Source organism: Macrobrachium rosenbergii, chromosome 40 (genome assembly GCF_040412425.1).
Source record: "Macrobrachium rosenbergii isolate ZJJX-2024 chromosome 40, ASM4041242v1, whole genome shotgun sequence".
Lineage (NCBI taxonomy): Eukaryota > Metazoa > Arthropoda > Malacostraca > Decapoda > Palaemonidae > Macrobrachium > Macrobrachium rosenbergii.
Genome location: NC_089780.1, coordinates 5752014 through 6040371, shown reverse-complemented (window position 1 = coordinate 6040371; position 288358 = coordinate 5752014). Strand labels below are relative to the sequence as shown.

Genomic DNA, 288358 nt, shown 5'->3' with positions numbered 1-288358 from the left:
TTAAAGGGATTTGGATGCTGAGGACGTCTCTCAGACACAACTGCCATTATAGTATCATCATGAACATTATGTATAAAAGGTGGGCACAGTACTTGCTATCTTCTTCCAATGAACACCAAGAGATGGACCTCTCTCCTCCCTATACCTCAATGAGTAAAAGCCAGTTTCTTCATACAGAATTTCTACAGGTGTAGAGTTAAAGGTTCAGGAGCATAATCTTAGACCTGCATTATGTACTGCATCAAGTTTTACCAATAGGAAGGCAATGCCAAACAATACACATGGCAACCAAAATACACTTTTAATAAAAATAATGCTTTACGTAGCATCAGTATGATTTCCACATCGCCACTCCTTGTTGCACAAGAAATAGCATGTTCTATGTGTAAGCACTGCATTCAGTTTTACTTTCTCAATTGTATGAAAGAAACATGTCAGCCCATTATAAAACATTATGCCAAGAAAATTTTCTTTACTTTTATATTGTGATGGCTGTGACTGCTGGAACTGATCCTTTCTACTAAATGTGACACCTCTGGTTTTTTTTTTTTTAATCTAACCATCTTTGTTGCAGACCCACCTCTACCAATTTTGACTTTTCTTTGCACCTTGATCTTACTTTCTAAAGCTATACTGATGGAAGATTAATACAGTAACTATTGGAATCCTACAGGTCCCCCAAAATGTTGCAAAAGAAATGGAAAATACTTGCACACACAGACAAATATTACTAGACCATCTTCAAAAAGGGCAACAAATTTATATTTGGAACATCAAGCAGAAAGAATGCGGCATGGAAAATCAGCTGAAGCCTTAGACACTAACAAGTTAACTGCTCCTCCCCTCCTTCCTACCTGTAAGGTGTGAATATGTGGTTTCCAACCATCCTGTGGTACAGCTGCATATATACATCACGTCTGTGGTTATAACCATATACAGAATAACGTCTTTAAATCAGCACCCTTAGGATAGTACAAATAAACATGCAGATGGTTGGAATCCACATATTCACACCTTAGGATCTATTCACACTACGTAAATGCACCTGCACGTACCTTGCCTTACCAGACCTGCAAACTATTTTTCAATGGTACTGTATAACACTGAATCATTCTCATTACATCGGACCTGCATGGGCCAGCACCTGCAAATGCTGGTGGGATTTCTCGGTGACAATATTTTGCAGGTAAGGTCATGTGCCGGTCAGGTACTGATCATGTAGCTGCTGGAGTGTGAACATGCAACCTGAACAGATACTTAATGCGTCAGGAGTTAGTGGGCTGTTTACATGGAAGGTGTACATACATACGTCCCAAGATGAATGAGGAAAAATTAATTACCCTTGTTCAGAACTATGAGTTCTTGTATAACATGGCCAACAAAGATTATAGCAACAATGTGAAAAAGGATATTATTATTATTATTAAAAGAGTTTAACCAGACCACTGAGCTGACTATCAGCTCTCATAGGGCTGGCCTGAAGGATTAGAATGAAATTAATTGAAGTGAATATAGAATTTAGGCCAAAGGCCAAGCACTGGGACCTATGAGGTCATTCAGAGTTGCAACGGAAATTGACAGTAAAAGGTCTGAAAGGTGTAACAGGAGGAAAACCTCACAGTTGCACTTTGATTCAATTGTTAGGAGAGAGTGGAAAGTAGGGTGGAAGAAAGAGAATATGAAAGGAGGTATAGTAAAAGGAACGAAAGGGGTGCAGCTAGGGGCCGAAGGCACGCTGCAAAGAAGCTAAAGTAATGTCTACAGTGCACCACATGAGGTACACTGACGGCACTACGTAACTGACAACCACTTCCTCATAAGCATACGAAAGCATGAGAACAAAATATCATTGCGAGATTCACAACAGGTTTTGAATGTGCAAGGAAAAACCACTATGGCATGACGTACAAAATGAATTAGAAGCAACAGGTAAGATATATTTATCTTCTTCCTCTTTTTAACATAGCTGTTGCAAATGCAGCTTTTTACTTGGGAAAACAATAATTACGTAGTATATTATCTGTGTGTCTGTGTGTTTGTGTGAGGCAAGGCTTGGAAATGTAATTATACAATAAAATTATTAGAAAAAACTAAAGCTGAAATCTAGTTGATAATTAAAGTTCGTGCATGGACCTAAGTTACGCAATTCTTATTGAGACCACGATAAGGTTCCTTGGGGGGAGCTCAAGTACCTCCTGAAAGCTTCTCTTACTTCAAAAGCTTGAGTTTGAACATGACCTCCTTGCCTAGGGATCTGAGAAAATATATCACCTACATTGGGTGTTCCTGGTTCATTAACAGTACTGTAAGAATACCTGAATCACTGATAAAGTTGTGTAGAATGAATGATGCAAGAATAATTTTATCAGCATTCTCAGGCAAGGACTTGATTTTCCTACAAAATATCCTAAATCTTTGTGTCATGATGCCAATATATTTTCTACTGCTCTACGGGCTCGGGATAAGCGATAACTGAAGTGTGTTTTTATTACATCATTTTCAATTTGTGAGGTAGGATACGGTCTTAGTAAGTAAGTTTTCAAAGGAAAAGCTTCATCTGCAATGGCAACATATGGCATTAACTCTTGAGCTCCAGGGAGAGGACTTTCAGGTGGAATTTTCAAATGACCATTTTCTAAAGGATTCCAAAAGTGGAATGGCTGAAAATACTTCCATCACTATTTTTCCCATAAGAACCAACAACAACATACAAAGTTACAATGTGCATCCACTAAAGCTAGTATGACAATGGAAAAGGTCTTCTCGCAGTTGAATTATAATGAAAAACTTTTTCTAGGTGCCTCAATTTTCAACTCACTGAACTGGTTTTTCGACATTCTGAAATACTGATAAAATTTTTCTTCATCATCCAGCAAATCTTTATATAGCGTCATATATTCTCTCTCAGTTTTCCTTTTCTTCAGGTAATTGTACACCCAATATCATTTTTTTCCTTTTTCACTTGTCCATTTTCTTCTTTCTCCTCTTCCAAAATGAGTGCCATCAGTGCCAAGTCACTTACACTAAAATTCTTGAACATGTCGAGCTAGCATGACAACACCCAGGCAGCAGAAAACTTACTAAGGCATAGCAAAACAGTCACTCTATCATTCCCTACTGGAGGGAGGGAGGGTAAGCCAAAGATGAGACAAGCCAGCAAACCAGGCATACCCTATTTATTTCCTTTTCTCCTTCTTCTCAACTGCCAAATGAGCTGCAGCTTGAAAAAGTTACTGTATAGCTATATGAATGTTAGGTAATTAATGTTTTAAATAAAGTATATAGATTTTTCCATAAAATGATATTTTCATAATAAAATAAATTTTTGAACATACTTACCTGGTAGTTATATATATAGCTTAAGTCCCTGACGTCACGGCAGAATTTCAAAACTCGCGGCAATCGCCGATAAGGAGGTCAGGTGGTCCACCTATGCGCCCTCTACCCAGGTACCTGGAACCATTCCAATTATTCCTCATATCTTCCATGCCTCTCGTCTCTAGAGGGGAGGAGGGTGGGAATTAAATTCTATATAACTACCAGGTAAGTATGTTCAAAAATTTATTTTATTATGAAAATATCATTTTTAAACATCTGACTTACCTGGTAGTTATATATATAGCTGATTGACACCTTTGACGGAGGGTCAGAGACAGCCAACATCGTTGGAATTGACAAAATCAAAAATTGCAAAACCAACTCAAGGTTCCTACCTGTTAAGGAAGCTGACTTCAATGTTTTCCTGCCTCATTCTGTCTGCATTCCTCAAGAGATCCAGCGATCCACCCAGGGGGCTGAAAATCTCCAGGGGCTGTCAACTGGTGTATAACTTCTATGTGACTAGACCTCCTTTAAATACCCTTGTTCCGGGCGCTACCAAGGAACAAAACGACCACCTGACTAAATAACAAAACAAAAACACAATCTAACTAGAAACTATTTGCTAATGATTGCGGAAAACTGCGTCCAGCCTTCACAAACAACCATCAAAAATTTCTCCATTCCAAGGAAAAGGAAAAAAGGGTATTGGTTTATGGGATTGCAGGGGTAGCCCCTTCTCCCACTACTGAATTAGCCGCTACAAATGGACCCAGAGTGTAGCAGTCTTCATATAAGGTCTGAACCTGTTTAAGGTAATGTGAGGCAAACACTGACTTGCTTCTCCAGAAGGTCGCGTCTAAGATACTTAGCTGGGACCTATTCTGTTTAAAAGCCACAGAGGTTGCTACCGCCCTAACCTCGTGCGTCTTAACTTCGAGAATCTCTAGATTCGCCTCATTACACTCTGAATGTGCTTCTCTTATCAATTGCCTGATAAAATAAGATAGTGCATTCTTAGACATTTGTAACGAGGGTTTCTTGACCGAACACCAAAGCGCTTCTGACTTACCTCGTAAGTCCTTAGTCCTTTCCAGGTAGTACTTCAGAGCTCTTACCGGGCACAGGACTCTCTCTATTTCCTTACCTGTGATATCCGTCAAGTTCAGAATCTCGAACGTCTTGGGCCAGGGTCGAGATGGGAGTTCATTCTTAGCAAGAAAACCAAGTTGCAATGAACAAATTGCTTTGCCTTGTCTAAAACCTACAGACTTGCTGAAGGCATGACTCTCACTTACTCTTTTTGCTGTGGCCAAACTGACCAGGAAAAGAGTTTTCATGGTAAGATCCTTTAAGGATGTCTTATGTAAGGGCTCGAACCTATCCCCCATGAGAAACCTCAGGACCACATGTAAGTTCCAAGCTGGTGAGTCCTGAACTTTCTCTTTAACGGTCTCGAAGAATCTGATAAGGTCCTGGAGATCCTTATTGCAAGACAGATCTAAGTTTCTGTGTCTAAAGACAGCTGTTAACATACTCCTATATCCCTTAATTGTGAAATAGAGAACTTAAGTTTCCTTTTAAGGAAAAGAAGAAAGTCTGCTATTTGGGTCACAGAGGTACTGGAAGAGGAAACAGAGTTGTTCCTGCACCATCCTCTAAATACTTCCCACTTGGATTGGTATACCTTAATGGTTGATGACCTCCTTGCTCTTGTAATCGCGCTAGCTGCCTCCTTCGAAAAACCTCTAGCTCTTGTGAGTTTCTCGATAGTCTGAAGGCAGTCATTTGTAGAGCTTGGAGGTTTTGGTGATACCTTTCCAAGTGGGGTTGTTTGAGTAGATCTATTCTCAACGGTAGTCTTCTCGGGGTGTCCACCATCCATTCCAGTACCTCTGTGAACCATTCCCTTGTTGGCCAGTAAGGGACCACTAGGGTCATTCTGGTCCCTTCGTGAGCTATGAACTTCTGCAACACTCTGTGAATTATTTTGAACGGAGGAAACGCATACACGTCCAAATTGGACCAGTCCATAAGGAACCCATCTATGTGAATTGCCTTGGGATCTGGAATGGGAGAGCAGTAAGCCTCCAACTTCTTCATTTGCGCTGTGGTGAAGAGGTCTATGCATGGTCGTCCCCAAATCCGCCACAAGCTCTTGCAGACGTCCTGATGAAGCATCCACTCTGTCGATAGGACTTGATTTCTTCTGCTCAGCATGTCTGCCCTCACATTCCTTTCGCCTTGAATAAAACGGGTTACTAGTGTCACATCTTTCTCCTTCGCCCAAAGAAGCAGTTTTCTTGCCGTCTCGTAAAGAGACCTGGAATGAGTGCCTCCTTGTTTGTTGATGTAAGCCAACGCTGTCGTGTTGTCGGAGTTGACCTGCACCACTCTTTTCTCCACTAAGTGTTCGAACTCTATCAGAGCCAGAAGGATTGCAGTTAGTTCCTTCTGGTTGATGTGCCACTTTACTTGTTCTCTGGTCCAGGAGCCCGAGACTTCCATCTTTCCCAGTGTTGCTCCCCATCCTGAGTCCGACGCGTCGGAGAACAACACTAGGTCTGGGTTCCTCTGCTCCAAGGAAAGGCCCTCTTGAAGCTTGAGGGGATCATCCACCATTGCAGATAATGTCTTACTTGCTCCGAAATGGGGATGCACTTTGTCTCTAGTTCCTTGTCTTTGTCCCAGTTCCGATTTAGATGGAATTGTAACGGACGAAGGTTCAGTCTTCCCAAGGAGACAAACTGCTCTAGAGAGGAAAGGGTCCCCAGCAGACTCATCCATTCCCTCACCGAGCATGTTCGTTTCCTTAAGAATTCCTTAAGTTTTTCTAAGGCTTGTTCCGTCCTTGATACAGACGGAAAAGCCCGAAAAACCTGACTCTGAATCCTCATCCAAAGGTACTGAATATCTTGGGATGGGGTCAGCTGAGACTCCTCTCTGTTTATCAACAGGCCAAGTTCTTCTGATAAATGAAGAGTTGTCTGAAGATCCTCCAGGCAGCGAGCGTAGGAAGGAGCTTTGAGGAGCCAGTCGTCCAGATATAAGGAGACTCTGATGCCTCTCGTGTGAAGCATTCCAGCTACGTTTGTCATTAATCTCGTGAAAATCTGAGGAGCGGTGCTTAGGCCGAAACAAGGGGCTCGAAACTGGAAAACTTCTCCCCCGTGAACGAACCTCAGGTATTTCTTGGAGCTCGGGTGGATAGGGATGTGAAAATACGCATCCTGAAGAACCATTGATACCATCCAGTCGTGCTGTCTGACTGCTGCTAGAACGGATTTTGTTGTTTCCATCGTGAATTTCGTCTTCTGAACAAACACGTTGAGTGCGCTCACATCTAGTACTGGCCTCCATCCCCCCGAACTCTTGGGAACCAGGAACAAACGATTGTAAAATCCTGGGGATTCTGGATCTAGAACTTTCTCTATAGCCTGTATCTGCAGCAACAGAGAAAACTGCTGTTGCAGAGCCTCCGCCTTGATTTTCACTCTGTAATTGGCCGAAAGGTCTATCGGTCTTGTAGCTAAAGGGGGCTTCCTCAGAAAAGGGATCTTGTACCCCTCCTTGATCAATTGAACAGACCATAGGTCCGCTCCTCTCCTCTCCCATTCTTGCCAGAAGTGTGTCAGTCTGGCTCCTACTGATGTCTGAAGGAGACTTTCCTCAGACCCTGCTTCTCCCTTGTCTAGAGCCTCTTTTCGTAGCCCTCTTGCCAGCGGATCTTGAATTCCCTCTACTGAGGGTTCTGCCTCGAAAAGGCTGAAACACAGGAGCTTCTCCTTTGACCTTCTGAGTGGCGAAGCTTGTTGGTAGAACTTTCCTAGCCGTCTTGGTGATTAAGTCCTGCGTGGCTTTTTGAGCTAAGGCTGAAGAGACCTCTTTCACTAATTCTTGTGGAAACAGGTGGGAAGAAAGAGGAGCATAAAGGAGTTCTGACTTCTGGATGGGCGTAACCCCATTGGAAAGAAAAGAACAAAGATGGGCCCTTTTCTTCAAGACTCCCGCAGAGAAGAGAGCTGCCTTTCGTTGGCCCCATCCCTGAGTGCCTTGTCCATACATGACATTAGATGAACTAGTTCCTCAGTGTCCGAATCTTTGATGGTCTCCGTCTTCTTTCCCAAGGCTCCCAGGGTCCAGTCTAGGAAATTAAAGACTTCAAAAGCCCTGAAGATTCCCTTGAGGAGGTGATCCATTTCCGAAGGCGACCAAAACACCTTAGATTTGCCCATGGCTACTCGGCGAGAAGCGTCTACCAGACTCGAGAAGTCCCCCTGGGAAGAGGCAGGAACTCCCAGGCCAAAAGCTTCTCCAGTCTCGTACCAAATGCTAGATCTCGACGCTAGTCTAGCCGGGGGGAAAGAGAACACTGTCCATCCTTGGTCCTTCTTGGTGTTCATCCACTCCTCCATTACTCTTAAAGCTCGTTTGGAGGAACGAGACATAATCATCTTCGTGAAGATAGCCTTCTTAGTAGTCTTTCTGAGCGTGAATTCCGAGGGTGGAGAACGAGGAGCAGCCGGCACGAAATTGTCCGGAAAAAGTTCCGTAAAAACTTTCATCAATCTTTTCAAGTCTGACGAGGGGTGTTGATCTTTCTGTTCCTCTTTGTCAGAAACGCTTTCAAGAGGAATATCTGGTGAAGGAGGAAGATCGACGTCTACCTCATCCGATTGCTGTCCAGTAACCGAAGTGGCGACGTCCTGTTTACTTGCTGCTGCCTCCAAACCATGAGAGCTCTCGACCAGAACGTCCTGGAGTCCAATATCTTGACGCTTGGCGTCCTGGCGTCCTGGCGCCCAGCTGCAAGAGCGTCCTGGCGTCCAAAATCTTGACGCTTGGCGTCCTGGCGCCCCGCTGCAAGAGCATCCTGGCGTCCAGTCTCTTGACGCTTGGCGTCCTGTCGTCTATCGTCTTGACGTCCAGTTCTTCGACTCTTGACGTCTGTAGCTGCTGAACGCTTGACGCCAGTGCATCCTGCGTCCAGAGCTTTATCAAACTGACGTACATAGCCTGAAATTCTTTCGCCTGGGCGTCCTCAACCTTCACCTTACCGGCGGGCTGCCAAGCTTGCATCAGAGACAGTTTCTGCTGTATATCATAAGCAAAGTCCACTGCGGAGCTTCCTGCTGCTGGGGACAGACCGGGGAAGCCGCAACATCATCTATCAAATCTTCATCCAACCGCAAAGATTGGGGAGAGCATTCCGGGGACGAGTCCCAATCCGAAGGAGGAGGGGGAGCATGCACAGACGTAAGAAAAGCGTCCGCTGTCTTCTTGCTGCCAGGCGTCCCTGGCCGGAGTCTGGCAGTCTCGCCTGCTTTTGGCAGGAGCTTCCCTCAGAGCTGAAATGGAGCTCGGGCTGCTCAGTGGCTACACCCGGAGCCTGAAGACCCCACATCGGCGTCCCTCCAACGGGAAGCTTCCTCTTGAGTGGTCTCGATTCCGACACCAGGCGCCAGCCCCGTCTGGGAACTGCGTCATCAGAAGACGAAGAACACAATCTTGCCTCGCCTTTCCTATGGCGAGGGTGAGCGTCCTGGGAAGCGTCCACCAGGGCGGCTCGAGGGCTGACCATTCGGGGCTAAAATCTCTCGCCTCCCTTAGCCTGTGGGCTTTCCTTCTCCCAGAGGATGGGAGCTTGGAAGAGATACAGGGCTAGGAGGCCACGACAGATCGGCGGCACCTCCACTGCACTTGCACTAACCTTTGCACTGACACTTGCGCTTTTAAGATCTCATATTTAGACACAATCTTTCCTGTCTTCAGCAAAGGATTCTACCCGTTAACAGGGCTTGGACTAGCGCCATCATATCCTTGAGAGTTGGGTCTTTACCTGTATCAGTAGGGATCAGGAACTACCCTCTGGGAGAGGATCAAAGGAGTCGTTGGCTTGGGGCAAAATTTATCTAATTCCTGGCTATCCTTAGAAGTGAGAAAAGTACTCTTAGCTCTTGGGCCGGTCCCTTTCAGCTTCCTTACACCAGCAGTTTATAATCCATCCACTCCCTTTCAGAAAGACCCAAACCTCATCACATCTGTCTTCTAACTTACACCTCTCTGCCATACAATTCCTTACATACTGAATGAGGATCAAAGAGGCTTTAAGCCGAGTCTTACATCCCCTCACACACATTCGTACACTCGAAGAGTCAGACATGTTGATAGCAAATCCAAAAGAGAGATCAAAAGACAAGGCCAAGGATCAAACCAAACAAAATCTAAAGAGTCAAGAAAATCCAAAAAACAAATTCAAAAAGCGGCGAAAGCCAAAGCCAAGTGTACTTCACCAAAAAACTGGCAGCACGGAGCTGAACAGGTAGGGATTGCAGCGTCACGATGCAGCGGCAGGGAAGATCTGGGAATAGTGGAATAGTTCCAGGTACCTGGGTAGAGGCGCATGGTGGACTACCTGACCTCATATACGGCGTGCGCGAGGATTTTGAGAAATTCTGCCGTGGCGTCAGGGACTTAAGCTATATATATAACTACCAGGTAAGTCAGATGTTTAAAAATGTTTTTTTAATTAATTTGACTGTTGTTGTTATTAACCATCATTCATAGTTCTTGTTTTATTGATGGACTTTTCTCCACAGGAATTTTTTTTTATCTACTCACTTTGTGGATTGGTATCTGGATCAAGGGAAAAATGTTGATGTACTGATGATCATCATGTGTATATGTTTTTTTTTTTGTCATATAGACTGATTGTAAGTACGTAGTGTGACTTGTTAGGTATGGTATCCAATAAAGTACAGTTCACAGCTGTATACTGCTTGTAAATAAGACAGTTAGAGAGTAAATTTAGGTTAAGTAGCAATTGTATGATTTGCTCCCCAAGAACAAATCATACAAATCATAAACCATTTCTCTTGCTCCACCTCTTCAATTAAACACTGGTTTTTAAGAGAAAAGAAACCACGACAGTAAGTTTTATGGAAACAAATCATGTTCCTCTATCTCAGCAACAAAAAATATTTAAAGTGAAAAAATAACACCCATATTCACAACAGGTGGCTTACCTTTTCAAGATCTGTTCAAAAGAAACAACACCGACACAGATGAACTTCCACAGGGCTGTCAATGGTAAACTTAAAAACAGTGGATCAGAAAGCAGCAGCTTGCTTATGTCAGTTGGAGCTAATGTTCCTTTTTTCAGAAGGAGTTTCACTGTTGATAATAATCCCTCCAAGTCCCTAAAAGAGGTGGAATTAGTGATGAAATGAATCATACAAGTCAACTAGCTAAAACTGTGAATAAAATCTATAATAATATAAATATCTCTCATAACTACAAACCTCTTATTTTAAAAAAATAAACTAATTCTTGAGTAACTGCTATGAGACGCCACCATACCAATCAGAGGCTGAGTGGGCTGAAGTAATTATAAATTACTCAATTGTTGAGAGTTTTTGACATCATAACTTCACAGGTTTCTGATACCACTAAGTTTAATCATTTTGACATACTGTGGCTACAAGCACTTAAATCCAGTACTGACAGATATAATGAAAACTCAAAATCTTAGAATAATCTATGTCTTTAAGGAAAAAATGAGATTGTTTTTTGAAAATTGGTTCTAAAATTTTTGTCAGTGAGATACAGCCTGACTGTTAACACAGAAGCTAAAAAATATACCATGTTTCAAAAGCAATTTCTATTTTTCCTAGGTATATATACCTGAACCTTTTATGAGTAATATTCCTCATAAAAGGTTCAGGTACTCTCTAGGAAAAATAGTACTACTGAAACATGGCTGCTATTACAACTTCTGTGTTCTTCAATTAGGTCTATCTCACTATTTTTTCAGTTGTTGAAAAATATATCATGTTTCAAAAGCAATTTCTATTTTTCCTAGGTATAAATACTTCTATGAGGAATATTCCTCAGCATAAGCTGGAAACAGTTGTTAAAACTAAGTAACAGTGGTTAACTGGATGCGTGGCCAAAAGCGGAAAACTCCACTCGCTTGCCATTAGACCTTTACTTTTTCCTTGGCATCAGGGACTAGGTAGGGTGACTTAGGTGGAATTATGCTAGAGATTCAGGTTTGTACACCTAAAAAAAATACAAATTACTTTTAAAGTTGGTATGTGTTCCTACATAATATAATATCTCAACTTTTATGTAAGAGACACTCCTTATGTGAGATGATAGTCTCTCAACTGTGTTATGATTGTAAGCAAGGGACCAATGACTCCTATAACCTCCGATACAATCTGGCCTGAGCAAGAGTCAGGTTTGTCTGAACTCACTCTCTATAAAAACTTTGGAGAACCCAGTGCTGCCCTAAAGACATAGCAGCACAAGTCTGAAGGCAGCTAGTACCTGGGTTAATCTCAAACTGATCAGTTCGTATGATAGGCTTAACCCTGGCCCTTGTCAAAATGGAAAGTAGAAGGAGTAGTACCTTATAAGCCAAAGCTATAAAACAGGACGCCCGACCAAGACGACTACCAACATAGTGGCCCATCCACTACACACTCAGCCTAACTGGTGCCATACAGAGGAAGAAGGGAAACTTTTGAGTAACATCACTGAGGTAAAACGAGGTAAATGTAGTTTGACACAGTAAGATACCTGCCCTTATTACTTGTAAAACTGAAAAGTTTCTCCAAACAGCTTGGGATGGACCATTGTCCTTGGCTCTGTGATCTCTTACCCAGTCTGGAAGACCATTCGTTTCCCTGAATGAACCACCTACCTGCCTGACTGCCAATGTAGCCGACAAGAAAGGATGTTCTCGGACTCATCCTTCTTGTGACTGCCAGTACTACAGAGATACACTGGCCTAAGATGCTGGGCTCTCACTCGATAGCAGTCCAGTGCAAGACTAAATCAGGGGAAAAAGAATTTCATCAAGCTCCCCATAAAAAAATTCCCAGGAGGAGGTTACTAAAAATGTCACAAATCTCAACAAAACTGAAGAGTCCTGAGCAGCCGAGATAAGTCAAAACATCCCGTGTGTGTGCATGAATGGGCTTAAGCTGACACCAAGGTGAACACTCATGTGAACACCTAAGGGGCTGTTGCAAATCTGAAGTACAGGACTTTGAACTGGCAGACAAAATGGAGGTACTTACTGGAGGACCAATGGACGGGTATCTAAAAATATGAATCCTTTAGAGCCACCAAAAGCATGAAGTTGCCCCCTCTGGTATAATGAAATACAGATGACTGGTCTCCAAACATCAACTGAGCTCCTTACCAAGAAAGCCAAATATCAAAGGCCAGGGACAGATCATGTGAGACTCGTGACGCATTCTTTTTCAGCACTGCCCTCATTTCTGCTGAGCTTGAGAGATCATGAAGGGTAGGCCAGCAACGGGATCAGTGTCTAAGACGAGGGAAGTCAATGGTCCTTGAAAAGTAGTCTGTAACTATCCTGAACAACTGAGACTACCCCTACTTGTAGAAGGTACAGAAGAGAACAGTATCTTTGCATCCCCCTACCTTTTACTTCCCCTGAGTCCCCTCAAACAGTAGCCGGGAGGAGGGGGGGGTATAATGACTCGAAAGCCTTCTGGCCCTTTGAGAGGTTGGAGAAACCTTTAGTACTTGTTATTCATTTGATGAGGTTTGAGCTCTCCCGATACCAATGACAGAAGATTTAGCTGCATCAAAAGGCTTGGCTACTACTATACCCTACGATGCCCAAAAGGTTTTGAAGCTGACTGAAAGGTGACTTAAGGTGTCCTGGCTATTAGAACACTCTTTTCCACCGCTGCCTCAGTTTTACTCTTCAGAAAATGTAAAGAAGAACCCAAGGTGAATTCCTTTTGCTGAGTAGAACAATATCTCAGCCAAAAAGTTGTAAGGAAAAGTTTCGACACAGTGACACATCTCAAGGCAAAATTTTCCAGTAGGTTGCACTTTGGTCCAAGGAATAAAACAATGCATTTCCTCCTGACTCCAATGGAATTTTGCCCTCTTATCTCTATAGAGTCAGTGGGAACAAGTCAGCAAGCATGCTCAACCAATAGTTGAATGATGCTCCTGCCTGGAAAGGGGCCCTGGCAATTGACGCCATGGTTTCTGACTCTATAACTGAGAAGGAAGAACCTTCTTGCCCAAGTTTCTGTAGGCAGGTCTCAATGAATCAGCTTGAAAAGAAGCAGTCTATGCATCCACTAACAAGCAGACCTTTCTGACATTTTAATGGCAGGGAAAGTAGCCTCTTTGAAATGCTAGAAAGCACAAGACCTAATCTACAGATCAGGTTGTTAAGCTGATCCAGGCAACTACAAGCAAGCAGCAACCACAGTAATAAGAACAAATGTCTCTCCTCCAGGGTGCAACCTTAAGAGTACACTCAATCGACAAGACAGGTTTGGCAAAAAGTCAGTAGTTGCTTGAATCACATTAAGCTTACAAATGGGCCCAACAATCTCAAAACAACTGTTCTAACTCTACCTGAAAACACACACCCATCTACCCTGGTGAGATCTCTCAGGACTGTGAACATAAACAATCACCCTTGCAGTACTGATTGCTACAACATGAACCAAGGTTAACTCAAAAACACTTAAAATTGTGCTCAATATTCTCCTCACAAAAAGTGCAATGGGACTTTTTGTGAGGGGAATGTCAGAGACCTCTTTCTTTCAAGAAGGAGGGCATGAGGAGAAAGAAGGTAACAATCATTTTTCTTTATCTTACTCCATCTACAAGCCTTACTCCTCAACTACATAGAGAAGAAGACATGTTGAGGGAGGTAGAAGCATTAGAGGAATGGAAATGTTTCAGACAAAATATCAATTCTCACCTGAAAAGTGCGATCTGTCAGAAAGTAATGGATAAATTTAGGTAAAATGTCCTAGATACTATTTTCTATAATACTGCATACCTCCATGTAGTATTGTATGGTACCTTTTCAATGCCAAAAAAGACACACAAAGGTCGACAACAAAAGAGGACGAAGGATATGTGAAAATTCATAGGAGGAGGAGTAAAAGAGTAATAGGTCCCAGTGTTTGGACTCAAAGCAGAGAGAGTACAGTAGGCGTAAAAGGGCAAACACTCCCTGCAGTGGATCCCTAAGCCCCCACCTCAACAAGGGGTTGGGATCAGGGGGAATCTGAAGATACTAACAATGATTCTGCTTCCCAATGACATTCTACCAAAACTCTTGCACTTGTGCAGCCACATCCAAGGCTCAAGTGCAGTGGTTAGGGTCAATGTTGGGGTTCTCAATGATCTCAATAAACACTGAAAACCATGAGCATGTGCTTGTATAAAGGCGCTGGTTGTGAAACAGCCTGGGTAGAAACTAAGGTCACTACTGTCATCCTGTACGCCATCCTTGGGAACGTCACTGCCTCCATTTGTAAGTTGGAAACGGAAGTTGTAGATGTCAAACCCTTGGAAGTCCATCATGCCTTATTTTCCCTTCAGGATATGGTTCAAAGCATGGTCAAGGGTCTGTACAGTGACTTCCTTCTAAGCATCTGCAAAATTGTAGATGGCAGGTTTCAGCGAATATCTTCAAAGATTCTGCAGTGTCCAGTCCCCCCCATGTATCCAAGTCTTGCTGCTGCCCCTCCTTATCGTCAAACACTACCAACACCTCCTCTATGAACTTCCTCCAGTACAGCCATTTCATTGCAATAATAACACCTTGTCCATTAGTCGAATGAGTGCAGTCATATTAGGAAACAAATTATCCTAATCTGACCTCAGACTCTAACCAACTGGATTGCATTAGGATGCACAGGAGCACTGTTCATGAGAAGCAAAGCCTTCACCCGATGTCTACCAATGCCAAGTCCTTACAAAAGTAACTGTGGCATAAATCAGTTATGATCTTGGAGGCGAACCAAGCCTTCACCGAAAGATAACAAATTATTGGGAGCCCATCCATCAACACACGCAGGGCATGTGGTTGCTTTGCATATCCACCTACCACTAGTCTTTACAATGGCTACCAGTAGCTTTTGCACACAATCAAAGTAGATACATTGCTTGGAAAGGTTTTGACCAGGTAAATTCTGACACATTGCTCAGAAAGGTTTTGACCAGGTAAATTCTTTCCTTCTGGCCAGCCAAGGTGTTAGTGGGCTTGGAGGATAAATGGGTTTAGTAATTTTGCAGCAATTTCTACCAATCACAATCTTTTATCATAATCATTGTTACTGTTTTATAGTTTATAAGTGTTTCCATGGCAAGTCTATTCTTGTGCATTTTCTGCCTGAATTTCTATCTGGTGCAAGACTTCCTCTGTGCCATTTCTCTAAGATTTTCTTTGCTATGTTACTACCACATCTAGGCTCTCTCTGGTTGATTTCTCCACACCCTTTCCCATAACATATTGAATTCATCTCAACTGTTTAGATCTGAGTCCATTTTCCCGTCACCTGACACATTTCTCTACAAGTTCCACATCTGCATTATGATATGCAGATAAATGACCTTGAAATAACCTTGCCTCTCTCCTGCAAACAAAAATCACAAATAGTTACCTTTCAATACTAATTCCTTTCCTGGAAAGTTCAGATATCTGCTTCACTTGGGTGGAAACTATACTTTTAGCTGCTCCTGGCACCTCTACATCAAGAGCAAATGCCTCCTTCTCTATCTGCTCAAAGACGACTTTGCCGGTCACATCACAGGAAACCTGTTGAAGAATATATAAATGACAGCAATTTTCTAATAAAACAATTTTTGCACATCTCTGAAACCTAGGTTCATCCCAAACAGATATATAAATTCTTTGTTATTTTTATTCCTTCAACTACTACAGTATTAACTATCATAATATCATAAGGGCACTGAATACTAAGTCACTAATAAATAGACACAATGTTACCACTGATACCAGAAGTACAAATTAAACGCTACAAAATGACAAATTTTAAAAGTAACTTGTATTTTTCATGACTATACAAACCTGAGGTCTTCACAATAGGAATACTGTATACCTCAGCGCAGTTGGAGACCGGTCATTCAACTTTAAACAAGATGGTTAAGTATGTAGTTAACCACCGCCTATAGGTGGGAGTCCCACCCAGTCGGTATGCATTCACTTTGCCTTTCAGCCCAGGGAGCAGAATGAGGGGTGGCATGAGGTGGGCATTTAACTGTCAAGACCTCAGGTTTGTATACAGTAGTTAGGAAAAATACAAAGTACTTTTAAAATGTGTCATTTGTTTCTACACAATATACAAACTATCGGTCTTTACAATAGGAAGACTTACTTCCTTGGTGGGAAGATTCTGAGTAAGCTTCTGAACTGACTGGTAGTTCACCTCACCTGGGCCTCCTTCCTGGTCATACAAGAGCAAAGGAAGGAGACCATGGCTCTGATGTGTTGAACAAAAGAGTGAACAACTGTGTGTTCAACTGTCAGGCTTCTGGACCTTTCAAATTAATGTATGTGTGTAGCAACATTGCTTCGAAAAAGGCTTGGATGAACCCAGAGAGTCAGACAATAAAACTAGAGATAACCAACTGGTTGTTCTATCATCAGCCCCTTCCGTAGTCAATGATTGATAACACTGCTGCTTTATACAGTATGGTAGTAGATGTCTAATCAGCTCCCCAATTGGTGTGTGACGGTTTGTTAATCATATTTAATGCTCTTTTGCATTTTGATTTTATGTAAGTTACATGGGCTTTCCAATTCAGGTGTGCATCAAATATCAATCATAAAAATTTTGCAGTCTGGTTGATTGGTATATTATGGTTTCTGATTTTCAATTCTATTTCTTCACCTTTTTTCCAATATTTTTTTTATAAAACATGACAGCTTGAGTTGTTTCTATGGAAAATCTAAAGCCTACAGATGAGGCCCATTCATCTATTTTTATTATGGTTTTATTAATCATTCATTCTGCATGCTTTATGCATGATGCTGTATAATAAATGATAAAATCATCCACATAAAGGTTACATTTAATTCCAACTGGTAGCGTGTTACTGATATCATTAACTGCTAATACAGTATAAACAGAGTAAGTACTGTATCACCAAGGACGCTTCCTTGTGGCACTCCATTTTCTAGTGGAAATGTTTTTGAAAAAACATTATCTATTCTCACCTGAAAAGTGCAATCAGTCATAAAGCTTTTAATAAATTTATTATGTAATATTTTTAATATTGCATACAGTACCTCCATGTAGTGTCGTATGCCTTTTGAATGCCAAAAAAGGCAGCTACTATAATTTGCTTTCCTTAAAATCCTCTACGTATGTGGTCTTCCAAATTAGCCAGATATGTGGTCTTCCGTATTAGACAAAAAATCCAATGTAGATCTACAGTATTACGTTGTGAACCAAACTGGGTAGGACTCAAAATTTTATTTTCACAAATGTGCCATGTGAGTCATGCATTTACCATTTTCTCCAACAACTTGTATAAACAACTTGTTATAGTGATAGGTCTATAATCATTCACATTACAGTACTTGGATCTTTTCCAGGTTAGGGCATTTCACCCTAAATGATTGAAAAATTTTAATAGGTATGATTTTACCAAAGGTGCTCAGTTGCAGATCATTGCAAAGCAAATATCATCACCTTCAGGGCAGATTTATTGCTGTTCAAGAGAGCATATTCCAACTCTTCCATATGGAATTTATTATAATATATATCTTCCTTTGACTCAAAATTAAGTACAGTGCTATAGATTCTGCTTTATTTTTTTATTTCCTGAAGTGTTTGTCAAGATTTTGATCACTACCTATTTTGGCAAAACTTGCCCCAAGTATGTTACTTTGTAGCAAACAAGCGGCAGGCCTACAATCAAAATCATCTTTCTCTGGCAATGCGTAACACAGGAGGAAAAACCATGCGGTCAAAACACAACTCCTCTCACACGTCTTTTGTACATATTTCTCTATCACCATTATTGTTATGATTTGTGTATTATTACCACTGTATGCATTGTTATGCTAGCTCTCCAATCATGTACTTATAATCTTCAATTGAACATTCTGTATCAAATTGTAAGTATGTTTCTGTCTGTGAAAAACTTAATCCCTGTTTTGATCTGTCAGAGATCGGAAGCTACATTGCGGCTCGCACAAGCCCTTGACCTGCATGAATATTCTGTAAATAAATTTACGGCCTGCTCTATGAGCAAGAGCCCATGCTGGCATAAAGCCAGCTTAATAAAAAACAACAAACATGTCAATAAATCAGTTAGCACCAGACTCAGTACCTCACAACTTACTTCGAAGGGAACTAAAATTTTTTTGCCATTACAGTATCTGGTTGTTCCATTTATTTTTCTGAATTTTTCCCATACTTTCTGAACTGATGTTTCACTTGTTATTTCTGATATAGTACCTCAAAATATTATTTTACCTTTTATGATGCCCTATCTAAATTTGGCTGATATTTTATTATACTGTACAGGCAGTCTCAGTTTCACGGCAATTCGGGCTTACGATGTTACAGGGATTCTGGCGGCTTTTCAAATATATTCGTAGAAATTATTTCCTGGTTTTGCGACGCATGTTCCAGGGTTACGACGCGTCGTATGCTGATCCGATGGAAGAAATATGGCTCCAAAATGGCAGAATAATCAAAAATTTGGAGGTTTTTTGATGAAAAACTCAATAAAAATGCAGTTTACATCATTTTCAATACACCCAAAGCATTAAAAGTAAGGTTTTCTTAGGATTTTTGACGATTTTCGACGATTTTTCGGTTTATGACAATTTTCGGTTTACAACGCAGGCGTAAAAACAGAACCCCATTAAGTAAACTGGGGACTGCCTGTATATAGGTTTTAATGCATCTATTTCTAATAATATAATTGTTATTTTTAATATATTTTCTTCTAGGAATAGTTTAGACTTGTTTACTTTTTTTGAGTATCTAACAGCTTCTTACTACCAGTGTTTTCTCATTCTAATTCCAGATATATCATCTAACCACCAGGGGACTTTGTGTGTTTTACTATGAAGTTTTGAATAAGGGAATAGCTTTGTCTGATGCCTTTTTAATAAAAGATACAAGAATTAGATTTGTCATTGTGATTTCTCAAATAATTATATGTGATTGTATTTCTGGTATGCAAGTTAAAAAAATCTGCTTTTTGCATGTGGGAAAATGATCACTTGAGTAGGAATCATCACAAGTATTCCAGTCTTGTTTGTCGATTATATTTGTTGAACAAAGGGTGACATCTATTGAGGGAAATGTTCCATGGGTTTTGGAACAATACGTATTTACAGTACATACTTCATTGTCATTCAAACAACAGAGATTATTAGTGTTCATTAAGTTTTCTCTTTTTTTCTCCATCTTTATCTAGCGTAATATTGTTATACAGTAGTCCCATACTGGATTATGTGCACTGAAATCTCCTACAATTCATATGATTCTTAAAATCTTTATTATTTTTTCTGTAATATGTTTACATCATACTTTATTAGGCTAGTTGTACAAATTTAATAATATCAAACACATTTCTATTCTCTGTTATTACTGAAATTTGTAATTCAGTGTACAGTAATCCAATTCAGTGTAATCATATCTACTTTATAAGTATACCATTTTATTATGGACGCATATATTGCTGTTCAATTATTTTCATTTTCCTTTGATGTTGTGGCTAGTAGATATTTACTGTACCTATATTTGGAACAAGTTTTCCTATGTGTTGCATACATAAATTATAATCATTGGTTCATATTCACTTATATATAAGTCGTTGGACTTCTCCTAAGTGCATTCTTGTTAATAATCCATTTATATTCCATTGAATTATATAACGATTCAATGGTGTAATATGGGAGTGGTCAAATTACTCTAAATTATTTAAGCTGATATTATCTTAAATTTGTTATAGGTTAATTTGTATTTTTGTAGGTCTTGATTCATTTTTTGTTGTAGTTTTAATTTGACTTTTGTTAACTGTTACATTTTTACTATTTTGATTTAATTTTTCCATTTTGATTTTCTTTACAATATTATCTACAACACTGATATGCTTTTCTTTGTAATATTCTAAGTGTTCAGTATACATGCAACCTTCTCTAATGATATTTGATATTTGTTTTTTCCTTATTCCTATACTCATACAGAATTTCTTAAGGTGTTAGTGTTTCTTTAGTGATAGTTTTACTTTTGTGGCACATTGCTATACAGTAAAGCATTTACTGCAGCCACATGTATCTTCGTGTTCATCAGTTTGTTACTTTTTCTTAATTTTTCTTGTGGTGCCTATAATTTGTGATGGGTGAATTTCTTTGCTTTCATTGTACAATAGCCATCTATATTTTGGTTTTCCATTTCATCTGAATTTTGTGATTCTGCTCCTAGAGGTGTTATTGTTACTGTAAGGAGACAGTGGAATGTTTGATTTAGTGTTCTGTTTTGAACTTTAGCTTTGTTGAATTGGTGGGGGACTCTTTTTACAGCTTTGTTTGGTGGAATTAGGTGGGGTCTTATCCAGTCGCCTCTTCCGAGTTGTGTTATCTGTTCTATCACCTTCTTGTGATTTTAATTCTTCTTCGTCTTTCTATGTGTGCCATTATCTATTTCTAGTGAGAGTAAATCTATTGTCACTGTGATGATGTTATTGTTGTATGAAATCTCCATAGAAAAGTTCTTTTAATCGTGCATTTTTTTAGTGGCATTTCTTTATTTCTATTATCAATCAGTTCAGTTCAAGTATTATTTGATTCTGAAGTATCTGCATACCTAAATTTCTTAGCTGGGTCATTCAATCCTCTCACTTTCAGTTCTAACTTTGTTTTCCCTGATCGATATTCAGATTCGCTCGTATTGTATTTAAGTTCCTTTTTATATATATATATATATATAATGCACATACTTTAGATCAAGCATGTTCTTCTAGGCCACAATTTATGCATTTTGGTTGGCTACAGTCCCAGCATGTTTTATGTTCCTCCAAACTGCAAAAGGAAAATCTGGGAAAATTTCTGCATTCAATGGCTGTATGGCCATATTTGCAACAGTATGGGTTTGGGAACATGAGGTCTTAGTTCCTTAGTTCCTTATTTAATCCCAATATTTTAATTTTCAAAGGTCAGGTTTGGCCACTAGACTTTATCTTTACTCTTTTGTTGATTTATTTTGTCTTTCCTGCTTGGACTTCCATATATTTATGATCTTCACGTTGTTGTATCTTTTCTTGTAATGAATCTAATAACATGGATTTGTTTTGTATTTCTTCTTCTAGATTTGGCACTACTACTGTGCCTTGTACACTATTCATGGTATCATGCCTTGTAATGCTTATGTTCTCTATATTTTTAATTTTGTTCATGACACTTACCTGCCAGATATATATATAGCTGTGTTTCTCAAAATCCGACAGAATTTCAAAACTGTAGCTGCGCAATTATGGCCCAGGTAGTTAGTACTCATTCCCGCCACTGGGAGGCGGGAATCGGGAACCATTCCCATTTTCTATTCAGATTTTCTCTGTCGCCGGTACTGTCAACACCTGTTGTCAGTACCTCCGTCTCTGGATTTCGTTACTTGCTGGTTTTCACTTAAGTATTCTCTTGACTTTTGGTTTTGGACCTTGGACTGTGGATTGGCACACGCTTTTTTCTGGACTGTTTTGGATTTTGCTTATGGCCTCTTCATCATGTCTGGATCTAGTTCTGCTAGTTTTACGTGTATGTTGCATGAGTGATTGTGGGTGAGGCTACGAAAGCTTGGTGACCCTCACTCGGTTTAACTTGAGGTGTAAGGCATGTTTGTTTGATAGATGATGAGTGTGAACCTTCTGATCTGGCTGGGAAATGCGGTATGATTCATATGTTAGCAAGTTAGGCGTGACAGGTGAGGAGTCCTCCTCAGGAGTGTCAAAGTCAGGTTATTTCCTCTGGTAACTAATCTAGTTGATGTTGCACCTGTCCCTGTGGTTTGCAGACCCTGGTGTTGTCTGCCGGAGGTTTGGCCACAAGGAGATCGGGAACTCCATCCGTCTTATTCGAAAATAAAGTGACATCTCTTCAAAGTGTTGTGATGCAATTACTCCCCAGTGTTGTGGAGGGGGCATCAGATCGACCCCCTCTAGGCCTGGACTGCTGTCAGACTCCAGGACTCAGGGAAGACATGCCGAGAAAGCGCCAAGAAGGTTACGGGGGCTTCCACAATCTGGCATCCCCTTGGCAGGTCCTGTTGTCTCTTCCCAGGCTGCCAGGTCGTTAGCGACCGCGGCATTCTCAAGACTGCTTTTCGTCTCAAGACGTCCTCCTCATTAAGAGGGTGTGGAACTCAGGAAGGACTCGTCCTCTGAAGAGGGCTTCGTTCAAGAGGGAGCGCTACGTCAGTCTTGTTATCTGTGCGTTATCACGAAACTCCTGAGTTGGACGTGTCTGGTGGACGGTTGTGGGCGAATGCCAGTCGCTAAGGAGAGAACCTTTTTAGCTCCTGTGAGGGAAGAAGAAAGTCCCCTCGCCCCTCGTCTTCCCATAGGATTAACTCTCCCCCCAGGATTGATTCCTCTCCGTCTAAGAAGATTTTGTTGGAGATGCAGCGGCAGTTGTCTTCTCTTATTGCTGAGAGGGACACAGCGCCTCGTCGTCGCAAGGACAGAATTTACCCGTCAGAAGTCCAGAAGTCTCCTCTCCTGCTCCTTTTTCGCCGTCTCCGTCTCTGCTTCATCGCCTTGTCGCCCTCTTAGTTCCTGCTCCGATGCGTGGCGCCGTCAACGTGGCGCTTGAGAGCTGCTTCCCAGGGCCTTCAGTTGCAGCTCATCAGGACGCTTCTGTGCAGGACGCTCGGCAGGACGCTCTTCCGGACTTTGAGCTGGACGCCTGGAAGGACGCTCTTCAGGACGCTCACCAGGACGTCCCTTCTGTTACTCTTCGAGACACTACGGAGCATTCTCTTTCGTCTGGGAAAAGAAGATCCCTTCTTCGTATCGGACCTCAAGGCCTTCGTTCCCCTAAAAATTTGGGCATTTCGGTTTGTTTCTCCTGTTGTTGGGAGAGGAGTTTCTGGCGACTCGGATCCTGCTGACGTCCCGAGCCCTCTTCTGGCCTCTTCTTCAAATTATCAGGTATTGTGAGACATTAGGAGCTTGTTAGAAGATAAGTTTAAGCCCTTGGCTCCTCTCTCTCCCTTCACAGTTAGCTTCTTCCAGCGAGGAGCGTAAGTTGTGAGATGACTTCTTGGTTGTTGCAGAGAGCTTTTAAGAGAGTCAGCGCCATGGCTGGAGGCAGGCCACGGCAGACCTCTTTTGCCTGCCTCCGTCTAAGCTTTGTGGCAAGGTAGTATGTGGTATGGTGGAGGAGATATGGTCTAGTGCCTTCTTCTCAAGGGTTCACCAGCCTTGTCGAAAACCAGAGGTCACATCTGTCTGCAAGGTTTCTTGGGCTGTCAGAGACGAATCCATCATCATTAAGGGACTCTTCCGCACCATGGAGGTGTTTAATTTTTTGGACTGGTGCTTGGGAGCTTTAGACCTTAAGCTAAGGAGCCCCGATTCGATCAGCCTGGGGGAGCTCTCTAGTGTCCTTAACTGTATGGACAAGGCAGTCAGGGATGGATCAGAAGAACTGGCTTCTCATGGTACCCGGGCCTCTTAAAGAGAGGGCCTTGTTTTCACATTACCTCTAAGTCAGTTTCTCCTTAGCAAAGGGCAGGATTATTGTTAGCCCCTTTGTCAGCCATCTCTTTAGTCTTTAATTAGAGACATCTCTTCTAGTCTTAAGGAAGACCACTTAAGATCTTCTGGCCCTTTCTTGAGGCGTCCAAATCCATCTTAGGCAGCTTCAGTTTTGGCCGCCAGGAAGAAGAAGCCCTTTGCGGAGAACTTCTTCCTCTAGATAGGTCAGGAAGAGGTTTCACCAGAGGAGCAGCCCCCTCTAAACCTAGGGGAAAAAAGTGACTCCTTACGCCTCCAGACACCGGTAGGAGCCAGGCTTCTTTATTTTGCGGGAGCCTGGAGAACGAAAGGGGCGGACTCCTGGTCTCTAAATGTTCTAGAGAAAGGGTTACAGATCCTTTCTTGTGTTGCCACGCTTGCCGTCTTGAGGATCTGTGCTTCTTACCATCGAGAGAAACAGCAGATTCTTTTGGACCTCCTGGAGCAGTTGATAGAGAAAAAAGCCGTGGAACAAGTTCTGAAGCTGGATTCTCCGGGGTTCTACAACAGACTATTCTTAGTCCCGAAACAGTCGGGAGAATGGAGACCGGTCTTGGATGTAAGCATCTTGAACCGCTTTATTTCGAAGGAGAAATTCAAGATGGAAACGCCCCAGTGGATCAGGGCTAAAGGCCAGGAGATTGGATAGTCTCCTGGACTTGCAAGATCTGTACTTTCATGTTCCCTTACATCCTCAGTCAAGAGTACCTGAGGTTTGTGCTGGGGACAGGTCTTCAGTTCAAGTCTGCTTCGGTTTGTGCACTGCTCCCATGATCTTCACGGTGATCATGAAAAATGTTCGCGAGGTATGGCTTCACCTGGCGGGTGTTAAATGTTCGTCTACCTGGGCGATTGAGAAACCATCCGGGCTATATACCGGAGGAAGTGTCTGGAGGACCTGACTTTGGCGCTAATTTGGCCGAAGTCCTGGGACTTCTTGTGAACCAAGAAAAGTCCCATCTGATCTGGCGCGATCCATCGTCTATCTGGGGTTCAGATGGATTAATTGGCTTTCGACTTTTCCATCCGGGCAATCAACTGCTTTGCTTAGAAAAAGTTTCGTCTTTCTAGGAAGGAAACATGCTCGGTGAGGAATGAATGAGTTTGCTGGGGACCATTTCCTCGCTGGAGAAGTTTGTTTCCCTGGGAAGGCTTCATCTCAGACCGCTCCAGTTTTTCATGGCGGAGAATTGGAAGAACAAGGAGGATCTGGAAGAGACTTTGAAGATCTCTCCATTGGTCAAGGATCACCTGAGGTAGTGGCTCGACCTTAAACTTACAGAGAGGGTTTCTCTTCGCCTTCACAGCCCGACCTGAGTGTTGTTTTCCAGCCGTCCAGGGAAGGATGAGGAGCAGGCAACACTAGGAGGAAGGGTGTCGGGGCACCTGGAGAGGGGAACAGGTGTCCTGGCACATAAATCTCAAGAATTGGGGGCTATCCTGCTGGCCCTTCAATTGTAGACAGTTTCAGGCAGATTGTTCAAGTAAATTGGACAATACTGCTCTAACTACCTCAAAAAACAGGGAATTACTCGATCCGTTCCTGTTCACCCTAGCGAGGAATCTCTTTGGACTCATGCCGCGGTCCACGTCCTCACAAGGTTCATTGCGGGCGTGGAAGATATCCCGAGCGGACCTTCTCAATCCCGGCAGCATCAGCTTCTACCGACCAGGTAGACCCTTCACAGGAGGTATGTTTAGAACTGTGGAGGTTATGAGGGCGTCTCAGTGGACCTCTTTGCTCGTCCAGGGCGAAAGAGACCCCCTCTTTATTGCTCTCCTGTCCCAGACCAGGAGCAATAGCTATAGGCAGCCCTCCTCTGGAACTGAAGGCCCTCGACGCTACGCTTTCACTCCTTCAAAATTCTGGGAAGTGATCAGGAAATTTGCAGCGTCCGGAAGGAACAAGGATGACTTTAATAGCCCCCTTCTGGCCAGCAGCGGATTGGTTCCCAGAGACCATGGCCTTCCTGGTGGACTTTCCAAGGACGCTTCCCCTGAGGGTGGACCTTCTCAGGCAACCTCATTTCGAAAGGTTCCACAAAAACCTCCCCGCTCTGAGTCTGACTGCGTTCAGACTATCACAAAGTTGGCAAGAGCAAGAGGATTTTCGAAAGCAGTGGCAAAGGCTATCGCCAGTGCCAGGAGACCTTCATCTAATGCGGTCTATCAGTCCAAGTGGGCTATTTTTAGGAAATGGTGCAGAACAGCAGATTTCCTCGACCCGAACCTCTGTGCCTCAAATATGAACTTCCTGTTTCATCTCAGGCAGAGAATAAACTGGCAGTCTCTACTATTAAGGGCTATAGGAGTATGCTGTCGGCAGTCTTTAGACACAGGGGCCTAAATTTGTCTGACAACAAGGATCTTCACGATCTCTTGAGATCCTTCGAGACTGTCAAAATTCCTCCAACTCAGGGCCTTCTTGGAGATCTGGATGTTGTCCTGAAGTTCCCTTATGTCAGAAGTCTTTGAACCTCTGTCTTGACTTCCTCAGAGCATGACTAGGAGGCTGTCTTCCTAACGGCTCTGGCGACAGCTAAGAGGATTAGTGAGGTTCAAGCCATTAGCAAACATATTGGCTTTAGGGGTCCTAATGCTGTATGCTCCCTAAATCCTTTGTTCTTAGCTAAGAACGAAAATCCTTCAAACCCTTGGCCCAAGTCTTTTGAAATCAAAGGTTTGTGGATTCTTAGGCAAGAAGTCAGACAGAGTCCTGTGTCCTGTCAGGGCTCTCCGTTCTATAGCCAAGACCAAGAGACTGAGGCTCATCGGACCAGTCTGTGGTGTTGATTGAAGAGATTCTAATCTACCTATGTCTAAGAATGCCTTAGCATTCTTTTTAGAAAACACTATTAGAGGCTCATTCTTCCTGCCTAGAGGTGACATGAGACTTCTGAAATCAAAGGCTTTGTGAAGTAAGAGCCATCGCGACCCGGTGGCTTTCAAAGAATATATCCCTTAAATACAGGTGCCACCTTCCTGGCCGAAAATAGTCAGTGTTGCTCCGGCATTACTTGCGGGATGTGAAGACAACATTTGAAGACTGCTCAGCTGGGACCATACGTTTCCGCAGACACTATGTTGGGAGAAGAGGGCAATACTCATCCTATCCTTTAGGGGTTAGGTAGTATTTTTTAATCTTGTTGTTGTATTTTTGGTTGTTGGGTAGCCATTGAGGTGGACGTCCCAATTTTTAGCCTATGTTAGGTTCAATGACTTAGATAGGCCCGGTCAGGTGGTTGGTCATTGCTCCTTTTCCCTCTCAGTATGGTCGTATGATCTAGTCCTATTGTGGTCACGCCCCGTGGGCAGCTGGAGTCATCTAGAACTCACCAGCTTTGGTCCTACTGTACTGGAGACTCTAGTAAGCAGAAGCAGGCTTGGGTGACAGAAGTAACCTCGAAGTCAGCTATGCTAACAGGTAAGGCACCAGGCGTCAATGGCCTACATTTGTTTGTTCCTAAATCCTATTCTGTCTCTTCCACCTCAGCGGTGGGATTCAGCTATATATATATATCTGGCAGGTAAGTGTCATGAACAAAATGATATTTAATGATAAAATAAAGTTTGTTCATGCCCCACTAACAGATATATGCACCACCTCCCTCTTGAGACAGTGGCACTGAAAATCTGAATAGAAAATGGGAATGGTTCGATTCCGCCTCCCAGCGGCGGGGAATGAGTACTAACCACCTGGCCACACTGCGTATTGCATGAGTTTGAAATTCTGTCGGATTTCGGAGAAATACGGATATATATATATCTGCCAGGTAAGTATGAACAAACTTTATTTTATCATTAAAATATCATGTTTTGATAACTTTCCGAATGGGTTCTGGTTGTTGTTCAACTAACCATTTCCTTTTTAATTTGTTTTATGCTCATCTCCTGTGATGGGCATCGGGTTCAACAGGTAATTTTCCAATTTTAATCATGATATACAGTACTGTGTCTTGGTCAGCTGCACATTTTAAAAACCTTGACTAGTTTGATTCTCCAAGAGGAATCAAAGTGAACAAAGTTGAGTCAGGTCTATATTTTTCTATTTATTCTTTTAGGCTCCAAAGGGCCTGTAGTTGAAAAAGTTGAACTATTTTTGTTCTTTCTTTTTTTTTGGTGGGGACACAGGCACAGAAACATAGATGGGTGCAGAGGTCATCATCTGTGCCAAAACAGTATCATCAAAGGTCCCAGGGTACTTGACTCTTTATTCTTACTATTCATAAAGATCAAATAATAGAAAAAAATAATAATAAACCTGAAAACTTTAAAAGATATCATTACCCTTTCATGGAGTTTATTCTTCCACTATTGGCACAAGTGAGAACCGACTCCCAAATGTCAGCACTGCCCCTACCCTACAGGGGATGGGCAATCTCGATTACAGTGGCTCATGTAAAGCCAAACCTGCTTGCTAGGACTGAGAGTATTGCAAGAATACAATTATCCCCACCTAATTGTATTATGGGCTTAACCAGATCAATGCCAAGAGTCCTATCCCCAGAGTCAGACCCCTGGAATCCATGGCCCAGCCCTAAAGAATAGTTCCGCCTTTGAAATATCAATCTGATATCTCAGGTCCGAACATTATCGGGTAGATGATGATCCTACCACAGTTCTACTATTTAGCTGGATATAAACCCAATCCCAGCTATGATATCTTTTCTGTTTAACAGGTCCAATAAATTTTAGCAAAGTGGAAAATTCCACAAAAATTAATCCAAACAAATACATAATCATATATGAGACTCTTGGACTCAAAGCAGGAACAAATTCCTAAGTTAAAGGAGCACCCTCACCACATCCAAGGTGGTCCCACATTGAGGGGAAATTTAAGGACAGCCATAAAGTTTATAAAGTATAATGTCAGTGGATCCGTAATGTTCTCCTATCCTTTAAAATTCGTCTTAGCTTGTACAAAAAGACTAAGCTGGTATGCCCAGCAAAAAATAAAACCTTGCCCTTTCAAGTTAAAATCTGAAAGATGCTGAAGATGGTCAAGCACCCTTTCTTATATTCTGATAATTAACCATTTTGCTTATGACTCTTATAAACAATTGCATCTGCAGGAAGCAGCAGGCATAAAAATGTTTACAGTATACTTTTTTGTTCCAAGACATGTAGCTCTGACAATTTTTCAAGGTAGATTGCTCAATTTTGTTTCATTTTGCAGCTGAATGATTGCTCAATTTTGTTTCATTTTGCAGCTATATGATTGCTCAATTTTGTTTCATTTTGCAGCTGAGTGACTGTTCAATTTTGTTTCATTTTGCAGCAGAACGATTGCTCAATTTCGTTTCATTTTACAGCTGAATGATTCCTCTATGCAATGACAGAAAAAAAGCCCACCAAAATAACTTTAGGTAGGTGGAATAATAAGTAGAAATTACAAGATACAAGAAAAGTTTGCACTTTCTCCCAAAAAAAATTTGCCAAAAAAACCACTTGTGATAAAATCTTCATTTTTTTATCCATACCACACCCAGATACATTACCTATTTATTGCAGTGCAAAAGTTTTAATTATAGCACGACAAATATGAAAATGGATGACAAAGGAGCATCTTGTTTCCCACATAAAAAGTGGGCTGGCGTTTCTCTCTCTCTCTCTCTCTCTCTCTCTCTCTCTCTCTCTCTCTCTCTCTCACACAGAAAAAAAGATAAATGATGTAATTATCGAATAAAAATTTAAAACTATACAAGAGAAATAAACACATGTTATATATGTATAAAAAATATCAGGAATACTCATCAAAAATTATCCTCATCTTGGCTGCTGATTGTGCATTTTTTTTTTGACATCTGAGTATGTCATCAAAATGCAAATGACTTCAATTTGGATGACATCTATATCAGTCATTGGTAAGCAAAAGGGTTAATAAATTCATCCATAAATTAAGAGGTAACGGATACCGCCAGTTAGAGCCAACACCTAAAGCTCTGTATCTAAAGTAGTAAAGATAAAAAAAAATATAATATCACAAATCCTTGAGTATGGGTTTCTCTACAAAGATGCCTGAAGTCTGCATTTTTAACTGGTGACACCATATTCTCAATGAGCACTGTACTGTTCAGGACAGTAAAGCCAGCCTAAGTTGAAAGATCACATTAATTAACTGAACAGAGGTTTTGTTGAAAGTTCTGGTTATGAGTTAGTTTACAGAATACAGGATCTCAGTGCATATAAATAATAATTTTCATACATGTACTGCTCAGCATAAATAGCAAATTACAGTAGTCAAAAGCTGAATGGCCTAGCAATGACAAATTTAGAAAATATACAGCCAGCAACACCAACGCAATTACAAGTCTTAAATAAAATGACAAATTATCATAATTAACAACACTTACTTCTTTAATCATCAGGGAAATCATTATGAAGGCGAATAATTTTTGACAACTCCAGCTTTGCAACACCAAGGTTACTCATCATTGTAAGGTAGTAGCGATTCTCAAAAGAAGTTACTCATGTCCAGCTAAGGCCCTGGAAAAATTATACTGTACAGCTATATACATACAGTATCAAGATAATGGATTCATTTTTTTCTCCATAAATATAAACCAATTCATTTTTGTTATAGCAAATTCATATATTTGTATGCTGGCCACCCTGGAATGCTATTGCGCATGCACAGTGTAGTAGGGAACTTTTTGGTAAATAGTGGAGTTTCCTTTACCTGGGATTCCAGGAGCCAAACCCCAGACTAAGTAAAACAGCCTTATAAATTAGGTTAGTATAGTTTCTTTTACAATAGGTTTCTGGTACTTCTACATAACAACTCCACACAAATTATTACCTTGGAAATTGATTTTTCCTATACTTTTAGTGTTGCTGATGAAGTAGGTGGTATTGGGGACCCTGTGGGAATTCAGGGTTTTGGGTGAGGAAATACACTGGGAGAAAACAGTACTGTCACACTGGTCGTATGGAACGGTTCCGCACATTCGCAAGTGATTGGGGAGCTATATGTTCAAGAAGGGAATGGCTAAGGATATCTACTATAAAAGGAACCATACTAACCTAGTAAGCACATCACTTAGCCCCCTGGACTGCCCCCAGTGAAGGAAACTCCATTTTATACCAAAAGTTCCCCTATAATACTGCGCATGAGCGATAGCATTCCAGGATGGCCAACATACAATGACATATCAGTTCTGAGGTTAATTACAGTTGACCGACAAAAAATAATGGTAAATTCTTGATAAGCGATCAGTCAATTTCAAAGGTAATACCCCATGCCATCATAACAATAACATGTCTGTTCTCTCTCCATGTTTTACCCCACCCAAAACACCCCGGTATTATTTCTTATGGACATTGGTGCTTTCAACACCAAAATATAGGTTTTTCTGTTTGTATTATGATGTGATTTGAATGATTTTGAGGTTTATTTCCATCGCAAATGAATACTTATTTCCCGGCAAATAATATATTGTATACAAAATTAATAAAATTACGACTTGTCAGAATACTGCAGGTTCTCCATAGCTAATACGGCAAAACTGTGTTTACTGATTACAGTTTTGCCGTATTAGCTATGGGAGAGGGGGTGCATTCTGACAAGTCGTAATTTTATTAATTTTGTATACAGTATATCATTTGCGGGGAAGGATAAGTATTCATTTGCGATGGAAATAAACCTCAAAATCATGTAAATCACATCATAATACAACAGAAAAACCTATATTTTATGTTGAAAGCAATTAATGTCCATATGAAATAATACCACACCCCTGTTCCTAATTCATCCCCAGGATACAGATAAGGTTTAATAATTGACCTGACAATGGCTAAACGTACGACCACCTTCATCAGCAACGCTTAGCAAGCATAGGAATGGTCAATTTCCAGGTAATAGTCCGTGCGGGGCTGTTTTACCGAGGATATGAATGAAGGTACAGTAAAAGGAATGGAGGTCGAAGCTAGGGGCCTAAAGGACGCCGCAAAGAACCGTAGTCTAAGTAATGCCTACAGTGCACCGCATGATGTGCACTGATGGCATACCAACCTTCGGGGGTAAATTACTTCCGCTTGGTTTCATTATATACAATTGGTCATGAAATGGGTAGAACAGACTGACTATCGATCAAAATATTTTAGCACGAAATAATAATGGCGCGAATGAACTAATCATATGCTTTTTCCTTTTCTTGCGTCATAAACTTGTAGCGAACAACTAGGTAGGGAGGAACAGAACAGGTGGGTCCAACATATTCTTTCAGGTTTTTTATAAACGTTGCAAAATAAACAGGACTAATAGCAAAACTTACCGAAAAGTCATTTCAAAATCACTCGGTAGTAGTAGTAGTAGTAGTATGTGGATGGAGCCTTCGAAACCCCCTCCTAGCTCGTTTTATTCCTCCTTTGTTTGTGTTATTTCTGTAAGCCATAATTATTTTATAAATTCTTTCCAATATTCAACTTTCCCCTTCAGCAGCAGATCTGTAAATAAAAGTATATTAGCTATCAGTAGAATGAATAGCAATATCGATAAAAGTTCTCTTTGAAACGGCTCAGTTACTCGTTCTGCTCTGCCTTTGAACTTTAATGTTTTTCTATTTCTGTCAAGCATCTTGTTAGTTGTTACTAAATAAACATCCACAGCCCGACCAATATGCAACAATTACTCAGTTTACACACTTGTTCCTATTTTCCTGCTTGCCCAATCCTGCTAACGACACCTGCAAAACAAAGGAAAGACTTAATGCCAAACAACAATCCGGATTTTATTGGCCATTTTATTGGCTTTGACAAGTTACCAGCGATGGTTCCTGGTTCCTAAACGCCCATCCCCAAACACAGTTGCGTGCTAGCTATTCCATTCGCAAGAGGTGCAAAAGCTTTATTCCCTTGTCTTTTTTTACAATTTTAATCTACTTTAGTTTTGCTTTATTTTATAATAGGCCCAAAATGTTTATTTTAATTCTTGTCCATTACCCTTTTCTCGCGAACCAATACCCGATTTGGTTTGTGTTGCCCTGAAGTCGGGACTTCGCGACCGGGGAAACTCAGCTGGTTTAAAATCCGGTCCATTTAAATCCAACGAAGACGCTACCACTATACCTCCCCCGTTGGACCACCTACCGGTATTTGTATCGGGTGAATAACCCCTTATTATTTTGAGTAAGTTGTCTGATTATAATTGTTTTGGTCTTATAAGCACAGCCCAGTTTGTTTAGTTTCTGTAGCTGATTTAGGATGCTATCCCAAACTGCCACGAGGGTGGAAATATATCGCGACTTTTTGCTCATTTAATTTGTGAATCAGCGATGAATTTGACCTCTTTTAAGAATACGTTGCCGAAGACTGAAGCTTCGTTAACCAAAATGAGCCGTAAGGATACTGCCCTACGAACTAAAATAACACGTGAAGTCCTCTTAAAACAGGACTTTCGTATGATGTTGGCCAGTCTCCATTGAAGAAGTCCTGGCTGTCACTTTATTTCGATGCTTTGTTTCGTTAAATACTCGAACCGTTAATTGTTCCTGTTAATGGCTGTTGGTCTTTCTTTTACCGAGACGTTTACTCGGTACAAGAAAGCATTAAGTCGCGTCGGGTATTTCCTTTAAAACTAACTTTTCCTATTTGACCGTTATTTTTGGGCGTCGACTGTAATTATTAACCTGTAATTAACCTTGGAACTGATTAAATTTTTTGTATGCTATTTTCCTAGAATGCTGTCATGCATGAACAGTGTTATAGGAGAACTTTGGTAAAAAGTGGAGTTTCCTTTGCCAGGGGGGTCCAGGGGCCTCTCCCCGGCTAAAGTAACACGGCCTTCTAAGTTAGGCTATGTTAGGTTACTATGGGGTTATTTTTTGAAGACTGCCACCTCCCACTTAATAATTTAATAATTTATATTTTTTTTTGTAAAATACATCAAAACAAAAAATTTCATCTCAATGCATGACCTTTGCAAATGCTTAATAACAGAGAAAAATAATTAATCAAATCACGACTTATAAGATAAGACAATACCTTCCCCCACCCCCTCCATAGCTAATACGGCAAAACTGCAACCAGTAAACACCCCTAAGGTATGTTAGGTTGGTATTTTTAGGTTCTTTTAGTGCCCTTTCATTTCTGGCCATTTTTTGCATGAAAACCCAAAATGGTTTTTCATGCAAAAGTGGCTAGCTGGAACCTTCCAAAATGGCTGGCTGGAGTCTTCTGAAAAATTACTTAGTATGGTTATTTTTATAATAAATTTCTTAGCCATTCCCTTCTTGAACATATGGCTCCTAGTGACACTCATATTCACTGGAATCATGGAGCTATTACTTAGAAATACAGTAAATCCCCAGATTTGCGGGGATGCGACACACACCCCTGCTAATAGCTAAAATCCGCGAATACTTAAAACCCCTCTAAAAACACTTAGAACTGCCTATTTTGATAGTTCAGACACAAAACAAACCCTCTAAAAATGCTTTTACCTGAGTATTTTAATAGTTTTATCACACAAAGTGCACTTAGTCATGAAAATTATATGAAAAATATAGTAATTAGTGAATATTTCTCAGCAAAAAATACGGTGAATGGGTGAATTGTCCCAAATATATGTATACATGTTCCACAGAGAAATCCACGTATATTGTGAGACTGCAAATATAGGGGCTTACTGTACCTGTCTGTTTACATAGAAGTTATTTACTCTGTAGCAGGTGTCTATTATTATTATTATTATTATTATTATTATTATTATTTAGAAGATGAACCCTATTCTCTTATGGAACAATCCCACACATCAGCCACTGACTTGAAATTCAAACTTAAAAAGAATATTAAGGTGTATGAAATTAGGAAACTTAAGAGGAGGCAAAGGGAATTACAGGAGAAGAGATCTCACTTGCATTCTTTATTATAAAAGAAAAATGAATTAATAAAGAGATAAAAATGTATTAACACTTTGTGGATGGATCCCCTCATGAGAGGATCTAAAATAGGTTTTGGGTGGTGGATGGATCCGCTCTGAGGAATATTAGTGTTACGCGCCATACGATTTGGCTGTATCGAGCGGGAAAGTCTCCATCACTTCAGTGGCCCATGAATGAATGCTGGCAACTGAAGAATTCAGCTCGGCTCAGTCGTAGGTGTCTCAAGCAGATTAGTATTGTTCTTGACTAGAAGGGGGAATGTCTTGCTCCTCTCTCTCTCATGACGTCTTTTTATTTATTTGCTCATTGATATACCCAGGGATTGCTGTTGGTTTTAGTTCTTATCTTTTATGATATGATGTCAGTTATAATTGTAATCTTGCAAAGAAAAGTGCAAAGAAATATTATAAAAAGCATGTATACCTCACAAAAAGTTACTGCAACTTCCTATCTCAGTAAATCTTGTCAATATTTTACAATAAATATACTCAGAATTTGTTACTGATTTTATTTCTTATCTGTTATGATATTGTGTGAGCTGTCATTATAATTTTACAAGATAAAATAAAAATAAATTATAAGAAAAAACATGCATAACTTGGTAAAATTAACATATTTTCACAAATGTCATGTAAAAGAGGCCCCATTCAGGGTTGTAAGTGGTCACTTTTGACTTCCCATGGAAGGTAGGGAAAAATTTTTAGAATTTTTTTTCCATACACCTTGTGCATTTGCGTATCTTCTGCTTTCCATTGAGGTGTTTTTTCGTAAATTAGCCAGCCTCAAAGTTTGTCCGGTCAGGGGGGTTGCATGATATATAATTAGCCTGTCCCTTAAGGGTTAAAATGTAAGGAGAATAGTATTAGGGTAGTAATGGATTGCATTTTGCTTGAATTTAAGTTCCAATTGTATCACGACATCTTCTGGTAAACAGGTATGTAGGCCATGTTGTTTACCCTCATCTCACTTTCTTTGTATAAAGTGAGTGTAGGCCACTAAGCTGTTCAGTCGTTGCTGTGGCCCTCAGCTGTCACAAGTAGTCAATCCTCTTTGCTATGGAAGTGGAATGGGAAACTCGAGGAAATAGATGAGCTGTGTTTTGCTCTAAGAAAAAGTTTCACATGCAGTCGACGGGTTTGGGTCGTTTCAGTCGTAAGCATGTTTACGTGCAAAATGGGCATTGGTTTAGTACCAGCCCCTTGGGGATGTAAGTAAAACATAAAATAATGATGGCAAATACCATAAACATAACGCCTTATGTTGTTTTGGATGTTACGGCCTAAATGACTTAAGGCTGAATGACCAGGACTGCCGTCAACATGGTGGCAATGTTAAGTTGCATTCAGTCAACAGGAAACATTCTGAAGAATAGCTGCAGAGGCAAGGAGTGAGTGTAGAACGACGGGAACAGGTTCTGCTGACGAAAACAAACCTAACCTTACCTAAAATGCCATGTCCTGACCTAACCAGACCTTACCTTCCTAACCTCACTCAGGACACCAGGCCCTGACCTGGCCAGGGGGCTTTGCCTCCCTGGAGCCCCCAAAGTAAGACTAAACATTGGAGACAATGGACTTAGCTCCCCCTTCAGAGGTAGTCCTGTTGTTCTGCACACTATCCCCAAGTTTAACATGCAATTAATGTGGTGGCAGTGTTAAGTTGCACTTAGCCAACAGGAAGCATATTCTGAAGAATAGAGACTGAGGAAAAAAGAAAAATGGCAGCTGCAGCAGCTTTCAGACTCCCACCAGTGCTTGACCTTTTGGTCTAAACTTTGGTGGAAACCTTTGAGAAGTGGAGAAGGCAAGTGGAAGTTTTATTTGCTGGCAAGTGGGGCAAACACCGAAGCAAAGGATAGGAGGGGGGGTGCCATTATGCTCCAGTGTGCAGGACCTCAAATGCTGGAGGGTGTAAAGTCACCAATTCGGTGCCAGGATAGTGTTTCGCGGCGCCATTAATTAAGTCTCCGCTGAGCTTGTTTTCTTTGGTGACTTCCCGTTTTCTTCAAAGCTAAATTAGTCACGCCTAAAACGTGCCAGGTCACGCATTTTAATCATTTTTACTTTATGGTATTTATACGAATGTCACACATTGTGTATCACATGTTTCTTCATTCACAGGCATCAAGACTGTATCTATATTGTGTCTCTGTATGTTTCGTATTGTAATTCGTACTCGTTCACTGCATATTATTGTTTATTGTTTCGACCTCAGGTCACAGTCAATTCCATTGTCTCTCACGGCCCGGCGTCAGTCGGCCACAATATAAGCCGCCTGGATCTGTAATAAAGTCACCAATTCGGCGCCAGGATAGTGTTTCGGCGGCGCCATTAATTAAGTCTCCGCTGAGCTTGTTTTCTTTGGTGACTTCCCGTTTTCTTCAAGCTAAATTAGTCACGCCTAAAACGTGCCAGGTCACGCATTTTAATCATTTTTACTTTATGGTATTTATACGAATGTCACACATTGTGTATCACATGTTTCTTCATTCACAGGCATCAAGACTGTATCTATATTGTGTCTCTGTATGTTTCGTATTGTAATTGTACTGTTCACTGCATATTATTGTTTATTGTTTCGACCTCAGGTCACAGTCAATTCCATTGTCTCACGGTCTTTTGTCAGTCGGGCCGCAATATAAGCCGCCTGGATCTGTAATAAATCAGCAGTAACCTTTACCTGCTCGTTTCTTTGACACCTTACAAGGGTTGTGAGTGACCAGTTTAAGTGTGACAGCCTCAAAACAAAGAACACCCACATGTCATTCTCATTAGGTGGCAAGAATACTGTTCTCCACAAACTAACAGAGTGTTGCACTCATTTAGATTTGTTCCTATACAAATACAAACCTTCAGTCTTTACCTAGGTGTTGTGGAGGCCGAGAGCCTTAGAGAGTTATGTGCCTCTCAGGCCTCTGAGGAGAGCTGGTGTCTTTTGAACTCAATGATAAGCCCGCTTACTAGGGCTACTGGTACCAGGCATGGTCTCTCGCTGGCGATACTGTGGTACTACCTCTGCTCCCATTACCGAGCACACGGGTGCACGCTTCCCAGGGTTCTTTGGACCCCCAGTGTACCCGGTACTGGCCCCGGTAGGCCGTTTACCCAGGCTTCGGTACTAACCTTGGTTTCTCAGTAGGGGTACCACTGCTCCTAATGCCAAGCGCACAGGTGCAACCGCTACCCATGGTTCTTCGGATCCCCGGTGTACCGGTATCTACCTTGGCTATCAGTACCAGCCCTGGTCTCTCACCATTGGTACTGCTGCTCCAGTGTACCAGTACCGGCCCTTGCAGCCCATCTACTGGAGTAGGCAAGGGTCCCTGGCCTACTGACCCAGTCCCAGCTGCCAGTGCAAGAGAACAGACCAGGGATCCTGGGACATTGACCCAGCAAATGGCCTGGTCACTTGGGCAGTGCAAGAGGAGGTTCCCTGCTCAGTCTTCTTCTCGTGTAGAAGCCTCTGCTTCGAAGTACAGGCAGTCCTTGGGTTACGACGGGTCCGGCTTACAATGTTCCGAGGTTACGACGCTTCTCAAATATATTCATCAGAAATTATTTCCCAGTTTACGACGCATGTTCCGGGGTTACAACACGGATCCGACGGAAGAAATATGGCCCCAAAACGGCAGAATAATAAAAATTTGGATTTTTTTTTATGAAAAACTCAATAAAAATGCAGTTTACATCATTTTCAGTGCACCCAAATCATTAAAAGTAAGGTTTTCTTTGGATTTTTGACGATTTTTTGGCTTAGGACAATTTTTGGCTTATTGACGCAGCACAGGAATGGAACCCCATCATAAACCAGGGGCTGCCTGTAGATTGAAACATGCTTGTGGGACAGCCCCCACAAGGACTGCTCTCCTTGACCCAGGCGGATGCTGTCATCGCAGATTGATGACCTCCCACAGCCTCACTTACCTGCTGGGACTTCAGTCTTTGGCAGGTGGGGCAAGGGTGCTTGCTATCTCTCTCCTGTTTCCTCCTCCTCCTTGGAATTTTTTCCGGGACAGGAGCCGGACAAGTTTGGGGTTTGGGACCGAAAATGTTCTTGCTCCCATCCCAGCCTTTACAAAGGTCTGCTTCCTGGTCCAGTCCTCAGACTAGACAGGACACATGCCAAATGATTAAGAGATCACCAGGGGCTCTGGTGAGTGTTTCTCTCCTGCGAGTTACAGAGGTCTGTTGTGGAGATCATTAGAATAATACTTCATTATTCCTACACAAATAGAGACCTTTATTTTTTGTTGATATATTTTTGTGTGATTGTTGTTTGTGTTCTAGATATATACAAACGCTTCAGTCAATTTAGCACTTTGAAGGGAAAAGTGCTGGGTTAAGCGCTGTCCAGGGAAGGACAGACTGTGTATTCGGTTTCTCTATTTTTTTTTTTTAGGTTAATCCTCATTTATTTTAGTATGTCACACTGTGGCATGAGTGACAAAAATCTAACCCAACTTATTTTTTTAGGTGTTGTGGAAGCTGAGGGCCTTAGAAAGTTATGTCTGTCTCTATCTCCCTATGCCTCTTGGGAGAACCAAGTGTCTTTTGAACTTAATGATCATTCTTAGGCTCAAGGGACTTGTTGGTATCTCCTCTGACTGTGCCTGGGAAGACTTACCAGCCAAGGTGTCTGCTAGCTGTAGGACTGCTCCCACTTCCTTGGTAACCCCTCATGCAGTATTGGGATTGAGTTCCCAGGCACTGCCGTATACTGCACATCATCTGTGAGTGATGTTATCTGCAGGCTGTTGCTGAAGGCACACTCGGCAAATTCAAGAAGAGGAAAAAGAATTCATTATTGTTGTCTTCATTTTCGTCTTTGTCATCAAGTGCTGTTGTCTCCACCCTCCTTTCTTCTTCCAAAGCTAACAAGCAGAGGAGACGGAAGGTGTACCGGCACCAACCCTGGTAGGCCACCTTCCTGGGCTATCGGTACCATCCCTGGTCTATTGCTAGTGGTATCGTGGTACTGCTGCTCCCATTGCTACCCACGTGGGTGCAGTTGCTACCCGTGGTTCTTTGGACCCTCAGTGTATTGGTATCAGCCCCAGTAGCCCACCTGCCCAGGCCACCAGTTCTGGCCTCGTGCTGGTGCCAGCCCCATGCAGTACTGGCCTCGGTAACTCATCTATTGGAGGCAGCAAGGGTCCGTGGCCTACGGACCTGGTCCCAGCTGCCAGTGCAAGCCAGTGAGGAAAGATGAGCAGAGAGCATGCAGGTGCTCCCTCACCCCCTCCTGCTCTTCAAGAGAGTGGACTAGGGGTCTTAGGATGGTGGCCCGGCAACCAGCTTGGTTGCTTGGGCAAGGCAAGAGGAGGTCCCCTGCTGAGTCTTCTTCCCTCATAGAAGAGTAGGCTTCTAAGTAAATAAAAATGCCCACAGGGCAGCCCCCACTCGTGCTCTTGTGAGTTGGATGACTTCTTCCGACCCGTGCGGACATTATCATCACAGGTTGATGGCTGCCAACAGCCTCAGTTACCTGACCGGGCTTTGGTTTTCAGCAGGTGGGGCAAGAGTGTTCATGATCTCTCACTTGTTCCTTCCTCCTCAGAATTTTTCCCGGGAGATGGGAGCCAGGCAGGATTAGGGCTTGGGACTGGGAACATTCTTGTTCCCATTCTAGCCCTTGACACGGAGGCCTACATTCCTGGTCCAGTCCACAGACTGGACAGGACATACGCTGAATGACTAAGAGATCACCAAGGGCTCTGGTAAGTGTTACTCTTCTGAGTTACAGAGGTCTATTGTGGAGATCATTAGAATGATACATCTTTTTAATGATCCTGAGGCAGGGACATTACCTTTTCTCGATCGTTCTTTGCTGGGCAAGAGAAAGTTCCCTGGTCCAGTTATTCATACAAGCACTTCCTCCGCCGCTAGTCCACAAGAAGAAATATGTTCTGTCAGAGAGATCATGCCATCTTTTAGGTTGACCTGGACCTGGCCCGTCTGTGTCTAAAATGTCTCCGTGCAGAGGGAGTCTCCCTATCGCAAGCGTAGGCAACAACACCAGAATTGACTGCCAGAGCAATATTCCAGTTAGTCTCATAGATCGATCTTTGGGTCTATCATTAGCCAAGATTGGGCCTCCAGATACCTGAGGAGAATGCAGCCCTCAAGAGACTGTTACTCTGGGAGTTAGTGATATTATCTACCTCTTCCACTAGACAGCAACCTGGAGGGTGGCGGGCAAGACACTGTGCTGCTTCAGACATCTAGGTTGGTTAGTCCCGGGTCAGCTTTGATACTTGGGGATGGACTGGTTCTGGGATCCCCCCCTTTTCTTTGCTAGAGGGAGGGGGAGGCCACGGTAGATAGGCTTCGGCTCGTCCACCAGGCAGTGGCTAAGACTGTTGCAGTATGTGAAAAGCTCCAAGAGCAAATACTGGGTGAAAGAACTGTATATTTTAGGCTAATTTTATAATAATAGGTATATTTATAAATACTTTATGAATAAAAAATGATTGGTTGGAACGTAATAATGGTATTACTGCAAATATTGGCCTTAAGGAATACAGTGGACCCCCACCTATTTGCGGGTCCAGATTTGCGGCTTCACCTATTCGTGGATTTCTCTGTGGAACGTGTATGCACATTGTTTGTGGAAAATTCGCCTATTCACAGTATTTCTCATAGAGAAATATTCACAGATTACTGTATTTTCATATAATTTTCATGACTGCACTTTTTGTAATAAAACTGGTAAGATATTCAGGTATAAGCATTTTTAGAGGGTTTTTTTGAGTTTTGAACGATCAGAATAGGAAGTTATAAGCATTTGTAGAGGGGTTTTAAGTAATCGCAGATTTTAGCTATGTACCACATCCCTTACGAATACCAGGGGTTGACTGTAATGGCGTTAACATTAATATACAATATTTTCCAAAAAGATCTTCATAAATGCATGTCATTTCGTTGCACTTTCTCAGATTATAATAAATTTCTTTGTAAATACTCTATATATATATATTTTCTTTTCAGTATGAGTACACCAGATAATAAAGCAGTCCTACAGGCACCTGTTCTGGGATGCACTCTTGTAGTGGAGCATCTTGCACCAGGAGGGACTGTTAGAAAATCTGTTTCTCATAAGCAAGTGAAGCTTATCTTGGGACGTAATGAGTTTCGGTAAGTAGCTAATGTCAGAGTGCATTTGTGGTATTTTTTACTTTGACTTCTTATGGTATTGTGTACTTTGATTTCATATCATTTTTTTTCTGTCAAAGTGATGTTTGGTAAAAGTATATGAGGCTTTATTTCTTTTGCTTTGCCCCTATTTTCCTTTTTGAGATTATCAGTTCCCTGTATCAGTTAGAAAGCAATGTTTCTGTACAAACACAAACCTTCAGTCTTTACATGGGGTGTACAGTAGCTTCAAGCTGGAAACAGCCGTTCAGACTTATCGACAAGGTAGTTAATAACCGACAAGTGGGGAAAACCTCACCCACCTGTCAGTCCATACTCCACTTTGCCTCAGGTCGCTGTCAAGTGCAGATGTCTCTCAGGACTCCATGTTCGACTTTGCCGCGCAAACTTATGGATGAATAAACTTGAGTAGTATTCCATTTCTCTTTTTGGTTTTTCTACTAAGTTTGTACAGTAATATGATTATCTGTGGTGCATCTTTATATTGTGATCGGAAATAATGAGTAAAAAGCCAGGGGAGCTTTCGACTGTTTGCATAACGGTCCTCCTCAGTCAACTGAAGAGGATCATTGTGCAAACAGTTATATTTTGGAAAAATCCAGTCTACCATTTACATTATTGTGGCTTTTTAGTAATATGATTCAAACCCATTGGTTAATTAAGCATGCTTGCAAGGAATTTGGATCAGTTTTTCTTGGAATTTGGATCAGTTTTTCTTGCTTGGATTAATACTTGTTTTCATCAGGAGTTTAACAGGTTCTGTTAGTGTTCACTTGCTGACGGTCGAATTGCACCAGTGGGCAATCGACAACTCATTGGAGCTCATGGCCAGGTACAATCCAGGCAAAAGCAATGTAGTGGCCGGCAAGCTAAGTCGTCAGGAACAAGTTCTAGGTACAGAATGGTCTCTGCATCAGGACATAGTGGACAGGCTATTTCATCTGTGGGGAAGACCCATGTCAGACCTCTTCACTACAAGGTTCAACAGAAAGCTAGAGGTCTATTGTTCGGTGGTCCCAGATCCGTTTGCTGTGGCGGAGGACGCTCTCCAACGTCCTTGAGACAACCTGGAATTTTATGCCTTCACTCCATTCTGCCTGATCTGTCATGTCCAACGGAGTGATGAGTTCCAAGAATCTCAGGATGACCCTAGTAGCTCCTTTGTGGCCCCCAGCAGAGTGGTTCCCAGATCTTCTGTCTTTGCTCTCACCAGTACCGAGAGAGGCTCCCCCTTTGCACAGTCTTCTCTGCCAACCTCACGTAGAGAGGTACCTGTCTCTTCACGGCAGGAAATTATCCAGTATCTCTTGCAAGCGAGAGGTTTTTCATGCAGAGGAGCAATGCAGATGTCTGGCTACCTCAGGAGATCTTTGTCAGCCATGTTACCAGGGCAAGTGGGCTGTTTACTGTGATTGGTGTCGTTGACAGCGTTTCTCTCCACTCGGAACTTAGCGGACTTCCTAATCTATCTCATAGCAGAAAAGGGCCTTTCTGTTTCTGCTATCAAGAGCTACAGGCCTGCTTTAGGATTAGTTCTCCGTCCGAAAGACATGGACATCTCTTCATCCTGGGAAATCTCTGTGTTGTTCAAGAGCTTTGAGTAGTCTTGTTCTCCTAGGGAACTCAAGCCTCCTACGTGGGACCTAACTCTGGTGCTGGGTAGTCTCACTTGAGCTCCATTCGAGCCACTGCGTCAATTGTCAGACAGGGATCTGACTTTGAAAACAGTTTTCCTCCTGACCTTGGCTTCCTCGAAGAGTTGGTGAGCTCCATGGTTTAGATTATGACATTAAACACACCAGGGGTTGGGGGTCAGTGGCTTTCGAATTTGTCTCAGAATTCGTGGCCGACTGAAAATCCCCTGGTTCACGATGACAGGTTTGCCTCATTTTCCATACCTTCCCTTAGGGATTTTGTGAACAATGATCCTCAAGAGTTACTGCTTTACCCCTTCAGAGCACTGCGTTGTTACCTGAAAAGGACCCGTCACTTAAGACCTAGGTGCCGTAGACTTTTTGTTAGCACAGGCCGAGCTAAGAAAGAAGTGTCCAAGAATACCATTTCGTTTTGGCTACGTGAGGTAGCCTAATTAGGCAAGCCTATTTCTCATCATCAAATTCTGTCTCCAATACCATGCATTCTAAGTCACATGACATCAGAGGAATAAGTTCCTCTCTGGCATTTAAGAAGAACTTGTCTGTTCATAGGATTTTGAATTCTGGTTCTTGGCTTTGTCAGACCACTTTCACTTCCTTCTACCTGAAGGATGTTGCCCACAGGTCCTGGGACACTTTTTCCTTGGGTCCGGTGGTGGTGTTCAACAAGTTGTGTAGCTCATCCAGTGCCCTTGGCTTGACTGTTTGTATCTTGTGTAAGATGATAGTGTGGAAGAGAGAATGAGTGAGATGACTGGTCTCTTTTCTTTCCCTTTTTCCTTTCTTTGCTACCTACGGGCAGTTTTGAAGAGTAAGACGTATCATACACTGGAACTGGCTTGATGCAGGTGAGTGTTGCAGCCATACTGTTACAGCATTTATATGTTCCATACGACATACAAATATGCTTCTCATTAGCCTTTACTTCTCTCTCTCCAGCAAGGGGAGTGAGAAGTGGTGACAAACCCGTTAAGTTTGGCTGACATGGTTTGTTGCTTGAACAGATATAGTTCTCTTTGACTTCCATATATGCAGTGAATCCAGCTTGCTGCATTGTATTGTAACCCAGTGGACTGGATGTTAGATACCCACTTATCTAACAACTCAGAGGCTTAGGTCCCCTTCCTTAGAACCCTAATTTCTAGGAAGAGTGATTAGGTGTGCCAAACCCCCAGTTGGTTCAGGATTCTTATACCCCCCTCCAGGTGAGAGTCTATCCTAATGTTAAGACCGAAGGTTTGATCCGCGTACGAACAAATGACAAATTTTTAATTAATTTGTATTTTTCTGAGCTAACAAACTTGAGGTCTTAACATAGACTGCCCACCTCTAGCCACCCCTCTTATGTCTTATCCTGGGTTGGAAGAAAGCCTGAATGCGCCACAAGGTTCTTGCTGGGTCTCTGACCCGCTTCCACCTCATCTGAGGTGTCAGATGCCACAGATTCCTTGCATATCTTTCGATTTTTTATTGTTTTTAAACCGGTTTCCAGCTGGTACCAGATGATTGATCATAATGTTAAGATCTCAGGTTTGTTAGCTATGAAAAATACAAATTAATAAAAAATTTGTCATATTTACCTTTCTGGTTGTAAGACTTGCTGACTTGGAAGGATTGCAGGAGTTTGGTTTGCCTTAGATAGGGTAATCCTCCTGTCACAGCCTTCCTTTTTATTCTGTTGGAGGAAGCAGGCTCAGTAGCCATATTCCACTGATCATTGTGGCTTAGTATTTTATTCCAGATTTGACCAGCCCTGCCTGCAGACAAGGCAAGTATGGACAGTGATGGAAGGATGAACAGACACTCTCCTTCCTTTCCTCACCTTTTTCTACTTAGTCTTCCTTCACCTGAGCCCCACTTTTTTTTAAACTATGGCTGTGAGTTTGGAGTGGGGAGTCTACCCTGATTTTGAAGTCTCATTAGACTTCCTTCAGTGTGCTCTTCCCCCTGGAGTAGGGTGGGGAGGATCAGTCGCCAAGGACAATTGATTTTCCCGAGTAGGGTTGGCAATGGGTGCCATCTCCTTAGACTCGAGGTGTTCTTCCATCTCATCTCCTAAGCTTCCAAGCTTGCAAGATTCATATACTAAGGTGCAGAGTTAGTTTTCAGTTCATCGAGCTCTTTTGTGAGTGAGGTGGCCTCGAGGAAGCACCTTGGCACAATCCACAGATGGTTTTTCAGCCACCAAGAGCATAGGCCTTCAATCAGTTGCCGTGGTCACGACTTGTTAGAGGGTTTTGGGCCATGTGAATTCGTCTGTGTCAGTACAGGGAGTTCATCAAGGTCTAGCCATCCTTGTGATTTACTTCCTTTGCCCCTGACTTGTCAGAAGGGGAAAACTCTTTCTCCTGGACAATGCCAACCCGACACTAGGTAGGCTCTCTCTCTCTCTCTCTCTCTCTCTCTCTCTCTCTCTCTCTCTCTCTCTCTCTCTCTCTCTCTCTCTCTCTCTCTCTCTCTCTCTCTCTCTCTCTCTCTCTTCTCTCTCTCTCTCTCTCTCTCTCTCTCTTTATATTTGATATAATATATATATATATAGGCTATATAATCTATGTGCGGGTATGTATGTATTTATGTGTTTGTTCACTGTTTATATAGCTTTATGTGAATTAATTCTGCTTAATCCCACCATCAGGGACATTATTCTACGTGTGGACAGCCCTAAACAGTCTCATAAGTTCCCCATAAGAGACGTGCAGCTACATAAGCGATTCATCAAGGAAGGCAAAGCAACCATATTTCTGAAAGACCTTAAGATCAACCTGATGATATCCAATGCACCACCGAATCAGCTGTTGATATTTATGAAAACGTTAGCCAGTAAACAAGCAGTACCTAATGGCAAAGTCATCAGCGCAAGGCAGCGATTGCTCTCCAGTGCTCCAAGTTCGTTTGATGAAATCAGTCCTTTAACCATAAAGGTATGTTTTATTGTTATGTAAGGCCATTTCTTAGCCAATAGTATTTAGGAGGGGAAAATTTAAAAGGCCCATTTTTTAGAAGAATTTGTCTCCAAAACAATTACTATACTTGTATGATAACTCAATCCCATGTTAACGATATCATAGATACATTCTCTTTTAGAATAAGAATAAGAAAATATGTAGCTCTTGGTATGGTGCTGGTACATGTTCATGTTGATCTTCAGGCCTTCCTTGGATGTAGTCAGTCAAACAGTTTCAGATAGCTGAAGTGTGGTGGATAAGGATTTCCTTTATTTTCTAACATCTCATTGTTAGGATTAAAGTACAGGTTTAGCAGAGCCTTCCCAAGTGGAAGTTTTCTAAAGTATAGCCATGAGTTTACAACTGACGTTAAAATAAAATTTAATCTTATTTTCATTGGAAACCAAATTTTTTCATAAAACATCAAGTAGATACAGTAAACCCCCTATTCGTGGGGGATGCCACACCCCCGCAAATAGATAAAATCATGAATACTTAACCCTCTAAAAACACTTAGAACTGCCTATTTTAATAGTTCAAACAAAAAAATCTCTAAAAATGCTTATACCTGAATATTTTAATAGTATTACCATGAAAAGTGCATTTAGTCATGAAAATTATGTGAAAATACAACAGTCAGTGAATATTTCTTAGTGAAAAATACCACAAATGGGCAAATTTTCCGCAAATAATGTGTCTACGTTTCACAGAGAAATCTGCAAATGCGTGAGTCCGCGAATAGTGAGACCGCAAATACAGGGGGTTTACTGTACCCACATTCACACAACCATACAATTAATCCTTAATACTTAGCCTAACAATCTTTAAACTAATGATTATATACCAAGTATTTTCATGCAAACAAAGCAAATATTTAATTGAATATCAGTAGACAATAAATTACAAGAAATTATTTTAATAAAAATTCTCAACAAGCAGACCAAGCAAATGTATACCATCACACAACAAGCAACAGGGAAAAAAATTGCAGTTTCTGTAGTCAGCTTATGCCACTCAGCAAAAAGCATAATGCATGCATTGATACAGTACTGTACTGGTAGGTAGGCAAAGCAATATTCATCATTCTTTCATCCCCAAAGCCTTATCGGTCATCATCACTGCTGAGATCCCTCAAAGTTCTCCCTTGTGGCAGTTTTCTACGACTGCAATAGCATTTATTTCATCATCTGGATCATTAATATGCTCTTCTGTACCACCAGAGGTGTTGAGAATGTGACATTTTGTTAAATGGTTTCACAACCAGTCCTTTTACAGGATTCATTGGTCATTTTACTCACGCACCTGTATACTATAAAGGTTGGCCTCTTCCTTCTTCTTGTACATGTCATTTCAAAATCTGAAGACTTCATCCAGTTGTTCTACTCTTCCCTCATGAATGCTCTGAGGGCTTTGTTGCCTGAGAAATCCAAATGCTACAACTTGCTGGTTAGGCTTAATGGACTTGCAGCTAACTTGAGTCTTCGGTTGTCTTGCTCTCTTACTCAACGGTTTCAGTCCTATGAGCCCATATTTGGTTCCAAACTGCCAAACCCATTCCTGCAATACAGGCAGTCCCCGGTTAATGGCGGGGGTTCCATTCCCGGCAGAGCGCCAGCAATCGAAAATCGCCAATAAACCACTGGTTATCGGTGCCATTAACTGGTTATCGGTGCCTTTAACCAGTTATTGGTGCCGTTAACCAGTTATGGGTGCTGTTAACCAGTTATTGGTGCCGTTAACTGGTTATCGTGCTGTTAACCAGTTATCGGTGCCGTTTATCGGTTATCGGCGCCGATAAACTGTCACCGGTGCCGAAAATCGCTTACTGGCACTGAAAATCCAGTTAATGACATTGCTAGCCAAGCTCCATAACACTGGTATGCAGGAACTGCCTGTACGCTATTGTTATAGGGCATTTCAAAGGTCAAAGGTCACTTTATGTGCTATACAGGCAGTCCCCGGTTATTCGCCAGTTTTTGGTTACCAGTGATTTTCGCTTATCGTCATGCTGTTGGAATGGAACCCCTGGGGGCTGCGTATCTTAAACTAACCATCTACTTGAAGAACAATCGCACTCAGTCTGGTATTGTGATAATCAGGCTCCTTCAACAGCCCAGCTGGATCGCACTTTGTCAAACAACAACTTCACACCCCCACCCCTTGCCCATTTAACCCTTTTCATTGACATGAAGATGAAATCCTTAGCTACTTTTTTGGGGGTAATTTTTTTTTTTGTTCACGAGACTTACCTGCCAGATATATATATAGCTGTATTCTCCGAAGGTCCGACAGAATTTCAAATTTTCGCGGCACACGCAGTGGCCGGACAGGTGGTTAGTACACATTCCGCCGCTGGAAGCGCGGGTATCAGGAACCATTCCCATTTTCTATTCAGATTTTCTCTGTCGCCGGACTGTCAACACCTGTTGTCAGTTCCTCCGCTTTGGATTTCAATATTTTGTCATTTGAGTATTTTGGTTGTTTTTGGTATCGACTTGGATCTGTGACTTGGCATACGCTTTTTCTGGACCGTTTTTGAATTTGGCCTTTGACTTTTCTTTATATAATGTCTTCCTCTAGCTATCGAGTGTGTAGCTTGGGTGGGTGTAAGGTGAGGCTATCGAAGGCTTTGGTAGACCCTCACACTTTATGTATGAAATGTAGAGGTATGGAATGTTCTGTGGACAATCGTTGTAATGAATGTGAGGGATTATCTGAGGAGAATGGAAGAAGTATGAATCCTATATGCTTAAATTGGAGCGTGATAGGGTGAGGAGGTCTTCCTCCAGGAGTGTTTCTGTGGTTGGTCGGTCAGGGTTTTCTCTACGTTAGTAACCCTGTAGCTTGTAGTCCTAACCCTTTAGTGTTGCCTAACCCTGAGTTTGTTGTTGCAGAAAGTAATGCTCTGACTCTAGTTCTTGAGTCTATTCGCGCTCTTGAAAACAAAGTGAATGCCCTGCAAGCGCAAAGTGTAGTGTGTGTTAATCCCCCTAGTGTTGTGGAGGGGGCGTCAGATCGACCCTATAATGCTTCTAGGCCTGGACCTCTGCCGAACTCCCAAGACCCGGGGAGAGGGCATGTCGAAGCCGCATGAAGGTTACGGGGACTCCTCCGATCTGGCGTCCCTTCGGCAGGTCCTGTTGACTCCACCCAGGCTGCCAGGGATCGTGCTCGGGCACGCATCCATAAGGAATGCTTCTCGTCCTCCGACATGTCCTCCCCTTGTCGGGGTTGGAGCGCTCGGTTGGACTCTCGACCCCTCATGAGAAGCCTGAGAGGAGAGGACGCTTCACGTCCTCTTCCTCTAGACGTTTGCGCTCGTCACCTGAAAGTTTCGAGGAAGTCCTCATCGGAAGAAGTTTTTCTTGGAGTTTGGACGCTGCTCGCGCTAAGATGGGAGACCTTTCCCCATTGGGAAAGAAGAAGCCTTCTCACCGCTCGCCTTCTTCTCTCAAATTCAGTCCGTCTGCTAAGAGAGCTGTGTCCCCTACTTGCCAGATTTTGTTGGGCATGCAACAGCAACTGGATTCTCTTATGGATCGTAGGAAGGCCAGGAATCTGTCGTAAAGATTTGCATCTGCCTGTGAAGAAGTCTAGGCCTTCCCACTCTCCCGCTTCGTCGTCTTCGTCTGCTGCTTCTCCTGAAGCTTTCGTCCCTGCGCCTAAGGAAGGTTTTAAAGAATTCCTTTCTCTCTTTGAAGATTTTGACGGTGTTGCGCCATGTTCGAGTTTCTAGCGGAGCGCGCTCCTCACGCTTCTGCGCTCCTCACGCTTCTCGCGCGCCTCACCCTGTGTCTCGGGCGCGCCCACCCAGGACGCTTCGCGCGCTCTCCACGTGAAGCCTCTTCCGTGCCAGTTCACGGAGATCTCGCGCTTCACGCCAGGACGCTCCTCGCTCTCCTCGTGTTATCTCTTCTCATCATACGGATGTTGCTACCACGCCTGCAGTTTTTTCTTGATGACCAACTTCCCGTTTCTTCTGTTCAGGCTCATCAGGATTTAGCCTCTACTTCCAAGCACGTTAAGTCCCGGCTGGCGTATCAGAAGATTCGGACTCCTTCCTCCCTGCTCTCCTGATCCTCTAAGCTGAGGAAGAAGAACCCCTTTTTCAGAACCCTCGGACGAAGAGAAACAAGTTCCTTCTGCTTCTTCGGGAGTATCAGACTCTGACTTGTCTGTTTAAGGATTTATTTCCTGATACGTTTCACTTCAGCTCCTCAAGACCCCCCAGCTGCAGAAGTTGGCTTTCGTCTCAGGCGAGAAGAAATCTCCTGGCTTTAAAATGAAGAAATCCTTCTCTACCAAGAAGGCTTTTAAGAAAGTTCAAGACTGGATGTCTACTAGGAAGAACCAAGGAAGACTTCTTTTGCTTTGCCTCCTTCTGCTTCGGGAAAATCCGTATGGTACGACACAGGGAAGATATGGGTTTGTTTTCTGGGCTACTTCTAAAGGGGACTTTGCTAGTCTTGTGGACTATCCTCTAGGAGATCCCACTTGTCCTCTTCCAAGGTTTCCTGGACTCTTACTGAAATGGACCACCACCTCAAAGGACTTTTCAAGACAGTGGAAGTTTTTAACTTTTGGACTGGTGTCTGGGCGTTCTGCACACTAAGGCTAATAGCCCTAGTTCTATTAGTCTGGGGAGCTGTCTAGCGTTTTTGCGGTGTATGGACAAGGCCGTCAGAGATGGCTCTGAAGATCTGACTTCTCAGTTTTCGTCAGCTCTTTTAAAGAAGAGAGCATTGTTCTGCTCCTTTTTGGCGAAGTCGGTTTCTCCTTCTCAGAAGGAGAACTTCAGTTCGCACCTTTCTCTAGCCATCTCTTCCCCAGACCTTGGTTAAGGATAACGCTTCCAGCCTTCAGGAGAAGGCCACTCAAGACCTCCTTTCCAGGTCCTCAAAAGCGTCCCTCAGCACCTTCTTCATAACGTCTTCTGTGCCTCAACAGGCAAAAAGAAGCAGCCCTTTGTGGAGGCTCTTCCACGGGTAGTTTCTCCAAACCCGCACCTCGAGGCAGAGGTTTTCCTAGAGGCAAGGTCGTCCCCAAGAGGGGCGGCAAGTGACTCGTTTCTCCTCCAGATGCCAGTAGGAGCCAGGCTTCTTCATTTTGCTCAAGCCTGGAGAGAGAGAGGGGCAGACTCTTGGTCCCTCCAAGTAGTAGAGAGAGGATACCTAATTCCTTTCCTGACTCTTCCGCTTTTGTCTTTGACCCCAGAGATTTATCTCCCAAGTACCGCCCTGCCAAGCAGAAGATGCTGTTTGACCTTCTCGACCAAATGCTCGAGAAGAGAGCAGTGGAGCCAGTCTTAGACACAAAATCCCGGGATTTTACAACAGACTGTTTCTGGTTCCGAAACATCCAGAAGGCTGGAGACCTGTCTTGGACGTCAGCAGGGCTGAACGACTTTGTCCAGAAGGACAAGTTCAAGATGGAAACGTCTCAGTCTATTTTAGGAGCTCTTCGTCCCGGGATTGGATGGTGTCTTTAGACCTTCAAGATGCATACTTCACGCCCCGATTCATCCCGTTCGATGAAGTATCTCCGCTTTGTCTTGGGGCAAGACTTACCAATTCAGGGCTCTCTGCTTTGGACTCAGCACAGCCCCGAGGGTGTTTACTCTTCTCATGAAGAATATAGCGTCTGGTCAGTACTTGGTGGTTGCACCTCTCAGGGAGTCAGGATTTTCTCTCTCTACCTAGACGATTGGCTGATCCGTGCTTCTTCAGCACTGGTTGAAGGTGTCTGGAGGACCTTCATTTTACTCTTGATCTAGTGAAGTCCCTGGGACTTCTGGTCAATGTAGAAAAATCGCAACTGATCCCCTCCCAGTCCATCGTTTATCTGGGGATTCAGATGAATTCAGCGGCTTTTCTAGCGTCTCCGTCGCTAGAAAGGCAAGTTCATTGTTGCGAAAAAGTCGCAGTCTTCTTGGAGAAGGAAACATGCTCGGTGAGGGAATGGATGAGTCTGCTGGGGACCATTTCCTCGCTGGAGAAGTTTGTTTCTCTAGGAAGGCTACATCTCAGACCTCTCCAGTTCTTTCTGCTGGAGAACTGGAAGAACAAGGAAGACTTGGAAGAAGAATTAAGGATCCTTCCCTCCATAAAAGACTCCCTCAAGTGGTGGCTCGATCCTGTGAAGTTGGGAAAGGATCTCTCTCAAGCTTCTGAGCCCCGACCTAGTGTTGTTTTCCGACGCTTCTTTGGCGGGTTGGGGAGCAACACTGGGGGGGGAAAGGAAGTGTCAGGAACCTGGAAGGGCAACAGATTTCCTGGCACATCAACATCAAAGAGTTGGCAGCAATCTTCCTAGCCCTCCAAGTCTTCGAGTCTCTAGTTGCCAATCACGTTGTTCAAGTGAACTCGGACAACACTCTGCGTTGGCGTGCCTCAAAAACAGGGCGGAACACACTTGTTCCCTGTTCGGCTTTGAGAGAGAAATTCTCCTCTGGGCTCAGGCTCGCAACATTACAATCCTCACAAGATTTGTTGCAGGGGTAGAGAATGTTCGAGCGGACCTGCTCAGTCGGCGCCACCAACTTCTTCCGACGGAATGGACTCTTCATCAGGAGGTTTGCCGAGACCTCTGGAACCTTTGGGGTCGTCCTCTCGTGGATCTCTTCGCGACCTCAAGAACAGCGAGGCTTCCCATCTACTGCTCCCCTGTTCTAGACCCAGGGCAGTGGCGATAGATGCTCTTCTCTGGGATTGGACGGGTCTGGACGTTTATGCCTTTCCTCCGTTCAAAATTCTGGGAAAAGTCATACGCAAGTTCTCGGCCTCTCAAGGAACAAGGATGACGCTCATCGCCCGTTTTGGCCTTCGAACCAATGGTTCTCGGAGATTCTCTTCTGGTTAGTGGACGTTCCCAGGTCACTACCTTTGAGAGCAGATCTGCTCAAACAACCCCACTTCACGAGATACCATCAAAACCTCCCGCTCTGAACCTGACTGCATTCAGACTATCGAGAAATTGGTCAGAGCGAGGGGTTTTCTGGCCAGGTGGCACGGGCCATCGCTAGAGCCAGAAGAGCTTCCTCTATCAAAGTGTATCAAGCGAAGTGGGCAACCTTCAGAGGTTGGTGCAGAAAGAAGGAGTTTCCTCTTCCTCGACCTCTTTGAGCCAAATAGCTGATTTCCTTCTCTTTTTGAGAGAAAAACTCAAGTTAGCAGTCCCAACTATCAAAGTGTTATCGGAGCATGCTTTCCTCTGTTTTCCGCCATAGAGGACTGGATTTGTCTAATAATAAGGACCTCCACGATCTCTTGAGATCTTTTGAAACATCTAAAGTTCCTCAGCCTATTCCCCTACTTGGAATTTGGATGTTGTCCTCAAGTTTTTAATGGCCAGTCCGTTTGAGCCAATTCATTCAGCATCTCTAAGGGATGTTACCAGAAAGACAGTCTTCCTCATTGCTCTGGCGACGGCAAGAAGAGAGTGAGCGAAGTTCAGGCTTTCAGCCGTCATGTGGGCTTCAAGGGACACAATGCTGTCTATTCGTTGTCCCCTATATTCTTGGCTAAGAATGAAAGGCCTTCTAATCCCTGGCCTAGATCGTTTGAGATTCAAGGTTTGACTGACCTAGCTGGACAGAACCTGAGAGAGTTCTGTGCCCTGTTAGAGCTCTAAGGTTTTACCTTAGAAGGACTCAGGACCTCGAGGTCCCTCGGACAATTTATGGTGTTCTGTGAAACATCCTGTTAATCCCATGTCGAAGAATGCACGTTAGCATTCTTCATTAGGAATGTCATTAAGGAGGCTCATTCTTGTTGTGACGACTCCAACTTTAAGTTGTTGAAAGTGAACGCCCATGAAGTTAGGGCAGTCGCTACCTCCATGGCTTTCCAGAGAAATATGGCGCTCAGTGATATTATCAGTGCCACTTTTTGGAGAAGTGAATCAGTGTTTGCCTCACACTACTTTAAGAGATGTTCAAGGTAGCTTATGAAAATTGCTATTCTCTGGGACCATACGTTGCTGCTGCAGCAACCTTGGGGTCAGGTGGTAGCTCTGCTCCTATCCTTTAATCCTATTTAGGAAGGGTTTTTTTAATTGTGTTTTGTTGTGTTTTTTATGGTTGATGGGTCGATTGATGGTGTCAGTCTTCCCAATCTTTTACATAAATCTTAAAGTGCTGGTTAGGTGGTTGGTATACTCTTTTGTCCTGGTTTTATGATCCATGGTCTAGTCACATTGTGGTCACGCCCCGTTGACAGATCATCTAGCAGTCGCCAGCTTTATAGGTCACTACCTTGCTGGGGTCTCTAGTAAAGCAGAAGCAGGCTAGAGTGACAGTAACCACTCAGTCAGCTATGCTATCAGGTAAGGAACCAAAATATTTTATCTCTTAAATTGTTTTCCATTATTCTTAAGCTGTCTCTACCCCCCTCCAAAGGTGGTATTCAGCTATATATATCTGGCAGGTAAGTCTCGTGAACAAAATGATATTTTAATGATAAAATAAAGTTTGTTCATACTTACCTGGCAGATATATATATTCATATTGCCCTCCCTCCTCCCCTCAGGAGACAGTGGCGTTAGAAAATCTGAATAGAAAATGGGAATGGTTCCTGATACCCGCCTTCCCAGCGGCGGGAATGTGTACTAACCACCTGTCCGGCCACTGCGTGTGCCGCGAAATTTGAAATTCTGTCGGACCTTCGGAGAATACAGCTATATATATATCTGCCAGGTAAGTATGAACAAACTTTATTTTATCATTAAAATATCATTTTTTTTTTTTTTTTTTTTTTTTTCTTATAAATGAGAAAAAGTGGAAGTTTTGTGCTGTTAGCACAGCATGTTAAAACAACTGTGCAATGTGTCTTTTCTTTGGCATTACTTTTTAGAAACTGTTTTAACACCTTTGTTACCTGGTCTTGTTTGATAGCACATCAAATATATGGGGACTTCATCCGTAGTTGCTATTTATGAATGTTCATAGGTATTCGTGTTCCTGAATTTATGATAGACCTGTGAAACACAATGGTTTTGTTTTTGCATTCTGTAGGCATATATTAGGCTATACTGTACTTGTTCTAGCCCTCATACACAAATTGTTTCCTCTCATAAATCTGGAGCACCATGATGTTGATCTACTAAATTCACTGATATTTCTGTTCCTTGCTATCTCTTTTGCATGGTGAATAATCATTTGAGTGGGCTGATATGCCAAGATTTCTTTGGTCTACTACTCAAGTTTTTAATTCTAGGTCTAGTTCTGGCAACTTCAGAATTCCCCTGTAGAGACAGTCTGTGTTAAGTTTAGCAGAATTCAGCTCCTCCTCTCGTTTCCTCCATGCCCTCAACATCTTCTCAGTTGGTGGTGAACCAAAAGATGTTCAGTTGCCTCATTCCCATTTTCTTTTGTTTAGGTGATGACATCTAGTGTGAATTTAATGGGTTTAAACTCTGAGGAAATTTTATGGTAAAAGTGTCCTGGGAAGAAATCAGCAACTTGAGTTTTTTGTTGTTTACATCTCTCCACTGCATTTGCTTCATAGTTGTAGGAATTGCCATCAAGGTGCAACGTTATTATCATCATCATCCATTTCTTATTTAGTTGTTACTAAATTATTCTGTTGATGAAAAACAAGTCTTCATAATCACTTAAACTTATAAAAGGTATAAACAAAAATTCAGATGACAGATATGAAAGATGTTACATCAGTAGTTCATGGATGTATACCAGAGTAAAGTAATCTCTCAATTATCTGGATTGATAGAGCCAAGACCCTGTTGGATAAGGACAAAATCCGGGTAAGAGAATATAAGCTCTGTGGGTGTCAAGGGCAACTCTGTACTCTTTCCTCACCTTACCTTTTCAATAACTGAATAAGGTGCTTTGACCCCTGTTATCTCAGTTCAGTAGTCTTAATCCAACTACAACTCTTGTGCTCCAAGAGGCAGACTTTGGCAGTCTTGGCATCCAGGCCTATGTAAATGGAGAAGTTTCATCACCCACACACCTAGCCATCACTGTTATCTCCTGGTCTGTCGTTTCTGACCAAGAATAAGGGTTCTGAAAACGAAATCCCTTATTCTTCTAAGGGAGCTCAGAATTAAAGGTAAGGTTTACCTAGATGTTTTAATAAATGTCCCAGATGGTCCTTTTTCTTACACCTAGCACAAGCAAACCACTGTCTCTGCATGGGCTGAGAATCATTTACATTCCCAATTAGTCGGGTGGGACCCTACTCCCTTCTTGGATCGCATGACGTCTGGGGAGTTGGAGCATTTCTGGCTTTCATTGGAGGCATTTCTTTTGAAGAAGTGTCTGTGTTTACGAGATAGTCATTAGAGGCAGTGTTCCCTGTGCACTGCTACCATGACATCAAACAAATCAACTACACTGTTGTTAGTAGGTGGTATGGTAAGTCCTGGCCCCATAGGAGTTGTCTTAGCAGAAAGCAAGGGGCCACTGTGATGCCAAGTAACTGAGATATTACCAGAGAGGGGTAGTAATAATCTTGTATCCCAGCCTGGCATAATTAGGCAAGTCACTTTAGAATAACATTATATGGATTTTTGTATTTTCTTATCCTTGATTGTTAAACCCTAATGGATATCCTGAATAAAAGAAAATCTGTAATAGCTGACATGACATTTCCATGAACCATTTTTATGTCTGGGTCGTAGGGATTTTTTAATCAGGAACTGGGCCATTTGGTCACCTGTCAGCTTTTTTATGCTCCTCTGAGGATGAACAGCTGTTTCACTCAAAAAATAGGTTTTAACGAAGGAAAGACCTATTTCACGAAGCTGCCATGAGTCCTCAAACCCACCTGCTAACCCTGATGAAAAGGCATGGGAATTTGAGATGTGTTTCTCTTTCACTGACTTGGCAGGTAGCAGGGATCTCAGCTGACCTGTGCACTGTTGCCAAATGTGTGAGAAGGGTGAAGAGAAAACCTTGTAAGCTCTAGGCAAGAGGAAGAGCCCTCCTGCCTTGAATCATTTTATGCTCTATCACTGTGTCAAACCAAAGGCACTATTCTGGCCAAGACCAACTATGAGCGGACTATTGGTTAGTCTGTCTTATGGAGTTCTGGGGGACCATATGAGCAACTCCTTGAGGACTCACATTGGCTACGAAAAATTGGTCTTTCATTCATTAGAACCTATTATTTCCTGGTTACATTTTTATAGAAATTGTTTACACATTGGGAATTTTCTTGTTCAGTCATTATATACTTAGTGAAATATGTGGTGCGAATATTGTGAAGTGAAATACTTTGTTGACAAGTATCATACTCAAGTTTATAGATAAACTACAGTTACAGTACTTTGTGATTTATTCATGCCATTCAATAAGATAACTAACTTATTTAAGAGTCGTGTTGTTTTTTTATTTATGTATACAACACAAATTTACCAAATTTCATGGGTAAACAAATGAGAGAGATGTTATTTTTGTATGATTTAGGTTAATGCAAATTTTAGATAATTTTCTTTTCAGTTCACTGTTGTCAACACTAAGGTTTTATTTTTACTAACGTTTTATTTTTAATAATATGAGGTTGAAATTTTCCAGGAGTATGAAAGTGTGAGACAATCTGGGAAGATGCCCCTCAAAGAAAAAAACCAAAATATTCCGAATGCATCTCCTTTATCAAGTAAACGTCCTCGAGATATTCAGGTGGGAAGTTTGATTATATATAGCTTTTCATTTATTATTATTATTTTTTTATTTATTTATGTATTTATTTATTTTTGGTCTATCACAGTCATCCTATTCGGCTGGGTGGTTTTTATAGTGTGGGGTTCCGGGTTGCATCCTGTCTCCTTCGGAGTCCATCACTTTTCTCATCATGTGCGCTGTTTCTAGTAGCACACTTTTCTGCATGAGTTTTGGACCTATTTCGACATCTAGCTTTTCCAAATTCCTTTTCAGAGATCTTGGGATCGTGCCTAGTGCCCCTATGATTATGGGTACAGTTTCCACTGGCACATTCCATATCCTTCTCATTTTGATTTTCAGGTCTTGTTACTGTACTTATCAATTTTTTCTCTTTCTTTCTCATGTACTCTGGTGTCCCATGGTATTGTGACATCAATGAGTGAAACTTTCTTCTTGATTTCATCAATCTATGTCACGTCTGGTCTATTGGCACGTGTCACCCTATCTGTTTTGATACAATAGTCCCAGAGGATCTTTGCTTGATTGTTTTCTATCACTCCTTCAGGTTGGTATTTGTACCACTTATTACAGCAAGCAAGCTTGTGTTTCTTGCACAGGCTCCAATGGAGGGCTTTTGCTACTGAATCATGCCTCTTTTTGTACTGGTTCTGTGTAAGCACTGGACATTCGCTTGCCATGCGGTTTATGGTCTCGTCTTTCATATTACACTTCCTGCATATGGGTGAGATGTTATTTCCATCTATTGTTCTCTGGACATACTGTATCTGGTTCTTAGGGCCTGATCTTGTGCTGCTGTTAGCATTCCTTCTGTTTCCTTCTTGAGTTCTCCCCTCTGTAGCCATTGCCATGTTTCATCGCTGACCAATTCTTTAGTCTATCTCATGCACTGTCCGTGCATTGATTTGTTGTGCCATTCCTCTGTTCTGTTTTTCATTCTCATGTCTGTATATTTCTGGGTCTTCGTCTACTTTCATCAGTCCTTGTTCCCATGCACTCCTTAGCCACTCGTCCACACTGGTTTTCAGATATTGCCCCAGTGCTCTGCTCTCGATGTTGACGCAGTACTCTATGCTTAGTAACCCTCTCCCCCGTCTGTCTGTATTTGCTCTTGAGTGTAGTGCTTTGTGTATAGTCATGTGTTTTCTAGTTTTCTGGTTTATGCTGCAGAGTTCAGCCTTCGTCCACTCCACTACTCCTGCGCTGTATCTGATTACTGATAGTGCCCATGTATTCATGACTTTCGTCATATTTCCGGCGTTGAGTTTTGACTTGAGTATTGCCTTAAGTCTCTGCATATATTCTTTCCTGATCGTGTCCTTCATCTCTTGGTGTTTTATGTCCTCTCCTTCTATTATTGCCAGATATTTGTATCCTGTCTCATCCATGTGATTGATGGTATTCCCGTCTGGTAGCTATATCCCTTCAGTCCTTGTTACTTTGCCTTTTTGTATGTTGACCAAGGTGCATTTTTCTGTTCCAGAGTCCATCCTGATGTCCCCAGATACATTCCTTACAGTTTGGATTAGGGTATCTATTTCCTTGATGCTCTTACCATACAGCTTGATGTTGTCGATGAACATCAGATGGTTAATTCTGTTGCCTCCTTTCTTGAGTTGACACCCAGCATCCATCTTCTGCAGCACTTTTGTCATGGGAATCATGGCTACTACAAAGAGTAGTGGGGATAGTGAGTCACCTTGAAAGATCCCTCTCCTGATGTTAACCTCTGCTAGTCTTGTCCCGGAGCTTGTAAGTACTGTATTCCAGTTGCACATTGTATTTTTTAGGAAGCTGATGGTGTTTTCCTCTGCCCCATATATTTTCAGACATTCTGTTAGCCACATGTGTGGTATCATTTCGAAGGCTTTCTTGTAGTCAGTCGGTGCCATGCTTAGGTTGGTTCTCCTTCTCTTACTATTCTTCATTACTGTTTGTGTATTAGGAGCTGGTTTTTTGTGCCTCTACACTTCCTTCTGCAGCTTTTCTGTTGGTGGGGGGTGATGTTTGTATCCGTTAGGTAGTTGTATAGCCTTTCACTGATGATACCTGTTATAGCCTATTCACTTAAGGTAGATTCTTGGGCCTACGAGACGTTTGTTTGGCGGCCTCTGATTGGCTGGTACTGGGAGGTATGCTGCTCGCTCACTGTTTCATTTTAACGTCTGTTGCTCAGAAAACTTGAAATATCTTTATATTTCTTCATTTATCTCACGTTTTACACAAGATAGGAAAGTTTTGGTCATACCATAGGATTCGGTATTAATTGTACAACTAAATCATGATTTTCTGAAATCAGTAAGATAAAACACAAAGGAATTACAACGAGTAAAAGTGAAGAGAGAAGCATTTCATTCTTTATACCTGTTTTTACATATCATCGGATTTTGCATCATTGATGCGATCAAGATAAAATAAAACTTGTGTTTTCATACAACAAATTCACCCTGAATACGCTGGTGCTCTCAGATATTAGATGAGTGTGATATGTGAAGAGAAAATGAAGAATATGTCTTATTATGTTGCATCCGTTCTTGACTCAGTTTGGCAGTAGAAACCGAGAGACGGTGATCTGCAAATACGAGATCTGAGAGCTGCACCGTTGACAGTTGCCAATTAGCAATATGAGAAGTTAACCGTTTCGACAATATTTACCGTATTGTTACGTCGTTACATTTTCTGTAAATAAAGGCATAGAATTTCCATTATGAATGTCAAACTTTTTCACTTCAGTATCATATCATTATGTCCGTATGTCTGGTCACTCTGATAAGAAAAAATTAATAATCATATGGATGTATCTGGATGTGTTGGCTTCAATTTAGGCTAGGTGAGAAATTTGCATACTGTAGGCTACATGATAAATAACAGGCCTGCACAATTATCAAATATAACATGTATATAGAGGAATAAACGTTCTGGTGTAAGAGCAGCTCAAACAAGTTCTGAAAAAGACAGAATTTTATATTAGTTTACATCGCCAATAGATTTTATGGTATGAAATAAAAAGATGTACTTTTCGTTCATTGAATGAACATATAAAAACCATCAGCTTTTTCGTGTTATTGACCAGAGAAGCAAGCGAGCCATAATAATGAAATCATAATTATTTAGCCTGCTATTTATCATGTAGCCTACAGTATGCAAAATTTCATCTAGACTAAATTGAAGCCAACACATCCAGATGCATCCATATGATTATTAATTTTTCTTATCAGATATGTCCAGACATACGGACAAATATGATATTGGAAAAAAAATTTCGACAATCATAATGTGAATTCTATGCATTTATGTACAGAAAATGCAATGACATAATAATATGGGTAAATATTGTCGAAACTGCAAACTATCTCTCATATCGCTAATTGGCAACTGTCGACGGCACCTCAAAGCTCTCGCTGTTTGCAGATCACCGTCTCTCGGCACTACTGCCAAACTGAGTAAAGAACAGATGCAACATAATACGACATATTCTTCATTTTCTCTTCACATATCACACGCATCTAAAATCTGAAAGCACCAGCGTATTCAGGGTGAATTTATTGTATGATGAAAACACAAGTTTTATTTTATCTTGATTGCATCAATGATGCAAAATCCGACGATATGTAAAAACAGGTATAAAGAAAGAAATGCTTCTCTCTTCACTTTTACTCGTTGTAATTCCTTTGTGTTTTATCTTACTGGTTTCAGGAAATCACGATTTAGTTGTACAATTAATACCGAATCCTATGGTATGAACAGAACTTTCCTATCTTGTGTAAAACGTGAGATAAATGAAGAAATATAAACATATTGCAAGTTTTCTGAGCTACAGACTTTAAAATGAAACTGTGAGCGAGCTGCATACCTCCCAGTACCAGCCAATCAGAGGCCGCCAAACAAACGTCTCGTAGGCCCAAGAATCTACCTTAAGTGAATCGGCTATAGTAACTTCCACATTATTGGTTGGCAGGTGCCAGGCCTGTAGTTACTTACTATATTTCCCTTGTTCTTGTCTTTCTGTACTAAGGATGTTCTCCCGGTGGTCATCCATTTGGATGCTTGGTGGTTTGTGATACAATGCTGGAGTTGTTCTGCTATTCGTGGGTGTAGGGCCTTGAAGTTTTTGAGCCAGTATCCGTGGACTTCATTGGGACCTGGGGCTTTCCAGTTGGGCCCTTTCTTTAGTTGGTGTCTGACTGTGTTTGTCATGATCTCAGTGAATCTTTGTTTTATTCTCCCCATTTCTTCTGTCTTGATTTCCTGGAGCCATGTTGCATGTTTTTTGTGTGATACCAGATTGCTCCATATGTTTTCCCCGAGTCCCTTACTTGGTTAGGCTTCAGGAATTTCCTGGTGGTTTTCTTCCCCTCTTAGTTGGCTGTAGTCTTTTCTGGTTGGTTCTGAAAAGTTTGTTCTGTTGGTATCCTTTATTCCTGTTCATGTACATTGGATCATATGTGCTTTGGCTTTAAGCCTCTGTTTTATATCTTCTATTGTGTTGTTTAATCCCTTCTCCTGTACTTTGTATTTCTCGTTCAGTTCCTCTTTTATTTTCTTGCTTCTTAGCCTCTTTTCTGCCATCTCTCTCAGTTTACTCAAGTCAGATCTCATCGCCGTGGTTTGGTTTTCCAGGTGCCTTTTCCAAGGTAGTTTCTGTTGGGTTGATTGTGATGGTGGTGTTGGTGTTTGTGTCCCCATGAGTTACATATGCCAGGTTATTTGTTTCTGTGATACTGGTGGTGTGGATTAGTCTCATTATTTCGTCAACTTCACTTGTTTTTTCCCTTAGTTTGTGTTGTAGGCTTTCATGGAGGGAATCTTTGTTCTTTCTGTATCTGGCTTCAGCCATTGTCTGATCTTTTCCACCCATTCCGACACCTCTGTTACATCTTTGGTGCTCCTTGTGTGTCGTCATTTGGTAGCTCATCATTCCTGTCGTTTTCTGTGTCATCGTCTCTCAGTTCGTCTTCTTGTCCTTCGTTGCTGGGTGTTGTTTCTCTTTCCAGTTCCTCTCTTTCTGTTGTGGAGAGCCAGTTCTTTTTCTTCATGTTCCTTACTTGGTCTCCCAGCCTCTGTTCTGTTTGAGGGGTGTTATTTCTCTCATCCCAGATGTTGACCAATCTTCTGTCTCCTCTTTCTGTCGGGTTGCTTCTGATGTAGCATCTCCATATTTCCTTATTTTCTTCTCTTGTCCATTTCTTCTTCATCAGGTTTGTCTCTGTAGCTCCAGTCTCTGATTGCTGGTTACTGTCGTTGCGGTGGTCAGTTGCTGGATGACGACCTCCAAGGACCTGACCGTCCTCCCCGTCGATTGGGTTGTATACCTGGCTGCCAGACAAAGCTTCTCTGTTGCTAGAGGTTCCATTTACGTCGTCGTCGTTTATTCTTTCATTTCTTTCCATCATTGCTGAGTTTTGCTATTCAGCCCATAGCTGGACCCTACCCCATCGGGAATAGGTGCTCATTTACAGCTGAGTAGACTGAGGAAATTATGGTAAAGATCCTTTCCCAAGGGATCATCGCCAAGGAGAGTGGTCACCCATCCAACGACTGACCAGCCCCAATGTTGCTTAAGCAGTCCATCTATGAGCTAAACCGCTCTGCCACGACCTCCATATTATTATTATTATTATTATTATTATTATTATTATTATTATTATTTTATTATTATTATTATTAAGAAGATGAAGCCTGTTCATATGGAACAAGCCCACCAAAGGGGCCATTGACTTGAAACTCAAGCTTCATGGTGCACATTAGGAAGAAGTAAGAGAAGGTAAAGGGAAATACAGAAAGAAAAAAAGTAAAACAAAAAAGTACAACAACTGCAAATAGCAACAGCTTCAACATATGAAACTTTGGATGCACGCATGCATGCATTTGCTAAACATTGCTGATCATACTTGTCACTCATTTCAGGATGGCTCACCTGTAACATCCAAAGTACCTCGATTTTTAAACCACAAAGTCCTAACTGCAGAACAGAAGCAAGTCCTCCAGGCAGTTCAGGCAGGACATAACATATTTTTCACAGGTAATGTCATGGCATCCCATAATTCAGCGTTTGCCTATTTCTTTTTCACTAACGTGAGCACTGCTTGCATAATTCTTACATATTAGTTGTGTGAGGTTTAGACTCAATCTCAGATATCTTTTTAAATTCTTCACTTAGTGAAAAAGTGGTGTCGTCATTGTGAAAACGCCCCAGGTACGGATTACTCTATTCTGGGGGCTTTGTTTATTTAAGCCAGTCACTACTTTTTACACAGACCTAAGTGTCATTGCAATGGTATAGATAAGAGGACTTTGAAATATGGCTAATTTTTGAGACTTTTTTTGGGTGGTCATCTTTTGAGATGTCTGTGTCATTTGATACAAATTGACACATAGTAAGAGATAAAATACAATAAAAGAATGATTCTTTGTAATCTGTACGGTAGTTGCAATTGGATGTAGGCTGCACACTCCTGCAAAAGGTATACAGCTTGAGGTAGAATTAATGACATAGCCACGTTTGTAGTGTCATTTGCTTGTGTTCTGCAAACATAAAAAAATTATGTAGTTCTCTTGTAGTTCCATTGGTGTAGTATAATGGCAGTGCTCAAAGCAGGTTCATGTTTGTTTTCCTTAACCTTATCCTTTAGGAGAATTTTAGGCGCCAAATTTTAAAAACTTTTTATTGCTGATTTTGCACATCATAGGCCTTCTGAGTGTGACTCAAATTGATGTTGCTCTCTCTCTCTCTCTCTCTCTCTCTCTCTCTCTCTCTCTCTCTCTCTCTCTCTCTCTCTCTCTCTCTCTCTCTCTCTCTCTCTCTCTGAGTTATTATAAAGTAATTTTGACAAAGAGAGAGAGAGAGAGAAGTGAGCAAATGCATTGTAAGTGCAAAGCTTACCTTAATGTAATGCTTGTGTACATTTACATACACACATGCACACTACATTATTATATTAAGTACAATACTGGAATTCTCTGATTATATGTCAATAAAAATTTTGTACTTAGAGAGAGAGAGGGGCACAGTAAGTTTACCTTAATGCAATGCACACATGTATGTATACACATTCACAGGTGGAAATATATATCCTTGTAGCACAACATTGGTATTTTGAGAGCAGTATTGTACTGCATGAAAAAAATATTAAAAACACTGTCCCAAAGAGAGAGAGAGAGAGAGAGAGAGAGAGAGAGAGAGAGAGAGAGAGAGAGAGAGAGAGAGAGGCTCTGCAATATGTGTGTCGTGTTTTGTAATGTGATGCTCGTGTACATATAGGCACACATACATGGGCTCAAAAGTATTTATATATAGCACAAAATCTTACCTTAAAGATCACAAAAGATAAAACAACAGTACACGTCAGTCAACTACCATACGATATTGGTTAATGTTAAGTAAATTATGTGTAATCTTACATGGTAGATGATGAATGAAGCATAGTGAGGTCCCAATGGGATTTTGGTGGCTGGGGACATTTTAGTCTGAGTCAGAATTGCTGGATTCCTTTGATATGTAATTGAGTAGACAGCGATGTTGCAAACTCATGGGGCGTGGAGGTGGTAGGCTTTTAACCACAGATCTTAGCACATGCGATAAAGCAATGAAGCAGGGCGTGATCTCTTTTTAAAAGCAAATTCATGTAAGGAACTTTTTAAACATTCAGTTTACAATGATTTCCTAATCCGCAGTACACATTTGAGTACAGTTGCATTTCTTTTAACCACTGATTTTAGAATACAGCTTCCAGAGGTTAGAGACCAGTAACCAACCTCTCTCCCCTGAATGAGTACATTACAGACCCAGTTCAAGATGGAAACTCCTTGTTCAGTGTTAGATTTTATCGGAGGGTGACTTCATGCTTTCAAAAGACATGTACTTTCAGGTACTTATTCATCACAGCTTTCAGAAATATCTCCACTTCAATTGCAATGGTACTGTTCTCCAATTCAGCACTGTCATATCATGTCCATCACTCTGAGGGAGAGGGTTAGGGATCTTTCTCATTCTCTTTCATCCTGAGTTTGTGTCAGAAGCTGAGCATGTTGGTTTTGGGCAAGGGATTTGAGTTTCTTGATTTCCTGTGAAACTTTGGTAGTGGAGACCCTGACGAGATGCTTCTTTGTCTAGTCCATGCTATAGAGTAGTATCTGAAAAAGATCTGCTCTCTGAGGCCAGGGTGTAGAAGACTGTTCGTTAGTACAGTTAGGCATGAGGGGGAGGTTTCCAAGAATACTGTCTCCTGGTTTTGTGAGGTAATAAAACAAGCTTATGACTCCTCTCCAGAGGAGACTGGCTTCCTTTCCTACTTTGGAGCCCAAGAAGTCAGGGGCATGTGCCCTTACCTCACTTTTCGGAAGAAATCAGTACATCGGGTAGTGAGGGCAGAAGTCTGACATAGGCAGCCTACCTGTATCTCTTCTACTTGAAGGATGTTGCACACAAGTCCATGGATGCCTTCTCCTTAGGACCTGTGGTGGCTGCTCAGTAAGTTGTGTAGTTGCCTGAGCTCTGTTTGGGCAGAGAAGTGTCTCTTCTGACTACCAAAGCCCAGTATAGTTGAGGAATGCAAATGATGAGTGACTGGACTCTCTTGTTCTTTTCAAAGTACCCACCAGAATGGGATGAGATACAGGTGAGTACACAACGAGCAACCAGATCTGGTTTAGTCCTGGAATGCAACACCCTCTGTCCTTTCCCTTTAACAAGGTGGTAGAAAGGACACGATAGAACTTAATCTGAATCAACTTGATAATAGCTTGGATAACTTGCCAGTCGATGTAAAATTCCTAATGGAGAGGTTATGGTTCTCCTAAGCCCTTACAGGTATGAGGTTTAGTAGTCATGTCATCCCTGATTGCATATGCAGCTGGGAGCATGACAGGTCCAGGGTAGGATCCAACTCCAGTTGGTTGCAGGGACATTAAATTACAATAAAATAACCAGTTTCATATGGGAGAGAGAGATAACATACAAGCAAAGATAACATACAGTTGCTTGTATAAAGTTCATTGAACATGTTATGGAGAAATGAAGTGAGAACATTCTTGTGTAATTATCTGATTTGCTCTACGGCATTTGTGTGTGGAAAGGCGATGATACACAGAAAGACATTCAGTACAGTTGCTAACACAGGCAAAACTTCACATGGAATGGTATTTATAAATGGAACAATTCTATGTACAATTTACTGATTCACACTACAGTAATCATGATAGTTTAAGAAGGAGTGTTACATTTTTTAAAGCTAAATGTAAAGTAACAGCACACAATGCAAAAAGCAACATGAGACGGAAAATGCTGACAGTGTAATTGCTTATTTGTTATTACTGTATTGAAATGTTATGGACAAATAAACTGAACATTTTCCTGTTTATTTACTGATTTACACCACAGTAGAAATAACATTTTATTAAGAGGTATTACCTTTATTAAAACACCATACAACATTAGTAATTAGCATCTTAGAGTAGTAAACAAGCTTGTTTGACTTCCTACCAGAGATTATGAGAAAACTCTCTCTCTTTCTCTCTCTCTGTCACACAAACACACACACACACACACACACACACACGCTGCCTTTTTTCAGTTCCAATATTGCTAACATAGCAATATAGAATCATAAGCTTGAGGTAAGCTTATATAAATACATCTTTATGGAAGTTTGTGATTTTCAGCAATTCTAAAATTACTTGAGAATTGTCATTAAAATTTCACGCAGTGGATCAAAGTTATGCTAGTTATCAGTACATAAAGTAGTATTTTTCCACTATGAGAAATTGAAAAACCAATTTAACATACTGTAATTATTTAATGGGCATCCCTCATGATTCAGTTTCAGTGTGTAGAGATTGCAGTTTTGTACAGCTTTCAAGTCTAGAATACAGTACAGTAAACCCCCCGTATTCGCGGGGGGATGCGTACCACACCCCCTCACGAATAGCTGAAATCCGTGAATACATCAAACCCCTCTAAAAACACTTAGAACTGCCTATTTTGATAGTTCAAACACAAAGAAACCCTCTAAAAATGCTTATACCTGAGTATTTTAATAGTTTTATCACAAAAAGTGCATTTAGTCATGAAAATATAAAAATACAGTGATTAGTGAATATTTCTCAGTGAAAAACACCACAAATGGGCGAATTTTCCACGAATAATGTGTATATGTGTTCCATTGAGAAATCCGCAAATAGGGGAGTCCGCGAATTGTGAGAATGCGAATATGGGAGGCTTACTGTATGTGAAATTGGACTCTCCAAGTTTCAACCAAAACAGAATTTCAAGTCTTGGATACAAACCCATTAAAGAAATTTTGTCAGCATTTTCTGTATCTTCAATCTGTCAAATTAAACTTTTAAAGAAATAATTGTAAAAGTGCATATTTTTTAAAATAACCTCACAGATTATCCTGTAAGATGTCGGATAACCTCACAGATTATCCTGTAAGATGTCAGAATTTTAACTCAGTCCCCTGATCCAAGTACTGTATTATAACTAGATGCAATGACATATTAGTGAGATGTTCCCACATTTCAGGAAGTGCTGGAACTGGTAAAAGCTTCTTGTTGAGGAGAATAGTCGGGGCTCTTGCTCCCGATGTGACCTTCATTACTGCCAGCACGGGAGTTGCTGCCTGTCAGATAGGTGGGACAACACTTCATGCATTTGCTGGTAGGTTTTATCAGGTAGCCTGAGCATCCAAAAATCAAGACGTAACTGAAAACTGGTGAAGTACATGCGGTTCTGTTTTAACCCACATTAAATATGAAAAATTATGAATATGGTTTGGTTTACATTTTATTGACATACTGATTTGCTAACGCCATCAGCTCCATATCATTTTGTGAGACTGAACAAAATTTGGTCATTATTTATTCAGTCAGATGTAGTTGCAAACTTACTGAGGTTTTTCTGTGAAATCTTCCTCATTTTATTACTTGGTTTGGCAATGAGTTTCGTCTTTTTCCAGTCAGTGAATTTTTGTGCAGTGATTCTTGTCTATGCTAATGTGTTTTTGTAAGCTGAAAGGTGATACTCTCCCACAAGATTTATTGAATCTCTATTCAGGCTTAATTGTACCTTTTAGGTATAGGCAGAGGTGGGACTAATATTGAAAATTGTATAAATCTGGCCTCTAGAAAAGTTGTTGCACAGCAGTGGAGAAAATGCAAGCATTTAATAGTTGATGAAATCTCAATGGTCGATGGTGATTTCTTTCAGGTATGTTTTTTTATGTTTTCAAAGGTGGACAAACTTACAGTATTTTCCATGAAGTAAAAAGTGAACTCTGACCTTTTGATCTTCTCAGATTTGGAATATAAATTAAAGTTTGTACTCATTTTTTCTACTCTCCTTGGCAATTCTTAATGTATTTATTTTTTTGTTGACATATTAACATATTGATGTTCAAGTTACTTCAGACTTGTTGTACACAAATCACATGGTTCAAATACTAAACCTGGTTCTTAATGATTAGATGATAAAAATTTTGGTAAATTTTGTTAGTATTAACATCATAAATTATCAGTAATGAAATAGACTAAGTATTTTTTTTGTAGACACCTTGGCTTGTGAAGTATTTGCCTCTAAACAGCATAATTTCACCCGTCTTTTTTATCTCTAAAAGGCATATGATACTATTTAGAGATGACTTCCGTATAACAATTCTGTAATTTTGGGATGAGAGGGCATTGCCATTATTAATTATGTACATATGACTTGTCATTTTTTCCCAGGTAAGGGTAGGTGATACTTTACCTGTAAAAATAAAACTTAACTAGTAAATGACTATTTTGTTAACTGGGCTGATATGAATTGTTTTCAATTCTCCAGTCTATTTTTGCCATATTTGAAGGACACACCCAGACCTGAATATCTTTAAAACCAGCGAACACCTCATGTAGAGGAAGTCTAGTTCTTAGGGTCGACTTTTGACTAAGAGTTGACATGGGTTCCTGACTTTAGGACACCAAAAGTCATATGTTTAAAAGCTTTGAACTTTTTAAAAGTACCTGCACCAGTCCACACAACATGAGTTGCAGACTGTAAAGCACTTTTAAAAGTAAATAAAACCTCCAGATTTTTCTACACAGAGGTATGTTTGTTGAATATATACATCAGCCACCCCTGGCCAATTGAAGATTTTAGAGGCTGTGCACCAGCTGAGGTTGTTAATCATACTACATCTGACCAGCTGAAAAATAGATTAGAGGAAGTGATTGACATATTTGTGGTTTACTTATTTTGGTTTTCTGTCAAAGAAAACTATTGAGATGGTTATTTGTCTGTCTGTCTGATGTTTCTGTCTGATCATCCACCCCCAGTCATCAAACGTACCAAATTGCAGCCCTCTAGCCTCAGTAGTTTTTATTTTATTTAAGGTTAAAATCAGTCATGATCGTGTGTCTGGCACCGCTATAGGTGCCACCAACAACATGGACCACCACTGAGCCATGGCTGAAAGTTTCATGGGCTGCAGCTGAAAGTTTCATACAGCATTGCACACCGTACAGAAAACTCGATTGCGGATTTTTTACTTGTTTTTAAAGGCATCTCCTTTAAAAAAAATTGATTTTTATTATCGTTGATACAGGTGAATGCTTATAAAATTATTTTATAAATGTTAGAAATAATTTTAAGAGCTCTAAATAAATGTTACAACAAGCTTTAAGAACCAAATCTTGTTCAGTGTTACCAATTATTTTTCTTTTTGCTTTGCATTTTACTCCCAATGCACAGTATTTCTTTGTTGTCACATTGAAGAGAAATTGACATCAGCCTAATGTATTTATTTACGTTAAGTCTTTTAATTCTGATGCAGAAACTAGAAGCTGTTGCTCGTGCAGTTAGAGGAAATGATAAGCCATTTGGTGGAATACAACTTATACTGTGTGGCGACTTCTTGCAACTTCCACCAGTTACAAAACCCGGAGAGAAAAGAGTGTTTTGTTTCCAGACATCTGCCTGGGAAAGATGTATAGACCTCAACATGGAGCTTACTGATGTGCGAAGACAAAATGACCAGGAGTTCATTAACATATTGCAGTCTATTAGAATTGGAAGGTATGGATAGGACTACTGAGATGTTATGTACAGGTAAACTAGGTGTAAGAGATTTGATAATACTGTAAACCCCCATATTCACGGTCTCACTATTCGCGGACTCCCCCGTTCTCGGATTTCTATGTGGAATGTATATACCCATTATTCATGGAAAATTCGGCCATTCACGGTATTTTTCACTGAGATATATTCACTAAATACTGTATTTTCGTGACTAAATGCACTTTTTGTGATAAAACTTAAAATACTCAGGTATAAGTGTTTTTTGAGTTTTTTTTTTTTTTTTTTTTTAACTATCAAAATAGGCAGTTCTAGTTTAAATAGGCAGTTCTAAGTGTTTTTAGATGGGTTTTAAGTATTCGCGGGGGAGTGCGGTATGCAGCCCCCGCAAATGCGGGGCGTTTACTGTATATTTACCAATTTTCATAATTGCAGCACTATACTTCGACAAATACCACAACACCAAACTTATTAATTTGTTTTTGTATCAACCATACAGTATTTTATTAGAGGCCACTTACTCTTTTCAAGTGAAGCAAGTATCTTATACTGATGTGTTTTACATCAAAGAAATGCTTAACTAGAAGTCATTCAGAAGATGATGGTGGCTCTTTTAAATGTAAACCCTCACAATGAAAGTAAACCTGTTCGTCTGGAGCATCATTGTCACTAACATTTGCACATCATATTGTTTCATCACAACCCCAACCAATCGTATACTTTATATGTTCACATTGTGGTCATCAAATGTCCTTGGACCCAACAATCCTTTGCCTAACCAACGGAAGAATCATCTTAGACTTACAATGTATGTGCCTCCTGGACCATAGTCAATTCCTCCTTTTCTCAGCCCTGTATAGAATTCCAAACTTTACATCCTCTTTGCAGGATCATTGTTTTTCAGTATTATTCCAATCATTATCTCATCATTTTTTAACTTCTTTCCTTACAGTGAATAATCAAGTGTTTCTACACCTTAGCAGTTACTTATCAGTCACCAGTATTTTCCTAGGGTACTGACATATTGTGGCTAACTGAACAGTTACACATCTATTAATTTATCCAGAGAGTTATTTTTCTTTGTGCAGTAGTTTGATTTAGTCTTTTCGTGATTTTCTGCTGCATGTTGTAATAAATCAACTGGAAAGAAAGAGAAGCTGGGGTCTGGGGTGAACAGAAATGAGGATGCCTAGGTGGATTATGATGGTATGGTTTCAGAAGAAGCTGGAAAATGAAAAAACTAGGAAAAATACTGAGCTGGTTAAGATTACAAAATATATATATATATATATATATATATATATATATATATATATATATATATATATATATATTATATACAGGTTGACCATCACTAATCCGGCATCACTGGGACCTAGAGGGTGCGGATTAGCCATTTATTAGGGCTAGAATACACGAAACCCAGTAGCTAAGCACCTCATCCTAGAGTTAAAATATCCCATAAATCAGTACAAGTTGGTTAATAAAGAAAAGACAATTATCAAATACAGGTAGTGCTCGAATTACGATAATTCGACTTATGATATTTCGAGTTTACGATGGGGTTAGCAGTTAATACCGATACAACAATATTTAGGAAATATTTTTAGATTTCGGCGCAGGCAGCGAGAGAGATAAACTTACAATAGACCAACTTCTTTTCCTCCTTCTCTTTATTCCATCTGCTAGTTAAAAAGGTAAAAGAGAATGATAAAAGTATTGTTAGTAACGTTATACTCTTGCGTAAATGCGTACAGCCATAAACAACCAAACGGGAAACTGTTGTTTTGCTAATAATCGTACCAGATAACAACTGTTTTGCTTGTATTTCAACCATCGTACGGTTAAACAATTACAGTGATCCCTCTCCACTTCGCGCTTCAACTTTGCTGGCTTCACTGCATCGCGGATTTTTTAGAAATATTCATCGAAAAATTAAAATTGAAAAGTACCGCCATATCGCGGAAAACAGCGATGTTTCGTCATGTTACGTGAGAAGAACAGCTTGCGAGACCGACGCGCAAGGACTGGAAGCTTCGTATATACCCACGGGCACTCGGACAAGGCACGTGATTGGTTCCCGGTGCGAGATCGACCAATGAGAGCATAAGTGGATGTAACTCGTGAGCTGATTGGCTGCGCATCATCGCAGCATCACGCAGCTTCTTCCCCTGCTTGATCCCTCTCGTTGCCACTCTTGTGCTGTAGACGCTCTCAAGTGTACTGTATCGCGCGCATTTTGTACTGTGTTGAGTTAAAAGTTAACTTGTCGTGCCCTTACAATGCCTCCTAAACGCCGTGCCCCTGCAAAAGGTTCTTCTAGTGAGCCCAAGAGGAAGAGGAATATGATGAACATTAGTGAAAAGGTCAAACTTTTAGAGATGTTAAAAGAGGGCAAAAGCTATGCCGCGGTAGCACGCCATTATGGCGTGAATGAATCGACAGTGCGCTATATAAAGAAGGAGGAAGTTAACATCTGCAAAAGCAATGAAATAAGCTTCAATAGAGAAGCGAAACGTGTGATAACTGTGCGTAATAAGAGAATAGTGAAAATGGAATCTGCATTAGCCTTGTGGGTTGCTGATTGCAGAAAAAAAAATGTGAGTTTGGACAGTAATATGATCTGAACAAAGGCCAAATCTCTCTATGATAAAACCTTGCCCGGTGACGACGATGAAGGAGATGCTGAAGAAGATCCTGACGACCCTCAACCCAGTACTAGCGGTGCCACGAGTGATTTGGCTGCTCGAAGACCAGACTTTTTAGCCAGCAAAGGCTGGTTTGAAAAATTTCAAAAAAGGTTTGGCCTCAAAAGCATGCCTTTGTATGGTGAGGCTGCCTCTGCTGACACCGAAGGTGCTCGTCGTTTCGTGGAGGATGTTTTCCCTAAACTCATCAGTGATGGCGGCTACCTCCCTGAGCAAGTCTTTAACATGGACGAGACAGGTCTCTTTTGGAAGAGGATGCCTTCTCGAACATTCCTCTTCAAGGATGAAGTGAAGAGGACAGGCTTCAAGGCCCACAAGGACCGTGTCACACTCATCATGTGTGGCAGTGCTGCAGGCTTTATGATTAAGCCAGGCCTTATTTATAAGTCCAAAAATCCACAGGCCTTAAAAAACAAAAACAAGGCTCTGCTCCCCGTGTATTGGATGAATAACTCTAAGGCCTGGATAACGAAAGCCCTGACCATCGAATGGTTCCTCCATTGCTTCATTCCCTAGGTGAAGCTCTATCTGGCTGAGAAGGGACTCCCCTTTAAGGTCCTTCTCTTGATGGACTGTGCAGGAGGCCATGCAAAGAACTTGGAATATGATGGGGTTCAGATCGAGTTTCTGTCCCTTAACACCACATCTTTAGTCCAGCCGATGGATCAAGGTGTTATTCATGCCTTTAAGGCACTCTACACGCGTTCAATGATGGAGGGCCTCATCGCTGCACTTGACGATGATACCGAAGACTTCAGTGTGAAAAAGCACTGGCGTAACTACGACATTGCGTCATGCTTGCATAATATCCAGCAAGCATTGAAGGACATGAAAACCGAGACCATAAATGCTGCCTGGAAGAAATTATGGCCTGACGTGGTTCATGACTGTAAAGGCTTCACTCCTGACAAAATTCATCACTTGGCGGTGCAGAAGGCGGTGAAGTTGGCTAACATCATCAAGGATGAAGGATTCATCGACATGACGGAAGATGACGTCAACAGTCTTATCGACGCCCACTCGGACCCACTGACAGATGAAGACCTCGTTGAGATGACAAAGTCTGCGAGTGAAGAAGAAAGCCAAGAAGAGGAAGATGAAGACATTGAAGAGCGTGGCCTTACCCTGGAGAACCTGCAACAATTGTGCAACATGGCAAGGGCAATGCAACAATTTGCACAAGAAATCGATGACAACATGTTTCGAGCTGTCGAGTTTAAGAACCGTGTTGACGGGGTTATGTCCTTGTACAAGGGCATTTTACAGCAGAAGAAAACACAACGACAACAACTACCAATCACCATGTTCTTCACCAAGGTAAAAACCCCAGCTACACCATCAGTACCTCCGAGTGAACCTGAAGCATCTACGAGTGGAGTGGAAGTCTCTTCACTGCCACCACGAGCTACTTCGCCTCTTTCGGAAGAAAATGGTGACGATCCAGCGCCGATATCTGACAATGAGGCGCTTCCTGAACTGACATAAAGGCCTCATTATACCTGTGCAGTAATAGCATCATCGTCATCAATTAATCATCACATTCATCGAACTGCACAGGTATCTCATCATCGTCATCGTCATTTTCATCGTCGTCATCGTCACCTCAAGATATTACGCTATTGTCATTGGTGAGTGTTGAACATATGTGTTAACGTCTTGTATGAGAGAGAGTGAGTGATTGTATAATAATTAAGGTTTTATAATTACAGTACAGTAATGTACATCTCATATGAGAGGGAGAGAGAGAGTGAATGTATGTACAAGGTTTTATAATTATTGTACTGTACAGTACAGTAAATATATTTAAGTAAAATATGGTACTGTAAATAGTATACTTGTACAGTACATTTGTTCACTTTATACTTACCTCACTTATGTAATGTTGCTCATACATGGGTGTTTTATATATATATATATGCCTCCCTAGGGAGGGGCCAATGCTACTTTGCGGAATTTCACTTATCGCAGGGAGTTCTGGTCCCCATTATCCGCGATAGACGAGGGATCACTGTACTGTCGTTATGTTACAAATGACGTTAAGTACTGTACAATAGGACTGATATATTTTTTTACACTATACCCTTATTCGCTTTGGAGAAAAGATTGGCAAGGAAATATACTGCTACAGTAACTTTAAGCTGCAAGTTGTAGTTGAAGCTGAGAAAACAGTGTTCAAGCTGCTAATGACTATAAATTATCGTGCATCAGCAACATGGATGAAACTCGACCGTAAATAAAACTGGAGAGAATGTATTTAATCAAAACTACTTGGCATGAAAGAATACAAATTACTGCTGTTTTCACGCCGATAAAAGATAAATACCTAAAGCTCGAATTATGATGAAACCAAGAGAAAATAGTGAACGGAATCTTGATTTTTTTACACAAAACAAACATACCCCCAAAACGGCCAGCCGCGATTCCCGCGAACGTCATATATTAACAAAAAAAATAGCTAAATTAATTTCACAACGAGACATATTTAAGTTATATTTCGACTTAAAAACACTTTTGTATAATGAAAAATATCCTTGTCCCAAATAAATAAAGTATCTATATTCATTTACGCTTACTAGAAGCAAGAAAAGCGCTCTGAACTGAGTTAAATGCGGCAACATAAACACTGCGTTATCGATTCCCAAAACAAAACATTGATCGCAATTTATAATACAAAAGCAATATGAGAATATACCCAATTGGATACAATGTTGTAAAGCATAACTTTTCAAAAGATCCATGAAAAAGATGCACATTCGTTGTGTTGATGTTTGTATAATACTGTTAATATGTGAATAGAGTTCAGTATAATGTAGGCTAGGCTGCCTTATATGTAGCCTATACGATATACCATAGCGTAGGCCAAAAGACAATAATAAATGTAAAAAATGGAACAGCAAAAGCATGCCTGCATTTACAAACACCTCCAGTTTGTCGATGCAGCACACAGCGCCATCAGTCGAAGCGGCCGGCAAGCACGTTAGTGCAGCGACCCGGGAAATTTGAAAATTAGTGCGGAAACATTAGAAATTACTCTAGCCGAAATTTGTGCGGATTATTGATTGTTCCAGACTACTGATTGCCGGATTAGTGATAGTCAACCTGTATATACATGTATAAATGATTATTCTATGAAGTAACTCAAGAGGTAAGGTCAGTCATTTTAATAAATTTAACTAAGAATATAAACATAAGTGCAAACAAAGATATACAAACAAACAATGATGCAAGTACACCAGGACTGTGGACCAGGTACAGTAGTAATTTAAAATAAATTTTTTCATACATACAGCCATCACTTGTGTGCACATCACATGTGCCTCCTGGCTATTGTGGCAAATTTTCCGAGAAGAATTTGGAGATGCATTTCACAGAAAAATCTGCGATTAACCGAAGCCGTGAATGCTTAACCACAAATAGGCGAGGGTTGACTGTACTGTATATAGGCATGTAGAGCCACCCTGCATTACTAAATGTTCCTCAAAACATTTAGATTGCAATTATTATAGGTGTTCTACCTTTTGAACTTTGTGCATTGTGTTACTATTATTACCAAATAGCTTTTGAAACGATTGTTTATTTCTCATTTTTAGGTGTACAGAGGATATGGCGAATCAACTACGGTTAACCGAGCAAAATATTGTGGAAAAGGATGGCATTAAAGCGACGAGGCTGTGCACGCACTGTGAAGATGTTGACAGTATTAATAGTGGGCACTTAAATAAACTATCAGGTTTGTTTTATGTTTTTTATCTCTTGAGTTTGACAAAATCTGTCGCAAGATTTAAGAGGACACTAGAATATTTTTTATTGACATTTAACACACACCCTCAATAAAAAATTCTTCAGTTTACAGTAAATCAATCAAAGTTTAGATGAAACAAAGCTATTTGTGAGCTGTAACAGGTTTTTAAAGACATTAGCGATATTTAAATAACTTGTAACATAGAATACATCAACATTACATTTTGACCTTGGTGACAAATGAGAATTTTAGACAGCTTCATAGCACTTTGGTTATCGACTCCAATTTTTACATCAATGTTATTTAAATTCAGAATGTCACAGAATAACTCTGTGAAAAATTTAACCACTTGAATAGCATAAGTGAGGGAAATATATTCAACCTCACAAAATGGTAGTTTCTTGCTCCTCCAAGATACCTGGGACCTGAATTATATAACTTACAGCATTACCAAGAGATACTTTTATGGTCCTCTGAAGCACCCCTGTCTGAATCATGGAAATAGGCTCATCAACATTTGTAAATTTCAGACCATGATTGATCATACCTTTCAAGTACTGTTTCAAAACTCATACGCTGTATTTAAATGGTATTGGGTAGGTTGTGACATGAGCTGAGAAATCTCAGTAACAACATAGCTTATACTCAGGGTGCCAAGAGGGACTGAGTCTGGGTTGGCTTGTTTAATGAAATACAGAATCTGTTGTCTTATACCATTAAGGGAAAGAGTACCACCTTTCTCCCTGATAAAAAAGAGGACCCTGACTTACTCTGTGGAGTTCTTGAGAGATAAGATTTAAGTGTATGGACTGGACATAAAGATTGATCTTGAGGAAGGGGCACCACCTTCCAGGGAGACCACCTGTCCTGTGGGTCTTCGTTTTTAGCTAAAAACTAGGGTCAGGGGAGAGGAGGACTTCTCCGGATGGGAGGAAGTTAACAAAATTACCACCTCTAGTGAGAGCTGACAGCTCTGAAATTCTAGCACCTGAAGCCAAACTAAGTAAAAATAAGGTTTTCCTTAACAGATCTTGATAAGAGCAATTTAAGTTATCCAACTCTGACGCTAATTTAAGGACGTCGTTGAGAAACCAAGTAACCGAATGTGGGCGTGAAACTGGTCTCAGACGAGCACATGCTCTGGGGATGGATGAAAATAAGAATCTGTAAGGTCAATTTTAAAGCCAGAAGAAATACTTTCTTCAATGCTGACTTGATTGTGGTAATAGTGGCCGGAGCCAGGCCTTTCTCAAACAGTGACCTAAAGAAGGAAACTCCTAAATTAGTCATAATTTTGGCTTCAGAAGCTTTCAGGAAGGAGGCTAACTTTTGACTGCTGAGTCATATTGCCTAATAGTAGAATCTCTTTTATCTGATTCTAAAAACAGAGTGTTGACAGGGTCAATGTTTGCTCCTTTTGAGCTGCGAACTTTATAAAGTCCATAAAGCTAGGGCATCTTGAATCCTTGAGGAAGCTGACACAGTCTTGGTTTGTACTGTCTGGGTCAGAATGGGCTTGGGAATCAAGACTCCGCAAGCCCAGTTCCTGAAGGAGAGGGAACCAATTGCTCTTCGGCCAATAGGGGCTACCAGAGCTGGTTGACCTTTGAATGTCCTCAGTTTGTGTAAAACTTTCAGCAGCAAATTTATTGGAGGAACAGATAAATCTTCTCCCAACTGTTCCAATCTACTGTCATTGCGTCTGTGGCAAACGCCTGAGGGTCCAGGTTGGGGGCTACGTAACAGGGGAGCTTGAAGTTGCTCTCTGTTGCGAACAGATCCACTTGGAGTCCCGGGACCCGCGGCAAATCCACTGAAAAGATTCGCGTCCAGGGACCACTCCGTCTCCAACGGAGTAGTCCTGGACAGAGAATCCGCCACCACGTTCGGACGCCTGCCAGGTGGGTGGCTGACAGGTGCCAACCGTGCTTGTTCGCCAGGAAGAAGATAGCTACCATTACTTGGTTTACTCGACCTGATTTGGAGCCGCCCCTGTTGATGCAATGAACCACCACTGCGCTGTCTAGCACCAACCTGATATGAATCCGATTGGGAGGGGCGGATTTTCTTCAGCGTCAGAAAAAGACCGCCATGGCTTCCAGGGTGTTTATATGGAACTGCTGAAACATTGTGGACCACGTTCCCTGTACTTTTGTTTTGGTGAATATCCCCCAGCCGCTTAGAGAAGCGTCTGTGTGGATAACTAGTGCCGGAGGGGGAAACTGAAGTGGGACTGCTTTGGACAGGCCCTTGACTGTGGTCCAAGGTCGAAGCCTTGTCTTTAAGATCCGAGGGATAGAGGAGACCCTGTCCCTGAGCTTGGTGTTTGCTCGGCTCCGCCACACCCTGTTTATGTCCTTTAACTTGGCTTTCAAGAGCAGGTCTGTTACTGAAGCAAACTGGAGAGACCCGAGGACCCTTTCCTGGGACCGGCGGGATGCTGACTGATTTTTGAGAAACCTCTTGGTGAGAGACGCTATCTCTTTCCTCCTGGAAGGAGGGAGAGACAACGTGTGGGAGGACAGGTCCCACTGAAGACCCAGCCATTGAAACCGAGACTCCGGAGTCAGGCGGGACTTCTCCCTGTTCAGCTGAAAACCCAATGACTCAGGAAATTGGTGACTATGGACGTGGCTTTCTGACACTCCGGCACAGTTGGAGCCCAGATTATCCAGTCGTCCAGGTACGCTGCTAGGGTGATTCCTTGGGACCGGAGCTGCTGTACTACCGTATCCGCCAGCTTGGTGAATATCCTGGGTGCAATGTTCAGACCGAAGGGCATGACCCTGAAGGAGTAGGCTTGGTTCCCGAGTCTGAAACCGAGGAACTGAGAGAAGTTCCGCGCAACTGGGACGTGATAATAAGCGTCTGAAAGATCGATAGAGGTGGTGACGGCTCCACGCCGGAAGTAGAGTCCGGACCTGAGCTACCGTAAGCATGCGAAACTTGTCGATTTTATGTAGAGATTTAGACGCGACAGATCCAGGATCACTCTTTAGCTGATCGGAGCCTTTTTGGGAACAGTGAATAGCCTGCCTTGAAATTTTAGGTGCCTTGCTTTCTTTATTGCTCGTTTGTTGAGCAATCCTTTACATAATCCTGTAGGATTGATGTGGGTGGCTGGTAAAATCTGTTTGGAGGGGGAGGATTCTTGATCCAGCTCCACCCCAGTCCCTTGACACAATGCTGTGTGCCCACGGGCTGAAGGTCCACTGGTCCCTGAACCAATACAGGCGACCGCCTACCCCTCATGTTTTCTCAGTGGGAGGGAGCGGGTTTGTTCCCTCTACCACGACCACCTCTCCCCTTGGGGTGGTGTTGGATTTTCCTCTGTAGGGGGCTTTGCCCCTTCCTCCCCTTGCCACCCTGTTGAGGCCGTGAAAAATCCACGACCTTCATATGTAGGGTTGTATGCTGGTGAGGATACATAGGAGGGCGCAGCTGGTTGAACCAAAACATACTGCTGGGGTTGGGACTTAGAGGTAGATGGCTGGGCCACTGCCGAGACCGGGACGGCTTGAACCATCGCCTGATGAGGCCTCTTATGCCTCCTGAACCTTTTCCTCCTCGTCGCCTGGGGCCGGCCGATTCTGGGGTCTTGCGCTTATAAGTGGGAATTCCCCACCGAGCGCGAAGACTCTGATTGGCCCGTGTAGCTCGGACATGACGGATGTAACCTCTCCTTCAGGGAAGAGGTTAGGTCCCCAGATTGAACTTTTAATGAGCTTGTTAGGCTCGTGGCGGATTGTAGCGTCAGCAAAAATAAATTTTCTACATTCCAGCCTAGCCATAACAAACTCATGCAAGTCTAACTGGAAGGTCGCCAGGAAAGACTTAGCCAGGACCTGGAAAAAGGGCTCGTCCGAGCCGGAGACGGCAGTAGCCTCAGTAAGACAGCCGGAGCTCAAGGACCGGGCTAACTTAGTCCGGGTCTCAAACTCCGCCTTTAACAAAGATTCCGGCAGCTTAGGAGTTGCTCACTGAACTGCGTGGAAGCGCAAAGAGGGTCCAGCTTGCCTACAGTGAAAGTGGACGGGGCGTCCACCCAGAACTCGTTACTTCCTGGGAATACCAGGGAAGTAGGGTCTGTTTCCCTCAATTGAGGAAAGGGGTTCCCATCGAGGCATGCTCGGGTCGTGGCCAGAGCAATTTTATCCATACAAGGAGTGGGAAGATCTTCACCTAGGGTGAACATCGTGAAATTGCCCTTGAAAGGGGTCAATTTTGTGTTCACTGCCTGCCACTCCGTCAGAGTGCGGGAGAGCCGACTGGGCTTGGTCTCTAGGGATGATGACAGTTCCCTAGGAACCTTGTCTCGATCGAATCCAGGCTTCTTCGGTAAGCCTCACGAAGCCAGGATAAGGGGGCAAGAGATCGGGGGGGAAGAACTCCAACTCCTCCAACCGTCTCGTGCCCAGACCGTCTAAGGTGAGTTTGCCATCATGTTGGATGGCCCGGAGTGCGAACCGCCAAGGGTTTCCGACATCAAACGGCGGAGGTCCGCAGTGTCGGGGATAGAGTACTGCGGTTCGGCTTTAGGTTGGCGAGCCAAACCTTCCAGTACACTGTCATAAGTGGCAAACTTTTCGGAGATCTTCTCAAACCTCGAGTCTAGATCCTGCGTGAACTGTTTGTACAGTTCAGTGGCCAGGGCTTGTGCGTCAAAAAGAGGCTAGGGAGGAGGGCTTGGTTTTGCAGCCCTCTTACTCGCGCCTTTGCCGGAGGAGCTAGACTTACTCCCGGAGGCTACCGGTCCTGGGACCTTAGCCTTCGACGGGGAAGGGCAATGCCTTCTTAGAAGACGAGGACTTATAGCCCCTTCGCCTTCCATGAAGTCTTCTTCAACTTGGGGATAGCAGACGGAGCTCTATCACCCAAAGAAGAAGACTTCACAAAACCTGAAAAAGATGACATAGATGAATCAGGGGAGTTAAACAAAGAGGGGCCCGCCCCAACCTCCTCACTTACTCTCCACTTACCACCTGGTCCTGCTCCGTATTCAGGTTCCAAGTCGAGATTTAGTGCGGCAACATCCTCCGAGACCTCGGCGCACAAAATGTCCACTTGAGGTGGCTGGGTCGCATCGAGGATCTGCTGGATAATAGGGGTGGCAAGTTCTTCCGAACTGCTGCTGCGCCACCCGTGCGCGGGTAAAGCAGATCCCTCAACCTGGCGCCGAGGACGTAGGGCTTCCCCGACGGAACATTTCTGCTAAACCCAGCCACCCAGGCCCGGAGGGATTCCAAGGCAGACTTCTTGGAATTTTCATCCGCCTGCAAGGAAACCTGTGGTTAGTCAGGAATGCAAAGACCGACGGAAGATAAAATCAACGTAACGTATGAGGAGCATGGACCGGAGGAAAGAAAACTTTCACTTACCGACTCGTCTTGGATGGTTGAGGAGAGAGCGAAGCAAACCTCACAGCCATCGGGTGCCAAACAACCAGGTCGTCCAGCCGGACCGCACAACCCGCGTGGGTCCGCACACTACGTGCCCGTAGGGTTGTTGAAGGAGGCGGTACACCGGCTCCTCACAACGCACAGTCTGTAAAGGTAACAGTACATGAACCTCACACTCTAAGCAAAATAAAGCCCGGCAAGGCCGGAAACTCAACTACAACCGGAATACTCCGGTGTAGAAGAACTACCAAATAAAAATTGGGCCAATAAGCTTTAAATGCAACGAAGTGGAAGTTTAAGGATTCATACCCGGAGGACTGGGAATGAAGGAACGAGAAACCAGGAACCAACCATAAGGGCTGCCAGAAAATAACGGCGGAGCCCCAGGTGTGGGACCGGAATCACGTAAATGGTAAAACAAAATAATAATAATAATAATAACAATAAATTATAATAATAATAACAATAAACAAAATTAATAATGATGGTAACCCTCCGGGGTCCGAATACTAGCATTACATGGAACCATTTTCACACCTATCTCCCGCCGGAGAAGCTTAATGGGTAAAGGAACAATGTTCATAATATACGGCTGGGCCACACCTAAACCCAAACTTCGCGAGCCCGATGGGGAGACGAGAGGCGAGACAGGATCCGAACACGCTCGAGCAAACGAACCACCCACCCCACCACAGCGAAGCTGGGGACGACATGGGAGGGAGCGAATCTCTCAACCAATAGGAGAAGTCCTGACTCGGAGAAAACGCCATCTAGCGTCACCCGCACGAGTCGCAAGGCTGAGGGGGGGAGTGGAGAGGAGTAGGCTACCAGAAGGGGAGAGGAGACAAGGAGAACATGATACCCGCTCAACTGCAACCTTCCTTCCCAAGGAACTTGGAAGGGAAGCCTACCCAGGAGCTACACAGCCCAAAGCCCAACATCTCCTAGGCGTAGCCTAATAAATCCAAACCTAGCATAGGTTAGGAGGGAGAGGGGTGCAAAAGGAGAGGAGTAACCAACAGGAGAAAAAATTTTGTGCCGAGAGCCAGCAGGGAACGAGCAGGGGATAAGAAGGCGACTAGCCTAGAGGAACACATCCAAAGAACTCGATTCCTCCGAAATTGGAGGAAGAGGACTAAGGGGCTCACACTGACCCACAAACGGACCCTGAGGAACAGCAACAAAACTCCCTCAACCTGATCTCCACACCCAGGGCAAGGGATGGAGCCTACACTACGACCATCACTAAAAAATCAGAAAACTAAAATTACGTTCACAGGAAGTGTAGCCTACCACGAGAGTAATTCAAAACATTTATAGGGCTCATCAGAGGCAAACTACACAACCAAAAACAAATAAAACTAAAAACATTAACTCAATTTAAGAGCACCATCTTCAAGAATAACATAATAGCCTATGAGACTAAATGAAAAGGAACCCGACCTGGTGGGGGTACAGGATGGGGCAACTCCCTATGCAAAACAAAAAATAAAGTGGAGGGAGAGCCACCGCACGGAACCACCAGGAAGGAATTCAAGGGCAAAAATCTAAATATATATATAGCGACTGGGAGAAAACTCCGACCGAAAGAACAGAAGGAGTCGCCTCGCGCTCGCCATGGCTGATAGGGGACGCCGTGGCGTCATACGAAGATCTCAATATTTATGAAAATACGAGACCAAAACAGCCAACAATAGATCAAAAGCCCCACAAGAAGATGGTACTTAACTTAGAGATGGAAAAGGTGCTCGAAGCCATCGTAGATGAAGAAAAATAAATCCAAAATAGGGACGAGCACACAAAAGAAGGATAACGAATCACGTGCTAGAAAATGGAATGAAGTAGGTGGTGCTGGTGTCGCCGCCCTGGCGGGGTGTTGAGTGTGGGAGCTGTAACGGCTCACCGTTCTTTTACGGGGTTTTGATAAGGAGAGATCTTTCGAGTATATTTCCGTGGTAGTGGTATTTCACTCACCCTTCATTATACCGGCGTCTTCTAAAAGACGGTCGACTGGGGTAGTAACCCCAGCTTTCCTGAAAGCTCTTTTTCTCTGGTATATCTAGCATTGTTATACCTAGAAATTCGTGCTGTAATGGAATTTCACCGGCTGACACGGGACTGGACGCAGAAATAGATTTTTCCTCTGTCAAAATCCCTTTTTCTCTTTTGTTCACTTTCCTGTCTTGATGAAAAGTGTGTAGGAATGGCTGATGAGAAAGCAAAAGTTGCATGGTGGATTATCAGGAAAGTGCCTTCTTATTTACCGAACATTTTCCTTCTCAGCTTTTCATAATTTCTAAATCCATCCTGACTGCCTTCCCCCAGTTGTTGTGGCAGATCTGTCAGGTTTATTTTTTGCCTTACAAGGTGCCCAGCTCCACCAGTTTTGTAAATGATGTGGTCAGCTTCATTCATCCTTTTAATAAAATTATTGTAAATAATGTGAATACTGTTGTTGCTGATTTTATTGTATGTTCTGTTGATTTTTAATATATCGTTGTTATGACTCTCTATTAGATTTGCTTCTAATTTTATGTTGCTAATTTTAATTCTTTTGGGAGACATTGAGCTTAACCCTGGACCTGCTACTCATTACTGTAAGAAAAGTTGCCCCACTTTTCTCACATTTCTGAGGAATAAGGTCATGTAATCCTCACACAGTTGGACTGTGGAACAGTCTCCCTGAGGATGTTGTGCAACTGGAATCTCAAAAGTTCAAGTGAAAATGCAATGCATTTTTACCCAAAAGCAACTCTGTATTTTATAATTTACTTACGTTTTTTCTCTCAGTTTATCAATGGTTCATTTACTTTTTCTATTCTAATAAAGGATCTCTGCTTTCTGAATTTCCTGTTACCTTCTGTTACTATTTTCAAATGAGCACCACATTCTTTGGAAGTTTGAATTTCAAATTACTGGCCCCTGTGGGCATGTTTTTTATGAATAGGGTTCATCTTCTGAATAGTAATGATAATAAAATATAAAAAAAAAAAATAGCTTGAAATAAAAATTTTAGAGTATTTCAATAGCTTTACAATTATGACAAACTTAATGTTTTTGAGAAATTTATAAAGGAATGAGAGCAGTTTATACATGATGCTCTGTACAGTATAATATCTGTCTCCAATGGCTGCAGAGAGGTATGGGTAACTTTTTCTCTTTATTGTTATTGATTTTTTAGTTGGAAATTTGTATGTTATTTTGCTATGTAGATTTCATTGTTTAAACTATTTTGTTCATCAAGTTTTGTGTATATTTCCTCATGGCATATTTCATATTCAGTCAGTTTCCTGTACACGTATACTTTTATGATTTAATTATTTGTTTATGTATTGGTTATTTATTTGGTATCCATCTGCATTTTAAAAAGAGTGTCGTTTTCTTTAATTTATTTTCTAATGAAACAAAATGAAGAGAACTTGGGTAGAGCCTCCAGGAGCCAGTGAAGAACATGAAGGTCCACAGTCACAGAACAAAGATTTCAGTTGATGTATAATTCACTAGAAACTGAGCACAGAGAAACTGTACAATGAAGCAATCTGGTCTCAGTCATTTAATAACAGCTGCGAGATAAACCAGTTACTAGACTTGAACAGAATACTGGATCAGACACTTTTCTACAAGAGAAAGCTTCTCTGTGGGATGCAGGATGCAGGAGTGTCTTCACTCAAGGACAGCTTTGAGTTTGCCAAGAGGGGACACACTGAAGAAGAATCAACTTCCTCACATTCATCTGAGCGCATCTCAAGGTCTTCTGGTCCAAAAGTAAATTCGAAGCCCCAGCATATAATTTGCAACAAAGTTTATGACTGACAGCAAACGATGTAAATATCTGGTTGCCACAGATACTCATCAGCACACTTTTGAGGAAGGCAAAAGCTCTTAATGATCAAGCACTGATACACCAGATGCAAGGTTTCTCAAGTGAAGCCATTGATGTGGTTGCATATGATGTGTAGCCATATTCTTTGTATGAACAGATACTTGGCTCAACAAGAAAAGTATTCTAGCACAGTTGACGCTGGTATCCCCTCAGATGACCACATGAAACAAGAAGTTCAACCCAGTAATTCATCATCCTCATTACCATTGCCTTTAGATGCCTTACAGAAAATGTAAGCCCTTATTCAGTTACTTGGTTGGTTATTTCTTAGTAACGCCAAGAGATACGTACAGAGAAGAACTTAGGAAAGTTGGCATAGAAGTCTGGAATACCTACAAATCCAGCGATTTGAAGAAAAGGCTGAAAAGCCACTATGGCAAAAGTATTGTCTTTATGCCACAGTCAGATGGTTCAGATTTCATTTGTTCCTCCCCACTGAATATTGGTGATGCACTGAAGAAACTTTCAATCGTATAGGAAAAATATGAAACATCAGAAGATGAAATCATATTTCAGGTTGCTCATGAGATGGATGCATTTAACATCCCTAAAGCTCTGAGAGAAATTGTGCCAGATCCTGTACTAAACTTTTCCTGTCAGTTGCTGGTTGACAAAAATCTCACTTCTTGTGAAGATGGAGCAGTACAGTGCTCAGTTTTTCTCTTTTTGGGGTGAGGTATTTAAAATTACTCCTCTCCACACTTCCATGTCCTCTCTACTACTTTTATGTCGGGTGCTTCTCTGACCAACTGTTCCTCATCCCTTCTCATCACATGTCCAAACCACCTTGGTCTTTGAGATCTGTCTTTTCCAGCCTTATGATACCTCATCTTTATGCCAATTTATTCAAAGGGATAGTAAAATAGTGTAGCTTCAAAGCTGAAGCATTGTACTGAAGTGAATATGAATATACTGTGGACTGGATGAAAACCTTATTGTATAACTACATAAGCATTCTCAAACTGAATTTGCTGTACAGTTTATATATTCGTTCTAAATTTTTTTTTCGTATTGATGCAGGCAATGCAGAGGTTTTTCAGTCGGTCGACAGTGATCCAGGCTTGTCCAAGATTTTAGACTCTCAAACCCCAGTAGTTTCTAAGCTCATTTTGAAAGTCGGTGCTCAAGTCATGCTTATGAAGAACCTGGATGTGACTAAGGGCTTAGTGAATGGCGCCAGAGGAGTTGTAACAGGATTCAAGTCTGGAGGGGAAGGTGAGAGATTCCATTTAATATATGTACTGTGCCCAAGATTCTTTCACTAATAAATTTCTCCCCATTAACTTCAGGACTCAGAATCTGTTGCTATTTAACATAATACTATTTTAAGAAAATTTTACTGTCAGTAAATTTTTGCTAATCACAAACCCATTATTATCACAGTAGTCATTTTGTGCTGTATGTATGAAATCAGGTAATGAACTTACATAACAAAAGGAAGAAGAACTGCTCAACCAGGTTGATTTCACTTTTGTCTGTAAAACGGGCCACAGTCTTTTTTCATCATTCTTTTGCCTTCTTCATTTCATGCTTTACTTGGTTTTTCATAGGATCATTTAATCATCTTTTTCTAATTAGCAATCAGTCTTTACTAATTAGTTGTTTTGTTGGGCCAGTTAGCAGTTGTTTCCGTGTTTTCATTTTTCTGTTTGGTTTCTAGTTTTAAATTGTATTGTAAGGTTTAGGTTACACTTTTGTGCATTTTAAAAGAACTCTAGTTCAGTTTCCCTCATTCATTGTATTGTCCTCCAATGAGGTTTCATTTTTGTATTCCCTTCCCTTCCCTAGTCTGTGTATGTGATACACGCACATGTGATCTTGGGTGTGAATTCCCTTGCTGGAGGGGTACAGTCAGTTATTTTTCCTCTCCTTTTGTTCACTTTCCTGTTTTTTTAGAAGAATGTAGGACAGGCTGATAGAAAGCAAAAATTGCTTGGTGGATTATCAGGAAAGCACCCTCTACTTAATCTTTTCCCTCTAAGTTTTTTATAATTTCTAAATCCATTGTGACCGCCCTCCACCCCCCTTGTTGTGGCAAACCTGGCAGATTTCTTATTTGCCATACAAGATGTCCCTGCTCCACCTTGTTGACCAGTTGCTTCTGGCACTTATATGTTAATGATACTATCAGCTGCATTCATCCTTTCAGTGATTATTATTGTAAATAATGTAAATACTGTTATTGTTGATTTTATTGTTTATTGTTCTGTTGATTTTTACTACTGCATGTTGCTGTTTTTGAGTCTGTTTATCAGTTTTGCTTTTAATTTTATGTTCTTAATTTTAATTCTTTTGGGAGACATTCAAGCTGAACCCAGTGCCTGGTACTCATTACAGTAAGAAAAATTGCAGAGTACTATACTCAAATATTCGAGGCGTAAGGTAATATTTTCTTGATCTCCAGAGTTGTCCCCATAATTATGGTTTGATATTTTTATCAAAAATGATCTGGCTGAAATCTAGAGCCAGTTGGGATCGCATTACTGAAGCCTGTTAGGCACTTAATATTTCAGTTGTTTTATGCGATCCAGATCCCAAGAGGAAGTTAAATGCTTATGGTTATTTTAGTTAGGCACTCCTAGGGAGGTCATCAGGATTAGGACAGATGACCAGCCACATTTTGATGATACATGTAGACGAGCTTACCATGACAGACAGACCAAATTCAACACATGGAGACAAGATCGTTCCCATGAAAATTACACCATTTTTGTTGAGTCTTACCATGCTATGAATAATTCCTTAAAGAGGAAATGTGAAGGAATTACTCAGCCTCATCTGTGGTGGCCCAAATTGGCATCTTCCATCTTTGGGTCAGGCTTATCTTCCATTCCACCACTACTAACAGATGATGGTAGATTGGTTACTGGCCCTAGGGACAAAGCTGAACTGCTTCACCGAGGTTTTGAAACTAAGCAGTCAGCTTAGGATGTCCATCTCCCTGATACTTGTCATCCAGAACCTATTACAAAATTTTGCATTTCACTACAAGGATGTTGAGAAAATTCTGGATAATCTTGATAGAGGGGGTGGAGAAGATCCTGATAGTTTCTTCCCTTTGTTTTTTTAAAATGTTTCTAGTGTGTTCTCTCCCAAGATTAGTAGATTCTGTAGATTTTTATGTCGACATAGTATCTTTGCAGATGAGCACAAGCTTAGTAATACAGTATAGTGAATGTTCCAAAGAGTGGCATATCTGCAGACGGCAATAACTACAGGCCAATTTCTATTCTCCATGTGCTCTCCAAAGTTGCAGAAAAACTCATTTTGAAGCCACTATTTAAGTATGTAGAATCTACAGGAATGTTAGCTGATAGTCAATGTGCATATAGGAAACAGTTAGGTGCCTGTGATGCTCTTTTAGATTTGACATGCCATTTGCAAGAGAACCTTGACGAGGGTTTAGTATAGTAATTCAAATAGATTTTAGTGCTGCTTTTGATTTAGTAAATCACAGGGCACTAGGTTATAAACTTCAGAACCTTGGAGTGGGAGGGTACGTTTTAAGAATACAATACTTCAACATTTCTTTACAAGTAAACAGCCGTGAGTTGCTGTTGATGGGATTTTTAGTGAACCACGACCTACTGTGTCTGGAGTTCCACAGGGTAGTGTTCTTGGTCTGCTGTTATTTTTAGCCTATAAAAATTATGTGGTTGGTGGCCTAGAAAACAAGATTGTCCAGTATGCCAATGATGCAGCACTCGTGGGTGTAGTAAAGTCTCCACTTGAGAGAAATGAAGCTGCCTTCAGCCTCAATCAGGAGATGGACCAGATCAGTGATTGGTGTAGTTCAGTGGAATATGAGGCTGTACTCTGGTAAAACAGAAACTATTGATTAGTAGATCTCTTACAGATTTTCCATCCCATCCTCCCCTTGAGGTGGATGGGACATTGCTGAATGAGACTGAAGCTTTAACTATTCTAGGTGTAACTTTTGACTCACATCTTACTTTTGAGAAACATTCAATGAAGGATCACCAAATATTGTACGAAAGGCCTCATATATTTATAACTGATACAATCAGTGCAACCAGTTTTAGGTCATTTGTACTTCCTTTACTAGAATACTGTTCTCTGGTGTGGATGTCTGCTTCTGCCAGAGATTTATCTCTTAGATAAAGATGTTCGTGATGGTCTGTTTCTGTTTCCTAATATTAGCAGTTATGACTACCATCAACAGATGGTCTTGTTTGTCTCGTTTTCATAGGTTGTATTTTAACGGAGATCTTTCATATTCACAATTGATCCCTGATCCCCTTTTCCTGCTGAGGGCGACCAGATTCTCTGAACACCAGCACCAGTATGCCGTAAATGTGCCTTGCAGTTGAACTTCTCAGTTCCAGGGATCCTTTCTTCCTCACACTGGTGGAGGAAGTCATGCAATTGAAACTCAAGTTCAAGCGAAGATGCAATGCATTACTACCCTAATGCTGTTCTCCTTACATTTTAATACATTTTTATCGATTTATTAATTTATTAATTTTTTTCCTTTTAATAAGCAAGATCTCTTCTCTCTCTGTATTTTCCTTTACCTTCTCTCACTTCCTAATGATCGTATTCTTTGGAAGCTTGAATTTCAAGTCAGTGGTCCCTTTGGGGGCTTGTTCCATATGAATAGGGTTATTCATCTTCTGAACAATAAAATAGTAATAAGGTATAACAAAGAATTATAGCAGGGCCTTGAAAATAAACAATATATTTGGGAAATCACTTAAAATTTTGGTAAGTCTATTACACTTCCTAGAACTACCAAAAATAAGTTTGGAGCAAATATTTTTTACTAAAAAAAAAAAAAAAAAAAAAGCTCCCAGGTTCCCAGGCATTGTTTCCTAAAGGAGACCTGCTACCCCTTACTATTAGTAGCTTGGCACCATCTCAGGCAACTTCTTTGCCAAAACTTTTGTAAGACTACAAAGATGGATTTTTCAGAAGCACTTTTCACAAAAAAGGAGCCTCAGATGTGGACAAAGTAACTCCATCTGTAACAGCACTGCTCTTATATTCTTCATAGAAAAATATGGTTACATTTCAGCCGAACCTACGTGACTGCTTCAACTATTTCATGAGAGTGGGTGACCTTTGTCAAGAGACAATATGAAAATAGGCCTTACCTTGAAGATCTGCATATGTTCTCTGTGGCATAGCAAAAAAAATAAGTACACAGAAACAGTCCAGACTAAAACACATCACTAAGAAGACCACACAAAGCATAAATGGGTACAGGTGTACACAGTATGGTACGTGGAGAACTAAATCAGCTGAAGAGCTTTTAACACTAAAAACCTGACACCAAAACTTGGTAAAAATGTAGTAGGATGCACAAAACCTTGAAAAACACACTGAAAAATCACTAATCAAAGCAGTGAAGTGTAATTTTTGAGATAAAAGAATAAATATGTAACCACTCGGCTTATGGTATAATGAAGTTGGTGATACAAGAGAGTATCAGCAATTGAAAAGCGCTTGCTAAGGTGTCGAAATATTATTATCAATTATTGAAAGTAAAGAACTGGAAAAGGCTGGAAAAGAACAATACAGGCAGTCCCCAGTTATCGGTGGGGGTTCTGTTTCGACAGCATGAAGATAAGCGAAAATTGGCGATTTTCGGCGCTTATCAATGCTTATAACTGGAGATCGGCACCTCAGTTAGGTATGTATCGGCGCCAGTACCCAATTATCAGCACCGATAAGCAGAAATCTGATTTTCGCTGCTGAAAATTGCCAATTTTTGTCATTAGACAAGCACCTTAAAGCCAGATTGCCAGTAACGAGGGACTGCCTGTGCAGAAAAAATTTGATGTTATAAACAGTGCTGAAAAATGGCAGTTATGCAGTTAGGAAAATAAGATAGGGAATCCTCTGCAGAGCTTTAACAGTGCTGTGAACTTTCAAACATTGAGGAATGTGATTGATGGGTACTTGAAAGTTTGGATGGCGCATGCATACAAGGTCACCATTCTTTTTGTGTCTGTTAGACAAAAGACTGTTGAGTCTGGAGACACAGAGAGACCATGAATGTAGGCAAACATGTGATTGATGTGGTTGTGATGAGACATTTTGTAAATTTGACCTATGAATTGAGAAACACATTGAGTCACATTTTTTCTCCCTTACGAAGCTTTAATGGAATGATGAACAACCTTACCAAAGTTTACACCTCTTATTCTAGGCTGTCCAATTATAAGATTTGTGTGTGGCATTACAACAGAAATCAAGCATGAAAAATGGACAATAAAGGCTGCAGGAGGCATGTACCTTACCAGAAGACAATTTCCTTTGAAACTTGCTTGGGCTTTTTCTATACATAAATCACAGGTAGGTTTTGCTATTAGTGATTCACCAATTCCATTTAGCTATGTCCATATGTCAGAACTCGAGGAAGATGAACTTAGTACATGTAATGCCATGTGAAATATAACTTCCTTTTGGTTCTGTGTGGAAGGCATTTTAAATAAGTTTGCTTATCTGTGGAACTGTCAGCAGTTGTCTGTTAAATGTAGAATGTATTTAGAGATCATTGTCAAAGACAAGGAACTGTCTTGTATATGAAACTCGTGACTGACATAATTTTTTTTCAATTTCTAATTTTAGTGTGGTGTTTAAAAAGTTAACTCACCAATAATAAAAGTAAGCAACATTAAGTGAAATTTCATTGCTTTTCTTGAGAAGAAACTTTCAAATAAGGATGTATGTGGGAAATATTTATTCTAATCTTCTTCTTCTTTGTCTTCAGCTTTGCCTGTTTCTATATGGGATTGCTGTTTCCTATCAGCCTTCTCCACCTTCCTCTGTCCAGTTCATCCCAACTTCTTCATTTTCTCCTGCACGTCATATGCTATTTTATCCTTCCATCTGAGCTTTGGCCTTCCTCCTCTTCTCCTTCCCTCCACCTCCATGCTCATAACCCTTTTGCACATGTTATTCTCTCTGCATGACCAAACCGCTGTAGTCTTCTTTCTTGGGCTCTCTTTGATACGTCCCCTACCTTAACTGTTCCTTTAATAAATTCATTTCTGATCCTGTGTCTTATTGTGACTCCACACATCCATCTCAGCATTCTCATCTCTGCCACATCCATATTCCGTTCTTAACTTCATCAGCCACATCTCAGCTCCGCAAACCATCACTGGTGTGACTACACTTCTGTATAACTTCCCTTTAACCTTTGCAGTAATCTTCCTGTTGCACAATTCAGAAGAGACAAATGCAGTCACTGTACAGTGGACTATCAAGAGGACAAGAGCTCAAATCAAATTAAAAATCAAGAGGTTATGTGAAAGATTTTGGAAGATTGTCTTTCTTAAAATAAGTGCAAAACTCCAGTGACTCTTTGGGAAAAAAAGTTACAAAAATAGATTATAAATATATCTGGGAAAGCACTGGTGCAGAAAATGAATGATGAAAATGTTACTGATCCCCAGATAGTTGTGGATACTCTTGCCAATCACTTTTCAGAATTATCAGGGAAAGCTGGAGATGAGCACATGCAGATTATTAAGAGAGATTCATATAAAGATCATGTATGCTTTTCTCCAATAATGAATTTTAATTGGCTTTGGAAAGCATTACAATATTGGCCCCAGGCCCAGATCATATTCCATATGATTAAACATGTTCCAGAATGCACAGATGTATATTAAGAGTATTTTTAACATAATGTATTGAGAACTGGTCTTTCTGTTTGTCAGGAAGTTAGCAAGGGCACTCCCATTTGCAAAGCCTAGTAAAGAAAAATTCCTAACAGTCAGCTATTCAGCTGTTGTGCAATAGCACTAACTTTGTGGCATTGTAAAATAATGGAGAAATTAGTCAATGTTTAATGGGGTGTCAAGCATAACTCCTATCTTCATCCCTCTGATTGTGATTTCAGGAATATGTGATTTACTACAGATGTGATCATTCGTATGAAATCTTTTTATTTGAAAAAGCTTCGCTTCCAAACAGAATCACATTAGCATGTTGTATTTTACAATTTATGTGGAGAGTTTCCTCTTTTGACAAAAGCTTTCTTGAAACCTGAGACAATTCAGGTGTAAGTCAAAGCCTACCTTTTAAGTTGCTACGTGTCAAGGTGTTGCTCAGAGTATTGTAATGTCATTTCAGGTGTTCCTCAAGGTAGTGTTCTTGGATCTTTGCTATTCTATTTATTATATGTATATTAGTGACATGTGACAAGCTCTGGAGAACAAACTGATTCCATATGGCGATGACACTACGCTTCTAGCTGCTGCTTCTTCTCTGCACCTTAGGTCTGTTGTTGCAGAATCCTTGAATAGAGATCTGGCACCTATTCCAGAATGGAGTAGGCTTTGGGGCATGAAGCGTAACCCTTCTAGAAATCAAAGTATGATAGTTGACCCAGAACACTTTTGCCTTTGCATCTTGATTTTAAATGTCAGACTCTTTAAGATTTTGGGTGTAACTTTTCATGAGAAATTGACTTTTGAGAAGCATATACATAATATTGATTCATCAGTTTCTCAAAAAGTTGGTATCTTGGCGAAATGTTTTAGAATGTTTTAGGACGAAGCTGTTATAGCTGAGTGTTTTAACAATTTTCTTCCTTATTTTGAGTACCATTCTCCAGTATGGTCTTCTGGTGCTAACACTCATCTCAAACTCTTTGTTAGAGTTATATCATCAGGAAAGTTTATTTCAGCAACACTTAGTGTTGACTTATGGTATAGTTGTCAAGTGAGTTCGTTCATTATGTTTATTGCGTAAAGTGTACTTCAAAAAAATTCCTCTGCGCTCCTTTTTACCTGACCAAGCTGTTTTTTGCTCACAACACTAGGCAGACTGCTGCTGGAAACTGTGGTGTTTTCTAGCATCAGATACTCAGTTTGCTATGATTTCTATCTTGGCTACAACTAAAATATGGAACAGTTTGCCTATGCAGTTGGAGAGTCTTCTGATATCCAGATATTTAAGCGAGGAACAAATTCATTCCTGCTCTCTGCTGATGCTTCCTGAACATCAGGTATATTGGTTGTATTTTCTATTCCCTCGTATTTATTTATTAATGACCATTTCCTATAACTTGTCCCTCTCTCCAGGCTGATTTCTCTTTTGAGCCATCTTGGGTTACAGTTGCTGACTCTGCCCAAAAGGATTTTCAGCTGAAAGCTTAAAGGAAGTAGAGTAGTGTACTTAGTATTACACTCTTTGCACTAGCAATAAATGGTAGTGCAAAAAAATAGCTAAATATATGCTTCATACATTTTTAATGTATTAAAATAGTAGAATAGGCAGAGAAGTGAAGTTATAGACTCCCAACAGCTAAAACAGTAGTGGTTCATTTTCTGTGGTGTCGATCCAGGCCCAGATTTATATATAGCAAAGGCTTTTGTGTGGAGCTAGATCCCTTGCATCTTGTATTAACTTTTGCAAATATGTTTATCTGTGTATCTCATTTAATAGATGTAAAGACCAAACTCTTGAAATCTTTAAAATTGTTGGTTTGATCTCATATCTCCTTGGAGCTGATCACATTTAGTGATTATATAACTTATGATTCTACCCAAGTTGCCTTAAGGATGAAGAGTATTACATCTGCTATCTCCTGTAGAATAACAACCGTTACTATGATTGCAAACAGTAGAAAATCAAACCTACCCATCTCTCAAATCATGCCGTACAAATACTACAGTATTCAGTTATTCCACCTTGGAAAATATCAAAACTTGAAATTTGCCATACTGCATTCTAATTTGGTAAAAGCAGTTTGTCAGGGGAAGAAATTTTTTCTTCATAAAGCATTTCTCATAACAAATCAATAGTACCTATAATTATACTGATTGTTCAAAATCAGATGTTAGTGTTGGGTTTGGGGTCACCTTTCATGCATGATACTGGATGCAGTGATTCCTTGTCTAGCTTTTGCTCAATTTTAACTGTTGAACCTTGTGCCATTTTAACCCTTAAACGCCGACTGGACATACTGTACGTCGACTAAAATTGTCTGTCGGGTGCCAAGTGGACGTACCATACGTCGACTACAAAAAATTTCAACCTTCGGTCAACTTTGACTCGACCGAAATGGTCGAAAAACGCAATTGTAAGCTAAAACTCTTACATTCTAGTAATATTCAATAATTTACCTTCATTTTGCAACAAATTGGAAGTCTCTAGCACAATATTTCGATTTTGGTGAATTTTTGAAAGAAACTTTTTCCTTGCGTCCTTGCTGCTGTAACTGCCAAAAATCTCAGAAATTCTTTCGTCACTTTGTCGTAATGTTTGCACCGTTTTATATTAGTTGTTACATAAAGTTTTATAAATGAAAATGTGTGCAATTTCATGTAGAATACAACAAAAAATAACTCATGGTTGTAGCTTTTATCAGTTTTGAAATATTTTCGTATAAATCACGATAAATAGAAAAAATTCAACCTTCGGTCGAAAACTGCAATTGTAAGCTAAAACACTTACAGTCTAGTAATATTCAATCAATTACCTTCATTTTGCAACAAACAGGAAGTCTCTAGCACAATATTTCGATATGTGAATTTTTGAAAAAAACTTTTTTTTACGTCCGCGTGTTACGAATTCATGCATCACTTTGTAATAATATTTCTCTGTGTTGCTTTGATCATTTTACAATTTGTTATATACCAAAATCATCGCAATTTAGTGTCCAATAAAAAAAAAAAAAAAACTCTTTAGCTTTAACCGTTTTGCTCACAGCGCGATTTGTATACAATTATATATGGAATTTGTTTTTTGCGCTGCCATATATTTCAATATTTATATATGATAATGATATTTTTTTCATTTCTGATGGTTGCATACTAAACTTCAGGCAATGACAAAAAAAAGGAGCCAAAAATGAACTCTTAATCTTGAAAACTAAGCGTGTTGTGATTTTTTGAAAAAAACTTTTTTCCGCTTCGGCGCTAACTCCCAAACGCTGCCGGAATGCGGCAGACACTTTTGTAAATAGAGGCTCGGCGTTTAGGGGTTAATGGTGATTAAGGAAATAATTAGTGACAATGGAAATGTTACAATTTACAGGGATTCCATGAGCTGCACTACAAATTCTAATTAAAAACACCCATTACTTTTAGATGAAAATTATTTATTGAACCAAAGGGACCAGGATCTTTTGTTGGGTACTATCACTTGGAGAAGTTGCTGGCAATGAAATGACTGATAGACTAGCAGAGAATACCATTGGGAATGGCACCCAGCAGTCTGTTTCTTAAGGATTTTCTTATGTGTTAGAAACGGGATCAGGGAGACTTGTAGTTTTCAAGGGAGAATGGTTGGTAGCAACCAGAAGATGCTGGATATTACAATGTTGACTCTTCCATGATGGTACAGAATGTGACGAGATAGTGAGAGACTGCTCTCTGATAAAACCTTGCTGTTGAGTGAGGACTTCAATGAGCATCTACAAGATACAAGAAATCGGCTAGGCTTTTTAAAGTCTTGGCTGCCTTTTTTTTTTTTCCCCTACCTAGATTGACCTTTAGACACCGACGTGTTTGTGGGCTGAAATACGCTTCTGGTCACTCCTAGAATATGAAAGAGGGGGAGACTGGATGGCATACCTCCCCACCCATAGAATTCAAGAGGTGATGGAGTTAAGCAAGGCACAAGAATTATGTCTGGTTTCCCCTTGGTGTTGGGTTTGATCTCGATGGATTGACAACTCTTAGGGCGTTATAAAGAAGTTCCATTAAGATGATCACCGTATGTGATGAATAGTACTGTGTTCATCTTCTGTAGGTCCCCCTTTGTGGCTGAGAGACTGTCCTAGAAGCAATCTATTGTGATGCGTACTGAGCAGAATGACTCTTCACTTGAAGGTGGTGAACAGGCAGTAACCAAGGACATGAGTATGGATACCCTGCCACACAAAAAAATATGATTAGCCTGGTATAGCTACTCTGGCACCATATCAACAAAACTCTAGCAAATACAAGGAAAGAAACTTGAAGCTGAATCAACACTCATTCATTTTTAATGTATATTCCAAACAAATAACTGGTCTAGATTCATAGTTCTCAAAACTTACAGAAAAATGTCTCCATCATTTCCTGAGAACAAATTACTAAGTTTATGGCCAACACGGGAATGTTCTTCAGACCAAAAACCAAATGAGTGGTTGACTGAAGCAACCACTAACACTCAGTCATGTTCTTCAGAAAATCAAAGAAATAGGAGTCAGGGTAATGTTCACTGGCCACAGCATCCTCAGATATATCTAAGGCACAGTAAGCCTGCCTGACTTTGAAGAGGAAAAGCAATAGCCAGAAAAAACAACACTAGATTCATTAAAATTAAAATGTGACATCCATGCCCTAGAAATATATCAGATCCCCTGCAGAAAAAAGCCCTAATACAACAATAAAAATCACAAAAATTAAATTCACTGGACAAAAATTAAAAATCTGTACAGCAGAATACAGGAGTACAGCCATTTACACCTAAACCACTACAGTGCAAGTTATGCTTCCAATTTGGTGCAACTACCGAACAGCTTTGTTGTGTAGAATAGCCTGCTCCAGCTTACACTGAAGGTAATTCCTATGTATAGACCTCAGGTTTGTATGTTTGGAAAAATACAAATTTTACTTTTAAAATTTGTCATTTTTTAAATATATTTCAGGGACTGGTCTTCTGTACATCATCAAGGTTTTATTACCTCTCAGGGTTAGCATGCATTTTCTGTTAGGTAATCTTGCAGTGAAAATAGAATAGAACCCAGGTAAACTGTAATCAAATTGAATCTCAGATCTGTGTTATTCTTGCATTTTATTTAATCTGGCTTTGGCCTGGAATTAACTTCATGGTTTTAGTATTTTTGGAAACATGTCCTGTATAAGTACAACAGGTTTTAATAAAGTTGAATTGTTTTCAGGGTATGACTCTGGACTGTGCAGAAATGTCCCTCTCCAAAGTCTTTGAATCTGGTCAAGCATATGTGGCACTGTCTCGAGCCAAGAATCTCAAGAGTATAAGGGTACTGGATTTTAATCCTACATGTATACGTGCACATCCAGATGTTTTGAGGTTTTACCAAGGACTTTGTCGAATGTGATGTGCTGAGCAATAACTGATGTAAATTATGTGCAACATGCCAGTGCATTAAAGTATATATTTACGGTATACATATTGAATAAATTTTTATAAATATTTGTTAGGTTTAACCTAATTTGTGTCTTTGGCATATTTACCTATGATTCCTTAGTAGCTAATGAAAGATTACAGGCAGTCCCTGGTTTACGACAGGGTTCTGTTCTTACGGTGCGTCGTAAGCCGAAAATCGTCAACCGAAAAATCGTCAAAAATCCTAAGAAAACCTTACTTTTAATGCTTTGGGTGTATTGAAAACAATGTAAACTGCATTTTTTTTTTTTAGTTTTTCATAAAAAAAGCTCCAAATTTTGGAGCCATACTACTTCCGTTGGATCTGCATACAACACATTGTAACCCTGGAACATGCGTCGTAAACCGGGAAATCATTTCTGATGAATATATCTGGAAAGCATCGTAAGCTGGACCTATCGTAACCCGGGGACTGTCTATATTGTGATTACCCTTTTCAGAAATAATACAAATGATTCGGAGAACACCCTTTGATGTCTGTTGAGTAAAAATTTAAACAGTAATGACAGTGTGGGCATAGCTCATAACTTGAAACTCTTTTACAAAAGTTTACTAAAGTAGTCATGTCTTGTGAGTAAACCACTGGGGGATATCAAGTGTACCTTAACTCTTGACACATTGAAGACACTCCGTCACGTGATGCAAAGGGCCTGTGTGAAACTGTGCCGTGCATGCCTATTTTATCTTCCACAAATCTCCACTCATCTCCATCCTTTCATCATTATCTCATCTACACATGGAACAAACATAATTTCCCGTCTGGTATAATTTTGTCCGCCCATCGAAATTACTCCTAACATTCTTCCTAAAGTTTTATTTTCAGGTAAAAAACTGAGCACTTTGATATTACTCAAGGGAATGTTCGAGCTGTTAAATTCATTTCTAAACTCATCTGCATGTTTTACGTGGGTGGATGAGAAGGTTCCTATGAAGGGGGATAACAGACCTGCCAGTCATTTAAGACAGTTTGTACATGAATGAACCCCTGCTGGATATTATGGGACATAGAGGAATTCCATCCTTATGTGTTTTTGGGAGACCATAGAAATATGGGCAAGAGTGATTACCAAAATGCAGTAACCGACTGACCACTTCCTATCACAGGATCATCACTGTCTTCGACATACCACCAAGTCATCTTGCCTCGCTTGTACTGTATATCCCATATAAATACTCTTGTCATGTATCAACCATCCACATTTACCTGTGAACAGGATTACCAAAGTTTATTAATCAAAATACTGTATTTGGTGCATGTGTAAATAATGTTTTTATGGGCCTTTTTAACTTCGTAGAACCCTTTTAGATTACAAGTAAAAGACATTCATATTTTTATTTGTTTAGGGATTCCATCTCACAAAAATGTATTCTAATTCATGTAGCTATCCCATCTCGCAAAAATATATTTTCAGTCATCTGCATAAATTCTAAGGAAATGCTCATTATGGCAGGATTATTTAAGTTAGTTGGTCAAGATGCATTCTAAAACTACGGGTACAACACCATGAAAAGATAAGCTTGCCAGGACCAGACTTCAGTTTTCAGCCTTGGATAACTCTTCAATCCACTGACGTGGTCATGTCTTGGATTGAACAACACACCAAAGTTCTTTGTCTGGAAGATCACCCAAACTACAAACTTTCAATCCAGTCAAAAATTCCTGAGGCTCTACGACCAGACCCCGAAGGGGGTCGTGCCATCAGTACACCTCATGTGGTGCACTGTAGGGGCATTACTTAAGGGTCTTTGCAGTGTCCTTTCAGTCCTTTTACTGTACCTCCATTCATATTCTCTTTCTTCCATCTTACTTTCCACCCTCTCCTAACCATTATTTCATATTGCTACGGCGAGGTTTTCCTCATGTTGCACATTTAAAACCTTTCTACCATACTCGCAATTTTCCTTTCAGCGCTGAATGACCTCATAGGTCCTAGTGCATGGCCTCTGGCCAAAATTCTATATCCCATCCATCCATGTATAATTTCATATATATGGGAATGTTCTAGGCCTATATGAAATTAAATAAACCTTCAGAATTGTTGGTTGAATCAGTCCTTCGAAGACCTGAATCATGCAATCCAAAATAATAGGGGTTAGACAAAATATTGATTTTTATTTTCTTACTAATACATATTTAATAATTTCAAATTATTCACTTTCTTCATCTTCGATTATAGGTCTAGTATGTGAATATCATTCTTTGTCTTTCAATATTAAAATGTTGAAAAAAAAAAAGTATCTGAAAAGAAATTGTGAAATATTTTTATATTTGTATTTCTTTAACTTACAATGTCTTGGGATTCTGTTGAATAATTCTATTATGCGGAGTACCTACTTGGGTTTTTTCATTTATAATAAGAAATAAAAGATTATTAGCTTTCCTGAAGGTACTCCTTCAATTATTAATCCATTATGTAGTTATCATCAGATCTGACTAAAAGTTAGCAATAGGCTAAACCAACTGCCTTTTAAATTGCACAATAGTGTAGTTGGCCTTGATATTGCCCCAACAGCACTGTTGCCACTCTTGTTACTGTGCAAAGACATACAGTATATTATAGGTGTGTTGATACATAATGGGCCAATTGTACAATGTGGGGCCCTGCAATATTACTGACTAAATTAGCTTTCGTGTTTCCCTGAAAGTTTGATGTATCTGGTACATGTTGCATCCAGTAGGACTGTGTTGTGTCTTGTCCCTTATTTATGACATTGCTTCTTCATGGTTTTGGTGTCCTGGTTGCTCTAACTAAAGATGAAATGTAGGTCACTCTCTTCATGTCACTGTTCTTGTTATTCTCCATCTGACATTTAAACAAATACAAGTCCCCTCCCCAATGGGTACAAAGCAGCTTGCAATAATCTTTAGCTGGATTAAGATATCAGCCTGATGTAGATATTAAAGCCTCAGTTCTAAGAAAGCTATTTACCTGACTATAAGGACAAGACCTGATCTTACCCCTTAAACGCCGAGCCTCTATTTACAAAAACGTCTCCCGTATGCTGGCGGCGTTCAGGAGTTAGCGCCGAAGCGGAAAAAAAGTTTTTTTCAAAAAATCACAGCACGCTTAGTTTTTAAGATTAAGAGTTCATTTTTGGCTCCTTTTTTTCTCATTGCCTGAAGTTTAGTATGCAACCATCAGAAATGAACAAAAATATCATTATCTTATATAAATATTGAAATATATGACAGCGCAAAAAAAAAATTTCATAATTTTATACAAATCGCGCTGTGAGCAAAACGGTTAAAGCTAACGGATTATTTTTTTTTTTCTTTGTATTGTACACTAAATTGCAATGATTTTTGTATATAAGGCCCTGTCCACACTAGCGGGCATGCCCGTCGGGCACTTCCAGCTGTTTATATTTTCTCTTGCTTCTGAAGCAGTTACCAGACATTCGCATCATTTTGGCTCCATACTCGGTCGGTCAGTATAGTGGAACGGTTATGGGAACAGTGTTTGCCCGTCGGGCAGTGCCCGCTAGTGTGGACAGGGCCTAACAAATTGTAAAACGATCAAAGCAACACAGAGAAAATATTATCACAATATGATGCATGAATCCGTAACGAGCGGACGTAAAAAAATGTTTTTTTCAAAAATTCACCATAAATTGAAATATTGTGCTAGAGACTTCCCGTTTGTTGAAAAATGAAGCTAATTGATTGAATATTACTAGACTGTAAGTGTTTTAACTTACAATTGCAGTTTTCGACCATTTCGGTCGAGTTAAAGTTGACCGAAGGTCGAATTTTTTCTATTTATCATAATTTATATGAAAATATTTCAAAACTGATAAAAGCTACAACCATGAGTTATTTCCTGTTGTATTCTACATGAAATTGCGCACATTTTCAAATATAAAAGTTTATGTAACGACTAATATAAAACGGTGCAAACATTACGACAACGTGACAAAAGAATTTCTGAGATGTTCGGCCGAGTTACTGCGCGGACGTAAGGAAAATGTTTTTTTCAGAAATTCACCATAAATCGAAATATTGTGCTAGAGGCTTCCAATTTATTGCAAAATAAAGGTAAATGATTGAATATTACTAGAATGTAAGAGTTTTAGCTTATAATTGCGTTATTTTACCATTTTGGTCGAGTTAAAGTTGACCGAAGGTTGAAATTTTGGCAGTTATCGTGATTTATATGAAAATATTTCAAAACTGATAAAAGCTACAACCATGAGTTATTTTCTTTTGTATTCTAAATGAAATTGCGCACATTTCCATTTATAAAACTTTATGTAACTACTAATATAAAACGGTGCAAACATTAAGTTAACGTGACGAAAGAATTTCTGGCGCGGACGTAAGGAAAAAGTTTTTTTCAAAAATTCATCATAAATCGAAATATTGTGCTAGAGACTTCCAATTTGTTGCAAAATGGAGGTAAATGATTGAATATTACTAGAATGTAAGAGTTTTAGCTTACAATTGCGTTTTTTTACCATTTCGGTCGAGTCAAAGTTGACCGAAGGTTGAAATTTTGGCAGTTATCGAGATTTATATGAAAATATTTCCAAACTGATAAAAGCTACAACCATGGGTTGTATTTTGTTGTATTTTACATGAAATTACACACGTTTTCATATATAAAACTTTATGTAACGGCTAAAATAAAACACTGCAAAAATTACGACAAAATGACGAGAGAATTTCTGAAATTTTCGGCAGAGTTACCGCATGGACATAAGGAAAAAGTTTTTTTCAAAAATTCACCATAAATCGAAATATTGTGCTAGAGACTTCCATTTTGTTGCAAAATGAAGGTAAATGATTGAATATTACTAGAATGTAAGAGTTTTAGCTTACAATTGCGTTTTTCTACCATTTCGGTCGAGTCAAAGTTGACCGAAGGTTGAAATTGTTTGTAGTCGACGTACGGTATGTCCACTTGGTACCCAACAGACAATTTTAGTCGACATATGATACGTCCAGTAGGTGTTTAAGGGTTAATTAACAAGCTTGACTTGCATACCATTTTTTTTATTTTTAAATTTCCTAATAAAACATTCTTCAAGCATTGTAAATGCTTACCTTGCAAATAAACTAATCCATTTTAGTCTAAGTCTAGTTTCATTATTTTACTTTTTTCCATGTCAGTCTTCCTCTTCATCATTACTGTTAAAGCTCTTACTGTTTTGAAAATTGAATAAAAACTTTCCTTCTTGAGTTTCAGCATGCTCTGGTTTGTCATCTGCATCTTGGAAGTAGTCCCTGTCTTCAGCTTTGAAGTCTCTCCTTTCTCTTTCTTGGAAGCTGGCCCTGCCTCTTCCTTGGAAACCTCCAGTGCCTCTTCTTGGGAAGTCTCCTCTGCCTCTTCCCCTGAAGTCGCCTCTTCCCCTGAAGTCGCCTCTTCCCCTGAAGTCACCTCTTCCCCTTCCTTGGAAATCCCTTCTGCCCCTGCCACAGAAATCTCCTCTGCCTCTCCCTCTGGGATTTCCTCTACCACCTCCAATGGGTCCTCTTAAAAGACTTCTTTCACAGGCCTTAGGGCCTTTGAATTTCTTTTTGGCATCGCCATCAAGGGCTACCTTCTTGTCGTGATGGCCATCCTCTTGAAAATCATCATCATCATCTGGTTGGCTCTTTCTCTTGATACCAAATTTTTTTCTAATGTTAGCAGCCAAACAGCTTTCGGCCATTTCTTCTTCATCAACATCAGCATCCATTCCTGTGATGTTTTCATCAGCTGGAAGTGAAGGTGCTGTTCTGTTTAGGGAAAATGTGATTTCATTAATTTCAACTATAAATATACATGAAAATATTACTGTTTACCAAAAACATAATTTACTCTAAAACCTGTTCTGTATAAAACCATAGAGTTAACTTGACATAAAAAAATTATGAATGAGAGGTACTACGGGATGTTTACTGGGACCATAAAAATAAACCACTGCTATATTAAAAATTTCTCCATGATAAAAGCTTACTTTGTTCAGGCAGTATATTTTGCAAAATGAAACTTTGAAAATCTGAGTGGCCAAACTTATGGATCTTTATGAAAAATGAAGAAATATGCTTCATGACTGCAAGCTTTACATGAACACTATATTTCTCTTTGATATGCAGGAATAATTTGATTCAAGAACACCAACTTTCTGGAAGTAGATTAATTTTTTACCTTCTCTCATTCTCCTGATTATTTGTCTCAAGATCACAGGCAGTTTCAAGAGAAGAATGATGTAGCTGAATAAACTAAATACAGTAGTGTACAAGTTTTTAAAATAGGCATGATTTTTTTTCTTAATATTAGAATACAAACCCATTACCCAATAATACCTCAGTCATAAGATCAGCTGTTTTCAGACACTCCAGAAGAGAAACTCCATAAGTGCAGCACATGCGGTGTACTGTAGGCATTGCTTAAGGTTCTTTGCAGCGTCCCTTCCATGGCCCCTAGCTGCAACCCCTCCTTTTACTATATTCTCTTTCTTCCATCTTACTTTCCTTAACCCTCTCCTAACAACTGATTCATGGTGCAACTACAAGGTTTAACTCTGTTACACTTTCAAACCTTTTTACTGTCAGTTTTCTTCTCAGCACTGAATGATGTATCATAGGTTTAGGAAGGAGGGCACTTGATGCAGTACATAGAGAACCACTGTACTCTCTATCAGGGAAAATAGCTCCAAATCCAATGCCACCATCAGATTTAGAGCCATCTGTGTATGCTAGAATGGTACACTTGTGCATCAAAGCATGTTCTAGAAAGGAAGCTCACATTACTTCCGATATTTCCTGCCTTCCTGCACTCAGAAATTTACAACATTGTTTCAATAGCAGAATTTTTATAAACCAAATCATTTTAGGGTTTCCATCGTAAAGTCTATTCTGACAAGGAAAAAAACGACATTATTACTAGGTTAAAAAAAAAAAATCACTACAATTTGGTATGTCAGCCACAGAGGTGCAAGCCTTCCAGGGCTTTGATGTCTAGCATCATCAAATCATTGGGACACCCTCTGAATTTCCCGGTGACTGCAAAAGTTCAGGGATCTGGGGGAATAAAGTGGGAATTCTTCCATAACATAATGGAAAAATAAAGTGACACCATCAATAGATGAATATGAATAAGGACTTCCTTATTCATATTCATATTCATTCCAAACAAGGGGCAATTCCCACTTTTAGCAAAAAACTGTTATCAGCTCTTGACAATAAGCAAACAACCTAACTATCCTTACTGGCATTTCATATGCAAAACAACCCACACCATAGATAGAAAAAACCTGATAGTAATATCATAGAAAAATAATTCTTATAGAGTACTGACATTCCTCTGGTACTACCAACCAACACACAACAGTGCTATCAGTAGACTCTTGAGTGCATCAATTTGGCCAGCTTATCAGAATGATAGAAATGGGTTACAAGATGAAAATAACACAAATGACTGAAAATGAATAACTGTCAGGATCACTATCATAAACAGTTTTATGTTAATTTTTCGTGAGAATATTTCCCGCCACTCTTCCATCCTCCTGTTCTGCTTGAACTCCTATCAGATCTAAATCATCGTCTTTACATTTTTCAATGATTTCCTGGGTTCTTCCTACAGGTCTCTGTCATGCTGCTTTCATGTCTACTCTTTTGATCACCTATTCCTTATCCTTTCTCATCACATTTTCAAACTATCTCAGTCTTTGAGATTTCGCCGTTTGTTTAAGATTCTTGATCCCACATCTCTCTGCCAATTCGTCATTAGCCATATGATTTTTTTTACTCTACTCTGGCCATGAATCTTAAATTCTATGGTCCCATCTTTTCCAAATCTGGACAAGACAACCCTTGACATATCTGAACAATCTGGGGAAAAGTGCATGCACACACAAATGCAACAAAGCATGAATTGGGTTGAGAGTTGAGACTTACCTGATCTTACTTTGCCATTTGTTTCTACACAATACAAACCATTGGTGGGAGGAATGTTACTCTTTGAACCAAAGGAAGGGCCAGTGTAAACCAAGGGTCGCACCGCAGTGCCATGTGAAGACCAAGAGGTCTTAGACACTGCCTGGTGGACGAGCTTGTCATTATTTTCAACTCAAAGCCTCTATTGCAGTCTCCAACTCACTCCGTGGGAAGAGAGAGGTGGGTCCCAGCACTGGTCCGTTTCTGAGAGCCAAGGCTGACTCCAGTCCAACAAAAAAGCAAGAGTTGAGACAGAACAGCATCCCTCCCCTTCACCAACAAGTTAGACCACAGGTTTGCTGTCTGGTGTCTAAGGTAGGTAGTAGCCCTACCTCCAGAGACCAGCAGTCTCTTGAAAGAGGCATCCTCTTTGGGTGTTCGCCCTCCCACTGAGGATGCGATCCTGGCCACCACAAGTGACCAGAGATCAAGCCAAGAGAATGTCTGGAGTGCTGACACAGCAGTCAGCTCCAGAGCTGCCACCTCCATTTGTGAGTGGGAGACTCCCCGCACACAGAAACAGTCAAGTGCTAACCTGGGACACAGACAAGTCAAGACTAGATCTACCTGCTGGGTAAGCAAAGGAATCTCTGAAGGAAGATAATACCGTATAAGACTCAATGCCCAAAGAATGGTCTGCAAGAACAAGCCATAGTCTCTTCCTAGAGATCATTAAAATGACAAATCATTTTAATGATCTCAACAAAATGCCTCTACAACTTGGGGGTGTCCATGTCCAGGGGCATAGGACCCTTAGGGCCCTCCAGTTTCTGGTCTTTCCAAGTTACTCACTCTGCAGGAGTGGGATGCTTGCCAGAGCCCCTTGACGATCTCCACCACTTGGGAATATGACCTGTCCGGCCCAAGGATCAAACCACCTCTGAAGTGGGGCTGGGATGGGGTTGAGAACAGCCCTGGTTCCGAACCCCAAACCTGTCTGGCAGTGCCTGGGCTTTTGCCCTAAATATCATACAACCATCCAAACCTGTCTGGCTCCCAGCTCCTGGTAAGCCATAAGGGGAGAACAGGTGAGAGATTGTGAGCACCCATGCCCAGCCTGGGAAAGACCAAAGTCTTGCCAAGTGAGCGAGGCAGTGGGTGGTTATCAACCTGTGGTGACGAAATCTGCACAGATCAGGGAGGGCAGTCCTGCTCACCTGAACGTGGGAAGGGGCTGTCCCTTGAGCGTGCTCCAGTCTTCTGAGAAGCCAGGGCTTTTACGGGAAGGGGAGGCTGAACAGGGGACCTCCTCATGCTAGGTCTGGGTGATCTTGCCGGGCAGGCTAAGTCAGTTTCTCAGGACCCCTGAGCTCCTCTCTTTGAACTGTGGGAGGGAGCTGAAAGAACACCTGTATGCTCTCAATTCACCTTCTCTCACTGGGCCATGCTGCCACGCAGAACCAGGTCCATTAGCCAGGAACCCTTGTTGGCTGGGTAGGGGGACCACCGAGGCCAGTATTGGTACACTGGGGGTCTGGAGAACCCTGGGTAGCAGTTGCACCCCTGCACTCGGAAATGAGTGTGGCAGTACTCGTGGTACTGCGAGCAAAAGCCCCATCAGTCTTCTCTACCATGGAGGCCTGACCGCTTGAAAGCTCGAGGAGACTTCCTGCAGGGAGACATACCTGACTTATTCCTCCACTTACTAGCTTTGGAAGCAGAAGGGGGATGTGGCGACAGCACTTTACAATTAAGACAACAACAACTTCCTTCTCATCTTCCTCAACTTCTTTTTCCCGAGTGCAGCTGAGGTCAGAACTGTACAGAGCAAGTGGAGGAGCACATCCCCCAGAGATGCAGACAAATGCAACACCTGAAGATATGTGGGGAGACACCAAAAAGGTGGGGGTGGTACAAAAGCCAGTGGAGATTGCGACTTTCAAAGTCTCGGTAGAAGCAGTAATGGAACAGGATACCCCTTTGCCACCTTCAGGTGGTCGAGAAGAGACTTGACACTTGGCTCACCCAAGATGCCCAGGAGGGCCACAACCTTGAGAGCGGGCTGGATGTCCTCCCCCTTGATGGCTCTCTAACACACATTCAGTAGGAGTCGGTGGGTTGGAAACTACTCCCTTGGGAGTAGTGACAACGAACAGGAGTCTGGCAGGTGGAAGAAAAGAGCCGAAGAGGACCTTCGGTGTCACTGGCAAAACTGGGAACCTTATATCTCTTCTTCCTAGCAAACCTCACCCACTGTTCAGACAGCCAGACATGGCACTTGGAATGTGGACTTGACTGAGTACACTCTTGCCTCCCCAAAGGGTATGAAGATCTACTTCAACGGAGGAGAGAAACAAGGCCTGTCCTTCCCTGGGCAGTGCCTGAAAACCTGTTTTCTCTCCAAGGCAGCAGGCTTAATTGATTGAAGAGTTTGACTAAACTCTTCAACTGACAAGTCAACACTCATACACATCAATACATTCAACGAAGAAAAACATGAAAGAAAACACATGGCAAGTTGGGCAGAGAGTCTGCAGAGATGTCTATACACAATGGTGGCTGGGAGCAAAGTGGAGTGCATACTTACAGGTGGGCAAGGCTTCCCTCTACCTGTCAATAGCTAACAATCTTAGCCTGAAAGTTAAATAGCCATTCCAGCTCACATTTGCATGCTAAATCCTTGTGTAAAGAACAAAGGTTTGTATTTGTGTAGGAACAATTATAGTTTAATTGCTAAACAAATAGGAAAATTTGTTTCTTGTAAGAACACATCCACTCTTTGGCAGGTCCATGAGTGAGGTACTTGATGACAGTTGTGATGTAAGTAAAATAATGTTATTTACAGAAAATTAACTTTTATTTCAGAATTTAACTTTTTCAAGAGATTTAAAAAATTTAATTCATATTATAAGACTATATATTTTTTTGGAACATTTTTTATCTTAATTTATAGTTTTAATGAATTTTAGCTAAATATATTAAAAAAAATTTTTATCTTGACCCTTAAACGTCGAGCCTCTATTTACATAAGTGTCTGCCGTATGCTGGCGGTGTTCAGGAGTTAGCGCCGAAGCGGAAAAAAAGTTTTTTTCAAAAAATCACAGCACGCTTAGTTTTTAAGGTTAAGAGAGTTCATTTTTGGCTCCTTTTTTTTTGTCATTGCCTGAAGTTTAGTATGCAACCATCAGAAATGAAAAAAATATCATTATCATATATAAATATTGAAATATATGACAGCGCAAAAAAAAAATTCCATATATTTTATACAAATCGCGCTGAGCAAAACGGTTAAAGCTAATGAGTTATTATTTTTTTTTTGCATTGGACACTAAATTGCAATGATTTTGGTATATAACAAATTGTAAAACGATCAAAGCAACACAGAGAAAATATTATTACAAAGTGATGCATGAATTCATAACGCACAGACGTAAAAAAAGTTTTTTTCAAAAATTCACAAATCGAAATATTGTGCTAGAGACTTACCGTTTGTTGCAAAATGAAGGTAATTGATTGAATATTACTAGACTGTAAGTGTTTTAGCTTACAATTGCAGTTTTCGACCATTTTGGTCGAGTTAAAGTTGACCGAAGGTTGAATTTTTTCTATTTATCGTGATTTATATGAAAATATTTCAAAACTGATAAAAGCTACAACCGCGAGTTATTTTTTGTTGTATTCTACATGAAATTGCGCACATTTTCATATATAAAACTTTATGTAACTACTAATATAAAACGGTGCAAACATTATGACAAACATTATGACAAAGTGACGAAAGAATTTCTGAGATGTTCGGCCGAGTTACCGCGCGGACGTAAGGAAAAAGTTTTTTTTTTTAAATTCACCATAAATGGAAATATTGTGCTAGAGACTTCCAATTTGTTGCAAAATGAAGGTAAATGATTGAATATTACTAAAATGTAAGAGTTTTAGCTTACAATTGCGTTTTTCGACCATTTCGGTTGAGTCAAAGTTGACCGAAGGTTGAAATTTTGGCACATCGTGATTTATATGAAAATATTTCAAAACTGATAAAATCTACAACCATGAGTTATTTTCTGTTGTATTCTACATGAAATTGCGCAAATTTTCATATATAAAACTTTATGTAACAACTAACATAAAACGGTGCAAACATTACGACAGAGCGACGAAAGAATTTCTGAGATGTTCAGTCGAGTTACCGCGTGCGGACGTAAGGAAAAAGTTTTTTTCAAAAATTCACCATAAATCAAAATATTGTGCTAGAGACTTCCAATTTGTTGCAAAATGAAGGTAAATGATTGAATATTACTAGAATGTAAGAGTTTGAGCTTACAATTGCGTTCTTCGACCATTTCAGTTGAGTCAAAGTTGACCAAAGGTTGAAATTTTGGCACTTATCGTGATTTATATGAAAATATTTCCAAACCGATAAAAGCTACAACCGTGGGTTGTTTTTTGTTGTATTTTAAATGAAATTGAACACATTTTCATATATACAACTTTATGTAACAGCTAATATAAAACGGTGCAAAAATTACCACAAAGTGACGAAAGAATTTCTGAAATATTCAGCCGAGTTACCACGCAGACTTAAGGAAAAAGGTTTTTTCAAAAATTCACCATAAATCGAAATATTGTGCTAGAGACTTCCAATTTGTTGCAAAATGAAGGTAAATGATTGAATATTACGAATGTAAGAGTTTTAGCTTACAATTGCATTTTTCGACCATTTCGGTCCAAAGTTGACAGAAGGTTGAAATTTTTTGTAGTTGACATACGGTACATCCACTCGTCACCCAACAGACAATTTTAGTCGACTTACGATACGTCCAGTCGGCGTTTATGGGTTAATTTATAGTTTTGATGAATTTTAGCTAAATAAATGTTTGTTTTCAGCACTGAATGGCCATAGTTGCCCCAGTGCTTGGCAAGTATGCCTAAAATCTGTAAATCAATCAATCATGGTGCTACTGAATATGCAATTGATTTCAAAAGATACAACTTCTAATTACTCAGAAAACCTTACCTAACATCTTTGTACAAGCCAATTAATTTGTCTTGGTTCAGTTTTTCTACCTCAGGATCCATTCCACCAAATGACAGACGACATGGCAAGAATTTCATGCAGTCAACATATGAATTCAGCATAACAATTCTGTCCCTGAAAAGTGAAAAATAATTCAATTTTAAGAACTATCAACAGCACAACAAAGTTATATCTTCAGAATGAAATGCCCTGGACTACATACCCAAATCTGGCCATAATTTGTCAATGCACTGCGTCAACTTTCAAATACCGTATTCTGAATGATTACTGTATTATACTAATGGAATTTACCAGTAGTTAAATTTGTCTCTCCTGATCTGCATTCCTAATGTGTTATCAGCAAGGCTTGTTTCAAACCCTATAATTAATTACCATTTCAAAACAAGATGGAAATTATCGCCACAGCAATCACCATTGTTAAGACAAATCTATACCATCGAGAAAAATATGTTGCCATCACCCATTTTCATAAATGAAAATGCAGTTCCAAGAAAGGTCTCCAGAAGAGTAGCATGACTGGAAAGTAGTTCTGACAACTGAAAAACTCACACATCAGTAAATTACCACCACTCCATCAGGTAGCTTCCTCACAAAGGGAAAAGCTTGTACACATCTATAGACTTAAGAGGGAGAGGTTTTCTACAGAACAGCCTCCCAGAGAAGAGCTTCAGAAGCTCAAGCAATACAATTCAACTTGCATTTTAATATTTTACTTACATTTTATTTAATAACTAATTTGTTAATTTATCTGTTTTTCTAATAACTGATCTCTTCTTCCTATATTTCCCATTACCTTCTGTTCCTTCTTTCAAATGAGCACCATATTCTTTGGAAGCTTGAATTTGATGTCAACTGCCCCTGTAGGGTTTTTCCATATGAATACGGTTCACTTCTGAATAATAATAATCAAGAGAATTTCCTGACCATTAAATAAAGGGTTTGTATGCCATTACTCAATCAGGCTGTAAGAACCCACACTGAAGTGGAAATTGACACTACAACGGGTAAATATGATCAACGAATTTGCTTTACTGTCTTTCCTTCTCTCCCCTTGCCAAGAGAGAAGGGGAACTTGTATCCCTTCATTGGTAATGAAAAGACTGGTGCCTAGTCAGATAGCTTACCTGCGCTCACATCTGTCCAGCTTATTGTGGAATGACACTCCTTGTACCAGAGAGAGTGTAAGCAAGAGAGAGAGGGAAGAGAGCCAGTCACTCCTATCCTGTCTCCTGCCAACTGGATACCTAGACGAGGTGATGACTGTCCCAGAAGGAGCTGGGCTCACTACCCAACCCATTGAGCAGCCACCAATGGTCCATGGATAGTATGTCCAAGGCCAGAGGGCAATATTCTTGCAAGAAAGCTTATTTGACTGATGGGTTTGAAAATGCAAAACATAGCACATAGTCAACAACCAAAGAAGGGAAAGGAACACAAGTTTAATCACTAAAAATTTGAATGGCAAAAGTCGGGCAGAGAGTCATGACAGATGTCTGGACTCACCAGCGGCTCGAAGAAAAGTGGAGTTCAGACTGACAAGTGGGCAGGACTTCCCCCTGCCTGTCAGTAATTGGCTACCTTGTCGATAAGTTTGAATTCTATGTAAAGAATGAAGATTTGTATTTGTGCAGGAGGAAAGTACAGTACTTGTTACCAAGTTTCAACAACTAATTCCAGCTTGCACTTAGGAATATGCCTACTTAAAAAGGCAATGATTGTTTTTCCTTGAAAACAAACCTTTCCTTCTGCATAAAATCATAGACATTTAATTATGAAACAGTACTGTGTATATGCATAAGAAATCCCAATGCATGGTCCTGAAAAATGAAGTTCTCCAGATATTCATTGTGTTGCATAAAATAGTTTCTATTACTTGTTTCAGTTCAATTATTTTTACAAATTGTAAGAAAATGCAGGGTCTGATTTTTCTCCATGCTATGAGAAAAGAAGGCCAGTCCTGTGGGAGTTTTGATTTTTTACTTAGCTGACTAATTAAACTACATCTTATTATCTAACCAGAAGGAAGGGAAAAATCTGACAAAAACCACTGACTGGAGTAAGAATAATCTTGTAAAAGCCACTGGGTAGAATAAGAAGATTCTGCCAAAAACCACTTGTTCACTAGAATAAGAGGAATCAGCTAAAGCCACTGGCCAGAACAGGGAGAACTGGCAAAAGGCACAAGTTGGCAAATGGCTTAGATAAGAATTTGACAAAAATCATAATTTCATCTGAGAACTGGGCTGTGCAAGAAGGGTGGGGGGACGGGTTTGAGCAGTTACATAGACCAGGATTACTGAGAAGAAAGAAGAAAATGGGAGATCAGCAACAGACGACTGAAGTGAGATAAAAGAATGGTTGATGACTGGAGGAACAATCATTTAATGCCAGCATCACTCCATGTGGTCTCTGATGTAAGATCTACTGTCAAAGACCATCACTAAAGGTACAATGACTGTCTCTATATGGTGAATAAATCTCCTAAGGGTGTTTCAAGTGGTAGAAAAATGTTTTGGCATGTCCACCCATTATGTCCTAACATCTTTCAAGCCAATGTGCACGACACCACATGAAAATGACCTGTATATGGATCTGGGTACTTACATAAGTCCCATAACCTCCTCACTTTAATCTCTTTTCATGATTGGGTGAGGCCATGGACAGGCACTAAAGACACTTCCCCATGCCATCCTCATACAAGGTTTTCTTGACAGTTCGTTCTGTATGGTGGTAGCAACAGAATACATACTGACCTACAAGTCCTTATAAGACCCAGGTACTTTCCTTGCCATTCACTTGAGCCCTCCTACGTCCCAACTTACCGATGGGCATTGCATTTGTCGTCCATTTCCTAAAATTGCGGGTAAACCTGATCCTTAACTTTAACACAAATTGGTTCTGGTTTTAAAATAAAAAGAATTAATTTTAATTTTCTCAAAATTGAATAATCTTCTTAGCATCAAGTTTCCCTAAATTGGTCATCTTTGCCTATTTTTATTATGCTGCTTCTCTGAATCAGTTCTTTAACTAAAAATTTAACAATGTGGCTTATTGCTATAGTTAGCTGACAGTCATTAAGCCATAGTTAGCTGCCAGTCATTAATAAGTTTAACTGGGACCCTGCATAATTCGAGAGAATCTCTCTTGGTGTTCTGTTCCCAGTTTATTTTCCCAAGCCAGAAAACTTAAACTTCAAATTACTTGGCCACCAGTAAATACACATCATTGGCAAAGCAGAGGATGAGTTGCTGGTAAAGTTCCAAGAAGAGAACCATGCCTGCTATAATTCGGGAGTGATAATCTGTTCCTGAAGAAGGTACTAAAGTCAGTTAGGAATTCAAACTAGCTAACGATAGTCATTCTGGAAGTCCCCAAATTCATGTGATAAGTGAAATTTATGGGACTTTGGATTTGCTCCTTTGGTTACGTAACAAGATTTACCAAGTGTAGCAGTACTTTGTCTTTGGGCAATCTTAGCATGGGGTTACATTTCTATCTGAGGAGTACAGCTATTTAAGGAAGTGACTTCACTGATTTACACAATACACAGGGGATGAATAACAATTTTAAAAAAAGCTACTGTGTACAATAAACCCCCCGTACTCGTGGTCTCACTATTCACGGATTTCTCTGTGGAACGTATCTACCCATTATTCGCAGAAAATTCACCCATTCGCTGTATTTTTCGCTAAGAAATATTCACAAATTACTGTATTTTCATATCATTTTCATGACTAAATGCACTTTTTGTGATAAAACTACTAAAATACTCAGGTACTGTATAAGCATTTTTAGAGGGTTTTTTGTGTTTGAACTATCAAAATAGGCAGTTCTAAGTGTTTTTAGAGGGGTTTTAAGTATTCGTGGATTTTAGCTATTCGTGAGGGGGGGTTGCAGTACGCATCCCCGCGAATACAGGAGGTTTACTGTACAGCAACATCCTGCACCCTACTTACGCTCCTTCGTGTAGCATGCTGAGCTGGCCTTTATAAAGTTGCTGACGTTCCTCTGCATCGTCAAGTATCTCACGTTTCTCTTTGCTCTTTTTCATAAACTGAAAAATAAGGTAATTCATTATTCTAATCTGCTCTCTTACACTCGGTAAGAAGGCAAAAATACAAAATTATGAACATTTTTCATTTACAACCAATATAATTTTTCTTAATGTATACTGTATTAAGAATGAGGACAAATACAGAAAAATTATTATTAATTAATAATCAGCAAGACTGACAGGTAGCTCATGTGGTGCTAGATACTGTACTTGCAATATGTTTAGGCATTTTTCACATTTTCCACAAATAACATAATGCACTCAATTTACCACAGTTATGTCAATTGTTATGGTAGAAGTGACTGAGGAAAACTAACAAATGAAAGTATGAATCTAAACATTATGAAAATACTATATTTCCACGTATAGACAAAAATTCACAGCAATTTTGTACAAAGGTTGGTAATTAAGTTGGGCACTTATCTTTTCCATAAAAAAGTGACCTTAAAAAATTATAATAATCATAACTATTTTACAGTATTGTTTCCTTTCCGGGGTTGGAAGTGAAATGAGTTCTCTTCATACCCCTCTGTCAAGTGCTCTTCCTGCCTGAACTCCCATCAGCTCTAGGTCCTCAGCTACTGCTTTTCCCAGGATTTTCTGGGCATTCCTACAGGCCTCCATCCTGGTACATGTCCTTATTCTTAAAATGCTTGATAACAAAGACTACTGTATATATACTTTGTAACAACAAAATTAATCTTGTCAACCTCGGATTGTTACCTTTCATATCGCCTACAAACAGGGAGGGAAAATTATGGTCTGTAAATTCAAGCAGAAGGTACAATGTCATGCTTAGGTAGCATCCAAGGTTAATGCCACTGCAAAACCTCAAGTTTTTTCTTACACAAAAGTATGTTTTTGCATGCAAACCCATTAATTATACCATAACCAAATTCTTTCTCCACAAAATCCAAGACATCAATCTGCTACATGACAAACAAGAAGAATGAAGGTAAATGGCACCCATGCACCAAGTTCTTGGGTAGTCTCGCCAGTTAGTTGCAAAATATCAGATGAGGATGGAACTCTGAGTATAATTCTATTTGAAAATAGCAAATTTTTACAGAAATTTGTATTTTTGCTAACACACAAACCTGACATTCATTACATTGACAGGTAGGGGGAAGCCCTGCCCACCTGTCGATCTGCACTCAGTTAGCAAAAACATAAATTACTTTAAAAATTTGCTTTCTTCCTACACAAATACAAACCTTCGTTCTTTACATAGGAGACTGAACCACTGGTAGCAGGAGTCTGGGCACCTCTCTGAGCTGACAGATTGGTTCTACACACCTGGGAACACCTTCCTGGTCTGATAAGAGCTGAGGAAAGAATCCTGCACCTCTAACAAGTTGAAAATATGGGATGTTCAACTACTAGACTTCTAGGCATAAAGTATTGAGTTAGCTTTCAGTACCTTGTTGAAGGCTGAAAGGACCAGTATGCAACGGAGACAATAAAACTTAATGAGTAAAAAGCCACAATTATGTATATGAGGGAGCTTTCGAACATTTGCATAACAGTCCTCTTCAGCCAAATAAAAAAGAATACACGTATTTCTTAAGAAGACAATTGACAAATTTTTTGTAACAGTCCTGGAAACCAACAAACAATCTATCAGCATAAATTAAGAAATGGCGGTCATGTAATGGCTGTTTCTCCGTATCTGTGAGCCAGACTTTGTGATCTTAACAGCTGTCTCTCGTTCATAATGCTCATTACTGGTGACAAGGTGATTCTTGGGTGGTGAACGTTTTGCAGCATTGGTGCCTAATGTTTCTGTGATAACTGCCACTTCAACAACCTGTGTGGAGAGAGGTGAGGGAGGCACAGTATCAGGGGCCTCGAGAAACTGCTTCAAATTTAAATTTATGGAATGACTGACTAGCCTGTCTGTATGTCTGTCCTCCTTTGTAAAGGCTTTATTGCCATCCAATGTGTTGCAAATATTTATCAAAGCCCCCTCCACTCCATAACTGCTCTTTTATGTTCTTGTAGTCTCATGTCCTTCCCTCTACCTGTCTCTCCAATATAAATTGCAGAGCTTGCATTTTACAGAATATGCTCCTATATCTCTCTTGATGTTACTATCACTACCAATTCTGTGGCTATTAGTATATTCTTAGTCAATTCTGATTGGACTGAATTATCATATGTGAAGGGTAATTTAACATTACCTATGCTATTGATTAACTGAGCTGTTGATTTTAACTTCTCATGATGTGGAAGCGTTATGTAACACTCGCTTTGATCAGTCTACTTGTGTGTAGGGTTGTAAAATTTCCCATATTCGGAATACTTTTACCAAGCTGAATTATCCTTCCCATTTTACTGAAGATGCTTTGTCTAAAGCTAAAAAGAGTTTTACAACCCTTCACACAAGCAGACTAATCAAAGCACGTGTTACATAATGCTTCCATATCATGAGAAGTTAAAATCAACAGCTCAGTTAATTATAGCACAGGTAATGTTAAAGTAGCCTTCACATATGATAATTCAATCAAGTCAAAATTGGCTAAGAATACAGTGTTTTTTTTTTTTTTTTTTTAATAGCCACAGAATTGGTAGTGATAGTAACAACAAGAGCTATAGGAGCATATTGTAAAATGCAAGCTCTGTAATATATTTTGGGGAGACAGATAGAGGGAGGGATATAAGATTACAAAAACATAAAAAAAGTGGTGAGGGACTTCACTCACAACAGCACTATTGCTAAACACTGTTGGGAAAATAATCACGTCATGGACAGGGAGGGAGCTAAAACTATACATTATGTAGAAGTAGTCACATAGGCTTTGAATATTTGCAACACATTGGATGGCAATAAAGCCTTTATGCAAGAGGACAGACATACAGACAGGCTAGTCTGTCATTCCATAAATTTAAATTTGAAACAGTGTCTTGAGGCACCTGATGCTATGTCTCCCTCATTCCTTCCTGCATAGGTTGTCGAAATGGCAGTTGTCACAGAAGTGTCAGGCGCTGATGCTGAAAGTCGTTCACCACCCACGAATCACCTTGTCACCAGTAACGAGCACCGTATGAACGAGACAGCTGTTAAGAAGATCACAACGTCTGGCTCACTGATACATAGAAACAGCCATTACATGACTGCCATTTTTTAATTTATGCTGATAGATTGTTCACTGGTTTCCAGGACTGTTACAAAAAATTCGTCAACCGCCTTTCTAAGAAATACATGTATTTTTATTCATTTGGCTGAAGAGGACCGTTGTGCAAATGGTCAAAAGCTCTGTTTTTTAATCTTTTCTGTATTTTGGAAAAAAGTCACTCATATACATAATTATGGCTTTCTACTTACAATTTCTGGTCACGGTATAGTGACGCACCACAGACAATAAAACTTGCTATTAAAACCAATGGGTTTATTCATTGCCTATGCCTCTCCCCTTGTCTAGAGAGAGAGAGAGGGGGACATACATCCATGCAATCTACATATAAAGATGAAGGACAGGATACCCCTGTCATGTCACTCACCTGCAATCCTCGTTAGTACAGCAAGTAATGGCTCGCTACCTGACTCTCTGCCCTAAGAAAAAGATAAAAGGGAGGAGACCAGTTACTCATACACGCTCTCTCTTGCTTACAGAATACCTTAGAAAAGATGTTACTTGTCCCCTCAGGGGAGTCGGGTGAGCTACACAACTTGTAGGGCAGCCACCACAGACTCCAGGAAAACATCTCCAAGGACTTGTGGGCAACATTCTGAAGGTGAATCGAAGTGAACGTGGTCTGGGGCGACCACACACCTGTCCGCAGTACCTGTTGAACTGACAGGATCTTTCGGAATGGAAGGGATGGGGCGATGCCTCAAACCTAGTGGCCTCTTGCCAGGACCATACCCATGTCTTCCTCACCAGACTATGTGATTGTCTCACACAGCCAGAAAGAGATCATGTTCTTGGACACCTCTTTCTTGGTTGAGCCAGTACTAATGAAGAGGTGTTGACACCCAGGCCTGAGAGCCATGTTCTCTTACAATAGTACCACAGGACCTTGACCAGACAAGTAGTATCTCATCCTGATCACTACCAACAAAGTCCTTTAGGGAGGGGACAAAAAAAGGACTCGAACTGATGTCAGGGACCGACAGATTTTGAGAGTTCGCCACAAACTCCAGGACAAACTCGAGTGTAACAGATCCTCATCCCCTGGAAAGTTTAACAAAAGAGACGCCATGAAGCACACCTACTCCCTTCGCTGAAACCAGGGCAAGCAAGGAAACAGTTTTCAAAATCAGACCCCTGTCTGATGACTCTCAACAGCTTGTACAAAGTATGAGTTACGCTATTCAAGACGAGGGTCACATCCCACTCGGGACCTGAATTCCCTGGGCGGGCAAGACTGAAAGAAACTTCTCAGGAGTATGGAGATCTCCCATGAGAAAGAGAGATAGACTCCTCTGAGTCTAAGAACTTGGCCAATGGCAGACCTATAACCCTTAATGGCCGAGACAAAGAGAAGCTTCTCCTGGTGAAGAAAGACAAGAAAGTCTACCTGCTGAAAAGTAGCTCTGAATGGAGAGACACCCTGTTGACAACAAAAACCACAGAAGATGGCCCATTTCCCTTGGTACACAGCTGCTGAGAATTTCTGTAGGTATCCAGACATCTTTGCTGTGTGTCGAGAAAACCCTCTCGTCCGCAGATGTTGGATAGTCTCCACTGCCTGATGATGCCTCTCAATGTGAGGCTGGCACAGAAGGTTGTGCCACGGGAGAATCTCTCTCAGAAACTCAGATAACAGAGCTAGCAGGTCTGGATACTACTTACCATGTGGCCACTTGGGGGCCACCAGAGTCAACCTGAGATTTGGAGTACAGTAATCAACACCCTCTTGACCAGACAAAATGGAGGGAAAAGTGCAAGCTACTAGATTGTCCCATGGATGCTGGAAGGCATCCTCCTTTCCAGCACATGGGCCCAGCAATATCAAACAGAGTATGATAGCTTTCTGTTGTACCAGGTAGCAAAAAGACCTATGCTTGGAACTCCCCATAGCTCACTGGCAGCTGGGACCGGGTCCATAGACCAGAGATTCTTGCCGACCCCGGTAGATGGGCTACAGGGGCCTGTACCTGTGGCCCACCTGTCCAGGACACCAGCAAGAACCCCAGGTAGCAGTTGCACCCGAGAGGTCAGCAACAGGAAGAGCAGTACCACAGTACCATTAATAAGAGACCAAGGATGGTACCGACAGCCCGGGTAGGTGGCCTACTGGGGGTCCGAAGAACCTCTGGTAGCAGTTGCACCCACGCACGCACACACTTGGCAACGGGAGCAGCGGTACCACTAGCGAGAGACCAGGCCTGGTACCGGTAGTCTGGGTAAGAGGACTACTGGGGTCAGTACCGGTGGTCTGGGTAGGCAGGCTACCGGGGTTGGTACCAGTACACCAGGGTTCTGGAGAACACCAGGTAGCAGTTGCACCCGTGCACAAGGCAATGGGAGCAGCAGTATAGTGAGAGACCATCAGCCCTCTCTGCAAAAAGAGGGCTAGCCATGGAAGCTCTACAAGGCTTCCCATGGGAGGACGAGGCAACCTTCCTCTTCCTCTGCTTGCTAGCTTGGAAGCAGAAGGGGAGGAGGTGACTGCACATGACGACGAAGACAAAATCAAGGACAACAATGACAACTTCCTTCTCCTCTTGCTTTTGCCGAATGCACCCTCAGCAACAGCATGCAAAGGAGAGCATCACTCGGAGATGATTTATACAGCAGTACCTGACAACTCAATCTTGACACTGAATGAGGGGTCACCGAAGGAGTAGGAGCAGTCCTACAGCTAGCAGACACTGTGGCCAGTAGTTGTCCCAGGCACGGTCGGAGCAGATACTGGTAGGCCCCTCATAGCCTAAGTTGAAAGTGAATGGCAAGTCGGGCAGACAAGCATAGACGCCTTCACACGACAGTGGCCGGAAGCAAAGTGGAGTGCAGTCTGACATGTGGGCAGGGCTTCCCGCTACCCGTCAGTGTCTGAAAGTTAATTGGCTGTTCCAGCTCGCAATAGCAAGCTAAATCCTAATGTAAAGAACTTCAGGTTTGTATTTGTATAGGATCAAAGCCGAGTTAGTGAAAGAGCCTTCCTTCCATCCCTAGAGAGTGTCTGCCTGTGGAAAACTCTTCCTCTGAGTGGAAAGAAGTCTCTAGCGAGATGTCAGAATGATTGCCCTTTCCCTCTTGTTGGCTCTCTACTGAAAATTCACTGGGAGCTGGCGAGGGGGAGATGCATCCCCTAAGAGTCAAAACAACAAGTGGAAGCTTGGTGGGTGGTAGGAAGGTGCCAAAGATATCCTTGGGTGCTGCCAGCAGAGTACTCCCCCTCCGATGACAGTGGGGAAACTTCCCTAGCCTGCAAACTTCACCCATTATTCTGACAGCCACTCCCAGCACTCAGAACAGGTGGCTTCCTCGGTGGCAAAAATGTTTTCTCCAATACAAAAAAAATGAGCAAAGGGCTATTTCAACACTTGACAGAAATCTCTTACACGGCCTGTCTTTAACAGGGCAGCAACAAATTGACACAGGTTTCAATGGTGTAGAGGAGGAAGGCTTATTTGATAGCAAGTTTGATCCATTGTACACTAAAAGACCTCATATCTCTCAAAATCCACAATAATAGTGAAAAGTACAAATGGCAAGGAAAAAGAATACTTGAGCAAAAGCATAAAGTAGGTCAAAAATGGCAAAAGTTGGAGAAGAGAGCTGAAGGAAGATATCTGCATCAGACGGCAGCTGAAAGTAGAGTGGAGCACAGACCAATGAAATGCAGTTTTTTGGTGTAATTTTTGTAGACATGCAGTAAATAAATATGCAAGAGGCTACAATAAATGGTATGGGGGACCTTGATGGGAAACCAGGGTTTTTGGGTGGGAAGAATGGACACAAAGGTATACTGTATTCAGTAGGATGTCCATGACTTTCATAATTCTCGATTTACTGACCCGCCACTCTGCATACAAAAGGCGACTTCATGCAGTGAGGAGGGACACATTCGTTAGGCTAGCCTAATGTACCTATATAAATATTATTTACCGAGAGACTGACCCGCCAATCTGCATACTAAGCCTCGTTCAACTAGTTACTTTGAGCTCATGGGTTAAACGCCAGGTCCTGACCTAACCAGATCTTACCTACCTAACCTGACTTAGGACACCGTGCCCTGACCTGGTTAGGAGGGGCTTTGCCCACTCTGGACCCACCAAAAAAGCAGTAAATATTTCGGTTGTCGAGTAATTTGAACACGTGGGCTGGGCTTAGGCTAAGCTGATATTCAGATATGGTGAGTAGCCTTGCCTTCCGCTTACCTGTGAGAACAATTGCCTAATAAATGCTACCTATGTGCCCCTTACCCTTACCTAACATACATTTACCTTAACTTACATATACATCAATGAACTTACCTTATTATTGGGAGGTGTCATATTTGTTTTCCATATGGGAAACTGGAGGTGGGTGTAGGGTGGCAATAGTCGCATGAACACGTAGAAACCGGTTTCAGATACAGGGTACTTCAACCGGAAGAAGTGATACACCAGGTACTTGTCAAATGCGTCTTCCCTTCTTTTGTACTTTGGGACATCCACCCTAGCATCCCTCCAGCAATGCTCAATGTTCTGGGTTGATGCCCCAGTTTCAGGGTACACAAAGTTATGTGAGTGGTTTATGGTTTCATGTGTGTATCCTAGTTTTAATTGGGAGTACACCAGCTAACAATCACTTATTATTTTCGTTCCTGGCAATATCCATTACCGTATTTGGGCCACTAATGTTTCCTTTGTAGGGCTGTGTACCAGGATGTTAAAGGTTTTTTTTTTTACTCGCGTTTAAACCCCCCAAACACCCACATTCCTTCGATGTACCTCCCTCTGTTGTACTTACGTTTGCTGAACTTGGTCTCGTCAAGTTATACAACTTTGCCTGGACCACCTGTTGGAGTACTGGTAGTTTTTCTGTGTGATGCAACACCACTTCCCAGGAAAAGTTGAACCAATCATTTACAGTATGTTCACATACATTGGTGGCATGTGCAACCTCGAGTTGAGTAAAAATGACTCAAGTTAAAACACCAACTTACAAGAACTTGCTCAATACCAAGGTGCGACTTTCAAACCAAGTTCCTTTAAGACCTGATATATTAATGTGACATCTCAGTCATCTTCTGTGTGAATTCCTTATGACTTTGTCGCAACAGAATCGGTTACTTTGGTTAAATCTGAACACATTAAGGCAACTTGGGCATTTATAAGTTAAATTTAACACTTTGTGCCTTGCCAAAAAATTAAAAGTCAACTCACGATCCCTGGACATAGGCAAAATATCTACAAAAGTAACATCGCAACTGAGGCAAAGATCCATTTCGTTCGCGGTCAAAAATCAAAAGGATGAATTCTGAACAAGGTCGACAAACCAAACCGGGGCCGGCATCTTCCGAGGCCTATGATTGGTTGGGTTGGATTAAATTTAAATTGGAGAATGTGACAGGTCAATTAGAAAAAAAAACTGCACATGTGCAGCAACCCAAGCCAGGTCGGCACACGACCAAAAGCCTTTGACCCAACCTTCGAAATGCCCGCAACCATAACGCTGCACTGTGGCCAACGGAAGAACTAGTGGAGAGCGACCTTTGCCACGTCGAAAAATCCCGTTTGATAATAAAATTGTGTGACCGTGAAATTGTTGTATTTCGGTCAGGTAAGTGGCTTTTCATGTGTATTTTTACCTGTTGGATTAAAAAGAGGTAATTCCAAGTATTAACTCAGCGCCTGTTTTTACCTTGGAAACTATTTTTTTTTTACACTTTTAGGGCTTCTGATACTTGCGGTGGGTTTGTTTGTTGTCGACCAAATGGAATATCCCTTCGCCGTGTTTGGTACTGGCCCGGGGGGACGGGGTTACCCATACGTTAAGTTATTGCACTCGCCGGACAGGATGCGAACCATTCCCAACAGACCTAGCTGTGCTCTGTCTTGTGAAGACTGCGTATGGAAACCCCTTGTTGGACAGACTTCAGGGGTTAATTACAGGTTAATTACATTCGTCCGACAAAAATTGAAGGTGAATCCATAATTAGCGACCAAAAAACTGTAGAGAAAGTCAAGTGAGAAGGTAGTCGCCGCCGCGTGAGCTACTCCTTAGTTCTACCTAAAAAAAAACAAAACAGCAACTAGGGGGGATTAAAGCATGACCTGCAACTCATAGGTACGAGATCCCTACGCTCATCAATTTGGAACTTGGGATAAACGAAATGAGTCTAATTTTTAGTCTCTTCCGGGTTAGCCTGCAAAACTAAGCAATTAGTGACCCTCATGGACTTAGCTTTTTAGGATGTTTCAAAAGAGCTGAAAGACAGGCCACTCCTGATCAAGCATGGCCAAAGCTTCGCGAAATGCCGTGGAAAATAACATCCATCCGGTCTGGCTCTTTCTTTCTTATTTCCGGCATTTTGGTGCTGAACAGCTGGAAAATGAAATATTCGGATGACTTTGGATCATTGCATTTAGTTTAATTTTGCAGAATAACTCATCATCATTGGAAATTGGCTCCAAATTTGAAAGAGGAAATTCAACAAATAACGTGTCGAAGGTTGTTGGGTTCTCGGCGGGATTGACCGCGAAACAAAAGGACCTACCAGACCGATCCGCAGAAACATTACCAATTTTAATTGAAAAGGTCAAGAACGTAATTTCAGATTCTTGACTTTAAATCACCATTTTTTAACATCAATCACACATTACCTTTGATACACAATAGAATCCACATGTATGGTGGACATCTTATAATTCATATTTTTCCTAACTAATTCACCTTTAAAAGCTTTTTCGAATTAAAAATGGCAAGATTTGGAAACACAACAATCACGGGACAGCCATCCAAACGGATTGTCTCGAGGTCCTGTTCCCCAGTTCTCAGATCCCAAGTGCCCCAGCGCAAAACGAAGAAGAATGGAGCCACAGAAATTATCCTTCCGAAAACCTTCGAATAGTTATATATTTACTAATTTCAGCGCCCATCTGGGGTCCGGGGGACAATGTTAGTTAGGTTGGTTTAAGTTTTGGTGGCGAGAGGTCGGTGGGGTCCGCCAGGTTGGGTTCGGTTAGGTCGGTTTCGTCAGGTTGCGTCGCCATCTTGTTTATCCGTCCGCCGGTCTACTGGTGGTGGGTCTCGGCTTCGGCAGCCGAAACCACAGCATACGAAAATGTTATTGAATTTGGAACTTGGGATAAACTGATCTAATTTTTGATTAGCCTAACTAAGCAATTAGAGCTTTTTTAGGATGTTTCAAAAAACAAAATGGCAGTTAGGAACAAAAATGGTTCGTCATTGCATTTAGTTGCAGAATAACTCATCATTAAAGGCTACCATTACCCTGCGAGGACCTTGCTTACCTTCAGGTCAAGAACGGCTCTTGACAGCTTTTTCTCGGAACCTTTGATATCTATGGACATCTTGTCTAGATTCACCCAAAAAATGGCAAGATTTGGACAGCACTGCTCGGGAAACATGCCATTTAAAATTTACGAAACATGCCGGACAATGTAGTAGTAATAGTGAGAACCTTCCTTTGGAACGGCTTCCTTTTTCGGTCTACTGTGCCTTCGATTATTATTATTATTATTATTATTATTATTATTATTACTATTATTACAGGTTTTGTTAAACAAAATGGCAGTTTCAACGGCATTTATCTTATTTATAAACGCTCATTTCGTCTTATCAATTGAGCGTTTACTATATAAATGATGCTGAAACTGCCATTTTGTTTAATATTATTTTTATTAATAATTATTAATAATAATAATAATAATAATTATTATAATAATATTAATAATTATTATTATTATTATTATTATTATTTTCATTATTATTTTATTATTATTATTATTATTATTATTATTATTATTATTATTATTATTATTATTAAAGAATCCTATTCATATGGAACAACCCACCAACGGGGCCACTGACTTGAAATACAAGCTTCCAAAGAATATGGTGCTCATTAGGAAGTAAGAGCAAGTAAAGGAAAATACAGAAAGAAGAAGTCTTGCTTATCAAAAAAAAATTATCAATAAATTAATCGGTTGTTCTTGATAAATCCTTCCCCATTTCCAATACCTTCTTCAGATAACTCTGTGGACAGTAAGTTATTAGTTACTTGTTCCGCTTTATCTTCCTGACATGGCTGCTGCTGGAATCTAAATCTGTTCCTATTGTGGCTGAACGCTGGGCAATATGATAAGAAATGCTCTAGCTTTTCATCTACATCTTCACAGTATAAAAATGTCCTGTCTTCCCCTTTAATTCCTTCCTGTTATTTAGCTATAGTGTGTTCAATCTAGCTCTGGTAATGAGCGTAGTTTTATCAGTGTTATAGTACCAAGTTTCTTCTCTTATATTCTATCTAAAGCTAACTTTCCATTTCTTTCTCATGTCCGTGTTTTTTTCTCAATCTTTTACCATTTCTTTTAATTGTTTTCCTTTAGTCGATTCAGTTGGTGAGATTCAGCTTTAGCTTCTTCATATACTCTTTTAGTTTAAAAAAAAAATGTTTTCTGATATTCGAACTATTCTAAGTTTATGTCATAGAGGTGGCCTATTCCTTTTACTCTCGAGACTATACTTCACATGGAATAGATGTTGTTCGTATCCCCTGGGTGGCACGAAGAATTAGTATCTATTCCACCCATTTCACCTCGTAAAGCACAATCGCAGTGTACAGCGGTGTTTTCAGCATCATCCTGTGAGCTTGAGAAAGTAATCTTTTGTGCTACTGGGTGTTGTGACCGCTAGATATTTTATCTGCTTTACTATTCTTATTTCTTAAATATACCGCATCAGGATATTGCTTTTACCCTTGTTTATATTTAGGAGACATTTAGAAGCTGTTTTATTAAGGATTTTGGTTTGCTGCTTTTACTATTTCTTGCAAAGAACGACTTACAATCCACCTATCATCTGGAAAGAATTTGTTCCTGAAGCCTACAATTGCATCTTCCAGCTTTTAATGATCAGGTAAGTTACTAACAGGCAGGATATGGTTAATACTTGATCAAAATTGTATTTAAATACCAAATACATTACAGGTAATGTATTTAAATACTTAAATACATTACTTTGAATTGTATCTAACAATTCAAATACTTTTGATAGCTTCCTTTTATAGGAATTCTATTAGTCTTCATGGAATTATATCATTTACTTTATACCAAAGCCCACTGAATACCGAACCTTGACTGAACACAGGAAATTAAACAAATGTCTTACATAATTTATTATTATTGCTTATATATAAAAATTTGGTGAAGACCACTGTGCAGCTTCCACTGGGACTTGTAGCAGACGTTGAAGCAGCCAGTAGTGTTTTCTTTGCACATAAAGTGCATAATATGCATTTCATCTTTGTTCCTTCTCTCTTGATAATTTTGAAGAATTTCCCATCAAACGAGCGATTAGCTTTTCGATCACATGATGTTCCCGCAGTATAAGGTAACGTTTCACTATCCATATCATCAGCATTTGATGGTGGTCCTTTATCTTCTTCAGCACCACTTGAGATTTTTGCCATTTGTTGCTCCATACTGAAACAAAATCAAAACAATCACGCCTACCAATGCGCAAGGGAAATCGTTGAGTGACGAATTCTGCTCCTGGGAACTCGGAATAAAGTTCAATAAACAATGCCTCAAAGTGGCGCAAAAATCAGTCTGGTCGGCCTGCAGCGACAGACTAAGCGGGATCCAGAGAAGAACTGTCCATGTCTCAGACCTTCGAGTCTTCGACTAGTTAAGCTCGTTACTGAAGAGACTACTGGAGTGAACAGCTGTAGAGTATCTATTCTCGACATTGCTACTTACTAGTGCTGGCCCTGGGAACCTAAGATTAGTTTCTCTGGTCATTATTTTTGTTTTTATTTAGTGTTTTTGTTGCTGGCTGTAGGCTACTATTTAATAGAAAAATAAAGCTGATTTTCAAAAAGCTTCACACTCCTCAAAAAGAGTTCTATCATTTTGAAATTAATATTGTAAAGAGTTTGTATTATCCTTCAAAGTAATGAAGAGATACTTTGCTAGAATTGGCAGTTTTTGTTTCTTATCATTCTTCTTTTACCTAAAAATCGTGGGAAAACCATGCAAAAAAATGACATAAGAAAGAAAACTCTTCTTCATTTTGTTCATTAATGTCTCTCCATGCTATGTGCAAATTTTCAGGAAAGTAGGACTACTTTGAAAATATTATGTATAAAGCTTTCTGAAAGGCAGAAACTACGGTTTTGAGACATGTGCATTCAAAGATTTTTATTTAGATTTGAATTAATTAGGAGTTCATAAACGTATTTCATACTAAAAAGTGAAATAAGACAAGCTTTGATCAGATACTTGTGGTAGGACTTTTTCGATTTTTTTTTATTCTTTTTTTGGGGGGAAGGGGGAATTTTGCCGAATTTCGGGCCACCAGCCAGATTGTATTTTAAAAAGTATTTAAGTATTTATAAATACTAAATACATGACAAAAAGTATTTAAATACTTCTCTAAATACTTGCATAAAAATGTATTTATAAACACAGTATTTAAATACAAATGTATTTAGATACAATTTTACTTAAATACTGTCCATCTCTATTATTTATTTATATAACCTCAGAGCAATCTATATTTCATCATGTCTTCTTTAACTTTTCTTCTCGTCTCTGAGTCAAAAGCTTCCTGGAAATCTTTGGATACTATGGATAAGGAATCTTATCTTGTGTCTTATCTACAATATTCTAGTATTAACAAATTGTTAATCACTCTTCCTTGTGAAGTGTAGCCTAATTGCAGCACCCGTGTTTTCCTTATATTCCCAATGTGCATTAAAATTTTCGTCTTCATGATACCCAAGGATATTTTGTGGCATTTGTTAATGGCGTTGGCCTAAGGCGGGATACAGTTTCTTTGCTGTGTAGGTTGGTTGTTTTAGACCTGAATAAAGGCATTCTGCTGGTTCATTTGCATTTGTAAGAATGGGGCTCAGCGTAAACAGTGTGAATGGCGTTTTCTTTAATCCATCTAGACAATCTAGACTTAATGATTAATTTGTTTTCGTCTTCTTCTTTCTAGGGTAGATGGGATGTCGTGCACATGTGCTCTCGTCGTGATTGTTGGAAGAATAATATTCTGTGCTTTATGTTTCGGTCTTCATGTTCCTATGTTTGGTTTAGGGTTCTTGGTTCCTAGCGCTCACTCCACAAACAGTTGCAGGCTTACTACACTGTTCGTGTTAGGCGCAGAGCTATTTAACTTGAAACAGTTTTACTTCAGAGCTTTTCTCTTTCGCACTGTTTATACATTATTTAAACGGACACTGAATTCCCTTGTTATTCACAATTTTAAACGCCTTTAGCTTTACTTTATTTAATAGTACATCAGAGTGTTTATTTTAATCCTTGACCGTTACCCTTTTCGGCAACAAGAACCCCAAAAGTTGAAAATGTTTCTCAACTAATTTTTACCTAGTATTGCCAATAAGTTTCTACTTTACTTTTAACCCTCACCATTTCATTTTTCCTGTTTTTGAGGCAGTACCATGTTATTGGCTTTAATACAGCGCTTTCCGAGTTAAATTCTTCACTTTCAGGACTAGTCTTATGTATTCTCCTAGTTTTCTGTTAGTGGATTTCAGGGTCTCGAAAGTAATGCCCTGCTCTTTTATTTTCTGTAAAATGTTCGGTGTTGTCCTCCTCCACTCTATAGATACCACAAACCAGTTCTTGTATTTACCACGGAAGTTAGGCTTCAATTCCAGCACGTTAATCTGGCTCTCATTATCGTGCATGCATCCTATGCTACAAGTACTCATTTTCCCTGAAGCGTCCTACGACCCTTAGCTTCGTCATTTCTTTCCTCTTCTCCTCCAAGGTGTCTTCAGTATCTCGCGTGATTTTTATCTTTATTTAATTTTTCAGTGCTTTTTTGACGCACTCTCGCATTCCATTAATCTTCTTCCATATTCATGACATATGGTTACTATGCTTTTTGTCCAGCACACAGGGGGCTCTTAATTGATCTTCTTTTATCTCTGTAATTAATCTTTTTTGTCCCTCCGAGAATATTCTGCTATGGAACAGCATATATTTTTTTTTTATTTATACTATATTCTGCGGGCTACTGGCCATTTGCCGGGCTCCGTTATAATTCCCCAATAAGGTGCGCCCTTTGGCTGTTCGCACATTCCTCGGAGGATCCTGTATTGCATTTTCTCGAGTGCACTCAGCTCGTTTTCCGTAGTTACTCCATGCTTCTATGTTGGCAAGTAATGTTAGTATGTACCACTCCTGTTTCGTAGATCTTTTTCCTGATGACGCGAGAGTCTTACCGAGGAACATTAACTGACTGATGTCGAAGCATTCTCGAAAAACACGACGTGGTTGTCAAAGCACTCTCGAGAACCACTACCTATTTATCAACGCGAGTCTCCTCGAGAAACACTACCTTGTTATGGATGACGACTGACCATAAAGGCCGTTTGCCTGGTATCGACGACCCAGTGACTAATAGTCTTTGATGACGTTCTTTTCTCGTCGTGTTGTTGACTCATTTGACGCCTAGGATGGAAGATACGACGCAGAGCGAAGAGGTAATTGTTTTAGTTGTGGAGATTTGGTGACTGGCGACGCAATGGCGGCTCTGGGGTGATGTACGATAAGCTACAACTGTGGTGGGAGAGGCCTGCCTTAGAAGGCATAAACTCCTTCCTTCCCCATCTGTCGGGCCCCTCCCTCCCCGGGGCTGTCAAATTTCAGGACGGGGCATTTATGAAATCTCTCTCTCTCTCTCTCTCTCTCTCTCTCTCTCTCTCTCTCTCTCTCTCGCAGAACTGCCTATTTTGGTAATTCAAACACAAAAAAAACAAGAAATGCATATACAGGTATTATCCTACTTACGATGGGGTTAGGTTCTAAAAAAAACTCATCGTTTGTTGGAAAAAACGTATCTCGAATATAGCCGAGCTTACACTAGGGTATTTAGTGCCATGTATACATATATGGTAGACTAGCCTACACTACAAAGTATACCCTATACATACATGGTATAGTAATTATTAATATCGGCTAGTCCTGGAGGTTCTTGCAGAGTGACTTATAACAATTCAATATAAAAAGAGAAATTGAATAACAAACTAGAATTAGCCTAGCCTAAACCATGGTATATCGTATACATATACGGTAGCGTAGCCTACAATATACTGGACTCTATATTCACATATCACATTATACAAACATCAACATAACAAATATGCATCATTTCCATGGATCTTTTAAAATGTTTGCCTTAATTCACTATATCCAATAATATTGTATATATTCTTATATTGCTTTTGTGTTATAAATTGTGATCATAGCGATCAATATTTTGTTTTGGAAATCGATTATGTGGTAAGTTTATTTTGCTGTATTTAACTCAGTTCAGAGCACTTTTCTTGCTTCTGGTTAGCATAAATGAATCTCTAGATACTTTATTTATATGGGCAAGGTTATTTTTCGTTATACGAAGTGTTTTTAAGTCAAAATATAACTTAAATGCCTCTCATTTTTTATTAATAGATGACGTTGGCCGTTTGGCAGCGTTTGTTTTGTGTGAAATAAATAAAGATTCCAGTCACTACTTTCACTTGATTTCATCATAATACGAGCTTTACGTATTCATTGTTTATCGGCGTAAAAACAGCAGTAATTTATTCTTTCATGCCTAGTAGTTTTGATTAAAATACTTTCTCTCCAATTTTAATTACGGTCGAGTTTCATGATGCCATGAGAGTGCTGTCTTTCTGATGCATAATTATTTGCTTCACTGCAACTGTGGATGGGTGCTGATAGCAAGCTCCCATCTGATGTAGGCAGGCAAAGAAATGCTCAAGTCCATCCTAGTTTAGTCTGTATGGTATCATAAATGATATATTGAATTTGTCTTTTACAGTTTGTAGCAGTTTGGGCAAAGACTGTGAGGAAATTACTAATCGCTTTTGAAATGGGCTAAGGACCTTCTTTGATTTTGCTGTTTCTACCATGCGTTTAAGAATTTTGTCTTGGTTTAACATGTTCAACCCATATGCATTCCTGGATGTTTTTTATATGCCACTCGTTTCCACGTGTTTTGGAAAGTGAAAAGTATGCAGTAAAATTTGATATTATGCAATGAACAGTTTCAGTTTATAGTTTATGATAGATACACAGAAGATTTCCCACTAAACACCAGGACTGTCTGTTGTCATAATCTGACCCGATGTATATCTGCGCAAGAAAGGCCATGTTTTGAGCCACTGGTGGGTTGACCTGGCATTCTTTAGACCTTGGGTAACACCTTCGGCTAACCTGAGGTAACCACATGATAGTTACGCCAGGTTACGGTAGTGTCAACACTCTTAGCTTATCTGAAGGTTAATTAGGATGGTAATATTGTTATACTTTAATTCCTTGCTAAATTGGTGAGCATTGGTGCTTATGCAAGCCACTAGTTTTTAATTCCCCCTCTCCCCCCCCAGGTAGGTCATAGGCTATATGAAAATTACGGATATATCTAAGGAAGAGCTCTGCACAAACGTATTGTTTATTAATGAAATTCTTTGACTGGACGATATAGGAAAGGGTGTATATAATACATTAAAGGTGACATGACTCAAAAGGTTTACAAGAATAATGTGAGAAATTGACCGACTTTTATTGTGTTTTAATGTGAGGTTAATCCCCGACGTGCTGGGTCTGAAATATGGCAACCCGCGGATCTTCTCTATGAAAAAGCATAAACAAAAGATGATAAATTTCTCACAGTATTTCGGTAAATTTATCAAATTTTCTTGCCTGTACTGCATCATATACACCATATCCTATATTGTTCAGTTAAAAAATCCTCATTAATTAATAAATAATACGTGTGCACAGCTCTTCCTTAGAATTACCAATTGTTCCTACACAAATACAAATCTTCTATCGTTACATTCTTGGGTCGGTCCTTGGACCGTACAGGACATACATTCAAGTGGTCGAGGGATTGCCGGGTGCTCTGGCATGCGTCCCTTTCCTGCAGAGGGAGTGACTCAGAAAGATCATGACCTGGGGGGACTTGAGGGTCCCATGCCCCAGGATTCGGACACCCTAGAGTCACAGAGGCATTTTTTGGAGATTGTTGGTTTGATACGACATTATAACGATCTTGAGGAAGAGACCTTGGGTTTTCCTGTGGATTGTTCGTCAGCCATCGAGTCTTTTTGGGGATCCCAGAAGGTACCCAGGGTCTTGATGGGCTTGCCTTGGTCAAGGCTTGCTGAAAGGTCTTGGACCAAGTGAATCTTCTGGTTTCTGGGCAAGAGAATTCTCTTCGGTCCAGCTGCTCGCGCAAGATGCTTCCTCTGCCTCTAGCTCACCAGAGAAAATACTATAGAGAGTCCACTGCCAACTGAACAGGTTGACCTGGACCTGACTCATCTCTGTCATGATCTGTTGCTGGAGCAACTCCATGCAGACGAGGTCTCCTTCTCACAGCAGAACTGGAATTGACTACCATGGCAGCGTTTCTGACAGTCTTTTGGATCAACCCCTGGTCATTAGTCGGTGGTCAAGATCATGTCCTCTTGTTTGGGTTTCTGTATGCCTGAAGATGATGCTACTTTTAGGAGACTGATGGTGACTGGAGGTATGGCCATCACCTACAGAGCCCACCAGATGGCAAACCTGAAGATGCGAAATTCTGTGTCGTCTCAAATTTCTAGGTTCATCGAGTTCAAGTCAGCACTGGCCCTCAGTAATGGACTGGTGCTGGGTTCCACCTCTCTCTTTGCTAGAGAAGAGGTGGAGGCTGTGGTGGACAGGCTACACGTCGAGAACAATGACAAGCTTTTTCACCAGGCAGTTACCAAGATCCCCTGGTCTTTGTGTGACACTGCATCCCAACCTTTGGATCAGGCTAGCCCTTTCTTATCGGGTCAGAGGAAGTCCCAGACTTCTCAGCTCCTCCTAGAGGTACCTAGCCTTCTGCCCTGGTAACAAAAAGGCATGCACTTGCAACCCTTGTAGCCCCCCTCCTGTGGTAGGAAAGGGGGCAAGGGCAAGAAGGGTGAATGATGCGAAAAGTGTGATGTTCCTCCCTGCTTGCTGCTGATGGTTGGGGGTTGCCTGTTGGGCCTTTGGGCAACGTGGCAGCAATATGGAGCAGAGACCTGGGTAGTAGATGTCCTTTTGGTAGGGTATCTACTACCCTTTGAGTCTTCACCACTCGTCTTCCTTGATCCTGCCCACTTCCAGACTTATGTTCCTGGCTCTCAGAAGGACCTCGCACTTTGGGAAGGGGTGAATGCAATGCATAAGAACGGCGCTGTGGAAGTCCTGAAGGATTGGTCTCCAGGTTTTTACAGTTGTCTGTTCCTAGTGGAGAAGGTGACAGGCAGCTGGAGACCAGTCATTGACATCTCTCCCCTAAACTGGTCCATTCTCCTGACCTGGCTCAAGATGGAAATGGTACATTCAGTACTCGATTCCATCAGAGCGGTGACTTCATGCTTTCGGTGGACTTGAAAAATGCGTATTTCCAGGTACCCATCCATTGGTCTTCCCACAAGTATCTCTGCTTTACCCTTGGGGGGACGGTGTTCTAGTTTAGGGTACTTTGTCTCGGGCTCACAACCACTCCCCAAGTGTTCACTCCTGTGCTCACACTGATCTCTGCTTGGATATTTCCCTTCGAAGTATAGGGAAATATCCAGAAAATGGGAAACTGTATTCTGCCATTTAAGGATAGGGCATACCTGCTGCACACACACTTTTAGTAAATGAAAATCAACCATACTGTGATGACTGGTCCCTTTGACTATCAGACATTTGCTGATGAATGCTTCAGTCTTAGGGACCTCAGGAGAAGCCTTCTCTCCAAGGCCTGAGACAAGTATGGCTGGTATCTTCTAGCCAAGGTCCTCGAGGAAGAAGTTGTTTACGACGCTGGTAGCATTTTTAGATTAGTACTGGTATTAGAAGCAGGTCATCTGCAAAAGCTATAGATTGAATTTTTATATATATGTATAATCAGGTTATTATGTCTGTAGGTTTTATATAAATTTTGTAATTTTAATTAATGATATCAGCATGAGTGATCTTAGTTGTCCTGATACCAGAGGACATTAAATCATTCAGTCAATCCTTTTGTGCTGGGTGGCAAACAAGTTGATGCTCGGAGCTCTCCAAAGCTGAGAGGACCTTCCTGCTATGCTGGGGTTTAGGGACCATTCTGTCTCTTTCACTTGACTGGCAAATGAGCTTGTCTGCTACTGTGTTCTGAGCAACCAAACAGCTCTGCTGAGTAGCGAGCAGCTGCCTACTCGTGCACCTGCATTACCAACCAGTGTAGGTGCCTGCCATTCTGTTCCCACAAACCTGGTGTTAACGACTCTTCCAGGTGTCCGAGCCACCCCTCTTGGGATTCATCTGAAAAAGAAGCATCTCCAGAGGGGCAGGGCCAAATGGCACTCCTACTGTAAGGTTTCTGTCGTCTAACCACCGACTTAAATCTCTCCTTACTTCCTCCGAGAGAGGAATTGGAAAGAAAGGAGGGTCTCTCACTGGAGACCAGTACTTCTTCAACCTCCGTTGACAGTAACAGAGGAGAAACCACCCATGAGGGGCCAGCTTCTCCAAAGAAAACAGGTGACACAGAATGACCTGCCACTGCCAATCAGGTTGTTCCTGTCAAGACAGGAACTTCTGTGCTACTGCCCTGAACTTGCTTATGTGAGAGTCCAATGGAAAAATTCTCACTCTCTTCCGTGTCTCATCAGCATGTCCAGGTACTTTATCCTTTGCTTGGCTACGAGATCTGACTTCTTGAAGTTTATCACCACACTCAAGTTATGACAGAATTTGAGGAGGGGATGGTCTCTGTCCTGAAGCAACATGCTCGCCAGGACTAGCCAATTGTTTAAATACTATCAACAGTTGTATTCCACGCAAATGGACCCAAGCAGAAATCAGCGTGAACACGAGTGAAAACCTGGGGAGTAAGAGAGCCCAAAACAAAGTGCCCTGAACTGGAACACTGTACCCATGAGGGTAAAGCAGAGGTACTTCTGAGAGGACTGATGGATAAGTGTCTGAAAATACACATCCTTTAGGCCCACAAAAGCTTGAAGTCGCCCTCCCTGATGGAATTTAACACTGAATGAACAGTTTCCATTTTGAACTGGGTCTGGTGAATGAACTGGCTCAATGGAGATAGGTCGATGACAGATCTCAGCTGCCTGTTTCCTTTCCCACCCGAAACAGGTGGCTGTAAAAACCTAGAGGCTGATCCTTCGTGACTGCTACTGCATCTTTCCGCAGCATCACATTCACCTCCCCTGAAAAGGGTGAGAGCCAAGGGAAGAGAGAGGTGGATCCCAGCATAGTCTGTATCTGAGAACCAAGGCCGGCTCCGGTTCAACGAAATGAGGTAGTTGAGACAGAATAGTGTTTCTCCTCTTCAGTACCAGGTTAGACTGCAGGTTTGCTGTCTGGTGGGTGAGGTAGGTAAGCCCTACCTCCCAACAGCATCAGTCTCTTGAAAGAGGCATCCTCTTTGGGTGTTCGCTGTCCCACTGAGGATGTGATCCTGGCCATCATAAGTGACCAGAGATCAAGCCAAGAGACTGCCTGGATTGCTGTTATGGCAGTTGACTCCAGGACTGCCGCCTCCATTTGCGAGAGGGAGGCTCCTTCCACCTGGAGACAGTCAAGTGTCAACCCAGGACAGAGATGAGTCAAGTTTGGGTCTACCTGTTTCATCAGTACTGGACTCTGATGGAAGGTAACTTACTAGATCGGAGGGAATTCTCTTGCCCAACAACATAGCAAATTTTGAAAGTAATTTGTATTTTTCTTGAGATACAAACCTCAGATTCTTCACGTAGTATTTAGCTTGCAAACATGAGCTGGAACGTCTGTTTTGGAGTTTCAGGGCAATGAGGGTGTGTCTAGATTGTGGATATCCTTTTCCTCATTCTGCTGAATGGACATACATTGCCAACAGGTCCCTTGATATCTTCTTGGGACCTGTGGTGCCCAAGAAGTTGTGTAAGCACCTAGCTCTGTTTGGACAGTTAAGTATCTTGCCTGAATACTTCAGAGTATGAATGCAGAGTGACTGGACTTGCTTCCTTCCCTTACTCTATTCTGGAACAGCCTCTAGGCTGAAGTATCAGCTGGGTTGGGCTAGGTAGAGTCACTTTCACTTTTAACACTCAGTTTTAGCATAGCACCTAAGATGCGTTTCCCTCTATGCTCTTTTAATAAGGGAGGGTGGTGCATAGGTAGAGCTGCTTTGACCAGAATTAGAAGCCTTCTAGCTAGAATTCCCATTTTGGGGATTTCATTGGCCTCCGCTGATTTTTCCTTCCCTGAGTGAGTTTTCTCGAACAGAGATTCTCTCAGGGCCGGGTCCCTACTGCTCTTCCATCTCATATGTCAGACTTGTTAGGTGGTTAGTAGAGTCATTGCATCACCTGCTGCATTTTTTAACTGCAGTCAGTTGTCAGACGACCACTCACCTAGGGAGTAAGTCTCACTTATGAATGGCGATGGTATTTCTGCAGGAACAAATGACTAATTATTAAGTAATTTGTGTTTTTTATTAGTATTCAAATCAGAGCCTGTTACAGAGTAAACCCAACTCAACTACTCTGCTTTGTCCCTGCAGTTGAAGGAACAAATGAATACAGTAAACTGTGTTCCACCCCCCCCCCTGCAAATAGCTAAAATCCACGAATACTTAAAACCCCTCCAAAAACACTTAGAACTGCCTGTTTTGATAATTCAAACACAAAAAAAATCCTCTAAAAATGCTTATACCTGAGTATTTTGTTAGTTTTATCACGAAAATTGCATTTAGTCACAAAAATGATATGAAAATATTAGTGAATATTTCTCAGTGAAAAAATGCTGCGAATGGACGAATTTTTTGTGAATAATGTGTATATTTGTTCCACAGAGAAATCCGCCAATCGTAAGACCGCGAATATGGGGGGTTTACTATACCCCCATATACACCTCATGCCCATAACCACAGTTAACTCCCTTGTTACCAAGTTCAACAATTGTCATGGCTTGCACTGAAGGATAATTCTATATAAAAGGCTCTGGTTTGTATACATAAGAAAAATGCATATTACTTTAAAATTTGTTCATGAGACTTACCTGTCAGATATATATATATAGCTGTAATCTCTGAAGTCCGACAGAATTTCAAAATTCGCGGCACACGCAGTGGCCGATTAGGTGGTTAGCACACATTCCCGCCGCTGGGAGGCGGGCATCAGGAACCATTCCCATTTTCTATTCAGATTTTCTCTGTCGCCGGACTGTCAACACCTGTTGTCAGTTCCCCCGCCATTTGGATTTCGAAATTTGTTGTCACTTTGGTATTTTGGTTGTTTTTTGGTTTCGACTTGGATCTGTGACTTGGCATACGCTTTTCTGGACCGTTTTTGATTTTGCTTTTGACTTTTCTTTAAATAAGATGTCTTCCTCTAGCTATCGTGTCTGTAGCTTGGGTGATTGTAAGGTGAGGCTATCGAAGGCTTCTGTAGATCCTCACACTTTGTGTATTAAATGCAGGGGTATGGAATGTTCTATGGATAATCGTTGTAATGAATGTGAGGGATTATCTGAAGGGGAGTGGAAGAAGTATGAATCCTATATGCGAAAATTGGAGCGTGATAGGTTGAGGAGGTCTTCCTCCAGGAGTGCTTCTGTAGACGGACAGTCAGGGATTTCTCATGTTAGTAACCCTGTAGTTTTTAGTCCTAACCCGGTAGTGTTGCCTTCGGGCCCGGAAGTTGTTGCTACAGAGAATAATACCTTGGCTCTCGTTTTAGAGTCAATTCGCGCTCTTGAAAACAAAGTGAATGCCCTGCAAGCGCAAAGTGTTGTTTGTGTTAATGCCCCTAGTGTTGTGGAGGGGGCGTCAGATCGGCCTATAATGCTTCTAGGCCTGGACCTCTGCCGAACTCCCAGGATACAGGGAGGGGGCATGTCAAAAGCCGCATGAAGGTTACGGGGACTTCCCACCGATCTGACGTCCCTTCGGCAGGTCCTGATGACCCTACCCAGGCTGCTAAGGATCATGCACTGGCACATATCCATAAGGATTGCTTCTCGTACTCCGACACGTCCTCCCCACGTAGGGGTTGGAGCTCTCAGTTGGACTCTCGCCCTTTTAAGAGAAGCTTGAGAGGAGGGGACGCTTCACGTCCTCTTCCTCTAGACGTTTTGTGCTCTTCCCCTGAAAGTTTCGGGATGTTCCTCTTCGGAAGAAGTTAAAGTTGTGCAACGGATGATGACGCTGCTCCACCCCAGTCGCGCTAAGGCAAGGGCTGTTGCTTATTCACCGGTGAGAAAGAAGAAGACGTCCCTTCTCCCCTCTCCTTCGCAGTTCAGCCCCTTCTCCCGAGAGAGCTGTTTCTCCAACACGTCAGATTTTGTTGGGTTTGCAACAACAGCTGGATACTCTCATGGACCGTAGAAAGGACAGGCCTCGTTGTAAGGATCTGCATCTGCCTGTTAAGAAGTCCAGGCCTTCTCCTTCGTCTCCTGCTTTGTCGTCTTCGTCTGCTAGATCGCATGAAGCTTCTCGTCTTTCTCCTAAAGAAGGTATAAAGAAGCTTCCTTTCGTCTTCCCCAATTTGAAGAGTTGGATGTTTTCTCGTCACGCGCCAGGAGCGCGTGTCTCGCGCTTCGCGCTCCTCACCTCTCACTTCGCGCGCCTCGCCTTGAGTCTCGGCGCTCCCAACCAGACGACGCGCGCCACAACATCAAGCTCTTTCCGTATCCAGCCTTGGAGCTGCGTGCGCTCCCCGCCAGGACGCTCCTCGCTCGCCTCGCGTTATATCTTCACGCCCTTCTTTCGTTGACACCACGCCTGCAGTGCTTCTTGATGCTCAACTTCCCGCTTCGACTTCTATCGTTCTTCAGGATTTAGCCACGACTTCTTCTAAATACGACAGGTCCCGCTTACGTATTGGCGAGTCGGGTCTCCTTCCTCCTTGCTCTCTTGACCCTCCGAGGGAGAAGAACCCCTTCCGTCAGAGCCTTCGGACGAAGAGAAACAAGCTTCTTCTTCTACTGATTATCAAACTCTGACTGTTTTGTTTAAGGATCTTTTTCCTGATACTTTTCAAACTTCAGCTCCTCGCTCTCCCCCTTCACAGTTGGCTTCATCTCAAGCTGAGAAGAACTCCTGGTTTTCTTAAGATGAAGAAGTCCTTCTCTACCAAGAGGGCATTCGAGAAGGTTCAGGACTGATGACTACGAGAAAAACCAAGGAAAGTCTTCTTTCCCTTTGCCTCCTTCACGTTTGTCCGGCAAAGCAGGCATGTGGTATGAGACAGGTGAAGATATTGGCTTGACAGTTCCTCGACTTCTCAAGGAGACTTTTGAGTCTTGTTGACGCCTCCAGAAGATCTCATTTGTCCTCTTCTAAGGTTTCTTGGACTCTTACGGAAATAGACCACCATCTTAAAGGACTCTTCAGGACTGTGGAAGTCTTTAACTTCTTGGACTGGTGTCTGGGAGTTTTGTACATGAAGGCTACTAGCCCGAGTTCCATTAGTCTGGGGAGCTGTCCAGTGTACTGCGGTGCATGGACAGGGCCGTCAGGATGGCTCTGAAGAACTTGCTTCTCAGTTTTTGTCGGCCCTTTTAAAGAAGAGGGCATTGTTTTTGCTCTTTCTCGGCGAAGTCGGTTTCCCCTACCAGAAGGGAGAGCTACAGTTCGCTCCTTTCTCAAGCCATCTCTTTCCCAGACCTTGGTTAAAGATATTGCTGCCAGCCTTCAAGAGAAGGCAACTCAAGACCTCCTTTCCAGGTCTTCTAAGCGTCCTTCAGCTCCATCATCGTCCTCTTCTTTTCCACAACAGGCTAAGAAGAAGCTAAGCCCTTTCGTGGAGGAGCCTCCATGGGGAGCTTCTCGAAACCCGCCACGAGGGGAGAGGTTTCCCAGAGGCAAAGTCGCCTCCAAGAGAGGTGGCAAGTGACTCCTTTCACCTCCAGACACCAGTAGGAGCCAGGCTTCTTCATTTTGCCCAAGCCTGGAGAGAGAGAGGGGCAGACGTTTGGTCCCTTCAAGTAGTAGAGAGAGGCTACCTAATTCCTTTTCTGACTCTTCCTCCTTTGTCTCCAACCCCCAGAGATCTGTCTCCACATTACCATCCTGCCAAGCAGAAAATTCTGTTTGAACTTCTCGAACAGATGATCGAGAAGAGAGCAGTGGAGCAGGTCTTAGACACAAAATCCCTGGGATTTTACAACAGACTGTTTCTAGTCCCGAAGCATTCAGGAGGTTGGAGACCCGTCTTGGATGTCAGCAGGCTGAACGACTTTGTCCTGAAGGACAAGTTCAAGATGGAGACGTCTCAGTCAATATTAGGAGCCCTTCGTCCCGGGGATTGGATGGTATCGTTGGATCTCCAAGATGCCTACTTCTTCACGTTCCTATTCATCCGTGTTCGATGAAGTATCTCCGGTTTGTCTTGGGGCAAGACCTACCAGTTCAGGGCTCTCTGCTTTGGACTCAGCACAGCCCGAGGGTGTTTACGCTTCTTATGAAGAACGTAGCGATGCTGTTGTGGTTGCACCTCTCGGGCGTCAGGATCTCTCTTTACCTGGACGACTGGTTGATTCGTGCGTCGTCAAAACAAAGGTGTCTGGAGGACCTTCAGTTAACTCTGGAACTCGTGAAGTCCCTGGGACTTCTAGTCTGGTGGAAAGTCGCAGCTGATCCCCTCACAGTCCATTGTTTATCTGGGGATTCAGATGAATTCAGCGGCTTTTCTAGTGTCTCCATCGCAAGAATGGCAGTTTCAATGTTACGAAAAAGTCTCGGTCTTCTTGGAGAAGGAAACATGCTCGGTAAGGGAATGGATGAGTCTGCTGGGGACCATTTCCTCGCTGGAGAAGTTTGTTTCTCTGGGAAGACTGCATCTCAGGCCTCTTCAGTTCTTTCTATTGGAGAACTGGCAAAACAAGGAAGACTTGGAAGAGGAATTGAGGATCCTTCCTTCCATCAAGAAGTGCCTGAAGTGGTGGCTCGATCCTGCGAAGTTGGGAAAAGGATCTCCCTCAAGCTTCTGAGCCCCGACCTAGTGTTGTTTTCCGACGCATCATCAGCGGGTTGGGGGGCAACACTGGGGGGAAAAGAAGTGTCAGGAACCTGGAAAGGGGAACAGGTGTCCTGGCACATCAACATCAAAGAGTTGGCGGCGATCTTCTTAGCCCTCCAATTCTTCGAGGTCCAAGTTTCCGATCGTGTTGTTCAAGTGAACTCGGACAACACTACGGCGTTAGCTTACCTCAAGAAACAAGGCGGGAACACACTCGTTCCTGTTCGGCCTTGCAGGAGAGATTCTCCTTTGGGCTCATGCTCGCAACATTTCAATCCTCACAAGATTTGTTGCAGGGGTCGAAAATGTTCGAGCAGACCTGCTCAGTCGGCGCCATCAACTTCTGCTGACGGAATGGACCCTTCATCAGGAGGTTTGCCAAGATGTCTGGAAACTTTGGGGTCGCCCTCTCGTGGATCTCTTCGCGACCTCAAGAACGGCGAGGCTCCCCCTCTACTGCTCCCCTGTACTTGACCCGGGGGCAGTGGCGATAGACGCTCTTCTCTGGGATTGGACGGGGATGGACGTATATGCCTTTCCCCCGTTCAAGATTCTGGGAGAAGTGATTCGCAAGTTCTCGGCCTCACAAGGAACAAGGATGACTCTCATCGCCCGCGTTTTGGCCTTGAACCACTGGTTCTCGGAGATTCTCGTCTGGTTGGTAGACGCCCGAGGACCCTACCTATGAGAGCAGATCTGCTCAGACAACCCCACTTCGCGAGATATCATCAAAACCTCCCCGCTCTGAACCTGACTGCATTCAGACTATCGAAAAATTGGTCAGAGCGAGGGGGTTTTCTGGCTGAGTGGCACGGGCCATCGCTAGAGCCAGAAGAGCTTCCACTATCAGAGTTTATCAAGCTTAAGTGGGCAACCTTCAGAAGTTGGTGCAGCAAGAAGGGAATTTCCTCTTCCTCGACCACTGTGAGCCAGATCGCTGATTTCCTCCTTTATTTGAGAGAAAAACTCAAGTTAGCAGTTCCGACAATCAAAGGTTATCGGAGCATGCTTTCTTCTGTTTTCAGACACAGAGGTCTGGATTTGTCTGACAATAAGGACCTCCTCGATCTCTTGAAGTCTTTCGAGACGTCTAAGGTTCCTCGGCCAATTCCTCCTACTTGGAATTTGGACGTTGTGCTCAAGTTTTTAATGTCCAGTCCTTTTGAGCCTCTCCAATCTGCATCTTTTAGGGATGTTACTAGGAAGACGGTCTTCCTCACTGCTCTGGCGACGGCGAAGAGAGTGAGCGAAGTTCAGGCTATCAACCGTCATTTGGGCTTCAAGGGACACAATGCCGTCTGCTCTTTAACCCCTACGTTCTTGGCTAAGAACGAAAGGCCTTCTAATCCTTGGCCTAGATTTTTTTAAATTAAAGGTTTGACGGACCTTATTGGACAGGAACCTGAGAGAGTTCTATGTCCTGTTAGAGCTCTCAAGTATTACCTTAAAAGAACTCAGGACATTCGTGGTCCCTCGGATAACTTATGGTGTTCTGTGAGACAGCCAGTTAATCCCATGTCGAAGAATGCACTGGCATTCTTCATTAGGAATGTCATCAAGGAGGCACATTCTTGTTGTGACGACTCCAACTTCAAGTTGTTGAGAGTCAACGCCCACGAGGTGAGGGCAGTTGCTACCTCCATGGCGTTCCAGAAAAATATGGCACTCAGTGACATTCTCAGTGCCACATTTTGGCGAAGCGATTCGGTGTTTGCCTCACACTACTTGAGAGATGTTAAGGTAGCATACGAAAATTGCTTTTCGCTGGGACCATACATTGCTGCTTCAACAACCTTGGGGTCAGGGTGTAACTCTGCTCTATCCTTTAATCCTGCTTAGGAAGGGTTTTTAATTGTGGTTTTATGGTTGTTGGGTCGATTGATGGAGACAGTCTTCCCAATCCATTGCAGACTAATGTCTTAGTGTTGGTTAGGTGGTTGGTATGCTATTTTGTCCTTGTTGTATGGTCTATGATCTAGTCACATTGTGGTCACGCCCCCGTTGACAGATCATCTAGCAGTCGCCAGCTTTATAGGTCACTACCTCGCTTGGGTCTCTAGAAAAGCAGAAGCAGACTAGGGTGGCAGTAACCACGCAGTCAGCTATGCTATCAGGTAAGGAACCAAAATAATTTTACCTTTAAATTTGTTTTCCCTAATTCTTGGCTGTCTCTACCCCCCTCCAAAGGTGGTATTCAGCTATATATATATCTGACAGGTAAGTCTCATGAACAAAATGATATTTTAATGATAAAATAAAGTTTGTTCATACTTACCTGGCAGATATATATATTCTTATTGCCCTCCCTCCTCCCCTCAGGAGACAGTGGCATTAGAAAATCTGAATAGAAAATGGGAATGGTTGCTGATGCCGCCTCCCAGCGGCGGGAATGTGTACTAACCACCTAATCGGCCACTGCGTGTGCCGCGAACTTTGAAATTCTGTCGGACTTCGGAGATTACAGCTATATATATATCTGCCAGGTAAGTATGAACAAACTTTATTTTATCATTAAAATATCATATTTGTTTGGAATGGTTAGATTGGCCTCGAAAGAAATTGGTGTCTGATTGTACTGTATTAAGAATATATTTTTGCGATATCAGTATTGAATCTGTTTGTTGACTTCATAATGCTTTATATACTGCATGTATCTTCATCTTGGTAAGTTTTGAGGAAAGGAAACAAGTCTTGAGATGTAGTATATATGGTAATATACTACATGGTTCAACCTCGTACTGCGTTGAAGCCTTATTATACGTTGAACTTGGTGGACAGACCAGAGTGAAGGACAGCAAAAAGATTAGGCAATAGATGCACGGGGAATTAAGTAATTTAGTTTAGCGTCATGTTAAATCTGTGATGATCACAGATTTAAATCAGTTCTCAGGCTATGTTATTTTCTGTTTTCTTTGTTTTCTTTCAGCATCAGTTTGTTGTTGATGAAGTGAGCACCATCATCAAAGAAAGCATTGAGACTGTGATAGGAGGAAATGCGTATACAAGCGCAAAGGTCAACAACTGGACATCACAAGTCGTGGAGAATGTTTTGGGGAACCTTTCAAAGCTCAATAAAGCCTTCAAATATATTGGTAAGCATTCATTAGCTGACTTTTACTATTAACCTTTGAAAGAAAGTGGTGTGGGTTTTCTCATTTGGGAAGTTCGTATTTTGCTGTTTCTCAGTGTCAAGGAAAAAAGTCAAGTTGTTACAGTAAACCCCCCAGTGAATAGCTAAAATCCCTCTAAAAACACTTAGAACTGCCTATTTTGATAGTTCAGACACAAATAAAAACCTCTTAAAGTGCTTATACCTGAGTATTTTAACAGTTTTATAAAAAAAAGTGCATTTAGTAATGAAAATATGAAAATACAATGATCAGTGAATATTTCTCAGTGAAAAATACCATGAATAGGCAAATTTTCTGCTAATAATGTGTATATATGTTCCATAGAGAAATCCGCGAATTGTGAGAACGCAAATACGGGGGCTTTACTGTATTCAGATGTCTTTCCCATAGTTACTATATATGCTTTCTTACAAGTTACAACCACTGTTTGTTTCTACAAGGATTCAAACCTGAAGTATTTTATGTAGAGATACACTCAGTGAAAGTTAGTCCAGTCATTGAGGTCCAGCAGCAAGGTAGTTAATTTGTGGCAGGTGATTGGGGACATGGGGAATACCACCTGAGGAAAAGATGACGGTCAGTATCACTTGACATCTTTATTGCTGCTGGACTTTGGTCATGGGTGTTTGTGGTGTGTTTAACCTACCTTTTCTCAGATACTGTATTGGTGGTGAATTGAGCCTTCTTTGTGATTGGGAACATGTGGTGTGAATGATGGTTCAGTCAGTGTACATGTGTAGTGATATTTAGGTTAGTGGCATTATTGTGGAGGATAAAACACAATCATATTCATTTATTAATTTAAAAAGTGGAAAGTGGAAAATGGTACTGTAAAGAAAATGATGAAGTGAATTAGTATCATAAGATTCACATTGCAACTGTGAGGCGAAAAGGAATTTGTATAGATCTGAAAAGCAAGTCAGATTTGGTGTTTATGAAAACAATTTGAGGATGAAGTCTAACCAGGGTGAGAATGGTGTTTGATAATTTGGTCACCTACTTGGTGAGTGACCCCTTGTAAATGGTGTTTGATAATTTGGTCACCTACTTGGTGAGTGACCCCTTGTAAATGGTGTTTGATAATTTGGTCACCTACTTGGTGAGTGACCCCATGTAAATGGTGTTTGATAATTTGGTCACCTGCTTGGTGAGTGATCCCTTGTAAATGGTACTTGATGACATTGTCGTGTTACGGCAGATGACGATGAATTCGAGGATGTTTCCCACCTATGTAGTGAGTTACCTAAAGCAAATGTGAACTATTGTTGTCGTCAACTCTTTTGGGTATGTTACCCCATTGCCCTGCCTAATATATTTAGAAGTACAGTAACTGGAATTAACCAAAAAAGAGAAAAAAGGAATCTGGAGCAGTACCATTCCACTTAACGTGTTACCAATGAAGAGTTGCCACTTAAAATTTAATTCTGATTCTTATAAAAAGATAGTCATTACCTTTTTATTTTTAGATGTGTTCAAGTGACTTCTGTAATGTTTTCATGTAAACTCTAATTGCTTATCTAGTCTTTTGTGATGGTTAAATAAAACGAGTAGTCGCCAACTTGTGTGCATGGAGTTTGTTTGATATAGCGAGAGGGCTAAGAGAACAGGCAATCTTATGTATGTTTTTTTTTTATATGAAATGGGCCAAAATGTAGACCACATTTTGCTTTCAAAGAGCACCTCAACACTAGAGCTTCTTTATAATACATGTTCAGGGTGTGACTTGATATGTGGGTACTTAATGTCACCTGTGAACATTGATCCTCATTCTGTTAGTTGTTTTTGCAGAGGTCAAAAGTGCATGGCATAATAAAACTGTCTAGTGTCTGTCTTGGTCACCTGTCCAGCGGAAGAAATATGGGTAAAAGAAGAAGGGGTCTAAGAAGATTCCATTTGTGTCTTTTGAGGTCCACTTCTGTTTTTGTCAACCAACCTTCAGCAATTATCGCATGCCATGACTCCTGCTTTTGCTACTGGATTAGTGCCCATCCTTTCCCACCTTTCTTAGTCTGAGGAGTGTATGCTCAGGTTAGACGGTGGTAGACTTGGACGCTCTCGTGATTGGACTTTGGACAATGTAACGGCTGTGCCTGCTATTGCCATTGACCTTTTTTCTGATCCCATCGTTCCTGCTTCTGCTATGCTGATGTCTCTGAGGCAGCCCAATGTGGCAGAGGAATAGCTGATGATTCTGTCTCTCCTTACTATATTGGAGCACTTGGTTATGCACAAGACATGTGCCTGGGCCTCAGAGAGCACTTTTGATGTTCCTAATGTTCCTGCTTTTGCTGCTTTGTCAATTCTTCCTGCAACTCCTTTCCCTTTGGGATGCCTGCCTCAGCTCTGTCCTTGGTGGGCCTGGGAGAGGTTGGGGAGGCCTTTGGTTGCAATGGGTCAAAAAAAAAAAAAAAAAAAAAAAGAGCAGCCATGCTTTTTTGTGCCTCTTCATCCTTGTCATCGCCCTCCTCCACCTTCAATTCCCTGTCCCCAGATCAGTAGAAGAGTAGTAAGGTCAGGAAGGCAGCCCTTGGTGAGAAAGCAAAGAAATTTTTATGTGGACTTCGTTCTCCTTAGGAGAGTGATAGCAATCACTGCATCTGTTTGCTGGAACAGCTCCTGTAATAAGCTTACTCACAAACTGATCCTGACACTCTGATGGCACAGAAGGAAGGGTCTGCACTTCCTGGACTAGCAACCATCCCACTCCCATAGAGCTGGCCAAGTATGCCCCAAGACGTACCTGTGATCAGTCCCTGCATTGTCTGTGGTATGGCCACTTTTCCTGGCTGGTTCTCTTACCAGTGCTAGGTATGAGGTAGAGGAAGGGATCGTGCTCACTGTCTTTTGATGCCATTGAATCATGGCTATGTCTTGGCTGCCACTCCCAGCAGCAACAGGATGGGGCTGGTGTGTCTTCTCCCATTAATTGGTGTTATTGGGTTAAGGTATTTACATTAAAATTTCATATTGTTGAGATAGTGAGGTTAAGGTGTTAAGGTTAAACAGGATTTGACTGCTATCGAAACTTTATAAAGGAAGAGATTGGGGTAAAATTTTGCTGGATATATGTATGCTTGGGTTTAAGTTAGCTGATTGTTTAGGTAGGGTTGTACAGTACTGCGACACGAAATTGGGCTGTTTAATGTGCATGAGGCTGTAATTAAAGTACTGTAACAGTATAAGGCTTGAGTCTTTTTTTTTTTTTTTTTTTTTACAATCCCTTCACAGACTTCTGATCCTTCTGGCTATCTTGTTACGTATTGTAGCCTCATTGGCAGTAATCTGCCCCTTCGGAAAGCTCTACAGGTCTGACATATCCACAACACTGGTTTATGAGTTGTCAGGTGAGGGTAATGGCTCCATCCTCAGGAGAGTGCTCTTGAAGGCAGGGCCACTGGTCTGTTCTTGGTGTCGTAGAGATGTTACCCACGAGTCCTTGTACACCTCCCTAGGCCCAGTCATGGCTGTTCAACATGTGTCGTTGCTTGATCTCCATTATGCAGAAAAGCATCTCACCTAAGGTTCAGGGTTGGCAAAGGTCAGGGAAATGAATTACAGGTTCATCCTCTGCAGGTGAGTTACAGAGCAGGGCAACCTATATGATTGTTTTTTAATAATTAGATGTGGACAGTTGGTAGAAAATTATTATGTTGGGATCTAATTCTGTAGCATATTCTCTGCTCTAGACCATGATGGTAGCGCCACCACGAAAATTTGAATTTTGTTAGACTGCCGTGTAGAAAGCTCGTAGCTATGTAATTGGTAAGTATATGTAAAACTTTATTTTATCATAAAAATGTCATTTTTAATTTCAGTCACTTGTGTAATAATGCAGAAGAATGGTGCTGGGCTACACACAGCTAGCTCCTGTTACTGGGACAACACAACCGATGGCTCGTGCACCGTCCGCTGGGAGAACAAGACTATGTATTGTATTGTTTCTGTATTTGGCTTGGCAATATAAATTAGTTACGTAACGCAGAATGACTAATGTTGTTGGGTAATACAGTCTGTTTCCCTTAGGTATCTTCTTAAAATGTTTTTCTTCTATGAACAGCGGACTTTAGATTTCACCATACATAACATAACCATAAGATCCACACTGAAAAGGTCTGATAATCATTTTGTATTATATTGATATGAATAGGATGAGGATGATAACTCATGCATGCTTCATGTGAAATGTTCTTTCAGTTATCTATTGAAAAGCATCAAGTCTTATTCGTAAGAGAGTCCATATACTGCGTATGCTGTACGTACTTTTGTGTCCCAGGCCGTCGGCTTAGATTTGTTTCCATTGTTATGAAAGTAGCTATTGCCGGTCTAGTCTTCATGATGACGGTAGAGTATGATGGTATTTAGTTTATCGTGACATCTTGAGTCCTCCTTTGAGTAGCGTTTTCTAGAGCCCAGCAGATTAATATTACAAGAAAATGGACTGATATAATAAATACTGTCATATCGTTTTAGTGTTTTACCGTGTACTGTATATTTTTAGACAATAGCTGCTTTTTATAGTTTATTGTTTAGTGGCCTTATGTTTCCATGATTAAAAGGTGGGACCTGAAAAGTCATTGAATCAGTCAAATATGTCAAGATATTTTTTAGTATCCTACACTAGAATCTTGTTATATATTTGAAACCGCAGAAAGTGACATTCATTTGTAACAAAACATAGAAGATGGCTTTGGTAATTACCAGTTGTTCCCAATTTGAGCTCAAAAGAAATAAAATATCATCACTATTCCCAAAGGCAGCCTTTTTTTAAAATTTCTTTGTGTAGTGCAGTTTATGGAACTCTGGTAGTAAATTTCTCTCAACTTGTGATTTCACTGAAAGGAACTTACAGGTAAAATGAGACCCTCATGTTGAAATGGCCACAAATACTGTAGTTGTACCAGGTACTAACACTTAAAGATTGTCTGTAAGGAACAGGCAAGATTGATTTAGGGCACAGTTTTCTGTTGGTTGAAGGTCCCAGGTCATGCTGAATTAAGAAGTGCACTTTTACTTAGAAAATTGTAAGGACGAGTTGATCTTTGTAATGTGATTAACACTGTAATTATTACAAATAGGAGTGATAAGATACTGTCATTTTGTGAAGGGAGATTGGTGTATATTTTATAGGCGCTGGCATATCATCGTAGTATTTTTTAATGCAGATTTTGTGTTTTTATGTTTTGTCAGTAATGATTTTTATGAAAGGTCAGTTTGTATTTGAGTTTCTAACCAAGTTGCAGTTTTTTTTTTTATCCAAGTTTTGTCCAGTCCATTCCATGAGTAAGCAGTAGATGAAACTAATCTAGTGTACGACTGGACACACAGAATGTTAGGAATCCTTCAGCCCAAGGCTTTTAACTGCAGGAATTTGTTATTTCACTGTATTCTTTAGTACTTTGAAGGTCAGGTTATGTCAGCATAAATCACAAGCTAATGGAGCTTTATAGCTATACAGTATCTCTATTGTTGTATTATTTTTGCAAGCTTAATTGACATCTGTAAGACCACTAAGTTTAATAGAAAACTTAAGTATAATACTATAATATTTATGCAACCATTTTGAATAAAGTGTACTAAGTAATATTTGCATTCCCTTTTGAAACTGATTCTGATTTTGTAATCTCTTGTAGTGATGTAAGGAAGGTATTTACTTCCCCAAATATATGTTAAGAAAGCTATTGTGTCTAAACTGTCTGGGTAAAAGATGAAGTAGACAGATTAGTTCAAATGGAAATAAAATAGATCCCACAATTATTCAGACTAACAAAGAAATTGATTACTTGGCATCAAGTGGATGCCACAAATGTTTTGTAAGGAATTTGTGGAACTTCCCTGTACATTATAGATAAACAGCCTACGTATGATACTGGTACCAAATATATTTATTAATACCAGAAAGTCACAAGTAATGGATAACGTAGAAACCTCCAAATCAGTTTTCTTATGTATATGAGAAATGTAGTATAATGAATGTATGAAGTCAGATTGGAACTGAAAAAATTGACAAATGTTTCAGTAACAAACAAAATACTACATCAGTTAATAATTAACATCCAGTGTCTCAAAGTAACATACCCAACATTGCAGTCAAAATAGATTCGTTCATGAATCGAAAAAGTTTAGGAAACCAGTAAATCCCCATGATTTGAACACCACTGCACAAATGTTCATTCCTTAAATAACTAAACGGTGAATGCATCTCAAACTAGAATCAATCAAGGCAAACTATAATGATTTGTGTGAGGATATAATCCTATGGAAATCCTACAAAAGGCTTGAAGAATCTTTGTTGACATATAGTTGTTAAAGGAATAACTTCACAATATTCAGTACATTACAAAATGGAACAAAGAACCCTTGGTTGAAGTAAACCTTACACCAATAGGCAAGGAATTCATCGGCATCAACTTTGCCTTCAGTACTCAGTGCAAAGGGCCTCTGTTTAATTCCCGTCAGTGCACATTACCTGTGGTGCACTGTGGGCATTACTTGAGGTTCTTTGCAGTGTCCCTTCAGCCCCTAGCTGCAGCCCCTTTTATTCCTTTTACTGTACCTCCATTCATATTCTCTCTTCCATCTTACTTTCCACCCTCTTCTAATAGTGATTTCATAGTGCAACTGCTTTGAGGTTTTCCTCCTGGTATACCTTTGTAACCTTTCTCTCAATTTTCCTTTTAGTCCAGGCCTAAATTGTATATTCTTTCTCTATTAAATTCTGTCACTGGTGTCTTTCTGTGCTTTCACTTCCACAATCTCCACTTATCTTCAGCCTCCTGTCTTTGTTTCTGTCCAAATTGGGTCTCAGTCCTCCAACTCCTCTCTTCACGTTCTATTTTGCAGGATCACGCACAGAACATGGCCAATTCATTTCCATCTCCTCCTCCTCATTATCTCACATACATCGAAGTTCCATAGTACCCTGCGTGGCATAACTTCTCACCATTCTACCTTCCCCTTCCCCTTCCCCATCAGTATCTAATTGGCATACTGTTGATGACTACTGCAGGCAATATTGACCAAATACTGACTACTTGCTGGTTTTGACAGTTTAGCACAGAGAAAGATTCATGTTTAACTTTACGTCCCCAAGGCAGATATTGTTTGGAAAAGGCAACAAGGTACCTCTCCTTTTAGAAGGTGGGAGTCAACAATAAAGATTTCATACAAGGTGATCAACTATCAAAGGAAATGGTGGTAGGTTTCCCCGAAAGCATGCTTTTGCTATATCAGAATGAAAGGAAAAACAAGGGAGCAGAGGCATGATTTTAAAGCAAATCCTAACTTAATCCACTGTAAATTTTTATGATCAATTCTTGATGTTGAAGTCATATTATCCTGTCCTTGAACTGGTCACCTTTGTCTAACCTAGAGTATTTGATGAATTACCCTCATGACCCAGTCCTGGAATGCAGGAGAGCACTTGCAGCCAAACATATCTTTAGTGAGTGCCCCATTTTCAACAAACTGTGTGTATATTGTATCCAAAACAAATCCTTTAGAGAAATTGTTAGGATCTTGAGTACAACTCGCATATTGCAATGCAGGCGTGTTTAAGGCCCCTAACTGCTCCTACTATTTTGAGCCTTTTACTTTTATCTCAATTCCCACTTCCATCTTGCTGCCCAACCTCTCTAGCAGTTAGTAGTTGTTATAATTGTGGGGTTTTTCCTTTCAGTTTCACTTTTAGATAATTGTCCCTTATTTCATTTATTTTCTGTCCAACTACTCGAAGTCCTTGCATAGCTTGAATGACTGAAAGTGCCACTGTGCTTGGCTTTATAGGTTAAAGCTTGTAACTCATTCATTCATTCTTCAGGTTACCCTGTTATTTAATTTTAAATAAGTAACAATACAACTGGTCTAAATACTTGGTCTTGAATACTGACAGAATATTCTTTTAAGGCTAGAAAACAAATCGTGCATCTAGAGAAATGTCCTTTCAATTAATGAAAATGAGTGAATGGCTGGTTGAAAGAACAACAACAAACCAGACAAACTTTTGTAAACATCAAAGAGATTAGTGGCATTAAACATGATGCAGTTGATTGATTGAAGCTCAGGAAACTGTCCTGTATATTCTGTACCATTTTCATTTAGACACCCTTTAGGGATCAAAGAGCGTTAAGGTTTTTCCATACCAGGTGAGAAGTACATTAAATGGAAGTCTATGTAGTATAAATAGGCATATATTTTGTTAATCTTGGCATCACTCAAACATCCCAGAAAGGAAATCAACATGTACATTATTACAGTTTAAAGTTTCTCAAGGTATTCATATCATTTAAGTGATATTTCAAACGACACTTCTCCATTGTGACTGGCTGCTCTGTTGTCACCTCAGTGCATTTTCCTCTCAGCAAAGTCCTTCCTAGATTGCTGGTTAAGATGTTTTGTTATCCTCCAGAAACTATAACTTAGTCACCACTAGTGTTAACATCCTGGTGCATCTCTTCTTCTCTCTGTGGTCAAAGTTCCAACCAGCCTTCATCTGGGGTTAACAGGAAGTCCCCAGTTTACGAGGAGTCTGGCTTACGATGTTCCAAGGTCACGACGCTTTTCAAATATATTCACCAGAAATTATTCCCCGGTTTATGATGCATGTTCCGACTGAAGAAATATGGCTCCAAAACGGCAGAATAATAAAAATTTAGAGGTTTTTTTTATGAAAAACTCAATAAAAATGCAGTTTACATTGTTTTCAATACACCCAAAGTATGAAAAGTAAGCTTTTCTTAGGATTTTTGACGATTTTTCGGTTTACGATGCGGCGTAAAAACAGAACCCCCGTCGTAAACCGGAGACTGCCTGTACTTGGTCCTCTTCAGCCTCTTTCTTCATGAGTCACACTCGGGCATCTCTCTTCTTCTGTGAGTGTCAAAATATAATACATGCAAGTGTCATTTTCTTTTGTATAGTTCCCCCTTGGTACCATTTTCTATTGCATTGCCAAACTAAAAAAGTAAATATTGGCATTTGAGTGTCATTTAACTATATGTTAACTTTGTGCATAAGTTTAGTTAGCGGGAATGTGTATGAGGAAAGCTTAAACTGTTATTTTTTCTCTGTGATTGCCTTTCACCTTACCCTTTTTCCTAGTTTTGTGTGCGGTGTAATACTGTATATCCTAAAAAAATGTATTTTCAAAGCATTAAATGCATAAAGAACAATTTTAGGACACAAATTTTTAGATAAATTTTCCCTTCAAAACCTGAAAATTCAGTACAAAGTAATTCATTAATAATATTTTTAGTGGAATATTAGAAGTGAAACATGTATTTTGTTCATTGAGGTTCTATTTAATACATGTGTGTCGTTACTGGCTGCTGTACAGACTATAAAAAAGTAGGATAAATTAGGTGTCCTCATATGAGGACACTGGGATAATGGGAGATGGTCCTGTTTAATCTTGCTGGAACTGGGCAGAGGCATACTGGCTCTTCTTGGAAGATGTTTCATCATGTTTGAGAAGTTTCTCTTGGTACACAAGATGCCCACGTGCTTGTTTCCTCCGGAACGTGAGTATTGACAATATCTATTGAACGATTATCAAGCAAGGTAGGAAACGTTTCAGTGTTTTTAGGTGTAATATTGCTTGACTCCTTACAGACTAAATATACAGTGGATCCCCACCTATTTGTGGTTCCGGATTTGCAGCTCCACCTATTCGCGGGTTTTTCTGTGGAACATATATCCACACTATTTGCGGAAAATTTGCCTATTTGCAGTATTTTTTATAGAGGAATATTCACTAGTTACTGTATTTTGATATTTTTGTGACTAAATGAAATTTTTGTGATAAAACTGCTGTATTAAAGTACTCAGTGTTGGAACTATCAAAATAGGAAGTTATAAGCATTTTTAGAGGGATGTCAAGTATTTGCGGGTTTAAGCTATCTCGCGGCGGGCTGTGGTACGCATCCCCAGCGAATACCGGGATCGACTTATAAACATTTGTGTATACATTACATGCACACATACATTCATACGTGATTCCAATTTGATCCTGGAAACACCACTTTCTCTATCTCTAGATGGAGAGAAGAAAAACCAGCCATACTGCAGAAGAGATGCTGTACTACTGTACATGTACCACACGATGAAGATGAAGACCAGATAGAAAGTGCAGATGCATTGTTGCTATTCCCTGTGATGCATATGGGTTAACAGGTGAAGATGAGGCCCCTGACGATTGATAGTAAAATTCCACCATCATTGAAGTAATTTCTGGACGATAATTCTGAATGAACTCAGTAGGTTCATCATCCCTAGACCTTCCTCATGATTATCAAAATGGCACGAAAAGGTTGTCACAAGTGAAGAAGAGATGGCTTAGTGAATCTGAACCGTGTTGGAGATGTAAAGTTCTGGATTACATTAAAACGAAGCAGCGAGGGAAGAATTACAAAGAAAACACAGAAAAATGAAGGAAAATATGAGCAAACATTTGAAACTATCATGTCCCCTGATATCTTTGATTATATTATCAAGGAAAGTGTCTTTTGTCCTACTGTTACCAAGAATTAAGGTGATTTCGTTCTGAGTGTTGATCTAAAGCCTTTTATTGGGATTCTACCTTTACAAGGCTATCATAAATTACCTCCTGAGAGAAGCTTCTGGTCCCATGAAGATCTTGGTGTATCTGTTATGAAAGTTGCTGTTATTTGGGATGAATCTGCCCTACTGTTAAAGATAGCTTATATCTCCGTGCCGATAGGTGAGTTAGCATTCAAACAAGAGAAGTTTGAATGACTGTCTAGCACACCTGTTCTCCACCAGGTGTGTTTCAAATGTTTCAGTTCTTGTCATAATTCTCCTTGCCGTACTTGGTGGCATTTCATGGTTTTGGCTGTTTGCTGTTTTCACGGTAATGTAAATTTATTTTTCCTAGGATGTCTCCCACTGGAATTAAGGCTAAGAATGTCACATTCTGTAGAAATGATTACTGTGTTAGCAGGTTGTTAATTTTTGAGGTAGATAGACACAGTTTGTGTCAGCTGCAAGGATATAAAGTGTGATCTTGAGAACAGATGTGAGGAATATGGGATTTTCGAAGGACTTTAAGTTTGTTAGTACAGTATAGGAAGAGAAGGAAAGGAGATAGATTGCAAAAGGAAGTAGTTAGGTCAGGTCATAAATCTGTCATTTCTCCCCCTTCTCTAGGTCCTTAGCCTTAATGATTCCAAGACTGTTAAGTGTCTGCGCTCCATCAACATTCTTGGATACTGAGTTGGAAATAGTGTCATCAAGCCAGACCAAGAGAGACTCTGCCCTCTACAAGAGCTTCCACCTCCTACAAATCGGGGTCCTTGAAGAGAATTATTGAAATAAATAAATGTCAGTCAAGCACCAGACCTTGAAGACCATATGGTGCTATTTTATGCTGATTATAGGTACAGTATGGTCAGAATTATGGGTTGGTAGGTTATATTAGATGAAGAGTATTTGTTGAAGGGAGCAGATTACATGTTCTCTGGAGAAGTGTTCTGTTTCGGTGAGAATATCGTAGAGGCGAGGTGGATGGGGAAGAGAGGTTAGGCTGGTAAAGGCTCTGTTGCGTGCGACTGTGTGCTGGGGCCAGGAAGGGATTATATGGGATATGGAAAGAGGGATACGAAAAGTTGGACACAAGGTTGGAGGGGATCCATTCATCAGGTGGGAGTGTGTGAGGTTTGAATGGCCAATTCGTAGTCGGGTAAGAGCTGTTTCCCATCGTCTGTTCTTGTGACGTGGGTTTAACCATGGTAGTATGGTAGGTTTAACTGTGTGGAGCTTGTTATTTGAGATACTGAACCAGAAAGACTGCCAGCAATTTAGTATGGAAGAATGGGAAGTAATCTGAATATGAGATAGTTTTGAAATGCGGGCATCCCGACAAAGCCGCAGAGCGGGCCAAAGAGTTCACTTGCTCATTGCCTGTGATGCCCCACGTGGCTCGGGGTCCAGCAGAAGCAGACTACTGGAGTTTTTTCCGGATTGAAATACGAAAAAGCCAATCTTGAATTTCACGCACTACAGGATGGATGCACAGTCAATAGGGATAGAGAATTAGCAGAGTCTGTGAAAATAACAAAGGATGATGAGAGGTGGATTAGAAGTTGTTTGGTGGGAAAGAGGACAGCAGCCCCAGTTCCTTTAGGGGACTTGGAGCCATCTGTGTAAATTGGGGTGCAAGTGTCATGTGTCAAAATGTACTCTAGGAAATGAGAACGTAGAATAGGAGAAGGAGTATTAAGTTCTGATAAGTTGTGTAGGATAGATGGACAGACTGAGGGAGTCGGGATTAGCCAGGGATCCTTGAAGAGAGCAATGGAAATGTTTGCCTACTATGCCAAGTGGACGCAGGATTTCTCAAGCAAGATTCAACCACTAGCAAGGACAAAGAAGTTTCCTCAAGATGAAGAGGCCCTGAATGCGTTTAATCTACTCAAACAAGAACTTGAAAAAGTCAGTCTTCACTCTGTAGATGAAAACTTACCTTTTGAAGTTGGAATTAATGCCTCTGAAGTAGCTCTCTCAGCAGTACTAAAGTAGGGTGGTAGGCCTATAGCATTCATGTCTAGGTCTCTACAAGGAAGCAAAGTACACTATCACATTAGAAAAAAAGGAAGCCATGGCCATCTTGGAGGCTGTACATGAATGGGGCCACTTCGTAATCAAGATAACGCTTTGATCTCATCACTGACCAATGCTCTGTAGTTTTCATGTTTGATAACCAAAAACACACCAAGATTCAGGAGTGGCAGTTGAAACTTGCAGTCCTCAGTTACAGTGCACTATCATCCAGGGAAAGGAAATGTGGTCTCTGATGCCCTTACACGAATCTTCTGTTGTTCCACTGTCTCCACATCTACACTGAATGATCCACATGGACTTTTTCATCCTGGAGTGACCCATCTGCTACACTTCATGAGATCAAAAATCTCCCATTTTCCACTGAGGATGTCAGAAAGGTTTGCGCATCCTGTAAGGTCTGTGCAGAGTTAAGCCGTGGTTCTACTGGCCTCAAGAGGGAATGCTCAAGGCAACACAACCAATGGATAGGCCGAACATCGACTTCAAGAGACCTCCTCTGACGGCATCACGCAACCTGATTACTTATGGTTGTTGATGAATGTCCACATTACCCCTTGTCTTTCCATGTCCCATCATGACCACAACAACAGTACATAATTAAGTTTCTAGACCAGATATTTAACCTGTGTGGGATGCCTAACCACATTCACTCTAATCAAGGTACATTATTCATGTCCAAAGATCTCAAAGCCTATCTCTCTCAGAAGGGAGTCGCACTACCATGTGTTACCTATTTCACAATGGATAAGTGGAAAAACTCAACAGAACCAAATGGAAGGCCCTCAAATCACACAACCTGCCTGATCAGCACTGGGAACTGGTGCTTAACGATGTGTTGCTCCATTAGATCCCCTCTTGTCCACATCTACAGACATCACGCCACGTCAATGCTTCTTTGGGTTTCCATGTCCCTCATCTACTGGGAGTCCTCATGGAGCCTTCTTGGCTCATGACACCAGGACCAGTGCTGTTGAGATTTGTCTGAACCAGTAAGATGGAGACACAGGTTAATCCATCTGACCTCTTGGATGTGAACCTGTTATATGCCAACATCAGACATCAGGATGGATAAGTCAACAGTTTCAGTTTGTGATTTGGCCCCATGTCCTGAGGGTCAGGTCAGCCAACCCCACCAAAAATACTATCACTGAAGACCAGGAACCCTTGTCCCAGTCAGCACAGGAGGCAGAGGATACAGCATCTTGCCCAGGAGCTGAGGAGAGGGAGGTTGTAACTCCTCCTATAGTACACAGATCAACTTGTGTATCAAAGGTGCCAAACTGATAGTGCTGATATTGACTAATCATGAGTTTTATATTCAAATTAACTACTATATTGTACAATGCAGTACTGGCATCTGGTTTTAAAGCTCCATTGTTAAATTAATATGGTACTGTACAATATCGAAGAACATAACCTTTTAATAATAGTGGTCTTTTCATCTAGAGGGGCGGCCATTTTAACATGTACTGAGATTTTCATACAATTATGTGTACTTTCATACTTTTGTCATTGCTTGCCATCATATTTGTTTGTTTACAACATAGATTGACAGGACCATCCACTCAACATGTATGGCTCTTCCCTTTTATTTGTGTTTTAGGCTGTACTCAGAAAGTGTATGTATATTTACAAGTTGCAACGTTCTGCACTTCATTTTGGGACTAATCAGTTTTATATGTTTTGCAACATTGCTATAAGATTTTGTTTATTGAAGATTAACTTGCGTTTGAGCTGAGTAAGGCTTAGGTACCAGCAGCCAAACCATTTATTGTCACACCATGTTTTTTTATTTTTCCCATTATCCACTTTGTGATTCTTCTTAATCATTCTTCCATATAAACATGGTGTTTGACAATAAAACGCTTGGCTGCAGCTTCGGCCGGTTGTTCCACCTAACTCATGACAAAGGACAAATGCCACCAGTTCCCTGTGCATAGAAGTCTATTGAATTTTTTACTGGTTCCAGCCAGTGCTAGATGATTTACCCTAATGTTAAGACCCCAGGTTTGTTTCGTGTATGAACAAATAAAGTGCAGGACATTGCAGCTTATAAATTTACAGTGGTAATATTATCACATTTTTTATTTTTCCTGTTTTTCACTTTGGGATTCTTCTTGTTCATTCTTTCATGGGAATATTTGGTCAAGTTCTTCTTTAGTGAAATATGAGGGTCACATAATGCATCAATGTTGCATTTAAATTCCTTTAATGTCTCACTTTCACAAATTTAAAATGTAGTATAATGAAATGATTTATTCTTATTTAAATAAAACAACACTTACATTTAAAAAAAAAGACCTTACAAAATATATACCCTTTATTAGTTGAAAATATACAACTTTGTTCTCCAAATGGTTCAAAAAATATGGAAATGACATTTGCACTTTCAGAAAGGACGGATTAATTCGAGATTCCAAAACAGGCAGGATTCTCCTGCGAGTGAAGACCTGAAAACTTTGAAATGACAATTCCATCAAACAACCAAAGCTGGAATTCCATTCTGAATCACATCAAAATACCAATATTGAATTAAAAAACAGTATTGTACAAATATGGTTCCAAGTTGCCCAAATCTTTTATTAGCAATTACCCCTACATACTGTAATCAAACTTCAAATTTTTCAAATACAGTACTGTCAATTTTTGAAGCTGTTGAAGTCCCCTATACAAATTACTACTATGTAAACTAGACTATAGTATTACTAAAGGTACTGTTACACAAACCATTTTGTCAGTAACTTGTGATACTGTGTAGTCTGTACCCATATAATTTCCATGCTACCACACAGGCTGTATCATTCCTGTTGCAAACGTGTCTTTCTTCAAGAGCAGTACTTATGAAGGGTTTAGCCAATTAACAAATTATGCAATCCATTTTGTACAGTGGACATTTAATCATCTAAAACATTATGCTTCAAAGGTACTTTTTAGCTTTCCAAAAAGAGGGCTGGAGCAATTATTCTATATGCTATAGTTCAGGCCTATTTCCACGACTGAAAATTGTTTAATCCTATTCAGATAATTGAAGGAAAATTTTGTTAAAAGAATACGTTATAAAGACTACTATTTTGAGATCATCATACCAACGCTGTGCTGATTATATCTGTATTACTGTCAATTACGGGAAGGCATCTGAACGTCTTTCTTCTCCAATATGCAAAGATACAAATCATCAACTGCAAGATTACAAGAGGTGCGAACACCTTAACACAGCAAATTACATTGTGACCTTTGAGGAAGTACAACAGGCTATGACAGTTTCTTGGTCTATGGAAGAGCAACACACATTTGGGTAAACACATTTGAAGGTTCACCATCAATCTTACATAATTTGTGTTTTTAAATTCAGTGCTTAAGATTACAAAGGTTGTATCGAATGCTCAATTATCACATTAAAATTTAATACTGTGCTATACTTGCATTAACATTATAGTAAAATATATACCACGTACTGAATTGAGAGTTGTACAATATTTAGGGAAATCTTAAATTAGGTAACTACAAAATATTCCATCTTTAAATGCTGCTGAATGTCTCCAGTCCTGCAAAGCTTAAAATTAACAAAAACTGTGCCTTTAAATATGTTTAAATAAAAAAAAATTACAGATTTAATGTACCTTTTTTAGCATCATGATTATTTATAATACATCTACACTTAAATGTCTACCAAACATCTGGAAATAAAATCCCAAAACAAACTTAAATTTTGTTTCTTGTACTTTTATCTTCTCAGGCTTGATAGTAAAACAAATTTTCACAGCAAGTTCCCTAAAAATGACTGCAGTCATGCTGAAATATCACATGATGCATGATAAAAGGCCAATATCTTCTGTTTAATTATGATAAAGACCAATTTCTTTTGCATATTTACATTGAGTTTATCCAGATCCTCATATAGATATAGAAATTCTATATTTTAAACAATCATGTATCAAACTATTTTTAACCCTACAAAATAAGACTTACCCTAAATGGACAGAATAAAATGGACGGTTCTGGAGTAATCAGTTGTGCTGCCTCTCAACATAAACTGAGAGCAATCAGAAAAAATCTATATTTAAAAAAGTTACAATATCAATTAGTAGTACAATGTAAATTCACAAAACATCTTACAAACCTTTTGTAACAAAGTAAGGAACCCACATCAATGCATTTACTTCACGAAAGACCCACCTTCTTAATAAGAACAAGCAATAATACTACACTACATTCATCGACAGCATCACTACGCAGTCAATTTCTCTAGCATCTTGTCTTACTGTTACACAGGCCAAATCCTTTGCTATTGTAAACAGGCATTTTTGTGCTTTCAGGGAGCTGATATGTGTATTAAGCTGAGAAGTACACCTGATAATTATTGTTCTTACTGCCTTCTCAGACAGAGGTGCCAATCCTTCGCTATAAAATGAATGTGAATGCCCTCAGTTGTCACTAATACTGGATTTGATGCAACCTTAGCATCAAGATGGAAAATGCCAGAATATGTGCCCACATCACAGTACGTAATACGTACGGTCGGAATATAATACAGCGCATTAAAATATCATGGAACCTTCATATCAACTATAGTAGTTATTGCTGGGTTCAGTTTCATAGGTCCTGACTACTTAAAATACTCTAGGTTAAGTAACTTAGTGATCAAGATAAAGAGATCCAACAAACATCCAAAGAGACTGATACACCACAAGTAAGTAAAACAATGAATGTTTAAAATGCAAAATAAAAACTCAACTGACCAACAAATGTTGTGTCAGTAACAGGTAGTACAGTACCCCTAAACGGCATACTCATACTTCTCACGCCTTTCTTCCGGGTAGCACTTTTCTTTTTCCTCTGGAGTGATTTCTGGTATTTCCAAGTACTCTCCAACACTCTCCCTTTCATCATACATGTAAGTCGTATTTTCAGAAGACTGGTCTTCTATTTCGTAGTTCTGAGGCTTGGGAACGGTTCGAGCCTTGCACAGGCGGTCTCCGTACTTCAGAATTATGAATGCTATCACCATGACAAACATGGCCAAGCATGCCAAGGGAGGCCAAGCTGCATGGACAGCCATACTTGCTATCAGAAAAAGTACCAACTAAATCAAATCTACTTGTTCTCAGCTTATTCCCTAGTCAGGGCCACAATTTTTTATGAGCCTTTTCCAGGTATCCTCCTGTTGTCCAATTCTTCCTCTCTCAGCATTCCTTGAGGAACAATGATGGAGAATTGCCGCACTTCTAGTTTTGCATTTAGTATTTTTTTTTTAACTGTACCACTAGTCTTAAATTTCACTTATGGGAAATTGTACTACATACACAAAACACAAACTAGTAAAGGGCATCAAGTGGTCGCTGCTTGGCTTTACGTACAAAGATAAGGGAGGCAAATCGGTTTCCAGTGTCTGGATCGTTCCAATACTTGGAGTGCTCGTGACAGCAACTACAAATCCAGTTTACCTGAAAAGATAACAACCAATACTTAAAAAAAATATTTTATGAGGCAAACTGATTTAATGCACTTAAAATCTAAACTACTAAGAATCTAGAATCTTCATCAAACAGGACATATAAGGGCATAGATGGTCTTTGTAATTAAATAAGGAATCTATACTAAGTGGACTGATAGGAATTAAATGGACTTACATGGTTCCAAACTTATTTTGTATATGTGTAGAAAAGTTTTTTAATTATTTCATTACAAAAACCATCTATGCCCTTATATGTCCTCTAAGTGTATGTACAGGTAAACATTTAGGAACAAGAGGCTTCTGTGGGTAAACATATTCTCATCGTGGAGTGAGCTACCGTAGAAGCAGTAAAATCTCAAACCCAGATTTTCTATGAGAAATCGCTCGAAACTGTGAAGACCACTTTTGAAAATCAAGATTTTTCAGTTTTTCGGCAAGCCTCCAATAACCATGAACCAGCTATTCAGGAATCAATGATGATTAAATCACATGTCCCCTTGTAAAATAAAAAAAAACCTCTGCTAATCAGCTGTACCTTTCTTGGTCTTCATTTTTTTCCCTTTGTCCTTACACTTCCATTGAATAAGTTGGTTCCGCTTTTGCTTACTTCTTTATATATAAATTTCTTATATTCCTTTCAGTAATTCCATGGTTTAACCCTTAAGGGACAGGCTAAATATATATTAAACACACTCCCAGACCAGGCAAACTTGAAGGCTGGACAATTTAAGAAAAAAAAACACATCAATGGAAAGGGGAAGATATGCAAATACACTTTGTGTAAGAAAAAAAGATTATAAAAAATTTTCCCTACCTTCCACGGAAAGCTGAAAGTGACTATTTACAACCCTGTGTGGGCCCTCTTTTACAGGACACTCTTAAAAATATGCTAATTTTACCAAGTTATACATGTTTTTTCTAATCATTTATTTTATTTTATTTTGTAAAATTATAATGACAGCTCACACAATATTATAACAGATAAGAAATAAAATCAATAACAAATTCTGAGTATATTAGCTGTAAAATATTTACGAGATTTACTTAGATAGGGAGATGCAGTAACTTTTTGTGAGGTATACATGTTTTTTCTAATATTTCTTTGCAAAATTACAATTATAGCTGACATACTATCATGAAAGATAAGAACTAAAACCAACAGCAATCCCTGGGTATATTTATGGGCAAATACATTAAAAGACATCATGCAATAGAGAGGGGCAACACATTCCCCATCAAGTCTCAAGGCACACTGATCCACCTCTGTCCTGTGTTGAGCTTCTACAATTGCCATAAGTCATTTTTGGACCACTGAAGTGCTATGAACATCTTTTCCGCTAAATTCATCCAAATCATATGGTGCATAATATCAATACTCATATGAGTTAGCCCGTCCATCACTCAAACCTCTTATAGATCATCATATGATGATGCCTGTACATTAAGCATTAAAATTATAGTTTTTTTTTTTTTTGTGAAGGAGTTTGCAGTGGCACTGACAGTGGGGAAAGGGGGAGGAATGGAGAAGGTTCTCTAGAGAAGGGGGTGGGCTGCTTCTTCCACCTTCTTTTGTATTTTCCCCAATGAAGCAACGGCCAGGCTGCGCACTCCACAAGGCGCCTTGCAGGAATATTCCCGACCCCTGCACAAGATACAAATTGAATGGGGGTCTACATCTATTGGTGACATGAATTTACTGCAAAGCTTATCCTTGCTGTACAATGAAGCACTACAGACTTCCCATATTCTTCCATCACCGCAGGAAGAGAGAGATAACACACAAACACTAGTTATGTCAAGAAAACACAAACATACGATACATGGGTACAAAATTCACTATTCTGATCCTGGGAATAATCTCTCCCCCAGTCAAAAAAAAACAAAAAACTCCCCACTACCTTACTGAGGCTATATGGGCCAGGACTGAATCCAACCTAAAAAAAAACTTATTCCACACACTGTTCTCTTCGCCCCGAGAGGAAGATGCACGAGTCACATTCTAATATGCCACGTTGTGCTGCACCAAGGGACAAAAACCTAACCCACACCACACAGAAACAATATAATTCTATAGATGTGAAGGTGAAACACTAAGTGCAGCAAAAACGTCCTGACAATCACCAGGCATGATGAGTATGTATTCCCAATCACAAAGAACCGAGAGCAGTATGAGCAAATACAAGACAGCTTGGTAAACACGCAAACACTAGCATGGCTGTGAACACAACAGAAGAAGGCATGTCAATCCAGGTCACACCACATGACCCAGGTATAGCTTTAGGATTTGGTTTTTCAGAGATGTTTCAATAACATCCGGAGTGAGGTAAGTGCAGACTACCCCACATATGAAAGTGTAGGTTTGTAAACATGTCAGAACAACAGGAGGCTAGAGGAGACTAAGTCTGAAGTAAAAGAGGAACAAGAAGGTAGATTAAAGTCCTGCTAGTAGTGGTGAGGGCCAGTTAGAAACTTTGAAAGAGAAAACCAAATTAAAGAACTTGAATATACAGCTCTCCAACTTAGAGGCGAAGAAAGGGCAAAAGAGAGTATGAAACTGTAGTGCTTAAATTACAAATCATTCTAAATAAAGGAAATAGTAGTAATAATAATTCTAGTCTTGAAGAAACAAAGTTTAATATGTTGATGCTTTGAAGCTAGTACAGGCACCACCCTGTTTATGAACATTCAACTTACAAACATTCAGAGATACAAACAAACGGGATCACATATTAAAACCGTGTTCAGCGTGCTACCCTTTGCCACCCATAAGTTAAAATTTTGTTTTGTGTGCCTATTCTGTACATACAGAACAGTTCTTTATGTACAGTAAATTATGTTTTGGGAAGAAAAAACATACAGTACTGTATTGATTTTATATCATACTGCACTTATATAGGTGCTGCTTCCATGGAAGAGGTATCTGCCACAGACGGCACAGCCTCCCCAGTATCACGGGCACTGGGAACCCTTGATAGTGTCTGCTATAGGAATTTCAAGTTCAGGAGCACCAGACAAAGCTGGCACTGTCTGAAGAGAGATAAAATTTTTATGCTCAACTGATGCACCCTCTGAAGCATCAGGAGAACCGGTTACTGCTGGTGCAGGCTCCAGTGAGACACAAGCACCAGATACCGCTAATGTGACCTCCGTAGAAGCTCGAGTGCAGCCTTCCAAGAGGCAGACACACCAGGGATAGCTGGTGTAGCCTCCAGAGAGGCAGGGGTGCCAGGTACATCTGGCACTGCCTCTGGAGAGGCAGGAGTGCCAGAAATTACTGGCATGGCCTCCAGAGGGCTAAGAGTACAGGCCACCACTGATCTTCCTTTTACAAAACCAAAGGAAGCGCATCTGGCGGCATTTACATTCCTCCTTCGGTTAGCCACAATGGTAGAAAATTATCTTCCTGGTCTAATATACTGGCTTAAAAGCTTTTGTTTAGTCTCTATAAATGTTATACGTTGCGTTACCCTTAGGGTCTGTATCTCCTTTTCCATGATGTACACATCACAATTCTGTGAAGAAGGTGGATGATTGTCTCCCCAATGTATACATTTTGCTTCCTCATAACATACATCACGCTCTGGTTCATTACATTTAACACAAGTGGCAGGCTTGCCTTGTAGCTTCTGCCTACAAGACCCTATCACATGTCCATATTCTTGATAATAAAAACATCTTGGTTTTGGGATACACCAGTACTTCTTAACCTTAAAACAAAACTATGCTGCTCTGATCACATTAGGCAAGTGAGTTGAATTATTTGTAAAATTTAAATTTGGAAGTTTAACTAAGGCTCCAATGATCTTCATTCAATTCTAATCACACCTTGATCTTTTAATTTTTCTACAAGTTTCTCTTCTGAGTATGTTATCAGTTGGGGTGCAAATATCATTCCCTTGAAATGATTCCAAAAAGCATGTACTGCACAGTCTACTTTAATTCCTCCAAGATGCAGAAAGGTTTTTAATTTTTCACTTTCTTTTGCCAAGGTTGAGTCGATGGTCAGTTTTCCTTGGCCTTCAGCTAACTTAGGCTATCGGCAACAACATTTCACAATTCTCAGTACACATTAAAAATGTCACAATTAGAATCTTCCAGATTAAAGATCAAATACTTATCATAAGATGTTTCAAATATTCCTGGTCCTATTTCACACACATTCAAGGTCAATTTCCCTTTACTCTGTGCTGGAACTAGGGTTCCAGTGTAGTCACAATGCTCTAACTTTCCTTTGCCATGCCAGATGTCGTAGGGAGTTTAGGATTTATATTCACTGAGCGAATAATAGCAGATACATCCAGGACGAGGTCTCTTTCACCAGGGAGGCCCACTACTGTGCCCACAGTGGTAACTGCCTTGGGATCCTTGCCTGGATATACAATACACTATACCTTCAGTGCCATAGAGGTCGTCCGTCCGTCGAGATCAGATCCAGCACTGGGGGCATGGTTTAGCATAAAAATTTCACTTTGCTCTTCCACGTCGGGTACAGTACTCTAGTTCTACAGATGGGATGGCATGCCGCCCAACTCCACCCTCCTTCAAGTTACAGAGGGGAAGGAGGAGTATAAGATTTATAGGTCCCAATGTTCAGTTGAATCCACAGCAGAGAGAGTAGGCGTCAAAATGGAATACACTCCCTGCACTGGATCCCTAAACCCCCGACCTCGTCAAGGGGTTGGCAACTGGAGGTGGTGGCCAAAGAAAAAGTGAAACTAGTGACAGTAGGTCAGAGAGGGGTACTCCACCATTCACCCCTTTAACCACCAGTTAGTTACCTTGTTATATACTCCCATATAAAAAGGCTTCGGTTTCTTCATAGGAACAATCACCAAGTTCATTTATATGAGAAACTGTGATACGTCTTGTCAAACTGTACAGGCAGTCCCCGATTATTGGCGATCCGTTTTAGTGACGAAAAGCGGCAATTTTCAGCGTTGATATGCGCCAATTTCCACTTATCAGCGCCAATAATCGGGTACTGGTGCTGATACATACCTACCAGAGGCGCCGATATCCGGTTATTGGCGCCGATAAGTGCCGAAAATTGCTGATTTCCGATTATTGGTGATTTTCGCTTATCATCACCCCATTGGAACAGAACCCCTCTGACAACCAAACACTGCCTGTATTCTTCCAAGTCTTACTATGCAGTTCATTTTCCAGTCACTTACTTTCAGCTACTAAATCACCATTTATAAATAATAATCCATCATTTTGGATACCAAATTATGTGTAACTATGACTACTGCTGAAAATTTGAACAAAAATGTTACAAGACTTACCATAATCAAAACAATGCCTATTATGGTGCAGATTGTGATCCCAACATAAAAAGTAGTGTAGTCACTGGGTTCTGGCTTAATACCATAGTACTTGTTAACTGCAGCTAAAGAATTGTTGGCCACCAGCATCTTGAATAACCATACTGAAAAACATGAAAAAGAAATTCCATTAATGCATTTCCCCCTCCTCATATCTCTAGAGAAATTTTAGCAAAAACAACGTGGAAGATACATTGGGCCATAAAGTACAGTAAACAACCTGTATTTGCAGTTTCACGATTCGTGATTTCTCTGGAACGTATATACACAGTATTCACCCATTCGCACTGTCTTTCACTAAGAAATATTTACTAATTATTGTATTTTCACTCATTTTCATGGCTTAATGCACTTTTTGTGATAAATCTATTAAAATACTTAGGTATAAGCATTTTTAGAGATTTTTTTTGTGTCTGAGCTATTAAAATAGGCAGTTCTAAGCGTTTTTAGAGGGGTTTTAAGTATTTGCAGATTTTAACTATTCGCAGGGGGGGTGGGGTATGCATCCCCTGCTAATACAGGGGTTTACTTAGTTCATTAAGAGAAAAGATACAAATGCAACGGAATACAAAATTTAGGCCAAAGGCCAAGTGCTGGGACCTACGAGGTCCTTCTGCACTGAAAGGGGAATTGATTGTAGAAAGATTTGAAAGGTGTAACAGGAGAAAAACCTCAAAGCAGTTGCACTATGAAACAATTCTTAGAAGAGGGCAGAAAGTAAGATGGAAGAAAGAGAATATGGACATGGAACGATACGATTTCACCTTACATCTGAAAACAAAAAAATAATTTTCCATTTACAAATAAATAAAATATTTAAAAGTACTTTGATTCTGTCCTAAACTACAAAGCCGAGGTTAACACCTAGGGATTCTGCTTCAAGCGCCAGCTGGAAACAGCCATTCAAACTTACTGAAGAGGTCATCAACAACTGACAGGTGGTGAAACCCCTGCCCATCCATCGGTTTGCACTCCACTTTGCCTTCCAGCCCAGGATTTGAGAGGGACCATGTATATAAAGAACTTCAGTTTTGCATGTTAGTTCAAATTAAAATTACTTAAAAAATTTTAATATTTCTCCTACTCAAATGAAAATCTATGTTCTTTACACTCCGGAGACTTACCCATTGGTGAGAGTTAGCCTGGTACTCTGAACAGATGTTAAGTTTGCCAGATCTGGGAATGTCATCTCCTTGGTCCATTCAGGAATACTGTGTACAGAGGATGACCCTACACCTCCAGCTTGCTGCACATATGGGATGCTGCTGCTGCTAGACCTCCGGACTACAGGCAGTCCCCGGTTTACGACGGGTCCGGCTTACAATGTTCCGAGGCTACAAAGCTTTTCAAATATATTCATCAGAAATTATTTCCTGGTTTACGACGCATGTTCCGGGGTTACGAAGTGTAGTACGCCAATCTGACGGAAGAAATTTGGCTCCAAAACGGGAAAATAATCAAAATTTGGAGGTTTTTTTTATGAAAAACTCAATAAAACTTCAGGTTTGTATGTTAGGAAAACACACAAATTATGTACTTTAAAATTTGCTATTTGTTCCCACACAAATACAAACCTTCGGTCTTTACACAGGAGACTTACCCTTTGGAGGGTGGAGTCTGGGTAAATCTCTGAAGCGACTAGTGGTTCTTCCCACCCAGTAATACCTTCCTAGTCTTGAAGAGATGAGGAAGGAATCCCATACCTCTAGCTTGTTAAACATCTGGGATGTTATTGCTGCTACAGATCTGGGCATGAAGTAATGAGTGCATCATCACTTCAATAAAGGCTCGGATGAACTCATGGTGTCAGACACAATAAAACTGCTAATCAAAACCAAAAGATTTGTTGTACAGACAGTCCCCGGTTAACGGTGGGCTCGGTTAATGGCGATCCGGTTTTATGGGGCTTGTCTAGCGACGAAAATCGGCAATTTTCGGCACCAAAAACCGCAGCTTTCTGCTTATCGGCGCAGATAATTGGGTATTGGTGCCAATACATACCTAACAGAGGCGCTGATAACCGAAAATCGGCACTTTCCTGCGCCGACAAGCCCAAAAATCGCCGATTTCCAGTTATCACCACACCCCCAGAACGGAACCCCCGCTGATAACTGAGGGCTGCCTGTACTGTCAAAACCTCTCCCCTCTTGTCTAGAGAGAGGGGAGGGGAACATGCATCTAACATTCTATAAAAGATAAAAGGCAGGGTGCTCCCATCATATAAACTCACCTGCATGACTAGCCAGTTCAGTGCGTGACAAATCGCTATCTGCCTCTATGCCCTATGAGAGAGAATGGTAAAAGAGGAAAGGGAGGACACCAGTTACTCACACACATTCTCTCTCGCTTACCAATCACCTTAGACGAGATGCTACGTGTCCCATTAAGGGAGCTGGATGAGCTACACAACTTATTGAGCAGCCACCAAAGGACCCAAGGACTTGTGGATAACATCCTAAAAGTAGTAAAACATAAATATGGTCTGGCATGACCACAGACCACATCCCTCCCCCCCCATAATACCCGTTGTACTGACAGGTTCTTCTAGAATGTGAGAGACCCCTATCCCCTCGCGTGCTTAACACTGAAGGAAGCCATGAAGCTTGCCTACTCTCTTCACCGATGCCAGAGCAAGCAGGAAAACAGTCACAACAGTCAGATCCCTGTCTGATGACCCTCAACGGCTTATACAGCACACTACTGAAGCTCCTTGAAATGAGATGAGAGTCTCACTCAGGGGGCATGAGTTCCCTGGGTGGGCAAGATTGTTTGAAGCTTCTCAGAAGCACTGTGATCTCCCATGAAGACAAGAGATCTACACCCTTCAATTGGAGGACCTGACCAAAGGCAGCTTTATAACCTTGACGGCCGCAACTGAGAGAAGCTTCTCTCAACGAAGATAAGACAAGAAAATCTGCTACCTGCTGAAGTGTAGCTCTGACTGCAGAGGTATCCCTTCGACGACACTAACTAGAGAAGATGGCCCTTTTCCCCTGGTACACAGCTGCTGAGGATTTCTGCAGGTATCCAGACATCTCCTTTACTGTGTGGCGAGAAAAGCCTCTCACTCACAGGAGACACTGAATAATCTCCAGGCAAGAAGTGCCAGCCCTTCCACTACCTGGTGGCTGGAACAGCAGGTTGTGCTAATCTCTCGTTACCTCGGATAACAGTGCTAGCAGGTCCGGATACCACTCGGCATGTGGCCACTTGGGAGCCACCAGAATCAACTTGAGTTTCGGGGATGATCATGACCCTGTTGATCACCTGACAAATCAGACAAATGGAGGAAGATATATGTTTCTAGATCATACCAAGGGTGCTGGAACTCGTCTTCCATCACTGCCCATGGGTCCGGTATAATTACGTCCTGTAATACCAGGTTGCAAAAAGATCTATCATCAGAAGGCCCCAAAGATCAAATAACTTCCCTGTAATGTCTTGGGGTAGGGACCACTCTGTCCCTATCACCTGACTCTGGCGACTAAGCTTGTTTGCCACTACGTTCAAGGACCCAAAAAATGTACCTGGGTGACAACTCTATCGAGTGCACTACTGCCCACTCGTTCACTTGCACCACCAACTCATGTAGCTGAAAGGAAACTAGCCCTCCCTGTTTGCTGACGTATGCCACTAATGCGGTGTTGTTGCTCATCAACAATGTGGAGTGCCCCATCATTTGGTCCTGAAGCTCTTGAAGGGCTAAAAATGCTACCTTGAGTTTTAAGACATCGGTGTGGAGGTGCCTGTCATTCTGGTCCCACACGACTGACACTGGCAACCCATCCAGGTGTACGCCCTATCCCCCCGTTGATGTATCCAAAAACAGAAGTATCTTGGGAGGGGGAATGCCTAGAAGCAATCCTATTAAGAGGTTCCTTACCTCCTCCAACAGAGGAACTGGAAAGAAAGGAAGCTCCTTCGCCAGGGACCAAAACTCCTTCATCCTCCACTGAAGAGAGCGAAGGTGAAACCATCCATGAGGAACCAGCGTCTCCAAGGATGACAGGTGACCCAGAACAACTTGCCAATGCTGAGCAGGTTGTTCCTGTCACGACAGGAACTTCTGTGCTGCCTCTCTAAACCTGCTGATACACGAGTCCACAGGGAGGACTCTCACTATCACCATGACCAGATACTATACCCTCTGCTTGGGTGACATCTGACTTCCCAAAACTGATCACCACTCCCAGATCATGACAAAATTTAAGAAGATGATTCCTGTCTTGAAGCAACTATGCAAGGAGCGCGCCAAGACTAGCCAATTGTCCAGGTACCTCAACAGACATATCTTGTGCGAATGGGCCCAAGCCAAGACTAATGTGAGCACATGAGTGAACACTTGGGGAGTGGCTGAGAAGCCTGAAACAAAGAGCCCTGAATTGGAACACCATCTCCCCGAGGGTAAAGCAGAGGTACTTGCAAGAAAACTGATGGATGAGTATTTGGAAATATGCATCCTTGAAGTCCATCAAAAGCATGAAGTCACCCTCTGAAGGAACTGAATACAGAACGTGCCGCTTACATCTTGTACCAGGTCTGGGGAACAAGCTGGTTCAGGGAAAGGAGGTTGATGACTGTCTCCAGCCACCTGTTGCCTTCTCCACCAGGAACAGACAGCTGTAAAACTCCAGAGACCGATCTTTCAAGACTTCTACTGCGCCTTTCTTGAGCTTCGCATTCACCTCTTCCCATAAGACAAGGTCCTTCTGCGAGCCAGAAATGTATATCTGGAAGCAGACCAGTTAGGGTGGTGGAGACTCAAAAGGCTAGTAGATATCCTACTCGAAGGACATCTACTAACCAGGTCTCCACTCCGTATTGCTGCCACATTGCCCAATGGCATGAAAGGCAACCCCCAACCATCGGCAGCATATGGGGAGGAACATCACCCTTCTTCACGCCTTTGCCCCCCTTCTTAACACATGAAGGGGTTGAAAAGGTTGCGACTGAGTACATCTATGAGGGACCAAGAAATCTGGAACTTCCTCTGACCCGAAGAGGAAAGGCCAGCCTGACCTGAGGGTTGGACTGCAGTGCCACACAAAGATCCAGAGGTCTTTGTCACTGCTTGGTGAACATGCCTGTCATTGTTCTCGACACATAGCCTGTCCACCGTGGCCTCTACCTCTAGCAGGGAGGGAGGTAGAACCCAGTACTGGTCTGTTCCTAAATGCCAATGACAACTCGGACTTGACGAACCTGGAGACTTGAGACACCACTGTGTCTCGCCTCTTTAGAACCAGGTTCGCCACAGGTTTGACATCTGCTGGGCTTGGTAAATGATGGCACTAACTTCAGACATCAGTCTTCAAAAAGTGGTGTCATCCTTGGGTGTACCGGAACCCAAAGGAGAGGATGCGATCTTGGCCACCAACAGTAACCACAGATCAATCCAAGAGACTGTCTGGAACGCTGCCACGGCAGTTGATTCCAGTGCCACTGCCTCCATTTGCGAAAGAGATTCCCTCTGCACGATGGCGCTCAAGTGACAGACCAAGACACAGAGAAGTCAGGTCCTGGTCAACCTGTTCAGTCAGCAGTGAGCTCTCTGACGGAATGTAGTATTTCTCCTGGTGAGCTAGAGGCAGAGGAAGTGTCTTGCATGAGCAGCTAGACCTACAAACCACAAATCATACAAAATGCAGGGCATACTCAAGTGAAAAGTCAAGTTTACTGTAAGAAAACCAGTGAAAGTCAGAACGAACAAGAGTTGAAGGTGAGATGTCTGATTATGAAAGCAGCCAAAAGAAAAGTGGAGTGTAGACCAACAGGTGGGCAGGGTAGGCTATCCCCCTCCATGTTGTCGTTAAGTTCAAACGGCTAAATCCCGTGTAAAGAACAAAGTTTATATCTGTGTTGGAACAAAGTGTATTTTAAGCATGAACAGCAAAGGTTTGTGCTGAGAGTCGGGTAAGACATCTGCAATTGATGGTGGCTGAAAGTAAAGTAAAATGCAGACCACCAGGTGGGCAGGGCTTCCCACCTGTCGACAGTTAACTACCTTGTCAATAAGTCTGAACAGCCACTTCCAACTCATGCTCGAAGCTAAATCCCCATGCAAAGAATGGTTTGTATTTGTAGAGGAATAGATAGCCTGACCCATCATTCTGCATTCTACCAGACTTTTTCTAAGTTCCTTATGCTTTGACGGTCATGCGAGTGGAGATCCAGATTTTTTTTTTCCCAGTACACTGTAGGTAAGGATGGCTAGTGCATTTGGAGCATCTTTTAATTTCATCAGGAAAAGTGGGTATGTGAATAATGCTGAAACCTGTTTAGTTCTTTCAAGTTTCACCAATTAAGTGGGATTTTCAAATTCAGTCATTACTCAAAAAAAACTCGCTTCAACTCATTATCAAGGTTCATATCGTAGAGACAGGTCATTCTTGTTCCTTAGATTATTTCAGCTGATTTTGAATTTTCTCCATAATGTTTAAAATGTTAATTACTTTTATTTCAGTGATATTTTGGGGTTAAAGTTGCTAGAACCTTTATATCCTACAATTATGTGAGACTGCTGTGGGAAACCAGGGCTTTTGGATGGAGGAAAATACATGGTGAGTGAAATGACATGGATGTATTCTAACATTCCCCTTATAGCCTACTTCTGCAAGGGCAGCTTTATTGGATATCTGTTCATTCAGTCAATTTCTACTGTAAACCGTAATCATATTCTTCAGTTGAAAAAATCATGATCTTGTTTGAGCACATTCTGAATGTTGTGATAGCAAATGAATGGGCTAGCCCTGGTTTGCAGGATACTGGAAATCTCTTCCATCCTTTAGGAAGAGTGGAATGACAAAAGTGAAATACAAGGATGGACGGGGGAGGCTATTCTAACATCTCCATGATGCTTCTGCAAATTTTAATTGTGATTAAGGCAAGGTTTAGAATAGAATGCAGAATTTAGGCAAAAGGCCTAGAGCTGGGACCTACGAGGAGCTTCAGTGCTGAAATCGAAATTGACTGTAAAAAAAAGTTTGAAAGGCAGAACAGGAGGGAAATCTCGCAGTTGCACTATGAATCAACGGTCAGGAGAGGGTTAGGGAAGGTAAGATGGAAGAGAGAGAATATGAAAGGAGGTATAGAAAAGAGAAATGAAACTGGTTGCAGGTAGGGGGGCAAAGGGACGCTACGAAGAGACTTAAGTAATGCCTACAATGCACTGTGTAAGGTCTACAACCTCTTTTCCAAATAAATGAACCTCAGAAACGTCCAAAGCACATGAACACACAACGAAAAATGATTTTGCCAAATCTGGAATGCGATTATGGATTACAGTCAAAATGCACTAGTAGCACAGAGACCCTTGGGCTATACACCTCGTGGGCTACAAAGGAATAACTTCAGGCCCAAGTAGGCTACTCAAGTCAAACTTCTTCCAAGATATGAAAGGATTCACTGAAATGAAGCCTCCTCCTTCCTCTACACATTGACACTTCAAAGCATTGATGTGTCATTGTTGGCTAGTTTGCAGAATGACGGGATCAGGCCTTTCCGATGTTTAGTTACTTGGGGGTTGGGGGGGAGGCACCTCCTGGCCAGGTCGGGGCAAGGTACCCTAAGTGAGGTTAGGAAGGTGGTTCCAGACGATAACAAACCTGACCTTTCCTAGAATGGCATGTCCTGACCAAACCAGACCTTCCCTTCCTGACCTGACTTAGGGCGCTGTGCTCTGACCTGCTGGGGGGGGGCTTTGACTGCCCCTGAGGCCCCCTAGTAACGCTACTTAGGGCTTCGTGCCCTAACCTGGCCAGGGGAGGCTTTGACTGCCCCTGAGGCCCCCTAGTAACGCTACTTAGGGCTTCGTGCCCTAACCTGGCCAGGGGAGGCTTTGACCGTCCCAGAGTCCCCCTGGTAATGCTACTTAGGGCACTGTGCCTGACCTGCTGGGGGGGGGGTGCTTTGACTGCCCCTGAATCCCCCTACGAATGATATTTAAGACGCCGTGCCCTGGCCTGGGAGTGGGGGGGGGGCTTTGATTGTCCCTGAGCCTCCCTAGTAACACTAATTGGGTATTCCCGTCGTTCTATAAACTATAAAGTCCCGCCAGCCGCCGACCGGAATATTTACAGTCTTTTGTCCATGTTTTTCTTTATGTTGACGTTTGTGGTATTCACCGTCAATGTTATACGTTCTACGTTCATCCCTAAGGGGCTGGTGCCAAACAGCGCCCGTTTGGCCTAACAGAGAAGGGTGCAGTAGTAGTTTAAACTTTATTTTATAACGTGATATTGTTTACTATTCATCGTAAAATGTCTACAGGAGATGAATGACGAACGAATGAATGAATGAGTGAGGGTGGTGCAAAAAAAAGCATCCAAGGAACTACTGGTACACTCAGGATAACGACCACACCCCATACCCAAACTTAAACAATAGCTGCGTTCTTCTTCTTCCAGTCTGCACTGACGCATAAACAAAAAAAAAACAAACGCTTCCTTTCACTATTTCTACACTTCTTCCTCTTTCCGCACTCTACATCACGAGCACCATTGAAAACTCGGTACAAACCTGACAATCAAATTCCACAAAAACAATTTTGAATTCCTCGGGGCGCCTCGAGAAGCCGCCCGTTCCTTCCACCCGCCGTCACCGACACTTATACACCTGAGTACATCCACAGGTAAACGGCTGCCAAATTTCGATTTACATCTTCACTGAAAGTGAAATTATTTCTAATCAACACACTAAATTTAGAAAGCGTATATATAAATAAACTCTAACAAATGAATTATGAAGTCAACACCATCGGAATGCTCAGGAATTAAACTAAACATAATTCAACATTGTTGATGTGGCACATGTACTGAAGGCTTATTTTGATCACTACCTGATGAATGGCGGAATACAAAAATTTGGGCGTGACGATTTTTTTTCTCCGCCACGTGATTTTTTTCGGCATTTTGTGATGTAGGATAAGTTTAGTAGACAGACTGAGAAATGGAAGCAATGAATATACAAATAATGTTATATCTAAAATAGACCCACCCTCCTACAGCTAAAGACAGAGGAGAAGAAACACATTGTGTTGGCGATTCATGACAACGAGTTAGAAAACGAGTTACCGGGGAATTCCTCTCACAACAATCCTCTCTTAATATTTTAGTATGTTAATAAACTTTCCGGTCACCTGTTTCGTGTCCAGCGTAGAATTATGTCTGTTTGTCCGTTTGTCGCATGATGCCATTGATATTTTTTCCGTGTGTTGTCCCTCGATAGGTAACGGGAGTTGAGACTTTTGTTGGCATAACATTTATTTATTTTTTATTGTCTCAAATGTCATGGACACATATGTGCATGATTATGAATTTTTTTATATATATATACATTATATATATGTATATATTTATTTATTTATATACACACATATATATGAATACATGCATTTATGGAAATAGGAATCATTATTGACAACCAACACAGAAAAAGAAGCTGATGGAGACGTCACGGACAATTTATCGGTTTATTATAAAAGCCAATGTTTCGAGGATACACCCTCATTTTCAAAGCTGATAATTAAAATAATGAAATATAAAAACAGCATATACTGAAGAAATATACAGTGAACTGCATTAAGAATTAACAGAAAAAATGTATAAAACAGATAGCTACCTTTCAGGTGGGTTGATTGATTTAGAGATTTTAGACATACATGCCAAACACTGGGGCAACTTAGGCCATTCAGCGCTGAAACGGAAATTGACAGTAAAAGTCTGAAAGGTGTAACAGGAGGAAAACCTCGCAGTTGCACTATGAGTCAATTGTTAGGACAGGATGGACAGTAAGATGGGAGAGAGAGAATATGAACGGAGGCACAAGCGAGGTACAAGTTTCCTCATGTACAGTGATTCAGCTATTGCTGACTGATGAGGTAAGGTGGCTCTGAAGACAATTTTAAGATTTTTACACTCGATGTCCACCTTACACTTCATGGTATGCTCATGTAGATTAGAGAATTGAGGATTAGTCAGTCCAACACCTGTTCTATGGCTAACTCCCTGATGATGTTCAATGCTCACTTTTCTTCTTCTTCTAGAAGAAGACGAAGAAGAAGAGCTCACTTTTAGTAAGCGGAAAGAACACTCCACATATTTTCCCACCTTAGATTTGGGGTAAGTTATACAAATACATGACAATGGAAGTCATCAGTGAGCTGATTTAATCTTTATTTCTGAAAAATAAACCAGTAGCCTAGGTTCAAATTTCAAAAAGGGGCCTTTTTGATGAAGGGCTCAGCATTTTTTAGTAGATTTGTTATTCTGCTGTTTTGGCATAATTTGAGGGTGCTGAGTCCATATCTGGTGGATAACATTCTCTGTTTTTTTTTTTTTTTTTTTTTTTTAACCCGTGAGAGCCAAAACAAAATGGCAGTTGATTGAGGGGTATAATTTTCATTCCAACTGGCTTGCTTCTTCTTCTTTTTTTTTTTAACGTGCTTTTATTCCCATTTTTGTATGGGGTAAGCACGATGCCTTCTTTTGAAGGACTTTTTGATTTGGCTTTGGGGTAGACCTGTGGTCTCGATCGGCTGCCCTGCCTGACATCGCTTAGACCCCGGTACGTATGTTTCATGTATCATACCAGACCCAACGCCCTTTCTTCCCAGCAGCGAGAAGTTATTGCGCGGGTATGGCGAGAGTTCGAGACGTGTCAGATGTTTGTTATGTTTTTAGAAGGTGTTGTAGTGGCTTTGTTTTGTGTGTGTATTTAGTCTGTAACATCCATTTGCTTTTTAAGCAAACCTATCCGTTGATTACATATATAATCCCGGGATGTCTACACGGATATCAAAGTGTCTGCCTCTCTGATCAGCCGGCTTGCGGGATTGAACCATGGCCACGATTGAACCCGCGCCACAGACCTCTACGAAGTCCGAAGCTGCTGCTGTAACCGACTGAGCCATCGAGGCTCTAATTTTCATTCCAACTGGCATTGGGAGAATATTGTCGAAACTAAATGTCGTGTCTGTATATCTATACACAGTGAACACTCATTTTAGCATTTTTTTTTTCACAGTACTTCCCCTGCATTCGAATGATTTTACTGATTTTTTGCAGTGCATAATAACATTTCAAGCATTGTGGGAAATTCTGATGCCACAACTCCTTCAGTTCCTTGAGAAGCATAACAATGAATTAAAGGAGAAAACTGAAAAGGCAAACAATGGAGAGTCTGATGAAAGACTGATATCACTCTGAACAAATGAGTCACTCCAAGATGCTACAAAGGCCTTTGAGCAATTCAGGGGGTTGAATCCTAATCATGCTTTGTGGTTTACCTATTCTTTTGCATTTTCCCCGGGCAGACAGAGATGGTATCTGGGATCTACATATGAGTTCCTTCAAGATGATGCTACCATATTTTTGTCGCTTTGGTCACATCAATTATGCAAAATGTGAAACTATTTGCTTCACTTCAGAAATAGAAAAAGAGCTTAAGAATGGGAATTTTGCAGTAAAAATAGGGAAAAGCAAATTCAACCAGGTGTCTCCTGATCAGAGTCTTGAGCGGTTGACCGCGATATGGGAAAAGGTGGAGGGATACTTGGAATTGTAAAAAACCTGACAGCACTTTCAAGGTGGGCTCTCTCCTTGAATCACAGGTTAGAGATTGCAAAAGACACCAAAGAAATGTACGGAACTGACCTTAGTCAAAGATTAGCTCATAAATAATCAGGTATTGCGAGGCGCCATCTGGACACGGAGGCTGAGTTCAAAGTTGTTCAGAAATTGCAAGCTTTTGATGCATTCGCTGAGGTTCCAACAGATAAAGTGGTCAACTTAGCAACCAAAGACCAAGCAACTGAAGAAACAGAGGAATCACTATTGAATGTACAGATTCTTGTACAGGAACAGCCTCAACCTTTTATCAGAGACAGATTACTTTTGGCTGAGGATATTTCTCAACACAAAAATTTTCATAATCCAATGAAAAGGAATATTCCGGTAATATTCTCCAAGCTCTATGAAGTGAAGAAATCAGAGTGACAAAAAAAAGAAAGCCTTAAAAGTGGATAGATCTGTTCTACAAAGGCTAGTTATCTGTTATGCTGCTGGAAGAGATGTGGACCTAGATGAAATCTTGAAGCATGGGTTGTTACCAGCGCCTTTGTCCCTAGCAGAAACAACTGGAGATTTGAGAAGTAGTCAGAAGCATATTTGTTGATGGATGCACTGTTGTAGGGTGTACCTTGCTCTGACCAATTTGATGTAACTAATGATTCTACCTTGGTCATTGATGACCAGGCACTAGTTAGAACCCTCGATAAGCCACACAAACTTATGGCTGGTACCTTTGGCGATTTCCCCAAACTGTTCAAAGCTAGAATTTTTCAGTATGGTCACCATTTTACCCGTATTGATGTGGTGTTTGGCAGATATAACCAGGAATCTATAAATTAAGGCACACGCTCCAAAAGACAAAAAAGATAACCAATCCGACGACTAATAGAACATGCTGACGTTCCACTTCCGCATGAGTGGAATAGTTTTCTCTGCGACCTTAAGAATACAGCTGATCTTGCTCATTTTCTTTCTCGGGAACTGATTAAATATGCTCCAGGAAACAAGTGTTTGGTTACTGCTAGTGGTCTTCTGAAGGTTGGTGATGTTCTCTGCAATCATGCTGAATTAGATCTCAGCTATCTTAAAAGTAAACAAGAAGAAGCTGACCGACACCAGAATGATCTTGCATTGTGTCCACACAAAGTCACCTACAGTTGTTGTATTGTCTCGAGATACTGATGTCATGGTATTCCTTATAGCACACAGTGGTACAATAAAAAAAAGAAGTAATAATGAAAGCTAGAACAAGCAGTGCACCCAAGTGTATCCCCATGAAAGATATTATATCAAGGCGGAATTTGCAAGAAGAGCAAACAGCAAGGGGATTGCTGTCACTGGTTCGGACACCACATCATGCTTGTTTGGACATACAAAGAGGACAGCATTACCTGCACGCCTGGATTATCCTACACACCTGTTAGGCCTTGGGAAAGGTCCCATATCAAAGGAATCTTTGTCCGAAGTGGAAAGATTTGCTTTGGAAGGTTCTTGAAGCTATGACAACAGATAAAGCAAGAACTATCTTGTTCTCTGAAGGAGGCACTCAACAACAAGTGATGCTTTTACGGCATCACATCATGCGAGCGTATCTTCAGGCTTCAATTTGGCTCAAAGTAGCAGAAGCTTATCCAACAATTCCAAAACCCAACGAATGTGGCTGGGAGCTAGTAAATGGTCAAATGAAGCCAGTTTTATTACCTCCTGAGTCAGTGCCAGAGTCACGTATGAATCTGATTAGATGCAGTTGTACTGAACTGTGTGTTACACGCAGATGTGGTTGTCGAAAAGCAGAAATATCTTTTACTGGCTTGTGTAAATGCTCTGGACAGTGCTTCAGTACTAATGATAATAGATGAACGGAAAATGTGATAGATATAATATTTAACAGGCCTGAACACTTTTCCAGATTAACAGAGTGATTATGTAGACGGGTTTTCCATTGTACTTCATAATATTTTCAAAACAACACCCTGCACTTGCTTCTGTAAATTCTCTGGAATGTTAGATGCTGATTATAACAGCTGAAAGCAAACATAATAGCAGGTGACAATACATGATACTTAAGCCAAGTTAATAGTTTATGAGATTGGCTGTCACATTGCATATCGATATATATATATATATATATATATATATATATATATATATATATATATATATATATATATATATATATATATATATATATATATATACTCAACATCAGAGCTGCAGCTCTCGAAATCATAACTCGTAGACGTCAGGGAAAGGCACTCAATACAGCTGATAGTTTATTCCTAATGCCGACGTTTCACAACTACATTGTTGCATTTTCAAGGCTGAAAAACAGCGAGCTGACTCAATAATTAATCATAAAAACATTTATTACAACAACTGATTAAAAACACTACAGTATTGTCTCATTTAAAATGCTAATTCTTTTAAAAATATCAGAGGCACCAAGACACTAAAAGAAAGACCTACCCAGACGGGAGCTAAAACAAGACTATTGAGAAGGAGAGAAAAGTACAAATTAAAACACAAATAGATAAAGGAGAAAACAAGGTAACAATAAGGCAAATAGGACCATCAAGCAGCTGTTTATTGCTTGATGGTCCTATTTGCCTTATTGTTACCTTGTTTTCTCCCTTTTATCTATTTGTGTTTTAATTTGTACTTTTCTCCTTCTTCAATAGTCTTGTTTTAGCTCCTGTCTGCAGGTCTTTCTTTAGTGTCATGGTGCCTCTGATATTTTTAAAAGAATTAGCATTTTAAATGAGATAATACTGTAGTGTTTTTAATCAGTTGTTGTAATAAATGTTTTTATGATTAATTATTGAGTCAGCTCGCTGTTTTTCAGCCTTGAAAATGCACCAATGTAGTTGTGAAACGTCGGCATTAGGAATAAACTATCAGCTGTATTGAGTGCCTTTCCTGACGCTCTATGAGTTATATATATATATATATATATATATATATATATATATATATATATATATATATATATATATATATATATATATATTATATACATTTTCATTTGTGGTAGCTACAGGTTTTGTGCAAGTTTTCCCATTGTATTTCATGAAAAATATTCTTTAACACCCTGACCAAAGGACGATGAAAGTTTAAGATTTGGATTTATCCGTAAGAGGTTCATAAAAATAGACTTTTAATCCTGTTTAACAATCCATTTGCTTTATTATCGAATTCTTCACTGTGATCATCATAAAGAATTTTTGTTCTTGTTTTATTGGTTTTGTGCTCTTTCCCCTTTACATTTTACTCATATGTTCATTAATAATACGTGTAAAGTTGAAAATTCTGATTTAGCTATAACAGGCTACAGTGCTAGCAAAAATAGATTCTTAAGCCAGTTTACTGGGTTCATATGCTTTGCTATCATATTGTATTTCAATTAGTAGACTGGACACGGGGTGCAAAAAGTTGAAACTTTGGATTTAGCTGCAATAAGTTAATAACAAAAATTGGAAAATGTTATCCACCAGATGTGAATTCAGCACCCTCAAATTAGGTAGAATTAATTGCATAACAAATTCTGCTGTGACACGCCGACCCCAATCAACTTTTTCCCGTATCGGCTCCAGACTACAATGGTTAATGGGTTCTTGGGTATGGCTATACTATTAACTGCCAGAAGGTGCCGGTGAATAGGATCTTTCAGTTGAGCATAAAAAGACAGTTGTTCCTACACAAATGCAAAATTTCGGTCTTTACATAGGATTTAGCTTGCGAATGCGACCTGGAACGCCCGTTTCACTTTCAGACAAGGTCGTTGCGACTACTGACGGTAGGGGGGAAGCCCCACCCACTTGTCGGTTTGCATTCCACTTTGCTTTTGTGTGCGTCTCTCTGCCCAATTGCCGTTTGTTTTATGATTTATGTCTTTTACTTAAAATATTTTTGTGTGGTTGTTGTTAGTTTTTATATATGCAAACCCCTCAATCAGACAGAGATCTGACTCCAGTTCCTCTCTTGCCCTGGCTTAGCCAAAGGGAGTAAGCGAACTTCATGGCTTTCGATGCTAAGGTCTCGAGGGGATGGGGAACCGTTACATGCAACGACTCAAGCTACCAAGACGGTTAGGTGTCCAAATATTTGAAACCCCAGTTGTGCATGATACAGCCAATGTATGGAGCCGACACAAAACCAACTACAGATGTTTTCATGTTATAGGCTATTAGCCAAGATGCGCTTAAAACTGTTTGTTTTGGAGCCTAAGGTTTTGCAGCCCCAAGACCGTAGAATTATCTTTATATCGGGAAGACTGCAAATTACTTAAGGTTCTTTGCAGCGTCCCTTCGGCCCCTAGTTGCAACCCCTTTCATTCCTTTACTGTACCTTCGTTCATATTCTCTTTCTTCCATCTTACTTTCCACCCTCTCTAACAATTGAGTCATAGTGCAACTGCGAGGTTTTCCTCCTGTTACACCTTTTAAAACTTTTTACTGTCAATTTCCGTTTCAGTGCTGAGTGACCTCATAGGTCTCAGCACTTGGCCTAAATTCTATATTCTAGTCTATTTTAATATCAAGTCTTTCTAGAAAGAATGGAAACCCCTTTTCATTTATGTTCTGCGAGTTATGACAGTTATTTTCCTCGCCACCTCATTCAGTTAGAAACAACGAGCGTGTTGGTGGTGGATGGTCATTACCAAAGGTTCTTATCTCTGTTTATAGTTAAAATGACACCTTAAAGTCATATATATATCATACATTTCCTAAGTTTATCAAACTAAACTAAACATCAGTACGGTATAGATGTTGAAGAGGGGTGTTTGTACGGGCTACCTAGGTGAAAGAGCCCGTGCTGGCATATGGCCAAAGTAACCTACAGGTTAATGAAAAGAATTTCATTAACCTTCTGTCTAACAGTTTCTTTGGGGAATTCTCTTTTTGTGAAATAAGAAATTGTTTTAAAGGAGAAAACTTGTTATACTTGACAAATTTTCTACGACGAGTTTTGACAATTGTTCGTTTATAGACGAATGCAAGAAAAACAGCTGAATTTTGTCCGTATGTACAGAAACGACTTCGTATTCCTTTACTCTACAAATAAAATTTCTAAAGTCACTTTAAATGTAATAATTTCCGTAAAAAATTATATTTAATTAAATTAGTAGAACTATTTGCACGGGCATACAAATTTAGATAGCCTAGATTGAAAGGGAAAGACGTCAACACGACCGAAGGAAAGGAATCGAACAAGTCCTTCAGTGTTTTGAGACAGGCGTTGTTGCCCATCTGTCACATATGTTTCTTATGTGTTTTTCGGCCTTTGTTGCTTATAATGTCAGAGGAAAATATCTCGGAGCCCAAACTTTTGAATCTGTTCATTTTTAATGCCACTTACGGCCAGAAGGAAGGCCAGGTGAGTGTACTGATACCCAGCCTCCTACCCAGTATGGATTGACCTACCCTGCGGCAATACTGTCGCCAAATAACCCTTTTTTTTCGCCCGGGGGTAAAAAGTTAGTTAAAATTTAACCATGTCGGGCAAATTAACATATCTGAAGTGTTTTTGAAGGGGATTTAAAGCAGAATTCCCTCATAAGTGCCCTTACGGCAAGTGCTGCTTTTGACACCTAGCCTAGGAAGGGGTCTTTGCAGGGGGTCGTTTGGGGGGGATCTAGAGGTCGGGGGAGTGCGAAGTCCCTCCCATCCAGGGCAGGGCACGGCACCCAAAGTGAGGTTAGGAAGGTAAGGTCTAGTTAGGTCAGGACATGGTAGCCTATCCTAGGGAAGGTTAGGTTTGATTTCATAGGGGGGTCGTTCTGTCAGTACACCTCACGTGGTGCACTGTAGGCATTACTTAAGGTTCTTTGCGACATCCCTCCCTTGGCCCCATAGCTGCAACCCCTTTCGTCCCTTCCATATCCCCTAGTTGCGACCCCTTTTGTCCCTTCCTTAGCCCCTAGCCGAGACCCCTTTTGTTTCTTTCTTAGCCCCCCCTAGCTGCGACCCCTTTCGTTCCTTCCTTAGCCACCTATATGCGACCCCTTTTGTCCCTTCCTTAGCCCCTAGCTGGGACCCCTTTCGTTTCTTTTTTAGCCGCCCTAGCTGCAACCCTTTTCGTCCTTTCCTTAGCTCCCTAGCTGCGACCCCTTTCGTCCCTTCCTTAGCCCCTTGGCTGCGACCCCTTTCGTTCCTTCCTTAGCCCCCTAGCTGCGACCCTTTTCTTTCTTCTCTTTTACTGTACCTCCACCCATATACTTTTTTGTCTTTCTTTCCACCCTCTTCTAACAATTGCTTCTTAATGTAGCTGCAAGGTTTTCCTCCTGTTCTATCTTTCGAACCTCCTTACTGTCAATTTCCCTTTCAGTGCTGAATGACCTCATAGGTCCCAGTGCTTGACCTTTGGCCTAAATCCTATGTTATATTTTATTCTGTTCTGTTTTATTCATGCCCCAGGTTAGGTTAAGGAAAAGTTAGTTTATGATCTACAGTGAACCCCCCGTATTCGCGGGGGATGCGTCCCAAAGCCCCCCTCCCCCCCGCAAATAGCTAAAATCCACGAATACTTAAAACCCCTCTAAAAACACTTAGAGCTGCCCATTTTGTTAGTTTAAACACAGAAAAACCCTGTAAAAATGCATATACCTGAGTATTTTAATAGTTTTATCATAAAAAGTGCATTTATTCATGAAATTTATATGAAAATACAGTAATTAGTGAATATTTCTCAGTGAAAAATACTGCGAATGGGTGAATTTTCCATGACTGATGGCTAGATATGTTCCACAGAGAAACCCGTGAATGCGTGAATCCGCGAATCATGAGAATGTGAATACGGGGTGTTTACTGTATTCCTCATTGCAATATGTCATTGGTCTGCTTTTAGGTAGCCTGCCACATGTGGGAAGAGGCCTAACACTCTGCTCTCCTGCACCGATACCCATTTGATCAGTGTAACATAAGGCCTAAAATTTTAGTTATGATATTTATTCCTACACAAATACAAACCTGAGGTCGTCACATATGAGAATACCTTCAGTGCAGCTGGAAACTGGCCATTCAGTTCTAACAAGGTTGTTAGGTAGTTAACTACTAGTCGGTCGGGTGGGTAATCCCACCCTTCTGTCGCACATTGCATTCACTTACCTTCTGGCTGTCTCCGAAGCCACTTGCTGTCGTTCTGCTCTGCCTGTCGGCTGGTTTTCCTCATTCACCATGCAACTGAGTTTTTTCTTTATCATTTTATTCCTTAGATCTTTTGTGTTTTATTCCTTAGATCTTTTGTGTGATTCTGTGATATTGTGTCTATATAGTATGCGAACCCACGAATGATCTCAACTTAAGAAGATGAAGCCTTGTGCCATGCAGCAATGCCCAGGCTTAGGCAATGTGCCTTGCAAACGCTTCCTCTCCCTTGTTGAAATAGATCCTCATTCTTTTTGCATTCATTGCCATCAGCATGACAGCTACTATTCAGCAGGTAGTGGACTTTCTCGTCTTCCTTCGCTGAGAGAAGCTTCTCTCTGTCTCAGCTGTTAAGGGATACAGGGCTACCCTGGGATTAGTCCTGTGCTTGAAGGGCGTCGATCTCTCCTCCTAGTGGGAGATTCCTGTGCTGACGAGATGCTACTGTCTCCAGTTAGAGTGCCTTGGTACTACCTGAAGAGGACTCGACAGCTCTGGCCTGGGTGTTGATGTCTTTTCGTTAGTACAGGGGTGTACAGTACTGGTTTGACCAAGAAAGAAGTGTCCGAGAACACCATCTCTTTATGGCTTCGTGAGGCGATCAAACAGGCGTACTCTAAGTCTGATGAGGTGGGCAACAATACGCTCTGGGCCAGAGCTCGCGGTGTCAGTGGTATTGGTCTGTCTCTTGCATTCAAGAAGAACCTGTCGATTCATCAGGGACTGAAGGCAGGAGTGTGTTCGTGTTAGACCCACATTCACCCCTACCTACTGGATGTTGCCCATGGGTCCTTGGACACCTTTCCTTGGGTCCTGTGGTGGCTGCTCAACAAGTTGTGTAGCTCATCCGGTTCCCCTAGAGGGACAGGTAGCACCTCCCTAAGATGTACGGTTATGAAAGAGAGAGTGAGTGTGTGACTGGCCTACTTTCTATCTCTTTTATTCCTTTCCCTGTGGGCAGAAGTTCCATTGGCAAACTGTCATGTGCTGGAATGGGCATGATGCAGGTGAGTTACTGAGCACCCTTTCTATTATCTAATATAATTTAGTACAGGCAGTCCCCGGGTTACAGCGGGTCCGGCTTATGACGTTCCGAGGTTACAACGCTTTTCAAATATGTTCAGAAATTATTTCCCAGTTTACAACGCATTTTCCAGTGTTACAATGCTTATGACGCTGATCCGACAGAAGAAATATGGCTACAAAACGGCAGAACAATCAAAATTGGGAGTTTTTTTTATGAAAAACTCAATAAAAATGCAGTTTACATCGTTTTCAGTACACCCAAAGCATTAAAGGTAATGTTTTCTTAGGATTTTTGACGTGCGTAGGAATGGAACCCCTGTCGTAAACCGGGGACTACCTGTATAGTAGAGGCAAGTCCTACCCACTCTCTAGCAAGGGGAGGGAGGGGTTGACAATAAACAAACCTGCTGGTATTCTTTAGCATTATTATCTTTGACAGAAAAGGTTCATCTAAACCTTTTACAAATTAATGATGCTTCACAAACCCATTGATTTGAAAGGCCCAGAAGTCTGATGTTTGAACATTCTCATGTTCAACAGATCAGAGGCATGGGACTCCTTCCTTTGCTCTAGACAACCAGGAAGAAGAAAGGCCCAGGTGAGGCGAACCACCAATCAGTTCAGAAGCTTACTCAGTACCCACTCCCCATTAAGTGGTTTCTCACTAGTAGTACAGTACCATGGTACTGCTGGTCCTATTGCTGACCATACAAGTGCAACTGCTACCCAGGGTTCTTTGGACCTACCTGGGCTGCAGGTACCAGCCCTTTGCTGGTGCTGACCCCACTCCAGTACTGTCCCTGGTAGCCTGTCTGCCGGGGTTGGCAAGGGTCCTTGGTCTACGGACTCAGCCCCAGCTGCAAGCGCATGCCAGTAAGGAGAGGTGAGCAGAGAGCATGCAGGTGCTCCCTCATCCCCTCCTGCTCTTCAAGAGAGCGGATCAGGGGTCCCAGAATGGTGGCCCAGTGACTGGTTCGGTGGCTCGGGCAAGGCAAGAGGAGGTCCCCTGCTCAGTCTGCTTCCCTTGTAGAAACCTCGACTTCTAAGTAGATTGAAGCACACCCACCGGATAGCCCCTGCTCACGCTTGTCCGTGTGGGACCTCTCTCCTTGACCCTAGTGGACATCTTCATTACAGGTTGATGACCATCCACGGCCTCGCTTACCTGCCGGGACTTCTGTCTTCGGCTTGCAAGGTAAGGGTGCTCATGATATCTCACTTGTTCCCTCCTCCTCAAAAGTTTTTTCTGGGAGACAGGAGCCAGACAGGTTCAGGGCTCAGGACCGGGAACATTCTTGTTCCTATTCCAGTCCATGACGCGGAGCCCTACATTCCTGGTCCGGTCCACGGAGTGGATAGGAGATACGCCAAAAGGTTAAGAGATTGCCAGGTGCTCTGGTGAGTGTTTCTCTCTTACAGAGTTAGAGACACCTGTTGTGGAGATAATTAGAATTATATGTCTTTTTAATGATCCTGAGGAAGAGACATATTTTCTTGCTCTGTGCTTCCCCGGGCAAGAGAATGCTCCCTTGTCCAGCCATTCATGCAAGGTATTTCCTCTGCCTCTAGCCCACCAGGGGAAATATCATGGTCTCTCAGAGAGATTGCCATCTTTTAGGTTGACCCGGACCTGACTCTGTGTCCTGGTCTGTCTCCAGAATGTCTTTGAGTGGAGGGAGTCTCCCTATCGCAAGTTGAGAAAATGGCGCCAGAATTGACTGCAAGAACAGCATTCCAGTTATTCTCGTAAATCGATCTTTGGGTCTATCATTGACCAAGATCGATTTTTCCTGGGGCCTCCGAACACCTGAGGAGAATGCAGCCCTCGAGACTGTTGGGCAAGACACAGTGTTGTTTCAAACGTCTAGGCCTGTTAGTCCCAGGTTGGCGTTGACGCTCGGGGACAGACTGGTGCTAGAATCCTTCCCCCCACTCTGCTAGAGGGAGGGGGAGGCTGCAGTGGATAGGCTTTGGCTCATTTACAGGCAGTGGCTAAGACCTATAGGTCTTGGGTCAAGCTGACCCTTCCCTTTCAGTCAGAGGAAGTCCCAGACTTCTCGACTCCTGGTAGAGTTACCGAGACTTCTTCTACCCCAGTAGAAGATGGAGGACAGTGGGGTTGCAGCAGTTCTTGCCGATTGCTGCCGATGGGATGGGTGCCTGTTGAGCCATTCAGTAAACTTGGCAGTAACATGGAGGGAAGCATGGGCAGTGGATGCCCGTCAGATACAGTTCTGCTACCTTTAGAGTCTTTGTCATCCCTCACTCTCTTTTTTTAAAGGCACTGCCCATTTTTTTTTTTTTGTTCATTATTTGGTCAAATTGGCACATGTAACCTTAATTGTGATTTATTACCTTGCTGGAGGTAGTTATTCTTTATGAAAGTTTTAGCGGCTGTACTCAGCTGCTGAGACCAAGTACATAATAGCAACGGCATGGGCTCAACATCCATAGGTTTGCAGCAGACAGTGGGCTGCGGGGATCCCTTTTATTGACCTGTTTGAGACCAAGTGGAATCATCTTTGCCAATTTATTGTTCGCCTGTGCAAGATCCTTGAGCTTGGGCAGTGGACGTCAGAATGTTGCCTGGTCAGGCCTGGATTGTCATGCCCTTCATCCTTTTAATGTAATTCAGGAAGTCATCAATGAACTAGTGACTCCGTAAGTTGTCTCTTGGCATTGGTTACCCCAGGTGGCCAAGGAAGACTGGGTTTCTGGTTTCAGTCAGTGGTGGATAGATCTGCCCATACTTCTCCCTATCAGGAAGGCTCTCCTAAGGCAGACAGAAGAGGAAAGATTCCATCACAATCCCGCAAACTGCAGGTAACCGCGTGGAGATGTTCCAGGGCTGTGTGAGCACTAGGCGAGATCTTGCAGGAAGGCCATTATCAGTGCTAAGGGAGAATGTACTAACCAATTCTGCCAACACTAATGGTCAGTGTATAGGTCTCAGTACCGTCTCATTAAGGGGTTTTTCCAGAACCAGTACTTCTATAAACGACATGATAAGGTTTCTGGTTTTTCTCAGGCATGAGAAAAACTCCTTGATAGCAGCCTTTAAGGCTTGAGGGCCATGTTGGCTTCGTCTGTGAGGCTTGTCCGAGGACAAAGACATCTAGATGTCTTTTGAGGTGTTTAGGTGGAGTCTCCCAGGTCTCTGGTACTCGGAGTCTGTATGTAGTTCTTGAGATCACCGTGGTCCCACCCTTTGAACTTTTGGAGCAAGCTCCTTTTAAAGAGGTTTTGTATTGAAATTCTTCTCAGTAGCCATAAATACAGCTAAGAGATTGAGGGGCTACAAGCTTTGTCAGTTAAAGTAGGCTTTGCTGAGACAGGGTACAGTAATTCTTTAATTATCACTTTATTTTGGGCTGAGCATAGTTTTAGGGCTAGGCCCGTACCTACAACAGTCTCTTTAACTAGTGGGTCCAGTTAGGACTTTATGATTTTGTGTGAATTGGTGATGAAGGGATGCAGGTTGCCCTTCTCTCATGGCAAGTGGAGAGGAGGGTGGGGACAGAAAACAAAGCAGACATGTTGATTTTATTCACCTGTTTCCAGCTCTTTTGTCTGGGTTCTTTCAGCCATATCGAGTAATTGTGTACAAACCTATTACTCAGTGGTCCAGAAGTCTAGCAACTGCTACATCCTATATGTGGAGTATGCTAGAGGTACGGGGTCCCTTTGCTCCTACTGGACCAGGAAAGTGTCAGCCAGGGTGTGGTGAACCTACCAGTCGGTTCAGAGAGTTCCCAGATTTCCTCCCACCAGTGGGTAAGTCTTCTCTGTAAAGAGCGATGGTTTGTATCTGTGTAGGAACAAATAACAAATTTTAAAAGTAATTTGTATTTTTCCTAACATACAAACCTGAAGCTCTTTACATGAGTGGACTACTTCAGCCACCCACCTCATTTGGCACCTGGACCTAAAGGCAAAGACTGACAGGTGGCTGGGGTTCCCCCTACCCGTCAGTAGTTGACTACCCTACCCTGTCAGTAAAGTTTGAACAGCCGTTCCAGCTCATGTTCAGAAGCTAAATTCCCATGTACAGAGCTTCAGGTTTGTATGTTAAGAAAAATACAAATTACTTTTAAAACTGTCTATGTTTTAAAGACTGTTTATTTATGTATTTATTTATTTATTTACTTACTTTGCAGGAACATGAAAAAATATTGTTTTATCATCCCATTTCTCAAAATATTGACACACAAGTTCGAAACATAGGACTTGCAGAAGCCATCACCCGCTTTTCAAGGTAACAGATCCACTTAGTATGCTCATGGATTTTTATGGAGATAATCATTAAATGGTTCCTACACAAATATAAACCTTCGTTCTGTAACAGGGATTTAGTTTCGAGCACGAACTGGAAACGACCTTTAAAACATATTGATAAGGTAGTTACTGCTGATAGGTAGGGGAAACCTCGCCTACCTTTTGGTCTGCACTCCACTTTGTTTCCGGCCACCATGGAGTTCAGACGTCTCTGAGGACTCTGCCCGACTTTGCTGTTTGAACTTTTTGATGAAGCCACGTGAGCATCCCTTTTCCTTTTTTGGTTTTTGACTTTTTGTATTATTATGATTCAAACCCATTGGTCAAATAAGGATGCTTGCAAGGAATTCGGATCAGTTCTTGTTGTTGGGACGAATACTTGTTTTCATTGGAAACGTGGCAGCTTCTGGTAGTGTTTCTAACAGCTATGTTGTTGTTCTGTTTACTTACTAATAGAATTACCTTTCAGGTATGCACGACTTGGCCATTTGAAAGGACTGGAAGACTTCAGTTTGCCTAAGATAAGGTAATCCTTCTTTTGTGGCCTTCTTTCTTTTATTTTGCAGGAAGTAGGCTGTAGAGCCCTATTGCAATACACTCCCTGAACACCTGAATTAGCCCTGGTCACCTACCAGCCCGAACTACATCCCCATAGCTTTTACCCACTATGTGGGTAATAAACTGTCAGCATTACCAATGCTTACAGGAAAATCTAGTCAAATGAGTTACCTGAAGTACCGTTGGCAACACTGCTGCAAGTCCTGGCCGAGTGAGGCCAAGATACCCCAATTGCTTTTTGTTCGCCATGCTGTGTGGGTTCTCTTCTGTCTTGCCTCTGAGGTAACAACGTAAGAGTTGTCTGCATACATGGCAAGGTGCTTTTGCACAGAATCTTTGATCCTTTGTTGCAGGCAGTGGACTATAGGCCCTGGGCCTATAAGGTGCTGCAGTTAAGCTTTTGAGTTCATTTGGTTTTCTCTTCTTTGGAACAAAGGAAGTTCTAGATTTGCTGGCTCCCTTTGAGATTCCCAGATTTCTCCCTCAGGGAATTTTCCTCTCACTTGGATCACTCTTCTGTATTCTGAAGATTTTTTTCCCTACCTTCCATGGGAAGTTGAAAGTGACTATGTACAACCCTGTGTGGGACCTCTTTTACAAAACGCTTGTAAATTTGATCAAGTTATACATGTTTTTTCTAATAATTTATTTTATTTTATTTTGTAAAGTTATAATTACAACTCACACAATATCATAATAGATAAGAACTAAAATCAGTAACAAATTCTGAGTATATTTGTTGTAAAATATTTATGTAAATTTACTGAGATCGGGAAATGCAGTAACTTTTTTTTGGATTTATACATATTTTTTCTAATATTTCTTTGCAAAATTACAAATATAACTGACATCATATCATAAAAGATAAGAATTAAAGCCAACAGTAATCCCTGGGTATATTTATGAGCAAATAAATGAAAAGACATCATGGCAGAGAGAGGAGCAAGACATTCCCCCTCCAAGTCAAGAACAATACTGAAGTTCCCAAGACACCCACGATCGAGCTTAGCTGAATTCTTTAGTTGCCACAAATCATTTATGGGCCGTTGAAGTACTGGAAACTCTTTCCCGCTCGATACAGACAACTCTTGTGGCGCGTAAAGTTATTCCTCCTCGGAGGGGATCCGTCCACCACCCAAAACATGTTTTAGATCCTCTATTGAGGGAATCTGTCCATTAAGGGTTAAGGCATGGATCAGTCTCAAGCCAGGGTCTGATCTGGTATAAAGGAAATCCTTTATACTCCTCAGAAGGTCTTAACAGCCTTTTCTGTCTCAGAGATTCAGACCTTGGAGGGTCATAAAGAATGAGGGTTTGTATTTTTATAGGAACAGAAAGCAAATTATAAAAGTGATTTGCATTTTTCCTAAGATGTAAACCTGAAGTTCTTTACATGAATGGCAAGCCTCAGGCACACCTCTAATCTGTCACCTGGGCCAGAAGGCAAAGTGGAGTGCAGACCAACAGGTGGGCTGAGTTTCCTCTACCTGACAGTAGTTAACTGCCTTGTCAATAAGTTTGTATGGCTGTTTTCAGCTTGCACTTGTGTGTTAGGAAAAATGCATAATTTTAGATTTTGTTGTGGAAAACTAGTGCAGTATTACTGTACTGTACTGCCACTTGAAGTAATCTGGTGTGATGATTCTGTTAATTAGGTACTCCACATTCAGTTTTATTTAGTTATTTCGTATTAAGTCTGAATTGGAAAAGAGGGATGAAAATTTGTTCCTACACAAATACCATTCATTCCTTACATAGGATTTGGCTTGTGAACGCAAGCTGAAACAGCTATTTAACTTTCAGTCAGACAAGGCTGTTAACTACTGACGTCAGGTAGGGGGAAGCCCCGCCCATTTGTCGATCTGCACTTCACTTTGCTTTTGGCCACCGTAGTGTGAAGATGGCTCTGTGCTTCTCTGCCCAACTGTTGTTTGCTTTCTGTTTTGTTTTTTGCTTGAAATATATTTGTGTGATTGTTTTGTTTTATATATACAAACCTCCCAATCACTTAAGCTTTTTTGGAGAGGTAACCACAGGGTGTAGGTACTGTCCAGGGAAGGACAGGGCCATGTAATTGGTTTTTCTCCGCTATTGAGGTTGACCCTCGCTCGTTGTGTGTCATGACGTGAGCTTGAGAGTAACCAAAACAACCTAACCTGACTCCTATTTCAGGTATTGTGGAGGCCTAGGTACTGGAAGAGTTATGACCCTCTCTAGCCCTCTTGGGGGAACTGAGTGTCTCTGAACTTTGTGATCACTCATGGGCTATGAGGGCCCTTCCATTATTTCCTTCGACTGTGACCATTATGACTTTGCCTGTCGTGGCATCTGCCAGCTGTATACCTCCTTGGTAACTCCTCATGCAGCATCAGGTGCTGCTGTATATGTCATCTTTGGGCAATCCTCTCCTCCACACACTGTTGTTGAAGGTCGTGCTTGGCAAGAAGTCCAAGGATAGGAGAAGGAAGTCGTCATTCTCATCTTCATCTTCAGCGTCGATTGCAGTCACCTCCTCCCCTTCTTCCAAAGCTAGCAAGCAGAGGAAGAAGAAGGTTGTCTCACTTTCTCACATGAGCTCTTGTAGGGCTTTCAGCAGTCAGCCCTCCTCTGCAGAGAGGACTGATGGGTCTCTTTATAGGATGAGTACCGCTGCTCCCGTTGCCCACTGCACAGGTGCAACTGCTACCGGAGGTATTCCAGGCCCCTGGTGTACTGGGGGTCACTTGCCGTCATTGGAGAAGATGGTCCATCATGGTGGCTTCACCTCAGCTCCCTTTAGTGGAGGATGAAGGAGTGTTAGTCTCCAGCGAGGGACCCTCCTTTTTCTCTTGTTCCTCTGTCGGAGAAAGTGAGGAGAGATCTAGCTTGGTATTTAAATGACAGGAGCCTCTTTTTAGGAGTGCCATTGGGCACCCCCTCCCAAGGTGCTTCTGGTGTTGGATGCGTTGACTGAGGGATGGGGTGTACACCTGGAAGAGCTGTTGGTTTCAGGTGTGTGTGGGACCAGAACAACAGACACCACATCATTCTCCTGGAACTCAAGCTAGCTTTCTTAGCCCCGCAAAAGTGTCGGGACCAAGTGATGGGGTACTCCGTGGTGTTGATGAGTGACAACACTATGGTAGTGCCATAATTCAACAACTGGTGTCCTTCCATCTGCACAGATTGGCATACAGGTGCAGAATGGGCAGTAAGACACTTGGTGGAGCTGTTTGCCAGGTACATTCCAGAGTCTCAGAATGTGGTGGCAGACAAGCTCAGTTGCCAGAGCCAGGTGATATGGATGGACTGGTCCTTACACCAAGACATAGTGGAGAGATTCTCCGAGTTATGGGGAGATCCAAACGTAGAGCTGCTTGTAACCCAGTACAACAGGAAGTTATTGTTGTTCTGAGCAATAGTGCTGGATCTGTGGGATGCTATGGAGGATGTTTTCATGCACCCAGGGGACATCTTAGAGGCTTAAGCTTCCCTCCATTTTGTCTGATTTATTGGGTGATCAACAGGGTTCTGATCACCCTGAATCTAAGATTGACTCTGGTAGCTCCCAAGTGGCCACGCAACCTGCTGGCTTTGTTATCAGAGAGAGAGATTCCCCCATGGCACAACCTTCTGTGCCAGCTGCACATGGAAAGGTATCACCAGGCAGTGAAAGGGCTGGCACTCCACACCTGGAGACTGTCCAGCATCTCCTGCGAGTGAGAGGTTTGTTTCTCGATGCATAGCGAAGGAAATATCTGGATACCTGCGGAAATCCTCAGCAGCTGTGTACCAGAGGAAATGGTCCATCTTCTGTGGTTGGTGTAGTCAGTGGGGTATCTCTCCAGTCAGAGCTTCTCTTCAGCAGGTAGAGGACTTTCTCACCTTTCTTCGCTGAGAGATTCTTCTCATTTTTTCACCCATGAAGGGCTGCAGACCTGCCCTTGGCCAGGTTCTCAGTTGAAGGTAATAGATCTCTTGTATCGTGGGAGATCTTTATGCTTCTGAGAAATTTTAAAATGTCTTGCCCACAAAGGGAACTCAGGCCCCCCCAAGTGGGATGACATTTGTCTCAAGGAGCCTAGCTCATACACCATATGAACCATTGAGAGAGCCGTCAAACAGATCTGACTCTAAAGGCTGTTTTCTTGCTCGTCCTGGCTTCGATGAAGAGAGTAGGTGAGTGTCATGACCTTCTCTGTTAAGCACTTGAGGGGATGGGGATCTGTTATGCTCGAGTTGTCCCAAAATTTGTAATGAAGACTCAAAATCTGTCAGTCCCTGATGCCAGATTTGAGTTCTTTCAGGACGAGATGCTACTTTGTCCGGTTAGTGTGCTGTGGTACTACCGCAAGAGAACTTGGTATCTCAGGCCTGAGTGTCAACACCTCTTTGTTAGTACCAGCTCAGCCAAGAAAGAGGTCTTCAAGAACACAATCTCTTTTGGGCTTTGTGAGACATCAAATGAACTTACTCTTCATCTGAATAGGTAGACAGTAGTTCAGTCCAGGCGAGAGCTCACGAAGTTAGGGGCTTCACCCAGTCCTTTGCATTCCAGGAGAACCTGTCAGTTCAACAGGTACTACAAGCAGGTGTATGGTTGAACCAGACGACATTTACCTTATTTTACCTTCGGGACATTGCCCTCAAGTCCTTGGACATGGTTTTCCTTGGGTCCTGTGGTGGCTGCCCAGCTAGTTGTGTAGCTCATTTAGCTCCCCTTAGGAAACAGGTAGCATCTCGTCGAAGGTGTTTGGTAAGTGTGAGAGAATTGTTTGTGAGTGACTGGTCTCCTCCCTTTTTTATCTTTTTCTCTCGTGGGACAGAGAGGCAGGTAGCGAGCCATTGCGTGCCGGATGGATGAGTTTTGCAGGTGACTACATGACAGAGGCATCCTTTCCTTCATCCTTTTGTAGAATGAATGGATGAATGTTACCCCTCCCCCCTCTCTAGACAAGGGGAGAGAGGGATAGACAGTGAAACAAACCCTTTGGTTTTCATTAGCAAGTTTTATTATCTCCAACGCTTGTGGGTTTCTCCAATCCGTCATCAAAAGTATTGAAGCAAAATCATGACTTTACGCCCAGAAGTCTAGCAGTGGCAGTATCCAACATGTCCAACAGGCTAGAGGGGCAGGATTCCTTCCTCAGCTCTTCCAGACCAGGAAGGTGTTTCTGGGTGGGTAGCACCAACCAGTCAGTTCAGAGATTTGCCCAAACTCCCCCCACCAGTTGGAAAGTCTCTTATGTGAAGAATGAAGGTTTATATTTGTATAGGAACAAATAGCAAATTTTTAAAGTAATTTGTATTTTTCCAAATATACATACAGTACCTGACTTTCTTTACATTTACGTCATATCTCAGCCTCCCATCATTCTGGTACCTGGGCCGAAAGGCAAAGTGGAGTGCTGGCCAATGAGTGGATGGGGCTTTCCCCCTGCTGTTGGTAGTTGTGACCCTGTCTGAAAGTTAAATGGCTGTTCCACCTTGCGCTCACAAGCTAAATCCTGTATAAAGAACTTCAGGTTTGTATTCTAGGAAAAATACAAATTGCAGTACTGTACTTGAAAAATCTGCTATATTTTGCATTAATATTTGAGCCAGTTAAAATTGATCTACGGTACTACCAAAATCTTGCGAAATCCTGCTTTTTAAAATCAGTTTTATGTACGAATTTGTATTTAGATGTTGATTTTCTGATCATATGATGTCTTGATTAATATGACTAACATTTTGAGTCTTAAAACTCTTGCTCTAACAGTGAGGACCAGAAGTGTATTAGCCTTGGTACTACATAATTCACAACCCTCTCTTCCCTCTTCATGTTCATTTTGGTAAACCTTTGTACAGTGCTCTAATTTCCTCCATTTATGGTACATTGTCTATATGATAAATACAAGTAGAGACCTGGGTTTCTATCAGCAAGAAACACATGCCAGGAAGTTGGAATGAGCTTTTCAAAATTTAGAAGTTGAGTAAAGTGGTGTTACCCCAGCTAACTCTACCATAGGTGGTAATAGGAGCATTCTTTCTGGCTGCCAAAGATAGGACATGGTAGCACTTGATATATCTGTTAATTTGTATTTTGATGTTCTTATTAATTATTTTTCTAATTTTTCCATATCAGTGAACTGTATTATTGTCAGGAAATTGTTGAGAAACATGGTGTCTGGAGACTGGGGAAGTGGCTGAGATTTTAAAGACAGATGATTTGGGCATGTGATAGAAGTGGAGAGAAGTGGTTAGTCAGAACAGAAGATATGAAAGTACAGTAAACCCCCTGTATTCACGGGGGATGTTGTACCTCACCCCCCCGCGAGTAGCTAAAATCTGCGAATACTTAAAACCCCTCTAAAAACACTTAGAACTGCCTATTTTGAAAGTTTAAACACAAGAAAAACCCTCTAAAAATGCTTATACCTGAGTACAGTATTTTAACAGTTTTATCACAAAAAGTGCATTTAGTCATGAAAATGATATGAAAATACAGTAATTAGTGAACATTTCTTAGTGAAAAATACCGCAAATGGGCGAATTTTCCGTGAATAATGGGTAGATACGGTCCACAGAGAAATCCGCAAATAACCGAGTCCGCGAATCTTGAGAACGCGAATACGGGGGTTTACTGTATTGGGACGAAAATTGTAATGAGGGCTGCCAGGAAAATCATGGTGACCTAGAACTGATGAGAATTCAGGCAGAAAGTGCATGAGACAGAGATATATGGCCTTTAATTGAATCATTATCCCTCATCATATTAGCATGACCTAAAGTTGTAAGTCCTTTTAACTAGCACATGGTACATTAGATTAACTCATGGTCCCAGATCATCTGATCGTAAATAAATCATAAAATCAATATGGGTGGTACCACATGAGTATGTTTTTCTGCTGATTTATTCTTTTCTGTCTTCAGTCATTATATTTTTACTTTGACATATTTGGTATTCTAATTTCCTCAAAACCATGCCCAATCATTCCATGCTGTTTACTGATTATATAAAATGTTTGTTGGAAATGAGTCATCATTAATGGGATATATTGTCTGTATATTTGTGGTTATGTAATGAAGAAACCGAAATGTGACCCTATTTGTCGTTTTCTGAATAAATTCTATTTATGCTCCAGTAATTTCAAGAAAGATGGAGACTGTGATTGTGTTCACACACAGAAGACAAGGCAAGTGTTTTACCAGCCAGAACCTGAAGTGTGGATGGTTATGGTATGTATTCCTGAGTTGATGTTTGGGTCTCATATTCCTGTGCTTTAATGTGGAATAGTTTGGTAAGCTCTCATGATGTCAATGGTTTTTCAGTTTTAGCACATCATTTTTGTGTATGGATATTGTTTGAAATACAGTAGCGAGACCACAGTACCTGAATACTGTTCTGTAACGATAAAGAGTGAATGTAAGACTTGGAGAATTGAATTCCTAGTAATGGTAAATAGAGTACAGTACATGTTTCAGTTTATGCATCCACTTGAAAAACCTGGGAGTACGTAAGATTACGAGTTAAGCGTACCTGCTCTGAAAAAAGTAAAGACTTGTTTTTATTTTATAGACAGTAGGTGTTGGATGGGTGACTAAGAAGAGAGATACAGGTCCAGTCAGGGAATACCAGAGCGAAGGGGTGCAGGATGTGGTGCTTCGAGAGAGATTAGTGAGTCTGTACCGCTCATTCACTCTCCAACATGCTTCTTTCAACAGTGTTGTCGCAACCTCAGGACTCGAGCATCTCAAGTCTACATTAAGCACTTTTATAAATACGGTAAGCTTTTAGAACAGCCTGGTGGAATGTATTTGGGTGTGAATTATGGGAAGGGAGAATGGAGATGAGTTGAGGTTTGTGGAAGACAAAGCACAAGCTCAGGAAAGACATGACTGGCAAAACTTCACATGAGGCCCTTAGCAACACGAGGTACCAGAGACAGTGATGAGGATGAGTAGAATAGCATTACACCGGTTGAGCAGTATGTAGGATATTACATGCAGAACATTAGTAGGACAGCTGGATACAAATAGAAGAGTTAGCATTAAAAGGTTGGAATGAAAGTATAGGACCATTAAAACTGGCTATAGACTGATGTAACAACAACAGAATGGTCAGCAAAAGTTAGAGGGAGAACAAAACCAGGCAGAACAAAAATAACTTCCGATATCCTGCAGGACAGTCACTGGAAGACAGAAAAAGGTTGAAATTATAGTAGATCAGTTGAACAGTAAAAATACTTCATAAGGTATTATTGGCACAGTAGCCATTCATTTCACCAGATTCCTCATTGGTTTGGCCTCATGACAAGAGTCAAAATCTGATAAGCAAACAAGGACCCAATGATGCAGCCTATACTTGTACATTCCAGATATCCCATCAGTAATTCCATATAACTTGCAGCCTTCTCAACTAGTAGCCGAGAATCATACCACTGCGCCACCACGGTGGCAATGTCCATATAAAGAGTGAAAAAAAGTTGTATACATTGTGTAGACATTTATACAACACTGGAATTTGTACTGTCCAAATATTTTCAAGCTTTATGAGATGAAAGAGGAATATTCCACAAGTGTAAAATGTTTACTGCGCAACCTAATGGTTGATTTGTAAATCATATTGCTTGCACTCTAATTGGCTGTTGATATTTTGCAATATTATTAATTAGGTTATGGGAATCCTAGCACAGCTTTTGAGTGATTTTGAAATATTTAATGAGGCTGCTTGGTTAAGTTGTAACACAGGCTAATATATTGTTATGCAAAATACTACAGACACCACCCTACTTACAAATGATTTACATTCTGGACAGCCATTTGTATCTTGAATTGTTTGTGAGTTGGTTACTGAACTCTTCATGCCTATTTAAGTACAGTATAATATAAAATCAATACAGCACTGTATGTTTTTTCATCCTAAAACATAATACACTGTACACACAGTACTGTATGTACAAAATAGGCACACAAAACAACATTTGAACTTACGGATGGCAAAGGGGAGCACTCAGAACGCAGTTATAATTTGCGATCCCATTTTATTGTATCTGAATGTTTGTAAGTTGAATGTCGGTAAGTAGGGTCAGTCTTCATGGGGTTTTCGTAAATGAAGTTGTGCAGCAGTACTGTTTTTTTTTTTCTGAAAAGAAAGCTATTGTGCCGGCGTTGTCTGTCCGTTTTTCATATTTCGTGTGCCGTGCAGTACGGTCAGGTATTTTTCTAGCTCTTTTGAACCATGTATACAATTCTTTGTTGATATTTTAATTTTTCGTTTCAGTATATATCATCCATAGACGTGAGTGGAGGGGACATATTAACTGTGTGGTCTGGTGTCTCATTCCTTCCATTAGATAGACAGACATTCCTAAGAATTCATTGCTGCTTGTCGCTGCTTCAGGCATCCTTCCCTGACATCAGTCATACAGCTTTCTTCTATAATCATCAAGTTGTATGGTATGTATGGCACCATCCTAAGGTTTTTGGATAGAATAAGTTGAAATGGGGATTTATAACCCTGCAAGAGTATGGAAAGTTTTGTATTTGTAAAAAGAAAAGTGTGGATTTAAATTATGAATATTACTTGGTTTAGCACTAGTGTTATACTTGAAATCTAGATTTTGTCTTGGAATTGTAAAAGATTGAGAGTTTAGGGGGGTTATTTTCATAAGACTGGAGCACAGTGGAGGTGGTGAGTACAGAGAGAATCCATGGAAAACCAGAATGCTACGAGTCCAGTGGCTCCATTAAGGAAAGCAACCCATTATGGATAAAGAAACAAATGTAAAGAATAAACTATGAAAGAGAATCCACAAAGGAAAGTGGACAAGGTAAAACCAATGAATTATGGAAGGAGACTTGTGTAGCTTGCTCAACTAAAAAATAAACTGGGAAAAAACTTGTAGAAAGCTGAGTGAACCCCCAGAAGAAAAGGCAAAACTGTTACACTGAACGACATATGAGGTTCTGCATGATAGATGGTATGGTTTTCGAACATCTCACGTTTTGATCAGAGATGGGGTTTGTGATCATTCTGTCAGAGATGGGGATTTGTGATCATTTTATCAGAGATAGGGGTTTGTGATAACTTTATCGGAGCTGAAGGTTTGTGATCACTTTATCAGAGATTGGGGTTTGTGATCTTTTTATCCGAGATTGGGTATGTGGTAATTTTATCAGTGACGGCGTTTGTGATCACTTTATCAAAGATGGGGGTTTGTGATCGTTTTATCAGAGATGGACTTCACTTACTTCATCACAAGCCCTCATCTCTGATAAAAACGTGAGAAGCCCATCGAGATCTGAAGAAGTCGCACCTTTAAAGGCATTACAGCTCCAGAACTTAAGGGTATCACAATAAGCAAATACCCTTAAAAGAGCCCAAGCTGAACTAAAGGTGGAAAGTATGTAATCTTCATCTTCTTCGTCTTAAGCTTTACCCACTTCTGTGTGGGGTCGCCGTTTCCTGTCAACCTCCTCCACCTTCCACTGTCCAATGCATCCTGAGTTCTTAAACCTTTCTACCACATGTCATTTGCTGTTTTATCCTTCCTTCTTTAGTTTTGGCCTTCTTCTTCTTTTCTTTCCCTCCAGCTCCAAGCACGTAACCCTTTTACACACGACCTTCTCTCTGTGTAACTTGACTAGTACTTGTCCAAACCACTGCAGTCTTCTTTCCTGGGCCTTCTTTGGTACTTTCCCTACCTTAACTATTCCCCTAATAAATCCATTTCTGATCCTTTTTCTTCTTGTGACTCCACACATCCATCTCAACGTCCTCATCTCTGTCACATCCATTCTCTGCTCTTCACCAGCCATGTGCTGGCTCCATAAACAATCGCTGGGCTGACTACACTTTCGTGAGACTTTCCTTGAGGTATTTCTCAGTGACGACTGTCTAAAGCAAATTCATTTGAAGAATACTGCTAAAAATCAGTTGATAATTTTCCGTTCTATTGGAATTAATGATATTTCATGCACCTCATACTGTCACAGAACCTTTACTTGTATGCTTGTGTGTGTGTTTATATCTACATGTGGCATTCCATCAGTGTTTATATCACCATCTCTACGTAGTGTGTGCATTCTTGTGCGTGTTTATTAGCGCAGTATCGTGGGTTGCCATTTTTCTTTTTTGCTCTGCTTGATTTACTGTATAGTATTTCTGTTCAAGTGTAGTTGACTAAGTATGATTGGCACATATCAAAAAGAGAGTATTTTATCACTGTTGGTATTTCATCTCTAAATTACTGTAAAAATATTTAAAGTGAGAATTTGTAGATGTAGGCAATATGTTGTGCTATTTATAACTGAAGTCTTGGTGCCACCAATGCAGCAAATGAGCACATGCAATTGTACGTACCCATGCACACAGTTGCATTTATCTTTGGGTTGTAAAAATGAAAAATGAGAAAATACGGTGAAAATATAAATGAGAATGAGAATGCCATAAAATATGAATAAAAAAGATGGAGTGTGTGTGCTACTGTATAGGTCCAATGTAAGTGATACCTCAGGTGTTATTCTCTCTCTCTCTCTCTCTCTCTCTCTCTCTCTCTCTCTCTCTCTCTCTCTCTCTCTCTCTCTCTCTTTTTTTCTGTTACAGTATGTACAGTACTGTACATATCCTCTACCTGATCTTCCTCACCTATCCAACACTGCATCTCCACTTCCTCCCTGCCAGGGAAACTGCTTCCCAGCTCCACCCACCTCCCGAAACAACCCCTTCTCTGAGTGAATTCGTCCATACAGCCTTACTGCCCCTCCTCTCCCATGGTGCCCAGCCATCTGACCCCTCCCCACACCTTGTAAACTTCTCAAGGCTTCCCCCTCCCCAAAACCCTTGCTCTTTCTGTTTATAAGTGTAAGCAGTGTTACCAGTTTTTTCCTGAGGCCATGCAGCATTGCCAACCATCGGAGAGCAGTGTTTTCAAATTTTAAAAAATTTATACATATCATATGTCTTTGGGGCCTTGGTCCCTAGTCGTGGTCCAGTTGCGTCGGATAGTGTTGAGTTCCAGATATTGAAGATCTGGATGACTGAGAAATTACTGCATAAGTCCTTTAGCAAAGTGCAGGTGCTCTAGTGAATGGTTTGCTTGCCGTTTGGTTTTTCTGCAGTAAGCAATCTGCACAGCAGGATGTTACTGCAGTTCAGCTCAGCTGTCAGAATCTGGGTGCAGGGACAGTTTGGTTCCTGCTCTCCTGAATAATGGAGAATTGTCGAGTGTTCAAGTTTCCATACTCAGTTGGGAGGGACTAGGATTTCAGAAAACTTTGGTTTTCTGTTTTCATTTTCAGTTCTAGGAGTGGTGATGGAATTGAGTCGCATCACCTGTAGAGCACCTGTGGTTTTGTGTGGGGTTTCTCTCCTAAACTTCTTTAAAGGGTGATAAACAGTGTTTCAAATTACTTTTTCACTTGGTCCTGGTAATTCCTTAGTGGCCTCTTGCCTGGCTGAAGAGCTGTGAAAGAGACCCAGCCCTCTTTCCTTGTCAGCTACTTGTTCTCCATTTCTGTTGAGCTGTGCACTTTGTGCAACTTATGCTGGGGGTTTCTCACAGTGTAGCAAGGAATTTAGTAGTTGAAGTTTTTTTGGGGGGGGGGAGGAGAACATACATCAAGGGGAAGAATGTCTTCCATGATCAGTACCATAGAAGAGGGTATCTCTGTGCTTGGAGCTTGCACTCTGCAGATTGCAGACTGCCTTTCACCTCAGCCAAGTCAGGTCCCTTTCAGTGTCTGATGTAAAAGCTAGGGTTTGCCTTTACAGTCATTTAACTGCTTGGGTTCAACCTCTCCTCTTCAGTGGAGTTTTCAGTGGTTTTAATTGCTGAACAGTCTTGTCTCTGAGGAACTTTGGTCTCAAGTGGCGTGTGTTCTTAGTGAGGAGCTTTGGTCTCGAGTGATTCATGTTCTTATTGCTTTTAGCATTGTGAGTGCTTCTTTCAAGACTCTGTTCCAGTGTTGGATAAAGTGTTTACACTTGATTGTTCTTGCCTGTCCTCAGTGTATAATTGGGAAGGTCATTTAAGCTTGCTCTATCAAATTCAGCTTTTGGTAGAGTGGGAATCACTCTTATCCCATCACTCCTCAGTCGGAATGGCAGCCCAAGACTCGTCTCTCTCAATGAGAGATGGAGAATGTCCTCAATTCTTCCCTCAGAATGTAAGGTGAGGATCTAAATGAGATACTGCTTTGCTGGCCAGGACTTTTCAGTACTATTTGAAGTCATCCACCCCTGGAGTTGGGAGGGTTTCCACCCTTGGAGTTGGGAGGGTTTTCTTCTTTAATGAGCACTGATGAGCATGGGGAAAGAGTTGTCTAGGAACCCCTTCTTTTGGCCTTGCATGGGTTCATCAGACTGTCACCTCCTCTGTGGAGGTTCACTTCCTTCCCATGGAAGGTCTCTCGAAGACTAGAACGTTGGTCCATCCCTTACATTATGGGTAAACTTTCCAGGTTTCCAGGTAATGTGGGCAGCACCTTGATATATCAGACCCATGGTTCTTCATATCTCTGGTATGGAAGGTGTGGAAGGGACTCTCCATATTGTGGGAGATATCACCTGTCATCTACCATTTCCCTCAAATTTTTAATTGCTTCTCATCGTTTGATTTTCTCTGTCTGAGTTACACATTAAAGTTAATGGTAAGGTGGAAATTTTGCATCCATGAAACAAACATTTTAAACATTTGTGTGAAGTTTGCTTGATCTCTATTAACTTTTGAGCCCATGCATTGTAGTGCTGTATCTGTCAAAATGCTCTATGTGTAGATTGCTGAGTAATTTATATCTCTCCATGAATTTCAGGTGTGGTCTATGCATGGAAGACTTGCGATCTCTGTCACAGTACCTGAATAATCACTTGTTACCTGGCCGTGTAGATATCACTTCATCGCAGACTTCATCATCAACCACCAGCTATCTCTCCAGGTACAGGGATCCAGATTGCAGGTACACTTGTAGTTGGTCATTTTGCCACAGGTCTGCTGCCTCTGCTGCTAATGGGATTCATAAGCCTTCTTGGGTTTTGCTAATGTGGCGATGCATTGCACATCAGATGCTGCTTTGAGCACCTTCAGTGAATGTTTTATATAGGCATGCTCATGTTTTCATGGTTTTCGAAATTTGTTTCTGTATTGTGGTACAAATGAAATGTGGTCAGTGATGTTTTGTTGGCCTTGTGCCCGTGCTGTAATTTCCTTTAATGCTAGAGACAGAAAATGGTGCATGAATAAGGGTGAATTGGAACTGTGGAAGGAGACTTTTTTTTGCACAAGTCACTTGTGCAGTACAAGAAGACAGAACACAGCATGCTCTGTATAACACAGTACAGGCGGTCCCGGTTTACACGGGGCATGCTCTGTATAACGAAAATCGTACTGCGGAAAATTCGAAAATCATTAAAAATCATAAGAAAAGTACTTTTAATGCTTTATTGAAAACGATTCATTATTATTGATTTTATAAAAAGCTCAAATTTATTAAATTTTGATGATTTTGCACACATTGAAATAATTTCTGATGATATTCACTGGAATTCTGTTTGTTCTTATTATATATGCATGGGAGTCTTTTATTTAGAATTCATTACAGATTATTATAGCTGTTATAAATTTTGTTGTTTTGCATACTTGTAAGGGATATTCACTGGGGTCTTTTTGTTCAAATGTATTTTCATATGTGCTTACATTTACACCGTCATTGAAGAAGTTTGCTTACCCTTTAAAACTTGTCAACTAGAAGACCTTCAAATGAAAAGTTATTCAGCCAACCAAAAGAAAGTTGTTTAGTAATAAACAATCATATCAGATCAACAAGTTAGAGAATTACTTGATCGGTTAAAAAATTCAGCCACATAAATGTCATTCACACAATATAACAAGATAACAGGATCCAAAGCACAGTAGTTTTCACCTAATAAGAAGAGGAGGACAAACTTGGTGACAGAAATTAAGGGCCCCATTTTCTTAAAAAAAAACTAGAGTTTGCAAGTCCTTGAAATATACATCCCAGATAAAAAATAAGGGAATACCACTAAAGATAGTAAACATGGATTTTTTTATGACAAGCCCATCAACCATAATTAGCTTTTTTCCAGTGCTGAAGTCCTCCAGACACATGAGGAAAATAAAAGTCAAATAAAACTGAAGTATTACGTGCACCCTTCTTGTTCCCTGGTCAGAGAGGTTATGCTACAAAAAGGCAGGATAACTCTACCCAAATGTCCTTACAGTACACCTAACCTTACAACAACTGTGACAAATTGCCTGGGCATTATCAAACCCCACCTAACCTAGAACAGCTGCGTAAAGAAAAAAATTGAAGCCAATTTTTCCTCGGTCCCCATAGGAGGGATAGTGCCGTCAATGCACCTCATGCGGTGCATTATAAGCATTACTTAAGGTTCTTTGCGGCATCCCTTCGGCCCCTAGCTTCAAACCCTTTCGTTCCTTTTACTGTACCTCCATTCGTAGTCTCTTTCTTCCATCTTACTTTCCACCCCTAATAATGAATTCATATTGCAACTGCGAGGTTTCCCTCCTGTTTCACCTTTTCAAACCTTTTTACTATCAGCTTCTGTTTCAGTGCTGAATGACTTCACTGTCCCAGCGTTTGGCCTTTGGCCTAAATTCTATATTCTAATTTTTCTCAGTGACCACCACAAGGAACCTGTAGCACAATGCTCACTTATCTGACTTGTGTTCACCCACATCATTTCCACATTGTACTTTTCTCTCCCATGCTGTCAGCACATCAAAACCAAAGGCTACAGCACCTCCCAAAAAATGAACGTTATTACATTCATGGGATGGCCTGTAGCAGCGTTTTTCTAACAAGCCTCCCGTCAACTCCCCTCACATATGCCCTTGCAGTGGCTGCTCCATGAACTCAAATCACACACACCCCTGATTTAAGCAAGCCTGACAAAAATTGCAGAAACACAGTAAGCTCTCTTGTTTATGAACACTTGCATGCTAACATCACGGTGTAGCTATCCTTTCTCAAAATCTTTCAGTCGTGTGGATAGTCATCTATTTCTCTGAGACCAGTACATCACCATAGAAATTCTCCTTATTCTCCACTTGCCTCACCTGCTAATGAGTCCACAACTCCTTGGACATCTGGGATGTATCATGGTACACTGTCTACCAAGATGTTATTCCTAGAGTAAGTGTCAGTTTTCTTGCCTCATTCCCATTGAAATGTACTTTGCACATTCAGAGGTTTCACTTGTAATGTCTTTCCAACCCTGACCAAGTGCAGGTGCAGATGCCTCCACCTCTTCCCTGATTGTCATTGGTGCTGAACTCTGTCCACTTGTACCAGAATACTGACTCTCTAAGGGAGACATGGCCCCTTTCAGCTATGGCTTTGGTCATTTTGTGTACCTCTCAATGATCCTAATTTCATTCAGTGCACATGCGACCTGGAAGGATTGTTTGTTATTCTACTTGTGCATCTCCTTCAGAATTTCAGAACAGAAGATTGGACTGTTGTCCATTAAAAGGTCTACTTGGTCCCTTTCCTATAAAATTCCATTCAGTACACCCAGATTTTCAGCTGCAGTCTCAGATATAAGCTCCCTCCATGTAGACGCTTGCTCTGGTCCACAACCAATCATATTCTTCGCTGATAATGCATCACATCAGTGGCTAATTTCTTAGTTGTTCCCTAGCTAGATCTCTTTTGTCTCATGTTCACTTTTGGAAGGGTCAGTCGATTGATTGGTATTGCAACTTAACACCTAATGTACGACTTCCCTAGTTATGTCGTGGTCAATCATTCTAACCAAGAAAAACATTCATTGTGACGTATTCAGTACATGTCTGTTAAATCCAGGCTACCTATCCCTCTGGTTCTTCCAGCTCTCCCAGCAAGGTTTTTTTTTTACCATGGTCAGTTCATCTGCCTTATTCTTCTCCAGGGGCACAAAAAGCGTATGTAATTTTGACTAGAATTTGTTTGTCAGCTCTCCAAAGGTTTCCAAACATTGCTTGATGAATATTTCTGATGCATCTAATGTTCAAATACTCTTCTCAGTTTTAGTAGGTTGGCCAAGGCACCAGCCACCCATTGAGATATTACCACTGGAGAGATTAAAGTCCTATTTATGGCAGGCCAGTACAGACCTGTTGTTGGGTCCCTCTCTCTTCATAGACTTTTTCTGTGTACGTGAACTCAGAATAATCTGGCTTAATTCATTACATATCTTTTCCTGTTGACTTGCTTGACGACACTGAAGACCCTACACTTCTTACCCTTTTCATTCTAATCTTTCCTATTTTGTAGAGGAGACTCACTAGCCTGGTAAGAATCTGTTAGGAGAAGGCCACTCTGAAATAAACCAGTGTTCTTCAATTTTGGACGGTGCTATAGCCTTTGTACCGAGGTCGTCCATTGTCTTGGATTGGAGTTCCCGTGCTTGGGGATACACTTAAGCACACTTTTCTGCCAATGCCCTCTTCCTCTTGTTTTCAATTGGTGTGCAGGGCAGGCTTAGTAGAAGGGCCAAGATTGCTTGGTGGTTCAGCAAGAGGATGCCTGTCCCCTATCCTTTTCTTTTCCTTTATGAATTCATTTTCAAATCCACCACTACTGTCCGTCCTTCAGTGTCAGGGAAGTCTGGGGATGTATTTGTCCTTGCTGTGTGCCAGCCCTTCCCAGTTGACCAGTTTCATTTTGTTGATAATTTTGTCTATTTATGGGCATACACTTCTCAGTATTAATTTTATATCGTTCCTGTTATTTTTGTTAAATTTGCAAAAATTCCTTTTATGTTGGTTTGCATGCTGTTGCTTCTTTCTGGCAGTATTGAACTTAATCCTAGCCTCCAGAATCAACCACAGAAATTTTTTTATTTAATATAGCAATGTCCATTGATTAGAAAAGATTAAAATGTGCTTGTATGTTTCTGCTGCTAATTTTGTAATCCTCTTTTGTTCTTAAACTTGTGTCAGAATTGACTGTTGTGTTAAATTGCAACATATTTCAGAACTGTTGATTCAAGGGTTCAAGAAGCCCATTTTTCTCAAGCGTAATGCCGTTCTGAGGGCTTATGAAATGGCTTTGTATATTAGAGAGAGTTCCTCTGCATGTCATTGGCCAATGCATGATTGTGAATGTCATTAAACACAAGTGGTTAAAGTCTGTGGAAGACAAAGAAATCTTGATGTTTTTGCTAGCTATAGAAAAATGGATTTGAATGAATTTGATTATGGCTGCTTGCTTACCAAAATGGCAGCAGTCCAAGAAGCTGACTCCAAGACTTATTTCATTTTCATTGTTAAATAAAATGCTCATCACACTTACTGGCTGAGCTCAGTTACTGCCACAGATAAGCATGATATTGATGCTTTAGATTTCTCCACTATTTCTTGTTTGAGCAGTTAATAAATGAAACGCACACACACACCAATCTTGCAACAGTCTTGGCCTGTATTCACAGATGTTACAGGGATTGTATTTTATGGAGCAGGTCACTGGTGGGTTCATCTGATCATTGTTCGATTCAAGTTGATATGGAGATGGATCAGGCTGTTCGTGATAGGGTTTCAAGAAAGATATACCGGAATCCAAGGTATTCACCATGATCTTATTGAGCTCAGGTGGAGTCCAAATGTTACTGAGTATTTAAATGGTCACTGATTGCCTTAAAGATTATTGTCAAGATGAGAATTCCTTCTAAAGTCCTTGATCCATGGTGCTGAATTCAGCCAGTACCCCAACCTGTTATGCAATACATATTTACCTTACACTTCACCCAGTCTTATCTAACGACCTCATTGGATGGGTGGGTACCATTCTCAGCTAGCACTCTGCTGGCCTCACGTTCGATTCTCTGGCTGGCCAATGAAGAATTGGAGGAATTTATTTCTGGTGATAGAAATTCAGTTCTCGCTGTAATATGGTTTGGGTTTCACAATAAGCTGTAGGTCCCATTGCTAGGTAACCAGTTGGTTCTTAGCCACGTAAAATAAATCTAATCCTTCGGGCCAGCCCTAGGAGAGCTGTCAATCAGCTCAGTGGTCTGGTTAAACTAAGGTATACTTAACTTATCTATACCTTGCTGCTGGCAGGCTGACTTCAGATTAACAACTGCTGTGGCCTCAGTCATCAGCCTCTGCTTATAACCTTTCACGGTTCACATCCTCGATGACATCATCCTTGGTGTGCGACGTTGTCTCTATGTGTCTTCAGTTCATGAAAGTTCATCTCCAGTTGAACTTTGCTTTTTTTCTTTGCTTGAACAACTGTCATCAATGGATAAATTAAATCAGCATTTTTATCATAGTTATCATTATTTTAGTTACAGCTGTTTTATTTGACTTTTGCACATGGATACTGTTAGAATTTCTAAGCACACTCTCAGTCAGTGAAACCAAATCACTTGAATAAGATTCAAATATGAATTGTTTATATAAATTTTATTAACAGTGATTTGCAGTAGCATGGTTGTTCTGAAATACTGGTACATTACATTTATGGATGGAATTACACTATTTAACCAAACATCTCAGAATTTTTTAGCACCTGGTGCCAGGTAAACAAAGTAATACTTTCATTTAAAAAAATGACTTTATAAGTATAAATTTAACAATGTCCAGCACGCTCATTACATTATGTAACTATGTTAACCACTCTAGTTAGAGTACACTGTAGTCAGAACCTGTAACAAACAGGAAGAGATAATCACACATACTTTGCTTGCAAATCCAAAAGTTTAAAGTGATTTTTTTTTTTTTGCCGGACATGATGACAAGTCTGCTAAGTAACAAAAACCGTTGCATTGAGGTGCCATTGTATTACACATATATCAGTCCCCCGTCCCATGGCCACCAACTTGTCTTGCTGAAGTGATGATACTCTGCACCTTTCTGACGGTAGCCGGGAAGCCTTTGAAATTATTCACAGTCTTGTTCCACAGATTCTTCCAACAAGCATTCACTGCTTTCAGTTCAGTTCATCTGATGCTTCCCTTATGAATGTTATTGCATTGGCAGTGGTGAATATTTATCAACAGTCCATGACGTTCATGTTGGGCTTGGCGTCAATAGTTGCTCCTGCCAAGTGCTGGTGGCCTTGCACACCAAATGTGCTTCGGTTGAGAAGCTGGAGAAGTGAGGTCATGTTGGGAGGTCAGAATGCAACCTGCTCATATGGGTGTTCCATGGCAACGGGTTGAGGGTGGCTAGGAGCATTATCTGTTATCGGTAAGACTTTAAAAGGCAAAGCTTCCTTATTTTAAAAGCTCTTCCTTTTTGGATGAAACATTTATACAGTAAACCCCCCCTGTATTTGTGGGGATGTACTGCATCCCCCCGCGAATAGCTAAAATCCGCGAATACTTAAAACCCCTCTAAAAACACTTAGAACTGCCTATTTTGATAACTTAAACACAAAAAAGCCCTCTAAAAATGCTTATACCTGAGTATTTTAATAGTTTTATCACAAAAAGTGCATTTAGTATGAAAATGATATGAAAATACAATAATTAGTGAGTATTTCTCAGTGAAAAATGCCACGAATGGGCGAATTTTCCGTGAATGATGTGTACATACGTTCCACAGAGAAATCCACGAATAGTGAGGCCGTGAATACGGGGGTTTTACTGTAGAACCACTATGTAAAAAGCATCACAGCAATCCATGGCTTGGTATAATGTTGACGATAAACAGGAAAAAGCCCTTATTTTTGTTCTTCAGAGCATGGGATTTTTTGCACAGTACACAAAAACAGGCTTAATATTAAGGCCAACTGTGTTGCCACATACCACTGGAGTCAGCCTGTCCTTCCATGCTTTTAAGTTTGATTCCTGCTTAGCACTTTGATGGATGTAGGTCTTGCTAGGCATTTTCATCTAGAAGAGCCTGTTTTGTCACAGTTAAAAATCTGCCTGGGACCACAGCATCTGTTTTTTTACTATTTTTTTTTTGTACTGTGCAGGAAATGTGTTGGTCCCTTCTTTGTCCTTGAATGGCAGTTCTCCAGTAATATTTGTATTCTTTAGGTTAAATTGATGCTTGAATCAGTTTTACCATCCTCCACTGGGTGCAAATGACTTGATTACCTCTTTAGCATCGGCTGTACAGTATTGCTGAATTGCTCATACAGGCTAGAGGCCTTCTGCTGTAAAATGTTTCCAACAATATCAATTCTCTTCTTTGTTGTGTCTTCTGTCCACATGCTGAGAGCTTAGGAACGAGTTACGTTCCGGACTGCTGTTCATATCTTGAATTGTTCGCAAGTTGGTTTTTAATATGTAGTGCATAATTTTTGTTGATGTTTACTTTCCCGATTTAACTCGGGAGTCATAGATCATACTATTTTCACTGCATTTTTAAATCATGCAGTATTATGAAGAATTACTTTGGATCTTAGAGAGTTAAAAAGAAGAAAATAACATTTTGATACATGCAGTATTCAAAATTTAGTGTTTTTTCCTTGCTTTGAAAGTTATGAACTTGGAGAGAATTTTGCAGGAGCAGCATCTGACATCAGAAGTCCACAAAGTAAACAATGCACACCGCTGTCTATTGATAAAAATACACAGTAAACATTTCTTATGGGGAGAAGAAACGTAGAAAATGGGAATTCGTCAAAGAATGAGTTACATCGAGAAGAAGGAAATAAGTAGAAGTATTTTACGAGTATGAATGAGTATTCTCGTGATTGTAAGAAGAATACATGGTAGTTAATCACGAGAGAACTCAGGATAATCAGAGAAGGGCTTAAAGGAACAGCTTCTTCTTCGTGTTCTGTTCTTTGCAAAAATTCTTACTAGCAGAATAGATGCATAGAGCAAAATTTTAACTTACAGGTGGCCAGGGGAGCGCTCCAAACACAATCCTAACTTGTGACCCTGTCCGTTCGTATCTCTGAATGTTTGTAACATGAATGTTTGTAAGTGGAGTGGTGACTGTGCACTGTTGAACTAACATTTGCATTCGTTGGCACATTAGCAAGCCATTCACTGATACTTTTCATATGCTTGTAAATTTTGCAAATCAGTGATTTTTTCTTGCTTAATTTCTTATGGATTTCAGTATAATATTTTTATACTGTTTCAATCGTATCGAACACTGTCACTTTTCCAGCTAAAGTAGTTACATTTCATGCCCTCTTTGGCTAGCTCTCATTACTGTTTGGAACACTTCTTGCTACTTTGGAGCCATTGCACTGACTGAGGTTGAAGAGGCGGTGGGCAATTGGGGAGAACGGGAGACAGATGGGTGGATGTTAGGCAGAACAATGGGTAACACGAGGGTAGCATTACCTAATGCTTTGTTTTGATGATATTTTTGCTTGTTGGTATGTTGGGCAGTTTAAAATTTGTTTACATTTTTTCCCTGGGTATCTTGTTCAGTGTATAGGGGATTAGTGGATACTGGGATCTGACTGCACAGACTTCATTTAATATGTAGTGTAATTTTTTCCAGTTTGTTTTAAATTATATGAAAAATACATGACAACATTCTGCATGAAATAGTGTGTATCTGAAACTCATTTCAAGACTGATTTTGGAGACTTTGCTACTTACTTTGAGGCTTACGACCACATTTCCTAGGTTCTCAACTTGACAGCATTTTTAACAGATGTAACATTTATTTGATGGAGAAATTTGGTTCATTAAATGAACTTCCATCTGCACACCAAGTAATGGTATGCAAAATATCGAATCTATATGGACATGTTACATTCAGCAGTTGCCATCAACCAGCAAAACAATTCTAACTGTATTTTTGTCATAGAGAAAAAATAGAGTAAAGGGTTTTAGTTTTCTGTAAAAGAAAACTATTGTGTTGGCTTGTCTGTCCGTCCGCACTTTTTCTGTCTGCCCTCACATCTTAAAAACTACTGAGGAGGCTAGAGGGCTGCAATTTGGTATGTTGATCATCCACCCTCCAATCATCAGACATACCAAATTGCAGCCCTCTAGCCTCAGTAGTTTTTATTTTATTTAAGGTTAAAGTTACCCATGATCTTGCATCTGGCAACGCTATAGGACAGGCCACCACCTGGCAATGGCTGAAAGCTTCATGGGCTGTGATTCATACAGAAAGTGAACATATCTTTAATTGCAGATTTTTAAACTATGTTTTGGACAAATTCATACCTGGGTAAAGTACGTTTTTTAATCTTTCATTTATTAAATGAATTGCTTGCAGTTCAAGACTTCTTTACTGCAATGAAAATAGGAACTAATATTGCACAATTTTTTTTCAATGTGAATATATTGCATATAAGTCTGTCTCAGAGAGAGAGAGAGAGAGAGAGAGAGAGAGAGAGAGAGAGAGAGAGAGAGAGAGAGAGAGAGAGAGAGAGAGAGAAACAGACTTTTGCAAAGTCAAAATTATGAAAGGTTGAGTAAAGAATTCTGTCAAAAGCTGTGTCCTGCAATGCTTTTGTTTCCAAAGGCTATCTATTGTTGCATAAGGTATACAGTCATAGCCAAAAGAAAAACACTTAGTAGAGTGTATTCTATTTACAGTATAAAATACTTATAATACAGTAACTACATAAGAAGTACTAAGGTATTTAAATTATGCTGTAGTGCTCTTGGGCTACCCATGGAACTCAGGAACAAGAACTTTAATGCATGTGAACCATTGTTGCATTTCTTTTAGTGTCTGGGGTATGGCACACTGATAAGAAACAAATTCTGATAAATAACAAGGACTCAGTAGTATAGCCTACTTTTGAGTATATTCAAGATATGTCGTGGCTAATACTGTTACATTAAATTTATAATTACATTATAACACTGTATTGATGTACGAAATGCATCACATTTAAAATGGCAGCCAACCAAAACACTGTTATAATACAAAATGGCAGCCAACATTCAAAACACTGTTATAATTGTGTTCAGACACCAGTTCAAATTTTGTTTTCTACTGTTCTGTACATACAGTAACATTCAATTGTGTTTAAGGACGAGAAACCTATAGTAATGTATTGACTTTATATCATACTGTACTTATATAAGCATGAAGAGTACAGTAACCAACTTACAAAATATTTAACATACAAACAGCCGTCAGAAACGTAACTCGTTCATAAGTAGGGCGGTGTCTGTACTGTACTGTTGCTGACAAGCAAAGAAGTCTGATAAGTTGAGAGGTTAATGTATAAATATGTATGCATGCATGTATTTATGTAAAGTGTGCTGGTATTCAAGTTTTTGAAGGTTAATTTTTGATGACTTCCTAGGTTTGTTGGCATAGGTGTGACTCCCTTCATCAGAATACACATTAGTAATGGAGATGGATTGCTACAACCTCATCACCTTCTAGTCTATACTTTAGCAGGAGCTACTGTTTGTTTAACTCTTCCAGGTATCGTAGTTGAGTTTTCATCACCTGTTTCAGAACTTACTTTAGATGCTGCACTCTTTCTGTTTATGATCACCTAATGATTTTGTATCCTAGGTATATTTTGCATATTATTATTGTTATTATTATTATTATTATTATTATTATTATTATTATTATTATTATTATTATTATTATTATTATTATTATTATTATTATTATTTAGTAGATTAAACCTATTCATATGCAACAAGCCCACAGGGACCATTGACTTGAAATTGAAGCTTCCAAAGAATATGATGTTCATCAAGAAGAAGTAAGAGGAAGTAAAAGGAAATACAGAAAGAAGAGATCTCACTTATTAAAAAACTAATTAATTAATAAATAGATAAAACTTTCTTAAAATGCAAGAAGATAGTATTAGGGTAGTAATGCATTGCTACCCTAATATTTTTGGAAATAAGATATGTAAAAATTCTTGTCATTGAATGACACTGACTATTTGATAAGCTGGTACTGATGATAAGCTCATTAATATTTTAGTAGGTAATTTACAGTTTTATATAAGTAACTTTCCAAGTAATTACATAGCTATGAGCTTCCTATCTATGGCAGCCTAAAAAATTCAAACTTTGTGATAGCGCTAGCATTTGTTTTGGTGTAGGTAACATGCCCTGCCAACTTTCAGTTGACTGGGAGGAACAACTTAGCAGAGAGCTTCCATTCATTTTCTGCAGTCTACTCCCTTGTTTTTTTTGGATGTATTTTCAATATTTTGGTGAATTACTCAATTTTTGTTGCAGCCATCAAGCTTTAGTTATTGTGTTAGCCTTGGTTAACTTTAATTATAGGTTTTCTTCAAGTTGTGTGATTCTAGCTTTTCAAGCATTAGGGTTTGCTCTGAAGGCTGTAAGACTAGATTGACAAAGCCTTGTTATGATTCTCACACGAAGTGTGTTAAGTGTAGAGGGCAGGATTGCAATAAAGACAGTACTTGCATTGGAAGGTGGCTGCTAGAGCCAAGAATAGGGCTACTTTAGAGCCTGTTCTAGTGACAGACATTGTAGAGGATAGTGCTGCTTCCTCTTCTCAGGTTTCTGTTTTGTCTCCTATCCCTAGCCCTCCTACTTCTATACCATGTTCTCTTGTCCCAGGTTCCTGTGCTTCCAATCTCGACACCATTGCCAGCCTCGAATCTAGGTTCAACCAAAAGTTCGAGTTTTAAGCCAACACAGTGATGGAATTGGGGTCCTCCTTTAGGGCCTTTGCTGAAAAAGGAAATGTGCAAAGTGTTAGCATTGCACAGAGTGATAGTGTTGAGGAGGTGGCTGCTCGTCTCACCGGTGCTCCTAGACGAAGGTGCCTGTTCCTCTCCCCCGGACCGGGGAGAAGACATACTAGAGATCCAAGGGAGCCCAGTGGGGTTTGCCCACAGGTAGTCGCCCCCTCCATCGAGTTTGTTTCCTGTTTCCAGGTTGCGACAGTGTCGTTGGAAAGGTGTCTCTCTCTATTAGTGCACATCGTCTTTCGTCAGATTCAGAGGATTCCAATCCTGGCAAGAAGCGCCAAAGGGTACCACCTACCCTCTTCGCACCCACTCAAGAGGCATACCGCCAGTGCGGACAGCTCCCCTCTTCCAGCCAGGAGGTCCAAGGAGGCCAGTCTTAGCCCTCAGCCCTCCTGCAGTCTTGCTGTTCTGCCTTCTGCCTCTTTGGCCTGTCCTCTCCGGTCAGCTTGGGATAGTCTGGAGTCAATCTTGTATTTCGATCGTCCATTTTTGGCTCCCAAGCACCAGGAAGAATCACTCAGGCACCTGTCATCTTCTGTGAAGTTCCTTCTTGCTCCTGAGTGTCCTTCACCTCCTGAACGTTTGGCGCTTGCTTCCACATGCCAGGCTCCTGCTACCAAGCACTCAGCCCTGACTCCTGGGCACCAGGCTCCATCTCGCACTGGCTTGGTGCCAGCTTCCTCCTCCTAAACCGCACTCGTCAGCACAGGAAGACCCTCCGCTTGCTCCTAGTAAGTGTCAGTTAGAGGATCTCATGAGTTTTTTGAAGAAAACTCTAGCTGTCTCCAAGTCTAAGGATGTGTCGTTGTCCTGTTTCTTCTGACGGGGAGGACATTGGGCAGGATTCCTTCCCTTCTTCATCCTACTGTGCCTTGCTGAAGTATTTCCTTGACAACTTTCCTGATTTTTTTGCACCTGCTGCCCTGGTATCTTCTGCTTTGACTTTCCTCATGAGGGAACTTCCAGTGGACAATGCTAATCTCCCGAAGTTGGTGCTTTCCTCGTTTGCGAAGAAGGTCCTTCGAGAAGTGGAAGTTTGGTTGGCCTCTGAGGGGAACAGGGCAAAGCCACCTTTGCTTTTCCTCCTTGTAGGCTGGTTAAGATGAGTTACCACTTTTAAGCCACCAGGGAACCTCCTTGTGTGGGAGTATCTGCCTCCTCCCAAGGGGGCTTCTCTGGCCTGATTGATGCAACTCGTCAGACTGCTTTTTCCTCGACCAAGATCATGTTCTCCTCTCCCGAGTTAGTCCACTTGACCAAGAATCTTTTTAAGGTTTTGGAAGTTTATAGCTTTCCCGACTGAACTATCAGAGCTTTAGCCAGGAAGACTGAGGGTTGCCCCGTTCTGGCAGAAGATTTTGTGATAGATTGGTTGGGGGTATTATCATGTGCTGACAAAGCTGTAAGGAATGGATCCCCAGAGCTCGCTTCCCTCTTTTCTCTGTGCATTTTGAAGAAAGAGAGTTGTGGTGCTTGTTCACCATAAGAGGGGTTACCACTACCCAGAAGTCAGTGCTCCTGTTCTCTCCTCTGGACAAATCTCACCTTTTTCCACAAAACATAATTAAGGAGATTTTGTTGGCTTTGCAGAAGAAGTCCACCAACGATCTAATGGCTCAGTCCACCAAACGGCCGAGGGACTCCTCTACTGTTGTAGTAATCCTCTTATTTGCTGCTGCGGCTTATCTTGTTTGAAATGCAAGGAGGAAATCTGTTTAATGCTCTTTTGTTTTAAAAATCATAGTATTGAGTTGTGGGAAATATGAAGGTGCACATGTTGTGTAGGAGTGTACCCACTATTAAGTAGGTATTTTTAGTTTGATGTGGTCTGTCACAACATTGTATGACAATCTTTGGCAAGAGGTCATCCTTGCAAATCCCTCTATAATGGTACCTCCAACTGACATTCCCTGTGAGATCTATAATCCCTTATGTCAGTCCCTAACTGGAGACAGGAAATACCAGTGGGATTACATACAGTGGGAGTAGTCACTTGTGGGTTTCTGCATAAAACTAGTCAAATTTTTTATGGGTAGGGTTTACTGGTCTTTGCTAGGAAAATAGCTTTGGAAAAACTGTGGAAGCAAAAATTTTTTAAAAAAGCATCAGTTATGCAAACTTTAAGCAGTAATAATTGTTAATTTTGAAGTTTAAAAGTAAGTATTTTCCTTAAATTAATGGTTATTTATGGGCATTTGTCAATCACTAAGCCTCAATTTTGTGCGATGGAAACTTTTATTTTTATGAAAATGAGTGATTCCTATCAGTTATAACCAATATTATTAATTATAATACTAATAATCACTGTATTGAAGTAAATCATGCACTCACCAATGCACAAGTTAATTGTCCTTCATAAAACTAGAACCTTGGCAATTTCTGTATCAAAGAATTCTCTTTCTTGTCACTTTCTTCACTACTCAGCTTGATAAAGAAATGGCACAAAATCTGTAGAAACATTAAACAGAAACACTGTAAATTTTTAGAAGAATCACAGCACACAACTAGAAGGACTGAGCTAAAAGGCAAAAGTACCAGTGTGCTGCTTCTTCTTCTTCTTCTTCTTTCGACCTTATTAGTCCCACTGTATAGCAGGGTCAGCCACTCGAGTCAGCTTCCTCCATCTATTTCTAATCCTTGCATCTGCTTCCCCTAGTCCCACCTCACCCATATCCCTCCCCACCACATCCATCCATCTGATGCGCTGACCCCACACTTCTCCCCATCACTGGCATGTTCTTAGCTCTCTTGATTGGTTCCACCTCCTCTCTTCTTATTACATGGCCATGGTATCTCAGACGGGCTTCCCTAGCCTTGTCCTGTACGTTACATATACCACACATTCTTCTTATATCTTGACTCTCCCTCCTTTCCAGTAATGATATTCCAGCAGTCCATCTCACCATCCTCATCTCAGTTCTTTCCAACAGTCCCACCTCTTTCCTCTTAAGTGCCCAAATTTCTACCCCATATAATAGTACAGGCCTGATAACTGTCTTATAAATTTTCAGTTTGAGCCTTAATGGCATTTTCTTGTCTAAAACAACTCCAGTTACTTCCCTCCATTTTCGCCATGCTTCTTTCACTCTCTGTCTCACTGCTTTCTCAGTACCTCCCTCCTCTGCTATTATTGATCCCAAGTAGTTAAACTCATTGTTCTGTTTTAGCACTGTACCATCTTCCACTTGAATGTTTACTTCTTCATGGCCTTCCTGACAACTAATCATTAATTCTGTCCTTCCAATGTTCACTTTCAATCCTTTCTTTTCTAGGCCTTCTTTCCATGCTAAAAACCTTTCTTGCAGTTCTTCTTCTGTGCTACTGACTAGCCCCAAATAGCAGGAGTGCTATGGGAAAGACATATCACATATGAGGAATATGCTGATAGATGTGGTGTTCATTGACAGGAAAGTAGAATGATTCTTCAAAGATTAAAATGGTTTGAACATGTGGTAAGAAAGGGGAAGGAATAGGCAGATATAAAATAGTACATACAGAAGTAGCAGAGACAAAGGCCAGTAGGAAGGTCTTAAAAATCATGGATAAATGTTATGGTTGAATGCTTAGACTTCATGAAAGTTCAGGTAGAAAATCCGCAAGAGAGAATAGAGTGGGGGAACTTATTTCACATCAGATTTCCTAAAGAAAAACTCAGATCAAAATCTGATGATGAGGATGGTGAAATAACAAAAAAATGGCCATTCCTATGGTTCAGTGCTCAGAGAGGTTAATTTTAAAGAGGTTTGTGAAATGGGGTTATTTGCATAGTTTTACATAAAGAAATTATATTGAAATTATATGTATTGTTGTGTGGTGATTCACATATTTTTTTACCTTTCAGTACAATATTTAATGTACTCCATTCTATTTTACAGATTCTACAAAATTAACTCCCTCTTTATATGAAAAAATTGATCGAGTTTTAGAAGCCAAAGTATCCCAGTTAGCTAGTGATATAGGAGAACAAATTAATAAAAAATCTGCTGGGAGCAGTTCTGATGGTGGTGGGACTGGCACCTTCCGTTATGTTTATCATAACCATATGAATTTAGCTACAAAATCCACAGCACATGGAAGTGGGCAGTCACTGCCTGCAGAAGTCATGAAAACAATAGTAGATATGCATATAGATATGAAAAAGTAAGTACAGTATTGGTTCCCTTTGTTGAATTCAGTGACCGTCTTTATTGGTTCCCATTGTTGAATTCAGTGACAATCTTAATTTGGTGTTCATTATTTTTTCAAGATGAACAAATAGCCAACGATTTTCACTCTGAAAGTCAGTAGCTTTTTCATGAATGAGTAGTGCACAGTTTGCCTTATTTCAGTGTTGGAATAGTGATGTTGAAAAATATATTGAACTAAGATTGACCTTAGTGTTAATGTGAAGCTCAAACCATTGCTTTATTATAGCCTACAGGCAGTCCCCGGTTATCGGTGGGGGTTCTGTTCTGGAGGCATGATGATAACCGAATATTGTGATAACCGAAAATCGGTGATTTTCAGTGCTTATTGGGGCCGAAAATCGCCAATTTTTGGTTATCGGCGCCTCTCTTAGGCATGTATCAGTGCCAGTGCCCAATTACTTGTGCTGATAAGTCACACGCTTGCAACTTTCACACTTGATAGCTGACATTTGAGGAAATCGATGATTTTTGGTGCTGAAAATTGCCAATTTTCATCGCTAGACAAGTCCTGTAAAACCAGATCGCCTATAACCGAGCCCGCTGATCACCGGGGACTGCCTGTATTACTACTTCTGTATTGACAGGTAATTGGCTAGGAATTTACCGAGGAAACCATCAGTATTTTATAAGGGGCAAGAGATGCCCCACTGACTGTTTAAAGTTCATACCCTTACCCACCTTCTTAAGCTTGAAGCATTTTTATTATTTTTATTCTTCTGAAGCTGAAGAACCCTATTCATATGGAACAAGCATTGTTATTATTTTTATTCTTCTGAAGCTGAAGAACCCTATTCATATGGAACAAGCCCACCAAATGGGCCACTGACTTGAAATTCAAGCTTCCAAAGAATATGGTGGTCATTAAAAAGCAGTAACCAGAGGTAAAGGGAAATACAGAAAGAAGAGATCACATTAAAAAAGAAAAAATAAATGAATGAATAAATAAATAAAACTGTAAGTAAATTATTAAAATGCAAGGAGGATTGCATTAGGGTAATCATGCATTGTGTCTTCGCTTGAACTTCTGAAGTTCCAATTGCTTTTGGCTGAAACTGGGGATCAGGGATCAGTTGTGAATGTGAAAGATCTCTGTTAAGATACAACCTATGGAAAACTGGCAAACAATAGACCATCCGTCGATGGTCCAAGTCATAACTGCTTCTATTAGGAAACAGAAACCTACCACTATGAGCCATGCTGTCGAAAAGAGATAAATCTGTAGCAGAAGCAGGCATCCACACCGGAGAACAGTATTGTAGTAATGGAAGGACAAATAACCTGAAACAGAGTTGCGTTGATTTTATCACAGTTGTAAATATATGAGGCTTTATGTACAATAACTAAATTTTGTGCAGCATTTGCTGACCCTTTGATTAGATATTTATCAAAAGTAAGATGTGAGTCAAAAGGTACTGCTAGAATAGTTGAATAGTTAAAGCCTCAGACTCATTCAGCAGAGTCTCATCCACCTGAAGGGGAGGATGGGTGGAAAATCTGTACAAGATCTGCTTATCAATAGTGTTTTTGTTTTACTACACCATTCACTAATCCACTCCATGTCAGAGGTGAGATTAAGGGCATCTTCATTTCTCATAAGTAGAGACTTTACTACACCCACAAGCGTTACGTCATCGGCATACTGAACAGTGTTGTTTTCCAGGCCAACAACCATATCACTTGTTTACACTAAAAATAAGAGTGGACGAAGAACACTACCTTGTGGAACTCCAGACACAATAGGTCTTGGTTCGCTAAAGATCTCATCAACAGCAACTCGCTTCTGCTTACCTGTAAGGAAATCTTGAAGTAAAACTGAGACATATCCACCCGCCCCAAGACTCTGAAGTTTATAAATAAATACCTTTTGATTTACTAAATTGAAAGCATCCCTAAAATATATTCGAATTACTCTACTCTGAATGCCCATATCAAGGTTCTCTTGCAAATGGCATGTCAAATCTAAAAGAGCAATGCAGGCACCTAATTGCTTTGTATATGCACACAGTATTGACTATCTGCTAACTGTTCTTTTAGATTCCACATACAGTACTTATAAAGTGGTTTAAAAATAAGTTTTTCTGCAAATTTGGAGAGCACAGGGAGAATAGAGAGAGAGAAAAAGGAAGGGTTACATTTTTTCAGTGTATTTATGCAGTATATTTTGTTACAAATATGAGGGGAAAGTTAGATAATTGCCTTTCATATTAAGTTTTCAGTTTGAAGTGTGATAGTTGTTGTTTGTAAGCATACTGTGTGTTTACAGTTATGTCTTACCCCTTTACCTTTAAAATATTTAATCATGGGAAGGCAGAATTTCAGAACTTCACTGGTGCTGGGAAGCATGAATCACTGGTAGAAATAAAGCCATTCAATTCGGCCATTATGATGTCTGACACCTCTGCAAATGAGTGGGCAACACTTTTCCTTCCCTTTTATTGGAAAACACTGCTTAATGTAGCTGCCCAGCAGTGTGGTGAACTCTTTGGGCAAAATCTTGGATGGGCCAGCTATGTGTGAGTTCTGTGTGAGGCCCCACTTCCTCTCCATTCTAACTTCTATTACTCTAATGGATTGAACTATGAGGAGTTAACCGAGCCTTCTGGGACAGTTCTGGCTGGTTTTGCAGAGATTTATGCATTTTCTATGGGATGCATTTTATGATTATGGAATGGCATCCCAGGGCCTGAAGAGTAGTATTAGCAGGCTCAAACATGTCACTCCCAATGTCACCTTGCTGTTTCATTCCTCCCTCTTTTGCCATGATCTCTTAGAAGAATCTGTTGTAATGGAACTCACAGTGAGCCTGTCAACCTGTAACTGTACTGTGCCTGCCCTGCTGGGTAAGTTGGGCCCAGTGAAACAGTCTTGCAAGAGTCCCACCTTCTATAGGCAAGAAGCTCCAGCATGAACCAGAGTCATACAAGCCTCCAGTTGTCCCCAAAGGGTTTACCAGCAACAGAAGCAGGGGAAACAATGACAATAGCAATTTCAATAACAGCATCCTTTTCATGGAAGACACAGATGTGTGTATCAAAGGAAAGGAAAACCAACTAATGGAGTGCCCCTGAGGGCAAGGGAAGAGATGGGGCCTAATAGAGCTTTGCAGGTTGGGGATTGTCTTCCACAACACCACATGCAGTGGAAGTCTTCCCCTTGGGAACACAGCATCCTCTACGATGGTTCCCTATGGGTACACAGCATCCTCTCCAATGGGTTGGGTTAGCAATAGTTCCATCCGCCACCCAACAAAGGGTTTTTCCAACAACCAGACCTCTCGGGGGAGAAGTATATTGAAAAAGCTCTCTTGGAGAGAGCCACAGAGAAAGGCATGCTCATTTGTGATGAGGCATACCTCTTCAGTCTCCCAAAGAAGGACTTCTCAAAAGGGAGAGTGATCTTTGACTTGTCAAAGCTGAACAAGTACAGTGGGTGCCGTAAGTTTCAGATGACAGCTGTTGCCTGAGTGTGTTAGCTCATTCTGTGTGGTACTTGGATCATCTTTGTCTGTCTGGATTTTACTTAGATGTCCTTATTGCCATTCCCCTCTGTCCCTTCCTTGGGTTCAGATAGGGAGAGACACACATTCAGGGTCACACCCTTTGGCTTAAATGTTGCCTGAGGAGCTCCACAAAATTGGCAGCGGTAGTCATCCAACAGCTCATACAAGAGGGAGGTCAGCTGGTGCCTTACTTAGAAGATTGCCGTGTATTTCAGAATCCTTTTCCATTCCTCTCACATCTCAAGTAAGTTCTGAGGAAGGCCATTATTGTCTAGTTGGTGCTGAGAAATTAGTATTTTTGAAGACCAGTTTTTAGAAATGGCATTTTTCATGTGCTTATATCAACTCTAGTTGCTTAGAAGCATATGAACAAAGAATTCCAATTGAATCCAAGACCAATGATTTTAACAGCTTGCAGAAGTGTCTGAAATATAGTACAGTAATCTTAAATGAAAGGCACTATCAACACCTTTATTATTCAGGAGAAATCTTGATATCGACACTGATCCGGATGCTGGTTCCCAGAGAGGTGAGGCATAATCTGTTGTGTTTATTTTTGGACCTGAGGTAGTGGCAGATCAAGTTTTATCCATTTTAGAGGTGTGTGTGTGTGAGCTTTATCATATTCATTATGTTCATCATCACCTCCCAGATCAGGCATAGAAATCTAGGCTTATTAAGAACTATGGATGGCTCAGTGCACATGCATTCCCATTGACAAGATATCCAGAGTACAACCCACTTCTTTATTAGTAAAGTTCCTGTCTGTCTCAATGTCTCAATGTTAGTCCAAAGATCGTTGCTCCAGAAGTTTGACTTTCTAGTCATCTTAACTCTCAGTAGCTTTAAACCTCATACTTAAATAGCTACTCAGGCTCTCTAATAGTAATGGGTATGTTATAACAAGAGTGTTTTTAAAAGCAAATTAATTAGTTTTTGTAATGTAAATGGAAAACTTTACATGTTTCTTCTGCTGGAACAGATAGGGTTCCTCTTCTTATGTAACATATGTGGGAGTTTCGTGTTGACTCACTAAATGGTATGTAAGAGTCGTAGGCTTGTACTGAAATATTTTTTATGTATGTGAAAGTCATATTTTTTGACACCAAGTACAAGACACTTCTTAAATGTGGGATATAGTAATTTCTACCACAATGTAATTGACTTTTGTTTCTGTGATAAAACTATACTCCATATCCATAATAATAAGAGGACATCTTTTCCAGTATTAATTTTCAGATATAACTAGGGTATGTATTTTTAGATTGTTAGGTGCTTTTTTTATAGTACTGACAAGTCCTCAGGCTGTCAGCACAAAAAATGCTCTGATTCTAATCTTCTGCAAGATGCTTAAAGTGACATTTGAAGATTATAAATTCTGACTCTTCTTATGATTGTCACTAGTATAAATTCTGACTATTCTTATGATTTTCACTAGCCTTTCTGGTTGCAGGTGCCGAAGTGGGGAACTGGTAGTTAAGACGTCACAAGATCACTGGGTTGTGGGCCGCAGTGGTGATGGAAGAGAATTTTATGTAATAGTGAGCCATAAGAATGCCAATCTTGTAGAAGTTACTGGTGAGTAGTTTTTCACTCAAGTTGGGGCAGTATATATGATGGGAACAGTTTTGGAGGTTATTAAATGAAACTCTGACTTTCCTTAACCTAATTTATTTCCTTAATATTACAGTGGCCTGAATACCTTCAAACAGAACCTTATCCTAACTTAGCCAATATCTAACTTAGCCTAACTTAATATTATAGTTCATCAGAACTTATCCTGTATTCCACCTTCATACTACAAAAACCAGCAAAATACTGCAACTGCATACGGTACCAACCAGACAGTGTACAGTACATACAAAAGATTAAATTGGTAGTCTGGTGCAAAAGCAATGACACACATTTCTACAACAATTTGTCCTTTTCCATGAAGTCACTTTATTTCACTATAACAAAAACATATTGGTCTCAAGACCACAAGAAAAACTCAATATCATAATTCATTTAAACTCTGCAAAATTACATAAATGCACTAGCTTCATGAAAAGAAGCACATGACCACTGCAAACAGAGCCCAAATTACAGTAGATGGTTCATAATCAAATCAACTGCAATTAATTTGGAACAAGTAGATTATGTCCATCTAACTTTCCTCTATCCTGGCAAGTTCTCGGAAGTATTCTAACTTCTCAAGTCGCTTACACACTGGGTTACCTAGTGTACTCCTTCCTGACATACAAAACAAAACAAAAAAAAGTAAAAGCAATGATTAATTAAACAATCATACACCAACAACACTTTCATAAACAACATAAACACACACAAACTTAATAAGGAAACAAAAAATCATTCAAAAATAAAAACGTCACAACAAACAAAACGGAACAATCAGTTCATACAAACGTCTTCCATCATACAAACCCAAACTTAGCCTACCACAAAGTATGCTTGTAACAGTTTTTAAATCACTCCTATAATGAATTAATCTTTAACACATCATCTTCACAATTGTTTTCAAGGCAGATTTTTCTCATTACTGGGTAGATGTGTAATGAGTTCATTCTTTTAATTTTGGTTCACTTTCTGCTTGAATTCACATCTGATCCAATTATTCACCTTTGTCCTTCCCCACTATTTTCCAGGCATGCTTACTGACTTTTATTTTGCCACTGCTGTCATCTTTTCTCTTTTTTTTTTTTTTTCACAAATTACACCTCTTAGTCTTTGGCATTTAAATTTGTTTTCCAGCCACTGGACTCTACATCCCTCATTAACTTCCTAACATGTGTAATATGATCCCTCTAATATTCTCCAGCCATGAACCTCAGCATTTCATTGTTACACACCTGCAGAATCTCTGCCATTTTCTTTGCAAGGGCTCATATCTGTGCTGCTTACATCAGTACAAGAATTGTTCATGCCATAAGATTTTGTTCATTTACCAATGGATACTCCTAGTTATCAATAGTGCAGTCATCTCCATATAATTTAGGTTGCTGTTCATCTTTCGTCTGTGTGAGTACCAGCTTCACAGCCTTATAAGTTTACTGATTAAGAGAAGTTTCCTTCCTCCGCCAAGGTCTGTCCTTCCACATTTCCCATCTCCTCCTCCATCCCCCCTCTGTTCACCATTAGCTTTTCATTCATTTTCTTTTCATCAAAAATCCCTGACTGAAATCTTGAGTGTCTCCTGTGACACCATCTTTTACATTCAGTAAATACAGAAGTATTATTATCACTATTCAGAAGATGAACCCTATTCATATGGAACAAGCCCACAGGGGCCATTGACTTGAAATTCAAGCTTCCAGAGAATTTGGTGCTCATTGGAAAGGTGACAGAAGGTATTAGGAAATACAGGAAGAAGAGATCAGGTATTAAAAGAAGAAGAAAGTAAAAAAAGATTAATGAATAAATAAATAAAAATGTAAATAAATGATTAAAATCTAAGGATACTTGTTTCAGGGTAGTAATGCATTGCAATTTTCCTTGAACTTTTGGGGTTCCAGCAGCACAGTCCAACAATGTGTGGAATAAAGGACCTCTGGAAATGAGACGTTTTACAGCGAAGCACATTTACTGCGCATTGGTGCTGCTGTTTAGCAGATCTGGCTGCTTGGCAGGAAAAGAGGATCTGGAATCAATTGTGAATGTGGAAGATCTCTGGTAAATGGAAAATTGGCAAACAAGAGACTGTCTGTCTGTGGTCCAAGTCATAACTGTTAATGTTAGGAAACAAACCTACCACCACGAACCACGCTATCTAAAAGAGATAAATTTCTAGCAGAGGCAGACATCCACACTGGAGAACAGTACTTTAGTAAAGGAAAGATAAATGACGTAAATTAGGTTGCATTGATTTTATCAGTTACAAATGTACAGTACCTAACTTTGGTGCTGACGCTTTCATTAAATGTATCTCAAAAGTAAGATGTTCGTCAAAATTGAGTCAAAATTGACACCAAGTACTATAGTTGAAGCTTCAGACTCATTCAGCAGAGTCCCATCCTCTTGAAGGGGAGGATGGGGTGGGAATTTGTATGAGACCTGCTGATTAATAGAGTTTTTGTTTTACTGGAGTCCAACCTCATACTCCACCAACTACACCATTCACTAATCCACTTTGTCATGATTGAGAGTAAGAGAAGCTTCATTTCTTATAAGTGGAGACTTTACGACACCCACAAGTGTTGCATCATTGGCATACTAAACACTCTTGTTTTCCAGGCTAGCAACTGTAGCACTTTCATACACTAAAAATAACAGTGGACCAAGAACACTGCCCTGTGGAACTCCAGACACAATAGGTTTTGGTTCACTAAAGTTCCCATCAATAGCAACTCACTGCTGCCTACTTGTGAGGAAATCTTGAATTAGTCCTAAAACATATCTCCCCCCTCCACTCCAAGATTCTGAAGTTTATAAATAAGTACCTTTTGATTTATTAAGTCAAAAGCAGCACTAAAATCTGTTCAAATTACTCCACACTCAAAACCCTTATAAAATTTCTCTTGCAATTTGCATGTGAAGTGTAAAAGAGCATTGCAGGTAACTAACTGCTTTCTCTATGCATATTGACTACACTATCAGCTGACACTCCTTTAGATTCCACATACTTGTATAGTGACTGAACCCTTACAGGCTGGGCTAAATATACATGAAAAACACCTCAAGAGCAGGGAAACTTTAAGGTCGGCCAGTTTAAAAAGAAAAACACATCAATGGAAAGAGAAAGATTTGCAAATGCACATGGTATAAGACAAAAAATTCTAAAATATTTTTTGTACCTTCCACGGGAAGTTGAAAGTGAAATATTTCTAACCCCCAGCAGTGCCTCTTTTCCAAGACACTCATAAAAATACACTAATTTTAGCAAGTTATACATGTTCTTTTAATAATCTTTACAATTTTATTTTTCAAAGTTACAATTACAGCTCACATAAAATCACAGCAGATAACAAAAATCAGCAACAATCCCTGAGTATGTTTATGGACAAATACTTATGAGATGCATTAGGACAGGAGGATGTAGTACCTTTCCCCGTGAAACCTCATGGGAGACTCTTCTTCCTCATATCACCAGCTGTGGTGTGAATGTTGCCATAAGTTATTTATGGCCCATTCAAGTGATTTGAATGTTTTCCCACAGAATTCATTCAAATATCATGATGCAAAATAGGGATGAACATGTACAGTATGTGCCGGAAGGGAGTTAGAAATAAGTTTTTCTGCAAATTTAGCACAGGGAAGTAGAAATTGCCCTGCAGTTACTGCAGTCAGCAGATATGCCACTCTTTGGAACAGGCATTTTATTACTGAGCTAGTGCTCATTTGCTGTTAACTCTAGGTCATCCATATAAAGCAGCTCTATGTGGCCCCGTTTCTGCTCTCAGTTGCGTCTACCATTACTATGAGAAACAGCAAAGAACTTGTTTGACAGATACCAGGTTTTCTCTCACATTTTCACTTCTACTTATCTGCCACTGTCTTCAGTCTAGATTTGTTGTTATAATTAGTGCTATCATGTGCTCAAAGTTTCTTTTGGATAACATCAGTGTTGATAATGTTCATCTAATTGCATATTTTGGTAGTGACTATTCCCTATTGTGCTTTCTGTCCTGGCAACATCCTCCAGTCCATATTTTATTTGATTTGGTCCTAAAATCCCTTGACTTTGTGACTGCCTTCAGTGTGACAGCTCCCTTTCAAGAATTGCTCCAAAGAAGAATTCAGCTCATTGCCAGCACATCTTGGCTCCCAAGTCCCTCTTTGTCAGTAGTAAAATGGTCAATTGAGTGGTTTTTGGTCTGAACAGACTTGTTGACTTAACCCTCAGAAGTTGATTAGTTATTGCTTCTCCCTGATTGTTTTCTCAGTTTCAGCCTACATTATCCTTCATTTCATTTACTTAGCTGATGGTTTTTACCTTTGTGATGTCCATTTTGGTTCTTTGATCTGTCGTAATTGTATTAAGCATCACCTAGCATTTGAACTTCCAGTGAGCGCTGTACTGTTACAGGTGCTGCTGATAGTAGATCTTTCTTTTTAAGTTAAATAGCTGCTCTGATTATAGTTAAGAAGTAGACCTTTGTATAGCAATTTTGTCCTGTATTCAAGTTAAAATGATCCTTAATAGTGTAAATAAGCTTATACCTGTATTCCTTAGCTATGCTTAGCTCACTTTGGTTTGTACATGTTGCACTTCAGTTATTGCAGATTTTGTGATTTGTGCTTTCACTTCGTATTTTTTTTTTTCTTTCTTTGGAACAATTCAGTGTTAGTTGAGATCTGCCTTCTCTATTTGTTACCATGATTACTATATAGGGTGTAACACAAGTTTATGCAGATATTATGGGCAACGAAAGAAAAAGTAATTTTGAGCAGAAAATGTTCTACAAAGATGTGCATTTTAAGGCTCTGTTTGCCTGTGTGGGGAGTTTTATAAAACATGTACTCCATAAGACAGACCAACCAATTACAAAGAATTCTCTTATAGTTGGTCTTGGCAAGAGTAGTGCTTGTTGGCACAGTGGTAGAACATAAAGAACTCATGACAGGAGGGCTCTAAAGTGCCTCACACTGACCACCTCAGTTCTCTATGTCTCACTCGCACAGATGTGGCAACAGGCATATTTTGGCCATCTTCATTACACACCAGGTCTGTGCCTTTTCGTCAGGGAAAGTGGACGGGTTTGAGGACTCACAGCAGTTATCAAAAATATGTTTTTCATATGTCAAAACTTTTTTTTTTTTTTTTATAGTTCATGTGCACTGTTCTTCCTCAGAGGAGCTTACAAAAGACATTGACAGATGACAAAATGGCTTAGCTCATACTGTAAATACCAACAACCCAGATTAATTTTTGCTTCTCCTTATACAGTAAACCCCCTGTATTCGCGGTCTCACTATTTGTGGACTCATGTATTTGCGGATTTCTGTGTGGAACGTATCTACCCACTATTCGCGGAAAAGTCGCCCATTCATGGTATTTTTCACTGAGAAATATTCACTAATTACTGTATTTTCATATCATTTTCGTGACTAAATGCACTTTTTGTGATAAAACTATTAAAATACTCAGGTATAAGCATTTTTAGAGTTTTTTTGTGTTTATCAAAATAGGCAGTTCTAAGTGTTTTTAGAGGGTTTTTAAGTATTCACGAATTTTAGCTCCCGAGAATACAAGGGGTTTACTGTACTTCTAGCATTCCTACAGTCCATATTTCTCTACCATCCCTATAATCCTTATTCCATATGTACCCAGCCCTCTTACGAAATCATTCCTAGTCTCCAAAGACTGGACTATCACTGCATCCCAGTATGATCCACACTCAATCCTATCCTTCATACCCCTTTTCCCCCTATTTATGGTTGCTTCTCATTCCTGCTGGCTTCCATACCTCTTAACTCAAAATCTTCCAGTAACTCAAGCACATGATTCCATTTTAATCTTTCACTCTTCCATTGCATCTTTTCCCTCCACTTTGCATTTATAAACTCTGCCACACAATCAGGAACAGTAGCCAGAAACTTCCGCAAATAAGATCTTATTGTCATGAACATCTTGAACCCCATACTTCTTTCTGGCTAAAGTTTCAAGTCAGTGGGTATATATTTACACACTTTTACTCTTTCCCATCTGTACACCGTCAAATTCATTCTTATGTTTATACCATATTTCCTGCTTCACTTGTTTCATCTGAACAATTATTCTCTTCCACAACTTTGTACCTCTGTTTTCCTGCACTCATGACTGTTCTGTGGAAATCAAGTAACTGTCCATTTAGAAAGTCTACACAAAATAAAAAATAAAAAATACCCAACATTACCGTATAAAACAGGTAACACTTTTTTCTATTTTGCATATACACAAGAAAAAGATAAATTTGAAAAATAAAAACCAAACTTTTTCTGTCTCACTTGCTTTTGTGTGGTGCTCAGACTGCATGTGATGGCTGGCCGCTGGACTTTAAAACTTATGAGGAGGTTCACAAGACTTCTTTCACCTCCCCCTCCTCCAACACCAGTGTCTCATTTAGGTCCTATATCTCCTCACCTCCTCCTCCAACACCAGTGTCTCATTTAGGTCCTATATCTCCTCACCTCCTCATCCAACACCAGTGTCTCATTTAGGTCCTATATCTCCTCACCTCTTCCTCCAACACCAGTGTCTCATTTAGGTCCTATATCTCCTCACCTCCTCCTCCAACACCAGTGTCTCATTTAGGTCCTATATCTCCTCACCTCCTCCTCCAACACCAGTGTCTCATTTAGGTCCTATATCTCCTCACCTCTTCCTCCAACACCAGTGTCTCATTTAGGTCCTATATCTCCTCACCTCCTCCTCCAACACCAGTGTCTCATTTAGGTCCTATATCTCTCACCCCCTCCTCCAACACCAGTGTCTCATTTAGGTCCTATATCTCCTCACCTCTTCCTCCAACACCAGTGTCTCATTTAGGTCCTATATCTCCTCACCTCCTCCTCCAACACCAGTGTCTCATTTAGGTCCTATATCTCCTCACCTCCTCCTCCAACACCAGTGTCTCATTTAGGTCCTATATCTCCTCACCTCTTCCTCCAACACCAGTGTCTCATTTAGGTCCTATATCTCCTCGACATCATGAAGTGGTGAACTGGTCGAAAGAAGTGTAGAGGTGCCTAGATGGTCTTGGTCGTTTAGAGGCAGCAGAAAGACATCAGATTCCATGCTGAATGAACTTAGCACATCAACAAAGGGTGCTGAGGTGTTCGCCTGCATTTCTGAGCTGAACAACCGAGTTAATGAAGAAGTGGATGATGATAGGGTTTGGGATCTGAAGAATCTTTTGAGGGTACAGGGAGTCCCTGGTTATTGGTGGGAGTTCCATTCTGACGGTGTGACGACTGATTTTCGGTTATCGGCGCCTCTGTTGGGTATGTATCGGGTCCAATACCCAATTATCAGCGATTTTCAGCGCCAAAAATTGCCGATTTTCATTGCTAGACAAGCACTATAGAACCAGATCGCCGATAACCGGGGACTGCCTATATTCTGATGATAAGAATGATGATTCTCCTTCTTGATCATCATCCACTGCATATATCAAATTTCTTCAGCCAATTCTGAGGCCATGGAAAGGCATTACATTCAGTGTTGGGATTATTCTCCACGATCTTGATAAACATATCGAAGACCATCCTTATGTGTCTATATGAAGGTGCTGATAGTAAGGCTGACTCATCATCTCCAGGGGCTTTCTTCTTGTTTTCATCAGCTATCTCACTGTTGGACAAAAGTTGGAAGCCACGATCGCCACCAATGGCGTCCAGCCACTCGTGCACGTCATTCTGGGTACATTGGCAGGTTAGGCACAGAAGTCTTTAACGTTGAAGCCTTGGAAGTCAATCATGTCCTCTTCCCCATTCAGGATAGGGTTCCAAGCATTCTCCATGGCCTGCACAGTGATGTACTTCCAAGCATCTGCAAAGTTGTGGGTGTCAGATTTCAGCAAATACTTTTCCAAATTCTCCAGGAGTTTGTTCCACTGTGTATCCAAGCCTTGCTACTTCTCCTTGTCCTGAAACACTACTATAACTATCTTAAGGGACTTCCTCCTGTATAGCCATTTTGTTGCAACAATAACACCTTGGTCTGTCGGTGTAATGAGTGCAGTTGTGTTAGGAGGCATAACATAACCTTAATACAGTACAACCTTCATCTCCTAGCAACTGGGTTGTGGTAGGATGTGTAGGTGCATTGTTGATGAGAAGCCGCGCCTTCACCCCATGTTTAGTACTTCCAAGGTCGTGTCTGATAATGAACAACCTCCTTACAGAAGTGATTATTGAACCAATCAGAAATGATCTTGGAGACAAACCAAGCCTTTGCCAATTGGCATCAAATCACTGGGAGATTCTTTATCAACTCATAACAAAGGCAAAGGAGATATTTGTTGCTTGGAAAGCTTTTGATTGGGTAAATTCTTGTCTCTCTCGTCAACTAAGGTGTTAGTTGGCAAGGAGTGATAGTGTAGAACAGCTTTGTCAGCATTGTGGTTTTGACTCAAAACTAAGCCTTCTCTTTTTATCAAATCTTTCAGCTTTTTCCAAAATCCCTCTAGTCAGTCCCTCCTTGGAAGCATCCAACACTTCACCATGAGTCTTCTTGTTGGAAAACCTGTGTTGAAATTTGAACTGAAAAGCCAACTTTTGGATGCCGTAAAGTCCACAACCCCAAGAAGACCTGTGAACTTTGTAGCTGTAGCCTTCAACTCAGCACTGTGCATGTGCATGCTGGCCACCTGTATGTGATGATAACAGATCAGGGTCAACTGTTCAGTTTCCTTATGACTGGGTTTCACCATCACCTTGTGGGCCTGACTCCTGGATGTCGTCTTGCCAAGGTCTGTTGCGTGCTTCTTCAGCTTGTCCTTTGCATTCCTGATATCATTCAAGGTTTACAGGGCAATGCCAAACTCCTCCATGATGCATGTCATCAACAATCTGGCCTCAGTTCTCTTGATTTCCAGCTTCTGAAGTGTCAGCACCTTCCTGGTCCTTTTAGGAGGGGTTGGGGCCATACACAAAATACACAGCACCACACACACATGCACAATACACAGCACTTGTAATGCTGCAGGCGCTGCATGAAAAGTACTTGCAACTGGACAAAGGTAGGAAATATGTTTTGTTACCAAGTGTAGTGCTACTCTTCAATATAGCCAATTAGAGAAGGAAACTTTTATGATGTTATCTTGATGCATATCTCTATCAGCCATTAAAAATAAAAATATCATAATGACATTTAAAGAAAGCGTTTCTACTATTAGCAGGAAAGTTTACAAAAATACTCAAGTGCTTGTCCACCCATGCACCTTCTACCATACACTATTGTACTGATGGTGTATCAGTTTTGGCCAGTTAAAAGCGACAAACAATGTGATGCGTGATGATGTGTGAAGTGGCGTAATGCTTTTAAACCATTAACAGTCACGAAAGCTAGCAAGAAGTCAGACACCCACCTACCCCTCCCTGTTCCTACCCATCCTCCCAATTAAAAGGTGCATTCTTTTCATCTTGGCTTTTGAGGTCCTCCTCAGAGGAATGATTGGCGGTTGCTAGACATCCCCTCGCTCTCTCTGCCTCTCACCATTCCACTTCTCCCTGAGTGGGTAGTAATTTATTTCAGTTTCTGTATTTTCTATTCAGTTTCTTCTTACTTCTCATTCATGATGCACTTTTGTGAAAGTGCTTTCATTGTTTTTTGGTATGTGTATATGAATGGATAGTTAATAATAGCCAGTGATATGTAAGTGCTGTGGAGGGGGTGGGGGCCCAATTGGTGATTGTGAAATCATCTCTTCATTTTCTCTGTTCGTAATTTTTTTTTATACAGACACCACCTTACTTACAATCATTCAACTTACAAGCATTCAGAGATGCAAACAAATGGGATCACAAGTTAAAATTGTGTTCAGAGCGCTCCCCCTTACCACCTGTAAGTTCAAATTCTGTTTTGCACACTTATTCTGTATGTACAATGCATTGTGTTTTAGGATGAAAAAACATACAGTACAGTACTGTATTGACTTTATGCCATACTGTACTTAGATAGCCATGAAGAGTACAGTAACCAATTTACAAACAGTTCAGCATACCAACAGCCATCCGGAACGTAACTTGTTCATAAGTAGGCTGGTGTCTGTAGTACATTACCTAATTTCTTTTTGGTAAAGGATTTTGTTTTTCTTTAAAGTTATATTTATTGCAAGTAGGTACTGTACAGTAGGTAGAGTGCTCTTATATGAATAGTCCTTAATTATTTTTGAGTTGCTAGGAATGTTGCAGTGAGTCAATTATACAGTATATTAACTGCCCAACAATCGGTTTTGAAGGAACTAACCCAGTTGTATGGCATTTGTTGCCTGTACAGCGCAATACAGACAGTCCTTGGGTTACGACGGGTCTGGCTTATGACGTTCTGAGGTTACGACGCTTTTTAAATACATTCATCAGAAATTATTTCCCAGTTTACAACACGTTTCGGGGTTACGATGCTTACGACACCGATCCGACGGAAGAAATATGGCTACAAAACGGCAGAATAATAAAAATTTGGAGTTTTTTTTTATGAAAAACTCAATAGAAATGCAGTTTACATCATTTTCAATGCACCCAAAGCATTAAAAATAAGTTTTTGTGACGATTTTTCGGCTTACAACGTAGTGTAGCAACGGAACCCCTGTCGTAAACTGGGGACTGCCTGTATATTTATGCCAAATGACTAATTCCCTCATTCTGGAACTTGAGAAATCAAATGATTATTTCATATGAAGTTAATTATATTTTTAACTCTTTGAGAATCTTGTGGCTCTTCATATGCAGTTTGTGCTTACTGATTATGGGTTTAAAATTCTTTTCCACTCCTAGCTCTCTTGTAAAGTTAATTTTTAAGCTATGTTACCTATGTCGGTGATGTTTTAAGACTAAATAGTTTTACTTTGTTGTAATATTTTTGCTTGAAAAACAAACAGTAGCCTTTCCAATGGTACTTTTTAATTTCTTTTTATGCCAGGTGTGGCACGTAGAAGTGTAATGGAAGAGATGCAAAAGAATTTTTCATATGCTATATGCAGGCACCAGTGCCTTTTTCAGAGTGGGTTAAAACTCCAGATGTCATCCAAATGATTCCCCAGTGCAAAGAAATTTTTGAAATAATTTTTCACCTGTGACATTACCAAAATCTCAGTACAGTAATATGAAACATACTGGTATCTTGGGAATCCCAGGGTGTTAAATAATTTAGATTTACACGAGTGTGTTTTTGTAATACATCCTTAATAGTATCAAATACCATTTATTTCAGATGAAGTGAATCGTATGTGTGCCTCACACTTCAGTAATATCTTCATGGTAGATTGATCCTGGTTGTAATTCATCATGCCAACAGGTATGATACTACAGTAATGACATTGGAAACATGCAGAATCTATGATAACACAAAAATGTAAACTGCAGCAGATTAAATAGCTGGCCTTTGGGTTGCAGACATGTTGATTTCAGTTCTTTACGCCTCAGACAACTTCCGCAAGGTAGCCGAAGTTCATAAATGAAAGGTGGATGTTTATTTTTATCAATAAAAATCTATGTACAACTAGTCTGCTAATCATCGGCAAATTAATATGTATTGGACTAAAGAAGAGATTTTCAAATTGTCACATCTTTCCCTGTGCATGGTAAGGTTTTATTTTTCTTTCACAGCATCCTACATCTTAATAACTATCACTACCCTTACTTACCTTGCTCAAGTCATGTACGTACTCAATAGTGCACAGTCATGTAAATATACGCTGGTTTAGGTTTGATCGTTCAGTCTCCTTCCTAGTCTTACATATGTTTTCAGGTATGTTATGCATTACTGTAACTAAGATTCAGAAAGAAACAAACGAATTACAACAATAAATTTTATATTGTTTCAGCCAGATTTGTGTTGATTACCAGAACCAAAGGATTAATTTTGATCACATTGGTAATGCATTTATTTAGTGTACTGTGTACGTTTAGTTTATTGGAAGTATAATTCATTTTTAAAAAAAATAATTGGCCTTTCTTGATAGTGCTTAAAATTTTGTTTGCTTCTCAGTACTGCATATGATTACTTTGGGTTATTTCTAAAGATATGTAGTTGCCACTTATCCTTTGTTGATAGTGCAGCACTACACCATATAATGGTTTTCAGTATGCAAAGATAATTTTGTTTAAGTCTTCATTACTGTTGGGAGGTCAGTACTATCCAAAAGGAGAATAAGTTACCATCATGCTTGCTATATACATTCTACATCAATTAGAGTAAAAGTAAGTCAGGTATATACAATGTCATGTTCCATTTGACAAATGTGTGATTTTGTTACTATTCAACACAGCCTGACATTTGGAAAGATTCATGGCTTGATTTTATTTGTTTTGTACACTGCTTGCCTTTTGCAGTGGTCAGGAAACAGAGCATCCCTTCCTGAAAGTGACTGAAATCCCTTTTCACTTTCTGGAAAAGAAAAATCAACATAAAAATAATTTACAAAAAACATTCCTCATTGGTTTTGGTTAAATAAAATGCTAGGGTTGAAATGTGTGGCTTTAAACAGATTTGGTAGAATAAATTGTCGTTAAAATCATATTAAAAGATCAAAAGTAGGAAAGGAGGACAGTACATACATGATGAGGATGCAGAGTTCATGATTCTGTGCATGTGCTGAATTACCTGAAAAATCTTTTTTGTAAGGTGAAATTAATGGGATGGAAGCAACCTTATATTTTCAGAATAACATTTTCCAGCCGTAGTATTTTTCTGATTTCATCATTTGAGACAGAGAGAGACTGTTTTAACATTGATCTACAGAGTGGAGATCTTCCCTAGGCATCAGCAAAACCTCAGTATTAATAGGTGCAGACAGTAGTTTGGTAATGTTCTACTAAGAGAGGTAACCAAGGATGTCATGATGAGTAATCAGCTACATTAATCCATCCAGAAATTTGTATACTGCAGCCCCACAAATATTTTATTTGCAATTTCAGATGTACAGTAGATTTAAAAGTGAAAATGAATACCCAATGTTATTTCCTTGAAACTTTCTTACTCTTTTTGCAAGGTATGGGAAAAGTCATAGTCATATTTTTTGTATATTCAACTTGGTTTTTTATGCACAGTATAATGATCATGTATTGTAAGAATTCGTACTGTAAAAGAGTTGTGCTGTATTTGGCCATTTGTGTAACTGGCATTAGTTTAGTATGAAAATATTCTGGTATGAGAACAGCAAAGGACATCAGTATTGTCAGTAACAAGGGTTGAGATCCTTTCCTCTCTGTCTGGAGTATTAGAGGTCTTGCGCTCATGAACGTTGCATAAGACCTCCTTGCACAGAATTCCTCACATGCATAAGCTGTTAATGTCAAAAAGCCTTTTTAGTGGAGACCCTTTAACAAGTCGCTAGTGAAGCCTCTTAAAATAGATTTTATTAATATGCTTCATATATATGCCTCTGTATAATTTTAACAAATAGTGTACAGTTCTTTGGCTATTGTAAGTAATCTCTGGTCCTTCACTTTCCTTCCATTTTTTGTAGCATCTTCAGTTATGATCTAAATTGGGTGCGTTGTTTCTTTACGCTAACTACCCCAGTTTAGCAAGGAAATAGGTGATACAGCAGTGAAGGGAAAATGCTTTGTCAATGTGGGTAGAGACAGATGTCAAAGCTATATAAAATTTTGAGGCATTGAGGAAAATAATTTATTCTGTCTAAAACAAGGAGAGGGAAGATATCATCTCCTTAAACAGATATTTGAGGAATTCAGCCCACAGCACAAGGATGCCTAGGCATTTTTTAATAGTATTGCCCTTTGCAGGCCACTGTAGAACACGTAATGTGGGTAGGACTGTATACAGAGTTGAGAACTTATTGCGTTTTACAGTAGTCATTGGTTTCAACACACCTTTTGATTATTTTGCGTTGGAAGCTGTGCATTTTAGGCTTTAGCCTACAACACAGCATACTCTTCCATATGCTAATTGTTGGAAGACAGATGATTTATAGGAGTATTTTTGGTTGAATTCTATTTTTTAATTCATGTTTCTGGTACAGCACTTTTGAATGAATTGTCTCGGATTTCTGGTAAAGTAATATGCTGGACGAATCATCAAATATTTTAACCTATATTAGTTCTGAAAGTATTATTATTATTATTATTATTATTATTATTATTATTATTATTATTATTATTATTATTATTATTATTATTATTATTTGCTTTTGCCTATCAGGGAAACAATTCCACAGTGATGTGTTAGAAGAATATGATTTTAAAAATGTACAAAAGAGAACTTTCGAGAACCAGTCAGTTTTCGAAATGTCTCTTTTTGTACATTATTAAATATTTGTATAAATGCATCACTGGACTGGTTTCCAATTTTAGTGACACGAGATATTGAGATTTTCATTTTATTATAATGATTGTTAGTATTTTTAAGCAATTCAGACAAAGTGATTTATTTGGACTAAAGAAGCCTTTTTAAATTGCCCTCAAATGCTTTCCATCTAAAGTTATTCATATGAATTCAGTATTTTTCTATACCAGGACATCATTAACAGGCTTCATGAATATACAGAGAAACCACTTTCAACATTATGTCATTATGTATGCGTAATCATGGTTACACAGATAAGGGATGTCAAGTTTACGAACACACTAATTTGTATTTATGATGAGACAAAGAAGGCAGGATTTGCATGTACACTTTGGAAGCAGCTGTAAGGGAAGAGTCATTGAACTTCTGATAAATACAAATTAATCTGGAAAATAATCATCACAAAGTTAAAACATACCCAAGTTAATGGAAAAGAGTTGCATGGATGAAGCAAACTGAAGAAAATGGAAGAATAACTATTTAGAGGAGTGTCCTATGTCTCTTCTAGACCTTTTATAAAGGGAAAAACTAAAAATGTTGAACAATCCAGAAACGTCTGAGGGAGAGGGTAGGATCCCTTCTTTATACAGTAATGTGCTTGTTCAAAGTATTTATTATAGTTTGCCATTTTGTAAAGGCAGTGTTTTATAAACCAGTACTTTTTTAGGAGTAACCAAAACCTGAGTTCTTAGTAATGATGGTATCAAAATGTATATGACAGGCTGCTTGTTGTTTTGTACCAGAAGAAGTCTAGTAAAAGTGGATTATTACCAACCGTCTGTAAATGCAGTTTCTTTGTAATAATTACTGTACTGGCACATCATGCAACATCGTTGTTCAAGAGGTGATGTTACAATTCAGTGTCAAATCAAAACCAGATCTTTGCATAACATTCCAGAGCAAAAAGATGGGTGCTGCTTAATACTTTTTTGGTTGTTTATTTGGTGTGGTGTCTCCTTCTATGTTATATTGCAAATGTCATGATATTTGTGGGATTGCTGTGTCATGCTGTAATGTAGTGAAAAGTCCTGTGTAGAAACATTTTGTCATTTTTTTAAAATTCAAAGTTTTTACAGTGTATGAGGATATTATTTTTGGAAGTTTTTACTAGAATGACTCATTGAATTAGTCAGTAAAATATCCTGGTCAAAGTAGTTATGCAGCTATGCACTTGAGAAGACCCCTATTGTTGGTCAGAGTGTACATATACAGTATTTGTATTACCAATACAGATAGACTATTTATATTCCTCCTGATTGCAGGATTAGTAGACATGCAAGTTTGTTTGATTCTATTTTTTAGTGTTATGTTTGAATATGCTGTGATTTTACCATTTTAATGTATAGAAACTTAAACTATTAAAATAATTTAAATTAAAATCTTTGAAAATCCTTGCAAACAAAAGCTTGGTTGCTAGTTGGTTAAGGATTACTGAAAGTCCCTGGGTTATGGTGGGGGTTCTGCCCCAGCGGCATGCCGTAAGTCAGGCAACACTGAAACTCGGAACGTTGTAATAAAAATTTATAAAAATGAGAGAGAGAGAGAGAGAGAGAGAGAGAGAGAGAGAGAGAGAGAGAGAGAGAGAGGGGAAAGAAACAGGTTTTAAACTTTGCCCTGGTAATAAACCAGTTTTCTCCCCTCCTTATGCAGTAAACCCCCCATATTCACGGGAGGTGTGTACCCCCGCGAATAGCTAAAATCCACGAATACTTAAAAGCCCTCTAAAAACACTTATAACTGCCTCTTTTGATAGTTCAGACAAAAAAAAAACTAAAAACACATATACCTGAGTATTTTAATAGTTTTATCACAAAAAGTGCATTTAGTCATGAAAATGATATGAAAATACAGTAATTAGTGAATATTTCTCAGCGAATGGGCGAATTTTCCACAAATAATGTGTACAGTTTATACGCTCCACAGAGAAATCCGCGAATAGGTGAGTCCGCGAATCGTGAGACCACAAATACGGGGGTTTTACTGTAGTGAACCCTCCCAATGGCTGCAGCTCCTTAAATCGGTTCTCTCACCTCATTATAGCGCCTACAGCTATGCCACTCAGATTCCTAGTTATGGCGCCATGACTTTGGAACATCAGCCATAACCTGGAACCGGATTTTTGATGAATATACTTGAAAAAGTGCTTTAAGTTCAGAATGCTGTGAGTCAGAGCTGCCATAACCCGGGGACTACCTGTAATGGTAATAGATATTTGGCATCAACTTATCCATGTGGTTGGCCATGTACAACAGCTGCTGTGCCTGAGAATATGAACAGAAATTACAACAATTATAACTGCTTATTAAGGAGGCATTGTTGACAAAAGTGTGATCCAAAAATATGTGAAGGACATTTGGACTGGAACATAAGCGAGGGCGTAAACCATTCAGTAGCCACCTCACTTCAGCAAGAGCTCCTTGCTGTAAATGATGTGGTACAACATAAAGAAAACCTTTGTCAGTCGTCTAGTGCTCGGTCTGATCTAGCTGAACAAACAACCCACAAACTGTTTGGGAGCAGTGCATACCAAAGTGTAATCCTTGAAGTATTTCCAAAATACCAGATTTTCCAAGTAATTTGTATTTTTCCTAACATACAAACCTGAAGGTCTTTAAATAGGATTTAGGCGGTCTGCACTCCACTTTGCCTTTGAACCCAGGTACCAGAATGAGGGGTGGCTGAGGTGGGCCATAAAAGTAAAGACCTTCAGGTTTGTATATTAGATAAAATACAAATTACTTTAAAAATATGCTATTTGTTCCTACACAAATACAAACCTTCGGTCTTTACGTAGGAGACTTACCCATTGGAGGGTGGGGTTTTGAGTGAATATCTGAACCGACTGGTTTGATTCTACCCACTTGCAAATACCTTCCTGGTCTGGAAGAGCTGAAGAAGGAATCCTGCACTTCTAGCTCGTTGGACGTATGGGATGTTCAACTGCCAGACTTCTGGACTTAAAGTAACGAGTTGCGTCATTGCTTTGGAAAAAGGCGTGGAAGAACCCAGGAGTGTTGGAAGCAATAAAACTTGCTAATAAGCCCACCGGGTTTGTTTCACTGTCTATCCCTCTCTCCCATTGTCTAGATAGAGGGGGAGACATGCATCCAAACCATCTACATGAGATGAAGGACAGGATGCCCTAGTCATGTAGTCACCTGCAAACTCGTCCACCCAGTACATGACAGCTTGCTACCCGTCTCTTTGTCTGAAAAGAGAGACGGGTAAGAGAGGAGGGAGGAGACCAGTCACTTACATCCCTTCTCTCCTGCTTACTGAACACCTACACAAGATGCATGTGTCCCCTAAGGGAGCAGGATGAACCACACAACTTGGTGGGCAGCCACCAAGATCCAAGGAGAAGCGGGACCAAAGACCTATCAGCAAATTCCGAAGGTAATACAAGTTAAATGTGGTCTGGTGTGACCATATACCTGTCCGTATTACCTGCAGAACCGACATGTTCTTCTGGAATGCAAGAGACATGGTGATAGGGACCCCTAACTTCATGATCTCTCGCCTGGGCTGAACTCTCGTTTGCCTCATCAGATGAAGAGCAAGTCCCTTGCTGTCTCATGAAGCTCAAAAGAGGATAAGATGATCTACTCTTGGACTACTCTTCTGTGGCCAAGTTGGTGCTAACAAAGAGGTGTCGACACTCAGGCATGAGATGCCGAGTTTTCTTAAGGAAGTACTGCAGCACTCTAATCAGACGAAGTAGCATCTCATTCTGATCATACCTACAAAGTCGTTCAGGAAGGGATTGAAGCAGACTCGAATCCAGTGTCAGGAACCTATGGATTCTGAGTCTTGGATATGAATTTTGGAACCAACTTGAGCGTAACAGATCCCATTCCCATCGAGTGCTTATTATCGAAGGCCATGAAGCTGGCCTACTCTCCACCAAGCTAGGATAGGTAAAGAAAAACTGTCTAGAGTCAGAATTCTGTTTGACGACCCTCTCAATAGCTTGTATGGTGTATGAGCTAGGCTCCTTAAGATGAGAACTGCAACCCACTCGGGGGCCCCGAGTTCCTCGGGTGGGCAAGACTGTTTGAAACTTCTCAGAAGTACAAAGATCCCTCACAGGAACAAGAGATCTATTTCCTTCAACTGAAGGACTTGGCCAAGGAGCTGTACCGCCCTTAACGGCCGAGACAGAGAGAAGCTTCTCATGGTGAAGAAGGGTGAGAAAGTCCACTACCTGCTGAATAGAAGCTCTGATTGGAGACCCTGTCAGTTGCACCAACTACAGAGGACGGTTTATTTACCCTGGTACACAGCTGCTGAATATTCTGCAAGTGTCCAGACATTTTGTTACGAGCCAAGAAACAACCCTTTCGCTCACAGGAGATGCTGAATAGTCTCCAGGCGTGAAGTGACCTCACCTCCACTGCCTGGTATAATACTCATGCAGCTGGTACAGAAGGCTGTGCCATGGAGGAAATCTCTCATAAAACAGAACCAGCAGGTCTGGGAACTACTTGGTGTGTGGCCACTGGGTGCCACTAGAGTCAAACTGAAATTTGGGGTGATCAGAGCCTGTTGATCACCTAACGAATCAGATAAAAACAGACAAGAAGGCATAAGCCTTTAAAATGTCCCTTGGGTGCTGGAAAAATGTCCCCCATCATAACCCGTGGTCCAGCACAAATGAACTGTGCTCCAGTAACTTCTGTCATACCGGTTACGGAGGGATCGAGTGGCTGGGACTCCCCATAATGTGAAGAGTCTCTTCACAATGTCTTGGCATAAGGACCCCATCCCTACCACCAGGCTCTGGCAAATGAACTGTCTGCCACCCCCATTCTGAGACCCCAGAATGTACCTGGCTGACAGCTCCAGTGAGTGTGCTGCTGTCAACCTGTGCAGCTGGAAGGACACCAGTCCTCCTTGTTTGTTGATGCATGCTACTACCATAATGTTGTCGCTTGTCAACACCACAGAGTGCCCCATTACTTGGGCCCAAACCTCTCACTGGGCTAAAAAAAGTGCTGTGAGTTTCAGGACACTGATGTGGAGGTATCTGCGTTCTAGTCCCACAAGTCTGTAACAAACATTTTTCCAGGTGTGTGCTCTATCCCTAGCATATCGTCAAAAAAGAAAGAGCACCTAAGGAGGGGAAGTGCCCAATGGCACCCCTAGTTAGAGGTTCCTGTCATCTAGCTGCCAGAGGAAGATGAAAGAAAGGCGGGTTTCTTGCCAGAGACCTATCCATCTTCATCCTCTGCTAAAGGGCGTGGAGGTGAAGCCATCCCTTGGGAGCCTGAATCTACAACGGTGATAGGTGAACCAGAATGATGTGTCACTGCCGAGCAGGTTGTTCCTGCTGAGACAGGAACTTCTGTACTGCCTCTGTGAACCTGCCAATACGAGAATCCAAAGGGAGGACCCTCACTGCTGCCATGTCTGTCAGCATGTTCAGATACTTTAAACTCTGCACATGAAATCTGACTTCTCAAAGTTGATCACTATACTCAAGTCATGACACAAACTCAAGAAATTGATCTCTGTCCTAATGACTGCTGTAATCAGCCTGCCAGGACCAGTAATTGCACTGGTACTTCTGTAGATGTACCCATGCAACCGAGCTCGAGTAAAGATAAAAAAGGAACACTCGAGTGAACCCTTAGAGGAGCTGTTACGAGTCCAAAACAAGTGCCTTGATCTAGAACACCATCCCCCTCTTGAGGGTAAAGAGGAAACACTTGTGGGAGGAACGAAGGCTAGGTATTGAACGTACACATCCCTCAAATCCCCGAAAAGCAAGGAAGCTGCTTTCTCTGATGGAATGGAGAACAGAACGAACCATATCATCTAGGGCCAGTTCTGGTGAATGAATCAGTTCAGTGGGAAGAGGGGTAGAAGACTCCCATAGCGCCTTCAGGGAGCATCGCATTCATCTCTTCCCACAGGGTGAGGTCCTTCCATGAGCCAGGAATGAACATTCTGAACCAGACTGGAAAGAGGGTAAAGTTTGCTTTGAGGAAGAGGAGAGAAAAGTTCTCCTGATGCCATCAGAGGGTAATACCCTGCCATTGATATCCAAAGAGGTCTCTGAACATTGGTTGAGATTTCCCATGGGAAAGAGGATGACCACCCTGGTATCTCAATTAAGGAGTCCTTCCATTCTGAGGGAGAGTTTTCCTCAAGTGAGCACTCCCTCTCAGGATGAAAGGAAGTGCCTCAGACTAATCAGACTTCATTTTCAGGTGGTTTGGAGGCCAAGAAAGTCAGGGAATTGATTGCTTCCCTGTGTCTCTTGGGGAGGTCCAGTATCTCAGCTTCTGTTCAGCTGTCCTGTGGTCCTTGGTTCTCTGTAGACTCCTGCTAGAATTTTTCATTGGCTTCTGGCATATTCTACCAAGCTGAGCCCATGAGCCTCCATATACCGTTCTGGAAACTTCACCATTTCATCAATGTCTCTTGGTACTCTTTTCACGGAGGAATAGTGCTATCTCAGCTGTACATGTACTGACTAACTGTTCTCTGATTACTAAATCTGCTAAATCATCAAACTCCATGGTACATTCACCCATTTCATTCCATCTGTTGAAGTATCTCTGTAGTCTACTTGAAAACTGATATGTAATCTCACCTTATTCTGCCCTAGTCTCATGAAATGGCTTCCTGAGTCCCTCCTCATTCATCTCATATCTCTCTAACAGTGGTCTTTTTAAGTGTCATAGTTCAAAGCCTCATCAGGTGGCATTGTGTACTAGAAAAATAAAAAAGTTGAAGCTTCACCTTTGGGCTATCTGCTAACAATGGACTTGGACAAACAACCCACTTGTCCCCAGACCAGCCTTGGCTCTCTGCAGATCTCTCAGTTCTACTAATGAAAGTGTCTATGTTGCCATGTTTTGCTGCAGACCTAAGTAACTTCTGTTTTGCTGTGACTATAGAAGTGCTGGCGATACTTGTCTGTTTCTGAAGTATTAATTTCAGCCTTGAGTCTTATTACTTGAAGTTGGTGCTCCCACTGCCTTTCAGTTTCCTGACTTTATCTTTTGGTTTCATGTCTGGTTTCCTCTTTCTTTTCTTTCAGAAGCTTTTTTGCACAGGTTAAGTTTTGCTGGTCAGTCAGGAAATCTCTTGTCTTTTGTCCTTTCAGTCCAGCTTCACACAATGCCATTCACTGACTGAACCTTTGAGGCTGTTTTGCCACCATCACATCTAAGCTATTCACCTTATGGGCTAACAAAATCAACAGAAAAAAGTCCAAATCACTTTGCCAAATTATCAATGGTGGAAGTGAAGGTTTTATCCTTTCAGGGTGAAAAAATGTAAAATTTCTTCACAACCTGGACTTATGATTTCACTGTAGACTGAATGTAATTAATGAAAGTGGTCTGGATGAAGTTCTGTTTACACTCCTCTTTGAAGAAGCCTTGGGAACAGTTCCTCTCTCTCAGCTGCTGCCTAAATAAATTCCTCTAAACGAAGCTCTGGGTCCTTTACTTTATGTAAGACAGTGGCATTGGGTGTGAGATCCGCTTCTCTACTGTCTGTCTGTATGCTGTTATACCTTGTCAAAATATATAATTGCCCTTAGCTTGCACTTAGACATTTGAGCCTACTCTTTGCGATACCAATAGGCAGAAGTAACAAATCTGACCAAGTCATGGTCTGAAAACACCATGAAGTAAATCGCTGAATCCAGATAGATTTTAGTACTGTTTTCGATTTAGTAAATCACAAGGTACTTGCTTATAAACTTCAGAATCTTGGTGTGGGTGGATATTTTTAGGATTACAACAAGATTTCCTTACAGGTAGGCAGGAGCGAGTTGCTGCTGATGGGATCTTTAGTGAACCAAGACCTATTGTGTCTGGAGTTCCACAGGGTATTGTTCTTGGTCCACTGTTATTTTTCGTGTATACAAATGATATGGTTGTTGGCCTGGAAAACAAGATTGTTCAGTATGCCAATGATGCAACACTTGCAGGTGTAGTAAAGTCTCCACTTAAGAGAAATGAAGCTACCCCCAGCCTCAATTGGGACATGGACCAGATCAGGGAATGGTGTAGTCCGGGGTATGAGGCTGAACTCCAGTAAAACAAAAACACTATTGATTAGCAGATCTCGTACAGACTTTCCACCCCATCCTCCCTTCAGGTGGGTGGGACTTTGCTGATAAGTCTGAAGCTTTAACTATTCTAGGTGTAACTTTGATCTTGCATCTTACTTTTGAGAAACATGAAAGTTTCAGCAAAAGCTGCACGAAAGTGAGGTATTGTTCGTAAGGCCTCATATGTTTATAAATGATAAAATCAATGCAACCTGTTACAGGTCGTTGTGCTTCCTTTACTAGAATACTGTTCTGTGGTGTGGATGTCTGCTTCTGCCAGAGATTTATCTCTTTTTAGATAGAGTGGTTCATGGCGGTAGGTTTCGGTTTCCTATTACTGACAGTCATTATGACCTTGACAATCGACCGATGGTCTCATGTTTGTCACTTTTTCATAAGTTGTATTTCAACAGAGATCTTCCACATTCGCAATTGATCCCTGATCCCGTTTACCTGCTGAGGGAGCAACCAGTTTCCCTGAACAGCAGCTTATGTAGTCTACCTCTGAGAGGGTTGCTATAAAGATAGGCTTAAACATTCACAAAATTTCTGTGTCTCACAAGCTTGGGATTCACAGGCAGTCAAAAAAAGAATAAGTAATTGGATAACTCTGATAACATCTGATAATTGCTCCAGAATAATACAGAGAATTAGTCAGTGTGCTCTTGAACTTCAATAAAGAAAACTGTATTTTATATATATGCATATGTGTTATATATATATATATATATATATATATATATATATATATTTATATTTATATATATATATATATATATATATATATATATATATATATATATATATATATGTATAATTAATATATTGCCTCCAATATTTTTATCTCAAAGACCCTAACTCGACAATCCGAGACCGGACTGCTAAACGCAAGTCATATGAAGAGAAAATGATAAAAAAAAACAAAAACCCCGACCCATCTTCTATTTCCTCGCAGAGGGGACATTAGACAGATCTCTGTCACTTGATATTATCCGCGGCCGATCAGCTCAATCATTAGACACGTGACACAGCTGCCAGTATCGGTGGTAACTTGCACCCCTTCCCCGAAGCCTCCCCCCGAATGGGGGAGCAGTGCTGTCAGTGCACCTCAAGCAGTACACTGCAGGCATTACTTAAGGTTCTTTGCAGCAACCCTCTCCTAACAATTGATTCATCGTGAAACTGCTTTCAGGTTTCCTCCTGTTGCAACTTTCAAACCTTCTTTACTGTCATTTTCCGTTTCAGCGCTGGATGACCTCATTGGTCCCAGTGCTTGGCCTCTGGCCTCAATTCTATATTCAGTTCAATCCCCGAAGCCTCTGCCAAAACAGCGTTTCTCTCTTTCTCCTTCTGAGAAGTGCGAAACACGGTAATCGTCCCGCCTTCGTAGGCTCTGAATCGACGGATTGTTAACATTTCAAGTTATTGTTAGTTTTCCTCGAAACTCTTCTTCTCTTGGTCTGCTCGTGAATTTTCGGTGCGCGGACACTTTACCTTTCTGATTTAAATAATAATAATAATAATAATAATAATAATAATAATAATAATAATAATAATAATAATAATAATAATCATAGATCTCCTAATAGCACGAGTCAATAAAATGGTGAAGAAATCCACAGTGGTGTAGTATAAACATACCGTATGTTAAGAATATATATTTTCTTAATATATACTTTCACTTCCACCACTGTGGATTTCTCAATAATAATAATAATAATAATAATAATAATAATAATAATAATAATAATAATAATAATAATAATAATAAGGTAATTGTATGACTGAATTACTGTAAAAAAAAATGGTCGCTTATGCAGCAGCGGAAAAATTAGCTTCAACCATTTTCAGTCACTTTCAGTATGTCTTGTAAGTAACTACTAGTTGTCACGCAAAACGAACAATGAAGTCCCTCATTCACATTTCACTTCATGTCGATGAGTACATTGTAGGCTTCTGTCATTTTCAAGGCGTTGCTTCTCTGGGTTGGGTCTAGAAATGCAGCAGATGTTAACACGCTGAGTTGGGTCTAGAAATACGGTAGATGTTAACAGGGTGTTAAAATGATTGCTGCTTGATTTTTAGCGATAATAATAATAATAATAATAATAATGGTGATGGTAAAGAAACCCACAGTGGTGTAGCTGCAATTGTACAATATATATTCTAGTAAAAGGTATACGAAAGACAGCTTTCGAGAACCTGCTTGATTCTCCTTCTCAATCTTTAAAGTAAGTTTTGATAAAACCAAACAACACTATAAAATGTGCAGTTAACAGAAGAAAACGGGTCGTAAATTCAAAGATATCATGTTTCGTAGTTCAGGCAATAATAATAATAATAATAATAATAATAATAATAATAATAATCCTGAAGAAAATTGGCATAAAGCATCAGAGACAAGACTTCCCTGCTGAGCTCAAAGATAGACATTCACACATAAATTTACAGTAGGCCTATATGCTGTAAAGTCATCATCTAGATCAAATACACAAGGGACCGGGGGCTAACCCCCTGTTAAATTTCAAGAAGTCCTGATGCAAATATTGATCGACCAAATAAGAAACAATAATAAGCAAGTACAAAATGCGCAGGTTTCATCGGCGCAATCGAGTTTTCTGCAAAGCCGCTATAGCGTATAGGCTAATCAAGGCCACCGAAAACAGATCTGTCTTTCGGTGGTCTCGGTGTAATGCTGTATTAGCCGCGGCCCATGAAACTTTAACTACTACCCGGTGGTGGCATATCTTATATCGTTGCCAGAAGCGCGATCATGGCTAACTTTGACCTTAAATAAAATAAAAACCACTGAGGAGGCTAGAGGCCTGCAATTTGGTATGTCTGATGAGGGTGGATGATCAACACACCAATTTGCAGCCCTCTAGCCTCCTCAGTAGTTTTCAAGATCTGAGGGGAGAAGGTGCAAAGTACGTTGGAAGAAAGAATATGAACGGGAATGATAGTTGGTGCAGCTGGGGCCCGAGGGGAAGCTGCAAAGAACCGTAAGTAATGCCTACAGTGCACCATGTGAGGTGCATTGATGTCATAGCCCCCTACGGAGTCTGACCACTGTGGACAAGTATACTTAAAGATTGAAAAGTTAAAGTTTTTTATCACAATCTTGCAATTAACATACGGGTACAATGTGCTCAGACCCCGTAGGGGGCTAGTTGCACTGCTCTCATTCCTTTTACTGTACCTCAGTTCATATTCTCTTTCTTCCACCGTACTTTGCACCCTCTCCTGACAATTGTTTGGGTTTTTTCATTTCTCCAAGTTAGATTTTCCAAAATGTGACAAATTTAACTTGGTGAACACGTAATATCCGTCTCCTCCCAAGGGAATTTTTTCTGAGTAAAAAACAAAAAAAATGTGTTTCCGGACTTACTGTTAAGAGGATGGTGGCTCAGAGAAACGCTTAAAAAATGATGTCAGAAGAAGAGAGAGACAGACAGACAGACAGACAGACAGACAGACAGACAGACAGACAGACAGACAGACAGACAGACAGACAGACAGACAGACAGAGGCGGAGGAGTGAGTAATAGACAGTTAGGAAATGCGTAATTGTGTGGAAGTAGTTTGGTTGTTTGGGAAGGCAGCAGTTTCTTGATGTAAATATATATGTATATATATGTATATGTATATATATATATATATATATATATATATATATATATATATATATATATATATATATATATATATATATATATATATGTGTGTGTGTGTGTGTGTGTGTGTGTGTGTGTGTATAAATATGTACACACACATATATGTATATATATATATTTACATCAAGAAACTGCTGCCTCCTCAAACAGCCAAACTATTTCCACACAATTACACATTGTCTAACTGCCCGTTACTCACTCCTCCGCCTCTCTCGCTCTCTCTCTCTCTCTCTCTCTCTCTCTCTCTCTCTCTCTCTCTCTCTCTCTCTCTCTCTCTCTCCCTTTTCTTATGACTCATTTTTGAGTGGTTTTCTTTACCATTTAGCAGCCACGCCTCGCAACAGTAAGACCGGAAACACGGTTTTTGTTTGTTTCTTCACTGTGCATTTTTATCTTATCTCTTAAACCGTTGGTAGCTTTCATTTACTTTTAGTTTAGCTGTGTCGTTATTTTCCTTTAATTTGAGCTTACATGGAATGGAATGTCATATAGAACTGAGGCCAAAGGCCAGGCGCTGGGACCTATGAGGTCATTCAGTGCTGAATGGGAAACTGAGAGTAGATAGGTCAGAAGGTGTAACAGGAGGAAGCTCTCAATTATCAGGAGAGGGTGGATAGCGAGATGGAGGAGAGAGAATATGAGTGGAGGTGCAGTAAAAGGAATGAAAGGGGTTGCAGCTACGGGCTGAAGGGACGCTGCAAAGGGCCTTAAGTAGTGCCTACAGTACACCGCGAATTTTTGCTGAATGACTGCTGTATGACGTAGCTAAATGTCTCATGAATACTGGCTACCTAAGTATCCTTCCTCTATCTTACTTTCCTCAACCCTCTCCTAACAGTTGATACATAGTGCAACTGTGAGGCCCTTTTTAAAACTTTTTAAACTCCCAATTTCCGTTTCACTGCTGAATGACCTCATAGGTCCCAGTGCTTGGCCTGTGGCCTAAAGTCTTTATTCTGTTCTGTTCTTGTCACCCGAAATATCGGTGTAAATAAAAAGATATGATTTAACTCTCCTAGGTGTCCTGTTTATTATATATATATACATCAGGATCGAATCCAGGTCTTTCAATTGAAAGGCAAGGGTGCTGCCCACTAGGCCATACAAGTCATAAAAGAAATTGGAACCTGAGGGCCACTGCACTCAAGGAATTACCTGGGCAAGTTAACTGCTTGCATACCAGAGTGTTTTCCCCAACTTCCCGACTCGGCAGTGACCCAATTGACAGCATATCATTCGAATTGTCCCCTCTGAGTGAATAAGATAGAAATAGTCAACACACAATCACGTGTGGAACAGAAATAAAGTGACTGTGTGTTGATTATCTCTCTCTCTCTCTCTCTCTCTCTCTCTCTCTCTCTCTCTCTCTCTCAATGTGGTTCGGATTCCACAATAAGCTGTAGGTCCCGTTGCTAAGTAGCCAATTGGTTCTTAGCCACGTAAAATAAGTCTAATCCTTCGGGCCAGCCCTAGGAGAGCTGTTAATCAGCTCAGTGGTCTGGTAAAACTAAGGTATACTTAACTTTTCTCTCTCTCTCTCTCTCTCTCTCTCTCTCTCTCTCTCTCTCTCTCTCTCTCTCTCTCTCTCTCTCTCTCTATATATATATATATATATATATATATATATATATATATATATATATATATATCACACATATATATGTATATATGTGTGTGATATATATAAAATATATATACAGTATGTATATCACATATATCCATATGTATGTATACTTACATGTATAACTGAATCACGAAAATATGGAACGTGATGAATATATAAATAAAGGCAATGCCATGAAGGTTTCTTTGTGGCATCGCCTTTATTGATATACTTATATACATATGTATGTATGTATGCATGTGTATGTATGCATAGAAATGTAGACGTAAATGGTTTCTGACATGAGTTTCATAGCACTGTGTCTCCAGCACTTGACTAATGCTTAGAGAAAATTCTGCTGCACGCAATGAGGTGTATGTTTATATATGTACCTCGTGAGTCACGTCTTCTGATATGGAAATTAATCAGCCCTCATAGTCATGTTATGGAAGCTCTCTTTTCGATTGTCTTTTGCTATTGTTTTTTTGGTGCCACTTTGGCTTGTTGTCTACACGTCGCCTACTCCGAGGTGCTAGTACCAGTGGCATTGCATGACTCCCCCTGTTGAAATTCCCTTTGTAGCTAAACTGTAACTCTTTGGTGGTCAAAAGAAGAACTATAGTTACAGGTTTTTAACACCAATGACAAGTTTGTCCATGATATTTCGATCCAACTTAACGTTATCAACTTATGTGTGAAGTGACTGCAACTACAGTTACAGTTTTGAACAAGTGCAATGCAGTTTGCCGCTACTGCTTAGAGTTACTTTCCAGGGAGAGGAGATGAAGAAGAGGGAATGGCATAGGTTGACATTTTGAAGAGATTCTGGTAGGTCAAAAGTCTTTTGTGTTATTGATGATATTATGCACTATTTTGATATGTGAAAAGCCTTTAGGTCACAAATATGTTATGAATTACAATCCACAATGAATATTTAATCAACAAGTGCAGAGGAAAATTCTCCCAAAATCCTGGAGAGGATGTTTAGTTGTTATCTGATGCATTTCCTCATTAAGTAGAATTGTGATGTCAGGTATTCTCAAGACGTGGGAAATGGTCTCATGGCTTCCCGAGTGTGTTCGCCGGAAGTGTCCGGGTTCCGGTTGAAATGTGTGTATGCGCGTTTCTTCTGGGCGGAGTCCCAGGATATGAAGGGATTAGTTATGGAAAAAAGGATCATTCAGAGACCAACATTGAACATTGTTAGAAGTCTCCAATGAAGACTTTGTGGTTCGAGATTTATCAATTAAGACTGTGAACATTGCTGTTTGGAGATGTTTCTCTGAGAAAGAGGTTGAAGATGTATTCATTGGGAATGTAGCCTACTGGACTTTGACTTATTTTGACCTATTGCGAGTTACATAATTTACACGATAAGGATAAAATACTCTAGTTGAAAATTAAACCTTGATAATAGAAATTAGGCTTGTGTTGAATATAAGGTCGTGAGGAAATTTGCATTACAGTATTTGATACATTTGCATATAGTAAGAGTTGAAAATGAATTGAAAACTGAGCTCTTTAATTTCTATACAGGTTTACTAATTACTAACACTATGATTTTCCTTCATTCACATGGATATATACCTTCGAGAATAGTCTATTTTACTAATTACAGAATAGGTACATTAGTTTTGTGTAATTTTCTTTGGCCCCCCAAAAAATACCTTGGACCCACCTAGACCCCCCCCCCTACTGATGGAATGCCAGCTATGCCACTGGCTATACTAAACATGGCGGAAGCTCCCTGGGACGCCGTGTTTAGTACTAGCCCCTCGAGAATCAAAGTATAATATACACCCATTTCTGTATTGTGTGGTCGACAAATTATATTAATAAACGATATCCTCGTCTACTTTACATTGACCATACAGTGTTTAGCAATAGCATGTTTAGTACTAGCACCTCGGAGTAGGTGACGCACAGATAACAAGCAAAAGCAGCACCGTTTTTTTACCTCGATTTTATGAGGGACGCAACAAAATGGAAACAAATAGCAAGGAGGCTCGAGGTGCCTTCGTAGGGGACCGGGAGGAACGCAGGTTCAAACTTTGTTGTTATTGTGGGTCTTCCTCAGCTAGAGGAAGCCACAAATAGGGATAAACACGGTGTTGGCCTACTTTGTTACGCGTACCTAAAAGAGGAAGAAAACCTTTCTCTCCGACAGAGCAACAAAATTAGGAATGTTGGTGACCTGGGAAGCGATGGAGGTCAAAGCTAATAGCACGGCCTTGCTTCAGTTAAAAGGAAAAAGAAAATAATCGGGAGGGTCAAAAGTAAAGTGGAAATATTTTGTATTATCTAACTTTTCGGTGCTCTCCTCGCGGAAAAGGGTAATGGTCAAAGGAGTAAAATAAACATTTTGAAGTGCAATGAAATAAAGTAAAGGTAAAGACGTTTAGAATGGTAAAAACAAGACAACAAAGCCCTGCGCCTAACAGGAATAGTGTAGTGTGCCCGCAACTGTGTTTGCGGAGTGAGCGCTTAGTAACCAGGAACCAGGAAACAATAACGAACATATATATGTATATATATATAATAAAATAATCTCCGGACGTAGGATTCGTGATCATGCGTTATTTTGTACTGAAGAAAAGTGTTGACGCTGAAGAACTGATGATAGTTTCTCAGATTAACTTTATCATTATTATTATTATTATTATTATTATTATTATTATTATTATTATTATTATTATTATTATTATTATTATTATTATTATTATTCAGAAGATGAGCCCTATTCATATGGAACAGGCCCACAAAAAGGGCCATTGACCTGGAATTCAAGCTTCCAAAGAAGTAAGAAGAAGTCCATAATTGATTTTATAAAAACGTAAGTTATTAAGATAAAAGGAGAATTGTTTTAGGACAACAATGCTTTGCATCTTCGCTTGAACTTCTGAAGTTCCAATTGCACGACATCCTCAGTAGGGAGGCTGTTCCACGGTCTAATGGTGTGAGGAATAGAGGACCTCTGGAACTGAGAAGTTCGACAGCGAGGCACATTTACTGCATATTGGTGCTGCTGTTCAGCGAATCTGGTTGCTCTCTCTCGGCAGGTAAAGGGGATCAGGGATCAATTGTGAATGTGAAAGATCTCTGTTGAAATACAACTTATGAAAAAGTGACAAACTAGAGACCATCCGTCGATGGGCCAAGTCATAACTGCTGCTATTAGGAAACAGAAACCTACCACCATGAACCCCTCAATCCAAAAGAGATAAATCTCTGTCAGAATCAGACGTCCGCAACAGAGAACAGTATTCTAGTAAAGGAAGCACTAATGACCCAAAACAGATTGCACTGATTTTATCACTGTTATAAATATATGAGGCCTTACATACAATACCTACCTTTCGTGTGGCATTTGATGAAACTTTCACTTGACGTTTCTCAAAAGTAAGATGTGAGTTAAAAGTTACACCTAGAAGAGTTAAAGCTTCAGACTCGTTAAGCAAAGTCGCATCCACCTGAAGGGGAGGATGGGGTGGAAAATCTGCACGAGATCTGCTAATCAATAGTGTTTTCATATTACTGGAGTTCAGCCCCATACCCCACTGACTATACCATTCACTAATCCACTCCATGTCCCGATTGGAGCTGAGGGCAGCTTCATTTCTGATAAGTGGAGACTTTACTACACCCACAAGTGTTGCATAGTCCGCATACTAAATAATCTTGTTTTCCAGGCCAACAACCACATCACTTTTATACACTAAAAATAACAGTGGGCCAAGAACACTGCCCTGTGGAACTCCAGACATAATAGGCCTTGGTTCACTAAAGATCCCATCGGCAGCAACTCATTGCTGCCTACCTGTAAGGAAATCTAGAAGTAATCCTAAAACATACCCACCCACTCCAAGATTCTGGAGTTTATAAGTAGTGCCTTGTGATCTACTAAGTCGAAAGCAGCACTAAAATCTATTTGAATCACTCTGCACTCAAAACCCCTGTCAAGGTTCCCTTGCAAATGGCATGTCAAGTCTAAAAGAGCATTGCAGGTACCTAGCTGCTTCCTACATGCATATTGATCGTCAGCTACCAGTCCTTTAGGTTCTACATACTTCTATAGTGGCTCACAATACGATTTTCCGCAACTTTAAAGTACAGGGAGAATAGAAATTGACCTGTAGACAGTGCTGTCTTTGGAAAAAGCAGTTTAACATAGAAATCTATAAAATCTAGTAATCTTGGGAGACAACACACTAGAAACCTTTTTAAAAACAAGGGGAAGAAACCATCGGGATCTTCTCTACCCCAGCTATCAAGGTGATGCAAATTTGTAAGAATAGGCTCAGGATGACAAGTACCAGGGAGATGGACATCCTCAGCTGAATGATTAGCTTCAAAGGCTCGATGAAGCAGTTCAGCCTTTTCCCAAGGGCCAGTAACGAATCTACCATCATATGATCTGTTAGCAGTGGTGGAATGGAAGATAAGACTGACCCAAAGATGGGAGATGCCAACTTGGTCCACTACAGACGAGACTGAGTAATCCTTTCAAGTTTCCTCTTTAAGGAATTATTGTAATTTCACTCAGCTATATGATAAGCTCTATTCGCAGCACGGCGAGACTCGACAAAAACGACGCAATTTTCCTGGGAGCGATTTCATCTCCATGTGTTGAAATTGGTCTGTTTGTCATGGATCTTCAAACCATGGCTGGTCATTTGTCCTGAATTTGATGACCTTTCTAGGGACGTACCTTATTGAAATAGCCATCAACATTTCATTTAACTCCTTTGGATCAGATCTGATATAGCGTCTGAACTATTAAGTACCTGACAAGCTTCAATAATGCGGTCCCAGTTGGCTCTAGATTTCAGCAAGACCATTTTTCCAATGGTGGAATTAGGAGTATTAATGATTGACGGATATGTCCATCTCAATGGCACAGTGATCGGAAGTGCCTATAGCCTATTCTCACAGACCTTGGACTTTAACAATATATATATATATATATATATATATATATATATATATATATATATATATATATATATATATATATATATATATATATATATATATGATTATAATGACTTTAACACGTGAGTTTTTTGTCACACATTACCTCAGGTGAAATCTGCGAGCCATTGACGAAGGACTGATACATAGTATTAGAAATCACAAAGGTATAGGCTATAGCCTACTGCAGAGACAGTACTGACAAACCTACACAACCGTTTGAAACTACAGATCCCTCACTGACAGGTGTCAAGGTAGGAGTGGCTTCAAAACTCATTTTGGTAGAAATCACAATATACTCTTAAAAGAAAAACAGAAAACTTGTTGACCATAGGAGACTACAAATCCACATCTGAGAGGTGTCGGGGCGGCAGGGCTGGAAAAATCATTTGTACTACTGCCCCCGTACTCTATTTGCAATTGTGATAATCCTTTTCCATACACGTTACTGTCTACCTTACAATTTAAACACTTTATAAATTTCTTTTGATATTATAGGGTCAAGTTTATACATCCCTTGACTGATATTCATATTATGGCCATAACTTTCTTTTATAAAGCTAAATTCAGTGATATTCCGTTCCATTACGTTATCAGAATACGCTATCTTTTTTACCCTTTCCCAGGCGACAGCATGATTGTTCTCACGAACATGTACAAAAACACCACTATTCACCTGCGCATATCTCATTTATTTTAATTGCTGCTCCATTCTCTTTCCCAATGCTTTACCCTTCTGGCCAATATAAAAGTTGTCACAAGACTCACATGGAATTTTATATACACATCCTTTAGTATTGACGGGAGAATTCTTTATAAGTACATGTTTCGTTGTTTTATTGTTCTCAAATGCGACACTAACCACAAAATTCTTAGGAAGATGGGGGATATCTTTCATATCATTATCATAAGGTAGTACAAGCATTTTTTTGTGTTCTAAAGTTCTTTTTGGTTTTCATACATAGTTTTTTGACGTGGTTATCCCTGGTAGCCTACCGTTTATATGTTATTGTTTCAACAACAGCCGAGAATTTCCATTTTCTATGCTCAGAAATTCTAGATTAAATATGTTAATTTTGGACAGATGCACGTTTTTGAGAATGTAATCGTTCAGTCAGACGTTGGTGAAATTTTAGTATGTGTCACTCATGTTTAAGGAAGGAACCTTTAGTTTAAATATAATGTCATTTTCATTTAATTTAGTCTTAACCTAAAAATGAACCATCCAATACTGGGTACGAGAGAGAGAGAGAGAGAGAGAGAGAGAGAGAGAGAGAGAGAGAGAGAGAGAGAGAGAGAGAGAGAGAGAGAGAGAGAGAGAGAGTCACAATTGTCACTTAGACGGATATCCGTCTATCACTGAATACTGGAAATTGCTTCTTTTGTAGGTTTAAGCTTATAATGCCAATCAATACGTCTTTCTCATCATCGCTACGCAACACCTACGGTTCCCAACTCCTAGAGTTATATGAGCCACATATCCCAGATCAAATTATTATTAAATTATCACAGTAATGTTTTTTTAATCACCAACATCGAGAAATTCATAAGATATTAAAACATTATTACTGTAAAATATGAATGCAGCCTCGCCAAAACTTAGTGCCAAATGTTGACATCTTGAAGTAACAAAACCTCTTTCTTTTGCTGTAACCGTAGTCATTTATTTTTTTAGATGTCAAACAATACAGTATCACTCTTGATACAGTGAACAGCATATCTACAGTGTTTCTCTATTGATGCCATTTAAAATAAAATGAAACGAGAATTGTTGCATCATTGAACTCATGGCATCAGCATCATGTGATCATGAGTGTGAGTCAAGCACTGGCTGACGTACGATTCATGCGTTTCGGTCGGTTTCGTTATTTCTTCATCCAGATGAACCAGTTTATTATTTTTGTCAGATTATTGCATTACTAGCAAAGCATGTTGATTTACGCATCCACTTGAAATGCGCTGTCGACCGGTAGTAATGAGTCGTTCAAAGGCAGTACGACAGTTCCTTCACAGGACATTGACTGGCCTCTACTTCATTGTTTTGGATTCCACCAGTTTTCACGCGACTTGCACTGTGACTGTCTGTGTACGCTCTTCCCTCACGCCCCTTCGAGTCTCCGCGATCCCCGTCAGTGTTTGAGAAGGATAGAACCGAAACAGTTCCGCCATGGCAGACCCCCAGATAAGAGGCTGTGGCCCTCTGACGATCAAGTACCTCGTCTTTTTCTTTAATCTGATATTCTTCGTAAGTGTCTCAGTGAATTAAATAGATAAGTAGCGTATAATAATTAGCGACCATTTTTATGTGTGTTCCTTAGCTGCTGCTGCTTCTTCTTCTTCTTCTTCCGTCTGTTGCGTCATTTTGGGCAATTTCCTTTTCACGGCCTCTTTTCTTTCCTCTTTACCCTTTTTATTAGAACTAACCGTGACGTAGGAGTCACGTTACTCAGCAGCGTTAATGTGGCGCAATTGCTGGGGGCGAAGGGGCGCCTCACCCCCCTGCCCGCCCTCGCCCCCGCAGTGCCAAACTGGTTACATACCCCACCGTCATGCCCTCTCCGAACAACAGACAAGTCTGCTTGAAGTTGCTTTGTCTTTTTCAGTCTACCGATTTAATAAAGACGAGAGAATCGACCTCAGTTTATTTCCGCCCTCGTAGAATCAACCCCTGGAGATTCGAGGGCTTGGGACGGGGGCCGGGGTGGCGGAGCCTCGGGCAATGCAAATGTCAGGAAGACGGGAAATGCGGCCGCCAATCACGACACGGGGTTATCAGTCATTCAAATGCCAGGGCTAGGGGCCTGTCTCGTGCGTGTCGACAGTTTGCCACCCAGAAAAGTGTGATGTTCAAAAAATAGCCGAGACACTTAGGGTGGCACGTCCTGGCCTCCCTGTGGGGTAGCAGGGAGACAGGGTAGGGAGCCATATGTTCAAGAAGGGACTGGCTAAGGAAATTATTTAAAGGGAACCATACCAACCTAATGTACCCTAACCTAACAGGCCGTTTTACTTAGTTGGGGGCTCTGCCCCCTGGACCCCCTGGTAAAGGAAACTCCATCAATATGAGAGTCATTAGGGAGCCATATGTTCAAGAAGGGACTGGTTAAGGAAATTATTTAAAAGGAACCATACCAACCTAATGTACCCTAACTAACCTAACAGACTGTGTTATTTTAGTTGGGGCACTCTGCCCCAACCCCTGGTGAAGGAAACTCCACTTTGTATCAAAAGCTCCCCTATAGCATTCCAGGATGGCCAGCATACACAAACATAATAAGTTCTGAAGTTAATTACAATTGTCCGACAAAAAATAACGGTTAATTGTTGATAAGTAACCAAAATACTTCAGAAAAAGTCAGTTTTAAAGGAAATATCTTAGGGATGTCCTAAAGGCTGAAGCCCCCCCCCCCCCTCCCCGTGCCAAGTCAGGGCATGGTGTCCCAAGTCAGGCTAGGAAGGTATTGTCTGGTTAAGTGAGGCACGATGCTCTATTAAATGTTAGGTTACTTGGCGGGGTCCAGGGGTGACACAGCCCCCTCCGGCCAAGTCAGGGAGCCCTAAGTCAGGCTAGGAAGGTAAGGACTGATTAGGTCAGGATACAGCATTCCAGGGAAGGTTAGGCTAGGCCCATTTTCATCACATAGGATATCCCATGCCTAACCCTGCCTCCCTACTCTGCATCTGCTCCTTGTGAATTGAAGAGCGAAGGGTAAAGTCATACTTTCACTCACTTTGGTTTTATGTACAGCCCTCCACAGGGATAATTCCCTCTCCGGAGGGCCCTTGTACATTTCCAAAATAAGGTGCTTCTTGTATTTTATAATTATCTTTCAGTGTTTTCTCGTCAGTTTCGTAGCTCCTGCGGGATAGAAGAGTCTAGAGTTCTTTTTTTTTAAATGCTTTCTTCTTATTGAATTGCATAGAAGATTATTAGTCAAAGCCATGATCCATATTATGTTTCACCTTTGACACATATTCTTTATATACTGTGCACTTATTGCCATCATATGCTTTATGTTTAAAATCACTATGACCTTTCTTTACACAATTTTTACACCTGAAGATGTTGCTGTCACATTCATTTGATATTTGATTTTCACCACATCAAGGGCAAGCTTTAAACCGATTGCAACTCAGACTTGAAACTATGATTTTCCCCTGCTTTAGTGTGCACTGGATGTTTCTAACATTTGTTTCATTAGCAGATAAGTAGCCTAGCTGGGGTATAGTTATAGTCGACCTCACCCTTCAAACCTACAATTTGAGCTATCACTGTGGGAAAGTGGGGTTTCTGGGTGGGGGAATCCTAGGGGGCTGCATCACTATTTGGCTGAGGGGGGTGGGGAACCTCCACCTATCCTAACCAAGGATGCTGGGTCCTTACTTAAACCTAGACCTTATAGCCTACCTAACCTAACTTGGGTCTACATCCTTACCTACCCTAGTCTTCCTGGGACCTCCCCACCTAACCAAACCAAGGCCATTGCAAATGACTAGTAATAAGGTTTCTACCAAGCCAACCACACTCAACCTGATGTAGGTCGCTAGGTTCGTACCCTGAATCAAAAGTAGTGGTAGGACTGAACATCTTCAAATTGGTCAGGATCATCCCAAGATGTTGACGGCCTCTGACTGAGTAGGGTTAACCAGTGGAGGAAGGTGGTGGTGCTCACTTGGCAAACTGCAGAGAATTAGCCAAGAACATTCCCAGCGGAAAACAGGGGCATCTCTGTGCGAGGACGGCAAAATTTGGCATGGAATTTAGTGATACAATCAAAATAATTTACAGAACAAAAAGAACACGGCCAAAAAAGGTGTCATGACTGACGATTGAAGATGGATTTTTCAAGGAATGCCTTATTTCCAAAATGTTACACCATTTTTTGAAATTTAAAAAAACCAGTCACTTTTCAGCATTTTATCACGGATCCATATTTCCAAGGGAAGGACCTTCCTGATATGCAAAAATAAAAAAACAGTCACTTTTCAGCATTTGATCACGGACCCATAGTTCCAAGGGAAGGACCTTCCTGATATGCAAAAAAAACAGTCACTTTTCAGAATTTGATCACGGACCCATAGTTCCAAGGGAAGGACCTTCCTGATATGCAAAAAAAAAAACAGTCACTTTTCAGCATTTGATCACGGACCCATAGTTCCAAGGGAAGGACCTTCCTGATATGCAAAAAAACAGTCACTTTTCAGAATTTGATCACGGACCCATAGTTCCAAGGAAGGACCTTCCTGATATGCAAAAAAAACAGTCACTTTTCAGCATTTGATCACGGACCCATAGTTCCAGGAAGGACCTTCCTGATATGCAAAAAAACAGTCACTTTTCAGAATTTGATCACGGACCCATAGTTCCAAGGAAGGACCTTCCTGATATGCAAAAAAACAGTCACTTTTCAGCATTTGATCACGGACCCATAGTTCCAGGGGAAGGACCTTCCTGATATGCAAAAACAGTCACTTTTCAGCATTTGATCACGGACCCATAGTTCCAGGGGAAGGACCTTCCTGATATGCAAAAAAACAGTCACTTTTCAGCATTTGATCACGGACCCATAGTTCCAGGGGAAGGACCTTCCTGATATGCAAAAAAACAGTCACTTTTCAGCATTTGATCACGGACCCATAGTTCCAGGGGAAGGACCTTCCTGATATGCAAAAAAAACAGTCACTTTTCAGCATTTGATCACGGACCCATAGTTCCAGGAAGGACCTTCCTGATATGCAAAAAAACAGTCACTTTTCAGCATTTGATCACGGACCCATAGTTCCAGGGAAGGACCTTCCTGATATGCAAAAAAAACAGTCACTTTTCAGCATTTGATCACGGACCCATAGTTCCAAGGGAAGGACCTTCCTGATATGCAAAAAAAACAGTCACTTTTCAGCATTTGATCACGGACCCATAGTTCCAGGGGAAGGACCTTCCTGATATGCAAAAAAAACAGTCACTTTTCAGCATTTGATCACGGACCCATAGTTCCAAGGGAAGGACCTTCCTGATATGCAAAAAAAACAGTCACTTTTCAGCATTTTATCACGGACCCATAGTTCCAAGGAAGGACCTTCCTGATATGCAAAAAAACAGTCACTTTTCAGCATTTGATCACGGACCCATAGTTCCAAGGGAAGGACCTTCCTGATATGCAAAAAAACAGTCACTTTTCAGCATTTGATCACAGACCCATAGTTCCAAGGGAAGGACCTTCCTGATATGCAAAAAAACAGTCACTTTTCAGCATTTGATCACGGACCCATAGTTCCAAGGAAGGACCTTCCTGATATGCAAAAAACAGTCACTTTTCAGCATTTGATCACGGACCCATAGTTCCAGGGAAGGACCTTCCTGATATGCAAAAAAACAGTCACTTTTCAGCATTTGATCACGGACCCATAGTTCCAGGGGAAGGACCTTCCTGATATGCAAAAAAAAACAGTCACTTTTCAGCATTTTATCACGGACCCATAGTTCCAAGGAAGGACCTTCCTGATATGCAAAAACAGTCACTTTTCAGCATTTGATCACGGACCCATAGTTCCAAGGGAAGGACCTTCCTGATATGCAAAAAAAAAAAACAGTCACTTTTCAGCATTTGATCACGGACCCATAGTTCCAAGGGAAGGACCTTCCTGATATGCAAAAAAAAAACAGTCACTTTTCAGCATTTGATCACGGACCCATAGTTCCAGGGAAGGACCTTCCTGATATGCAAAAAAAAAAAAAAAACAGTCACTTTTCAGCATTTGATCACGGACCCATAGTTCCAGGGGAAGGACCTTCCTGATATGCAAAAAAAAAAAGTCACTTTTCAGCATTTGATCACGGACCCATAGTTCCAGGGGAAGGACCTTCCTGATATGCAAAAAAAAAAAAAAAAAAACAGTCACTTTTCAGCATTTGATCACGGACCCATAGTTCCAGGGGAAGGACCTTCCTGATATGCAAAAAAAACCAGTCACTTTTCAGCATTTTATCACGAACCCATAGTTCCAAGGGAAGGACCTTCCTGATATGCAAAAAAAAAAAAAAAAACAGTCACTTTTCAGCATTTTATAACGGACCCATAGTTCCAAGGGAAGGACCTTCCTGATATGCAAAAAAAACCAGTCACTTTTCAGCATTTTATCACGAACCCATAGTTCCAAGGGAAGGACCTTCCTGATATGCAAAAAAAAAAAAAAAAACAGTCACTTTTCAGCATTTTATAACGGACCCATAGTTCCAAGGGAAGGACCTTCCTGATATGCAAAAAAAAAAAAAAAAAAAAAAAAAACAGTCACTTTTCAGCATTTTATCACGGACCCATAGTTCCAAGGGAAGGACCTTCCTGATATGCAAAAAAAAAAAACAGTCACTTTTCAGCATTTTATCACGGACCCATAGTTCCAGGGGAAGGACCTTCCTGATATGCAAAAAAAAAACAGTCACTTTTCAGTATTTTATCACGGACCCATAGTTCCAAGGGAAGGACCTTCCTGATATGCAAAAAAAAAAAACAGTCACTTTTCAGCATTTTATCACGGACCCATAGTTCCAGGGGAAGGACCTTCCTGATATGCAAAAAAAAAAACAGTCACTTTTCAGTATTTTATCACGGACCCATAGTTCCAAGGGAAGGACCTTCCTGATATGCAAAAAAAACAGTCACTTTTCAGCATTTTATCACGGACCCATAGTTCCAAGGGAAGGACCTTCCTGATATGCAAAAAAAAAAACAGTCACTTTTCAGCATTTTATCACGGGCCCATAGTTCCAGGGGAAGGACCTTCCTGATATGCAAAAAAAAAACAGTCACTTTTCAGTATTTTATCACGGACCCATAGTTCCAAGGGAAGGACCTTCCTGATATGCAAAAAAAAAAAAACAGTCACTTTTCAGCATTTTATCACGGACCCATAGTTCCAAGGGAAGGACCTTCCTGATATGCAATCTATGCTGACCCACTATGCACTCAAAGAAAATCTGATTGGGAGCTTCAGTCCTGTAGCAGTGTTAACATGAAGAACTTAACAGCTCTCTTGGTAGATGCCTCTCATATTCCTCCATTAAGGATAAATCGACTCAAACTACCAAATTCCATGCTGTTCCATTAACTTCCACATCCCACGCTTCACTGCTTGGAGATGCTCAATCCCCTCGGATTCTATCCTTAATAAAGTGGAGAAAAAACTGTGGCCTTGTATCGGAAGGCACTGTTCTTATGTTTCTCGATGCCATCTTAGAGGAACTTTCAGCACCCATGCCCCTGTAGACATCAAAGTTTCTCTACTTTCTTAGCTATAGAAAGAGTTATTTGATGTTATTTGCTGTCTACATTAACGGTTATAATTCAGTGCTTTCTTTGGTATATATTGTGTCATATGTGCAATTGGATCTGGCTAATGATCAGCACCTTAAGGTGTTGCTGTCAGTTGAGACTGAAACTAATGTCAGTTAAAACAGTAAGTGTATTGCAAGCACTCTCCCTAAGGATGTTGTAAAGGGAACTCTTTTTTTTATCTATTTTGCCCCAGAGCAGAGAATGACGTTAAGACTAAAGTTTTCTGAGAAATGTAAAAATTCCAAATATAACCTCCCTGGCGGGGAAAGAGGAGGAAACATGTCTGTTATGTTAAGGCAATTAAAATTCATTTGAATAGGTTAAGCCTGGAAGTGGCAAAGTAAACCTTTTGTCTTGTGGAACGCCTTTGTCAAAGAACATGATGTTTTCTGTGATGCATTTGATCAGGCCAGCACATGAGAAAATAGTTCATAGTGTATGGGCTTTTTCTTTTACACAATAGGTGCAGGATGGTGGGAACAGGTTTAGAGGCTAAAGAAAACTCTTATCCACCTATCCTGATTTATTAGCCTTAATACTACAACCACCATCAAAGGAACCTTAACCTGATTTATCAATCTTAATATTACAATGACCATCAAAAAGAACCTTTACCTAATTTAAAAGTCTTATTACTGCAGTTCATCAAATATTCCTAGCAATACTTAGCCTAATTTATTACCTAAAATACACAATTTAGTAAACACGACCAACATTCTCGAAAGCTTCTGGTTCCATATAAACAGCAGTGTTACACACTCTTGCCCCCCACTTTCTTTCACAAGAGGAAATACTTTCATGGGAGAGTACACAACCATCAATTGAGCCAAGAGTTTAGCAGACTGTTTATGACCAAAGTCAACAGATCAGTTAACTTATATCTGTCAAACTCCCACTGTTTGGTGAAGTTCTCCCACACTGTAAACACGGTCACCCCAGCACCTATTCTTCTTATGCTCAAAGGGCCTCCAGTTCCCTAACAACTGAAATGGCACTTTGCCCCTAGTTCACACAATTTATGCCTCCAGTCGATATTACTGCCCATACATTTGAAGATTCTGGACCCTCAAAACTGAAGGATTATCCTTATCCAGTGCAGTACAAACACAGGTCAGGTGAAGGGGAGCCCAAACAATCAATCCTAACTTGCTCAAGCAAACTGCAAAAAGGAAAAACAAAAATAAATATTCAGACAATCACTTACCTACTAACAAACATACAAAACAGTTATAATGAAAATACTCCAATGAAACACAATGGTTTCCAAAACACAAACCTCACCACACAAACCCAAACTTCCAAATGCCACCACAATGCCCTTTACCTTTATTGAAGGTAAACATCCATAATGTAAGAGCGGTTGCTACTTTATTTGGTTTTATGACAAATTTTGTTGCTTGAGGATGTGATTAATGCAGCCCAGCAGAAGTGCAATTTGGTTTTTGCCACCTACCATCTTAAGTACACAGAATCACATGTGAATACAGTAAAGCCCTTAATCCACTGCTAGTAGCAGGTAGTCTATTCCTGAAGAAAGAGCAGTCTTTCAGGTTCTTTGTTTTAAATTCCAGGTTTTGATATTCCGGGGAGCATGAAGGTATACAGTACATATAATGTATTGGAGTGTACCTTTTTGTTGTAGAGATATTTAGTTTTAGTTGACTGTCACTTTTGGGGCTTTGGGACTCATGTGTAGGGTCCCTCCCCGCTGCTTCTATTTCATTGTGGCTGAATTGGAGTGGTTCTCCGCAAGGCTGCCCTTCGCTGCACACGTATGCAAGCCTTGCATCCTGAATGGAATTCAACTTCTGGCTGCGTAAGATCCAGAAAGGATTCCAGATCAGATTTTGTCTAGCTGCACTACCCATCATCCTCTTCTCAGTGTGGGAATCCATTACCTTTCACAGTAGGTAAGATTCATTCCAAATAGTATAAATTTTCATCATAAAATTTATTATTTGGATACTTACCTAGTGTTAAAGTAGACCCCACCCAACCTCCCCACTACTTAGTGGGCTGTCAAGGCGACTTCTGACAAGAGCTTAAACATCCAAAACACACCTGGTGGAGAACAAGTGTACATTACTACACTGTCATCCTGGGTCGGCCATTTGATCTTATCTTGTTTGAGTGCTGACTTGCCTGTTGGGGTGGAGATATAAGCTGGCCTTGATAGTAGGAAAGTATCCGAATAACACATTTTATTATGAAAATTTATATAATTTAAAAACTAGTTCATAGCACTTGGGGAGCGAATACACACTATGCCTAAGGTACATAAAGTACTTAATTTACTTAAAGAACTAGCTCATACCGCTTACAGAGCTGATAAACAGACTATGTGGAAGTTATATAAAGCACTTGATTTACTTAAAAAATACTATGCAGAAGTTATATAAAGCACTTTATCTACTTAAAAAATTAGCTCATACCACACGCGGAGCTGCTGAGACGCTATTTGAAGTTTTATAAGACAACTTTTTTACCTGTTTGAGAATATGGAAGTCTATTATGTACAATAAAGTTTCTTTATAATGTAGAGGCTTGTAACGAATGAAAGTGAAATCTCCAGGTATTTAACGAATTATTTATTGCAAAATCAGGCACATAACGAACTATTTTGTACACCCCGCTGACAGTTTTATTAGAAAAAAATACCTGTTGTAACAAGTGATAATTTTATTGTTGAACAAACATCAAACAACTGTTATCCCAGTAAAGCAGAAGAACGAGAAGTCATATCAGACCGAGAATCACTCCAACTTATCACAAAACTCCAGCGGTCCCTGGTTATCGGCGATCTGGTTTTACGGCGCTTGTCTAATGACAACGATAATCAGGTTTTCGACACCGATCTCCAGTTACCGGCACCAATCCCTGGTTATTGGCACCAATAACCAGGGATCGGCACTATTATCGCCAATTTTCGGTTATCGTCGATTTTCGGTTATCGTCACGCTGTTGGGAACAGAACCCCTGCCAATAACTGGGGACTGCCTGTATCTCCTTTACAGTACGCAAGCTTTACTGTAGTTCAGTTTCAAAATCTGTGTATATCATTAGATCTTGTCCATCATTTATAGATCAGCTGATAATATAGCGCCTTTGATGATTAGTCAAGCAGATGCTTGTACCGCCCTACGTAATGATGTAAAGTAAGGCAGTTACAACGCGTGGTATTGAAACTATGTACTTGAACATGTGAGTACACATAGTGGAAAATATGAAATATACACAGATGGATCCATAACAAAAACAGTGTACTTGAACACTTCAGCACACAGTGGGAAACATGAAATGTACACAGATGGATCCAAAGGGTTGGCTGTTCTTCTTTGCCATGACACGCAGTTGTTAATTGAGCAGAATTACATGCCATTGAAAATGCGATGGAGACAATCTCCACAAAGGGGTTAAATGGTGTTATAGACACCTCCCTACTTACAAATGAGTTACGTTCCGGACGGCCATTTTGTATGTTGAAATGTTTGTAAGTTGTTTACTGTACTCTTTAAGCCTATTTAAGTACAGCATGATATCAAATCAACACAGTACTGTATGTTTTTTCATCCTAAAATTCAATACACTCTACATACAGTACTGTATGTACAGAATGGGCATGCAAAATAGGGGTGGCAAAGGGTAGCACTCTGAACACAAGTTATAATTTGCGATCCCGTTTCTTTAGAAGTACAGGCAGTCTCTGGTTATCGGCGGGGGTTCTGTTCCCGACAGCGTGACGATAACTGAAAATCGCCGATTCCTGGTTATCAGTGCTGATATCCAGTTTCAGCGCCGATAACCAGGGATCAGCGCTGATATCCAGTTTCAGTACCGATAACCAGGGATCAGCACCAATAACCAGGGATCAGCGCCGATAACCAGGGATCAGCGCCGATAACCAGGGATCAGCGCTGATATCCAGTTTCAGCGCCGATAACCAAGGATCAGCGCTGATAACCAGGGATCGGCATATATCAGTGCCAAAGATCCAGTTATCGTTGTCACTAGACAAGCCCCGTAAAGCCGGAGGGCCGATAACCGGGCACTGCCTCTATCTCTGAATGTTTGTAAGTTGAATGTTTGTAAGCAGGGTGGTTTCTGTAGTAATAATTTGTAGTGACTTGAAAAGTGCAATAGAAGCTATGAAATTGTATAGTTTAAAATATCCCTTTGTATCTGATATGAAACTGATATCAGAATGAAACAAGCACATGAAAATTCAGACACCACCCTACTTATGAACGTGCAACTTACAAACATTCAGAGATACTGTACAGAGAAATGGGATTGCAAATTAAAACTGTGTTCGGAGCTCTCCCCTTTGCCACCTGTAAGTTCAGATTTTGTTTTGCATGCTCATTCTGTACATATGGTACTGCATGTACAGCGTGTTATGTTTTAGGATGAAAAAATGTACAGTTCTGTACAGGCAGTCCCCAGTTATCAGTGCAGGTTCCATTCCGGACGGTGTGGCGATAACCGAAAATCAGCAATAATAGTGCCGATCAACAGATATCGGCGCTGATAACTGGGGATTATCGGTGCCAATAAGCGGGGATTGGCACAAAATGGCACCGAAAATCCAGTTGTCATCGCTAGACAAGCGCCCTAAAACAGTAACCAACTTACAAACAATTCAACTACAAATTGCTGTCTGGAACGTAACTTGTTTGTAAGTAGGGTGATGTCTGTGGAAATGAGACATTGGATTTTCATCTCGCCTAGGAAGGCATGAAAGAAGCAGATGTTGTAGCAAAAGAAGGGATAGGATCACCCATCTTTCAATTCGGCCTTCCCGTTGAGGATTGGCTAAATGTAATTGATTTGGTGGTGTGGGAAAAGTAGCAGTGTGACTAATAACACCCGTGTGACAAACAAATGAAGAAGTTTCAAGGACACCTTCAGGGAATGGCCATTATCTTTCAAAGATCCTAGAAAACGAGAAGTCCTATTAACAAAATAAATAACAGGGAATAGTGCTAACATTTAGTTTCCAGGAATATTGTTCCAACTGAGTACAAACTCACGCTTTCAGAAAGTACTAAATACAGTACTAAATCTATGAAAGTGTAGGTTTGTACTGTACCCTAGGAAAACTGCAAAAGTACTTTTTAAGATTTGGTTATTTTTAATGTACACGCGACACAATCTCCCACCAATTTGTGATGTATGTCAAGCACAAGTTGCTATTAAACACATTCTAACAGATTGCTAGAAATATCAATGACCAAGAAACTTATATTTTAAAAATCATAAAATGAAAGAAATTTTAGCTGGAAATTAACAATTTTCACAAGAAGAAATTTTATAATTTTTTACAAAACCAACATTTTAAATAAAATGTACTTTATTGCAAATCCTTCCATCCAGCTCCTAAAGAGTTCTTTTAATGTCTTGGTTTGATAAAATTAAAATAAATAACAGATGTTGGGTGTTTGTTTTGCTACTATGTTCTCAGTTTGAAATCTGTGATACTGTGTTTAAGATATCTAGGCTGTTGGTCAAGTGGCCTTTTCATGTAATACCTGGTTATATTCTGGTCCCGTCATTTTGAAGGTGGTGTCATTGTAGATTTCTGGACATTGGATGTCAGTCATGTTGTCTGCTCATCTCACAATGTTTACTTAGTGTTCTAGATCATGCCTTGAAAATTTTATTGTTCCGACACGATATACAAACTGTCGGTCCTTTACACTAGGAGTTACTTTCAACGGAGCCCGAAATAATTCCTAATGCAAAGGACCCCGGGTTTATATAGTTGGGAAAAATACAATTTACTTTAAAAGATTGTGATTTTTATACTCTGGTGATCTGATTAGCTTACTGTTCCCTTTCACATTCCCAAACTTTTCTTAATTTCATCTTTTGTTTCAGCTGTCGGGGCTCATATTGATAGCAGTTGGTGGGGTTGCTCAGGGCTTTTTCCACCAATACATACAATTCTTCGAAGGCCAGTATGAAACTCCCGCAATAGGTATTATCATCCTTGGTGGCATCATCCTTGTTGTCTCCTTCTTCGGATGCTGTGGGGCTAAGAAGGAGAATGTATTCATGCTACGAATTGTAAGTATTGAATAATATTCTGATTCTTGTTAACAATGGTAGAGAAGTGCTACTTAGATTGCATTGGTGCAAAGTCTTATATGTGTTGTGAACTGTTACAGTTTACAGAAAGCATATGCTGTACTCCATAAGATACCTAACACATTCAATTATTGCTGTCTTGTTTTCCAGTTCATTTGTTTGATGGTTGTGATTTTGATGTGTGAAATTGCTGCTGCCATCACTGTAGCTGTGTTGCGACCAGATATCGAGAAGCTCATCAAGAAGAATTTGAACGAAACGATGAATCAATATGGTGACCCAAAGGATCTTCCCACATTGGCTTGGAATGACATGCAAATCAATGTAAGATTTTTAACTCCTCTTTTGGTGTATCTGATTCATGACAAGTATCACTAGAAATTCATTGCCAATTTTGTTATGGGTATTTCGGGCCTCCAGATTTTCATGGAGCAGTGCTAAGTCTATTAGGTAAGGATTTAGTTGAGCAAAAATGCATTTTATGCTAAGCGTGAAGGTAAGGATTTAATGGTGGGTCACTTGAAATTGGTACAAAGTAAGTGTATGAAGGGATGCCCGAAGCCAATTCGTAAAATGGTATTGTGACAAAAAATGTTAGTGGTAGTGAGTGTTCTTTATCTCTTGCACCCATGCAGGAGTGCCCGTCAGTGCACCTCACATGGTGCACTGTAGGCATTACTTAAGGGTCTTTGCAGTGTGCCTTCAGCCCCCAGCTATAATCCCTTTCATTCCTTTTACGCTGCCTCCTTTCATATACTCTTTCTTCCATCTGACTTTCCACCCTCTCTACGATTATTTCATAGTGCCACTGCTTTGAGGTTTTCTTCCTGTAATACCTTTCAAACCTTCCTGCTGTCAATTTCCCTTTCAGTGGTGAATGGCCTCGTAGGCCCAGCGCTTGGCCTCTGGCCTAAATTCTTTATTCTATTCTATTCTTAATCTCTTACACATTGCCAGGTGACATCCGCTCCTTCTTGCTTCCCCCATATTATTTCTCGTAGTGTCAAAAATAAATTGGGAATTCTTTAGCAGTTTATGCTCTCATTTCCTGGAAGTTTTTAAGATGCTAGGTCAATATTGCACAAGTCAAGAAAACAACACTGCTTGTTGTACTCTAATGTAAATACAGTACATCCCCGTATTCGCGTTCTCATGATTCGCGGACTCACACATTCGCGGGTTTCTCTGTGGAACATATCTAGCCATTATTCGCGGAAAATTCGCCCATTCACGGTATTTTTCACTGAGAAATATTCACTAATTACTGTATTTTCATATATTTTTCATGAATAAATGCACTTTTTGTGATAAAACTATTAAAATACTCAGGTATATGCATTTTTACAGGGTTTTTCTGTGTTTAAACTATCCAAATGGGCAGTTCTAAGTGTTTTTAGAGGGGTTTTAAGTATTCGTGGATTTTAGCCATTTGCGGGGGGGGGGGGTGGCTGTGGGATGCATCCCCTGCAAATACGGGGGTTCACTGTACAGTGATACCTTGTTACTCATCAGTAATTGGTTCCAAAAGGCATGCATGACGAGCACCTAACGCATTTTTTCCATAAAGAATAAAGCAAAATGAAATAATTCGTACCAGGCCATGCCAGAAAATACCATTCTTTATAATAAGTTGGCCTGTCTTTGAGCCCTGGGGGACCGTGAAAGTGTATCTCCGATGAGGATGAACAGCTGCTACCAAAAATAGGGTTTTCTTATGCAGTGATCAGCTTGCATTTTACTTATTATACAACACAATATTAAGCAAAGAAAACAATAATTACTGTACATTATAACAAATACTGTAGAAAGTTACTTCATTTTACATTTTGCTTTTTCAAAAATCATGACCATGGAAACTCTACCTCCCATTTATCATTTATCCAGGCCAACAACAATTTTTCCTACTTCCTCATGTGGTTAGGACCTCTGTTTTATAGTTATTAGTTATGGTTATTATCTGACGCTCGACATTATTGAACAGAACCGGATGATGGGCCAAAGGTATGTAATGTATAATTTTTAAAAATTTGAGAAAACTCCTCTCCGATGGTTGGCAGTGTTGCACAGCCCAAGGAAAATGTTGGTAACACTGCTTACATTCATGAAGAGACTGGGGAAGGGATCAGGAGGTGGGAGAGGCCTGGAGAGGTTTCCAAGGTTTGGGCAGTTGGATGGCTGAGTGCCATGGGAGAGGATGGTGTGGCGGAATTTAAAAAAAACACAAAAACAATACACAACACAGATACACAGAACATATAACCACATACAATACTCACTCTGATCCTCGGTTGCTGGGAGATGGTTGAACTTGTCCACGGGCCAACACAGTAGACAAAATTACACAAACAAAACCGAAAACAGACTTTCAACCCCAAAAAACGAGCAAAAAAGGAAGAGACACATGCACAGACAACAATGGGACTCATGAAACATACAATAATCCACCATCAATGTCCGCCTTGTTACAGAACTCAGCTCAAGACTCACTCAAAACCGAAAAAACTCCCTCGACATTTGCACAGATAGACAGCACCGTAAACAAACTCGAACTAAAGACCCTCATCCCTCTTCCAACAACCGAGGCACTCACAGGCTCTCTCTCTCTCTCTCTCTCTCTCTCTCTCTCTCTCTCTCTCTCTCTCTCTCTCTCTCTCTCTCTCTCTCTCTCACAAAATGTTGAGAAATGCTAAATACAAACAAATTTATTCATCTCTCTATAATGGGCAGTAAGGCTGTGAAGAGGAACCCACTCAGGGAAAGGGTTGTTTTGAAGATGGGTGGAGCAGGGAAGCAGTTTCCCTGTCTGGGAGGTGGTGGGAATGCAGTGTCGGGTGGGTGAAGAGGGGTAGGCAGGTTTATGATTTGACTAGAGCTTTTTTTTGTTTTTTACATTTATGCTTTTTCCACATTTTATTAAAGGATATATTTGGTACTGTACTGTAACAAAGCAAAAAAAAAAAGAAGAGATACAGTAGAGAAAGAGAGAGATAGAGAGAGAAAAAACAACTGAGGTATCGCTTCCGTTGAAGCCTATAACAGACACCCCTTCACATTCTTTTATTATTATTTTATGCTATTCTCATTTATATTTTACTCTGCTTTCTCATTTTTTATTTCTACAACCCCAAAGATAAACACCATCATGTGTGTATGTTACACACTTATGGACACTCCTTCGCTTTAGTTGTTGGCTTCAAGACAAGTTATAAATAGCACAACATGTTGCCGACATCTACAAATTTGCATTTTAAAAACCTTGACTACGGCATCCCGTAGTGGGGGGTTAGTGCCGTCAGTGCACCTCATGCGGTGCACTGTAGGCATTACTTGAGGTTCTTTGCAACATCCCTTCAGCCCCTAGCTGCAACCCCTTTCATTCCTGTTACTATACCTACATTCATATTCTTTCTTCCGTCTTATTTTCCACCCTCTCCTAACAATACTTTCATAGTGTACTTGCGAGGTTTCCTCCAGTTACACCTTTCAAACCTTTTTACTCTCGATTTCATTTTCAGTGCCGAATGACATGGGTCCCAGTGCTTAAGCCTTTGGCCTAACTTCTATATTCTATTCTATTCTTGAGTACAACACTCAAATGAATTGAGAAACAGCTGTTTTGTGATATTGAGGGTTTTTTTAACGTAAGATATATAGTACAGTAGTTTACCGTTGTATACCTAGTTTACATTTATTTATAAAAATAAAAATGATAATTCCAGTAATAATCTCTTTCTTTTAGCAACTAAAAAGTGATTCTCCTAACGATTTCAGCAGTAGGCCACAAGGAGCTGATTCTGAGAATGTAAAAATTAGCCTAGCTTGCTTAATTAAATGCATGTGGCGGACGATTCTTTATTTTTCTTGTTGCGATGATGATACAACATGATGATAATGCAGTAGGATATGTTTCATTACTATAACCTTATCTTAAATACAGCTGTAATAACCTGTTTGACTTGTGCAAATAGATATTGTAAATGCAACACCCAGCCTAGGCCAGTAATTCACACACAAATATTTTATATCTTGTGTATGGTAATAAAATGTGGCAAAAACCGCTGAAACAACAGTAGGCTGTGGGTAAACATACGTTGGCTACCTACCTACCGAGTGTGTGTCATTTAGGAGAGAGAGAAAAAGAAGTGGTTGTATTTTTTTTAGTGTACAGTATTTATGCAGGAAAAGTTAGATAATTTCCTTTTGCATAAAGTTTTCAGTTTAAAGTGTGATGGTTGTTGTTTATATGTATATTTTGTGTTTACAGTTATGTAGTACTGTATTGACAAGGTAAGGTGAGCAAGGTTACGGAGTTGCCCTGGAACGCTTTGTAGATTTTTTACCTGCCCTTATCTAGAATGTCGAGTGTTGGATAATGAAGATCCGGATAATTGAGGAATTACAGTACTTTGTCACTTTTTAAGTATAATCATTGAAATGTCTGCTCCAAGTTTTTCAGTCCCCCAAATTCCGTTATGTTTTCTGGTCCATTATTCTTGTATTAAAACTACCTCTGCATTAATAGTTGTTAACAAATTAAAGGTGTCAGTAATCTGAAGTTTAAATATAAATCTGTATTGTCTTCAGCATTATTTGATACATGTTTTCTGCAGCTTATAACTTGATCCCCTTTTAAATTGAAGTTTTTCGTTGCAGCACAAATGTTGTGGTGTTATGAACTACCTTGACTGGGAGAAAACGCCATACGGCATGAACGTCACTGGCGTCCCCGACTCGTGCTGTATTTTGGAGAAGCCTGATTGTGGCCATAACATTTTTGGGTTAATACCAACTGACAATAGCTCTGCTCCTCCCAACATATACTCAGAAGGATGTTACCAAGCCCTTCATGATGCTGCTATGAGCAACATTGGAGCTATTGCAGGTGGTATCGCTGGATTGGCCTTCTTCCAGGTAATGTATGAGGGATTGTTAGTTTGTTTAGGTTTGTTGTATCAATAGGTAATTGCTGGTTCAAGTAGTTTCAATAAGTACTTGTTGATGTTTGTCATTTTTAGCCACAGTAAATGTTTCTTGTAGATATGCATATTCAAAGGAGCTTTAGAGATGGGTAATGGAATGGTGTTTTTACTGAAGTTCTTTTTTACAGATCCTTGGAATCTGGATGTCATCTTGCCTGATCAAGTCTGCAAGGGAGCGCTATGAGATTCTCTAGATGGAAACTGAACAGTATTTTTCCTAATTTGATGTAGTTAGGTCACAGTGTTATTTGGGGTGTAGATTTTAAGTGAGGCATTGAATTTTTCATTGTTATATTGGTCACAATGATTTGTCACTGAATGTTGACAGGTGAAAAGTATACAGTATTAAGCAATAAAGATTGAGATGATTGTAGAAGGATAAAATACATTATTGCATGAGGCAATGATACGTAAGTTTTCATCTACATTTCAACAAGAGAGTCACAGTAGTCTTACTAGCAGTATAAGCTTATGCCATACTATAGGCATCATGCAGTGTTCTTGTCATTACCAGTGTATTGCATTAACTGTACAAGCTTGTATCACTGTTAACTCTAATCATTTTTAGAGACTTGAAGGGTTTTAAATATTGTTCCTTTTGTAGAGCACACGTCACAAAGTTTTTGAGACATCACGTCTCCTTCAGTGTGTATTTTACACACACATGATGTCTCAGAACTATCTGATATATATATATCTATATATATATACACACACATATATACATATACTTTTTTCCTTGAATTTGTGGTTATTCACATTCGTTACAGTTCAGAGTTGAACTTCTGACATGAAAGCTATTCATGAAGGTTAGTCATTGTTCAACTTTTATTATGTAGAAAAAATGCATGATAATGTTCCCTTGTGTATGCTTATTAATAAAGTTATTTACTCAGTACATTAACATTATAATTTAAACTTGACCCAGATGGATTGTCAGTAATTACGTGCTTCCCAGGTAATTATTGGAATGTTTACTTTCTTGTTGGGATTCTTACTCACATGTCCTTGAACGTACGATGTGAATTGGATGCAATAATTTTGATTTTTTCTGGCCGATTTTCTTCTGTTCAGCATTGTTATTCTGACTCGTTCAGAATAAGTATTATCATTTCAGATCGTAAAGTGGTCATACAACTTAAACGGTTTGAAATGTAGTAAGTTAATCGTAGTCTAAGTTTTATGCTACGACACCCAGGATACTTCGGTTATATTATTCTAACTCATAATCAAAACCATATTGCATTGTCTATATTATCTAAGACATAAATGGTACAAACTTACTGTTAATTCAAATGGCGCATTCGATATTCTTAACCTGAATTGAGACTGGCATGAGCACAGTCTTTACTTCGTAATCCTCTTCCAAAGGACACTCCCAGGAATTCTCCTTACATTTAGATAATCGTATCTCCTAAAGGAAATCCCCCTAAATAGACTTCAAGATGAAAAGGAATACTTAAGTGGATTTGAAAGCACCGACAACTATGGCTGATTCTCCCAAGTCCTTCCTAGGTAAAGCTACACTGCACCATAGCTGTAATGAGACTGACTTCACGACCGTCGTTGACCAACACCAAACGTTCGACTAACAACTGAACCAACAAATAACCGACGACCAATACTTAAGCACTGTTACACATACACTTACAATTAAATACACAAAACAGCCAACCACAATGCTTTTCACAACTAAATACAAACACAGCAAAACATATAACCTTCTTCCACGTAATAAGCATTTCCACTTGACGTAAATAAGGAAAACAGAACTGTACCATAACTTGCGGAAAAGTACAATCTCTCTTGTCGAAGTTTGGACAATTGTGCTGGTTTTCTTTTCTTGCATTGTCATCTATAGTGAGTAGAGACAGAATCATTAAGCTTTGTAGGATTGAGTTTTGTCTAAACCGAATGTATTCACTTTTGCTTGATGGTCACACAGTGTATTTTACCTATAGGGTTAAGGGGGGTTTTTTCTCTCAGTGTGAAGAATGTAAGTGGTTTGATGAGAAGGATAATTTTGTGAAGTGTTGGAAGGTACGAGAGGCAATGGGTCATGTAGACAATTTATGAGGTCCAGCCCTAAGCCTACTCAACCTTTTCCTTCTGGTGTTCCTACTCCTCCATTGCCTGATAGATTTTATCCCTCTCTTACTCTTATGCTGCTTTTGTTGTTCAGGAGAAAAGAATGGGTAAAATTGAGGAAAATCTTTGTTTACTTCATGTGTATGTTAGACATTTGGTTGACTGTATTATGGGTAAAAATTGCTGTTACCCCCATAGTGATCAAACTTTTTTTTGTCTTCCCCCGGGAGAGAGCTGTGAGGTCATAACCCTCATCTGACTGTAAACTGCCCTTTGGACTGCCCTTCATCAGTAGGTCTTCTACCATGCAACCAAGGCTTGTCTTGGGTGGAGATCTGTGTAGTTCACCACCTCCCAACTGTTTTCCATCTTGAATTCAATGTATACTCCGAAGGATTTATTAGGTACAGTTAAAGACACATCAACTGGCTCACAGTTATCATCTGGCAGGAATGACAATGATGTGTGTGCCCTGGTGGAGTTATCTATGGGTTATAGACAGTATTTCATTTACTTCAGTAGTTTCTGACTTGCATCAGTACTTCAGTTGTTCAGTCATTTATGTGTTATCATCTTTTATCATTTATTCCTTTGGTTTCTGACTGTAACCCACCCCTCTTGTCGTCTCATGTTCCTCACCTTTTGGCAGCTACCTATCTGTACTAGCAGCTCATCCACTGCTCCCTAGTGCGTTCTGCGGTGATGTCGTGTGAGAACCCTCTACCTTCTTCCATCTAGTTGTTTCCCTTTCAGCGTCTGGTGCTTACTACTGGCATCCTATGACATCATTGCTGGTGTTCCTGAGAATATCTCTGTTTCTGGCATTTACCACCTCACTACTGTCTCAGCCTGCCAATGTACCATTTTGTATCATCTTAGTTCTTTTAGACTTGACAGATTTCAATCCTGATTTGGATGACTCTTTCCGTTGATTGGCACTCGTTTGAATGCTTCTACCTTGGCTCCTGCTAAAACTAGTTGGAAGTTAAAGCTGCCTACTGTATTCTGTTATGGAGCATTTTGAGGCATTCTCAGAAGTGTATCACTTGAAGCTGGTTCTTAGAGTGCCACTGCTTCGATTTCCAGTTTTACGAAGTTGCTTAGAGTTCCACGTTATGACAGATACAATATCAGATTTTCAACCTTCATTAACTATGCAAGTTTTTTCAGGTTTCTTGTCCCTTGGAAATGAAGAGCTATTTTAATTGGTAAAGTACTTTGGCCTAATAGTGAGTCGATGCGACAGGAGTGCTCGTTAACGGAGGTCTCTCTTTGAAGGGAATAGATTATCCCTCCTTCAGAACTCTCACTACCCACTACTCCTCTCCTTTCACACTCCACTTCTCCCAAAAGAGATGGAGTCGGGCACCCACTGGAGCACAGAGGACTGATTCTTAACTTAGAAGTGGTGGGCTTCGAAGAGGAATTCTTGATGGCTCGCGAGGTGACGCGTACTATTGCTCGCTGTCTTGATTGTGACCTCTGTTTGTTGCCTCGAAAGGGCTGCAGCTGAAGAGGTAAGCTTGTCTTGGTGCTGAAAGTTGCCCACTCTCTGGAACGTCTTGTAGACTGAGTTAGCAGGTCCTGCGTTGACTTCTTGTGCAGGTGCGATGCAATTTCATTAACAATATTTTGCGCAAACAGGTGACGTTTATCGAGAGGAGAGAAGAGAGGGCTGACTTGTGCAACGTGGTCTTGCCCTTAGAGGTAGAGGAAACCCAGAGTTCCCTCTTCTTGAGAATGCCCATGGCATAGAGGGAGGCCAACTCCTGGGAACCATCCCTAACCGCCTTTTCGGCACAGGAGAGTATGCTGAGCCAGTCCGCAGTACGGTCATCTGGTAGTGAAGAAGAATCCTGAATGTTCTGGCTAAAGCTCCCACAGACCAATCTAGGAAGCTCAGGACTTCAAATACCTTAAAAAGGTTCTTGAGCAAATGATCCATCTCCAGGGAGGAAACATCACCTTAGCAGAGGAGAAGGTGGACCTACGCACCAAATCAGTGAACCCGGAGAAGTCCCCTAGGGAGGAGGCAGCCACTGCCAAGGAAGGAGCTTCTCCCTTGGTGTAAGACTGGTACCTTCTACATGAAAACTGAGAAGGCTGAATACTAAAAGAGGCCTTGCCCTGCTGTCTCCTGTCAGAAAGCCAACTCTCCTCTTCACTTAATGCCTTCTTCAGAGATGACGAAAGAGCCATTTTTGGGAGTATGGCTGAATCAGCTGGCTGGTTAGACATCATGAAGGCTGAAGCCAGTGAAGCAGGAGCCGCTGGGGTGAAGAAAACTGTAAAGTTCATTCATAAATACCTAAGTAAGGATTCACAGGGTGAAGGGGCCGAGTTGAGGTCTAGATTCTCCTCATCCGAAGAAGCCGGAGACAAGGAAGGTTTGGTAGGGCCTTTGAGTGATGCAAAAGATTTCTGAGGAAAAACCAAAATACCGTCTAATTGTCGCTGGATAGGCACTAAGAAAGGGTGCAGCTCTGCCAAGGTAGGGAGGTTCACATCGGGAGATGGACTAGTAGGAGTCATGCGAGTTGGAGCTGGCGCCAGGCACTTGGAATAAGATGCCAGACTAACAGGAGCTGGTGCCGGATGGCGAGATGAAATCAGGTGCTTGACTAAAGATGGGCGCCAAAGAGCACTCAGATACTTCCTGGCTCTCGGGAACTGCTGGGCACTCCGAAGAGGTCTGTGGGCACTAGCGAGAGGAAGGGCACTTGGTAGACGAACCAGAGCGCTTAACAGACGAGGACGAGGTCCTGGGAGCCAAATACTGGTGCTCAGACAGAGAAAAATGCTCGGGACTATACCAAGTGCTAAAAGACGGTTGAGTGTTACGGGAAGGTTCCCTGAACCTTTTGCTGGGTAGCGGGGGAGATTGGTTCCTGTACGCCACATGCCTCTTCGGGGGGCGGGACTCATCCAAGAAGCGCCACAGGTGCCCTCCCTTACTAGGGCTGCAATCTCCAGAACTCGATGAGAGACGATGCACGTCTGAGACGCCTTTCCGGCGGCTGTCTTTTGTCGCAACATGGGACGCAACTGACAGGGCGACTACCCGTGGGCAGACCCCACCGATCTCCCTTGGGCCTCTGGTATGCGTCCCCTCAGGTCTAGGGGAGTATGGCTGTGACCTTTGTCTAGGAGAGTCAGTGGGACGGGAAGCCGCCGCCTCCACTACCACTTCACTGACACTTTTAGCACTCATCTTTAAGGGTGTGCACTGATGTCCCTAATTGGACCACTGTATTGGCAGTGAGATCAAACTTGGTCTCGAGGCTGGCGAAGTGATCAGGTTCGGAAACGGGAAGGCCAGAGAAGGAGTAGGTGGTATCAGAGGAGGGCTGGAAACAGGTGAGACGAGGTTAGCGGCAGGAGTGATAACAGGTACTTCTACATTACTAGACTTTGGAGTCATACTCTGGCTAGCAAATGATTTAACCTTGGCTCTAGAAGCCGCTTTGCTCGTATGGTCTGTTTCTAACTTACTCGAGTGAGAAGATAAAGTCTTCCATTTCTTCTTGTTCCAGTCCCTACGCTCTTCACAGGTCTGGTCAATAGATCATACTTGTCCTCTTGGGTGTGCTTTCGTCAACTGAGTATTGCAGCCTTTGCCGCAATACTGAAAACTAGAAGTGCTAGTGTCAGACATTGTCAACTGACACAAGAAAAAGTCAAAGTTGGTAAACTCACTACGAGACTAATTGGATCCAATTAAAGGTTTCAGTGAAAACCTAGCTAAGTACATAAGCCGAAGGCTACCGCAGGCAAAATACTTCACCGTAAGGGAAGATCTCAACCAAATTCCAAAAAGCAAGCTGCATTCTTAAAAATGTGCGTTCTTAAGCCCTCAGAAACAAATTGAAGCTCTTGGCTGAGTTGTCGCTGCCGCCAACTTCAAAATTTAAGATGCCGAGTGAGTAGAGACTCTTAGCTAAGTAATTACGGGGTAAGTTACTGATATAAAAGTGTCTCTTAAAATAATACATGAAGCAAAAAAATTTGGACCAGATGAAATTCTGACATGTGATGCATGAGATGAAATAGTGGAGGAAACTCGTCAAATGTCTTCGCAAATAAAGGAATTTGTGATGCAAAAATGTTAAGGATTAT

General features: G+C 40.7%; 7 protein-coding genes across 9 annotated transcripts in view; 4 read left to right on the top strand and 3 right to left on the bottom strand.

The window, feature by feature from the left end:
• Positions 1–32356, bottom strand: part of LOC136826069 (uncharacterized) — a 36958-nt gene extending 4602 nt beyond the window's left edge. Inside the window, exons 1-4 of the mRNA XM_067082975.1 lie at positions 32169–32356; positions 30249–30381; positions 15780–15934; positions 10344–10517 (exon numbers count right to left, since the gene is read on the bottom strand). Coding sequence (XP_066939076.1) covers positions 10344–10517; positions 15780–15934; positions 30249–30272 — 353 coding nt within the window. The 5' untranslated portion in view covers positions 30273–30381; positions 32169–32356. The remainder of the gene's footprint in view (positions 1–10343; positions 10518–15779; positions 15935–30248; positions 30382–32168) is intronic.
• A 512-nt stretch (positions 32357–32868) lies between these two features.
• On the top strand, positions 32869–100106 carry Pif1 (Pif1 DNA helicase). Its single transcript, XM_067082973.1, has 12 exons — positions 32869–33021; positions 41762–41908; positions 46217–46502; positions 58060–58164; positions 64072–64186; positions 68687–68821; positions 69237–69370; positions 70971–71212; positions 77511–77650; positions 87965–88159; positions 93117–93262; positions 99813–100106. Exons 2-12 carry the CDS (start codon positions 41763–41765, stop codon positions 99990–99992), a joined length of 1824 nt encoding a protein of 607 aa, XP_066939074.1. The 5' UTR covers positions 32869–33021; position 41762; the 3' UTR covers positions 99993–100106.
• Positions 100107–105037: 4931 nt separating this feature from the next.
• On the bottom strand, positions 105038–127585 carry Mpp6 (M-phase phosphoprotein 6). Its single transcript, XM_067082974.1, has 4 exons — positions 127422–127585; positions 116913–117010; positions 112936–113070; positions 105038–105779 (listed from the first exon to the last, which is right to left on the bottom strand). The coding sequence occupies exons 1-4, from the start codon at positions 127536–127538 to the stop codon at positions 105167–105169; spliced, it is 963 nt and encodes a 320-aa protein (XP_066939075.1). The 5' UTR covers positions 127539–127585; the 3' UTR covers positions 105038–105166.
• Positions 127586–132375: 4790 nt separating this feature from the next.
• Dlc90F (dynein light chain 90F) lies at positions 132376–152896 on the top strand. The gene is made up of 3 exons (XM_067082971.1): positions 132376–132649; positions 147111–147276; positions 151131–152896. Exons 1-3 carry the CDS (start codon positions 132623–132625, stop codon positions 151277–151279), a joined length of 342 nt encoding a protein of 113 aa, XP_066939072.1. The 5' UTR covers positions 132376–132622; the 3' UTR covers positions 151280–152896.
• A 9297-nt stretch (positions 152897–162193) lies between these two features.
• Positions 162194–179324, bottom strand: wrm1 (wurmchen 1). The gene is made up of 3 exons (XM_067082972.1): positions 179185–179324; positions 170629–170771; positions 162194–165332 (listed from the first exon to the last, which is right to left on the bottom strand). Exons 2-3 carry the CDS (start codon positions 170755–170757, stop codon positions 165204–165206), a joined length of 258 nt encoding a protein of 85 aa, XP_066939073.1. The 5' UTR covers positions 170758–170771; positions 179185–179324; the 3' UTR covers positions 162194–165203.
• An 8100-nt stretch (positions 179325–187424) lies between these two features.
• Positions 187425–244226, top strand: Ccz1 (vacuolar fusion protein CCZ1). 3 transcript variants are annotated; one of them, XM_067082953.1, is made up of 10 exons: positions 187425–187607; positions 194560–194657; positions 202342–202435; positions 202776–202982; positions 204480–204655; positions 209012–209155; positions 219416–219540; positions 224680–224944; positions 229944–230068; positions 241341–244226. In XM_067082953.1, exons 1-10 carry the CDS (start codon positions 187527–187529, stop codon positions 241394–241396), a joined length of 1371 nt encoding a protein of 456 aa, XP_066939054.1. In that variant the 5' UTR covers positions 187425–187526; the 3' UTR covers positions 241397–244226. The 3 variants fall into 3 exon arrangements, with proteins under 3 accessions (XP_066939054.1, XP_066939056.1, XP_066939057.1); XM_067082955.1 differs by having other exon boundaries at positions 187426–187607; positions 209012–209134; XM_067082956.1 differs by lacking the exon at positions 187425–187607 and adding an exon at positions 187690–187707 and having other exon boundaries at positions 241341–241952.
• A 20340-nt stretch (positions 244227–264566) lies between these two features.
• Positions 264567–283052, top strand: LOC136826058 (CD63 antigen-like). The gene is made up of 5 exons (XM_067082952.1): positions 264567–265000; positions 276966–277154; positions 277326–277499; positions 281829–282086; positions 282283–283052. The coding sequence occupies exons 1-5, from the start codon at positions 264923–264925 to the stop codon at positions 282346–282348; spliced, it is 765 nt and encodes a 254-aa protein (XP_066939053.1). The 5' UTR covers positions 264567–264922; the 3' UTR covers positions 282349–283052.
• The last annotated feature ends 5306 nt before the right edge of the window (positions 283053–288358 follow it).

Coding starts and splice junctions, on each gene's coding strand:
- LOC136826058 (XM_067082952.1), top strand. CDS start 264,923: ATGGCAGACCCCCAGATAAGAGGCTGTGGCCCTCTGACGATCAAGTAC. Junction 265,001..276,965: donor TCTTTAATCTGATATTCTTC/GTAAGTGTCTCA, acceptor CTTTTGTTTCAG/CTGTCGGGGCTCATATTGAT. Junction 282,087..282,282: donor CTGGATTGGCCTTCTTCCAG/GTAATGTATGAG, acceptor TCTTTTTTACAG/ATCCTTGGAATCTGGATGTC.
- Pif1 (XM_067082973.1), top strand. CDS start 41,763: ATGAGTACACCAGATAATAAAGCAGTCCTACAGGCACCTGTTCTGGGA. Junction 68,822..69,236: donor AACACTTCATGCATTTGCTG/GTAGGTTTTATC, acceptor TGTACCTTTTAG/GTATAGGCAGAGGTGGGACT. Junction 77,651..87,964: donor GCACTTAAATAAACTATCAG/GTTTGTTTTATG, acceptor GTATTGATGCAG/GCAATGCAGAGGTTTTTCAG.
- wrm1 (XM_067082972.1), bottom strand. CDS start 170,757: ATGCTGGTGGCCAACAATTCTTTAGCTGCAGTTAACAAGTACTATGGT. Junction 165,333..170,628: donor TAGGCATTGTTTTGATTATG/GTAAGTCTTGTA, acceptor TTATCTTTTCAG/GTAAACTGGATTTGTAGTTG.
- Dlc90F (XM_067082971.1), top strand. CDS start 132,623: ATGGAAGATACGACGCAGAGCGAAGAG. Junction 132,650..147,110: donor ATACGACGCAGAGCGAAGAG/GTAATTGTTTTA, acceptor GTTTTCTTTCAG/CATCAGTTTGTTGTTGATGA. Junction 147,277..151,130: donor TAAAGCCTTCAAATATATTG/GTAAGCATTCAT, acceptor TTTTAATTTCAG/TCACTTGTGTAATAATGCAG.
- Mpp6 (XM_067082974.1), bottom strand. CDS start 127,538: ATGTTTCCCGAGCAGTGCTGTCCAAATCTTGCCATTTTTTGGGTGAAT. Junction 117,011..127,421: donor GAGCCGTTCTTGACCTGAAG/GTAAGCAAGGTC, acceptor CTTATTTTTCAG/TTTATGAAAAAGAGCAAAGA. Junction 105,780..112,935: donor GGCTTGTACAAAGATGTTAG/GTAAGGTTTTCT, acceptor TTCCCTAAACAG/AACAGCACCTTCACTTCCAG.
- Ccz1 (XM_067082953.1), top strand. CDS start 187,527: ATGTCAGAGGAAAATATCTCGGAGCCCAAACTTTTGAATCTGTTCATT. Junction 202,983..204,479: donor TAAGCACTTTTATAAATACG/GTAAGCTTTTAG, acceptor TTTTCGTTTCAG/TATATATCATCCATAGACGT. Junction 219,541..224,679: donor TGTTTGTTTAACTCTTCCAG/GTATCGTAGTTG, acceptor TCTATTTTACAG/ATTCTACAAAATTAACTCCC.